Source organism: Falco cherrug, chromosome 2 (genome assembly GCF_023634085.1).
Source record: "Falco cherrug isolate bFalChe1 chromosome 2, bFalChe1.pri, whole genome shotgun sequence".
Lineage (NCBI taxonomy): Eukaryota > Metazoa > Chordata > Aves > Falconiformes > Falconidae > Falco > Falco cherrug.
Genome location: NC_073698.1, coordinates 71,647,527 through 71,935,884, shown reverse-complemented (window position 1 = coordinate 71,935,884; position 288,358 = coordinate 71,647,527). Strand labels below are relative to the sequence as shown.

Below are 288,358 nucleotides of genomic sequence, written 5' to 3'. Positions count from 1 at the left end.
TGTGTGTGAATGGCAACATAATTTCAAAGAAGAGAAAATTTTTGCATACAATATAGGTAAAACTTGAGCAGTCAAGAACTGACCTGCAACGTGGCAGTAATTTATATTCAGCAGGTCTTTAAGGTGATTCTACCAGAATCACCAGAATCTTGGTCCCTCTGTCAGACTATTTTTTTTCCTAACTTTTTTCCACACTAGCAGAATTTTTATACTTCCAAGCTCAGTGAGCCAAACTGTTTCAGGAACAACAGAGGCTCTTTCCTGGTTTTGTTCTAGTAACACATGATCTCTCTCTTGGGTGCTTGGATGGAAAAAATCAAAACTCATTGCATATAAATTCTTAGAAAAGCACTACCTTCAAATAATTTTTCATTGTTTTAATATTTAACTAATATAGAGAGATTTCTCTCAACAACATATGCTTTATCTGCTCATCAAAAATGTTATGCACACAGTACTGGAAAAGTCTTCTGACTTTTTTCCCTTCTGCTTTCCCATTCTGATCTAAAAACAAGCAGAAAACCTACAAGCTAGCTGCCATTTGTAAATATTTAATAAATACTGTAGAAGAAGGTTCCAAGAATAATTACTTCAGATTATATTTTTGCTACATCATAGATATCTTCATTGGTTGCAGCACTGAATGACAAACTATTATAAAAGCAAGCCTAAAGCATTGAATATTTATGATTGCATATGATTTGCATGAAGAACAAACACGTCTTACAAGCAATGCAAACAAACCTCTTAGCGAGACAAAATACACACAGAACAATCTGGGGATCAGCTAGCAGTGCAAATGGCTTTGGGTTACAGTTTTTCAGACTCTTCTCAAACTTTACACTAAAACTAATTATTGTTCTTGTAATGTCTTTCCAAATCATAAGTTTTTCAACTGATTTCAGCTGGGGTCAAGTCAGTATTAGAGCAAAATAGCAACAATTTTAAAAATGTGTCTGTCTTTTAAAATCTATCAGGATTGAAAATTTCAAACATAAAGTGCCTTTCACTCCAGAATCCTACTACATTCAGAAGTGCTGGGGCCCTTTTCTTCCCCTGGGACCCTACTGTGTTCATCCTGATGTCACCTTCAGTAGATAAATGCCATGGAATCCTTATGGAAAGTAATTTTCATAGATTCATGGACAAAACCAAAAAAAAGTGAGAAGACTTGAAGCCCCATTAAAGTCTCAAAGGTGAAGCGACCTAAGCCTTATTTGAATGGACCTCTGAGAAACCTGATCTAGTGAAAGATGCCCCTGCCCACAGCAGGGGGGTTAGACTAGATGCTCTTTGAAGCTGTCTTCCAACCCAAACCATTCTGTGATTCCATGAAAGAAAGAAACACTCCAGAAAGAAAATGATATCTTAGCCAACATGAAGAGCAATAGTCTGGGATTATAGTGGTATCAAGCATGTGACTAAAGATGAAAATTCAAAGCAAAGATTCTACAACAAATAAGCAGTTCAAAGGGAACTTTTCCAGTTTTTACTGTCTTCTGGTAATAAAACCATAATACCAACTCATCTGTATGTAGAAGTTACAACTGCAAATGTGAATCAATTTTATTTTCATGGAAAAGCTACAACTTGACTTCGTTTTGAGCCTACTGCAAACGACTGTCCTAAATCCTGGTACAGATATTCAGAGACCAGAGTATTTATCTTTTCAGTTGGTTAATCTTCCCACATCCCCCCTGCAAAAGCCATCAGACCCTGGAAGTGCCTTGCCACAAGCCTTATTTCTAACCTCTTCAGTTACTAGACAAAGAGAACAAGAAAGTGGGTTCCTGGTCTCCAACAGTGCAGAAAACTCAGACTTCTTTCCCATTAGTTGACTCCTGTTTTTAAGTTAATACCTGAAATGAAATATTTTGGATTTGACTAAAATGTTTTTTGTTCAACAGAACATAAAACTGAGGGTTTGTTTTAATAAAACAAAAATAATAGAATTGTATTACTCTGCAGCAATCTTTCCACTTTCCCCAATTAAACTGATTTGGAAGCTAAACTTAGACAATTATTCACATTCCCAAAGGTCAAAAGCAGCCTAGTTATCCATGTTTCTTAAAAAGCTGACAAACTAGCACTACTAATTAATCAGCACACAGTTCCCTTTAAAATGGGTGGACTTGTCATTAAGTCATTAAATTCCTTGGCTGCTCATAGCGATTAAAATCCACATTCCCAAAGCCTAGGAGGATATTGCCTGTGTACATCAAGGTGCTACTGCATGAATGACGAGCAATAAAAATAATTTATAGAAGTCTGAATTTAATTGATCATGCTGCCAGCTCCCCTTTCAAGTGATTGGAGGGACAAGTTAACAATTTAAATTAAAATCCCATGTATCCTTACAAGAACAACAGAAATTGATTGCAACATCTCTTGATTACAATCCTGGGAGGATTAGAAGCTCTTGAAGGTTCATCATTAAAGAATGGTACGTCTACACATTTGTCAATCTACCACAATATCAGAACTCTTACTAGGGCCTATGAATTATTTTTAAAAGGATCTCAGAAAGATAGTATTTTAATTAGAAAAAATATTTTAAAACAGGTTTAAATGTTAGTTTTTAAATTATTCCAAATCTAAAAAAAAAAAAACCACAACCAAAAAACAACACCAGTTTTTAACTAGGTAGTATCATAAGATACACTTTTATTTTCTTAACATAATTAAAGCCCATTTTTATTTTTTAATAACCTCAATTCTTCTCCCATTTTTGTGCCATTTTTTATTATTTTCTTTGTATGCCCCTGTTATGGCTGAACTAATCACGCTGTCCTATGTGGAGGACTGTGATACAAGTTAATGAATAAACACCTGCTGTGCAGAGCTTATTATTAGTAGCACTAGCTCACAGTAAGGGCACTTTGAGGGAGGAACAAGCCTTTATTTGCCTCTCCTTGCTGAAAGCCAGTAGCACCACACTGCAAGTCATTGTATTCAGGTGCAGGCAAGTTGATGGAGCAGGAGAGGCTGAAAGAACCCAACTTCCCTCCAACATTAATTTGTGTGCTCAAGTGTAGTTTGAGCATCTTTTTGATGATTATCGCTATATAAATATACTAATATTCTATGAGCATTTTGAGCACTTTTCATGGGAAGAAAGGGACAAGCATCCCTATAACGTTTTTAGTGCATCAGAAATAGGATCTCCCCACAGACATGCACAGGGCCCACAGGCCAAGCATCATACAGGATTTCACAAGCTTTTTGCTTGTGCAGTAAAGGGCATACTGCTGGGTCATGCCAGCTGCCCAGACAGTTTTCATCACAATATTCAATAACAAGCACGGCTCCAGACTTGAAGAGCAAAACTATCCCTCACTGACAGATTCCCTCTTTTCTACTAAAAGAGCAGGGATCTGCTACTTCAGACATAACGATGCCTTAAAAGTTGTGCGTTCATCTCTTGATCACTGTTTGGCTGCTACATTCTTGCATTTTTTCTCCTGCTACAGTGACAAAATCCAGGAGGATTCTGCTAAAAATCAGACAGGGTTTTTTGAACTTTGCAGTGTCCTAGGACCAATAAACCTTAAATGATAATACATGGAGAAATAAGCACGACTACACTGTAGCAAGTGTCCAGGTATATAAGTCTAACATATGCAGATAAAGGACAAACTCTATGAGGACTATAATGGAATAGAAACATGTAAGTAAAGATCAGGAAAGGTGAATGTGGAACTTAAGAAACCTAAAAAGAGGTAAGATACATCTCTCATACTACATTCCAGTATGGCAGACGCCTGTCAGAGGATCAAAAAAGCAGCCCTGACCAAACCAAAAAAATAAAGCAGTGGTATCCTGTTGCAATTGGTACATTCACTACTGACTTTCAGTGATAAAGCATCTAAAAGTATTGCTCTGGACCATAAGGGCACAGATACTGAATGTCTGTTTAATGGCCAAAGCTGCTGTAGTTCTGGAACATTGTCTTCTTGCAGACATCCATTTAGGGGAAGAGGAAAAATAAGTAAACAAACTAGTCTCTATCTAGAGCTCAAAACATTTCAAGTCAGCTTATTTCAAGAGCTTCAGCTACTGAACCTCCTAAAACCATATTTATTTCTTAAACCATTTCCCTTCAGTTTTAGCTATCATTGATGCTGCTGGATACATTGCTTACTAATACTAAAAGCAAATGTTTCAAAGCTACAATTACACCCAGCAAGAAGCTGAAGTTTGGAGGAAATCTTTATAACTAGCAAGTGTGAAAAGTCAGCATTGATCAAAATACAATTAATGTCTTATGCAGGAACATTTCCAAATTAAAGCAGGACTTTCTTAGTGTTATTGATAAAGAGGCTGAACAGTTTTCAAGGCTTCTGTAGCTTTTAATCCTAGATCTGCTTTTTGAACTTCAAACTCAACTCTATTTCAGATCCAATTCTTCTTGCTTATTGTAAGTTTGTCTAGCAATGCAATTGCTCTTGCTCCTGGCATTTGTCACAGATACTCAGTTTGGTCTCATGATGAACCAAACAGGACTTAAAACTACAGCAAAGAAGAATGGCAGTTTGCCAAAATTGCTGGAAAGTTGACCTCCATGAAACACATTTGACTGACACTAGTAGAACTTATACTGTGAGGGAGAAAGAAGCACTACTGCTCTCTACCCCATGTGAAACACATTGGGTTTTCTTATTTTTTGTGAACTGCTAGCAAGAAAAAGAAGTCCAAAGGATTCTTCTTTTAGATAGATGCATTGATCAGAAAAAAGATGAGGCACTGAAACTGAAATAATAGGACAAAACTGTTCCTAAGAGTATTACTTAAATACTGCGTCAGAAACAGGCTGTGGTAGGAGGGGTTGTGTTAGTTTTGTTTTGGTTTGCTTCACCAGATCAGTGGTCAACATTTTTTCTCATGGAAAAAAATAGGTCTTTTATCTCAGAGGTTAGCTAAACCATTTCTAGAGCTTAATGGATGTTTTTATAAATATTTTATAAACAACCATTTTAAATTCTTTCTTTAAGCTTCTTTTCAGCTATTTAGAATCTGAAGGTTAGAAAAATTGAAGCTTGTATCCCAAACACAGGAAGATTTCATTGCTACAAACACTAGCAACTGCCTTATTTTGTATTGCAGATCATTTTCAGTTGGAAAGCCAAAAGTAATTAATATCTCTAATATAATGGAAAAGCTTCTTAAACTGAAAGTGGTATTTCAGAAATTTGGATTAGTTTAGTTACTTTGTCCTACCATCCCAGTTTCTATTAAAAAAAAAAAAAAAAAAGCATGTGCTTTCACACAGGAAGAAACAGAGCCTAAGATTTAGACAGAGAAAAAAAAACTACAAAAATTTTCTCAACATATTTCTATTTCTTTAGAAATGTCACTAACATGGAAAAGTTGCACAAGTATTTAAATAAGTGCATGTCTTCAAACTCCAGAAGTTCAGGAGGTTGCCATCAGTGACACAGAGTAGTTGGTGGTATCACTGTGCAAGAAAAGCTGTTTAACTTAGTGCCACACAAAGTTAACTTGCCAGTCCCCTCAGACATGCCACTGAAAAAACCTGATACACTGCTTACATTTCCTACTATGAACACAAGATTGTATTGACAAATTGTTACAGCTCAGTTTCTCAAATTTTACTGCTCTGTTTGAATAATAGTCTGTTACATGCTATTTTCCACGCTCCTAAAGCACAGCAAATCTTACAATATACCCTAGGAGAAATGGAACAGAAAATACTAGTTAAGATTAAAAGTAGCACCTGCTTTACAAAATAAAATTTTGAGCTAATACACTTAGCCCATACACAATTTGCACTGAATATGGCAAATACCTAGCAACTAGCCTTAAAAAAAGCCCATTTACTGCAAAAAAACCTCTACCATATTTCATGTGGCAACTTGTGCTGACGAGCATACTGGGACACCACTGACATTTGAAGATGTGATTTTTTCAACAGAGCACTAGAGTGTTCTGTGACTGTCTTGCCAAGGTAGGCTTCCAAACCTGTCAAGATTGAAAAGGAGGGAGGAAGGGGAGAAAGTGACAGGCATTTTATTCTCCACATCAGCCAAACTGTCACCCGATTTCCTTTAACAGTGATGGTTACCATAGTAAAAACTCCCCAAAATGGGCTGTGCAACTTCTTCACTGCTCTATTCTTCTTTGTCTTGGTTCTTGGTAGAGGGAAACTATTGCTTGCTCAATAAAAAATAGAAGCAGAATGTAAATTTGGGAGCTTGGAAATGCTTCCAAGCTTCTGAGTCTAGGCGTATATCCTACCTGAACCCATAGCAGGACAGGACTCAGGCTTTAGCTTTTTGCCTAAATCCTGGTGTCTTTCAAAAGGAAACCCATCCACAGAGGATGAGTAGGAGTCATAACTTGCATTGACCAGGTCTTTACAGCACATAGTCACAGCTTGGCTTAAAAACTACTTCAGCTGAACAGATGGTGTCCCAGTTCAGACACCCTCATTGCCTTTGGAGAGCAAAGTCGTTAAGAATTAACTTCTCTGACAAGTTCTCCATCTTCTTTCCAACAGGGTAGCTAGTATGTGATGAGTTCTGTGTTGGCTGGTGGCTGAATAACAGAACATTAAAAAAATTTCAACAGCTTCACGTCCTTAACTGCACTGAATAAATTGAGCAGAACTCCCTCCCCCAAGTCATCACAGGGCTGGATGATCTCTTTTAACCAGGATTACCAGCTTCCACACAGAATATATGCTGTTAGCCAGCAAGTTTTCTTTTCCGAAGTCTGCACTCACATGTAGCTGTAAGCGATCAGAAATAGCTGCCAGACTATGAAAAAATGAGGATTAACCCTCTATAAAATATTATTTATAGCAGGCGAACCATTAACTATGGCTGAATTAGATTCTCTAGTGGTTTCTCTGTGAAACTCGGCGTTCAAAGATTCCTAAATTTCCGTGAATAAAGCTTCTTTTTTATTTTTTTATACAATAATTTTTTGTCCTCAGTTTCTCTTTTTCTCCTTTCATATTCATTGCTCTATTTTGACAGGATTATTTTGCCTGCTTACGAGGACTCAGCTGATCAGACAGATTTCTCTTGTTTCTTAGACTTCACTGGTGTGCATCATCACCCTCCTAGAAAGTCATGAGTCATGGATTGCTAGAAGCATTGTTTAAGACATGGAAGAAAATCCACTATATTACTCATTAAACAGAAATATAATAAATGTGGCCTATAAATCAAGCTAAATAGTTGGTCAGATTCTTGGCTGGGAATTGTTCTTACTTACTATTCCTCATTATTTAAACAGAATGTAAAAAAAATAGCTATGCTGAAATTTGTGGTTAAAGCAGGAACCTGTTCAGTAAACATCTAATACACAGTCACTGAGAGTTTGTATTTAAAGACTTAATCTGAAACTGCAATACTACTCTATCAAGTATGAAAACAAAGTTTCATTCAGTGAAGGCAACACTATAAAAAACCCAATGAAGTATGATCTTTTCCTCTCCTTAAAATGCTCAAACAATCTTTTCCACTGCCAGCTTTTTTTCTATCACCTTCATATCAGATTTTTTTTTCTATTCAGAAAAAAATAGTAAGAATATAGACAGTGCTTGATAAAATTGTAATTCTTCATGGGAACTGTCCCTAACAACATTGCCTCATCTAGCTATAGCCCTTTGGCTGAGATTTTAACAGATCTCAGACAGTTTAAGGTCTGAAATTGATCAATAAGCAGTATCTTTCATGCACCGGCAAGAAATATAACCCTACAGTAGTTTTACTTGTGTACACTATTATTCCTCATCCTTTCCCTCTTTTAGCAGTGAGTCAATATCTTCCCAGGGGCAATATTCCATCAGTAAATTGTTATTAAGCCCTGTGGAGCTAAAGTCAGAAAAGTGAGGACCTTCAGTCCTTCTGAACTTCAAAGAATATATGATCAGACTCCTGCTCTCACTGTCATACGCATCTTGTAGCCCAAGCGAGATTTGCACCCACCAAATGCAATGTAAAAGAACAATATCCAAAAGAAAAGTTGATATTCCTCTAGGAATTAAAAATAAGTATCAGTCCAATCTTAATCTAATAAATGGATTCCCAAGAAATGTTATGAGCTAAAGAAAAATAAAAGTGTCCGGGAAAACAATACTTTGAAAACAACTATGTATTATATTACACATTTACATTTCTGACATACTTCCATATTCTAAACAGTTTAATTTTGGAGGTGCAATCCTTTTCAATGTCTTGATTTCAAATTCAAACAAGAAAACAGTTTAAGTAGTATATCAACATTTAATTAAAATCTTCTGTGCTGTTTTTTAACAGGACAGAAGCCAGAGCTATTTGTCTCAGTCTTTTAAAGCACCATTGGCTTTAATCAATGAAATTTCAGACTTTTTGATGTCACAGCCATAAGCTGGATATTTCAGAGCAAACTATGGCTATTGGTGAGTTTTGCAGGTGAACACTTTGACCATTACATTCCAATAACTACCAGTACTCAACCCTCGAAATTAAATATGAGTAATTAATCTACTGGTAGACTACTAGCCTGTGCCATACACTTCCATTTTCATCATTTACATGCATTTACCTCTAACAGTAACAGGAAAGGAAAAACTTTTTTAAGGAAAAAAGGAACGCATCTTTCTCCAACCTTCTCAGGAATTGAATTTGTCAGAACCACTTTGACTTTCCTGGACACTGAGGATGCTTGCCAGCAATCCTACAAATAAAGTGAATAAATCCTGCAAATAGTTAACAGGTGTTATTATTCAGCATAAAGATCTTTCCAATATGAGATGTGTTAATCACTTTCCTACCATCAATTTCTCTAAGGTTTTGTGATTACCACAGGGGTCTTTTGGGAGAGGTAAATGCGATGATAAGTGATTCACAACTGGCTGCATGTACGGGCATTTTCCATACTTCATCATTTAACTCCAAATGAGTGCTTAATAAATGGAAATAAGCATGAGTGAATGCCTTATTAGTCTATGTCCTGCCTCCTAATGAGATGATTTCAAATTGAAGAAATTCAAACCAGAGAAAACAGAATGTGAGGATTAAAGATGAAAGACAAAAGTGAAAAACTGAGCTAACAAAACAAGAGTGAGGTAATCTAGTTTCACCCATGCAATCAATAGAAAAGTCTACAGGCTGTATTTTTGGACAGTCCTTTTTCACAGGTGGCATTTCAGCCAGAAAGTAGAGAAAGTACAGGGAGTCAAGGTATAAGTCCCCAGCTTTAACAAGATTTAGACTCTTTGAAAAGAAAAATAGGAAGCAATTTAGTAACAGTCAATGTCTCGCAAGCCTAGAAGTCTTGGTAATCAAGGAACATAAGAGAAAACCAGACTCTTGCTAACCTGGAAATTAACAGCTCAATCAAACTTAAACTGGATTTAACTAATATGCACTGTAATTGGTATTTCCCATTATAGTGCTTAAAAAGTGGCACGTGACACTGCCTTTACACACTATGTAAACAAGTGTGTTGTAGATATGCACACACCATTAAACACAGTCACATTTAAAGTACATTTGGGCTAGTGGCAAACAGCTTTCATTAAAGCCTAATTCTCTGTTAGAGATTTTTGACAGTGTGAAGATTTCTGGAAAAGCCACAAACAAGGCAGAATGAAGTATGATCCTGGATTATGTTCTCTTTACTCTTCATAAATTCTGTAGCAAAAGGTCTAGAAGTTGATGTTAATGTGTTGGTTTTTTTCTTTATGGTAGTAGTAAACCTTTTATCTCATATAGTAGCATCAAGGTAGAGTGACCTGGATAACCTAGTAGTCATGCAGAGGCACCTATCACCAGAGGAATGTTCCTGGCAAGCACAGAACAATACTACTCCTGAAAGAAACAGGTGTCCGAGTGTCTCCTTATATCCTCAGGACTGTAGCAGTAAGTCTCTGCAAGGCCCTCATTTGCCGAGATTTCCTCTCATCATTTTAATTCTCTGATGCTACAAGTTCCTAGAAAGGAAAAAATGGAGGAAGTGGAGGGAGTGTTTCTAGACTTATGGACAAAAGAATTACAACATTAGAGATGGTGAGCATTGTGGCAACGGATCTGTTCCCTCACTCAAACTTTGATCTACAATATTTTCCTGACAGGACCAAAAGACAGTAGCGCTTAAGAGTTTTTAGTCTGCTAAAACAGCTCTACATTTGTATCAAACTTCAACAGGACAAGTCTTCTCTGGCACGCTAATTTTCATGGCATTAAGAGCAATTAGCATCTGTTAACAGGCATTTTCCAGGCATATTATTGAGATTGCAATAAAAACATACATAAGCATTGCTAGAGTTGGAATTCTCTCTTCATGGTGATATCACATGCACAAGAGAGAAGGAGAAGCAGAAGGCTACCCCTGCCTTTTGGTAGCCTCCGATAACGATTGTCATAATAAGCAGAAATTAAAACTGAATAAGCCATGCCATTTGTATTCTTCAATTAAACTTCAGTCTCATCATAGCACTTGGGAGTGTTCTGTGTTTCTCATCTCACCATTGATTGTTAAGCCAACAAAAAAAAAAAAAAAAAAAACCACAAAAAAATCCCCCACCACAAACCCAAATCTATTTACTCTATTTAACCAAGCCCCCAGTGGTGAAAAAGTTACTTTATCTAAACATTTGACCTGCAAGACAGCAGTCATGGCATTACATCCTGAAGGCTGTCTTCACCAATCCATGTCTTTGATGGATAGCAGTACACTCACTATGTAAAAGGTTTGGTTGGATGCATCAAAAGTTACCAAGGTGAAAAAACACATGGCTGGAACACTCCGTGGCAGTAGCACTGAAAAAAGTAAGTATTTCTTTTGTAAAAGAAAAACATTACAGGTGCACAAATATCCTCATTACAGACAGCAATAGGAAAGAGTGTGGAAGCAGTGTATGTCACTTGAAGCTCAGGAGTTCAAAGTTATGTAGCAAAATGCTTCTGTAGCTGGCAGTACTGTAACAGAAACAGGGCTGTCAGCTGAACCTAATATCTTCAAAAGCCTTTTAGGAGAAGTCAGTGAAAAGGGAAAAAAGTTAAAAGCACAATTCTGTTCATGGAGGAAACAGTCTATCATTTGCACTGCAAAATTCTTAGGTAATCTTTTTAGAAAGACCCAGACACAGCTGTGTTTATGCTTTCAGATACATACTTATATTCATCTGAATATAACAGTAGTAGGTAATTTTACAAATTAATTAATGTGTTCTGTAGGAGTCTGCTGTCTCATGATACATTTTTATATCCTTGGTAGAAAGAAAACAATGCAGACATTAGTATAAAACCTTGTTTATTATTCATAATACTCTCTTCTATGGATTCCTAGGTAACGAGTGCAAAAATAAATCAGAAGCATCCTAGTGAAAAGAATTTCTAATGCATCCTGTTAAGTCTAAACATTACCATCATTTTGAGAGATATTTCCAAATGTCAGAGAGCAAATTACATTTGATGTCAAGCCAAAGCATATCAGTGTGGAAGCATCACTTTAGGCTTCTATTAATAGAACAATCTATTTTCAGAAAGAAACACTACTTGTATTTCACATGATCCCCCTTGAAGTTTCAGGAATTCAGCTTGAATTTCTCATCTTGTTTTCATTCTAGCTCTTTTAGATTTACAGTTTTCCAATGGCCTGTATGGCCATAGAACATGCTCTTAATCTCAGTTAGATAACTATTATATATTGATGTGCCCATTCATGGTCTCTTATAGTACTTCTAAACATTTAAGGTTAAGCAAATTCCAATCTGTTATCTTTTAATTAAACACTAATTCAAACATGAAGATACTATTGTTCATCTCAAACCTTAGCGTTGTTGCTGGTGGCTTACATGAACAAGTCTGCATGAGTCAAAATACTTACTAGCCAAGATTTAGACATGGCAACATATTTAAGTATTATGTTCATCTGAACTATCTTTTAACCTTGAAAAGCATCCAAAGCTTTTCATATTTTATGCCTTAAAACATTTAGGCCATCTTCTCAGAATGAAAGAAGGTCTTTTTGAAGAGATTACTGAGAATATTAAGTGATTGCTTGTAGCTTCAAGTTCTACTTACAAAAATAATCCTCCCTCACTTCCACAACATTCTGTAGCAACAGTAGTAGCCAAGGGTGAATTTCTTTCAGCTGACTGAGAATTTTAGCACCTACATACCTCTTAGTCAATGAAAGAAGAGAAAGGTTAGCTGTTCCTTGCAAATATTCAAAACAGGTTTTGATAATGGATACCTTGTGATGAATTAATCTTCTCTCTCAGTTGGCTCTACAAAGAATCTGGATTGTTAGCTTAGATCACATTTCTAGAGGGTTTAAAAAGGTCTTGGACCTGATGATAAAGCATGCCACCCAAGCAGCTTCCTCTTCTATGATAACAGCAAAAGCCACAGGTCTCCAAGGTACTGTGGAGAGACATTAAGGTGACACCACTAACAGTTATCCAGAGCCTCTCAAACAATGACAAAAGTTAAAATTAAAACGTTATGAAGAGTCTTAGAGTATAACAAGCAACATCTGTGACCCAGAGCATAATCACGGGCAGGTGACCAAGGTCCTTTGGATGTAAGACACAGTGCTCTCATGTGGACTATAAAGTTTGAATTTCTGATAACCAATTAACCAGGATTTGCTAACTTAGGTATTCACCTCAGATTTCAAGCGCCAGTATATCCGTTTTCCCATGGTGCCTTTTTACTATGGTGCTCTAGTTACTAGAGCGATGTCAGACTGTGTACTATCATTACGCCTCTGATTCTGGAGACATGGTGGCTATAAAACAGCACAGCCCTATGCTGGGCTCATTTTTCCTGGGTCCTTTGTGTCACAACAGTGCAGGCTGAGCTGTAGCTCCCATTTTAATCTTTACCTCACTTGCTTAAAGAAATTATTTAGGCAGCTTATTAACAGGCTTTTCAAAAAAAGTATTTAATAACCTGTTCTGGCTTTCTTGCATTAGGCACTTGTATCCATTCTGGGAACTCCTTGTTATTTATTTGAGCCATTTTTCATTTAAATATTTATGCACACACCTGCACTGAAAGCTACTCAATTCTGCATTGATCAATTTATTCTTCCAGGAGTCTCAACTTAAGGAGGACACTCAAGCATTTAATTTAAAGGAGCTTAATGTCAATGGTCTTTCTAATTTCCCTGAACTCAAACTCTTACATGACCTTTGGAAATCCCTCCTTGTTGGATTTATTTTGAGCATCACCTCAAATGATCAACTGCAAGTATTGTGATTAACGCATGCAGATTAACTTGTTCCAAAGAATTTTATTCCAAAAATCTAGAATTAAATACATATACCTACTTTTCCTAGCTTCTTTGTCTCCAACACAGAAGTTCCGTTTCTTTGGCAGAATTAGCGCAACCAGCAATTTCCCCAGTGGCAAAGGGGGCAGGGGTATGAAAGAATTCTCCCCACAAATCTCAGCTTCATTAGTTTGAAAAGTAACTTGCAATCTATAAGAACATTAAGCTATTAGACAGAAATAAAGTTCTTTGTTCATCTGTAGTTCAGACCTTGAAGTATTAAACACAGCAGTGTAAAGAGTGTCTTTTTCTATTACTGAATAAAATTACCATGTCTTCTCCCGTCTCCTGTGACACAATAAGAATTAGCTAACTATAGTACACGTGCAGTGAATGTTTAATGCTCTGCTACTCCTCCCCTCCCCTCTGGAAATTAGCTGACCATATATGTGTTATGAACTTTATGAGGTTTCTCTGCTAGACCAAGTAGAATGCATCACATTCTCTGTAGGCCTGGTCATTTGTCATCCAGACCTCACACCTTACTGTTTCTCCATTATGATCTTTCCAATGAAATGAAAGAGAAGGGAAGGGTGGCTTGTGGGAGCACCACGCATTGGGGCATTACCTCAATCACTACAGTATTGAGATATTGCTAGGGCTGTACTCAGACTTGGCAATCTCACAAGCATTTCTATGTCTGCTAGTTTGACAGTCATCATTGTCACCTCATAAAGTCTCGGGCCTAATGACTCAAGCAGTGACAGTTCACTATGAGTGAAATGCCCAGTAAAAGAGCCAGCAGAAGGAGCAGTGCCTTCCACACAGGAATTCTTTAAATTCCTGTAACCATGTATAATGGGTCTAGTCATGGTTTTAAGGTTTATCGGTATTTTATTTGGTCTATTATGCATTCTACTTCAAAACAGTCTTCCTACTATGTGAAGAATATCCAGAGCCGTTGGTACATGGATGGTCTTCTACAGGTGACAGCATCCAGCACAGTGTAAGGTTTTCTGACTGTTTCTGATTGCCTGTATAATAAAACTTTGCCTCTAGACAAAAATTATTATGAAGTTCCCAACCAGGAGAAGAATCCCACCAGTACCCATAAGGGGATTCTGCCAACAGTAAGAGTGACAGATCTATAGGTTGAGGTCTAGCATGATCTACAGATCCTCTGCCTACCCACTACACGCAGCCAGGTAAGCACCACTTCAGGAACCTCCACAGAAAATACACCAACATTAACTGCAGTGCTGGAGTGATGTCAGCCTGCAAGTTTAGGGACTCGCAAGGTGGGCTTCCTATTACTCAAGAGGTGACAAGAACAGGCTGAAAGGTAAATTTAGCAGAGTCAAGAGAGAAAGGCAGTAGGTGGAAGAAAATGGAGAAAAAATACTAAGATTATTGTGTCTGGGGGGAAGGATGAGGAGTTGAAGTTTTTGGAGGAAGGATACTATTCTGTCTTTACACTGCTTGTTTTTACCAGAGAAAGAGTTGCAACGCATCATCTCTATTTAAAACATATGCAGTTATCATGAATCCAGAAGCAATTACTGCTGACTTGGAACTAGTTCAGACTTCACACCCTTCCTCTGCCATCTCAGGCTGCTGTTTGTGGGTTGTTGACTGCAGCTGCGACATTACTGGATTTTACTGCTTGCTGACCACTAATTACTATGAAGAACCCAAGAGGTCAATAAATTGTCAGAGCTTGCACTCTTCAAAATGTTCTCTGTTCTCTGTGAGAACCTCAATCCTAAAAAGTGTTCTGCAAAGAAAAAGCACTCCTGCTACTACTTAATTGACATGAAACAAACTGTTTGAACAGGAATTTAAAAAAGATAAGCCAAATATGCTATCCTCACTGGGCAACATTACCTTCTGACCTCAATGATATTCACAAGCTGATCAGCTTTGAAAGTTTAAAAAATAAAAGATACTTTGAATATCTTCATCCTTTGAAAAATACAGCTGCCCTGGATACTTTTATTTGTATGCTACTTAAACAGCACAAAATCTCTTTCATTTACTTATAAAAGCTTATTAAAGCTAATTTTGAGCCTCTGGTGCATTCACATAGTCTGCTTATGACCTGGCAACACCTGCAGAGCAGTCATATAATGATAAGCGTTTAAATTAAAAAAATCTAAGGCTGTTTCTCTTCAACATCTCTTTGTTGCATTTATGTACCTGTCTTCAGCTAAAGACTAAGACCTTTTCCTATTCAGCCAGATCCTGAGTCATCAATTCAGTTTTCACTTTGATGAGACTCATCTTGCTTAGCCGAACTTACTAAATAATGCCCCTGACCTCAATGCAGTCTCTATGGAATATCAAGCTTGCTTCTGCAGGGTGAAGAACCTACTGTAATCGCTTTGGGAAATCATTTATACCACACTGTTTTGGCAAAGCCTGCAGTGTTTCAAAGGGATAGTACAAGGCTGAGAATTGTAAGAAGAAAAAAACTTTTGAATCAACATCATCTTATCCAACTTAAGTTACAGTAAGCATATAGTTTTGCTAAAATCTTACCATGGATTCAATATTTGGGCCTGAGAAATGAAAACAGTAAAGAACATCTAGACTTTATCTTAACCTCTATTAAGCCGTATATGAGTGTTTCATGGCTCTTATGGTGTTCCTGACCCATCCAGTTAACCATTTAAGTAGCTGTGACTAACTAGACACCAGTAGGCCAAGCACTGCTGAACTCCTACATCTAGGTGCATGTACAGGTCCTTTTCTTCTGACTCCATATTGAGGCAGGACTCAAGTGCAAACCAATTCTCAGCTCCTTGTTCTCGGCTTCTGCTGGAAGGTGCCAAAGTAAGAACTGGAAAAGATGTACAAAATTGTCTGTAGAAACCCTTGATTTGGACAGTCAGGGTATTTTTGCTATTCCTTCTAGGTACAGCCAATATTCACCTGTGGAGGGCACTAGGTCTTCAGAAGAGAGGTATAAAATAATCTGTTCTAAACAGCCATATGCGTAGCAGACTTCTCTTTTAGAGACACATGCATTCACATACACACACAAGCAGCCTTCAAATGGGAATGCATATAGTCTTACCTTTCCTTTGGCTAGGCCCAGCTAAATTGAAGCACACTCTCTTTGATAGGCTTCTCTGACATATTTTCAGGGTACAAATGCCTTCTGCTGTCCCTTGATGGAAATGAGCTTGTGCAACCATGAGGTCTTTAGGCCACCAGGACAACAGCGAGTTCCCCACCTTCTTGAGTACTCTTTTTCCTTCCATACTGGTTGGTAGTTTAATTATAGTTTTCCCCCTCCACCCTCACTCTAGGTTTACAATTCACTCTTCTGGGATGTAAAATTGCTAAAAGGAGATAAACTCACAGAACTAAAAGACTGTCTCCCTTGAAAACTAGCAGAGAAAAGTAAGTGTATGGTACAACTGGTTTTATCCTAAATTAGATGTCTATGTTTGATCAAATGATGCCTAATCCCAGAAAACCTTATTTTTCTACCATTCAGTACTGCTACTAATTCAGAGGCAGCTGTCAGAGGTTAAATATGACAAAGTCATTTTCCATACAAATTGCTCCCCAGTTTTATAGCCACAGCTAAAAAGGGAACTCTAGGCAAAGTGAAAACACCACAAGTAATATCCCAAATAATCCCTGAGTCTTCAGAGGTCCTCCAAGATGTCTGTTGTTCATATCCTTTTTCTCTCCAGAGAGGCATCTAGCTGTTATTTCCATAAATTAAGCCATTTCTTGTTCAGTTTCCTTTCTTCTTACCTAGTCAGCCCAATGTTGGATTTTCCTTTTCTATGGCATGCTTCTCTCTCCTGTCCTAATCCCACGATCAGCAGTTCCTTCATCATTTCATGACTTTTGCATCTAGAACACTGTCTTCTCTCTTTTCTGGGAAATTCCATTATTCTCAGCTTCAGCCTTATGCAGAGAAGAAAAACTCCAGTACTACTCCTCTCTTCTCCCTTCCTATGTCTCTACTCTGTTCTCATGTGAACAGGAGCTCCCTTTGTAAAAAGACTTCCATTAGGAGCAGAGTTTCAATTTAAAACAAGTGGTGAGTATGCCTCTATCTTCAGTGGTTCAATAATGTGAACGGTTGAGTCCTGACTGATGCTATTAAATATGTCACCCTGATTAACTCCCAGGTAATCCACGGACTGCTGTGGAACATATTGTACAGTTTTTCTCCCTGGGTGTTAACAGATGGTTTACATGAAGATTGCCATCAAAGGATTCAAGTCTACAAGCACCCATCTGAACCCCTTAAGGTTCAGAATTATAGTCAAATATGATCATGACAGTAAAAGAAAGCAATTTTCAGACATACATATTCCTGCAGGCTGAATATTTGGAGTGAAAGAGCTGAAGTTGGTTTCTTCCCTGGAAAGGGATAATTTGATCAATACAATTTCAGAAGCACAGACAGCAGCTTGTGATCAATTGCATGTATCTTTACATGACCTGAAGAAGATTTCTAAACAAAGGAACCAATTTCCTGACTACATTTCTACCTGCAGAGCAACGTGTTCTGCACAGAATCAAAGCAAGAGCTGAAACAATAGAACACCCTCTCCACACATCTGTCTCACTCTCCCTGACTCAGAAGAGTCCCAGGAAAAATGAATGTGGGGCAAACTACTAGTCCAATTTTGATTACAAGTTTTAGTCAACACTGGATGCTACAGCAAAGATGTTCCCAGAGCTGAAACATTAAGTTAAATGTGATTCTGACAAATGTTTGACAGTGCATATCAACTTTTTCTAACATTAGATTCTCCAACCTGTTATATTTCCTCAGGTCTGGTTTCTTGGAAGCAAAATGTGTGTGGGAATACAAGCTTCTTTTCATATAATCCTGAAACAACATGGTATATATCTGCTATTAAAAAAAAAAATCCACACAAAAAAACCCTACCACCTGAACACTGGGGATTTCTGCAGCTGAACACCTACTGCAAAAACAGAAATAAATGCTAGCTCTAGGTTAGCTTCACTGTTGGAGGTAAACCCTAACACCATGATGATTCTCTAAATAGTTATACTCCTTCAAATTTCACGTCCGTGTTCAAGCATAGTAATAAGGAAATGCATCTGTTTACTACCTCTTTTGATCCACACCAATGGCGTGCTCAGGATGAAGGCCTGATATCCTGCTACTCAGTATGCAGGTCCTCCCATGTCATACTAACACAAACATTAAATGGTTCAGCCTTCATACAAGCAATATAGATTACTGTACCAGAACAAACGATATAGATTTTTGAAGTAAAATCCGTCACAAAGAAAAGGATATACTGAAAAATTAACCCAAACCAAAGCAAGCTCTAATGAATACATCCAGTCAACAAACATGAGTGTTACCAGACCAGTCCTTCAGCTAAATACTCAGTCTTTGTGCACTGTTGTACTATAGACATTGATCAATGAATGATGGCTAAATGCTAGTTTTTAAATTTAATTTGATTCTCTTTATCACTGTTGAGCTAGTGGGTGGAGAGGGGGGAAAAGAAAAGGAAGAAAGAAGCATTAGGCTAGCACTAGAGCACCTATGGATATAGAACTCTCAAACAGTTCTTCCATGAAAACATATATACTTCATTATCTACACACACCATTGCTCTTGTTCCTCCACTGTTGATAGGTTATGATGATCTCCATCATAATCTGACTTGGTCTGAATAGCCTCACCATAACTGTACCCAGCCTACACCCACTGTGTCAAACACCTTCTTACTTACTAGATAACACAGGGTACCTACTAGACAACAACATAAGGAAATAAAACAGCTGTCCTATCCAAAATATATAATGTACAAGATGTTGTAAAGTACTTCATGATTAAAATCTTGGTGCAGGCAGGCAAAACAGCATAAAAACTCTTCCAGATTATAACAGGTCATAATTCATAAGAACAATAAATAGATATTACAGAAAAACACTGATGGCAGGCTCAAAATTCTTTCCAGGATAGTGTATTATGTTTTATGGAATGAGAGTAAAGAAAGATTTGAGAAGATAGCAAAGCATCCTGCTAGGCTGACTAGAGACTTCTATTCTACCATATCCCAGTCTACTGCTTTCCAAGGCAGTGTGGCAAAGTAGCAAGACAGACTTGTGACTCAGGTCCAACAACAAGATCAATCAAGCACTGTTTAGAAAGAATCTAGGAGTACAACCCTAGCACAAACACTAGAATTGTTTAAAATATGTTTTCCTCAGGTTTGGGAAAGGCAACGAGGAAAGGAAATCTATTCTTATCTCAAACGTAATTTTTCTGATTTATTAGCTGGATATCATTTTCAACAGCCAGAATAAATTTTATATTAGCATTTGGTTTAGGTTGTCAATTCAGGAAGACATTTTAAAAGAAGTATTAACTGTTCAGGCTATTTCTATTTATAAGTGAAAGAATGCTTTCAAATAGCTTTTGTCATGAAGAAAAAACTGAAGTGGTATTTTCTAAGCCCACAAGCTGTAGGCAGTTAGCTCTTAATATATGCTGTTCCTCTGGGAATTCAGGGGCTGGGGAGGAAAGGCAGAGAATCTGAAACAGTTTAGGCCTTTTGCCTGAAGAGAGCTGCTAAGCAGGGAGGTCACTAACTACTTTCCACTGAATGTTTAAGACGACACATTAGTATTCTATTCTCTTGGTGGTATTATTATACACGATGGGATTTCCCGTCTCAGCACACAGTATTATTACTATTTATATGGTCATACTGTAACACTTAACTGAATAATACATATTCATATTCTGACAGAATATGCCTGGAATTACAACAGTTTATGCGTAGCCTGCAATTTCTGGCAATACAGAGAAGAACACATTCTGGCAAGAGAGTGCTCTCTTCCAGTTTCATTTTTATTAGCAAAGATCATAAAACATCCTGCTCATTAAAATCTGAATAACTTCCACTGGGAGTGCACTTTTCTGAAAGTGTTTTCCTACAGCTGGTGGCAAGATAGATCTGCTGGCTAACCAGAGCTCTAATAGGGCATTATGAAATCCACAATGCAGCATGAAGACAGTTGCATAATCAGAGCAATGATTAGCAACTCTGCTAAAAAATTGTGAGGGCTGAAGCACAACTGAGTAGCATGTAATAAACAAAAGAATTAAATTTTTATACATTATATTAATGCTTTTGTTGCAAGGAGACTAAGAATAGATCCATGACAAAGGCAGCACCATATAAAATGAGTCCATAAAACACAGGTACTAGAAACACCATCATTAACTGCAGCACAAGACTCTGGTGTGGATTACCATGCCTTAGTTTTCAGTGTTGCTCCAGTGCTTCTCAAGCCCTGGCAGCCTAGAGTCTACGGGATCTACAGTACCTCTATGACAGGGCCATGAGTGCAGTGATAGACCTTACTTGCCCTGATCAGATTCACCCAGGACCCCCCACCTACAACCTCTGCCCAGGGGCCCAATTTCAGCCCATGCCAGGGCCATCAGTCCCTGCCTCAGCAACTCTGTAGGAGTGCCAGTCTCCAGCTGTATTGCAGTGATGCTTCTTCCTGGCCACAGATATTGATCCTGACCTGCAGGCCAACATCCCAATGAGTGCAGCCTGTCACCACTGAAGTTTCAGGCAATCACCTAGTTTCAATTTGTGTGTTACCTTAGTCCAGTCCAGCCACCTCAGTCACACAGATGACCCAGGGATTTAATGGCTGATGTTTGCAGGGATGATTTGAGAGATTGTTACAGGACCTCTCTGGGTGGGACCTTGCTTTCTGGATGGGACCTTTGTACAGTTCTGAAGATCTCCCTTGGGCAGTTCCTGCTGTGACTAATCTGAGCAACTGTGATACTTAAATTATGTTGATTAACATCCTAGGTGGAGAACTGACCTTTTCCTCCAAAGACTCCTCTAAGTACTTCCTGCCGCCGCCAGGTAGATTACATTGTACATAGGTAAGGCATTTGCAAAAAGTCATTAACAAGTGTGTTTTGTATGCAGTTAAGATAATTAATAGCAATGAATTATGCATGTACTGGGTGGTCACCGAGGGCCGAAGCCAGAGCTGAGCAGAGCAGTGGCTTCAGGAGTCTCATGAGATCCAGAGGAAGGTGCTGCTGCAAAGACCTGCAATGGAGCCTCCCATCACCATCAAGACAGTGACTAACTGCCCTGTTCAATAGGTTTGACTCCCCATGAGAGCATGATTCTATATTAAGATTCAAATACATTAGCTTGTCTTTCTGAAAAACACTGTCCATGACTTTTTGCAACAACTGCATGAAGAACCAGGTAAATATTTCTATCTACTGGAGCAACATTGATTTGTATAGATGTAACAGCACATCCTTACGTTCACTAGTTTGCTATACTGGTCTCTCCAGTACGTTGGCTACTTCAGTTAGTTCAGACAAAGTGTGAAAGTAGATATAAATTAAAATTTCTATCCTATTACCAAGGTATAGGACACAAGAAACATGCAGTGCGACACCCCTACCTCTGTTTGCACCAAAATGTCAGATACCAATGAGACAGAGCTGCCGAGGTCCACACAGTTAAAAATAAAAAATTAATCCAAAAACTTTTTAAGATGTTACCTTTAGGTGTAAGCTCCACAATTTCAACCTAAAACAGGAATGGAAAATTCAAAGTTCTGCTTATACAAAATCTGTCCATTAAACCCCATTGCTCACACTTAGCGGTAAGATGCAGTCCACATTTTTAAGTCTTTTTTTTGTGTGTCAAAGGACCGCTGCTGGCTTCAGATGTGGAAGAAACAAACTGGCATTTTTATACTACATTGAAATTTTTTACATTAAAAATCCATAAAAATCAGCATTCAATTGAAAACTCCATTCATTACCTATTGTGATTTAGATATATCTATATTGCAAAATCCCAAAAGTAGTACTGAAGAAAACCACATTATCCAAAACCTTACTGAAGGCGTATGAACATTCTTAAACTGTCAAGTCTCTAATAAAATGTAGGTTTTGCTGGAAGCAGATTAAAAATTCTGTTTAAAGTACTTCTACGAGCAGGTGATTGTAGACCTACTTTAATACACTAGGTAGGCTAAGGGATTAAAAATGAATGCCACATTTTTCAACTGGAAGCAACCTGAAGGTAAAAGACCTTTTTTTACATTATACTGAACATTATCACATTGTAAACGTTGAAATAAATAATGGAGCTGTACAAGCAAGCACTGGGGAACAGAAAATTGATTGAATGCATTATTATAAGTAAATTGGTGATACTGTGATTGGTTTTGTCACCTGGAATGATGGAATTGGGTAATCAAATTTGTCTTATGTTGTGGCTTGTGACAACAAGATATAATCCGTCTTGAAACCCACTTACCTCTCCCTAGAGAAGACCACTTTGGTTTCACTATTCTGACAGTTACAAATATTATTTTCAGCTCACAACAAATCACTGCATAGCTATAAACTGCATGTTTGTATTAACATTGCCCTTTGAAATTCTTCAACTCTGGTATTTAGCCTCATAAGAGTATACATAACCAGCAGTCAAACACTGTTTTACTAAACAAGTCAAACTTGTTTACATTGTTCAGCTGTACTGGTCTGGTGGACTTGCACAAGGTTAAACCTTTAGAATATAAATCTCCAGATCATCTTCCCTTCTTCTTCAACCAAAGCGGCATAACCATATATCAGGTCATTTCCTCTCCCAGTTTAGTCACTATATTAAAGTATTCTTCTGCCAGAGGGTTTTTGACAGAAATGGCTTAGATAGCACATAAGCATCATACATACAGATCTGAACCCAGCTCAACCGCAGCCAAAATGGCTTGCCTAACAACAGCTTCTGTGGGGTTTTTTTCCCCTAGGAAGTAAAATCTCCACCCTCCTTATGATTTGAGTCTCTGCATCTTTTCCATCTTCAAGTCATCTTTCTTAAAGAGTTTTGGCTGAAGTCTCATTCCCTCATTTACAATATCATCAGCTCTACCTTCTGATAGGAAATTTGCAATTTTATGCACCAAAGAGAGTAGCTAGTCCCTTGACCCGACTGCATGTTTGTACTTCAGTTATTTTTATTCCTTCATTCCCCTCAGCTATGCTGCCTTTGCACAACCCCCTTATTTAATTTAGAAGGTATTCATTTAGTATTGGGAACGTTCCACATTGCCAGTGAACAAACAGCCCCAGTTGTCCACATTCTGTTTATATTTGGCAGCTAAAGTACTACAAGTTTTAATGTTCTTTTGAAAGTGTTTTACCTTTTGAATTACTTTATGTTCAGACTCTTTTGATAAATGGGCTAACTTTTCAGTGATTAATCCAATTCTGTTCTTAACAAGCTCTGCCCTGACTTAATTCCATTTTACCTAGTTCTGTGGCCCTCTCCTTCATTATACTTTTTACCTCCATCCTACTCCTCCTTTTGCTTGGGATGAAAATCAATTATAGAACTTTGAAGAAAGTACAAGCCTCTTTAACATTAAATTTCTTGAACTGTGCAATCAACCTGACTTCATTAAATAATTCCCTTAAATTTCTCAAAGTTTGATTTTCCTTCCAGTTGATTTATTTTAAAAATCAAAACCGGTCTGAAGTGAAAGTTAAGTTGAACTGATGTGCAACCCCTTAATCTACCACAGGTTTGATTGTTTTTAATAATTTTTTTCTGTACTTAAAACCCCAAACATTACAGGGTTTTTTGCTCAGTAATTATTTAGTAGACAAGTCAGACTGCTATCACATCTAGGAATAACTGAACTTTATTCTGACCCTCACATATTAGCTGAGAAAATTACAAGCCCAAAAGTGACCAGACTTTTTTCAGTAAAAAAGACAAATTCTTTTAAGTTAACAACTTAATTATGCAGTACAAACAGCAAGGGTAAAGAGCCATACCAGATATGATGTGCTACACTGATAAAAAGGTGGTGTAAAAGATGGTTAACTGAAGACAGAAGGAAAATAAGAGTCTAAAACAGAAAGCAAACCTTTAAAACCTAAAGCAATTATTATTTCAAAGACCATTCATAGTAAGCTAACATACAGGCAGAAATCTTACCTAATTTATCTAAATCAGGAAGTGAGTTTCAAGAAAGCAATCATATATGATTATACCATCTTGTCTTTACATAAAGTAAAAATAATATTGAACAATAATTTGGCACTCAAGTTGTTTCTTCAACCAATTACCTCTATTATTTTATATCAAATACTATATTTAAACTTACTGAAAAGTTCATAGTGAGTATTCCATTACAGTTAAGGGTAACCTTAACTTCACACATTGACAACATTCCTAGAAAAATTTCTTACAGCATTATTCTGAAAATCTCTATTCATAATAAAACTCAGTCCTAGGAATATATAGGATAGCCTATATATCCTATATAGAGAGTTCCTTTAACAACAACCAAAATTGAAAAATCAAAACCTCAAAAAACCAAGTCTATACAGAAATAAAAGGGAATTCAAACCAAGTTTATTCCATCCCTAACACACATTCATTATAGAGCTACCCAACTGCCAACCAACAAAGCTAGTACTATGTGATCATCCCTTAATAGAACATAACAACAAGCACCTTTGCTTTAGACAATTATTATCTCTCACTTCTGTAAAACATCTGTTTTCACAAGCTCTGGAGTTGTTGCATGCTGTTCTGAAGAGACTGGTGCCAGTCAGCATACCTCCCACTGAAAGGTGATGAGATTTTGTCACAAAAGTCCTGGAATAAATAGTAGAACAAACATCTTTGAATCATGCAGCCCATTGACAGCTTTAGGACTGGAAGGTTCCACATATCACTCAAGTCTTCATTTTACCAAATAGTTTTCTCAGTAAATTGTCCTAGGTCTATGACAGTTCTATCTGTTGTTGCAGAAGGAAAATTCCCCCATGTATTCTCTTTTCTCTTTATTGCTTGCCTCAGTTTCTGTTTTGACAGCCTCTCTTCCTGTTCCAATATATCCTCTCTTCCTTCATTCTCAGTTTCTCGTTCAACTTGGCCATCATGGTCATGTATTTACACACATCACTATCCCAGTCCAAAACCATCTCTATGTTCTCTTCTTTTGTAGACAGCTGCAAAAACTTGAGAGGCACCCAAATCTTTCACTCCATTTTCATCCTACTCTATAAACTGCAGTAATGTGTCAGTTTCATTTTAGGTCTTCAGACTCTCCTTGGGCCTGGGTCAGGGGGGAGCAGGGAAGCTTATGGAAAACAGAAAGCTTCATCAGGTAAAAGTACATGTCCCACAGTTTCAGCATCCAAAAATTTCAGATGACCTTCTTCAACCAAAGCATCCAAAATAAATTCCTTCATCTGCTGACTCCTCTCATTTTGGCTTCTCAGTTTAAGCCATTTTTTTTCCAACTAAAAAAAGTAAATTAGCACTATAAAATTCCAGGGAATCTTATACAGATCCCTGCTAGCATGCTGAGGACCAAAATGCCCTATTTATTTCAGACTAGGTTATACAGGATCCCATTAGAACCCTATTTATTATTGAAAATATTGAAAACTCATACTACTAACCGGGTCAGTCCAGGAAGAATAAAGGTTTGGCAGCCAATAGATCGATCTGTTTGACTGCCAAAGTACACAATATCCTAATTTATTGGCATACAGTGTATTAAAATACCCATAAATATTCTACTTTTCTACAGAAAAGCATTTCTGCAACACATTCTCTAGACTTTCCAGACAGCAATATGGGAAAAAGTAATTAGCATGTAGACTATAAAGCCCTTGGGGCAGCCCTGTTGCCTGCACAGTACTGGGCACTAGTGCTTTAGGATGTCATGACTTTTTAAGGATGTGCTAAATCGAATATTTGGGTAAATATACAGGAAACAAGTTTTTCACAACTGCACTGTTTTCTTTACTCACCTATAAGGAAAGGTAAGAAAAATAAAGTAGAGAGAAGAGCAATGAATTGATCAAAATTGTGTAATGAGCCTGAAATACAATCAAATTTCTCCAGATCCCTTCCTGATGCTCTCTTCCCAACTCCACATCACAATTTGGTCTGATAAATTTCAAACCAAACCAAACATTCTCCCACTTCTGCACTCAGGTCAAGATTATAGTGAAAAACCTCCAGAAATGAATACTTGGGTTTGCAAATCATCAAAGTAAAAATACTATAGCTTCAGCAAATTTATGCTAGTTATTTCATGACAGTTTCATGTTTTATAAAGTACCTTTCATTTTTTGAAACAGATAAACATAAGCTAACATTACTATATTAAAGGATGCCCTATCAAGTTGCTAAAACATTACAGCTATACTGGCATGCTAACCAGCAAACTTTAGAATCCATTTAGATGAAAGCGTCAGAAAGCCATTAAAAAGTATTTCAGCTTTTAGTATCCTGTATCCTGTTATCCACCCAACTTGTTTCTATCCTGATAATTTAATGAAATTGCTCTTATATAGTTCACAGCAATATTTATTAGACTCGCAGATTTTTCCAAAACCACATAAAAAGCAATACCAATTTGTCCACGTAACAGTGGATAAGGCAAGTGTAAAATAAGTTGCTTTAAGAAAAAAAATATTAAGCAAGAACAGACTCAAGCAATGGAAACTGCAAACAAAATACAGCTGAAAAAAATATGCATGAGTTAAACATACTTTTAAAATAATACCAGTAGATATCCAGCAAGTTTTAAAAGTCTGTCAGCTGCTTTCAAGAATTTTAGATACAGTTCAGAAGGCTTGGTCAGCCTTTCATACTACTCTTGTACAGTCAAACACCGTGGTTTTATGTCCTACCCTTAAATTAATCTACTGTCTTTTTAAAAAGTCCTTCCACCATTGCATGGTAATGAGAATCACATGTCCATGAACTATCAAGGGTTACTTAGGATAGTCATATGAAGGACAAGGAAATAAAAATGGTTAAATTTGGCAAACTGTCTTCTATTTGAATAATACTTTATTCAACATTATTATTAAAAACTTGTATTCTGGTATGGCATTGGCTTGACTGTCACAGCTGATGTTAAAAAAATACATTAGTTTTCCTAGCCTGATCCTAAGATCTTCAGAAAGCTTATATTTGTCACTTAAACCCCAAGGACTTTTTCATTTGGGTCCTTCTTGCCATGACCTTTCTGAGAATGAGGTACCATTGAAAAAAATAGCTATGTTCAGCTGAAAACTCAGCTTATAGAGGAGCAGAAAGAGCAAGGATCATGAACAGCTTCTAAAAAGTAACATGCAGTTTTGAGCTTATGTTGGGTTATTATTTCCGATTACTTTTTGCAAAATTATGACCCTCACAGTTTAACAGAATGCAGTAGTAAACTCCAGACAGAAGCCAACTGACTTTGGCAAATGCATACAGATAAATAAAAATGCTAGGAGATGGTAGGAAAGACTGTAAGACATCAATTTATTAAACATTATTTTCATTATTTATTTAGAGGACTAAACCAATAGTACTTGCAGACAAACTGCTCCAAGAAACTTGAGGAAGTATAAGAACACTAATATCACACACTGCTGGTTTTCTCATTATTTCAACACAAGAGAAATGCAATTGAAGGAACTTATTTCCTACTTTCTTGACTATACCAATGTTAATGGTGAAAAAAGTAAATGCTACATGGATGCAAGAGTCATTTCCAAATCTGAATGCTTTCTTTTTGCACAAGTGCAAATAAAATATTATCCAAAAGAGAAAGTCAAGTAAGAATCAACTCTAATAAATTGCTAGGTGAATAAGAAGAATTCAGAACAGGTTGAGTAATCATCTCTCTTGCCTTTCTACTTCCTTTAATTGTTTACTGAATTAATTTCCCAGTCATTCCACTAAGACAACTCAGTTTCCTCCAAAGAGTTCTCAAACATTTCCAGAATTGGTTTGACTCAATAGAATTAAGTAGACCTCCATCACCTCATCAAAAGGCTGCTATCAATGTTTGAAAAGCAGTTTGGCAAGGCAAAAAGGAAACAGAGGGTTTGTTTATTTTTTATTAGTGTTCTGTTGAATTAAAGAGAAAAATCACATTGTGATTTCTGGAAAGAAATCTTTCATGAGGTCTCTCATCATCTCTCTGATATATATTACTTACAACATATAGTCATAGCTTCAATGTAAAGCAAGCCTTTACAAACAAGAACATTTGCAATGATGAGCAATGAGTTGTTTGCTATAGGTTAAGTACAGTTTGATGATTACTTTTTTTAGCTCCTTAGCACAATATAAGCATATTGCCGAGTTGAAGCCCCCTTGATCTGGAAACACCCTTCCATCCCTAATGCAGCGAAACTGCAGTCTTCCTCAGAACCCTTCCTGTCCATGCACCTCACCTTCTACCCTTGAAGACCAAAGCACACCTGAGGATGATGCAGGCTGGGGTCTCCTCCCAGCCTGAAGTCACAACATGATCAAGGTGTGCAACTGGGATGGGAAAGCACCTGGGGATTTAGTTTAGAAATATCTTAATACACTTAGCCATTTCTGAGAAGCTGGTAACACAAAAAAGATGAGAAATGGGAGACTGTCACATACATCCTACCATCTACTACCTGCAAGGTACATATTGATAAGTGACAAAGAACACTGGAGTCTTTTCCCTTGATCTCCCCAGTATGGTTTGAGAAGGATCTTGAGGCAGCCTGCTGTCATGAAACTTTTTCTGAGCCCTAGCTAGATGTCTCTAAAACATGAGGAATAAGGTTATAGTTTCATGGAGGATTGCTGTGAAACTTAACTAACATATGTACATAGCTGCACTTTCTTTTCTTTTATGAAAAGTGGGGGAAAAATTGAGAAGTACACAGCACACACTGTCTTCCCTGTGAATGACTTCTAGGCTGCCAAAGCAGGTAGTTCACAATGCTTTTAATGACTCTGCCAAAGAGTTTGCGGACTGTATCTTGCCCTTGTTTGCTGGTATCAAACATAACTCTAGGACTCTTCGCTGACACTCTTTTGATGGTCACAAAGCCATGGTTAACATCAGGAATAAAGCACTGAATTGCCCAATTAGACCAAATATATTCATTTACATTTGCACTTTGCTCAACTATAATAATGGTTTGTGAAAGCTGGAGTAACTCTGTGGTTAATACGGCCAATCTATTATTAAAAGATAAACCCCAAGAAATAAAAAACAACCTATTTTTTAAGGGAGTGAAAAATGATTGCAAAAGAGAAGAGCAGCTCTCTATGTTTAAACATCAGTAGTGTTATTAAACCTCCAACAGCTGTTGCCAGCTTTAATCCCATGGAGACAAACTGATGGTATCTGCATTGCTATATGTTTCTGGTGATAAATAAGCAGACCCTGAGAGATAGCCTGCTGCAGCTGGATTCATACATACGTGGAATAAGTTCTGCAGATATTAGGATTTCCTTGGCTTCAAACGGTTGCCTTGGACACAAAGAGACACAGAATTAAAAATAGAGCAGTCTCTACATGTGGATTAGATAGTCATCTTTCTTTCAGCCAGCCAAATGAAGATAAATCAAAGCTCAGAAAGGCTGGGAAGAAGCTTCCTTGCTGTTTTGTCTGGCTAAATTAAATCAATCGGGGTTGAAAGAATATTATAATTATGGGCAGCTACACCAGTATTTCCCCAATGGGAAAGTATTCTTTCACCTACAGATTAGTTCAACCAATAAAGGTATTGCACACTTAACATTTCATTTTTGCTACAGTCAACTTATCAAGCAAGATCAGTTACAGCATTAGGAAGCCATTGAAAAGAAAATTCTAAATAATCTCCAGTGAGAAGAGATTTTGACATCTTATTGTGCAACCCTTCCCAATCCTCCTCTTAAACCTCAAAACAACTTTTAAAGGATATCAGTTAAAACATGTACCCTACCATGACAGCAATCAGCCACTATCACATATATCAAGAAAGGAAGTAGTACCCATTCATTTTTCGTCCCTGTATATATAGTCAAAGAAAAAGACAAAACAGACATTGAGCCTCATGTCTGTTCTTCATGTCTTGGTCAGTCTTATCCTGTAATAACTAACCACACATTGCTAGGTTAAAACTGTGCCACAGGATTTGTTACATATTTGTCTGATCCAAGAATAGTCAATTTTCATATTAAGAAGATCTACTATGCATTTCCTAAAGAATATCAGTCTTGCTTGGATTAAAGAAACAGCTAAACCCCGATTAACAGCCATGTGAATAACCTAAAAGAGAAAAACAGAATTCTAAGAGGTACCATGAGATACAAATGCTGTGTCAATGGATTTCACCAGTTGTACCAAGTTCAACTGGCAGCCAATTACTCGTGTCATCCCTCAGGGATTAATAACTCAATCTAATATTTTTTCCCATCTTAATTAATGACTTCAGTGATGGGACATGGAATTCTCAGAAAGTATGCATCATACTGAGGGGGGTGATCAACATGCTGAAGGGCTGGGTTGCTATTCAGAAATACCTTGACAAGCTGGAGGAGTGAACTGGCAGAAAACTCATGAAACTCAACGTAGACAAATGTAAAACTCTGCATTTGGGATTAAATAACGCTATGCAACAGGACAAACTAGGAGCTGATGGGCTAGAAAACAGCTTTGCAGGAAAGGACTCGAGTACTCTGGTGGACAAGTTGACCATGAATCACCAGTATGCTGCTGTGCAGACAAGGGCCAACCACACGCTGAGCTGCATGAACAAAAGCACAGCCAGTGGAGTGAGGGACACTGTTGTTTCCCTGTTTCACACTTGAGAGACTGCATCTGAAGTATTGTGCCCTTTAGGGTCTCCTCAGTACCAGACATTGACATACTGGAGCAAGTACCACAGGGGACCAGCATCAGGAGAACGTAAAACATGACATATGAAGATTAAAAGAACTGAACTTCCTAAAGCAGAGGCTAGGAGCTCCTCAGCTACCTTAATAGAAAGGTATACAAAGAAAGCAGAACCATACTCTTCTCAGAGGCACACAGAGACAAGGCAAGAGGCAATGGACACAAGACAGAACGCTGGAATTTCCAGTTAGATACATTACATTTTCTTAAACCGTGGCAGTAGTGAAATGCATTGGAACAAGCTGCCCAGAGAAGCTCTGGAATCTGTTCTTGAAGATGCTCAAAACTGCACTGATTAAGGCCCTGAGCAACCTGCTCTAACAAAACTTGCTTTGAGTGGAGGGTTTGGCTGGAGGACTGGATTTCCAGATGATCAGATGACTAGATTTCCGGATTACTAGATAGTCCCTTCCAACATAAAGTATTCCATGATTCTAAGCATGAATGCAAAATTATTTTTTCCTACTTTTTACTATCAGTAGTTACATAATCATATCCTTCTGCTGCTTAATTAAAAAGCAAAAAAGCCACCAACAATTTATTTAATAATGAGTATTTGAACTTAATTACCACTTTTTCTCATCCACGGTAAGCCTATGTTAGTGGACTCCCACATTCCTACTCAATTTAAGATCGAAAGCACAAATTGTGTTCATGCTGAGGACATGCATAAAAATGCAACAAAATGGATAAAGTGGTAAACGATAACAAACAAGATAGTGATTCTGATCCTGCAACTAAAGCAACCTTTATGCTAGACAGGAATACCACCCAGGTGTCCACTTCTACTTAGACTTCTGACTACAGAGAAACTGACTGTCAAAATCCTCGCTGCTCAAATCTAAAGGAATCATTAGATACTCACTCTGCTTTAAACATGATTTTTTTAATGTTTCCTATATTTGGTCTATCACTTGAAAAGCCCAGGATTAAAAATTGAATAACATTGCCTGTGGAAACATGGCCTACTCTTGCAATCACGATTTAAAGATTTCTACGTAAAAAGAAAGAAATTGAGCAGATAAATATGGGAAACCTGAATTTCATCACAGTCTTTTTCAGCTAGCTCACTGATTAGTCAAAATCATCTCTCCTTGATCCTTTCACATGCCATTTTTGTAATTGCATGTATAATGAATGAGAGGCCTCTGCTGTTAATATTTTTTCCATGACCACATAGGGATGTCTAAACTGATGAGAATCTTCAATCATACATGTTAAGCAATGCTTTACCACCCACATTCCTTAGAGTTTGATTTTTAATTTTGACTGCTTCAGCATTTTCTTAGTTAATCCTTATTCACCTTGATTTCCACTCCATTTGCACATTGAAAAAATTCAGTAGTTTGTAAAAGCATCTGAACTTTGGATTGATTAACTTCTGTTAACTTTGGAAAATTTTAAGATTCATCCATCAGTGATTATAATGTACTTCACACACAGGCAAACACCGTTTCATAGCATACATTGACATTTGCAATCTTAAAACGTGACAACTGTAAGAGCTGACATTTATACAAGTATCCCTCAAATTTTTAATTTCAGTACAGACTGTATATTAGGCTAATAGCAGGCCTTTAATATTAATCATATGTATTTGAGAGCAATTACACAAAGGGTAAAATCCACTACAGTTCTGCTGTACATACTGTTATAAATGTCCCATGTCCTAAAGCATTGCTAGGCATGACAGAACAAGGGCAGAAAGGCACAAAATCTGGCACGGAACGAGTTATGGAAGAGCAGCCAGCTGTGCAACAGTTCTGCTGGAAGGGAGAAATCAATGTTACGAAGATGTGGAGTGGCGTAAGTTAGAACAGGATAAGCTACAGCAAAAGGACAGGCATAAAGAGGACTTTTCAAGGGAAATTAGAGTAAGAGATTAAGAACTGGAGTAGAGGTGAATTACAGTGATGGGGAAAGAAACCAGAGGAACACAGAGCAGAACCCTTCCTTTGTAATATGCCATCAGTAATGGACTTTAGTAGCTCTTTCATTCACTGTTTCCACATGGTATTCTGTTTATATGCTTACCTGATGTTAAATACAACCGTATTTATGTTTAGCCATGTAATACCAGCAGCTTGCAGCAGTAAACCTTAAGAGGGTTAGCCAGATAGCCAGAGCATCTGGGCTTTATTTCCCACCTTTACAAGTGACAGATTGTATGAATTAGAACTCAGAAAGTGACTAATTCTCCCTTCATCTCCCCCCCACCTTTTTTCGTGTGTACAGATCATCTCTTCCTCTGTTCATTTACTGTATCCAGCACACTGCATCTGGAAGCCTAGATTTCACACACACCTGTAATACAAGAAATCTGAAGAAAAGCTGTTCTACATTCTACACCATGTATGATGTGCTTCTTCACTAGCCCACTAAAAGGACATGCTAAACTCTTGCACTCGTCTGAATGATATAAACTGAAAAATCTGGTCAGCCAATCCACAGAAGTAGAAAATAATCATTTAGTTGTATGAAGACTAAAGAAGGATACATGAAAAGGACTAGTTTACATGGCTTCCTAGAGCACCACGGAATCAGTTTAGTGGCATAGGCCATAACTTCAGCTTTCATCACCCTGCATAAAGAAATAGTGTCTTCAAGCATGGCTTTAAGGTTTTATGCTTATGCAAACCTGTCTATTTCTCTGGTCGACAGTCCAGCTCTCTCACAAAACTTTTACAGCTAATAATTATTCAGAGACTTCTTTTGTCCTTTAACCAATTGAGCTTTGGTTGCTGCTGTGACATACTTAATGCTCCCTCTCAGGCATTAAGTTGTTCTTAGCCTATAACAGCATTGCCTTATTCTCTTCAGACAAAGAAATCTCAGGCAGGGATTGTATTCCCAGCGTAGCAGGCACTGCAAAAAGCACAGGCATTTTCAGCTCAGTGTTCACTAACAACAAAGCCCTAGCCAATCAATATACAGCTGTTACAAAGAAATGTGGGATTCTGTGGTCTGTAAAGCAAGTGTCAGGACAGCTACTGTGAATTATAAATTAAAGTAACTGCAACTTCATAATCTTTACAAAAGCATGATATAGAAAGGTCCTTCTGGTCACAAAGCCAACAGAGTATCAGAGTATTTAATGTGCACAAGTATTGTTTAGCTTAAAGACACATCTAGCAACCCCACAATAACAGCTACGCACTTTTCTTTACAGCACATCTTTTATTCCCTCCATCGTGAAGCATCACCTCTGTTACATCTAGGACAACAACCAATACTTTTCCCATTCATGACTCCTCTCACTCAGCAGTGATACCTCCCTACCTAAATAATTTCAAAAGATTATACTGTGTCTTGCGTACCTGACATAAGAAAAGCCTCAATGTTCCCACTAGTTTTTCCTTGCTGAAGAAAAGGTCTGACAAAATTTTATGGCCACAGACTACAGAGAGAATAATTGGCAGCACTAAATTACTTATTACAACACAAGAGATGGAAGACTGCAGGTTCAAAGTGATTCTGTCACTTCCTTCCAACACCCAAACGCAAATCAACAAATCCTCTCAGCAGGGCTCTTGCAGTCTGTTATCTTAACAGAGTTATAGCATAATAGGGGTAGAAAGGACCACATTGCCATGCAGCTGATCCATTAAAAATTGGAATTCAGCCACTGGCCTGTAGAGTTGAATCACATCAGAAAGAGTCAAACACATCCAAGATTCAAAACCACGCGAAAACTCCAGAAAACATTCGAACTTTCTATATTAAAAGCCAAAGTGGGGGTATTCATGAGCAATCTAGTCCCTCTTCCTGCTTATAGCAGTTAATGTGTTTGGCAAGCTCAGCATCACATGCAAAGTTATGGGAATCTGGTGGAATGCTATAGTTTCCCTGGAAATTCATTCTCTTTTCCCTTCACAGAGGAGGAAATACACAATTGTTTACATTTAACAGCTTGACATATAATGACTAACACCAGCCATGGAGAAACTAGCCATGAAGAAAACAGAAAAGAAAGAATATTAAGAGAGAAGCAAGGACAGCAGAGATGAGACAAGTCAAGGGAACGACAAGCCAAGGAGACAGAAACTTTACCACAAACAAAAAAATACCCAAAACAACATCAACATACTTACTTCAGAGTCTATCTAAAAATATGTACCATTTTTGAGAGGAAAAAATGGATTGAGGAGAATTCAGATGAGGAGAAAAATAACAATGATCTGTTGAGAATGTGTTGAGAAATGAGAAGAAAAGAAGGAGCATTTCATACTGTATTTCAGTTTCTGCCTTTAAGGTATGGAATGGATAATTGTCAGTTTCTGAGAGAAAACACAGACCAAATCAATCCTATAGGAAGGTTTGTTTGCTACAATCAAGCTTTTGTTTATACACGAGCAAGCATTATTGGCAAGTGTTATAATCAATAATACATTGATTAAAATAAATTTCTGCAAGATGCTTACTATAGAAAATAGAAGACTGCATCTGTAGACTGACAGATTTTGACCATTCACAGGAATTACATTAAAAATTACAGGCTGATTTCATAATAAGCTAGTTAAAATCAACAAGTGAGCAGGGACTTAATTTACTTGCCCAAAAGCTGTAAAGCTTTATTTCCAAAAACTGCATTCTTCTAACATTATGTAGAATTTATCATGTCATATGCCTCCATGCACTTTACGTTCAACGTCCACCTAAGCCTTTATCTTCTTTATTCAAGGAGTGCTCCTGGATTAACTACATCAGAATATTTAGTGGGAAATAAAGATTTCTGTTAACCTTTGCCTCCCCCCAGTAACAACATTTCATAAATAATATGGAAACAGGTTAAGGGGTATTATTTGGAGAGTATCAGAATGTCTCCCTTCAATTTATGAGCTGGTTTACTTTCCTCATCCAGTCTTTTGAACACTGTGAATTACTCACACTATGTCGTTTTAGGAGATAGAGGTTATGTTCCTTTGTCTCTCAGTATCTTCAATAATCAGTTAAGAGGCGCTCAAAGTATTCATGCAAATGACTACAGAATAGGAACAAAATCCCAAACCCAACCTAATTACCAACCACTAAGTACCCAGCTTTGTTAGCATTCAGCAGTAAACTCCTGAGTTCAAGTCCCATCTCTTTTCCAGGCAGGACAAAAAAACTGATCTGCATTCCTCTACATGCCAGCTGAAAGGCCTCAAATTATCTCCTTGTTCACTGTATTTCTACTTCCAGTTCAAGAAATCCTCCTAACTCCTGAGTAGAAAACTGCTCTTTTAAAGGCTATCAGAAACTCACAAATTTTAAATGAGAAAAGCCATTTTACACTTTATTTAAAAAACAACAAAAGCAATCTGCCCTTCTGCTCAAGAGCAGGCTACCATGCTTCTTGCAGACTCACCTCCTGTCAATCATAGTGATGTCTGGGTGAGTTTCAGGTAACTTTGTTTTGTCCAGTTTGTTTGTTATAAACTAGTCCTGAAACATGTAGTCAATCAAGATGCAGGCAATCCATCCTTCAAAGCCTTTTTGTCAGGTAAGCGTGTGTAGATTCTAAGTAAGAAACCCTGAATTTCCACCAGAAAGTGAGATCCCTAGCCACTTCCAACACATCCTCTGCACAGATACAAAAAAAAAAAAAAAAAAAAAAAAGTAGTATGTGGTAAAACTAAGATTAATTCGAGCATTTCACCAAAGATGGAACTATACCTGCACCTGATACAGTGTCGCAGCACTCTCCAAACCATGAAGCTGCAACAATGTCTTTTACCATCACATACCATCATACTCTTCCTGCCAGTCCCTCTGCTGCCTTCTCCCGATCCCTCCTCACCCAGAGTGTGCGCTCTTTCTTCTCTCTGCTTCTTTCTCTTCCTCAGCTGCCCAACCACTTAGCAGGAACCAGCCACAGCTGCACCTTATCTACATCAGCCAACCCACCGCCCCTGAAGCCAGCCCACAGCTGTATATTATCAATGCTAATTAACCCAGCTTCATTCCTCTACAATACAGTACCGGTGAAGGATGCCTTTTAAGCCTCAAAGCACTTTCACTAGCCATCCCAGAAACCCAGGACTGAGCCATTAAAGAAATCAAAACACGTTCTTTAAACAGCAAATTGATTTTAAGCCTTACCTACATGCTGCCTCATTGCAGAACTTACACCTCTCCGCTGCAGACAGAAAAAGATGGCAAAATGAGGACAAGACAGAGGTAGTATTCAGCTGTGTATAGAAGCAATACCAACTGATATAGTGAAAAACCTAGAACTCTGCTGCAGACAGAAACTACATAGATAACAGAAACATTAACACCCGAGAAAGAGCGAAAGGCAGGAGCTTAGCACTTCGAGAATGGACAATTAGTACCGAAGTAGATGAGCTCAACAGGAATGTAAATAAGCAGCCTTCTGACGAGGACGTGCTACCTGCTAAAAGAAAATAAACCAAGGTAAAATAATTGTGGTCAGCGACCTCCTACTCAAACGGCCCCCACCCCAAAGGAGGTGGATCCCCCGCCCGAGGATCATGCCGATATAGATTAAAACCAGCCCAGTGGGCATGTATTAGCTTGATTGTTTAGAGTGGACAATAAGGAAGGACTAATCCTTAGCTAGCAGGTGTTTTAGATAACAGAAACTAAATAACAAAGACTGCTAATGTGTGCAAAGATAAACAAGAACTTCAGGTAACTGCCCAGGGAGATGAAAAATACATCTTGAAGAGGCACCAGAGAGAGGAGATGCTGAATGTTCGGAAACCTTATGTATATGCATGACTTTGTATAATAAATATCGGACTACTAGTTGAAACGGTGTGCAAGTTAGGAGGAGCGATCCCCCTTTGCACCCGGTGCCGTAATAAACATACCTGTTTTATAAGTCTCCTCGAGTTGTAGAGTTTGATTCCGCACGTCACAACTGGAAGCCCCATTTTTCTAGTTCTCCTAGGACAACCCACGAAGTTTGTAACCGATGCAAATTTACAGTAAAAACACTTAAGGGTATGATAAAGAGAGAAATATAAGGAAAGTCCAGAATGTCATGAAGGTCCTTTCCATCCACCTAGTTTTAGTATGTGCCAAGAAATACATGTTAAGTGTTCTAACGCACAGTCAGCCTCCTAGATGTTTGCTCTGAAAAGGAGTTTCAGAAAAGTCTCATCATAATCTCTGCCTCTGAGACTGAGAATCATAAGATCACAGAATGTTTTGGTGCTCAAAACAAGGTTTTCTGGGTTTTTTTCAGAGTATTTTCTATTGGATAATATGTAATGCCATAGGATTTACATTCAAAACTCTTCAGCTCAGTATTGTGCTGCTGCATATCAGGCCACAGAGTGTCAAATTAGGTTACTAAAGTAAGCAACATAAAACTTACAGGAACAACAGCCATTTTGAAAAGTTTGCTACAAACATGTTGTCCCACAGCCTAACGAATTTTCTTTGGCAGAAGCAGGATCCAGTTCTACTGGAACAGCATTCTGCTGCTTCAGCCTCAAGACTCTTCTGTTGTCTCCCTAAAATCACCTCCTGGTCATGCAATAGCAATAAAGAGAAATCTCCTCTAACAAAGTGTCTCAGACCAGAGAACTTTTATGTATGCTGAAGGAGGAAGTATTTTTGCAGAAATACGGTAGATTATCAAGAAATGTAGGACTGTATTATGATCCTTGAGTGCAAGTGAGCAAAAAAATCAATCATAACTTTGACTTTTCAACCCCCAAAGTCCTTAAATAAAATTTTTGTGAATACTTTGCTAGCTTTTTACATAAAAAATAACCTATTACATGCCATCACATTGTCATTTCTGTAGGTAAATAAACAGAATTCAAAATATTAGCTCCATCACAGTGAGCTCTGTTTGAGCTAAAAGGCCATCTTAGTTCCCAATAACTAAAAACCATTGCTTGCCATCCACTTAAAGGACCAGGAGAGTTTGCCACTGCGTTCACAAAGATTTAATGTTAAGAATGGCAAGGAATTTGGGGCTACACTGGTATAGTTCTTTCAGATTAAGCATATCCAGGCCTAAACCTAGATCATGAGGTTATTTTTCCAGCTATACACTGGCCCTATCTGCACGCTCAATCCACCTTCAGAGGGACTCAGTCGGCTACCCAGATAAGGCAAAATAGGTGAACACTAGTTCATAGCTGATAGCCATCCCTACAGGCAGTATGAATATAAGAACCAAGACACTTATATACAAACTTGCACACAGCTATGAAAAGCAATATGAGCATGGTGGCTGAACTCCCTCTTAGATTTTAGAGGAGCATGAGGGCTCTACTAATAGATTTCCTATCCAATCTCCCTGCCATGTTCCTTCTCTTTTCACCCTGCTCTTTCTTTTTACCTCCAATCCTGATTTGTTCATACCAAATCTTCAGTACACTGCTATTCATTAAACCCTGCCAGTCCTCACTCTTTTATGCTTTTCAACACACCCATGTCTCGGTAAGTTATTTTCACATTTATTTCATGGATTCCACCACCTGACACTACCCCTAGCTCCTTGTCCATTGCAATTGGGTACCTCCCTCTTCTATGGTGCTGCATCGCAGCATGATCACTAGGAGCACAGAATACTGCTCTTTCACATCAGCCTGCAATAGCTCAAATGTAAGCTCTCCAGGACATCTGGTCCATACTCACACTGAAACATAAGCAACACAGGTGGAATCAGAGATTTAATCTGCTAAAACTTTTTATCTCTGCAGAGCATCTGCAAACAGACTTGTAGGCAGATTTTCACAGTAACAAAAGAAGGCATCTCCAACACACAGAAAATGCACCATTCTCTCTCCCTCCTCTCCAAAACCTTACTATTTAATGTCCTTTCTAACTACCATGAGGGAGTAAAGTTGGGGAGAGGCAGAGGGTCACTCACTTTTGAATGAGAAAAATGTGTTTATTCCTAGTTTTGTTCCAGAAATAGCCAAACCACTGTCTGAACCGCTTTTGGCAAATAGAATTTTTTTTTATGGTTATCTGCTGTTGAAAGGATTTCCCTAAATCTTTACAATACTTAGCTGAAAACCAATATTTATAAAGAAAAACAGTACACAGATGTTCAATTAGATTATAACATCAACCCCAAGTACTTACACCCTTAGTTAACAATGTTTATTGTAATTTTATAATCCAGAGTAATTCCACAGAAATAAATTACCAGGTAAGGCTAAAATTATCTAGTTTTCTAAGCAAAACTTACTTTGTCCTACATCTTAGCCTGGAAAACACTCAGTTAAAACAACTGGAGATATAGCCCACGAAAGGGCTTCAGATACCAAATGAAAATGGAAGCTGTGCCTTGTAAAGTTCAATTTGACACAAAAATAATGAAAGAGCACTTTTAAATCCAGTTCCTGACTTTGGCTTCCATATGATACCCAGCACAAATCTGGTCATTTATTTAGAAGGTAACAGATTTTTGGCATGTCCCTCATTTTTATTTAATTAAGGTTTTGACTGCTGGTTTGTTTGTCATTTTATTCAAGGAGTTTTACAAAGACCCTTGTAACTTTAGGCCTATGGAGGGTTTAAAGTTTGAGAGATGCTAACCTGTTACCACAGCCTATATATATGTACAGGCTAAGATATATTAGCAACAGGAAAAAAAAAAATCCAACAAAAAAGCATTTCCAGGTGCTTGAGACAGGAAAGTATGGAGTTTTTTCTGTGACAAGCAAATTGATGTTTATATTATCCTCCTAAATAAGCTTACCCTCTCAATCTGTTCATACAGTTTTGCTTGGACAATGACAGCAAATGTAACTGCCATCACACGTATTTCTACACCCAACAGCTGTACCCAGCTGCTGATTCTCCAAGCACAGTGGGCTTTTTGAGCAAAATGCTTTTACTCTATACTCTAGCCAATGGATTTCAGGCGAGGTATTTTCAAAGAAGTCACAGTCCTAAACACTGCTATGTCAGCAAAAGCTTCATGCATAAATCTGGGCTAAAGCCTACCGTTAAATGGAGCAGCTATCATTGTTCCCATTAGCTAGACTATTCACACAATACCAGTTTAGCCAGTTTTTAGAAATCCAAAAGAAAAAAGAATTCTTCTAACCCATCTCTTTGCTGTTGACTAATCTAGCTGTGCCACAATCTGTCAAAAGCTTTGTGTGCTGGTCCAGTTAATCAGCTCCCAAAATATAGGCCTAATTTTACCTTTTTAAGGAATTCTCCTAGTCTTCCTATATTTGTTTTCACTTTTCTTTATACCATTCTTACAGCACCATCCAGATGGCAAAGAAATGTTCAGCTGTATTTACATAAATACAGTTTCAGACACCAGAGTTAGGGAAAACAAGATCAACTTAGCAGCTTTCAGGTGAGTGCAGTCAGACAATCTTGCAGTCTTTTTTTTTCTTTTTTTTTTTTAATACACTCTGCAAAAAGATGATAGAATAGATTATAATATTATGCAAAGAAAACTAATAATCAACCTTTTAATCTGGAAAAAATGAAAAAAAATACTTGGGGGGAAAAAAGAAATATGAAAGCGGCAGCCTACGGACTAGCACAGATTGACACAAGTTTTATTTATACTGATGCAGTCAGCCATTTATGTCAGGTGAGAACCTGAGCCCCTGTGGAATTCAGACAACAACATTAGGCAGCAGGCAGATCCTTCACTGCTGCACACATCACCTGTTCATTTGGCCCCATCCAGCACAGAGGAAATTCCACAATTCACTGGTGTTTCACTTTTCACTCTCCACAATAGTGCAAATTAAAGGAAAAGACAGAAGGCAATGAGAATCCAATATGTTTTACTACCAAAATGAATTTATGTTACTTTGGATCTTATTATTAGCCTCTCAGAGTGAATATTTTAGGAGATTGTGGCTCAAATTTATGCATGGCATAGTTCCATTCATTTCCTGAGAAATTAATTTAGCTCTTTTATTGTTTATGCTGTTGCACACATTGCACATAGGTATCCATGTAAGTCAGGAACAGAGAAAAAAATCATTGACTGCATTTACCTAGATCCCTATGTATGCCCTAATTGAATCACAAGCAAAAATGATTGCATGAACTGAATTTATCCGAAATTGTTAGTCTGATTTCAAACCAGCATCAAGAGGCAAGCCTACATTATTCTGACCAAACAATATAGCTTGATAGCTCATCTCAGTGTCTAATGAAATAATGTCTGCATAATGCATGAAGTCCAATTTAGGAAAATTTAAACTGCTTTGCCTTAAAGATGGCCAGATGTTTAGTGAGCATGTCATCAAGTGACAATTTCACCCAGAGAAATGAAGACCAAGACTGAGGCAGGTAAGTAATACAAGAGGATAACTTTTCATTTCCATTTGCAGTGGGAAAGACCAGCAAACAGCTTGGTGATCTCAATTCTTCAATTACTAAAAGTGGTAAAATTAAGTAACTGACATGATTAAACAAAAGGTGTTTTACTGCGATATAACAGTCTCTATAAATGGAAAAATTAAGGTCATACCTCTCTACAGTTCACAATTTTGATTGCCTTGTATTTCAACCTCAATCTACAGGCCTTCTAAGTAATGAAACAAACATACTGTGCACGCTACAATAAATATACCTTGGGGAAATATCCACCTGAAAAGCCATTCAAAAGCACAGAACTATCAGAGTCAAATATATGGAGTGCGTGTAACCAAATGGCAGTTATTTCTTTGTCTCAGTTAGGCAATGCAGTTTACGAAACATGAACTATCAGCCAAAGCTCACTATCCCTTGAGTCCACTAGCTACTGTTTCTAAGAATGATTTTGAGAGGCAAGATCTGAAAACAGAGGTAATTTATTCTTACTAAGTAAATAATACAGATGGGGAAAAAAAAAAAAAAAATCACAAAAGCTTGGGCACACATGCCCCTTTTGAGATCCGAGAAAGACACTGCAATCTTCAAGCTTGTCGAGATGACTATGTTCTGGGTAAAAATAAGTTACATTAATCAATGGACAATCAAGATAAAGGTTAGTATGTACAGTTGAATCAGAAGAGGGTGCAACAGACAGGAAAGGTGACAAGTAGATACCACTTGCAGAGGTTACCAGGAGCACAGGTTGTACAAGACATAAAACCAATGTTACCATTGAGCTTGTACTTTTCTATATTCAACACAATTATGAATTTTAGTTTCCAGGCTTCTTCTTTTGAAGGTTGTAGTAATTTCTCTCAAGGACAAAGACCAGAAGGTCTGAAATAGCATGGCTATCTTATGAAATATTCTCAAAATAGCAGCCAACCATTTTTGTCTCTCCTCCTCTGTTACACTTCACTGTGACATGTCATATTTGTTCTGTTTCTCCCATACAGTCTTCACAGCAACTTTTGGCTTCATAGAAGAATATTAATACAGAAGTAGATTACATGACAGTATAATCATCACTGTGTGTGTCAAACATGATGAAGTGTCTGCATGACCAAGGGTTTCTCCATTTTTCCAAATATACCTTCTTTATAACAGCTAGCCTAATTTCGTTCCTTCAAACTTTGTTTTTTTAAATCTCAAATCACAACAGGTACAACCACCCTGTTATTACAACTTTCTTTTTTTTTTTTTAAACAGAATTCCTATGGAAAAATGTTTGCAGAAATGGCCAAGAATTATACAGATTTCTTCCAAATTTCTAATTCCATGTAAATCAAGCATTCACTATCTTTGCAAGGAAAACAGCAGTGGAGCTCAGACTGATATAAGTATTTAACAACCATAGACATTTATGGTAAACTAGGCACTATCTGAAAGAGCTTGACACCTTCATACCTTTGTGAACATGGCCCTAAATTCGTTAAGTCGTATGTACAAGTATTACCACATCTTACTATAGCTAGGTATTTAATACCTCCCATGACTAAGTTCCTTAAGCACTTTTGAAAATTCTGCTGTCCTTGCAAAATATGCCAAAGCAAGTCAAAGAAAGCAAGTATCAGTTATTTCTGCTCCCAAGTCTCCCAAGGAATGTAGTTTCCTAGATAAGCTCCCAGCACACACAGCTCACCTTGGGGTAAGCACAGAAAGCAGTCAGACAGGAATGTAGAAGTTTCTTTGGTTTAAGAATCTCACAAAAGCCTTGAGAATTTAACCTTCTAGACCTCTGAACAGTTTCCTTTACTATTTAAAACTTCAAAAATCACTTAATAAAATTATTTTATTAACATTTAAATGTTTGTTGCTATTTTTAATGGAGTCACTCTACTTCACCATAGTACCTAAGATGTTTAACTAAAACTCTATGGTCAAAATTGTCTGCTTCCGTGTAATATTCAAAAAGCTAATAATAGTTGCAAAAACACCTTCCTTTCACCAAATTTTTCAGCATTCAAGGGTCACAAATGTAATTTGTTGAAGCAGGAAAAGAGACACAGTTTCTGGAGGAGATACCAGTTTTAAGGGTAGAAAACAGCTTGTCCAACACAGTATGTAGGAGAACTTTTATCTTAAAAGTCTAATGAAAATCAGATGCAGAAGACAACAGAGGTGGAGAAAGCTTCAAGGAAGAAACCTACGAAAACATATAAAGAATGTAGAATATTGCTATTTTGACCACATAAAAGTCCCCTTTCCAGATCAAGAAAGTAATAAATGAAGACTATTGTGATTTAAAAGGAGAAAAGTGTGTGATATTAACAAAAGCATGGAGGTGTGGGCATTCAACCCTGCAGTCTGTAGGCTGCAGAAACAAAGCATTTGTTTTGTTCTTCTGTTCTGTGTAGTCACTCAGCAGAAATACCTTGTCTGTACCAGAAAAAGCATGTCTAAGAGTACTTAAGAGTCACAGGACACCATATTCACTAAAAAAACTTGAAGGGAAATGAAATACAATTCTTTAAACCTTATTTTTCAGCCATGAGACAATAAAGGAAATTATGTCCAATTAGACTGATGACAAGCTCTCATGTGAAAAAAAAAAAAAAAAAATGGGCTACGTGGGTTCTTCTGGGTTTTATTCATTGTAAGAATGGTGTGAAAAATGAAGGGCATTGTTCTGATATTTAAATGACACTGATGAATAGTATTCGTTCTTTACCAGCCAAAAAAACTTACAGAAACATGAAGACTCTTCTGTCTTTGGGATTATATGAGGTTACATTGTATTCAGATGTTCCTTCCTAATTACAAGCACATTTATAATGCCACTGGAATGACTCTATGGATGCTGTGATGCCTGGGTCTGCACTCCCAAAACTTTATACCATGACATTTTACAACAAATTGTCATTAGGACTGCTCTATTATTTAGAGAACCAATCAGCAACATCCATTTGCTTCTTGGGTAAATCCATCACTGGAAGAACTAAGGAAGATCAAACTCTCAAAATCATGGTTTGAATTATGTCAATATCATGCAGGAATCCAATAAACAGGTTGACACAGAAGTAATTACTCTTTCATAGAGTAATCATGGAAAGCTCAGGTTCTAAAACAAAGTTGATAAATGCTTGACTGCACAAAAACTAATCTGATATAGGCAGAGAGACCCTCTATTTACCCTAAAGTAATTCAATATCCTTTGCAGCAATTCAGCCGTAGCTTTACTAAATTAACTTTCCCAAATGTCGGCAATAAAGAAAGTAAAGCTATGTAGCACTGGGCAGACAAGGAAGGCAACTGTTACTTTCTGTAGGAACTGTAACAGTGCCTAAGTTTACTCTGAAGCCTAGGATGCGCAGGCCCAAGAAACAGGTTCTTGAAGTGGGAAAAATCAAGCCTAAGACCTGGCATCAGGCTGGAAAGTAGTTTCTTCCTATACTTTGTACAAAGGCAAATTAATTTGCTCAAAGTTAAGGTACCTGTTAGATTCTCTAGCACTATTCAGCTATGGAAAAATCTTTCAGTCCAGCTGTTCTTCAGATCTTTTTTCAATCCCTGTTACTGGGCAGATGAGACATTTAATTTTCCTGGATTAGTGACAGTAAAGTGTTTATTTGTTATACGCCTTTTCAGAAAACACTAAGGCATCCATATATGACAATGTCCTTGAACTCTGATAAAACAGGCCAGCAGACAGAAGATCAGTCCATTACTGAAGACTTGTGACAGAAACGATCATTTCTCCAAGAAGCACACTGGATTTCCTGCCAGTGCAGTAAATTATAGCAATAAGTATTTTAATGCTACTCATCACAGTACACAAGTTTCATTACAGAAAAATGAACATTATGCTAGTCCATTCAATTGCACCTCAAACAAGGGCCGCCTAAGACCTTTATCTAAGTGTCAGTCAGCTAGGTCCTATTTTAGTTATGTGAAATGGAGCTCTAGAGGAGACCAAAAGTAGAAGCTGCTAGGTGATACACGAAAAAACCAAACCAAGCTCATTTTTTTCCCCTCCAGCTTTCTCCTTTCCACTCCATTTCACTTTTGAGATTATTTAGCTTCCCACAAGCTCAATGGTGGAACAGAAGTCATAAATAGACTCAAGTTTCAGCTTATTACTGCTACCTTCCAGAAACATTTTCATAGTAAGGCACTGACTGCCAGAGCTTGAAGCAAGTCTGTATGTGAGGTGATTTTGATTTATCAGCACAAATCCATGCAGCTTAAAATTTTCCAATAATTCATACCTTTTTTATCATGAGTGATCTTAACTTAATGACAGTATATAAATATGATCTAGAAGCAAGAACAGTAACTTGATCATACTCTAGCAAAAATTTTAAGTGTATGATTAGTATCAATCCTCATAAATGAAAAGACCCACTCCAACTGAAATTTAGTGCAGGACTTGAGTGTTATCTTAGGTCACAGAGCAAAAAAGAAATCTTGTAAAATTTGCGGGGAATACATCCCGAGGCATGCCATTATTGTAAAGATGATCTGAACTCACCAACCTGAAAACTCACCCCTCAAAAATAACAAACCACCTTCCTACACAATTGATTTATAAATAGATTAGGTAGGACAGTGAGATACAGTTAGGAAAAAACACTCCAAGTTAACAATGAACAGCAGGATATCAGGCTTGTGGCTCAAATAGTGTGTTGCATTGTCTTTGAGAAGAAGCCTGCAAAGGAAACACTCAGGGCTACACAGTGAGTTGAAAACCAGACAAAATCTGAATTTAAATTATCTTTGCCCTGTTATGGAAAGATTCACCACGTTATGTTTCTACAATTGCAAATGCTTTAATAATAGCTTTAACTATTAAATAAATAGACATAAAGACTAAAAATATTCAAAAAATTGAGACCTAATTATAAGCTCTGAATAATACCTTAGACAAGTCTCCACATGAAGACTATTCTTTTGAATACCTACCAAGTCTAGTGGAGAAGCAAAATGAGCGTGTGGGGACTTTGAAACTGAAGCTCAAAGTAGTTTATCAATACATTAAGGGGGGAAAAAAGGAGCAAAGATTGCTTTTATTCTACAACACTTAACAAAAGGAAATACAGCATCCATACAGATATATGACATAGCCTAGAAAGTGGACACAAAAGAATGAAGTGATGAAACACACAAAAGAAACACTCTATGAATTACCTTTTCAGATTACCTGAGAATAAAAAGATGAGCATATATCCAGCAGACAATCAATTAGTACTTTTATGAACAGGTAAGTACAGTTTATAAACTTGTTTCTCACTGTCTCTTCAACATACTTTCTGTACAGCTTCGTTAAAATGAGATTCCAGTTGCTAAAACCACATAGATGTCAAATACTTCCTTCACCAGCCCCTTGTGTTGCAGTCTCATATTCCTGTAGCTACTCAGTTAAGACTATATGTGTGTGCAAATACACAAACTTTGATGCTATTGAGATTTAATAGTCTATATAATCTCAGTGTATTTATATTCCTGACTCACAAAACTACTTCTAGGGGATTTTTTTCCCCCATCAGTTACATTTGATTCCTACTTTGCATATTGACATGGTCTGTCTCCTTTTCCTGTTCTTTTATACAACAAGCCAGTACTGCTTGTCTGTAGAAAAAGAGGTTACAGTAAGCCACGTTAAGATCTAAGTTTTATAAAGCAACTTACAAACCTTTGTTGTTGTTAACAAGAACTGTGTTGTTGACAAAAATCAGAGCATGGATTTTAATGCAAAAGCATATGCTTCCTGGACACCATTTTGAATGGGAAGTGTTTAAAAAAGACACTAAGATATGAAAACAGAGTAATGTGGAATTTTTAGACCTGTTTCACAATATAAAGTGTGTGTGTGTGTGAAATTAAAACAAGACTGCAGATGAATTTTCAAATTTAAAAAACTCAGAAGATCCCTAACAGCAGTGGATGTTCATTATGATTACAGATATAACACATTTTTTAAATAGAAAAAAATTTGAAATAAAATCCTCTGATAGATATGAATATTGCATCCTACAAGTCAGGGTCTCTAATGACATTGTAACATGAAATGGCAAGTTGCAGATTTCTGTAACTTACTTTATGAAGAGATGAAAACCAAGACAAAGAGATAAGAATATGCACACTGGAAGATTTGATTTGGCTTACAACATCCATGTGTCATTTACCCTTAAATCAACCAGTTTATGTTTCTTTTAAATAAATCCAAGCTCATATGCTGTTATTTTTTTATTAAAGGACAGATACCAAGATATTTATACTAGATGGCTTTTATCTGTTAAAAAGCCACCCTAAAATTTTTGAATGGTCATTCAAACATCTCAGAGTTTTAATTTCAAAATACTCTTGTCTAGTATCAATCATTTCTGTCATTTCATATCATCATGCCATAGCTCAAAACACTGAAATTGCTTTCTTCTTCAAAGCCCCTGCCACTTTAGACTACCTCCTAGTATCACTCAGTTCGTTATTCAGCCAGGTTTTACTTCTTTATTCTTACACAATTCCTATTTCTTGCTACTTAACATTAGCTTTTTTTAGACCATGGCCCAAAGAAATCTTCCATGTCAGAGACAAAGGAAGAGTCACCACTATCTATCCAGAAGTCATCATAAATGATGACAATGTTAAAATGATGAGTCTCTAACTGAAGAGCAACTACGTTACCTTCTCACAATCACTCCTGTTTTTTCTGGAAATCTTGAGGTTCTAAATAGATATTTTTGAAAGCAACTAGGAAATGAATCACTGGCAAGGCCTTTAGGGGAAGTGGGATAAACCCTCTGCAAACAGTCTGGAATGCAGGGTCAGCCACATATTCCTGTGGATTATGCTGTCTCTGTCACAGAGAACACTACGTTTCCCTTAACTCCAAGCCCTTTTGAAAGGGTCCCTAACATTTCCTCTCCTTGTGGCACTTTCAGCCTCAGTCTAAGACAAATTCTTTTTCCGCAGGGCCACAAGCATTCACATACAATTAATCTGAGGTTGTCTTTGCTGTAGGTAGGTGTCTGGTAACAACTATCTTTTTCCTGACTGTTAAAGAAAAGAAACGGGGAGATGTTAATATCCATATTCAAGTCTAATCATAAATACCACAAAGTTATTGACATCTGAAAAGCTTTGTTCTACAAAATTGGCTTGAACATTCAACTGAACACCCATTGAACAGATATTTTAAAGAAAATTATTTTACTTTCTAGGTTTCACCCACAGGATGAAAGTGCTGATGAAAACCGATAAGAAAATATACCTGCAGAGTTTGATCTCTAGAGAAGCTCCACACAATTTTCCCTCAGAAGGGCTGCAGATTAAGAAAAAAGAGATAGTGCTAAGGGCTAAGTTTGGAAGTACACAGCAGGGAAGTCCTCCTGGTACGTGTTGATGATCTCGCTCAAAATACAAGAGATGGAAATCAATGTAATCACCTTTCTTTTCACTCAATCAACTGCCATCTTGCAGAGCTGTCCTGACAGAATAGCTCAACTTTTAATTATAATTTAAGGAGAAAAGCTAAAAGTTCCTGTCCTGCTGAGAAATACAGCATATGTAGATTCTTGCAAGAATACTCCTTTTTTCTCCCAGAATACTATTCTAAATTCTGTACAGGATTTTTGCACACATTCCTCTCCCTTCGAGAGTTCAGTTGTATGACAGGAATCAGACTGAAGACAGTCCCTTCCTTCCTCTTCCACTGCCACAGGTAATTTCCAGCTACTGTTTCTGTTCAGCTGCTTGTGTACCCATGCTCCAGCAGTTCATAGGCTACATGAAAAACTGCTTACTTAAAAAATATATAAATTACTTTATACCTATTTTTAATTCCAAAAACTGTTTAATTTTTTCCCCAGTAGAGTATCACAGAGCTACTGCATACTATATCCAAACATCTGAAATATCACAGATTGGGGGGAAAGTAGCTCCTCAATCACTTCTGGCACTGGAGAGACAAGTTATCACACAGCACCATAGCTTATAGGTTTGTGAGGAGGGCTTTCCATTCTCACTGTAAATGTGAGACTGCAAGCTCATTTCTGCTCTCTCATGCAAGTTTGAACAAACTGTAAAGTAACAAAGCAAAAATGGAGCTTTTGGACAAAAGTTTGCTACATTTGAGTCCATAATGTTAATCTCCTATATTGATAATTAGGTTTGAGAACAGAAGTCAAATTCAAAAGTGTTCAGATTAAGTTTCAGTGGAATATACTGTCCACAAGCATATTTGAAACAAGGTCTGGTTTTATTCAAAATTGTAAATATACCTTTAACCAGACTTGAGTTCTTACAACTTCAGGTACCTACATTTTATGTAGTTACGGTGTTAGATATGATTCTGCCCTTAGAGATTATACATAGGGGGTTTTTTTAGCTGTAACCAAGAAATACCTCTATGCCATACAATCTTGAGCTATCCTAATAAGACTGTCTACTATCAAAAAGATACAGCATGCATTTTTTAAATTGATATCTTGGTGCATCTTTCCACCTTGGTGCCATAAGTTATCCTGAACTCAAAGTTAAGCCATAAGTAAATCAGTCATGTTTTGACTGTGCCATAATAATCTTCCAAGAACCACTGGCTCCTTCTATTATTATTTTTTCCTTCCTGTTATATGAAGCAGTTCTGATAAAATGTTTTCTAATTATTATTCCACATACCTTTCCATCACCTCAAAATGCTATTTACAAGCTAATTCAGAGGGGCAAAGAGCAAAAAGACTTTGAAAAGCAAGCATCCTTACCATTGTCCCCATTGCTTTTGAACAGAGTACCCATTCCTAGAGTGTATATAAATGCAAGCCAGAGGACTAAGTAGAACAGATCCTCCAATAAATCATTCCCTGGACAAGTCATTTTGGTACGCAGTCAGGGAAGGGCAAGACAATTAACTATTTACTAGTTCAAGAATGGAGCAGGTACCCTCATTGCTTGACATTTCAGTGCTTCACACAACATATGACCAATACATTTCACACTCTGAATGTGCGGACAAGTTGTTCCCAGCACATAGTTTGTTCTATCTTTATTTGTCAGATTTCCCGTTGCCAGGGGGCATAGGAGTCTCTGACCACCCAGTATTTGACACGTTGCAATAATTCACATTCTCCCATGTACATAGGCAAAACCAATCAGGCTGAATGACCACCTTTCAAATTCAGGAGCTTTTGTTCCCCAAATACTAAACATACATGCAGTGTATTTATTAGATACTTGCATAATCATTGTACACAGCAGCCTTGGAATATCACTGTGAACAAGAGAAAGTTATTGCTTTGAAGAGGTTCGTATAAGAGCTTTAAGTAAATGAAGATATTACTAGGTCCTCCTTTTCCAAGTTGTATTAAAAAGAAATTCAGCCTAGTCTACAAAGAGGAATACCATGCTGAATTCAAATGTGAAGTTGCACAAGCAGCCACCCATACCTCCATAGCTGCATAAACACTCAGCTTGCTTTCTAATCTGAATGTGTTGCTGCAGAACTGAGAAATGTCCTGAAGATCACAACAACTGACCAACTGTTACGTTATGCTAGGTTCACTATTTTCACACTACCACCCAGACATTTAGTTTCTCCTGCCTTTGCACATGCAATACACTTCTGTGTAACTTCTTCAAAATTATACTTTAAGGCTAAAGATTGTTAATAACTCAGTGAAAGAAAAGTAACCACTGAAGAGATGATGAATTTCATATAAATACACTAATAGTATGGGATGAATCTCTGTATAAGATGAAGCTACATATATTCGACTCTCAAAACATTAATTCACAAATTTTCTTCACAATAGCTTTGCTTCATACTTATTTTTTCCCTGCGATGTCTATTTACCATTCAAGATCTACCAGCATTTTGTGGTAGACAACACAGAGCATAATATTGCTCATAGGTTTGTTCTTCTCTGAAAGAGACACAAAAGAGTCATATGAAAAACAGATCTATACCTGAAAGCAGAACCAAATTAGCAATCAAAGCAACTTATCCCAGTGGCATTTTTGCCTTTTTCTAAAGCCAGTACTGATGCCAAGACCAGCAGTCCAGATAAAAATCTTTGTTACAAGTCACTTACCATATTTATTGATGATACAGGACCAATGCTGTTGACATAAATGTCAACATCAATAACTGTTGGTTTTACTGTGGAGGAAAAAAAAATATGTTTAATATTATTTTGCAGAAACGATGAGTACTCACTTTAAATATTTTCTTCCCCAGTAACTGTAAGGTCTATTCTTCAGGTAGAACTACCAGGAACTATGAATTACATATTTTTCAGGAGGGCAAGGTTTTTTTCCTCCTACCCAAGAAAAATTGCTGTAAATTACAGCCTATACCACTTTATCATCATGATCGCCATTTATCTCAGTATTAAGAACAGTGGCTTACAGTCAAAACCTAAGATGACTGACAAGAAACTACAAATAATGCAGCATATCACTTTTTCCCATTGCCTCAACATGTAAGTCCTTCAGCATGTTTGTTTCACATCAAAAAATCTTTCCAGATTTTCTCATCTCATCATTCCTGAAACCATCCTAGCTCTGAGTAAAATCCCTATGAAATCCATTTAGTTAAACCTAAGCAACTCTTCTCCTTTCAGTTTAGACTCATTCTGTTCAGCCCATGTTGCCTTTGCACTGATTCATCCAAAGGTTTTTGAATTTGATTTGGTTTAGTCAATGCAACAATGCAAGTTTCTCATAAGATCTTCCATATTTTCAGACTTCCAGGACTGAATAGGCTGAATAGGCCAGGACAAGCTCTTACTAGTTTCTTTAGCTGAGGCCACTAGGATTTATCTTTCTTTTAGCGTCTTTGGTGTCAGTGTACTTGGTGAACATTATTCAGATAGCTCTTACTGGTGACGTAGCTTAGCTCTAAAATAATGCCACTCTTCCACTGAAAGGCATGTTGGTTACTTCACTTATACTGCCCTCCTTTCAAACCCATAGCATATACATAAACCTCTAAACTGAGATCTAAACTGGTGTTTTACTTTCTCCGGTGTTAGCTGACCCAAAACTAGGTAAGTATAAATCCTGTTCTATCCTGCAGTCAAAATTGATGCAAATTTGGCCCTAGTAAGCCAACAGCTTCTGTTAAATATCTCCCTTTCTCATAGAGGCACCTTCCCCTCTCCACAATCTTCAAAGCAATTCCAGATCACTGAAGTCTGGGAACTATGCTGAACTTCGGATTATTTTTTTTTTCACTAGTCCCCGAGTCCGCTAGAACAAATGGTAATAGGTATATCATCCACTCAAAACTCTGAGAGCTTTTTTCGGGGAAGCTACTGAGCAGAGAAGCGATGAACAGTTAAATTCCATGGTTCTGTGGGAAGCTTATCTCAAGTGGATAACAGTTAATTTGTCTAAAGCTTAAGAAGCCATCCAGCACAAAGCTGTAGACAGAAATCTTCACATGTAAAGATGAATAATTTTTGCCCACATCCCCAAAATTTCAGACTAACAATGAGATGCCATTGAGTTTTAAAGTACCTGTAAATTTAGATGGTTCTGAAAAAAAAGGCAGGCTGCCTTGTCATGTAAGACTTTGGTATGCCATATCATTAGGAAGACTAGATCTAGTGTTGCAAAAGCAGACATTAAATTGGACACAAATAGTTGTTGAACATGAGAACCATTGTCTCTAATTCATTAAGTACCATACACTTCTTTGACTGCATATGATCAGAACATCCAGGATTATTTAAGGTCATGGTTTCAAATTGTCTGAAGTACTGGCTTATAAACTCAGATCTTCCCTTCAGCTAAAGAAAATCTGAACTCAGCTGAACAAGCACAACTGATGAATGCAACCCTAATTGTACCCAGCTAATAACTAAATAGGAGTCTAGCAGCTTCTGGTAATGAGACTTGCCTCAAAATGCAGTAATAAATGTCATTACATAGGAATTGGTAATAGCGGAGAACTACAGCTAGCTCTTTTACCGAGACAGTATACATGGAATAAAGGGCTCTGATCTTTTTAGGGCTAATGCACATATCTAGTTGGAGGTTCAACACTAAGGAGTTCTGGCGAACATTAATGGGACTAGAGTTAGTGATGCACATTGGCATACAATTGAATCTTGGTGGGATCAGGGACAAAGTTCAGGACCTGAACACAGTGCTTGGAATCCATTTTTGTTCAAACATTGCAGCTAAGTATATAAATAGATTATGAGATGATAATTTCTCCTTAATGTTCTGGGCCAAATTCTCTTCTGGTGCAAAAAAAATGAAGCATTTCTTGTTAATGCTAAAGAGAATTTGGTCTTACAATAAAGGTCTAATCTTGAAACAGAAGGAAACTTAGCAGCAGCCACTTCTTAAGTCAAATTAAATCAGAATCTAGCCTCAGATATTCCCAGTGAAATTAAAATTAAGAATAAATCAAGTAAAAAAATACAGGTAAACTATTATAGCACTGCAACAACAACAAAGACTTAAAGTTCCTTTGAAAGATATTTTATTTTCCTAGGCAGAAAATACAATTGTAATATGATTGTATGGCAAACGTGTTCAGGTTTTGAAAGAAAAGACAGAAGAATACAGTTCTTTTTACATGCGGATTCTCATGGATATAAACAGATACAAACTGGGAGAACCATCAGATATAAATTTTAAATTTTTCATCACAGAATTTTAATTCAAAATAAAATGAGGCAAAGATTTTAAGATTACTTCATGCAGAATGCATTATGAAAGAGAAAATAACTGAGTCTTAAAGTTATTATGCCTTACTAGAAAAAACTCACCCTCTACCAGTCTTCAAAATAAACTGATTTTCATGGAAAGACATAAATTGTTACACCACCAATTCTTTCAAAGCCTGCTCAGTTTTTCTGTGTACTACATGCATTTGTGAGCACTCAGTTCATGGACTGATTTAAGCCATGCATGGAGTTGCTGGGCTGCGGATGGAGTCTTTTTTTCTTGCACTAAGTAAAAGCTCACAGTCTTGCGGATTGAACAACAAACGTGTTAATGCCTCACTAAAAGATGCCAATAAGATTACAAATAGATGCTAAGTTCCAGTAGCTTTATTTATTTTGAATTTTAATTTCACTGGGAATGTCTGAGGCTAGATTCTGCTTTGACTTAAGAAGTGGCTATTTCTTCTGTTTCAAGATTTGACCTCTACTGTAAAACCAAATTCTCTTTAGTACCAGTATCGGCATCAGCCCAAAATCATTCCTAAAGAGCTGTCAGAAACTTAGAAAAATTACTGGCAGAACCATGCATATGGCACATGCACAAGAGCAACTAAAGGTTGTCAATAAATATATCAACCTTCTCAAAGTTATTTGAAATATGATTTATTACACGATAGTTAACTTTGCCTAAAAGACAATGTAAGCACATCCAAGTAACTGCGTGTTATGCTGCTACACAGTACTATCTAAGGTTAGCCAACTGCTTATCACAATCACTTCATTTTCAAACTTATTGGTTCTAATTGAGGCAGGGATTTATAAAGCCAATCAAAATATCTGCAAATAAAACTAAGGTCGCACCAATGTCTAGCTAATAGTTCCCATCTGATCCAAACTCCATGGCTTTTGAGACCGAGTGTTTATATTCCAGTCAGCCTTGTGACCATCAGATTGCAAAGACACATCCAAGTAAAATTTGTCTACAAACTTTAGACAATCCAAAAGATGCCTAGTCATCGGAGTCATGAGTTTAACGCTGCCTGCAGAGCTCACTTAAGAAGTCAGATGAACACTTAAGACATTGTAAAGTTAGGTCAGGTATGTCTGGACAGAAACAAAAGACAGAAACAGCTAGAATAATGTCCTGATTACAAATATCCATGCAGGCCAACTATAGGATTTGTGTAGTCCTGCTTTATAGATTTTCACTGTGGAAATAAATAGTACCTGAGCTTGAACGACTTTAAAATCTGTGAAGACTCTACTCTGGGACATATGCAAACTGATCACGTGTATAAACAACTCAACACATAAATCAGGAGAATTTTAAAAGACTTCTTTGGAAATGAACAAAGGCATTGTTATACAATTTCACAAGTCATGTAGGGAAAAAAATCTGCAATAAGTTCCTGACATTCTATTATGTTTCTTTACTATTTTAAATTATCCTGTCCTTTTAAAATGTCTCTTAATTTTTTATAGAACCCCACTATTCAGAATTGATGCCTATTTCATGAATGAAACTACTTTGTTTGCTTCCTACAGAAAGCTTCCTCCACATCTGAAGTCTGTCCAAATCACATTTATGTTCTTGCACAAATAATAAATATTTAGAATTATTTTTTAAAGCTTAATATTTAGAAATATTTTTATTGGAAGCTCATTTAAACTCATGAGTAGAACTAGCTGCTGAGCTCTCAGAAATTTTAAAATAGAAATAAAATTATTTTTTGTTGACAGTTAGCCTTTCTTACATTTTTCAAGCACAACTCCCAGGTCTAAATTATTCTGGTTTTACTCGAAACTGAGGTGGTAAAAATGTTATGGATCAATATACACGTTTATATAAGCAAAGCGATTAGCACTAGATTTTTAGAAGGCACGCAACCACATAACAAACACAATATGAAATCTGTTCCAGAAATACACAGTCACTTCCAACCCTGCCTAAGTTTCCACAAGACTTCCGAATGCAAAAGACTAACAAGATTGGTTCTACAGTAATGAGATATTTTTTGAAATTACTCTATAATGATATTTTACATTATCTCATTAGCACATAAATTGCTATTTTTAAATTGGGATAAATCTGTAATAAATCATTACACAGTTATCCGTAACCATAGTATTAGTGATCATACTGTTAATGTTTACTTTGTGTTAGTGATGATGAATATTAATATTTTCCTACATGACCCTATAGGCAACATCTAATTACTTGTTTGTTCCTGTAAAATAAACTGCTATGCTAACGATTCACTTCTCAGACATCATAGTGGTCAGCTAAAACTTTTAAATTTTACAACAAATTGGCACGTTTGAAGAAAGATATAGTAACAGGAAGTGGCTGAGTCACCATCCCTGGAGGTATTTTAAAGATGTGTAGATGTGGCACTTAGGGACATGGTTTAGTGGTGGACTTAGCAGTGTTAGGTTTACAGTTGGACTCAATTTTAAGTCTTTTCCAACCTAAATGATTCTATGATTCTATTCTATGATTCTGTGAAGGTATCAGTGAGGAAAATACAAAAAGACTCATTTCTCCTGCATAGAAGAGAATGGGCTTGAACAACAGATAAAAGGGCAAAGACATCCACTTGCTACAGGCAAAAAAACCCTGACAGAACTGCCATGCATATGTTTTAGGATCAAACTAGCCAAACAGGAATGAAAATGAAAATCAAAAGTATAATCAAAAATTGGGCACAAAATTGAAAGAAAGTTTGGATGACTGTAAAACCAGGATGTGAACACGGTCTTCTGAACAGGGTGTTTTACTCACATGCTAGGTTTTGTTGCTATTCTGTCCAGGAGTGTGAATGATAAAGTGTGCATAAACAGACTTCCTCAATTAACTACAAATCACTGTTATTCTTCATATCCCGCCATCATCATCAATCAACTTTTAGCACTTTTATCTTTGATTTACCTTTCCCTAATGCACAAGCTGTAATCTTTCCAGTATTACATTGGTTTGGAATGAAAACTGTAGATCTTAATGGCTAGGCTGGTCTTACAATCAATCCCTAAAGTTTCCATTTTTGTTTTAGTCATTCATAGGAGGGGGGAGTTCCTATGTGATATCATAAGACCGAACAATAATAGAATTTGTTCCTGTGAAGTCTAGCAAGCTAGCAACTAAGGTCTGGATAAATAATAGCAGTCACAAGAAAACCACACAATTGCAAAAAAGAGCAATGGTATTTTAAAATAATATGTGCCGAAGGTTTTCCTTGTTTAAGATGACAAAGTAATTTACTAGTTTGTGCGACAACCTCAAAATGGCAACTGCAGCACTTTACAAACACTCCCTTCAGAACCCTCTTTAATTTAAAAAAAAGGCTTCTAAATATAATTTTATACTTGGAGGACCCAGCATAGTCTAGGTAATTGCAGAAGGAAGGATAGAGAAGAAAAGGATTTTCTTGTGTAATTAATACCTCAGACTTTTCCTGACTCTCACCTAACTTTCAGTCAGTGGCCTCCTGAAAGTCTGTATGCTGTACTCCCAGTCTCCTCTCAGCTTTCTTGGATGAAGTTACAGAAAAGAGAAAATAAGAACTAGCAGCTGCTACATATAGTTTTGGGTCTGACAGTTTAGATGAAGAGTTTGGCAAACATTTACTGTCAACCTAACTTTCCTACCTACAATGCCATTCAAGAAAAATACTCAGTCTGAGTTTGTATCAAGCCATTTCAGCAAGTAATCACTGTCAGGAAATAAAACTCTGAAAGAAGAGTTGTCTCTGTAAATGAATTATTTATATTGAGAAAGAGAAGGTTGTAATGTAAGGGGCCTTGCTGTTACACTCAAGTAAAATGCCTCTCCAACACAAAACCATTACATCTTTGTCAGCTCAACAGACAACGTGCAAGACATAAGTATTGCAAAGATACAAGCGGCTCATTACAAATGACACAAAAGAGCAGTTTCATCTGCAAAGAACTGTAATACTTGGGTTAAATTATGAGATTAGTTTCAGAAAAACAAAGTGTTTGAGTACTGGAATATCTCTATATATTAAGGTACTATAAGCTTCGAATTAAAGCATTGCTTTCCAGAATTTGATTTAAATTAGTTGTTCTAAGAAAATTGAAACAAAAAAGAAAAAAGAAACCTTTTAAATAATCGAAAAAAATGGAACCACATTCTTTTTTTTTTTTTTATACAGAAAATATAAATTTGAGGGCTTCAGTGTTACTGTATTGGAATATTTTTTCTACATATTCTTTTAGTATGACACATTAAGAGTTTTACCTGAGAGAAGGATGAATAAAACTTAGGAGTTTCCCCTGATAGTTCAGAATCTGTGAACCGAACCAGGTCAGAAACCAAAGTCAGATATTCTCTTTTACTCAGCTCCATGGTTAAGCAATTAGAAAAGCAGAACATAGGCATGAAAAAACTCACTGCCAATAGCCTATCCTAATGAGAAATGTTCCCACGCTCGATTTTGAAAGAGCTTATGTTTGATTCACTACACCAGCACCAGATAAGGATTAGGTGCAACCAATTTATTTATGTCATGTTCTAAATCTCAGACATGGATCGCAGTTTTCAAAATCTAAAATGGGGACTTTGGAGTGGTGATAGAGTAGTTTACTCCTCACTTATGAGCCTTGCTATTAACATTCTAGAAATGTTCATGGCAAAGTCTGCAGAAGAAAGCATTGATGACTGAAGGTGCTAGAGAATTAGAACTCCTGCAGACAATCAAGAAATCCCTTCTGCCCTCCCACCTAGAACACAGATTGTTCTTATTTGCATTGAATAGCAACCCTTTCCTCAGGAATATTCCCTCCTCGCATAGGTATGTTAATACATAATGCATGGGAGATGACTGGCACTAAATTAGTCTTCATCTTTACTGTCTTACTCATGGAAATAGAGAGTGAGTGGATTTCCAGTCTGCTGGCTGAATCAGAACAAAAGTTTTCTGAAATAAAGACAATCTACTTTCCCCCAAAAAAAGAGAAAGGCAAGTATCAGTAAGAAATTAAAACATTTCCAATTTTTTTTCTTGGGAGCTTTTTCAGCTCATGAACTCTCACCATATCCAGCCCTGTTTCCTAGCTGAGTCTCAGCCACAGCACTCCACATCCTCACCAATGGGTTACTGAAGTTTCTTCTTTCATATTATTACCCCTAAATTAGACTAATCTCCACAATCTTCTGCAGCACCCAATACTACAGAAGGTGGATCCAGAGCTATGGCTTTCCTCTCCTGAGTGCTGCCATAATACGAACAGAATTTACTCCCTCTCCCCTTCCCGTTGTGTACTAACTTTACACACTGGTTAGCTCACCAGGTACAACTGTCCCTAATCAACCCCTAAGTGACAACCGCCTCTCTCACTACTTCCTGTTTAAGGTGCCTGACCCTGTCTCTTGTAGGCTAGCACAAAGAAAAGGCTTACAGCAGTAAGTAGTAATTTGACCTTGCATGACAGTTTACATCTTTCTCTGCACTATGATCTGGGAAATATTTTGATCTGTGAAGCAATAAGTAAATCTCTGTCACATATATGGGGAAACCTTGCTGGAGTAATTTAAAGAGTATCAGGTGTGGCAATCAGCAGCTAGCAAAAACAACCTGATGGTCACAGTGGTGATAGCCTGTGGTGCGCTTCAGGGTTAGTTTCTGTGTGGTGTGCTAGGAGGGCAGGTCAGACAGAAGAAAGGTTGTGATATGGCTTCAGAACACAAGGGTTTCATTAGGATTGTGCTTGAAAATGCACATCTTTAAAAAGCAACTGAAGAAAAGTTGTGCCCACTCACCCAACAGACCTGCTCCTTGCATACACTGAGAAACCATGTAAATGAGTTACGGAGAGAACTTTAAGCTGCTTAAAAAGAGAAATGCTGTTAAACGCTACCAAGCCAGCACAGTAAAGCATGTCAGATAGAACTTAGTCTTCTGTTTGCCAGCAGAAACAAGCCCACTTATTTCTACCAGCTATGCTTGCACAAACCTACTCAAGGTACTGAGAGCTACACAGCTGTTAGTGAGACTGCTCTCATATTCAGACATTTAGGTAATGGTTATAAAGGTACTTGGGGAGCAAGGAAAACCAGCTTGACTCTTAAGACAGCTAGAACTGGTGGAGTCAGAAGATATACAGGCAGGCATCAAATGAGGGGGTGTATGTCTGTCTGTCTGTGCACATATATACACATATAAGCATATATACTTAAATATTTCAAAGAGAATTTATTTGGGCTTATAAAAACACAATAAATACAAGGGGCAACTAGAGACTGTAAGAATCAAATAAATTTAGAGGATCCAAGAGGAATCCAAGAGTTACTGCAGGATAATCAAACAAGGAGGGAAAAAGAAGGCATTAGTGGTAAAAGTGCAATTCAGAGCCTTCCTAATATAATGACACATTTGAGAAACAGAACATGCAAACTTGCAATACATATTATCTTACTACTCTTTTCTGTCCTTTCAGTGAATATCAGTAAAAACAGTATTATTCATGCTTGTTCAGTCTCTCCCATAATGCTCTTTCCTCAAGTCTGATTTGATGTCAGCTTGACTTTTTTTTAAATTAAGAATTAATTAATTAATTAAGATTTAATTAAGAAGGTAGGCAGCTTAGAAACTAGGTGCTAGAAAGTATAGGAAAAATAGATGACCACAATAAACTACCACATTAGTACAAAAATACTATTATATTAAATATGGAATTTGGCCTTTTCCGTTCTGGCTGACAACTACAAGAACTGTCAGCTAAAAAACTTGCTGTCAGCTAAGTAAGTCTGAGCACAGCAAGTTGTACCTTGTAACTTTCTATTCCTTGATTTGGGTTTTTATCTTATTTTAGCTTTATTTCTAATATTTATGATCATACTCCACATTCAATTTCCCTAGGTAGTTTGAGTACACTAGTGTAGTTCCTTCTAGTTGGCTTTTAGCTCCAGCCTCTGAAATAGAAATTAACTGAAAGTATTAAACTGTCTGACAGATTATAAATAACTGCAAAGATCATTGGTACAGTCTGAAATGCAAGGAAAAAACTTTGGGGTTTTTTTTCTATGATTTTTAAGGCATTTTTTAAAATTGCTAAAACAGAAATTGATCGCTTTCCTAGCACCACTTTTTCACATTGGGAACACAATGGGGAAAGGTAGTGGACAGCAGTTGCCTGTTTGTACCCAGTAAGTGTGTGTAACTCCTTGTTCTAATCCTGCTGTGTTCTGGGAAAAGTATTTTAGCTGGAGAAAAGAGCATGTACTCACAAGAAGACTGGACAGCACCTGGTCAGACTGCAGGATGTGTATTTCAGAATGTCCTTTACAGTGAAATTAGAATGTTGAGATAACGGACTGATTGTTAGAGATGCTCAAGGAAGAGTTTTGTCCTCTAAAAATTACTGGTGAAATAAAATGTTTTCTTTCTCATTAGCAGGTTGAGATAAAGAGGAAAGCTTGGAGTCCAGCTTAGCTCATGAACTAATCTTGACATTACTATTGCCTTGTTGGCACTGAAATTTTGGCCCACATTAGTTATTGGTTCTTAATGTACAAGAGGAAAAAAAGATCTTTCTTTTGAGGTAAGCAAACCAGCTACATACCGAAAGGCAGCTCTTAAGATTTACTGCTTTTCATGCTCCAAATGAGTACTGCAGCTAAGCCTGGTCTAGGATGAGATTTTTTCCCTCCCACTACTCATGGCACGTTTCAGAAACCTCTCACATACTGACCTTTTTGATGGGTAAGGTGACTTTTACAATGAAAGAAAAAAGATTGCTTATTATCTTCCACATGTAAAGCTCACTCAGGGAATGTGTTTGGCAAAACTTTCACTTTGAAAGAAGACACTTACAAACTTTCATTTAAGGCAACCTACATTCCATATGAAAATAAGCACAAAACAATGTGGGGTTATAAAGGTAGGATTTATTTTCCAGGACTTCATTGTGGACTAAGCTGTCCATCAAGGAAGGTGAGAGGGAGGGTTTCATCAAAGTAAACTGCCTTTGAAGGAAATATGTTTTGTCATGTGTTGTAGTGGTTTGCTTCATTAATTTTATAGGTTTTGTTTAAAATTGGAACTTAAATTTTAAATCAATTAATCAAAAGCAAAGCAATGGCAAAAAAATGGGTTATTAACATAACCTAAATAAGACTGAGATTTTTCTAGCTGTAATTATCATCATTCTACACTGTTGATTTACCTATTATTTCTGTTCGCATTTTATTAATAAAGAGGAAGTAAAATTTCAGGGCCAGAACTTAGTCTTATGAAACATCAGGACTGAAACCAGTGTGACACGGAGAGAAAAAAAAAAAAAAAAAAATCACTCTTGCAGGGTAGTAAATTTCACTGCACATAGAAAATGTTGCATATCCATTGAACAGGTCTTTGCTTCAAAGGACTTTGAAACAAACTCCTGAGTACCTGTCTATGGAAGAGATTTTAAGACCTTCATAGTTCAGAAGAGGTTTACTAGTTCTCTGGGACTAGTTATTTATACCATGCAAAAAACCTAATTCTCAGCCCTATTATTGTAGCTGGCAAAAAATAGTTGGAAAAGATGCTTTCTCTCTGTAAAACACTTATTTTTGATCTAAATCAGTATACCCATATAAGCTGTTCAGTGTGAGGTGCTTTCTGTTCTTTCTTTCTTTCCTTTTTTTTGTCTCCCCCCGCCCCTCCCAATTCCACAAAGCATGTATGTTCTGTGGTATAATGGAAAACTGCCAGATGCCACTGTTAAAATGAAACCCTCACAAGCTGTGATATTTATGGAGACAAGAACTCTGCCAACTGTGTGGCCACAGGGAATGCAGTCAGACATTCCCCTGCTGGTAGAACACTGCTTTCTTTCCAAAGACCAAAGGCCCCTTTTAGCTAGACAGGTCCTGTTAAGGTGTCACATTGCTGATAGCCTTCACAGAGTAACTATTTTGCCTAATACTTAGGTGGTTTGATCCACTCTTTGATAATCCTGGATTGGAACCTTGCAGGTGGTGCCTATACTGCTGAGTGTAGACTAAGCACGTGATTTAACAGACAGCCATTTACATGAAAGCCTAAGCAAAGTATAGGCCAGCATAAGGAAAAAAGAAAGGAAAGAGCAAATCCTGACCTTACATCTTAGCACTGACCTACATGCTTTTTGCAGTGGTTTAGGGTGAGATGGGCAGGGGAGGAGGGACTGTAGCTGAGTGTCTGTTCACAGGAGTTCATTCACTGATGGCTATACTTCTCACCCAGAGGCGATGTGATTACTGAAGAACTCAGTGCCCGTAGTATGGCAAGTGGACACTCAGAATATGCCTGTACAGTGCCAGGTAGTACCTGGACATACCCGAGCTAGGCAAAACGTCAACTGCCTGGGGAGGGATGAAAGACCACAGAAAAATCACAGCTGGAGCTAGCATGCACTTCCACACCTTCTATCTGCCACAGTCTTCTCCTCTACCCCATGGCCTCTGGCTTGCAAAAGTCTGTTCCCAAGTAATCTAAAAACTGCAATCCTAACCTTTGAGACTGCAAAGTAGTCAGTATTTTCCTAGGCTTTTCTGACTGCATGCAGAAAGACCATTTCTTCAGGAGCATTGCTTAAGTTATCCACTGTTAGAAATAGTGGCCTTGTAATAAAGCATTGGAAAACTGAGTGAAAAGTAATGTGGCATGAAACAGTGAGTATCCCCTGTCCTGTGGGACAGCCAATTTGCTTACAGGCAGCACTGCACAAATGTAAAGGACCTAATGAACATCTGACTGCATGTTAGTCCTGGATTAACCCTCATCGTCTTTTATTGGCTGCACTTCTGCTCGATTCTGAGAGTTACTTCTCTCTTCCTCCACTGGTTCATTCCATGCGTTCTGTAAATTCCAAAACGTGCATTCTTTCACTGTGTGCTCTATGTTACCTCATCCACTACTTTTTTCCCCTAGTCCTTTAACTGATATATATTACGCTTTAATTGATTTGTATTAATACTGAGACCTTCAGGGCAAAAACACAGTTCAGTTGCCAGGACAAGTCAGCCATCTAGTTTGGAGGATAACCTTCTCCCAGATGGAAAGGGAGATGTGCTTCTGTGCAACACAACAGCCAGCAGTTCAGAAAATTTAGATATAATGCCTGATTCTCTAACATTCCCTTCATGTTCTCCTTGACAAATGCAGCAGCTCCTCAGCTTCAAAAGGGCAATGTTATTTATCTGCATCAAAGGTAGGAGAGGAGGGAAGAGGGACCAGGGAAGGAAGCAGAGGTGAACTAACTTCTCTGGTGTCTGAACAACAATCAGCTCAAGTTCTGAAATAGCCAGATTCCTATCAAGGAGAAAAATGGCTTAGGACTGAGATGCTTGATAGAAATAGATAGACATAGTTGAGAACTGTAAAATCTCTGTTTGGTATGATATATGGAGGTGCTGTCTAATTTAACTCCTTTCTCTAAAACAGGATTTAGAAAAGTCTGTGGAGACACAAAAGGAATTATTTTGGTAACAATGATTTTCCACTGCTGTAATATATGTCTGACCTCTACTGAATTTATGGCAACTGACATGGGGGCTTTGAATGATTATTTTGCCCCTCATAGGCATAACATAATTTACTCTGCCTTAAGTCAGTGACCTGAGGACACAGTGTACAAAGTAAAATAAAAAATTTGTTTGAGAATGTTGATATGGGTGGAGAAGTGCTTTAATGCACTTCTCCACCAGATATTAAAGATCAGCTAAATATGATGTGACAAACTAAGAGACAGATAAATGTCACTCTGTGTTAAAAACAGACACATCTATCAAATACAATCTTTGTAAATACTATGGAAAATCAAAGTAATAGCTATGAAAAACACGAACATCCAAAACTTTCTTTCATACCACAGCATGGGTGCTGGGTTTTTTTCCTGGAACTGTTGTATTAATGTATAGCTGTGAGACACACTAATAATTGTAATGGTAAATGCATACAGATGGCTCTTACTTCCCTCTAAAATGACCCAAAGGGATCACGTAGGAAGTATATCAATACATGTGCCATCAGTAAACGCTAGTTTCACTTATAATCAGTAGTAGGAATTCTCCCTTTAATATCTGCAAAAATTTAGGAAAAGTAAATTATATTAGGTGGATGTTTTGAGCATTCCCCATTCCCAGTTCATTCTGAAGTATATGCAAGGTGCAGCAAATAAATGACAAATTGTGATTTCTGTCTTACAAAGGTGCTGTGAACAAACTGAACAGCTGTTGTGCTATAGCCACTCTGATCTAAGAATGCAAACAAGGTAAACAGGGCACAACCAGAGACAGTAAACACAACCTCATTACACAAATTCAAAAAAAAGAAAGGAAAATAGCTCAAAATGGTTATATGCAGGTATCTACTGGGTCTTACCTAAATGTCATACCTATATGTAGTAGTATTTCCCACAAGACACTTCCATTCTATCAGATTTCTTTTGGACATAAGATGTCTGCTGGTTTGGGGAAGAAAATCTCTTAGAGTTGCCCTATACACAGGCAAATCCTACACAAGCAAACCCTAGTGCCTTCTTCTCAGCACCAAGGAACATAACTTTTGTGATCATATTTTGAAGGGAGTAGATGCACATTCTTCTCTTGCTGTGTCCTACTTTTGTTTTTAGTACGTTGGGTTTTTTTAATCGCTTCTCATAGTATGAGTTTTTCATATGCGTGGATTGGATGACAAAAGAGGTAAGTATGTTACTAACTATACCAAAAGCCTGGTGAATACTTCAGAGCTAGTCCTGCCATATGTCTACACAAACTCTGTACAAGCTAACCAATGTTTAGCACCTTAAATTACCACCTCATCTCCCCATAAGAATTAGCATTTTGTAAATATTGACTTGGAAATGAACTTGAGCCAAAAAAACTTAAGCTCCACTTTCCCAGACATTTGTGCACACTAACCAAAATATAACATGATGTCTTTCCTACCCATAGATGTTTCTCCTCACTTGTGCAGAAAGGAGTACTTACTTCCAATATCTGGCCGAAGCTTTTTGTCATATTCTCTCAACAGCTTGTTTAGTATGAGAGTCACATCTGTGTCTTGTGTTCTTGGAGCTAAAACCCATTTTTGGTTAGCTGTTCCATCTTCATATTCATCCTCTTCAACCTTTCTAGAACTGCAATAACAAATCAAACAAATAGATGTTACATTACATAACTAAAATCTGAATTTACATTCAGGGTAAATCTCAACACTCATCTGAAGAAGTTTTAGATATCTTTCTTGGCTTTGCATCTACCTAGCCTTAGGCTGTTTTTGCAACAGGATGTTCCCATTAACAGTTTTTGAGTATCTGTGGATGGGTCATGATTCAGAATTGTTTAGAAATTGTCTTCTACCAGTCTCTCAAAAAATTACACTCTGAGAGTTAATACAACCATCAGAGTAGTATTTTATAGCCCATATTTTAACCAACCTATCCTGACTAGTTAGTTTACAATATAGTTTTACAAAGAACGAACATCTGCAGTATTAATACACCAGACAACTGATTCGTCTCTTGCACAAAGGCTAATAAGAGTATTAAAAATTCAGACCTTTTAATACTTCCTGATCATTTTATCCTATTAATAAATTATTATATTCTCAGTGCCTGAATTTCTGAGTTTAATGTATTACAAGGCTTAGAATTAAGAACTTGCTCCTTGAATTTAAGATGGATTATCACAAGCACACAAATACACTGCATAAATTAATCTGAATTTCCCTGCAGTTCTAATGGCGTTTTTGAAAAAAGCAGTACTACACCGAGTTGCAACTTCTTTCCTTCTTAGGTGGATTATTTTTATTTTTAAGAGCATGCTAATACAAATGTGGTGAAACTAAAGTTTGGCCAGAAATCACAGCTAGAGCTATTTTCACTCAAGCCTAATTTCATTTGTGCAGGTTTTTGTGCACAAACAGTAAAATGTTGATTTGAAGATATGTCTTTTGGTATCTTAGAAACCAAATCTGTTTGACGTCTCTCACTGGAGAAACTCTGACAGTTAAACTGAGATGAAGTTATCAGGAGAAAAGATAACCTCAGTGGTAGACCCTACAGCAGCAACCATGTGTTGCTTCGACCTGCAGTTGCCCTTCTGCTACGATATAATTTTGCAACCTTTTTACACAAATGGTCAAGGTGCAAAGCAATGGAGAATCAGAGGCATGAGCCTTGCTTATTCATGGGAGTGCTACACACATCAGAGCAACCTCCTTTCTCTCTCTCCCTCTCCTTGTCTCCGTAATGACACTAGTGTCTTTTAAAATGTCTCAGATGTCCAGAAGACTTGATAGACACTCTATAGTAACAGGGGAAAAAAAATGAATACAAGCATAAAAATTTAATCACAGAGCATCATCAACCCTCATCATTGTTTATAGACCACCATTCAAGCATTTAATGAAACTTTTAATTGAAACTGCTGTACAGCCAATATGCCCCTAAGGATTAGCCGTGTATCACTTGACGTGACCTCATAAACTGTGCATGTTCTAGGTACATTTTCTATATAAAAATTATTTTGAAACCTAGCCCATGAGGATTTTCTACAGAGAGAGCTCATATAACCAAGTTACAAATGTAGAGAAAACATCAGGGGAAATTTTGAATAGACGACTATTCCTTCTCTGATAGTGAGTTGTATTTTTTAAAAACTTGAGCGTTAAAAAAATCCTAAGAGAACTTGGCAGGGGGGTGCAGGGTGTGGGTGGGGTAGTGTTCTCCCTCAGATTCATGACAAGCCCTATGTTTCAATACAGCAATTACTAAACCATTCTCAAAGGAGGCACCCTCTCCAAACACACATGGTTGAGATTTCAGAGCTGAAATGCTGCAGCGGTGCCGAGCTGCCGACAGGAAAGGAGCACAAATCATACGTCTTTTTCTGCTGCACACACCATAACTTTACTGGAGGCATTTAGACTGCACGTGGAAATAAGAACTGCGTTCAGGTAGGATCATGATTCCCATTTCAGGGAGCTGCTTTTTTAAAACAGTCACTAACAAGACTCTAAGCACTGGCAGACCTTTTAAATCCCCTTACTCTAGCAGCTTGGTTCCTAGAAAGTACCTCCAAACCATGTAAATTCCTACCTCCCTTCCAGATCAAGGTTGGGGCTGGGAGAGGTTTCACAGTGGATCAGACTAATACCCTAGGCATTTTTCAAGGTGTTTTGTTTTCTTAAGGGTTTGTTATTTCATTTCCCTTGCTTGCCTCTGCACCATAAAACTCCTTGAAGGCACTTGAGGTTATGTTTTCACCTGTAGCCTTACTGGTGACTGCCAATGCCCAGCATATTCCTGCTATCCACAGAAACGTGCTCAGGGTGATGGCAGGCCGTTCTCAAACTGGGGAGGAAGAAAGGCTGCACACCTTCCCCAGATTCCTCAGGGGTCACTAGTTTTGATCCTGTGAGGCAGTGCACAAACTGCAAAGGAGGAAGGCTGGAAAACCCTGAGAGGATGTGGGGAAAGGGTTTATTTCATGCAACACGCGTCCGGGACTTGCCCTGAGGGCTGGCATGAAGCAGCCTCTAGTTCCCGCGGGGATCTGGGAAAGGGAGATGCCACTCGGGTGTGGGGCAGGCTGTCGAGAAGGAGAACATGGTCAATAAATTGGGAAGGGAAGGGCAGGGAAGGGAAGGGCCGGGCCTCTGAGCACTCCTGCACCCCAGTTTGTGGCAGATCCTACGGGGTGGGCTGAGGTGACCCCTTTGCCTGGGTTATGTATTGGGGGCCCTTCCTAGCACCCTGGACAAGGCGCGGAGCCGAAGGCGAGCCTAACACAAACGGTCACGGCTGCCGCTGCCCGCTGTCCCGCTCCGGCCCCTCACCGCCCGCCGTTGCCGGAGCCCCGCCGGGAGGACCCCTCCCGCCCCCGCGGCGGCGGCCAGCGGCCCACCGGCCCGGTCCGCCACACGCGGCCCTCCCGGCCCCCTCCGCGGTGCTTAACGTCTGCCGGGCCGAGGGCCAGGCGGTCAACGGTAGCCGCCACCGGCCCCCCGCCTCGGGCAGCGGGGCACCCCCGGCACCCCCCGGCGGTCCCGGCGGCTGCCCTCTCCCTACTTAGGCCGACCCCATCGGCGCAGCCCCCGGCGGTGGGGCGCGGAGGGAAGCCGGGGCTGCCGGCCGCTCCGCGCCACGTGTGAGGGGAGCCCGGGCAGCGCCAGCCGCCGTCCCGCCGGGTGCCGGGCTCTGGCGGCCGCGGAGCGGGAAAACTTTCTGCCAGGCCGGCTCGGGGCAGAGCCCTGGCGGGCCACCTCCGGCTTCACACGGGGCCGGCAGGGACAAGCAGCGGGGCCGCCGAGCCGGCAGCGGAGCTTCAGCTGTCCGAGGAGCCCGGCGGGTCCTGGCGACAGAGTCGGGGAAGCCGCGTTTGGGAATAAAGCCCCAGCACGGCGCAGGGGAGGCGGGGAAGAGCCCGCTGTTCTTCCCGGGCGCCGAGTGTCTCGCAAACTCCGGCGAGCGGGACTCCAGCCCGCAAGCCCCGGTGCGAGGAGAGGGGGTGGGGGGAGGCGAAGGGGTGCAGACTTACCAGGCGTGAAACACTGAGAGGAGGAAGAAAACCGGCAGGAGCTTAGCGGACATGATCTGGGCAGCGCTGGCCAGGTGAGAGGTGCGGCAGGATGAAGGAAATGTTGCAGGATGTTCACATGAAAGGGAGAATGAGGCAATGAGGTGAAGCTCTTAGCCTCTCTTCCTCTGTATTCTCAGCTTTATACCCTGAAGAAAATACCCCCTTTCACACCGCTCCAGGAAGGGAGGGGGCAGGAGAGAGGAGGGGAAAGAAAAAAAAAAAAAAAGAAGTGGGACGCGGGGGAAATCCCCAGCAGAGAGGCTGCCAGGGCCAGGTATCAATCAGGCTCCACGGGCTGACAGGTGTTCGGCGGGCACCGAGCTGCGGCGCTTCCCCTGCCTGGCAATCAGTCGCCGGGAGCAGCGGCGCGGCCTCTCCCGCTCCCCCGGCTGGCGCTGGCCGTGCCCCCCGGGCTGTGCACAGCGCGGCGGAGCCTGGGCCCCGCCGGGCCGCGGGAGCCGCGGGGCGGGGTGGGCCGGGCCGGGCGGAGGGCGGGCTGGGGCGGGGGAGAAGGGGCGCACCTCGCCCCCGCCCGCGGAGCGCCTGGCCGGCGGCCAGCCCCGCAGCGCGGCTCCGGAGCGCTGCCGGGGGCCGCCCCGCACCGGGGAGCGGCTCGTCCCCGCTGCCTGCCCAACAGGTACCCGCCCCGCCGGCACGGGGGGAGCCGGGAAGCGAACCCTCCCCCCGCCCCGGCGGCCGCACACACACACACACACGCACACGCACGCACACGGGAGAGGGGGAGCCGCAAACTCGCCAGCCGCAGCCAGCCGGCAGCGGGGATTTCTCCCCGCCATCACTAGCCCGATGCCCCCGAGGAGGCGGCTCCGAGGGGCCTGCGGCGCCTGGCGGCAGCATCCCCCCGCTGTTTTTGCGTGGCCCCCACCCCCGAACCCCACACTCACTTGCCGAGCGGGCCCCCCAGGGCGCCGGAGGTGCTCCCTTCAGGCGGAGGGAGAGGGGTCGGCGCTGCTTTTGGTCTCGGAGTGGCCGGAACCACGAGCATCCCGATGTACATATAGACGCAGATCCATGCAATCGGTGCGGCTACAGAGAGGGACCTACAGAACTGTCTTCCACAGACAGACAAACATACACAACGCAGCGTGTTTGTATATGCCTCTTTATCTAGCTGGATCTATGTAGAAGCTTGCATGCGCCGTGCGAGAGCATGGATACACATAGATATGCTTAAGATACGTCTGTAAAATGTATATACACCGAGAAGAGAGATGCGGTAGACCGATGTACACGGATTTATGTGTATATTGGAAATTTTACAATAAACGAGGAATTTATGCCGTGAGAACTCAGAAATGTGACAGCAGCCAAGTGTATTCAGGGCAAAAGTAGTCTGGGTTTCGGTATCATGTGTCTTGCTACTCCACTGAGAACAGCATAGGTGTGATATTTACCGACTTCAATTCTTTCCAGGTGTGTGGAGCTTTGCATCAGGGTAATAAGAACGTTCTTCTTTGCTTTCGGAATGGGAAATGACAGAATTTCACTTACATGATGGTAATCTGGAAACGAAAAGCTCTGCTCGAGGTGCAACGAGTGATCAGAAATCTCGGAAGCATAAATCTTTGCTTCCTCCTGCCTTACACATAATTTCCAAGTTCTGGGGGAGTTGTTTTTAATTATGAGATTACATTGAAAAAGAATAAAGAAAAAAATGCTGCTGGAAGATGCAATCTTGCTTTCAGAATAATTCCTACATGATGCCTAGAAGAGCTAGCTGAAGAGAGTTCTGTTACAGAAGTTATTTATTGAAGGAAGGAGACAGCTTAGGGAAAATCCGTCGTGAGCCAGGCAATTAATTCCCAGTCATGCACTTTAGAATTTTTCTTTTTTTCAACCTAAACGTCTCTACTAGCTTCAACAGCAGTTCTTTCGTGTTGACTTTGGCTAATTGCAGTTACTGTGAATTGCTAATAATCACTTGCTACAAGACCGGTGCGTCTTTCCGTCGCCAGCAGAGAAGGGCAGGTGGACCCCAGACCGACCGCTGCTGCCTTGAGAAAACGGCAAAGGCGACGGAAGGGACGGCAGGAGCTCGGGGGCTGCCCGGTTAGGCAGCACGCCGAGCCGCTGATAACTTTGCGGAAACACGGCGCTGCGGGGCGGGCTGGGGCGGCCGCCGCCCCGCAGCAACGGGGGTTGGGCTCCCGCCGGTGCCGGTGGGTCCCGGCGGCGCTGGGCTCGGCGCTGCCGCCGGCACCGCTGCACGGCAGCTCGCTGCGGCCACCAGCGCTGTCAGGCACCCGAAGGTGTTCTGAAGGCCGGTGCTTATGGAAACATCACCCAGGGCTCCGCGGTCGCGGTACCCACGCCTCGGCTGGCAGTGCCTGCGCGTTTGGAACAGAGGGGGTTTCGCCGTCGCCGGCCACCCCCGCGCTGGCCACATAGAGACAAATGCATGTGTTCACACACACTCCACTGGAATAAATAAAAGCCTAGCCCGGCAGAGCAAACCGTTGGGGAGTGCTGCGGCGGTGGCTGCCGCCCCGGCCGGCTCGGCTCGGCTCTGCCGGCAGCGGCTTGGGGCGGGGGGCGACCGGGGGACGGCAGAGGCTGCCTTCCCCTCTGCCACCGCCTGGGTACCGCGGCAGAGGTACCCGGAGGAGAGACGCACCAGCAGCGAGTTGCAAAGAGAGAGAGCGAGCCCGCGTCCTGCGCCGCCTGCCCGGCCGGGGAGCCGAGCTCTGGGCGACGCTGCGCCGCAGGGACCCCCAGCCCCCCCCTCTTGATCGGGGGCGGCTTCCCCGCAGGCGGCGGCTCCGCCTCTTTCCCCCGCCGCCGGCACCGCCTGCCGCGGCGGCGGGATCCTCTGGCGGCGGCTGCGGGAAGCGCGGCTGGCCGGGACCGGGACGGGGACCGGGCTGCCCCCCAGCCCGCCTGCAGCCGGCGGCAGCGCGCTGGGTTAACCCCTGTTCGGTGACCGTGTGCTGTTACCGGCGCTGTGTGTGGTCACCGAGCTGCCCAGCCCTCCGGGAGAGCCCTCGGTATGAGACTGGCTCCCCTCTTCCCTTTGGTGTGACAGCAAGCCCAAGGCTCGAGTGGAGTTTCATGGGTCAGTAATTACTGCCTCCTCCTCAAGCTGTAAGGAAAAAGAAAAGGTGATGTTTAAGACTTTCTGTTGTCCTCGGTGGGCTATATGTTAATGCCAAAGGAATACTTTAGCACCGCTCTTTATTACACCTCATCCCTCGGTCATTTCTCCATCCCTGCTTTCTTCATATACCTATATGCTTTTCTCTTTTAATCACACTTTCCGACTTTGCGGAGCCTTTTCAAATTGTGTATTCAGGTAAGGGTTGTGATATACGATATATATATATATGTATGATATATATCTTATATGTAATCTTTATCATACCCTGTATATATGATTTAATGACAGTAAAATGTTTATATTCTCTAGCACAATAAAATGGATCCATATTTTAACTTACTTCTCGCATTTTCGCGGAGGGTGACTATCTTTTCAACCTGAGGGATGCCGAAGTGAGACCTTTGTAGTATTTCTTGCACAAGGGGGGAAGTAAGAGCCTCCAAAAGCAGCTGTGCAGGGAGCTGGTTAGTCTAAGTAAGGGGGGAATACAGAAGGAGGGAATGGGGCTCACATATCAAGTGTCTCACTTGCTAGACCTGGGTGCCCCCTTTCTAGCACTGAACAGGTTCCTGAAATCAGGCACGTGAACTTTGCTGTGATTAAATGTTGAAGGAGAGCCCTCACTGGTGGCTTTCCTGGCATCCCAGTGGCTGAGGCTGCCACCTGCACCACGAGCAGCACAGGAGGGCACTGGGGCTGTTCTGAGACAAACAGGGAAGGGGCTGAAACCTGTCTCCTACAGCTCCTGGAGTCCTCCAGCTGGACGCTTGTTAGATATTTATCTGAGACTACAGACAGTTTATTCTGGCTGAAGGTCTCTGTCGCTGGAAGCATTTTGCTTTCTACAAATAATTAAATCTGCCTTTAGGTAGGAAGTTGAATTTCAGAGGTCCAGACACTTTCTGTGTGCCCTCAGCTCTGTCCTTCTGCACGGGGCTCACCACCCTCTTTGGCCCACGGGCAACATATGGAGAAGAGAATGCCTCCTGATATTGCTGTGCTGCAGCTCTTCAGAAGCTTTGCATGCACTGGCTGGCAGAAGCACGCCCATCAAGGGTGGGCAGGCCTGGACTCTGGGTCCAGATGACCCCTGAGGAGTTGTTTTGAGGATGTCAGTAACACCAGTCTGCAGTGAATGAAGAACTGAGCCCAGATCCACTGAGGCCAAGACTGCTGTGAGTGGCTGATTCCAGTGTTTTTTTATCATATATGTGACAAGTTATGTGGTATTTTTTTGTTCTATGTGTAGCAGATCAAATTTTCCCACCTACAAATGCAACCTACCATTGTCGGTCCAGTGCACTGCAATCTATTGATATTTCTCAAAAACTCTCCAAATTCATCTGACTGAAATGAGTTGGTATCTTCAATCAACATTTCTGATTTCCATTTCACTTTGGTTTTAGCCAGGGCCAATATAAAGAGCAATTTTAAGACATGATGACTGTGAGGAGTGATAATTGCTTTTGAGGATGGCAATGAAAGGCAAATAATGCAGTACAGAATGGGACACTTACACTTGGATCTATATTAGTGGTAAACTTAGGAAGATCCTTCAGAAGTCCTTTGGGCTTCATAAAATCTAACTTCCATTCTTTCTGCCTTTCTCAAAATTGAACAAATGCCCATAACAAAATAATGGAAGATGTAAAAACTGGTAAGGTGAAGATGTCATCTGAGATTGTTACCATGTGATAGCCATATTTAAATGTTTGTAGTGACATAAAAACATACAGAAAGCCAGAAAGAATTTGAGCAGTTTGATCAATCACTCCTTTAGAACACTTCAGGTTCCTCTGAACATTTCAGTGTCAATTCCAATCTGAGGAGCAAGGGTGTTGGGGAAAATACATCCTTATTACAAAGAACATTATCTCCAGACTTAAAAAAACATAGCCTTGCAAGTGCTACATTCATCTTATCTGCATAAACTGAATAGCAAAGCAGTTTAACTCAGTTCTCTTCAAAGTTTAATTTATACGTTGAGCAAGAATTTTTGAAAGACAAGATTATTTCATAAAATAATTTTTTCTCAGTTTTGTAGAAATATGTTTAGTTATTCCACAGAGGGCATATTCCATTTAGAAAAAAGCAGAACACAATTCAAGATAACAGAGGAGGGCTAAGTTTTAGAAAATACATTGTTGCCTAAATTCACCCTTGCAGTAAGCTGGCACAGCTCAAATATCAGAAATAAAAAACCTTTTCCATTGTATTTGACTTGTTCTTTCATTCTTAATGGGCGCAAGTGAGGAAATTTGGCAGTAGAACTGCAAACACTTACTCTCCGGTGCTGAATTGTAACTCACTTTTCAACCTTTTTTTGGTGAAAGCATACAGGAAAAACACAATGACAAGCAATTCCTATTTATTACTCTCTTTGGCCGTGACTAAGCTGTGAAGTAGATGAGTCCTGCAGGGTCCAAGCTCACCCACACTGGGGACAGTGACACAGTTCACCCCGCTCCTGAAGGCCCAAGCTTCTTCCAGGGCAGATCAGAGGAGGTTGATGTACATCCAGGTACAGCCCCAGCCTGCAGCAGGACAAGGCCAGGGTGTTTACTTTGAGCCAGAATCTGAGAAATACATCTCCCACAGTTCAGATGCCATCAGTAAGTAATGGTCTCCCCTCCAAAGAGTTATGCTGATGGCAGAGAGATTGAAATTGTTAGGTGTGGTGTAGTGCGAGGCAGTGGCATTTAAGTATTCCAGTCTGGAATCCATCAGTTTATTGAAGCATCTCCCAGATTATGAACCTACTGTTCAGGCAGGAGCACATGCTGCAAGGTGGCGGCTTCTCCTCTCATTTCCGTTCTCAGCAAGGATTAGGAATGCGTGGGATTCTCCAAGAAATGTAAGATAGATGGTTTCTTCAGGAAATTTCAATCTGGTTTAGCAAATCCACAGTAACAGAATGAGCTCTAATCATTGTTTTCTGCCTTTACCTTCAAACGCAGAAAGTGACAGTCAATATACCTTGAAGTGATTTATGTATAGAATGTCTGTGGTGCATATGCCTTTGGCAGGTAATTATCAGGTCCTCTACACGTCACATAAATTGTTTACCAAAATAAAGCAAAGAGCCTGATCCTGCGACCATGCAGCTCCGCTCTTTGCAGGTAGTTTGTATTCAGTGAAGACAAGGAAACTTTCCATGTAAGTAAAACAAGTCAGATTTAGAGGTCCTGGCACCGAGTCCTGCAGTGGTGACCAAAAAATGATGCTGAGCCATTCAGGGTGAGAGGCAAACTTGGGTGTAAGCAAATAATAAAAAGCACAGAGAACCCTTTGGGGCAGATAATGGCTCTGGAGAAGATGCTGTGAAGGTGGCTCCGAGTTTCCCATTCATGTAGCAAAAAAGCTCACCTTGGAGGCTTTTTGTGGGAGTCTGAGGAAAGTAAAAAGCAAATCCCTGTGATTCTGTTTTGGGGGATTCATGTGTATTCAGACATCTTTTTACAATGCTTGGTGTCTTCTGGAGGTTCACAGATAGTTCATAGGTTTTAACAGTGTAGTAGTAAATACAGCCTCCATATTACCCCAGAAGCACCCTGGTGCCACTTTCACAAATACTCTGTGGTCTGACTAGGCATTCCTGCGCTCCAGCCTTCTCTTGCAGAACATTTGCTGAGTAGCTGTATGGGGTCAGGACAAAGGTCTGGATAGTACAGTAACCTTCCTCTGAAAATGGACAGAAGCAGAGTTCTTTTGGGAAGAATGAGAGGAACAGTGCACATATATATGATATTCCTCCCAAGTACTCCTTCAGCTTCTAGCAATCAGCGCGTCTCAGGATCCTGATATAGTTTCAATCTATTTAGAGAACTGTGCAAAAGTCCCATGCTCCAGATTGAACCTGAACCCACAGAACCTGGTTTCGGTCAAGGACTGTCCAATTAGTTCCTTAATTTTTGGAACATCATTGTTCAATAACTGGTTTTAGTTTAAAACCCTACAACTACCTAAACTTCCTGTGGGGGGGAAAAAAACCCCAACAAACCAAACCCACCATGTTTTTCATGTACCTTGAATGTTTGATATCTGAGAGGAAGAAGTGTTAATAATACAACTTTATCATTTACGTTGTCATAAATAATAATGTGTGATAAAAAAGCCTGAGCCTATGCCACCTGTAGGCTGCAAGAATGGTTGGGAAGAGAATTGAGCTTACAGTTATGTATCAGTATACATACCTGCCAACCACATGACAGCATGTCTACATATGGCATTAAAAAAAGAGGGCAAATCAAGTGGACTGTTTTCTGGTGGGTCCTCACCAGCCCACCCATCATCCTCAGACACCTGTTTGAGTAAGATCAATTTGGTGCATTATGCTATGTCACTGATGTTGCTAGAGTTACGTCTCATCTGTTATTCTGGAGAGACTAGAAATAGCAAGCTGTTGGTAAACTGGTTTCTATCGAGCAAGACGCCTTGTCCAGATGTGTTACCTGGCACATACCAACCTGTGATGAATGTCAATGGCAGGCCCTATCATCAACCCCAGGAAAAGACTCGAGGGCAGTGAGCAAACACTCATCCATAGGGCTGCAGGCAGTCTTCGTCAGTGATTAACAAGACCCTACCATGCCACTCATTTCATGGTCACTTTGCCTTGCCACAGGAGGAATGCACACCCATATGAAACATTTAGAACAGTTCCCCTGGTGTGCACATCCTGACTAAGAGGAATTGTTGTTTGCTAGCCCTGACAGCACGTTGGGCTCATCTCTCCCTGACTGGATATTCAGCCTCCAGGAGCTGGCATTTATTGTACATCTCCATGGCCACAGGAAGAGGCAGAAGATGCTTCAGCTGAGAGGGTCTGTCTTGTACATGCAGAAATATCTGCTCCCCTCTGCCAGTCACCGGGTGGTTTTAGCTGTTTCAGAGGTGCTCAGTGAGTGAATCACTGGGGACACCCAGTACATTGTGTCTGCAGTTCCCTTCACTGCATCCCTGTCGGGCTTGGCAAAGCTATGTGCTCTTCACCGAGAAAACAGGAGGTCTCGTTGGCTCCAACCTTTTTGTGGAAATAACCTGCATACAAGAAAAGAAATAGCCATGGGACTTCATACAGTTTCGCCTCCCAATGGGCTTTGCAATTTTTCACTATTTTCAATCCCCAAAGGGCCAGATTTATTGCATTCAGATACCATTATCTCACTTTTAAAACAAAAAAAATGATGAACATAGAGGTGTGTGGCTGTTCAAAGCCATATGGGAAGCCTACATGAAAACAGCTCCAAATCCTCATCTTGGCTCAGGATAGCACCGTAACTAATAGATGGGTATGCCCCTCCCTTGCTCCTCTTTAACAGCTTCCAGTCACCCACTCAGTCCCGTGGCTTCTCCGTGGGCACTGAGAATTTGCAAATTTCTAATTCCTCAGCATCAAACAAAAACCTGCAAAAAGGAATAGGAGTGTGAGTTTTTTTCTTGGCAATGTTTAGGAGTGAAGGGGGATGAAGAGAACACACACAAGAAGTCCAGACAGCTCCCCAGTCCCGGACTAGACCCTCACCTTAAAGTGAAGCACGAGCTCTGCTCTCTGTACCAAAGAGCACATGGGGTTGATGCTTCATAGCAAGATAGCACCTAATTCTGAAACATCTCAATTCACTGTCTTCCCTCAGTATATACCTTTCTGGGCAACAGTGAGGATGTGTCATGCTCACACATGTGACCGAGTGCATGATGTGTGCTTTTCATTTACTCCTTCCGGCTCTTGTGGTGATTTTTTGGTCTCTCTAAAAGGATAACCAGTATAAGAATGACATTTTGCAATCAAATGTTGAATGCATTTTTTATTTAAACATTAAGATTAAATTACAAAAGCTTCTGGAACAAGGAAAAGATGCCAAGGAGGAAAGAGCTGAAAACTCAGATTGCATTTTCTCATTCATTGTGAAAGCAAAACACATTGGCAGCAGCAAGGCGTTTTATAGAAAAGTTTCAGATGGACAGTACAAAGACCTTTCTGTCAACATTGTCACTGAAACACCTTGCTGTCATGAAGCACATCTTTTTCTCTGATCACACTTCTTAGTGTCAGCTGATTGGTTTTCACTGTGGGAAACAAGCAATAATTATTGCAGAATTACTATAATTCTTTACTGTTAATCTCTGATAATATAACACAATCTTCTTCCTGGGAAAATGTCCAAACACCATTTACTTTACCCTAATAAAAATGTCTACTGCTGTTGTTAAAAGTTTTATTTGCACAGGTATGTTCCTAATCTATGTTAATTTCATGCAGTATATCTCTAATTTTTGGAATAAATACTGAGAATCATTCAAGAAAATTCCTTGGAATGCAAAATCCAAACAAACTTACTGTCTTTTAAGGGCAAGATTCCAGCACCTTTATTTACACAAGTAGCATCCTGCTCCCTATGTTACTTCACTGCACGCTAGAAGCTCAAGCAGTGAAAATTAACATAGCCCCATTAGGATTCAGTGCATTGTATTATTTTCCAATGAAAATTGGGCTGAGCAGTTTTACTGTGGAGTAATGCACTACCTATAACCAGTAAAGGTGCTCAAACATAGACCTATACTTAATAATTTGGCACATTTACAACTGGCGTTACTCAGTAACTTATCAGATGACAATAGTGGAGCTCTTCTGTAAAATATAGGTTAAGCCTATATTTGTATGACTGTACATCTGAAGTATAAAAACCACGATATGTAGTACACTTGAACAGTTAAAAAATATAACTTATTTCATTTGTAAACTACCAATGCAAGATACTCAGCAGCAAAGAAGCCATGTTCAATGCCTTCTGATCTTTTATAAAGATCTGTTGCTGTAAGTAATATAATTGTCTCCGAAACATCTGAGGTTACATGTAGAAACAATCAAGGCAATATTATTTGTACATATTATTAAACATGCAAAAAACTTCCTGAAGAATATTGCCCAAATGTAGAAAGTTGTCTGGATCTCAAATTTCCTTGGTAGCGCCTGCTTTGTAAGTATGGCTCATGTGGCTTTAGAGTCCTTCAGTTTATTTTGGAGAACTGGCACCTTTGATAACAGGCTCCCTATTCAAATATGTGGCCCAGTAAACTAAGTTAAAAGTTCCAAACAGCACTGGAAAAATTATCCGGGACATTTTGTCAATCTTACTGATGCTGTTGTAAGTCTTTTTGCTTTCAGCAGGCTTTTCTTCTGCAGGCTTCGCTGGAGCAGATGCAGTGTTTGAGATGACAGATGGGCCTGAGTCCTTTGGCATGTTTGGCGCGGGGGTCATCTTCCCAGTGCTGTAAGTATGAGTTGATTTATTTCCCAGCAATTGACGCTCTTTTTTCTGCAGTGTACAGAACAAAACATTAGACTGTGGGAACAGAAAGTGGAAACACATTCTCAAGACACTAACCCAAAAATCTAAGTACCATAATCAATCATGCCAACAGATGCCTGTTGCCTATGCGACTTTGACTACCAAACAGCTGTTCCTGTCTTGACTTTATATCCCTTACTCATGTTAAACTTTCCCCAATGCCAGAGAAAACTAAGTGACTGTCCTGACCTGGATCCTACCTGGTGTGTGCATTAGCAGCCTCTTTTGTCAAGGCGATGTGGTCCTGCACCTGCAGAGGTTGCTGCCCCACGGACAGCTGCCAAGATGTGAACCTCACTCTCCTGGCTGCAGCAACGAGTGTGGTTGGGCTCATTGCCCCTGCCAGCTTGCCCTCTCTGTATTGTTCCTTTGGGGTGCCTGCAGGTCTGAGCTCTCTCTAGGCCATCATTTGCTAAGAATCAGACTTATTCCAAAACTTTCATTTCAGCATGAAACTCAAAACTTCGTGTTTTCACAGAACCGCTCTTTTGTGTCTTTTTTTCTTGGGGATACTGTGATGGGACCCTGACTCATGGAGTTCAGTGTGAGCTTTGTCATTTATCTGAAAGAGTGCATAGGGAGTATTCTGCAGAGATATGTTTCATAGTTTATGTCTGCTGTTATCAGAAGTTTGGTCACTGAAATGCTGTGTGTACTCAATTCCCTCCATCCTTCTGGAAATAGCCCTCTTCATATAGATGGTGGAGACTGATACTCTATCTCTGTGAAGATAAGAAGGCATATCTCCTTGCAAATTTTCCTCTACAGGAAGGTGAAAGTATGTCATGAGGTAATTAAATACCTTTTCCCCAAAGAAGCTGAAAATTGTCCGTTCAGTTATTTGAACTATGTTGAGTCCCTGCTTTTTATGTGTTTAAAAAATGTGAGGTAAGCACCTTGATTTTAGCAGCTTCCAGGGCTTTTTTGCCATCCCATGCCCAACTCCTCTTGGTGAAATAGTTGACTGTTGCAAATTCAATCAATGCAGAAAATACAAAGGCATAGCAGACAGCTATAAACCAGTCCATGGCAGTAGCGTAGGCCACTTTTGGCAAAGAGTTACGGGCACTAATACTTAAGGTGGTCATGGTGAGGACTGTTGTCACTCCTATAAAGAAGGGGGGAAAAAGAGGAAGAGGTGAGTCTGGTAGCCCTTACAAGATCCCTAAGAAGCCATGAGCAGGCTGCAATTCAGCAGGATGCCTAAGGTGGCCACATGAAGTCAGTCTGTTTCCATATTACGGTCCAGGAGAGTAAGATACATTACTCTCCAAGAAAAAATGAAAGCCTCCACCCTCAGATGTTTAATTTTGTGGTGTTCTGGTTATGTTAAGTTATAGTGTATTTAAATAAGTGTTTTTAGGGTAACACAAACCCAGCTGTTACATAAACCAAGGCCTTACTGGCATTTTATCCCTGTATACTGATGCATAGTATGTATAGAGTGTCCCTTGTTAAATAGTACATTATAAAATCGGTGAGCAACCCATTTAGCAGTAACTGTCAGAATCAAGTGGGATTACTGGTTTTATTTTCTCACATGAAGATTGTATGTATGAAATTGTTGGCTGTTACTGACTGCCTTGCCTGTAGCTCCTCCTTTCCCATAGGCCAGTAAGTGACTGAGCTGCCACTACTTCCACCTGTGGAAGGATTCTTCCAATAGGACAAAACCCAACTCCCAGTTACAGCTTTGTAAACCTAGAATGGGTACCACCAATCAGCAAAGCGATGCTGGTACCTGTATTCTCCCCATACAGCTTGATGAACTGATTTTTGATCAAAGCTGCTGACTGACTTCAGAAGAATGACTCTTTTAACAACAGCTGAACAAAGTTTTACATAATAAACTGCTCCCACTCACCTCATTTTTCATCTACTGAAAATTCTGTATTTCATCAACCTTTACTTAAGGCTATGTTTATTTTCTGCAATCTTCTAGTGATAAATTGAGTAATTTAAGACACCCCAAAGGATTTTTCCATGACAACTTCTGTAGTAAATATGCTTTTTCTAAATGCAAAATCATATTGATTTGTTTGATGGTAATAGAGATAATTGTCACTAATTAACCTCTACATGGTTTTCCAAGATAAACATCTTAAAACAGAGATAAACAAAATGTCTCAAAGTGAAATCTGTTTCAAATGCTTAGCTTGAGTATACACTAAATACAATATTATGGATGTTTTCTTGTTGTAAGCCATCCAGTATTTCACCCAAGTGAAAAAAACCCAACCCAACCCAAACCACAAATCACACCAATCCAGTTCTTTTGTCTTCTGTCCTTAATATTAGTATAATTGATTCTTGACCAATTTCTATAATAACTACCAAAAAAGCCCAGACAGTGTCTTTAAATGAAGTTTGACTTTAAACTGGAAGAGAACAAGCGAACATCTAGAATACCTCAAGCAGAAAAAAGCATTAGTGCACTGTGGTTTTGTTACAGCAAATCACTTCCACAAGCCAGACCGATCCTTCCTGCATGCTGGGAGAAAGTGTGATACTCACCAAAGACAGTCCTAGCAGGGACAGATTCTCTGTTTAGCCAAAACGACACTTGCGATAAGATCACAGTCATAATGCAAGGAAGGTATGTCTGGATGACAAAATAACCAATTTTTCTTTTCAGATGAAAATGGGCTGTCATAATAGTATATTCACCTAGGAGGAGAAAAATGTGCATGTGGGTAAAATAAGGGAGGCTTACTGATTTAGGGACTTAAGCAGGCCAGCTCCACACACACAGAGACACACACACACCCCCCCCCCCCCCAATTTGAAGATATCATTCAGCCGTTCTTAATTTCATTCATTAAAAATGTCTGGATTTCTCCGTTGTGGAAAACCAGAGCTTGAGAGAGAGGTGCTGCTAGATCCTGTTAGACTTCACATTCATTCCCCAAAAGCAAAAGGCAATGCAATGACTGACTACTCCTACTGCACTGAAAAGCTTCACTCCTTTTATGCCACCTGGGTTGTCTTGACATTCACAGGCTTAAAAAACCTGGGTTGCCGTCACTGCCTCAGTCCTGCCCATTTTTTACTCAGTCCTACAAACAGTTAAGGCCACCTACTCTTAGAAACCTGATTTAGCAGCAGGACTTAACCTCATTAGGGCAACTGTTACTGTCAAGCCATCATTCTTCAACAATGAGAAGGGATCGAGACACTTCTGTACTGCACTTGAGGGACTGCCTGTCCCAGTGTCAGTGCTGCAAAACCTGCAACTTTGCACATGGATCCTGGGATGTCTTACTGATCTGAGCACCCAAACCCATCAGATTGCTCCTCCAGAAAAAAAAAAAAAAATAATCCCTCTAGTACATGCAGTTTACCTAGAATTTGGTACACTTTAATCTGTTTCTGGATAGACATTGTGCCATGCCTTGTTCACTTGAGCAATGAATATCTGAATATCATACTGCCTGCATGGAGAATTCACTGAAAGCTGCCACAGCAGTGCTAAATTTCATGTCTTTTTTATATGCCAAATTCACAGCATTGCCTTAATCTGTCTTTTGTCAGGTTCTCCGAATTTCAATAAAAGCCTAAAAAAATGCACTCCAAAATCGACAGACCAGCTGTCACGTTCCCTAATGTTTCATTAAAAAATCAGAACTTAACTGGTTCTCTCAGGCTGTTCCTGGAAAACCATATAGTTGTTACTGAAGACTATTCATTGATGGTAACTGCTCCTCAAAGCCAAAATCTTGCTAGCTAAAACCAGGCTACTATTTGCCTAGGAAAAATAAGAGTAAAAACAAAATGTAAGAATAAAAAAACCCCAAACCCTTCAAGCCCTAACAGATCTCCACTCACATTGATACCAAATTAATTTAAATGCATCATTCGGCTGGGTACTGATGAATCAGAGTAATGCCTGTTCTGAAATATATATCGTCCTCCAAGAACAAAACAAATATAGCTATAATCTCTGTTGCAAGACTTGACTGTTAGTTTCTATAGACCAGCGACAAAAGGAAAATATATCACAGGCTGGTTCTGCCTTGAGTGAGTAGCCCGCGTTGAGCTGTGGCCAGCATTGCTAAGCTGTTAGATCTGGCAGATTATTTCTAAGTGACAATATGGCTAATTAGCGGAGAACAGGTCTAGAGTGAAAGGGCTTTTGCAGGTACAGCTGCACTGATATGCTATGCTAAAGAAGCTCTGTTATTCTGAATTAAGTTTTGCAGAGCTCGTTGTGCTGAGGATTTTAGTCAGAGACTGGAACAGCACAGAAATACCTTACCTGACAGCCTGCCTCAATCTTTATGACTTTCTCCTGGAGTCTGATTTTCTGGTGAAACAGTCCCCTGAGGAGGGATGTGGAGATGGACAGGGAATGCTGTGAAACTGGGGACAAAATCCCTGTGAAGCAACATCTAATTCCTTTCCATTTAGTGTAACTTTGAAGCAGGGATACTGAACATGCTGTGGTCTTGGAAGGAACCCCACTTGCTCTTTATTCAGGAGCATTTAGTTTGTGGATTGCTCATCAAATATGCCAGGAGCAGCAGGGTCTATGTGCCTGTAATCTGTTTCTGAGTTGCTACTGCACCGGGATGTGTTTGAGTCACAGTTTCCCTGCTTGCTAAGGAGTGACGGTATGCATTATTGATTTTGACATATGCTGTTGGAGCTGGAATAAAAAAAAAGTAAACAGCTTCAGCAGAGCAACAGGACCCCCTTATTTCCTTTTTAAAATGCAGAAAATGAATGCCTACATTTTGATGGCTCTCCACAGCTGACTTTTGCCTTATGAATTTCTTTAACCTATCAAAGCTCTCATCTGCACTGAAATAATGATATCACCTTGATTTTGTACTTGCTCTTCTTCCAACTGATACCTTCTCTGATTTCCCATGCTGTCCCTTTCAAAAATGCCTACACTAGGAATGCTTCCTCCAGCAGACCTAGGGCTTATGAAACCCCCACAGCTTTTTTAATGACCTAGGAGCACTGCTTAAAGTAAAGCAAACATCTGCCTGAGTTGGCCTTTTGTTTATACAGGCTCTACTGCAGCGGCAAACCTCCCTTTTACTTCTGTAAGGCCACTGTTTACCCTTAGACCACAAGCTTTCTTGAACAAGAGAATTTTTATCATTGGTTTATGTAACAATTAAAAAAGAATCCTGTTCCTGATGGGGTCCACTCATCACTGCATGAAACAATTTTGATAACAAATTTAGCACTAATGAAAAGCCCCAGAGGAGGAATGGCTGCATTTCTTCATAGAGCTACGCTACCGTGCTGCTGCTGGTCTTAAGGTATTTTTATGCTTTAAAAGCTGCTACAGTATTTTTTTGGTATCTAGATGATGGAGTTCTGGAGATCATGCTTACAAATTTTCCAGGCTTTTACATGCATTCTTCCATTGCCATTATGCTGGGAGTCAATAGAGTATTTTAATGAGGCTGCACCAGTTCCCAAGCTTGTTTGTTTACTGGATATACCTGGACTCAGGTCTGTCAACCGCTGTTCTGGAGAGATCCTGACAGGTCTGTAATGCCACATCCCTGACCATGGCATCCAGAATATTTTGGCCCACAAGAAATGCCTGTATGAATTTTATAGTGATGCAGGGGAAAAATTAATCTCAAGGAAAAATCAGAATTATTTGGTGCAAAATGAAGGGTTGAATGCTTCTTTTATTATGTAGGCTTTGGATATTTCAAAGCTCAGGCTCCAGCTGGCAGAAAATAAAAGAGTGGGTTTTTGTTTGGTTTTGTGGCACTGTAGATCCTAAGTTAGCAGTGAGAGATTCTGGGTATGGGAAACAGAACTGGGCAATCATTTGCAGAAAGCAGCAAGATCCACTTGGACCCAAATCCCATATGTGATTGTTTTCACTTGCACCACCAGGGCATAACAGATGTTAGGCCTGTTGGAAGCAATGTGAGTAGTCAAACATCTTCTCTTTTGGGGGAGTGACATTAGGGGATGTTAGCACAAAAAAAACCACCAGCAAAACCCCAGGGGTCATATGTCAGAGCTATTTTATGTGGCATGGCTAAAATGTTCCCGATTTCAAGACTGGCTGGTGAATTGGGAGTGCCAGGATGGCTTTTTTCTGAGAAGACAGCCAATCTTAGTGACTTGCCTACAAAATCAGGAGAATCCCAAGGGATCCAGCAGGTCCAGCATTTCCATATTGAAAAAAAATGTCTGCTAGAAAGAAGAGCATAAATGTTGTATGGCAGATGCAAACATTTTGCCGATGCAGCTGCAAGGGCTGTGTAGTTTGACTTGTGTGTCAAAAAACCCACAAAAGATCCAAGCATTTGGATATGTGCAACAGCTATTTGGTTTTTCTTTTTCATGTTCAACAATTCAATAGGAGGAAGAAATGCCTTAGCCGTTCATGAGTAACCCTGATTACTGGCCTCCTACGAGCTTGATGAAGTCCAGAAAATCCATTGCTGACTGATGCTTTCCCTGTGCAAAATCGGATTTTTGTATTTTGCTAATCCCTGGTTACAATCTGTGTCCTGCTCTTTGTGATCCAGCCTGCAATCAGAATCCAGCCAGCCCAGATGTAACCCGGGACATTAATATAAAATCTTGACATTGGAAAACAAGCATTTATTAGCCTAAATCTTAAGATACAGGAGGGAGGAGGTTACTGGGCAGAAACTTTGGGATTTGTCTGAAGAGTCCCCTGTTTCCTTGGGCTGAGGAGCACAAGGAGCTTTCACAGGCAAAGCTGCAAACTGGAAGTGGCCTGGAGTGGACACGCTGGAGCACTCACTGCCTGGGCTGGATGGTTTTCATGCTCTAAGGAGCAGGACGAGCTTGTAGGAGATGCTCCAGTACATCCCCTGGATCTTTTTCTTGGCAACACTGAAGGCAAGAGGCGAGCTGCCGTTCATTGCAGAAAACAACGCCGCTATGATGGTAAACTGGTAAGGAAAAAAGCGCCTTTGCTCTTTAATAGGAGGAGATAGCATACTCGTCCTTTTTCTTTGCAGTGGTGGCTGCTCTGTCTATACATTTCTCTAGACTTTAGGTATCTTTGCTTTAGCAACAGCTTTGTGTCTCCTGAAATGGGCAAGGGAGGGGGTGAAGCTCTGTAGGATGGAGGTGGTGGTCATGTTTAGTGGCTCCCCTGTTCCGCTCGAGGCAAGGCTTCCCTCACTTTGTGTCCTGTTTGGAGAGTATGTGGCAAGCTCAGCTGCCCCCTCTTTATTTGCCATGTTTGGACAGTTTAAGCAGAAAGCTTTATGCGCCTTCATGTTTTGGTCCGGCTAACTTTGTGTGCAAGTGTACGTATACCTGTTTTCACATCTCCTACATTTCCCGCGGACAGTAACAGGTTCCCAACTCAATCTATACCTTGTCCTCTACAATCCTGCCTTCAGCTTGGAGCCCATCTTTTTTCACCAGGGACACAGCACATCACCAGAAGCCTCTGTCGTGCTTTGCCAGCAGGAATCGCTCCCAGTTGTGCTGCCGCTGGCTGCCCCCTTTCCCCACCCCAAGCCCTGTACAACCAGTGCGGTGGAAATCCCCCTTCCCTTCACAGCAGGCTGGATGCCACTAATGCTCCCCAGACAAGTGCATTGTGTAACCTGGTTAAGCCCCCATCCTGCTGAGCCCACGTGATCCCTGTCCCAGCCTCGACCCCCCCAGGAGTCCCCCCGCCAATGCACGCCCAGGGCTGCCCTTGCGTGGGAGCCTTAAGAAGCAGGACGGCATGGCTCACGTGGGTGCCTGGCCTGGGATTAAAGCTTCTTTGCCTCCCTAATGCTGCCACATCTGGCGCCTATGCTTGCAGCCCGGGAGGAAATGGGAATCCTCGGGGTTTGCACCTCCTCTCCAGCCACGTGGTCCCCTGGACACGCTGCAAAGCCATGCCACAACCCCCACTTGCCCTCTGCTCCCTCCCCCGCTGTGGTTTCATCAAGCAAATCACTTTAAAGCGATGATTGAAACGGATCAAATGTGTGGGTGGTGTTTGCCTCCCGGGATGGTTCCTCCCATAGGGAAATAAGCCAGCAACAGCTCTGGCAGCTTCAGCAAAGGTGGTCACCAAGAAGTTGTGTGCAGCTTCTCCAGTGCTCCCGTTAAATAGCAGGAGCTTGGATGCACCTTCACCCGTTGCAACGTGTGTAAGAACCAGCATATAAGCCTCTCAGTGTTTCAGCATGTCTGCTAAGTGGTCAGGAACCTGCACAGGATCTCTCAAGCACCCTGCATCCCACAGATGTTTCCCTAACCTCCTTACAAAATAACCGGAGCTTGTGGATCAACCCTCCTGCTCCAGCTATCGGCAACCACGGGATGGAAATATTATCCCTACCTGTACTGGTACTGATGTTTTCAGTTCCTACAGTTTGTCCCATCAGGTGGTACTGGTTAAGTCGTGAGCCATCTTCGGCCACCACCACAGAGGTTGTGGTGCTATTAGTCCACACATAGATGACTTCAGAATTAGGGTAAGCATCTGTCAACAAGGGGGGAAAAAAGACGGTGATGAGTAAAAAACACAGTGTAATATTTTAGTGGATCTTTAAATGATAAACAGTGGGGAGAGGGAAGAATGGAGGAGTGAGAGTGAATGGAGAAAAACAAATAAAGATGATATAATCATGTTCCCATATGCCCAGCTCAAAAAATATTAGGTTGAAGCTTTCTAATGTAACAGATGTGTGGGAAGGTTTGTCAAAGGCTGGAACAGTGGAGGTATAAATATAATCCATCACAACCACTCGATTTGAGAAAGAGCAGCTCAGACCTATATTCACCTTGCTGGCAGCTCCTAAACCCCAGCAAGCTGCAAAATGCGTTTTGCTGAAATCCCCCCTCAAAAGGACTTGGGCACCTTAAGTGCCCGGACAACGGAGACCCTCTATGTCTCATCCCATCTCCAGAATAAAATAGTAAGTGATGCCATGTGCAAGTGTGGGGTACGGTGCGCACGCGCTGACCTTGTGTTATGAACATGCGGATGAAGGGATAGGTCTTGCATGCGGGCGGTGGCTGTAGGTAAAGGAAGCTGGGATGTGTCTGCCTGTGCCTGTGATGCTGAGGAGCAGAGGCAGGATTCAGGGGTGAGTGAGACTGCATGCAGGAGAGCAGGAGGGCGGGGGGCTCTGCATAGCAGAGCAAATCAGTGGTGGTGCAGAAACACCTCCACACCTGGAAATGCAAATGTTTTAAGATTTCTCTACGTTCATTTGGAAGTCCTAGGAAATAAAGGTGGTGACAGTACTGCCAACTCATTCCTTCCTCTATAACATCGCTGTTATTTTTAATGCCCTAACACCTGGAGTAATTATGCTGTTATAAGGGAATCTTAGTTTTCTTTTACTGAGATAGTCAATGCTGGTTTTATTTTTTGAGCTTACTTCGCAGATAGTCTCAGAAAATCCAGGAGCTTACTATAAATTTAAATATATTTTATTTAACTTAAGTAGCTCTTATGCTTTTTAGAACACCTCGATCACTGAAAGCTTTCAGGTGACATTACTGCAGGCATCTTACAGTAGGCTGGGGTCCATTGGACTGAAATCTCGGGAAAGCAGGCAAGGCTTACTCTCCAAATAGGAGGTGAAAAGCAGGTGGAGTTGGAAGCAAGAAATATGTTATGGTGGTCCCTGGACCCATACAACTAGGAATGTCAAGCAGAAAATGGGAAGTGGTCCCAGTTCAGGTTAAGAGCATATGTGTGTAGCACAATGAGCTGCAGAACACTTGGATGCTGGAGCAGGTAGCAGGGAAGAAAGCAGCACCTTGTTTTCCTGTTATTAACCTTCCTGTGGCATCTATGGGAAGTGCTGACAGAGGCAGGACACTAGGCTAGATACACCTTTTGTCTGACCATTTATGGCTGTTTGTACATTGTTGTCCACACCTCAGAAAAGCTATAGAAATAATGAAGAGAGAGAGGGGAGAGGGTTCAAAAGAGGAGCACAAGTATCTCCAAGGACTGGAAATCAAGCCATGATTTGAAGCTTAAGGAGCTCACAGACAAGAAGCTGAGACATGACTCAAGTGCTGAGTACAGATACTTGCATACAGAAATTACAACCACGGTGAATTTCTTGTACTACTGACTAAAGTAAAAGCAAAATTCAGTGCCTGAAAGATGGTTTCAGGCAGATTCAGATAAAGAACAGGACACAATTTCCCAACTGGGGGGCAGTAATCAAACAGTGGATAACCTTCTGAGAAAAAAAATACGGACGACTATCACTAAAAAGATAATGATGGGAAGATATCTTTTTTGTCACATATCTGAGAGTTGCTGCTGTATTCAGGGCTGGAGTTGATCCAGGGTTTGGAAGTTGAGGATGTACAAATTCTCCATCCCTTGTTAACCATGCAGGACTGCCCACACGCCTTCCATGTGCTTATATTGGTAGCTATGCAGTAAAATTACTGTAATTACATCTCACGATCCACTTTGAAAGGCTAAGAAGGAATGTTTTCTGTATTTCAAAATATTTGCATAGCAAAAAAGTGAAAGATTTTCACCTTTCCTTTAGAGCTGAGGTACTTTCTCATCTCAGAGATGATTACAAGTTTACCAATAATTCCAAAGCCAGATCTGGAGAGGACAAGTAGGAGGAGATGGGTCCATTTAAAAAGGTGCTGCAGAAAGCCCTCCTTTTTAAATGCTTATCTGGTATATGTTGTTCATGTGTCAATACCCCCAGTGAATGTTGGATTTGTGTAGGCAGATTTGGGATTGTCAGAGAATCTGGGTTTTACCTATGTTACTTCCTACACCAGGGGGGGGAAGAAAAAGCTTTGGACTTCTTGTTAGGATGATCCAAATGTATCCGACCTCAGCAGTTCCCTGTTACTGCAAGGATCCCAGGCAATGGGATAATTGGGTTTGTCCTGTTTCCTGCCAATGACACAATAAGCCAACCCGACTAGACTCCTGGTGAGAGCACTGTAATCAAATTCCACTGAAATTGCAACCACATGGGAACATAGACCTGTAAGGCTTAACAAGTATTTAGATTATTTGGTTCTCTGCTCTGCCTAGCCTCTGGCAGAGGTTCTAAAATAAATCCGTGCCTCGGCTTTGGATTGCCGCCTTTACTGGGTACTTAAACACATGCACCAGTACAGGGTCGGAGGCTCCTACTCTGGAGATGCCCAGCCCCTGCCCCTGTGAAAAAAATATCTGTAATTCAGGCAGAGGCCAGAAGGTGCCAAAAATCCACCCAGATCTTACAAGTATGCCCAAGCAATACTTTCTGAGGATGCTTTCTTTTGAAACCATGGCAGGGAAGGTCCCCATCCCAGGTGAGAAGAGAGAGCCCTCAGGCAGGCAAGAGCAGAGCTTGAGGCCAGTCCCTGCCTGGAAGGAGGACTCCAGCCTGCAGGTCCTCTCTCACAGGAGAATGTCTGTTGCAAGGCTACAAGACAGAGAGGCATGCCACTGCTTGATCAGGAGCAGAGATTCTATAGGAGAAGGGAGAATAGCCTAGCTAGAAGAGGTTCTTGTGCAGGAGAAGGATGGTTTTAGCCAGGGCTTTAAGACACAGGAGGGTAAACAGATGTGTCCCTGCAGAGCCCAACTCTAACAGATGCAACCTGCAGTGATTTTTCCTCCCCTCAGAAGTCAGTCACATTAGGAATAGGATGAATTTACCCTGTTCTAGAGATATTCTATTGCGATAGATCATATATATGGTATGATCCTCACCTATCTTCCATGTAAATGTAAGAAAACATGGTCTGTGTTTTAAAAAGCTTTTTAAAACATTTTTGGCTTAGTGCCTCATTTCCTCACTCTAGGCCAGGCTCTGTGTGTCTAAGCCTCCTTGGGAGAAAGAGGAGAATGGAGAAAATGTCAAAACATGAATGCAAATGTAAAAAGATACAGCCACCCCCTCAGTCCATATGCACCCTTGAGAGAAACTTACAGCTCTGAGAGGAAGAAGCCACCTCATGCACCTTGGTGTGGCAGCTGAACCACTGGCCACCTCCTTTCTGGTCACCTAGATAAACCTCCAGGTAGATAAACCTGTGTATTTGCAGCAGGTCCTCCTGCTGCAAACTTTTTGCCACATCTTCCCAGGAGCCTCAAACTCCAGTTATCCCAAACTTGACTACCAAAAGCTCCAGCTCTGCTGCAGTATAATTAGGCACAGCCATACTGAAAGCTGAAAGTGTGAGAGTAGTCTAGAATAATGTCATTTTGCTATTGGGGTAGAGCAGGTGCTAATGAAGAGATGGTATTATGCACTGTCATACCAATTGTGTAAAAAACCCTCGTCCACATAAGCAAAGCTTCCAAGAGGTTGCCTACCAGCCGTGCTTGCTGAAGGACTGAGGAGCTTCAGCACCTGCTTTCTAAAGTTATGAGAAAGGTTTACTGCAGATAAGGGATGGTGGCCCTTATCTCCTCTACATGGCACACAGGGTGGGAACAAGGAGTCTCCCAAAGGGTGCCAGAAAATTGTAGTAGAGGGTTTGGGTTAGCAAGCTGGGAGAATGCCTCTGGTGCTGCTGTAAAAGCGAACTTGGATTCAAAGCCACTGAAAATCCAAGTGAGACTGCTTAGTGTTTATTCTACTTTAAGCAAGTGGGCTTATTCTGTTTTTATGGATACAAATAATTTCTTTATATTCATTTTGCTGGCTTGCCAAAGAAAGGGGAAAGCCTCTTTAAATTATTCTCTCTCTCCTAAGCTCATTCTTTCAAAAAGAAAAAAAAACAATCAACCAAAAAAACACGGTAGCAGTTGAGATGAGCACCTAAAATTACAGAGAGGTATAATGTTATTAAAAGTGAAAAAATGACAACAGACATTTATTTCCAGTGGATGTTTGATAAATGGCTGCAGGCTTATCACCTACCAGAAGGATGAAATAAGTAATTTCTTCTCATATCTGTTTATTGATGAGCAGATCCATTTTCCTACATTCTAATATTCAACACACACACACAATATAAAAATGGCAAAGATCTCCCCTGCTCTTCTCCCACACTCTTCCTGCATTTGTATGTCTGGCAAGGAAAGCACGACATGGTTTTTCTTACGCTGGTGAACAGAGAGCAGGGGACGACCACAGCCAAAGGAAGGGAATACGTTAAAACAAAGCCTGACAAAGCAGAGCAGCCAGTTAGTAAGACCTGGAGGATCTCTGCCATTTGCCTTGGCACTGAGGGGTGCCCTGTTTTTGTTTGCGAATGAAAAAGTGTGAGCAGTGCAGCATCCTCCCATACACTTGAAAAGCAGCCCACAAGCAGGGAGCCTTCTCCTGCCACTGCTCCCACCCACAGGGACCTGTGGCTACTGACAGACACTCTCCCTTCTCGGCTTTCTTTCGCCTCCATATTGGAATAAACTCTGGGGAAAAGAAAAAAGAAAAAAAAGGAGGAAAAAAGAAGTGTTTCTTGGCTCCTTAAGTAAAATAAACATAAATGTGGATGGCTCAGTCCCAATTTTGAGTCCACGGGACCCAGATGTATTTCTAGGACTGTTTTTTTGAAGCTACAACCCATGAAGAAAAATCACCACTGGTGCCAGTAAATTTTCATATTTGCATGACAGGGCATAAAACAATTTAGGAAAAAAATACTCCCTTTCCAAAACATGCCCCCAAACCCTTTGACAGACCTGACGGGAGGCCATAGAAGCCCGAGTAATCAGGTGAAGGGAACCGTGAAATAGGGGATCTGTGAGTATGGGTGCCCACCCTGCGTGCTTGAGTTGCATTCCACAATTAAACTGTTGATCCACAAACCATGGCTAGAACTTTTCTTTCAGCATGATGCCAGTCGGAGGCTGAATTGAAGAGATACTTTAGAAAGATGACTTTTGGCTTATTTTCTATTTTATTCATGATAATTGTGCAGCTACATTCTTGGCCTTTATCGTCATGATATTTAGTACACGCCACAGGATCATCAGACTGCCTAAGCTTGGGAGTATTGTTAATCCCCATCAAAGCCTGTTGATTGTGAAAGATGTACATAAACTGTCAGTTCTTTTAGAAGCTCTAATCACAATCTGAATACACATACAAATATCTTTCTATCTTATCTATTCATTAATGTATTTGACTCACTTAGAGGCTGTTAGACAACTCAATAGAGAACCCCATCTACAACCTCTCAAAGACTTCTGCAGACAGTAAAACAGTGCTGCTACTAAGCCATCATGTACCACCTTGAATTCTAAGAGTCACGTTGGGTGTCTTGTGATTTTTCTGTGAATACTTTTTAACCCATTACAAAGCATCCGTCAGTGGTTGTGCCTATGCAGCTGAGGGCAGATTTGAGCTCTGTAATTGGAATTTCCCATTAAATTGAGTTGGTAAGAATGAATCCATGTACAAATGAAATCAGTCTGTAGGAAGACCTAGTGGAAAAAAGATCTAGTAAAAATGTATTTTAATATATAAAAATAACAAGACATGGTACTAAATATGCATGGACTGGGTCTAGGGGGAAGTAGTTTTTTATAACAGTAAGTCATTAAAGTAAACCAGCAATTTAAATATTAAGAGAAATATATTCACATATTCAATGATTAAGAGCCTAAAATGAAGACTTTGTCATATTGTGAGGAATTCTGCTGGTTTTGGGAGAATTTGAGGATCATGGAAATTACTTTAGAGACCTGAAATCATCAGAATCAAGACTGATCATTTTAACTGGCATGAGCTTACAGCATATGGATAAACAGGATGCATGATTTTAAATACATGCCATAGACAAGAAGTGTAACGTGTATAACTATATGGTGTTATGAATTCACATCACACAGAACGGCTGGGGCTGGAGGGCACCTCTGGAGATCGTCCAGTCCCACCCCCTGCTCAGGCAGGGACACTGAAAGCAGGTTTTCCAGGATCGTGCCCAGCAGTTTTTGAATATTTCCACAGATGGAGACTTCACAGCCTCTCTAGCCAACCTGTTCAGTGCTTGGTCACCCTCACAGTAAAAACATGTTTTCTTGTGTTCAGATGAAATTTAATATTTGCTAACCTATGCCCACTGCCTCTTGTTCTGTCAGCGGGCACCACTGAGCAGAGCCTGGTTCACCCTTCTTCATTCCCTCCCATCAGTTATTTATACAGGTGGATTAGGTCTCTCTGAGCCTTCTCTTCTCCAGGCTGAACAGCCCCAGCTCTCCGTCTCTCCTCATAGCAGAGATGCTCCAGTCCTTAAATGATCTTTATGGCCCTGCAGTGGTCTTGCTCCACAAAATCCATGTATTTCTTGTACTGAGTTGCTCAGAATGGGCCACAGTGCTCCAGATGTGAGTAGAAAGGAAATGCTCAGAATGAAACTTTTTTGGAATGGCACAGTATCATCTAGATATGGCAATGGAGGACGTCCAGGGAGGGAATTATTCATGGACTTGGAACAATTCTTGTGTGAAAACCAATGACAAAATATAATAGGACACGACTGGCTGTGAAATGTGCAGTGGTAAGTTCAGTCTTACTGAAATGATTGTTTCTGTCCTTCCTCAATTTATAATGAAAATATAATTCAATAATGTAGACAGTATTTTATATGTTTTCCTGATACACAGTTTCATTCGATCTTATTGTCACATTCCACAGGGAATAGAATAGGATGTTCTGAAAATGTGCCAGAGAGGTCTCAAGTGACTTCATTACTAAGCAACACTAATATGCTATACTGATCATTACTAAAAAATATAAAGTCCTAAATTAGAACCAAATTACTCTGTTTCAGAATGTAATTTATGAGTCACCTCAGGAAAAGGTGGGAATAGAAATGTGATAGAAGTGTCTATGGCTTGGAAATGAAATGGAAGCACAGACTGTACCCACAAGGTGGTGAGACATAGAATTATAGAATCATTTAGGCTGGAAAGGACCTTTAAGATCATCAAGTCCAACCATAAACCTAGCACTGCTAAGGCCACCACTAAACCATGTCCCTAAGAGCCACATCTACACATCTTATAAATACCTCCAGAGATGGTGACTCAACCATCTCTCTGGGCAGCCTTTTCCAATGCTTGACAAGCCTTTTAGTGAAGAAATTTGTATTAATATCCAATTTAAACCTCCCCTGGTACAACTGGAGGCCGTTTCCTTCTGTCCTATTGCTTGTTTCCTAGAAGATGAGACTGACACCCACCTGCCTACAACCTCCTTTCAGGTAGTTGTGGAGTTTGACAAAGTCTCCTCTGAGCCTCCTTTTCTCCAGGCTAAACAACCCCAGTTCCCTCAGCTGCTCCTCATAAGATTTGTGCTCCAGACCCTTCACCAGCTTCATTGCCCTTCGTTGGACACGCTCCAGCCTGTAAAATTCATTTTGAGACACATAATCTTGTAAAAGCCATTTTCTTCAGCTTTCCAAAGCAAGAAACAGGTGGAAGGCCCTGCTTAATTTTAGAAGTTCCAATTCATAGGGGAAAACTCTAAACGTGACCCACCTTAGAGCTCAAAAATATAAAGCAAAGGGAAAAAAACCCCCACCCTTATGATTTTGCCTGAAAGCAACTTTGTGATTTTGGATGTGTGATTCATGATTAGCCTAGGCAAGGCTGCTGACTGCTTTAATACAATAAATTGACTATTTGCAAGCTGGTACACTAAATCACGGTCATATCAATGACGAATGTAACTTGAATACTAATGAACAGTTGTCCTGATAATTCAGTCACTCACAGGATGCTATTGCACCACTTATGAGCCCTGAGCTAGGAGCTGTGCAGAGTAATACAGAATGTCTCTCAAGGATGATTGTGGAGACAGCACAGCAATTTGAGCAATGACCCTTAAAGAGGTGTGCGTGTTTGCCACCATGTAAGCAGTACCACTGGTGACAGCATCAGCTCTTCCCTGCTCCATCCTGCTCGTCCATGTGGCCACAGGGGAGCAATCAGAGTAGCGCAGCTATTCCCTAAGCACTGGGGCTGCAACTAGGACTGAGTCCTTGCTATGAAATCTGACAATACAGGAGCCTAGATTAAAAACCAGGCATGGCACACCAAACTGAGCTGTGTGTTCTGGGGTGGCAGGTCCTCAGGCTCCACTCAGAAAAGGAGGAAAAAAAAACAGCAAAGAAAAAGTTTTCATTTTGGGGCAGCACCTCAAGTGGCAACAGACACACAGGTGTAGACAGCTAAACTGTGCCACCCGTCGTTGTGGGATGCCTGCCACGGGTTGACTGAAAGGGGTGACTAAACAGGGTCCTCTGCGGGTCTGTCACACATTCAGGTGCTCCAAGGTATGAGGGAGCACCAGGTCATCTTCCCAAAGTCCCTGCTTTCATCTGGGAGCTAACGTTAGGGAGCAGGTGATGCCTGCCTTCTTTTGCTTCTTCCCATTTCTTCCTCTTGTTGCAGTCAATATTTATAACACAACTTCTTGCTTTATTTTCAGATTTAGTGCTCACTGTCTTGATCTAGAACTAATCTGAAAATTGATATTACACCACATTTTAATGGTCGCTACACAATTGCTTTTCATATGGAACTGGTCAAAATCTGGTATTCCAGCCTCTGATGCTTTCTTTTTTCCTGTTACAGCCAATATAAATATCTGCTGCAAGAAGACTTAGAGCAACGGGGCAGTAGGATGTGCTGGGATGACATAAAAATTTGAAATATCGTGGGACCTTCCTGACCCTATGCTGGTCTTTGTAGGCCAGGTATATGGTAACTCCAAATCAGTGGACCAGTTTGAGCTATGTACTAGTATTTAATGAACTTTGAATTTGCAATCACAATATTAGGCAGCTATATTAACTGCTTCATTAGAAAAAACAGCATGGTCATGAGAAAGATGTTAGAGATTTAATTTACTTTTTGCAAGGCAAACAAAAGTATCCTCCAAAGTGTGACTGACACCATTACTCACTTTGCATAGTACCTTACTCTCTAAGCAATCTTGATTGCAGTGGTGCACTCATTTTGCAAGCTGCTGCATAATATCAGCAAAGCTAATGCGATCAGCTCTCCAGGAGTATCACTTTGAGGAGTTTCTTTTGAGAAATGCAGAGTGAATTTTAGAAAATACTCCATGTGATCTTGTTGTGGCGGATGCCTTCACAAATGTGGTATTTTTGGCCACATCTAACACCACAGAATGAAACCGTGACCTCCCGGTAATCAACAGATGTTCTTCCCACCAACTTGCGTGGCACCAGGAACCCACCCATCATAGTTAGCCTATCTGCTGAGCTTACCATTCAAAGCATCTTCACTGACCTGAAACCAGCCAAGAGTGATTGAGACTACTTGAAGAACTAAATACACACCTCTGTTTCTGAAACCAGTCCCTTAATGAAGACATTTACAAATTTCAGTAGTAATGCTGCATTAATAATACTGTGCGAACATGTAATCAATAGGTATGTAGAGACAGCAGGCTGAAATATTATTCCGACACTTTAATACTGCTCTGAGATTTCAATCACTAGAATTTATTCCCTACACCTGAGGTGCAGTCATCTAGAACTCAGAAGCTGAGTTATAAACTCCTACCGGGGAGTACAGCCTGGTGTTTAAGAACCTCCCGAGGCTGTCGGTTCAGCCTGCCCAGCCTCAGTGATGGGCACGAGGACCCTCTCTGAGGCGAGCAGCTGCTCACCAGGGCACTGCCATTTCGCCTCCTGTCTGCCACAGTATGTGGGCGTTTGTTCCCTCTTTGAGAACCGGCCCCTTCCAGTCACAGAGACCCAGGCCCAAAGGTGCTCACGGGACTTATTTTCCTTGTCCACCAGTAAAACATCTTATCTACAACCACCAGCTGACCTATTTTAGTCATCTGCTTTAGGAGGAGATTAACCTGAGTCTAAAAATATCTACTTTTCTCCCCTGACTATATAAGAGTGTGAGAGCGATCAGCTCAGCTGTATATATTTACTCTGCAGAAAGATAAATTTAGAAGGGAGGAATCCCAGCTTTGCTGACAGATTTATTGCTGGGATGCTTTCAGCGAAACAGCTAGCTGCTAGCACAGGCTGGCCATGAGGAGACTTTCAGTGGATATGATGGGGAATGGGGGAAAAAACAGAAGGCCTTCCAGGCTTTCCTTCTTCCCACTCCTCCTTCCCCCTCATTTCTTCATGGGGGACAACACGAAAAAAGTTTCCTTTGAAGAAGCTTGCTAAGCTGGGACTGCAGCAGCGCTAGATCACAGCCCGGGCTAACTTGGCTCTCTGTGTAGGGGAGGAGGCTGATGTGGGACCCAGCGGTGCTGGGGGAGGGCTCCCTGGCCCCACCACAGGCTGAGGTGTCATGAAGGAGCTGCCAGCCTGGAAACTGAAATCCAAATTGCAGCAGTGCCTTGCAGATTTGCCTCCCACCCAAATAAAAACCTGAGGCAAGTCGTTCTGTCATTAATGTACTGCAGCGGCAATGGGAGGCTCTAATTGAACCTGGAGACCCATAACGACAGAGGCAATAAAAGCAGGTAATGAACCGCTCTGTCTTTTCTCAGAAGAGACTTTAATTGCTCTTTGCCTCCTTTATCCCCACCTGCAACATGCTGGAGGAAGAGACCTACCAACCTCATATCAGCATCACGGGAATGATTTCAGAAACGTTTATGAAATGCTTACAAGCCATGAAAACAGCCACCTTAGGAAATAGCCATTAAAAACCTGGCTTGTAAAGCAGTGTAGCGGTATTTACCCCTTTGTCCCATTTACGAATAATATCCCATTTACCAGTGGCACAAACCCGTGATCCACGGCTGGCAACTGTAAACCCTCGCTGTGCCTTTTGGGGCATCACGGGCCCAGCAATGCCTTTTGCAGGTTTGCACCCAAGGGTCATTTGAAAGCTTAAGCACAGAGTCTCTGCATGTTGTCATCTACTGCTGACAACTCAAACTGAATCACTGTTTTCCTGCAGTCAGGCAGTTGCACAGCCTTTAAATTTAGGCTGAAATCTCCAGAGTGGGAAATGCATGCTGATGTTTGTACCATCAGCAAAGCACCTGGATCTCCACGCTGCTCCACCACAACTGTGCTTAGATCTCTTTCCGGTGAGAAAAAAACCACTTGCTGAGTATCTCCACACCAATTCCTTCCCCTGCTTGAACTTTTGGTTCCTTGAGCTTGAAAACACCACCGGTCGAGCTTTCCCCCCAACCCCAATGTACATGGGCCACCTCCCGACAAGGAGGCTGCCCCCCGGGCAGGCTGTACGCAACCTTCCAGCAGCGGCCACTCAAGGGGCTCTCTGCAGCACTTACGAAAGCTGCTACTGGTGGCCCTGGGAGGCGTCCCTTACCGGTACAAAAAAAGGGTTTCACTAAAGGTGATCCAGCCTGTGCAGTGGCTGCTCCAGGCTGGTAGGGAGCCAAGCCCTTGGCTGCTGCACGCCAGCAGAGTTTGCAGCCCTGGGTCAGCGCTGGTTGCGAGGCGGGTGGGAAAGACAACAGCTTTTTTGGATGACGTGTCAAATGCCCTGTGTGAGCTAGTGTTCTTTCTGATCTTCCTTTTTCACTCTGTTATGAACCTCAGGGGGAAAAACTCACTGGCTTCTGAACAGGGGGTGACCAGAAGTAGGCAATGACTGACTACAGGGATGGGCACTGTTTCACATGAAAGCAATCACACCCCCAGAGGGCTAGAAGGTAGCAAACACCGTGTTTTTAATGTATTTTAAAAATTACCTCTGTGCAACGAGTAACCATGTATATGTGACAAAGCCTTTGAAAAATTAATTAATGGCAGTGACTGCAAATGCTTGAAGAGGACACTATCAGTTTCTCCAGCCTTTTCTGGAAAGTTCTGAATGTGCATCATTGTAACGGGTGAAGAAAAAACTGACCAACCTGATAATTCTGGGGAGCTTTCAGAAAAGGACCCTTTTGCCTTTTGTCACACTAAAAGGTATCACTTCTATGAGAAACCTGCCAGACAAGTGAGAAGTTAGTCATATTAATTTGCAAGTTCTGATGCAGACTGGGGTCCCATAACAATAGCTGCTGCAGAAACCCACACCACACAGTCCAGGCCCAGAACCCTATGTTTTAATTTCTAAGTAGATTTGTGTTAAGAAAACTTCTTAGATCTCTGAAATAATTGAATATTACAGCATTTTCTTTTACACACCGTGCTTGCTGAATGTCCTGCCCTTTGGGAGCTCTAGGCTGCATTGCCCCACCCTGACTGTGGGACTCAATGCAAGGATGAAGCTGCCGGCATCACTGGCTGCCCAAAATGCTGGATTAAAGAGGTGTCTATATTGCTATACATGCATATCTGAAATGAGCACAGGCTATGTTGCACCACCTGTGAGAAGGCTTAAGCACCTATTGGTATAACCCACTCCACTCAATGCAGGAAGAACAGCACAGCTCATACAAGCTGCTTGCAGAAATGGTGGAGTTGTCTCTGTACTGAAGAGCCCTAATGACCATTTTACTAAAGATCGTTTGAAAAGGATCCTTTGGGGCCAGGCTCTTTTCAGTGGTGCCCAGCAACAGGACAAGGGCAATGGGCACAAACTGAAACATAAGAAGTTCCTGCTGAATATGAGCAAGAACTTCTTTACCTTGAGGGTGAGACAGCACTGGAACAGGCTGCCTGGAGAGTTCGTGGAGCCTCCTCTGGAGACATTCAAAATACGCCTGATGCGATTCTGTGCAACCTGCTCTAGGAGAACCCTGCTTTAGCAGGGGGTTGGATAAGATGTTTTCCAGAGGTCCCTTCCAACCCTGACCATTCTGTGATTATGTGTAAAACAGGACTTCTAGCAGGAACTGCTAAAATAGCACCTAGGAGAGATACAAAAGCTCACCACCACCATATGTAACACCTAACTAATCTACAGCAGTGACTGTTTCTCTTGATCAATGTACAACAGACTTTTTTATTCCTGAGCTAGTGATGTAGAGAACAAGAGAACAAGGGACTTCTAAGTTACTCTGACCAAGTTACAATACACTTATGTACATCTGACAAGTATTGCAGAAAAGTAGGAACATCTAAAATATGATTCACCTTGTCCTTAGGCAGGTATCAAAAATAGTTCAAATGTACCTTACTACAGAAGTACTTATTTCCTTTCAGTGGCCATAAAGAGAGTCTAGACAACTAACTGTGACATAGTTGTCTATCTAAAACTGTCGCAGATCCATCGTGTCCATTTTCCAAGGCTTTGCTGTCAGTGCAAGGCTTTTGATATGGGCCAAATCACCATGCTCATGCTGCAGCCGAGCATTTCCACGTCCCAGAACAGGCAAAAGCCCAGCAGATCTGGAGGAGTTTAGTGGAGCTTCGTGGCTCTAGTGAATCCCTATGATTTTGTGTTTCAGTCAGGAGTCTGTGTACTAGGGGCTTCTGAACTAAAAGATTCAATTTTTTAAACAATGAAGACCCATGAGTAGTCATGTGTCCACGATTTCTAGGAAGCTAGTGGCAAATACCAGCAATACCATTAGGTGGTCTCTACCTCCTCCACTTGGAGCGTTGGATGGAAAATTAGTTCAGGCTAGATGCCTATGCTTTACTAGCTAAACTTAATAAAATTACACCCCTGGTTCAAGCTAGTTGTCTAGACTGCCTGTCTGATGCTGCCACAGGCATCTTGCTCAGTGCGTCTGAGACCTGGCTTCCAAACAGCTGAAAATTAGGGGAGAAGAATTCCAACCAAAGTGGTGCGTTGATAACTGGTGATAACATGGGGCAGGAGGAGGGAGCAGAGAAATATATCAAATATTATATTAAATGCCTTAGCAATATTGAATTTTAGTATTCACCTAGCTTCATCTTATTTTAGTCATTCAATGTCCTTTGCGATGGAAGTGTCTAAGGAAGCGGTGATAAACCTTAGAAAAATGTATAAGGCGGCGTTACTTGAGGCAGCATGCCTCCCTTGACTTCAAGTAAAGCTTCTACATGCTGCATAAAGGCCAAACCTATCATTTCTGTATTAGCTGGCTTTTGCCTTAAATTGCAAAATCACAACTTAGTCTTGAACTCGGCCGCTCGGCATTTCACAGAGGACCTCCCTGGCCCCCTTCATGTGCCCTTCTGTAAAGAAGGCACTAACACGTCCTGGCAGAGTCAACAAGCTGTACTGCCTGTCTCAGCTCTCAGGAACCGACTCAGAAGCCCCTTATGGCCAGCTGTTAGGGAAGAGAAACAGAAAAGCTCTGCCTCTACACGGGGGACTACAGTTCCAGCTCTCCTTGGGAGCAACCCACGAAAACCTACCAAAGAACCATCTCCCTTTTCTGAAGTCTCCTAAAATTAACGTTTGTCTTTATTTATCATCCATTTAATTATATTCTTATACAAGGCTTCTACCCACAGGTTTTGGGAGGCTGAATACATTGTTTATCACCTTTTACTAAACCAGAATTAGAGTCTGTTTAGAACGACTCTGTTTTGAAATTCTTCCTGCACACCTGCAGTCCTTCTGCAGCTTCACAGGTGCTAATGAGGGGAAGCACAAAATCGAGAAACCTCCTGTAGGTGCCTTCACCTCAGTGCCTTCTCAGCATTACCAGGAAATACCACCCTTAGGGGAATTTTCTTAAAATACTTTTTTGGAGAAATTTCTCAGTGGCTGCAGGTCCAAAGATAGTTTGAAAACAGTGAGTGCCTTATTGTTAAGTGTTGCAATAATATCCTGGGATACTGGTGAAGTTACTGTCTCCTCATTACTCTGACCTTACCAGCCGCCTTGGAGGAAAAGAATTTGAGTGTGCCTCCTGCTACAGAAATAGCCTGTGCACTTTCCTGTATCAGAGACCACAGCAGACACCATGACTCAGTTTAAGCTGTTAAAAGGGAAGACGTACATACACTGTGTTAACTACTTTCTTTAGATGCTACAAATTGTACTGTTTTCTCACAGTCATCGAACTCCCTTTTTGACTGATGGGTTGATGCCTTTACCATCTTCATGACCAACTTAAATTCATCAGGAGTAAATACCAAGCCTGTTTTTCCTCTGCTTGTGAGCTAGGGGATCTCATTATTTTCAGAATATTCATTAGACTCTACTTACTCTAAAAATAGTACGGGGTTTTTTTTGCCAGCGAGTGACTAGTGGGCAGCAGCTTCATGCATTTATCCGTTCCACAATACAAGCTCTGATAACTATATGTACTCACACATTGTGCCTTCAAGAAACAGTTGCCATAAATAGATTCCATTTTACAGTATTTGACATTGTCAAAGCAGTGGTAAACATTCAGTAATAGCAATTAACTAATTCATCTTCAGGGAAACCCTGTGAGCTAGGTAACACTGATATAATTAATGCATGAGTAAAATGAGATTTAGGAGTTAAGTCAGTTGCCTGGGCAGAGGCCTTCATGGTCTAGTGGATTAGACATCTGTCTCTCCACCAAAGAAGTTGAGTCTAATCCTTTTTCTGACATTGATTTGCCATGTGACCTTATGGAAAGTCAATTAACTTCTCTGCCTCAGCCACCCTAGAGATAACGATGCTTACTTACCCGGTGACACATGGGTGTTTGGAAACTGTACTAAATGATACTTCTGATGTACTCTTAAGGCCTATCAGTGGAAGAGGTGAAACACTAAAGCTTCCTAGCTCTAATGTCCTTGCTACCTTACCTAATTCCTCCTCCTCATGCCAGAAATAGACTGGGGGTAAGGAGGAGTTTCTCAGACTATGATGCTGCTAGTGAAACTGCGGATGACATCAGGAAATTTCATCAGATCCTGTCTGACCAGCAAATTTATTTAGAGTGCAGGTCAGCGTTATAGTTGCAATGGAAAGTTTATTTTAAACTTGGCCATGGAAGAAGCCAGCATCCTTCCCATGCTGCCCTGAGCTAATGAACAGACTGCTCTGGCCATCCCCGCTGAGCACCCAGGCTTCAAAGGGAGCGGGGCCTCTTTGCAGGGACCCAAGAGCCTGTGCTTATGCACCATCCCCAGTTCTCTTGCACCTCTAATGAGATTTCTGCAGAATAATTTCTACAGGTGGCCTTATCACCAGCAGGGATGCAAGCCTGGAGGGAGAGTCCCCATGTATACACACCCCCTAGAGCAGACCCATCTTGCCCTCTCTGAGCACTGGGGACTTAAGAGGACTTACTTAAGAGGACAGCTAAAACCTGCTCTGTTCAGTTCATTAGAAGCCATCCTTGAACTTCTGTCCTCTCACCAGCACAGCTTTTCATGACGTGCCACAGAGCATTAAGAAATACTGCTTCTGTAGCTGGCGTTTGAACTGCCCAGCAAGTATTTAGGCTAGTGGTGTGCTCAGGTAACTTTATGTCTCTTTTCCCATATTCAACCTTGATTTTAATTATTTCTACAAAATATTTTGTTGCTACATATAATGCTGCCTAGGCCCACAAAATCTCCCACAATTCTAATATAGCAAGAAACCAGTCAAACGGGACATAAGAATTCAACATTTACCTTTATTTCTGTCAGCAAGATTAACATTCCTTCTTTAAAATTAAAGGAAATGTCAGGGCTTTTCCCCTTTTGCTTGCTGAATTGTAGCAAGTATGGTGAACGCTTATGCAGCCCGAAAAATAATAACCTACTTCTGCCTCTGATGTGGCACCAATTACTTCTTGGCATCTTTTCTGCTGCCGATCCACCCGTGCACTGGCTGCTTTGTTTCAGTGTCCTGATCTCTCCACCCTCTGAGCAGTTAGCATTCGTCTCTTCCACACCCTCCCAGCTCCATCAATAATGTCTTTAACACTTACTTTGATGCTATTCCTTGAGGTTTTTCAAAATCCATCTTGGAAAGAAGACCATTAAATAGAAACCCTTTGGGGAAAGACAGGGAGGAAAGCTAAAGCAGAGAGGGCATGTGTTTGTGTGTAATATACCCCTGTAGGCTTTCCTCCTCCAGGCTGCAAGCCTGGAGACGACTTAACGCAAACGCCTACTGCTGTAAATAGGGAACAAATATTGTATCCTCCTAAAATAGATCAGGTTAATTCAAACCCTGACTTATTGGCTGCTACTTGCGCAAACATCTGCATATTATATCCAAGTAAATTACTAATGGGCTGCCAGACCAGTAATACAGATATTCCCAAGGCTGAAAGACTGTCTATGGCTTGTCCCTATGCATTTACTTACTGCAGAGAGTACCGGTGTGGACTAGGAAAGGGCAAATGGCTCCGTGTCTACACACTGTGGAAGAACTTAAAGGTGACTTGCAGTAGATTACAAAAGACACTCTAGGATTGTATACTGAGCATGGCAAGGAGCATGAACTAAAACCATATTCAGCCCTCAGATGCCTAAAATATGACTTTTCAGTACTGTTTATTTCCCAGGTTAAAATTACCTGTGTGCTAATAGGTGATTAATATGTAACCCATTTGCCACAAGCAGAATATATAATTGCACTCAGACAGACTGTTGAGGTTTTTTTCAAATGCTTTTGTTCAAGATTGCACTCCTTCTAAGTGTTTGTAGCTTATCTAGTAATGTTATCTCCTGCACTTCCATATTTAGGTTTTTTTCCTTTTGTCTTACTATATGGAGAGTTAGAACTTGTACCTCACTGAACCTAATCTACTAATACATTGAAGCATTCATTTAACTTTAAGGTTGAACTTCAGATCCCTGCTGCATCAGATTCTTTGTTTAAATATGTACATTTTAGTTTTATATTGCATATTTTGCAAGATTTCATAAAACTGTCCAACATCCCAGTTCTATAGTCTGCACTAGAGACTAACAGGTGTGACTTCAGCTTTATCTATGAATACAGTAAAGACTATGTAACACCAGGAAGGACAATTTATTTTTCTTTTTAATCTTAATTCCTTCCAGTAACTTTTGTTTAACTCTATATACAAACAATGACAGTTTCCTGTGAAATGTTTTCCAATTTTTAAGTTTGGAATGAAATGGATAGTTTGCATATATTTTTTAAAGTTGAATGTATGGGTGTATGGACCTTCAGAATTATATCAGTTTTGCTGTAAATTAATGTGGCTAAAGTAAATGGACACACCTGAACCTGCAGTGACCTTGTAAAATACTGGTGGCTATTAGATGAAACTGGATCTATCTGGATTGGAAGAGGGAAGGGAAATCAGTTCATCTTAAGTTTGGTAGTTTGGTAATCACTACTGTAAACAGTGTTTTTACTTCTTAGTATGATCACCAGAAGACAATGCATAGCCAGTATTAAACCAGGGCAGATAACAGACGATAAAGGCAAAGCTTAATCTTGCTAGGATTAGTGACTCTAAATTGATATGACTGAAAAAACAGTGAAAAATGCTGAAGTTAACCGGCTTCAGGGACTAGCAAAATGCCTTGCCTGGTAATTTTCAAAAGTCTTTAGAGACACTGATTGCACCTGGAACCTCTGATTTGATTAACAAAATAAAAAATGTCTACTGTAGTAGCCTCATCTGTGCTTTAATTAAGAGCTTTGTATTTAAATAGAACCATCTGATGCCCTGAGGTTATTTTTAAAGTAAGCTTCTGGCAAGGCAGGAGTGTGGTGGATTACAGGCTTGGAACTGAGGAAAAAACATCGTTCAGCATACAGTTTAGAATAATGTGTGCATATATACAAATACATCTGTATACATGTAACAAGATACAGGACTGGATTTATTAAAGCCAAATGGAAAGATATTTCCTCTTTTAGTATTCTAGATCCCTTTTAATACATGCAATGTAGATATTGCACTGCTGTCTGATTTGTGTAAATACCACAATAGCACATCAATCTGACCTGTCCAATAAAAGCTCCATTTCTCTACAAATGTAAAACCAAGTTATCAACTTAGTTGTCTGCATCTACTACTCCATTTAACAGTGGCTGTTATGCTTGATGCGGATATATAAGACATATCACCTTATCAGCTCACCATTTATCATGGAGCACGCGTAAGCTGAAAAGCAGCAGTGCCAGATAAAGCACACTGATGGAAAACGAGCGGCAGGGTAGCAGCAGGGGTGGCAGACTGGGGGTGCTAATAAGCACTGTTAAAAGGGGATGGGGCAGGGGGGGCAGGGGAGAAGAGTGAACAATTTAGACAAGACATAGCTGAACTTGAAAAGCCAGATAACAATGGATTTTTCTAGTTCTTATTTCAGAAGGGAACTTACAGCTTCCAAATTTTAATGGGCAAGCATGTGCATCCATGGGGAAATCTTCAAGCTGCATGGGACATTCAGCAGAGATGGTCAATCTGTGGGAGAGTAAAAAGAAAACACATCACTTTTTTTCAGCGTTTTCCCTTTAGGGCTCTTACTGCGATCCAGGAGCGCTGGCACAAGCAAGCTTTCCTGAAGGCTCCTCACTCCTCCTGGAATCACAGCAACCCCCTGTTAAAATGAATGTGAGATAAACCAGGTGGGCCACTGTGCATGCATGATGTAAGCCTTATCTAGTAACTCTAGGACAAGTGAAATGATTTTATTTATGTAAGCTGTTCCAATAAGATCATTCTTTCTTATTACTGTGTGAAGGAACTCCTGTGCTGGAGCTTCTGCCATGCGCTTTATACTTATCTGCTCTCTGTAGATAGCTGCGACTGGACTAGGAATTTGGCTCCTGAGTGTAGCACTGTTATAGACATAAAGAAGCACTGACTTTATATATAGATGTAACTATTTAAATACATAAAGATAAATACTTGTGTTATATTAATACTTAAGTATATAATATATTGATAACTATATATAAAGTTACATATAAAGTCAATTACATATATATATGAATTTATGTAGCACTACAGTTAGCTTCTGTGGAAATCACATAGTATTGGGGCAGCCCATTTCATTTCAACATACTGTGAATTACCTGGGCACTTTGTCGGGAAAAAACAACAGGGTCATTTTCCCCAGCCTATTGCCTGGGGAAGCAATTCTATCCTGGACTGCCCTGCCACTATGTGGAAATTCAGGAGCTACAGTGAACGTAGGGGTTAGGGAAGGAAAAACACTTAGGAAAAAACAAACGTATCCCATGGATGTTCTGTATGATTGACAGATTAAGCTGAAGGCAAAGAAAAGTCCAAGGTAAATTTCTGAGCAGTGCAATATCAGTTATATTGATATAAAACACATCAAATGTATCAAAAGAGCCAAAGCTTACTTTTCTAGGTGCATGCAACACATAGCACAGTGGGAATCTGTTTTGATTATGCCATTTTGATATTTGCATAATACAGATGGTTTTCTCAGGACAGTGAGGTTGCAAATCTCATTTTATATTATGAATACCCTTATGGCTTTCTTGTTTTATGCTGCCGTTCTGCCTCAGAGGTAACAGACCAGAGACACCCAAAGCCTCACAGGCTTCCCGGTGCTGGGGTGATGCAGGGCTTTGCTGGAGGGCAGCCTGGTTCCTTACCAGACTGCTGCGTGGAGGGCAAAAATCTGCAGAGAAATCCACAACACCCTACTACCCGAATGCAGAAAGTACCCATTGCTATCACAACAGCTGCATGTATACATACTCCTCAGCTATATACACTCACTGCTTCACATTAGCACACCAAAGTGAGTATTCTTGCTACAAGAACTTCTATCCAAAGGGATCATAAAGGGTAACAATCTGTCCATGTACAGATGGCACAGCATTCAGTCAGTCCAATTCAATACAACACAATGATGCCTTGCCGGGGCACTCCAGCTACATGGACAATAAACTGGGGGAAAGAGCTCCGCTCTCTGCCAAGGCACAGAAACCTGGAGCTTTACCAATAGCTGGAAATGGCAAAATAAGCACAGAGAAATGCAATAGTATCTATCATTGGCTAGAGATTATATCATGACGATAAGCTGGGAAACAGGGAGGGAAAAAGGCAAACTGCAAACAGTAATGGAAAATGTAAAGATAATACACCATATAAAGCAAAAGGAAAAAAAACCAGTTCAGAACAGAGATAATGTATTGCTTGGTAAGAACAGACAGGAAGTCTACAACATAGAAAAGAAATTACCGAAGCCTGAGATACCTGCCCTTAGGCAAAACTGTTCTTGGACTTCATTTTTGTAAAAGAAATTTCAAAATCACTAAAATAGAGAGTTGTGTGCAGTGGAGACTGCCCTTGGGCAACAAAGCCAGCAAAGCCACAGTCACTGAGAGTGCTATGTGGATGCATTATGAACAAGCTGGTTCTAGTAGCATCATGCCCAGAATTATTGAATCATAGAATCATAGAATGGTTTGGGTTGAAAGGGACCTTAAAGATGACCTAGTTGAAGCCCCCCTGCCATGGGCAGGGACACCTTCCACCAGACCAGGTTGCCCAGAGCCCCATCCAGCCTGGCCTTGAACACTGCCAGGGATGGGGCATCTACAACTTCTCTGGGCAGCCTGTTCCAGTGCCTCAGCACCTTCATAGTGATGAATTTCTTCCTAATATCTAATCTCAATCTACCCTCTTTCAGTTTAAAGCCATTACCCCTTGTCCTATCACTGCATTCCTCCTTGTGCTATCACTACATGCCCTTGTAAAAAGTCACTCCTCAGAGCCTTTGCTTCTCCACGCTGAGCAACCCCAACTCTCTCAGCCTGTCTTCATAGTAGAGGTGCTCCAGGCCACTGACCATGTTTGTGGTCCTCCTCTGGACTCAGTCCAACAGGTCTATGTCCTTCTTGTGTTGGAGGCCCCAGAGCCAAATGCAATACTCCAGGTGGAGTCTCACAAAAGCAGAGTAGAGGGGGAGAATCACCTCCCTCTGTGTTGCTCACATTTCTTTTGATACAGCCAAGGATACGGTTGGCTTTCTGGGCTGCAAGCACACATTGCCAGGTCATCTTGAGCTTCTTGTTTACCAACATCCCTAACTCTTTCTCAGGGCTCTTCTCAATTCATTCTCTGCTCAGCCTGTGTTTGTGCTTGTGATTGCCCTGACCCACATGCAGGACCTTGCACTTGGCTTTGTTGAACTTCATGAGGCTCAGACAGGCCCACCTCTCAGCCTGTCAAGGTCCCTCTTGGATGGTGTCCCTTCCCTCCAGCGTGTTGACCACACCACACAGCTTGGTGTCATCATCAAACTTGCTGAGGGTGCACTCAACCCCTCTGTCCATGTCGCCAACAAAGATGTTAAACAGTGTTGGTCCCACTGCCAGCCCCTGAGGAATGCCAGTCATCACTGGTCTCTACCTGGGACATCAAGCCATTGACTGCAACAATTCGAGTGTGACTATCCAGCCAATTCCTTATTTACTGAGTGGTCCATCCATCAGATCCATGCCTCTTCGGTTTAGAGACAAGGATGTTGTGCAGGACAGTGTCTAATGCTTTGCAGAAGCATTTAGCACAAGCACAACTTGCATCCTTTTCATAAAAGTCACTCCAGTGGGTACTTGAAAGCAAGGCTACTATCCCTCCAATATATCATTATATTTTCTGTATCAAGTATTGCAAATTTAGTTTTTTTATACATTTGGAAACCTTGCTCCCAGTGCCATAAGAACGCTGGCATGCTTTACTGCAGTCCATCTCCTGTCTCTTTGTCTACCACCAGTTCAAGTATGTTGTTTCAAAGGCTGCAGCTTGACAACATTTTAATAGACACACTTGTCATCTGCAAACAGTGAAGGAGTGGTTCCCTATATTCATCTTACCCAGACAGCAGCTGTGGAATCAGGAAGTGAAGGAAAGTTCGATGCAGAATTATGAATAAGACCTTTTGTTTCATCTGATCGTCTTATGAATTGTATCCTGCTGCCTGCATCTCTGGAAATAATCTTTGTGTGTAATGAGGAAAACCTTAGACATTTCTCAACTGTAAGTGTGGAAGTGAAGATGAGGTGCATGAAGACTGTGGCCTAGTGGAATTTAATTAAGTCCCTCCAGAAATTACTTTTGCCTGTCTTAAATGAAAGGGTAACACGTAAGGCTGGAGGGCACCTGGCTGCCACTTTCTCTCTCAGAATCTGCAAAGACCCTGGTGGCGCCAGGGCCATTCCTGTACCCCCTCTGAATTCCTCATCCAGCAAAAGGTGGCGTAACCCTTCAAATGATGGTGCATGGTTCAGTCTTCTGGGTTTAGCTCACGGGTAGGGAGAACAGAGTCTGGCAGCTGCAAATATGCTTCAGTACAGCCCTTCCTTTCATTAACATGAATTCTTTGGATGAAGAAGTTCCTTTTGTTTGTTATCAGCAATATCTGCATGCTCCTTTCCTTTTTCCATGCTTCCATTCTAGGGCCACTCCTAGTCTGGCCATCTTAAACAAATGAACTAGCGATAGTTCTTCGTTACCAGTTATTCTTACAAGAGTATGGAGTTGAGCCTCCTAGGTAATTTTTAAAAGGCTCAGTGAACACTCCTAGCTACCTCTTAAAAAGTTTGCATTACTCAAGGTTTGTGAAGCATCTTGTAATAAGCAACACAATAGAAAACTGGACTGTAGGTTCCGACACACCACATAAACGTCACCACTTTGAACCTCTGCAGAGCACTCTGTGCTCAACAGGAGCTGTTCTTCATTACTGTGTGAGGACCTTAAAAACAATCACTGAACTGACTCCTGGTTCAAAGAGACTGGATGTTCTACTACAAATAGAAAAAATAAAGCAGCACAGCAGCCGTTTCTGACACTCTGGGGGCTGGAAGCATGGGTCACTGCATACAGATTTACTTCTAGGTGCAGGGTACAAACTCTATATTCAGATCATAGCTCCAGGAGTCACAAAGAAATTGGTACCTGGGCCTGCTCCTTCAAATACCACCTGTGGTGATATTTGCACACTTTGGCTTTTAACATTGTGTTAAAGCTTAGGTACCCTTTGCATATCCTAGTTTACACAGCTGATTATAACAAAATTACTCCCAGTTTGTATTTATTGAGAGAAGAGAAAGGAGGCCTTGGCATGCATACATGAAACAGCATTTGCTTAATTCTTTCAATATGGTCACTCCAGAACAATCTTGCTGTGCTCACTGCAGCACAGTTACCTAAGCTAGAGACAGTCTCCAAACCAGGACTTTTCTGTCACAGCACAAGCACTGCTCAAACTGCAGTTCTTCCCAACAGAAGCATTTAAAAGTTTCCCTCCTCCATCATCATTCTGTCTTAATAAAAGCCCCATGGGACTAGTTTCACTCAATCAGAGTTTTTGACAAGATTACAAGTGGCTGTTAAAGGTCATTTACAATGGGAGGATGAAACTTTGGTTTTATTGAAGTTAATGGTAAAATTCTCCCTGACTTCAGAGGGGCTGGTATTCACCCAAAATGTGTAACAAACTGTGGTTACAGCTGCTGATTTATTATTAACAACAAAACTTCACTTTCATAATGCTCCAAATACTTATACCACTATCCAAATATTAATCAACCAATAAAACACTACAGCATACCTTCACTATTTGAAAAAAAGTTAGGTCTACATATTATCTCATGTATCATCCACAGTTGCACATGAAAGATTCAAGAAACTTCATTACATATAGGCTTTAAGAACATAAAGTGATGTGATTACTTAAGTTCTATTTCAACAAAATATAGACCTGTAAGTGAATACCCATTGAAGAAAAGCATAACAATTCAAACAGCAAGATTTTTTGACTCATGAAAAGTCACCTTCAACCATTTCTACTGGAGAACTAAGCATGATGGCGCTTTCAAAATCCCATTGCTTTTTAATGAGAAGGCAGAGAAGGAGGTGTTAAAAGTCAAGAATGTGGCAAGGAAATAAATGCAGATGTTTGGGAGCCAGACATCCGCTGTGAGTGTGCTTCAAGGAGAGGTGGGAGTCCTTCGGCAGAAGTCCCGGAGGCACAAGGCACCCTGTCCCACAAAAGCCCATTTTAGGGTGCTTCAGGGGCCTCCCTGCTGTTCCTGTGATTTCCCCCAATGCAAGGAACATCTGCTCCTACTCATGGGAAAAGAGCTGAGAGACTGAGCAAAGCTGTCATCTCTCTGCTACCCTGGAAGTGCAGAAAACACTTTCTGGAGTATTATCTCCAGCTGCCAGGCAGGAGGTGAGGGCAGTCACCTGCCCGGGGAACCAACAGAGAGCGGCAGAAATTTGTTTTTTCTTATCAGTTACTAGCTTTAGTAGGCAAACAAATTAAAACATAGAGCTTTAGAAGGAGAGGGGAGCAGAAAGGCAGATGCACCCGGAGAAGTTCACTCAAGATACTTGTTGAATAACAACAGTAACTGGTGAAAGGGACACAAGGAAAGCTTTATTGGCTCTGAGGTATGGAGCTGGAGAGATACAAAGCTCTTCTGCCTGTTTGCCCTAATCCCCAAACCAGTTCCACCTTCTTAGTTGTTTATTTCTGTGTGCTGCCCTTGTCCCAGTGCTGGCAACCAGTTACCCACCGTGGGGCTCAGGCCAGAGTGGGAGCAAAAGAGCCAAAGTGCCCTTCCCAACACAAGCCCAGCCATCACCATTTTCCTTAAAAAAAAGACAAAACGTTTGCTTGAAACTCATCTTGAATCTATCTCAACATCTCCCCAACATGCCAAAAGACTGAGGTGGATCCAGCCTTACCCAAGCCATACGCTGCCCCAAGGGGCGGGCTGGCTCCCTGCAAAGGGAGACCTCAAGGTTGGGTCAGACCCTTCTCAGAAGCCAACTCCAGGAGAATCATCCCTGGGTACCTACTCCAACAGGTCATCAGTAGAACAATTTGAGCCTTTACGGCATCTCCACTATGCACTTTCACACCCTCACGTGGACAAGAGAATAATGGAGAGTTGCTGGTTTGGGTTATACTTTTTCAAACTGTGAACACATTGTTTTCAGTTAGCCTGGACTCAGGATGTAACTATTCACCCCTTCTCCCACTGTGATGTCTTGGGAAAACTTCTATAACCAAACCGTTACTCCTTTCAAAGTGTTTTAAAGCAAGACTTGTTTCAGGTCCCAGCACCGTACGTGTGTAAACCAGGGAACTGATGTCTCCCTGTGTACCTTAAGTGAATGTAACATGTTCTTATATGTTCTTATATGAGCGTGCGCATGCACACACACACACACACAGACACAGACCTTTCTTGGTTCTGACACACAGTCGTAATGAACCCTGCTGATGGTGGTGATAGTGAGCTACCTAGCATAGCACAGAAGTGTTAGGATGTGGATACACGTTCAGTCACGCTACTGACAGCTGTGAAAGTCACCCTGAAGCCTGCCCCTGCCTGAGTGACTGTCCGCAACCTGGCTCAGGGGGAGAGAAGTGATTATTCTCAATAAATCAAACACTGCCTTGCTCACAAATCTCCACCACTGTGTTAGATAAGAGGCTAAAATATGGACTCAGGGCCTTGTTCTGCACCTCTACGTGGAATGTGGAGCCAGTTCACCACTGCTTCTTATTTATAACACCGGCTGTACTCTCATTTCCTTGGAATCCACCATACCAAGTGAACACAGGACAGAAATTAACGCTAGGATCTGGAGTGAAGTGGTCTGCACAAATTTCTGTGTTAGCCCATTTTTCCTTCATAACCACTCTACCAAGAATACTACCCTTTCACAACTTTCCTATGATGCTAAGATGTGTTATATTTATGTGACACCAAAATGTGCTTTGAAAATGCCACAGTGAAGGGACTATAGAACACTAAGAGCTCCAGTTACTGATGTTTTTGTGAGCAAATTCAGAGGCATGGTGTACTGGACAGCAAAACTCTCATTTTAAGCAAACCAAATCCTTAGCATAGCTTATGCTGAAGTGAGAAAACACGACTTTAATTGCCTAGATTAACTGTGCTGAAGACTAGATTATCCTGAGATGATCTGTGGTGGGCAGGATTGATCTCAAAAGCTGTGCCACTGTAGGAATGACCTCCCTGCATGTGGAGTACCCTGGCATACCCAGAGCACACTCTTAGGTGGGGGCAGGGGGGATGTTCAGCCTCTAGGCACAGAAAGAATGGAGAAAGGCAATGAAATAACCAATAGGACATTTAAATTATCTGATCTTTGATAGGAATTTGGGGGCTTATAGAAAGAATCACATTTCCAGCTCCTGGTAAAAGCTTATAACTGATAATGCCTTTCATTCTACAGTATTTCTTTAATACGCATAAAACCAGTGGACGGAGCATTGAGCTTACGCTTATCTATCTAATGCAAGGTGTCTAATGAAGTCCATAAGCAAGGCAAAACTTGCTGGAAGAAGCTCTGTTTTTTATCAGACTAACTGGTGCAGTCAAAACCCCAACCATTTTGCCAGTCAACTCCTTTATATTCTCAGCTTACAGACCTTACTTTCCTAAAGAAACTTTCAACCAATATGGCTATGCAGCTACGAATGCTACAGCACAGTATCACACCCATCTACTTAACAGTTTCACTTAAAAACCTCACCGAGCTTTCTCTCCTTGCTGGTCCCTAATCCATGATGAACTCTCCTTGACACCCCATGAGGAAGGCCTTCAGATCTCTCCTCTGCAGTAGCTTCTATTTTTACTGAATTCTTGAATCAAACCCCCAAACTCTAACTAGTACTAACAACACTGAGAAGCTGATGCAGTGGTTGATGCAGGTAAAATGGGAAACACCTCATCCAGCCCACCCTTCACTATGCTACGCCACATATTTCCACAAGCCTGCACATGCTACACGTTTTGACTACGATCTCCTCAGCGTGACCCTTTTGGTGGCACGTTCAGCTATGTGCTGACTGCAGTAAATACATTTATTCTTGAGGTGCTATGTAAGACTGAACTGTGAACTCCTCTCTGGCTCTCAAAAGAGGCCAGTCCCAGATGCTGGCAGAACCAGCCAGCGATGGCAATGCCTGGTGCCACCCGACTCACAGGGGGTCACCCAACCCCTGCTTTCAGTGGGAGAAAACCCAAGTACATGAGGAAGAAGCTCTCGCAGGCACCCTAGGCAATGCAGGCTGAGGAGTGATGGACATGCCACAGTGCATCTGTCCTCCAAACACCACCTGTTAGACGACTTGGTAATTGGTGCAGGTTTTCTGACAGGTCAAAGGGGCTTTTGTTCCTCCATTTCTGCCTGTTAGCACAGCACACGCTCCCCCCTGGGTGAGGGTTACTTGGCTGCACAGCCATCCTATTCCTTCCTCCCAGTTCACACAACCTTTATATTTGTATGGATAGGCACAATCTGCATGTAGTATTTTCTACAGAGAAAAATAAGCTGGATTTAGGAAGTATTAAGGGGTGGGGGCACACACCAGATGGGCAGTACCAGTCCATTTGGGCTCTCTTACATCTAGACTGGGGTGCACAGACACAGGAGGATAGGTAGAAGGGATTACTACCTGGCGACCCTAAATACAGAGCTGAAATCTTTGGTTATTTTCCACAGTTCAGACAAACAAACTAGAGCTCCAAAACATCTCACCACAGTTTCCTTTCAGCCACTGACATTTAACCCCAGCCTCTTCTTATTCACCTCACATTTCTATGTCCACCTCTCAGGTCACCCCTCATCAAGATCTGCCCTTTGTGTAACTTCAATGCTTCTCCACACCTCTGTGTGAAAGGGCCATGCATCACGCAATTTGATATGTTCTTCTGCAGGGAAACATGTGCATATGGCATATGCCTATTCGTATGTAGCCCTGCCCGTACACAGAGGACATTGTTTAACCATCCAAGCAGGACACTATTAGCTGGATTTTTTTGCCTTACTGCTGAAATGCTACACACTCCTCATCAACACAGCCATGAAGTGTCAGGTAAAGGGGCAGGCTGTGGGTGCTCGCTGCTCCAGGGAAAGAGCCTTCTGACCCCTCTGCTGTTTCACACCTTAAATAGTCATTGAACAGGCCTCAGCTTACCATCTCTTTGCTATTTATACCACCACCAGCACCAGCATCTGCTACACTGTAAGCACCCGTTTGCTGCAGTGCCATCTGAGGGAAGGAAGGGCTGAATCTCCCAGCAACACTTGACTGTCCACATGCTAAACCATGTTCAACAATGTACTTGGCTCCTTCTTTCCATCCAGATTTCCCCAGGAAGAAGATGCGGTTATGCAGCTGGATGGGGGCTCCCTGTTTCTATCAAGATCAGTGGGGTACTATCTCCCTCAGGGCATGCACCCCTGTGCCTCTGCATGCAAACAGGGACCGTGGACAGGTCAGCTCGGTGACACCTTCAGAAGAGACAGAAAAGCAAAAGCATATAGCATGGGTGAGATACATATTCTACCACTGGACTGAGCAAACCTAGAGATAGTGGCTTGAGTGTAAATTACGTTGAAATCAATTTGTGTAACTGATGCTTTTAAGATGCACATTTAATGGCAAGAACATACTAGGTATTTCTTATTTTGACTAAGGAGGTTTTGCTAATTTTCCTTTTCTTTTAGCTCAATCTCCAAGTCAAAACAATATTTTATATACATGGACAGGACACATGCATGCATTAGCCACTGAAGAGATGACTGTGGAGCAATGAGACAACCTTATGAAGTCTGACCGAGCCATGAAAATAATTCAGGGTTGGTCATCCCTTCTGGTCCCGAAGTTTCCTGGCCCAAATTCCTGAGAGGAGTATGCAAAGGGAAGGCCAGCCTCTCTTGCAGAAATTCTTCCCAAGTTTTTATACTGGCTATAGTGCATATAACGGACACAACCTCAGGATTTTAGCTAAAGCCTGGTAAAAAAGACTTGCTTCATCATTTAGAGCAATCAAATAGAAAAAACAGTTTGGAATTTTTTGAGTGATATAACCATGACTGTAAGGTACAAGTTTATGTATGTGGTTTCAGGAAATTTTAATTTAACAGTAGAAAATGGAATAAGTCAGGCTGAACATCAATATAAGATAAGCTAACATAGTAAGATCTTTTAGAAAGTAACTGAGGTCTCCAAAGGCAATGTCTTAAGACTTTTACAGAACAGAGTAGACAGAAGACTAGAAACAGGCACTGCCAGTGGACTGCTCATTAAATGACAAGCCACGCGCATTTTTTCATCTGCGCCATCACACCAAGACACTTTCCTGCAGAAAGGTTGAAGAAGCTAATGGGACAATGAAGACTATTTCTACCCATGCCCATTGCACAACTTTACTCAGCTATATATATTGGTATTTTGATTTGATGAAGTCTTCCAAGAAGGTTAAATTACCAAGAATTTCCTACAGGGTAACTCTGGTGTAACATGATCCAGAATTAATTTCTCACTCCACCCTAATATGTTCATCTGATCAGATGTTTCTGAAGCATCTTAGAGCAAGCCCTTCCTGTCTTCTTTTCTGAAGTAGCTTGGAGCCATTCTCCAGCCTCCCTAAGCCCTTTATTCCTTACACATATGCTTTTACTTTCTGACTACTTCAGATATCTATAACCTAATCTGCACTACTTTCTCGTTATTCCTGAGTGACCATTATCAGTACCAAGTATCCTGCTCCCCCAAACCTTTCTACCCTAATTTCTTGCAACACCTTATCTCACCTAAGCCCTCAAATGCATCTTCCTGATCCTGCACTCTCAACCTAGCCACAGGTACCCAGCACCCACCAGCAGTTCACTGACCTCCGGCATCCCTCACCAGATACCTCTTTCTTCACCAGCATTCTATGGGTTCTTCCCTTCATCTAAACAAGCAAAGGCAGAATTGAAAGTTATTGGGGTTTCTTGAGCTTCTAGGTGCACTATATTCCCCCCCTACACCCACCTAGACAAAGGTGGAGGACTGAACCCAATTTGAGTGCGCTCATGTGTGCTATGCTTGCACAGCCTTGGGCTTTATGTTGCATGGAGAGGAAACTCTGCAGCTCCTCTACAACACAGCTACAGGACCAGCTGCTGACTAGAACATCCCATAGTTTTAGGTGGCTGGCACACCACCTGTCTCCAAACTACATGAGTATGGGGATGGGAAACACCAGTGGAAATAAGTAGGATGGGACTCATGTCACCAAACACAGACATGGATAGTAACAGCAGGTACTATGCTCATTTTTTCTGCCACTGTGAAAAAAACAGGAACCTTCCTAGTGGAGTGAGTGGAGAGAAATAAGCATCTTTCATACTAAAGCAGACATCTGAAATAATGCAGACACCTAACTCCTTAAGAAAGTCCCTCCCCTGCACTGGGAGCAATTCTGAGCCAAGAGGCTCAGCTGCAGCCGTCAACATTACATATAAGTAAAATAGCTGAGGTGAATCCCACCCATCCTGCCTGGTGCACTCCATCACAGCGTATTTTAGACTACTCACTGGCAGTCTGATGTTTCAGCACAAACATAAATGTACTTCAGGGAATGGTATTTCCGATTAGGCAGATGAAGATTCCAGTTTCAGTCTAAGTGAAACGACTAGGGAGTTCATTGTAATGTCATCCTCCCCTGGTAATAAAAAAAGATAGCATAGCTGTAACAATTCTTCAGCATCTACCAGGTACTTTCAAAGCCCCCAGCTGCAGAAGGTAGGACCTGTTTGCAGATTTGGGAAAAATCAAGTCACCGACGCAGCTGTGCTTTCCTGGGTGTGCCTGGGGGGTACTGTCAGGGCACTGCTTCCCTCCGGTTTCTGCTCAGTCACCCCATCCTCGCCATGCACAGGTCAGGTTGGCCCTCCTGGTTTGTCCTTATAAAGTGGGGGGAACACAAGGCAACCTGGCAGAAATTGTACCAGATAACCCCAAGGGAAAGTTGGGTCTGCCTCTGTGCTAAGCGCAGACCTGGAACTAAAGTTGGACCTTTTGTAACTCCTCAAAGTTCAGGCAAACATCCCTCATCCAAGGATGGGCTGGATCTGGTTTGGGTTTTGTCTTTTAATCAATTCTGCCCTTGCTGTGCAAGTTCCCATCTCTGTGATGGAGATCTCTGCAGGGCTCTGCCCACTTTTATTGCCAGCAGAATAGGCTTTTGTCACGCACTCTACATAGGGACTATATTTGGGCAGGTTGTAATTGCCCATTTTGAATGTATTATACCACAGTCTCCTCTGATGTTTTCCTCTCACTGGGTAAATCCAGCCCTGGATTTTTCAAAACAACAAATCTTCGTTCCTTGAAGGACAGCTTTTGAGAAATGGGGCAATGTGCAATCAAAGCGGAGAGATGGGAACCAACAGGCTTGGTGTTGAAACACGAATCCTGCTGCTGTCCTCAGGGAAGGGCCCTTCACTTCATATATGCCTATTTTCTCTTGCTCTGTCAAAATCTGAATTGATGAAAAGCAGCTGAAAGTCCTTGCCACTGCAGTGGTTTTTCAACACTTGCGAGATTCAGCCCAATGTGAAGAAATTATTTTTTTTTTCCAGCTTCAGGCAGTTTGAAGCTTGAATATGAAAGAAAAGGCAGCAAGTGTAACGCTGGGGGAGGAAATGCGTATTTATATGGCTTGATAGCTCCTAATTAGTTTTGTAATATTTATACAATGCCCAAAAGCATTGACAGATCCCTTTCTGTAAATATAAATGGATGCATAAATGAAATCTTCCCTTTGAAATAAGAACAACGTATTCAAATTGAACATAAATGTTCCCGTCCAGACGGCTGGCTGACTGAAAACCAAGGGTTCATTTTAAAGCACAGTTTTGCTGGTCACTCCTTGCTCAGGGCCATGCAAGTAGACCCGCATCTGGGAAGGGCTCCCTTCTGGCAAAGTCGGCGCTTGAGAACCTACACATTTTTCATAGAAAAAATTCCCCTTAAAAACCCCAAGCGAACAAAACCTGGCTTTCCTGGTGGGAGCTTGAAAGCAGCACCCTTATCTTCCAGCCAACTGGTTTTATAATCCACAGCTCTACGGCCTTGAGTGGTTAGCTTGCTAATCCAGTGCTTCATAGAAGAGCAGACATCGTGCTCACACGCATCCAGGACGTGCGTGCACTTGCACACACCGCTGTAACCCTCGGTGCTAATGTAAGGAACAGTTATTTTCAGCCCAGAGCAGCCCGTGTACCACCAAGCAGCGTGGTCGTGCTGCCATCAAGTGGGTGCATTCCTGAATTGTGACTATCTTCCAGGAGCGGTAAAAAGAACGATTTCAGGGCTGTACTAAAAATTTTCTAGTTTCTTAACACCGTACTGACAAATATCTGCAATCTCCAGCTGATAAATTACGCATATGCAGATTAATGGGACAGATGTAACTGTAACCACTCTCAGGATCTCTGGCAACCTTCAGTTGCCATAATAATATGGGGAAAATCTGTTTATACAGTATCTCTTCAGATAAGTGACCATGTCACATGTGAAGTCTCACATTCTATCAGGTGCCTGGCAGTCCTAGTGGCAGCAAAAGGGTTTTGGGGTTCTTTCAAAATTACAGCGAGAATGGGGGCTCTAAGGAGCCTACCCCTTGTGATGACACAGAAAGATTCTTCAATATCTACAAGCTAATAGAAAATCATTAAGAAAAAGCCTATGAGCTGCTGGTGAAAATTTAATTTATAGTCCAAAAACTTAGCTCGAGTGAGCATTTTCTGCTTCATACAACTTCTGGCTTCTTTGCAGCTTTTTTTCTAGCATCCTACAGCAAAGTTTATCAAAGCTTCTGTCTTTACTGCCAGTTCCCACTGAGTGAAAAAAAAATGCAGCTCACTGAGACATGTTGGTTCTCTTCTTAGCCTGAAAATGTTGCTTAAATTACTGTCCCCATTTTTCAGAATAGTTTCATGGAATAAATGAATTTTATGCTTTTTACAACACCTATTTCTCAGATATGATAAACTAAATATCTATTAAGTTTTTAAAGAGAAAGAATAAAATGTTTGCCTCCATTCACCAAGCTATTTTCTATACAGATTAGTGAAATATGAAGCATATTTGCTAGTGCTTTTTTACCACAGCGCTCTTACTAAAAAAGAAATATTTAAAAGCGGGGATATGGACAATACTCCCCTCTAGGGGCAGAAACAGAATTTGCAACATTCAGTTCAGCAGCATACCATTTGTAATCCACATTAGCAAAATAAAATAAATAGGGCCTACGAAATCAAAGACAACCAGAATTATTAAGTTATTCCCTGCAGAGAATACTTCTGCCTATGACATCTGTCCAAAGAGCACGTTGTGTTCCTATATCCATGCAGAAGGGTTTTAATACTGCATGTATATAGAAGCCCATTTATCAGATTTCCCTAGCAACATATACCCCATTAACTTCTGACCCAGACAACGTATCATCAAATGCAAAATGCAAAGAATACATTTTTCTTCATAAGTAAACACATGCATCATGAAAACATATATACTGACAAGTGCTAAAGCTGGAAGTTTGCTCAGCTGATCGTACTGGGTGTATTTAGAAGTCAAGGAAGACGGAAGGTCAGCATCAGCTCGGCTGCTTTCCTCCTCTTCATTCAGGCAGCCAGATGCAAGGTTGAAAAAGCAATTCAGGCATCTCAGTCAATGACAGAGGGTCCAATCCTCCCCGCACAAAGTACTCCTACGTACAGTCTGGGAAGTTCGCAATTCCTCCTTGGAAACGAGGGGAATGCAGAGCTAACAGAGGGTTGTCTCCACATCCCCAGATCCTGAGAACCAAGTAAGCCTGATGGGAGCCACAGGAGATGGGGCTCAAGCCCTGGCTAAGTCCCAGTACCTTCAACCAGCGCATCACAGCTGAGACAAGCAGCTCTCCCGTCAAAGAGCCCAATGCAGCCTACCTTCTTACAGAAAGCCATCCTAGGTAGCACTGCTGAGCTGTTATCTTCACTGGGACATGCAAAGGCAGCTGGAAGGGCTGGCTGCATGACATAGCCATGGGATGGGATCCTCAAGCCACCTCATGGCAGAGTATCACTCACACTGCTGAAACGCCCATCACAAGAAACTGCTATCCCTAAAGTAGCACAGCTCCATGCATGCTACAAAAGTGGTCTCCTGACTTGTGTTTAAACTGAATAGCATAGACAGTCTTTTATTTTTAAAGTTATTACTTGCAATAGTGGAAGGCAAGCTATTTAAAAAGCTTTGCACTCCATTTCTTATCACATACACCATGGTTAGTGGGAATTTATTTCCACATACATGCACACCCACACACAATACTCTACCAAAAAAAAAAAATTATGTTGCATGTTTTTTAGGTTACACAAGCATTCTGTGTCTTTCTGTAGCCTACAAAAAACATCAATCCCAAAAAGCTTTCCCCCTGTCAAAACCAGGGGAAAAGAGACTGAGTGGGATGATGAGGAAGTCTGTGTCAAACCCAAATTTTTCTTCAGCTGTATATGCTGAGCAGAGCACTGTCTTTTCCTCAACACACCTATAGCCTGTGGCACCTAATGAGACAATACTCTGCCATGGTCACAGGGTAGGCACCTCCACAGTGCAAACTCAGATTCAGCAGTGAGCTCACCTTGGTCTTGCTCACCCAGGTCTCACTCTGCTACCTCAGATGGCTCAGCTCATTGCCTCATGAGTCAGTCCTTCGCTGCATTTATTTAACACTGCAAAACCCAATGCCTGCACAGAAATAGCATGCCAGCTGCGAATCTACCACATAACATAATGTTTTGCTTCAGGCTGTGAGCCTGATCTGGACTTACACAAGTAATTTATACAGATAATCAAGAATCGCTCCTGCAGCAGTCTTTGGAGTGGTACTAGTGTAGTCCTAGCAGCAGTGAGACTGGTTTCGAGGCTGGCATTGCAAATATTTTTGTGAAAATAAGTTTCTTTGACAGTTATTCTGACTTCTATTCATTTAAGTATGTATGTGTAACCTCACATTGTTTCAGTTTATTACTGCAGCGATCACTAACTTGGGGCTAGTATGAACAGCAATACAAATAGTAGAAGAGAAAATGAAGGGGGACGGGGTGTCCGTCTTTTAAACATGTTTTCTATAGCATCTAAGACTTTTTAGCATCTAGTGCAGTTACAACTGTGATGGTCTAAAGCTGTAAGTCCTTACATAAGGATATCTTACTTCTCCTCAATCTTTTTCCCTTTCAGAAGAAGGGATTTAAGGCTAGGGCCAAAAGAAATAAATAAGCAAACGAACAAACAAACCAACCCAGGTCAAAACCACCTGAAATAAAATTTGAGAAGGTCCAGGTGCTTGTGTATAAGCCCCAACAAGTCTTGATGACTGGGCCTTCAGAAGTGAACTTGGGGTTCATCCTCCTCAACGCGCAGCTGCAGGTGGCGGTGGGCTCTGCCCCGCAGGGCCAGCCCTGCAGCAGGATAGGTGCTGGTGGGAGCGCAGCTCCCCCCTCCCTTAGTTGGGGGCTGCCTGCTGAAAACATGGGCAATCTCAGCTTCACCTGACTTCAGGCTCCCAAGCACTTTGCTGGGTCTTGGGCACCACTCTGGGCTCATACATGAAAAGCTCAGAATAATACTTTGTTGCTTGGTAGGTTTTTCCTTTCATGTCTTTTTCAAGTGTTGTCCATATGACTACACTTTTGGAGAAAATCCTGTTGCAGATAGATGACAGTCTCAATTACTACAGGCTAATTACCTTTCATGAGAAAATTGCCATAAACCAATGTGGGATTTGGCCTGAGAAGATTTTCAGACAATCTTCTAACATCACTGATATATCTTATAACTAAGTTATGCAATGATGAAGCTTGACAGTATCCTCTAATCAGATGAGAAGCATGACCCTGAAGATCTGAGACACCAATTTGCTTCTCTGCCAATATAATGTGCCAGCTTTGTTTTCAGAGAAGTACTTGCTAAGCAGCTTCACAGTGCTGCTAGATTATTTTACTTATCCCTATGATTTGCCTTTTAGCACTATTACTGAAATTGAAAAAAAAAAATAATAACAACAGCTCCAACGGTTCAAGATGTACTGCCCCAGAACAAGATCTCAGTTTCTGGTCTTGGAGACAGTTCTCCTGCAATCAGCACTGCAGCTGCAAATACAAACAGTAAGAGAGAACAGATCTTCATATAAAAAAGCTGGACTGAATCATCAAATCTGTTGAGAATATGCCTTCCATTTAATCAAAGGAAATATTTAAGCACTAGCAGTATTCAGAAGCTACAGATTAATTGGTACTTGTAGTCAGCGATTATGTTTTCCATTTTTCTTGATATTCAAATCAATATGTGTGAAAGATTGTTTGCCCAGCTCTACTAGGAGTGGGGGAAGTGATGCTCCCCACAAGTGTTTGCAGAGCTAGTTGGGAATCAGCATCAAAAGAAATCGATTCCAGTTATTACCTCATGGTGTACAGCAGAGTGCCATCGTCCTCCAGGCGCAGAAGTTTGTTTGGGGTTGTCATGTTGTGAGCGATAGACTTCTTGCCATTGTGGAAAAAAGTGTCCGGGGTCCAAATCTTGCTGGCGAGCAGGTTGTTAAGAGGGAGGCGTTGCATAGGTCCTTTGAAGCGCAGCCTTTCATCTTTCCAGCTTTGTCGGAAAAAAACATCAATGGTATATTCCTGGCACAAAGAAACAGTCAAGGTATTGTAGGATCTGAATAGAAGCAATGGTTCCAAATATGACTTTAGCAAAGTAAATACAATGGAGTTGAAAGCCACATGCTTGAACTTACCATTTCTGTGTCTGACACAGGACCAAAACTGGTAACATAGATGTCTGTTTTCACCTGAGTTATTCTCTCTGTAATAAACATAGGCTCTGCATTAGTAATTGCTTTAAGATGCAAATACATGCTTGTGATGCATTCCTTTATTAACAATATCTGAATCACTCAAAAATCTCCAAAAGCCTGAAATTGAGAAGATGTTTGAGGAGGAATTTCATCCCTTATCAAATGCAGTTGTTGACCTTTGGGAACCCAGGCTCTCTTCTCATAATCAGTGGGAAATTACAGGCCCTTCAAGGGTGCAAGTCCTCTGACCAACAGGTTTTGATCATAAATCACAGAATGGTTGGTGTTGGAAGAGACCTTGAAGATCTAGTTCAAGCCCCCCTGCCATGGGCAGGGACACCTTCCACTAGACCAGGTTGCTCAAAGCCCCATCCAGCCTGGCCTTGGACACCTCCAGGGATGGGGCATCCACAGCTTCTCCGGGAAACCTGTTCCAGTGCCTCACCACCCTCACAGTGAAGAATTTCTTCCTAATATCTCATCAAAATGTACCCCCTTTCAGTTTAAAACCATTACATCTTATCACTGCACTCCCTGATAAAGAGTCCCTCCCAATCTTTCCTTGTAGCCCCCCTTTGGGTACTGGAAGGCTGCTATAGGGTCTCCCCAGAGCCTTCTCTTCTCCAAGCTGAACAACCCCAACTCTGTCAGCCTGTCTTCATAGGAGAGGTGCTCCAGCCCGTTGATCACCCTCGTGGCCCTCCTCCGGACCCGCTCGAGCAGGTCCATGTCTTTCATATGCTGGGGGCCCCAGAGCTGAACACAGTACTAATAAAAGAAGAGTACAGGGGGAGAATCACCTCCCTCGACCTGCTGGCCACACTGCTTTTGATGCAGTCCAGGATACGGCTGGCTTTCTGGGCTGCGAGCACACACTGACAGCACGTATTCGATACCTACTACAGGATGAGATAAAGTGTATCTTGGAAGGACCTATTCTCCTCCGCTGACTTGGGTGACCTGCCTGATTTCAGACATCTATGTTATAGATTTCCAGAGTCAGGTGAAATTAATTCTACCCTCAAGACTCCAAGTCGTTCTGGCATCTTTTTAAATCCAGTACTAATTTAATTTAAGGGCAGAAATTTCAGAAGTTTGTTACATAAGATACAAGCATCGAGCCCTATTTTCAAGCATATCTGTGTAAAGTGAGAGGAGAAGGAGAGAAAGGGATGAAAGCAATGTGTTGGTCTCACAAGAGGAAAGGGTGGGGGTAGCCAGATTAAAAAAGGGCCAGAAAGAAACATAACAGATGGTTTACACATGGGTAGAAGATGAGAGAAATCTGGGGGATAGAGAGCTGAAGGAGGGCTCAACAAGGTTAGGATGGCAAGCAACTATTCACATGTTACAGTTTTAAAATAGCTGCTGTAGAGGTTATCAAAATGACATATCAATACAGATTTGCTGTAGCTGTCTAAAAATGGATGGTTTGGAGATCTGTATTTAACACAGTTTTTTGTCATCGGCGTAATTTTATACATGCTGACCAGTGAGGGAATCTTGCAGCAACCTGCTAGCACCCTGTCTCGCTCACCTTAGGGAGTACCAGAAAGAAAAGAAACCCAAACTGCATTCAATTACAGAAAAAATGCATCACATGTGCTCTCCTAACCCAACCTCAGAGGACCTCGATGACTGAAAGAAGACTTTCAGTGACTTTTGTATTGTGCTCCGTTTACCAGGAGACAAATCTACTTCCTGAGCTTCATTTAGCTAACGAAACGCAACTCTGTTTTCAAGGCCCATGCAAAGGGCAGGTACCCATTTGGGAGGGCATAGCAGAATGGCCACAGCAAATGCGTTATCCTACCTCCCAGTCCTGGGCGCAGTCTGTTGTCGTAGCCGTCCAGCAGACCATCCAAAATCCTGGTGAATATAGTGATGTTATCATTGGCATCCTCTTTTCCTGATGCTGTTGGCATTTGCGAGAAGCTATTTTATGTAAACGGAAAGAAACACGTCAAAATTCATACCAGCCTCAAGGGGCTTCATTCTCAAGGGAACTTGGTGACAGAGCCTCCAAGCCTCTGCCCTCTCCTGCTGCTCCAGCTGAATGGCATAAGGAGCTGTGTTGATTTATTACTGCTATAAGCCATCATAAGCAGCTCTCCCCGGAGGAGAAGGACCTATGCCATGGAGGTACAGCCCTGGGGGTGCTGGTTGGGGGACACCTGAGCCCACTGACCCTCCTACCATATTGCACAGGGAGATCCCAGTTCCCTGTGCTGCCCTGGCCTGCGTCAGCCCCACTGCTATCCAAAGCTGGCATGTCTCTGCACCCTGCAGGGAGCAAGGTCAGCTCACAGGGCCAACAAAAGCTGTCCCTGGTTTTTCCCCTGGTTAGCTCTCCGGCCTGTGCGAACTGCGTCAGCTGGCAGGGGAGCTGCACGAGCAGCATGGGTTTGCCTGGGGACACTCTTTCAAGTCTGCCTGAAGGTACTCTTTAATCCTTACACGCCAAACAGCTTCTAATTTCCACAGTTTATGTAATTTATTGCCAGAACAAAGGCTAAGCAAATTCCCGTTGCATTCAAAAATCCCACCCCAGATCACTGGGGTATCTGAAAAAACATACTGCAGGATAGAAAACACTGTTCTTCATTCCTCGTCTTTATTTTGCATAATTAGTCCTCCCTTGTAGTATGCAAATAACAGCAAGGTGTAGTGAGCCCAATTTTGTATGTTTTGGGCCAGATTTGTTTTTATACTCAACTCTTTTTTTATTTCACCATTTTATCTGTGGCTCAGACCTAAGAAGCTGCTCACAGCTCATAGCACAACTATAACTTGCATTTTTAAGTCCATTTGATTTTCATTTAAAGATGCTTAGGAGAATCCCCTGCCTGCTAATGCCTTTGCTTACCTAAAGAACAGGCACATAAGTTTATCCATAAGCATGCTTCACCTGCAGCAAGCAATGAGCATCTCTTAAGACAGCAAGTTTGCTCACACTCAGTGCTTATTCAAGTTTCAGTCTCTGCTAAAATCACCAACAAATGCTCCAGCTGTGACAGGGCACACCACCCCGCTGGGAGCTGTACCTTGCCTCATGCACCCTTGCCAGCAGTCTGGAATCACTTACAGTCCAACAACCTGAACTTGATGTGAGCCAGTCACCCAGAGATAAAAAAATAACACACACATACACCCATGTTTATTTACTACCAGTCCCCAGGGAAATAAATCAGTAAATAAATAGAGAAACTCAAAGCATCCCTCTGAACAGCTTGCCTTGCAGAATGCTTGTAACATTTGCATTAGGCTTACCTAATGGAACAGGATTTACACAAAGACAGGCAAGGCACCTCAACCTGGTTTCACCTGCACAAGGTTTACACTAACAGAACCTCACTGACACCTGTGTAATGGCTCTGGAAGTTGCAGTGACCTGGCGTAGGATGAGCTGCTGATGGCCCCATACCACCACCCAGACATGGGAACTCCCAGTCCCATGCCTGTTCCCTTTAGAGCTTGTGTGCTTTAGCTGGAAAAGGAAAGGACTGTAAAGCCTCTTAGGGAAGAGGAGCAAGGCTGGCAGTGGGAGCATGTGTCTGATTTCCAGAAACACCAAAGCACTCGCAAATGCCTGGCTAGGGGTGCTCCCTGGGGCCTGAGTGCCTCTGGCACTGCTGAGACCCCATGCTGGAAAGCCCAGGGCTGCCAAGGAGCTCCCCTTCACTGCAGGCAGAGGCATAGCCACAAATTTCACCCATTTTTCAGGCCATCCCATCTCTCTGTGGTCAAAAGACCAACTTAATTCCATTTTCTGTGCTGTAACCACAGCCTCTAGTGAGTAACTGAGGCAGACAACGTTGCAGGTTCTTTTGACTACAAGGAAAGACAGTTAATACAGCAGGTGCAAAATTATTACAGAAACACTAGACTTCCTTGCACCCTAGACCGCTCAAGACGAAAGACTGTACACTTTTTTGTCAGTTGTAATCAAAGGAATTCACCACATAAAGGTGAATATTTGCAAGCAGCAGCCTAACGAATACAAACAGGAGACAGAAGTTACAAGGGTTCTTCATATGCAGCAACCAAAACTAATACTTTGGTAAAACCCTAGAATACTATTTTAAACTTTTCTCATTTATTTTAGCTTCTTTTTTTTTATAAGGAAATGATACTTATCATGCTGTCTGCCTGCTTCACCGTATCAATGTAGGAACCTGTTTTCATTTTCCAATGCATCTGACAAAGAAGCAGAGAGATCAAACTTCATTTCATTCCTACAAGTTTCATGAGAAGCAGTGACTAGACAAGGGGAGAGTGCTCTAAATTAGTGCCTCATTAAGTAAAAATGTGAGGTCAGCAGTCATCTATTCCCTCTGGCTCACTGACTAGGCCAGTCAGCACACATGTAGCTCAGAAACAGCCTCAGCAAAACCAGCCCACCTCTTCTCTGCTAATTAAGAGATACGGAGGAGACTTGCAGGGTGATTAGAAAAGATCCTAGGAGAACAGGACTGCAGAGGTAAGATGTAGGTGTTGCAATCGGAGATGGGAGCAAGGGATGCCAAATGCAGAGCCAGGATTATTGCAAAGGTACTGTGCAAGGGGCACAGGATACAAAGCTTCACTAGTTTCTCTGCTCTTGAAAATGCTTGTTATTTTTAGTGCTTATGGCTGAATTCAAAGCCAACCGAGCTCAGAGGGAAGATTTCTATTGATCTGTTTTTGTGAGGATGGGACAAAATATCCTTAGCTCTCGTCACTGCTCCTCTGAATCTAACAAGTGTAATGAATGCCACTCCCTTCTATCTCAGCTATGTACACCTTTCACAAGAGTAGTACACACACCACAAATACTGAAATACTTTTATATCTCCACAAGAAAAGCTGATTAATAGATGAAAAAGATGTAGAAACAACTAGGATGAAGACTCCTAAAAAGTCTGCTCTTCATCTGCAAAATTGCGATCCAATTTAGATTTGGCAGACTGTTTCACCCGAAAAAGAAGGCATCTGATGCTGAATTTCGGCAAAATGTCAGTATTATGTAAAGTTGCATTTGTAGATGGATTACTGTTTGCCGTTAGTGCAAATGTTACTTTTGCTTTCACAGAAGAGCGAGTGTTTAATTTCTATTTTTGAGATTGCTGGTGACATTCGTGTTCTGGGGTAAGTGCTGAGTTTGTCTTTTATGACATAAGACCTTTAAACTATACTTGCAAAGTTAAGTGCATTAGATACTATAGCTCTATGAATATAGAGAAAACGGGTGATACCCTAAATTAATTACTTCCACACAGCTAAAGTTTTTTTGTTTTCTTTTATCAACATTTTAGTAGGTTAGCACATTATTGCCTACCTGCAACCAAAAATGTTTTTATAGCAAACCTTTTCAGTTATTGATAAAAATAAACCTAGAAAAGAACCTTAGGAAAATGCTAAGAAAATTCTATGATAATTACATTTAAAACTCAATACTGAACATAAACTAAACCAACCAGGAATACTTCTCATCATATTTATTTAATATTGCAATTCCAGGGTGACTGAAAAAATCAGAAGCCACAGAAGGGGCCCATCAGTGTAAAATGCAATAACTTTCTAAAGATGCTCAGCTACCTCTTCTGATGAGTTAATTATTTATCATTTTAAACGTCACGGTCTTTTTTTGCCATCTAGTCAAAATCATGACAGGTACTATTGTAGCTTAGTTGTAATGAGAGGAAAACATATGGTAGATATTTCATGATTTTCCCAAATCCTTAAAAAAAAAATTTAAAAAAAATGGTGAGAGAGACTGGAAAAATAACTGAGGAGTAATTATTTTGCTGTTGAAAGTTGTGGGGTTTTTTTCTTTCTCTCTCTCAAGAGTAGAGTTTCCAGTAACTTGCTATAGTAGGATTGGAATTATACCAGAACTTAAGACAAATCAACAGTTTGTGCAAAAGACAGTGGTGAATACACTTGCACACTTTTGGATACTGCCAGCTGGCCAGACGTCAAAGGAAATAGATTTACTTTTCTAAGTCAATTTCTTGCCATCCCTTTCTTAGAGAACCTTGAGATCTAAAAATGCTGGTATTTTGTGAATTTGTGCAATGAAGACGCAATTCTTTCACATCAGATTAGAATAGAGGAGAGAACTGACTAAAACAATGAAACTTTAATGGTCTTTCCAGATCCTTAAAGAATAATTTAATTCTTTTAGTTAGCAAAAGCAGTATTTTACTGCCTTCTGGGAATGAGTAATTTGTGAGCAGTGCATTAAGTCTTTTTTTCATAGGACATCTTACCATCCTCACCCCCTTGCACCTTAATGCCCCTTTCAGTATCCTGAATTTCTCCTACAGTCATTAAACACCTCCCAGTAATCTCGGCTCCCCAGGTCACCGGCCTGCAGCTTCATGAGGCAACGTATGCCAGGGCTGGTCCTGCACCAGGCACGTGCTGGATGGCCTGCAGGTCCATGCCTGCTATTTGGCCAGCTGGCAGGCCAAGCGAAACAGAATTGCTGAAGCTGCAGCTTTCCGGTCAGCAGAGGGATTAACTGACGTCTGTCTGCCTCCTCCAAGCGGTCCTAGGTACCCACTTAGTTTTCCAATTATTAAAATCATCTAATGGCTTCAAAAAGCTATCTGGAGACATGGAGAAGGAAAGGAAAACAGGATAAAAAAATAAATAGACAAGCATGATTGCAGAAGAATATAGCAATTCTTACAAAATTAGAATAAAAAATATGAGGAAGAACTCCCTACCATTTACTTGGAAAGAGATAACCCAGCAAAACTAACTGCTTAGGGTTGCAGAGACTAGCTTGAAATAACAGCCTGAAGGAAAGGTATGTTTAGCCTAAATAGCAGGATTATGGTCTTAGTGATAAGGGCTGCGAGCTAGCGGAAAAGTATGTGAGACTACAGACATGCCACGGGCTGAATTCTTACAATGTACAGTCGGCCTGCGTTGGCTACATTTAATTGGGATCTTCTGTTTTCCGTGTTGCTACTATTACAAGTATTATTACCAGATGGCAGCTAAACTGTGGGTACACCAACAACACGCATCCCTGTTGGTTTTGGCTCTTGCATAGATTTCTGAAATCGCATGTTCAAAACACAAACGCACAGGGACTGTGTGTCACCAGTGTGTCCCCAGACACGTGCCTATGGACAGCCTGGGGCTTGCAAAGAGTCAGAATGCAGTAAGGCTGGCCACCATGGGGCCTACCACATGCTACCTCATCTCAAGGAGGTCTCAGTGCAGGCAGTCACCCACGGTGCCACCCTCGCAGGGCTGCCACTAAGCGGACTCCCTGAGAGGGCCCACAAGGAATCACTCTTGTCCGGTCTGAAAATACTCTTCACAGTTCTATTTGACTTTCTGAATTATTCTCTAGCTCTATTATTAATGTTTACTTTCAAGACAATTGTGAACTACCTTGAAACGTTTCAGTAAAATACCTTAACTTGTTAGAGCATTATACAACTCAAGGCTGATTTCAAGCAAGCTTGAAAAAGCCTTGACTTGTGCTGGACCGTTTCTGCAGAAGTAGACTCATAGAACTGTCACATCAACAATGGTAGGGGACTTCACACCCTCTTCTTGTTTCATCTGTATCTTTCAATTTAATTAAATGATTTTTCTTTAAATAACTTCTACCAACTATGCCCACAATCCCTCTCTACTGCCTGTTGATGTGCGTAACTCTTGATAGTCATTCCACATTTATGTTAAACATTAATCACAGACTTTTGCTGATATATCTGATGTATCCTAGGAGACTGAGATACATAATTCCTGTTTATTTTACCAGGCATTGTGCATCAAAATTCCCCAAGGTGGCTTTGGCTATGTCAGCAAAAACTGTATTTATGAATTAATATCAATATGGAATGACTATGGAGAATCATAGACAAATCTCTGCCTTCATCTGTAACGTCCTGCTGTATTTTGCTTTTGAATTTGAGCTCATTTGACCAATCACTTTTATATAGCACATCGCAAAACACACTGCAACGTAACGGTGCAGTCCAAACATGGATGAAGCTAATAAAGAAGAACCTGGTAGCAACAGCAAGTATTACCAGTACTAGATTCTTGCAGTTAACAAGCCAGCCTACATGTAAATTGTACCGTTCTGTCCTGAAGAGTCAGTCCCAAAGCACTTAGCAAATTACACTCTGAAACTGCTTCTGCCTCTGAAACAGAAGCAGTGGAGCATCCTCTGTCTTTTGAGCAGGGTCAAAATTCAGCCCTAAGGCAGTGTATGAATGGTGCAGCGAATTGGAGCTGCCTATCTCTGCAGGGCTGGACTAAAATTACTAAATCAGAAATGGGGGGTGGAGAGGTGTGTGTGTTATGTGATGATCTCATTTTAGTGCACAGAAGCTTTTTGAGTTACTCACAGAAAACAAGTGTCCTACTTTTCCTAAATGTCCTGTTCTGATTATCTGCTAGGTTACAGGTCACACTGATTCCTACCTGGGACTTAGATTCAGTATTTGCTTTGGCAGTGAAAGGGAGAGTTAAACCCTCTCTCTCTCTCTCTCTCTCTTTTTTTTTTTTTTAAACCTCATCTATCTATTCTTCTGTTAGAGGAGTAACACAACTAGAAGACCCCACACCAAACAGGTCATACTCAACTATTGCAATGTGTTGCCTTCTGCAGGAATGATGGACAATCAGGAAGGACTTAAGGTTATAGTCCTCAAGATTTGTTCAATGTGGTAATACTTCGTCAAATTACAACTATGTCAAGACAAGTTTAAAACCAGTCCCACACTATCTATGCCCTCTTTATTTCTGTCACAAAGAAGAGTTTTGCCTTAGACCACAGTGAAAGCAGGACCAAGATTTTCCAAGGTGAATAAATCAGTGCGCAGCTCTTTGCATCCTTTGTAGTGTGCAGTCCTACAACCGTTCATATAAGCCACTGTGGTCACAGCCTGCCTACACAGGACACATGCTGAGGATAAGGCTAAGTTTTGCTTACAGCATAGACAGTCATCACTCAAAAGTTTGGTCTTTTTCCTAGTTCTAATCTGGAAAAAATCACTCTTCTTGAAATCAGAAACTGATTTGCATCTCCATTTTGTATCTTATAGCAAGGAATTGATGGGTGTGCTTGTGAATCAGCACGTTGGGAGGATTCAATTTTTTCTGTTGAAATCATAAATAATTGTTCTCCTCCACAAAGAAGAAGCAACCTACGTTTCCTGAGCATTTGTGAAATGCTTTTTCTAGACTCCATTGCACAGCCCAATTTTGGAAAGTTCTTAAGATATCTGGGTTTAGGAAAAAACATATAAACAGAGGTTTTCTGATTGTTTTTCTTCTTCCTAAGAGCTATACTAGGAGTATTTTTCTGATACAGTTTTCAGAATATCACTGTCAGGAAAGCATCCAAAACAAAAATATGGAGACAGCATTCCTTGGTGTATGCTTCAGGGAAACACAATTTCTAATTATTCTAGCAAGTTTCAAACTCAGCCATCCTTCTGAGCAGTTATGATCTTAGCTTACTTGCTAGGAAAACCTGTACCAGCTAGCAGCATGCAGCGAGTCCTGCAGTTGCAGCCTTGCACTACTGCCTATAGCCTGCACCTGCCAGGCAAGAGGGAAGGTGCGAGCCCCCCCCCCCCCCCCCCCCCCCGTCGCAGACATGGAGGCAGGGAGCACTGCAGCCCCCCGCTTTGCTACGCCCAGGCAGAGCACTCAGCAGCTGTAGGGCCTGGTCTGAGCCCCCCATGCCCTGCAAGCCTTCCCGCCACAGTGTTGCGGGCATAAAGAACCAATAGGAGACAGTAAATTGGAGCAGGAAAGCAAATCGCTCCCTTCTCCCTGACACCAGCACATTAAGACAGAATGCAAAGCCCACTGTTTTGTCAGGCTGCTCCGCACCGCACGGAGCCAAGGTTTTTCATTTCCTTAAAAAATACCCAGCAAAAATTCAAACACAATTGGCAACTCACCCAAAGTGGCTGGCTAAACTCATGGAAACACAGAAGAGGAAGAAGTTTTTGATCATGATAAAGTCAGAGACCATCCCATTGTCCATTCCAGATGAGAGGAGGAACGCAGGTGGTTGCTTTGGTAAAGGTGCAGCTGCTCACTTTGTTCTTACGCTGCAACAATACAAAAAAAAGATAAATTATTACACAGATAAACAGCAGGACAGCCGAGTTCAGCTAACACCGCATCTTCTGCTATCTGTGTTTTTCACAAACTTATCTAGGCTTATGTAAACATCAGCTGTTTATGTAAAATTGTATATCTTCAAAGCCACGTTTTACCTTCTGCTGACAGCAGACTGCAAAATGGGAAAAATTCTTAGTGGCCCATTTTCCCCTTATATTCGTCCCCGATGTAAGTAACTAAAGAAATAGTCACCATTTTCCAAATGCCAGTTTCGACCCTTTACCTATTTCAACAACTTCCACCCGCCTGCAAACCCTGGGCTGTGTGCAGCCTCCGCATCCTTTCCTTCCATCGCAATTTTTTCCCATTAAATACCCAACTTCCTTTTCCAAAATCCCAGCTGAAATGCCAAGAAACACCTACTGCTTCTTGGAATTCACGCTGCTGCTGCACGGCTCAGCAAAAAGGGGGTGGGATGGGGTGGGGGGGTAAAAAGTGACCTTCCTCGCAAAGGCACATAAACCTCACGCTAGCACGAAGAATGACTGTAACACAGCTGCTCCAGCGACTGCCGCTTTTTGGATACCTGCCTCAGCGACCAGATCACCAATCTCAGCATCGTGCACTAACGTTTTCCTCTGCACCCTATTAAAAAAAAAACAAACAACAAAAAAAACCCCAAAAAACACAGAAGCACACCCCCCCCCGAAATCAAACGCAACAACAACAAAACAAAGCACCCCAAAACAAGCCCCAGAGATACGCCCAGCGGGGAGCTGCCTGGGCTCTCCGCCCGCACCCCGCGCTGCACCGCTCGGAGCCAGCCGCCGCCGCAGGGCGAACGGCCCGAACCGAACGCCGCCTCCCGGGCTCCCCCCGCCCGGCCCGCACCGCCCCGCGCCGGGTCCCGCTCCGCGCCGGGCACTGCGGGGCCGCCGCTGCCCTCCGCCCGCGCGCAGCCCCGGCCCGCCCGCACCCGCCCGCTCCGCTCCGCTCCGCCGCCCGCGCGCCGCGCTCCGGGCCGCGGGGGGGGTGGGGGGGTGGGGGGGCACCTGCCCGCCTGCGCCCGCTCCGCCGCCCCTTCCCTTCTCCCCTCGCGTCCCCGCGGCGCCCTCGGGCTCGCCCCCGCCCCGCCCGGCCGCCAAAGTTTCCCTCGGCCATGTGCGCGGCGCCGGGCGCAGCGGCGGCCGCTTCGGGGGGCTGCGGCCGGGGCTCCCCGCCGCCCCCCGCCGGCCCGGCCTGGCGCGGGAGCCCGGCGCTTACCAGCCGCCGGCGGGGGGACGAAGGCGAGGGGGCGGCGTTTGCCCGAAAGTTGCGGAGCGGCAGCGGGAGCGGAGCGGGAGCGGCGGCGCTGCCTCCCCGCCGCTGGCAGGCGCGGCCCCGCCGCAGCGCCGCCCCCGCTCGGAGCCCGCGGCCGGGAGCGCGGGGCGCGCCCGCTCCTCGGGGACCCCGGCGGGCACCCCCGGGGAGGGGCCGCGGCTCCGGGGCTCCCCGCACCAGCCTCCCGGGAGCAGCCCACCGTCCCCCCCGGGGCAGGGTCCCAGGCTCGGCCGTCCGGCACCGACCGTCCGCGGGGAGAGCCCCCGCCGCAGCCCGGCCGTGCAGGTGCCGTGTGACCGCGGGGCAGGGCCGTCCCCAGCGGCGGGAGAGGCTGGCCGGTGTGTGGGCTGCTTGCACGGGCTCACGTATGCAGGCGTGCCCACACCCGCACTGCCACACATCCCTACATCCATACATCCGTACATCCGTACATCTGGGTCTGCGTTCCTTCTGTGTAGCCGAGGGATCCGACCTGAACCACTGTAACTCCTCAGGGCTGAAGCAGGGGTTTGTACCCTCCGCGTTAACCCTCTTCGTGCATCCTCACTATTAAACACCCACGGTTTCTAGCGGTACTCAACATTTCAGGAGACCTGCAAGAGCTTGGAGGTTTTCTGGTGACTGTATGTAGTGGTATTCCAGAAAAATGGATGCACTGCTTCACAGCCTCAGTATCAGGAGCGTTACACTTGCTGTGTGTCCCAGTTGCACCTACTACATGCTGCTTGCGGGTCAGGAAGGATCGGTGCATTTTGACCTATCCAAAAGGTGACATGAGTGCTGCACAGTTCCAGTTCCCGGGGGCTCCTTGAGGTGCACGCAGGGTTTTGTAGCATGTGCATATCGCGTGTGATAAATACAATTTCAATATATACTGCTCCGACCGTCCTTCGAAATAATACTCCAAACTCGGTTATTAAATTATCAGATCTAACGAGGCAATGCCCGTCTTTCAGGCAACATTATGGATCAATGAAGCATTTGTTTTTTTCTATATCCATAGAAAAGCTCTATGAAATTAATCTCCCCACCGAAATCACTATCGGTTCTGTGGCCCGTTGCCACAGAGGGTGCTGCCGCGTGTGCCCCGGTCACGGTCTGCACGGTTTGAATTTTAAACCGGGTCCTTATGAGTGCAAACTTCCATATGGTTTTTTTTGCTATATGCGTTTTTTCAGCAAGGATTTATGATCTCAAACGCGGAGCCGATGTCATACATTGCTCCTCATCGCTCCTGAGTGACTTCGATGGGGACGGAGCCGCGTGTGGACGCCGCTGTGGGAGCGGCCCTGCTGGCGCCCCGGAGCAGCGGAGCATGGAGCGCGGAGCGCCGGCAGCTCCGCACCGCGGCTGCCTCGCCTGGGAGTGTTTAAATCGGGGTTTTTACCAGTGGCTTTGGTTCCCGGCATGAACTATTCATACCTCCGTGCAGGTGACGGTGTAAAATACGTGATCCTTACATTCTTTTACCCATGCGAGCGGCGGGGGCGCCGGCCCGGCGCTGCGGTGCGCGGTGCGCGGTCCGTGCGGCTGCTGGCCCCGGTGGCCGCTCCGGGCCCGCGAAGGGACAGGGCAGGAAAACGGAAAAGAAAAGCTTAAAGCACAGGAGCGGCCCAAGGGGGAGCGCCGCGCTCAGCCCAACTGGCGGTGCCCGGGCCGGACGAAAGGCCGCGGTCGCCCTGGAAGCCGCGGCCCTGCGCCCCCGCCGCGCTGCCCCCCGCGCTCCTGTCACCCGGGTGGGCGACCTCGCCGGGGGGGCCGCATCGTGTGGTCGCCGCCGCCAGGGGGCAGCGCAGCTCCACGCAAGGCCGGCGGCGGGCGGCGGGCGGCGCGGGCAGGGCGCCCCGGAGCGGGCGGTGGCGCCCGCGGGCCGCGGCAGGCCCCGGGCCGGGGTGTGGGCCGGCGGGCTGTGGGGGACCGGGCAGGGCCCCGGGGGGAGCAGCGTGTACCGAAGGGGGCGCCCGGTGGGGCGGCGGGGGAGCCACCGCGTGCCGTGCGGCGCCTTCGGTGCGAGGAGGCCGAGGCGGGTGCTGGCAGCGCCCCTCGGGCGCGGCCAGTCGCTCCCCGCAGCAGCGCCGGGGCCGGTGCGCAGCCCGGCCGGTGAGCGGCAGCGGGTGCCGCCGAACCGGCGCAGTCTGCCGGCTGGGCACAGCTCATGGCACAGCGCGTGTGGAACACGCTGTTTGTAATGCAAAGGTATTGAGTCCCGGGCAAAGGTGCGCTCCCGAGAGCTGTCAGGCATTAGCTGGGTAGCATTCGGGGCCGGATCCCTGCAGGACGCAGCCTTGACCCGTGGGAGCGGAGTTACTACAAGCCACAGGGAAATCTTTGCTGTGGAGGCGGCAGCGTGGCGGTGTCCTCCGCTGTGCGTTTCCTCGGGCGCTGCCTTGCTCTGCGCGCTGACCCTGCCCGTGCGCCCGGCTGCCTCGCTCGGTCGGAAGGAGCCGGCCTACCCAGGGTCTGAGGCGGCCGCATTTTATTGCAATCAAGGAAGTATGTTGGTCGGTTGTTCTCTGTGCTGGTGTTTAGCAAAAGCCAACATAGCCGCTCCATACCGTGATTTCCTTTAATATTTGGGAGAAGCTTTGTGTGGTCCCTCTCTGACACCACTTCTCCCTGCTTCATTAAATACTGTTGCTTATTTGCAGAGATAAATTCAGTTAAGCCAGATCATCCTCTACATGGGACTGAAACAACAGGGCAGGCAAATCGGGCTGTGGTTTTTACCATGCACGCATGGGCACTTACACACTCAGCGCTCATTGGGAAACGCACACCAAGTCCTAACACCGTGACACTGGAAGATGGCCTGTTTCTACAGCAGCCAAAGGCCAGTCTGTCACTGATCAAGCCATTCCTTCTTCTGCCAGAAAAGCTACAGAAAGCTCATGAGGTTGGGTGAAGGTGTGACGTGCTGTGGATATTGACCCAAGCGGTAGGCTCTTCAGAGGCATTCTCTTCTGCCAAAACATTTAACTTCTGACTTCCAGGTGGAGAGGATTGCCTGTTTACTTGAAATCTCCTTTGGCCTCCTAGCTAAGACTCCACAAAAGGCAGAGCGTGGGATTTTGGTGATATAAATTCTTTTTCAACAGAGAGCAGCCTGAATTCATCAGTCACTGCAGGAATCCCTAATCGTCAGCTGACACCGACTCAGCCACTCTCAACACAGAGACTGGATCCGAACAAAGGGGGTAAAAGTCTCATTTCCACTCTCAGTATGTGTAGAGACCACAGTCAAGAGGCATCTACTCAGGCCTGGTGAGACACACGTGAAGTGCTGGGTCTGGCTCCAGGCTCCCCACTATGAGAGAGACATGAACACAGTGGAGAAAGTCCAGCAAAGGACTAAGAAGATTATTAAAGGATTGGAGAATCTCTCCTATGAGGAGAGGCTGAGAGATCTGGGACTGTTCAGCCTGGAGAAGAGAAGGCTTAGGACAAGGGACAGTGGGTGAAAATTGGAAAACATGACATTCCATCTGAACACAAGAAAACATGTTTTTACTTTGAGGGTGGTCAAACACAGGGAACAGGTTTCCCAGAGAGGCTTTGAAATCCCCGTCTGTGGAGATACTCAATATCTGAAAGGGAATGATCCTGGGAAACCCATTGCAGGTGACCCTGCTTGAGTGGGAAGTGGCTGATGTCCAGAGGTGCCCTGCAGCCTCAGCCATCCTGTAAGCCTGTAAGCTATGAAAACAGTGTCATCCTGTGAAACCCTCTGTTACTTTCCCCAAACTATTTCACAACTGTACCTGGTAGTGAAATGATACAACCAACCTTGCTGATGTGAGAGGTATTAGAATCCAATAGACTTTGAAGCATTCGGTGTATTTCTCAATGATAAGGAGGGATATTAAAAGCCTCTTTTTTCCCCCTCATGCATGCCCATTCTACAATGCCATGGACACCCATAAAACATGACCAGTGCCCTGCATTTCACTTATCTGGCAGGCCATGCTGCAGACAGAGCTGCACTTAGGAGCTGGTGTTTTGGGGGGTTGTTTTGCACACTCCAGTGACAAGAGAGAGCTACTTAATGAAGCTTTGTGAAAGGCAGCTGGGGGCAGAGTAACATTGGGAAGGATCGATCAGAGACAGAGTTGGTCCCTTTTTGTGTGACACATGAGACATCAGTGGTGCCTCTGGGAGAGAGAGGCAGGTGACCACTTGCTCTGCCCCAGCAGAATTCCAGCTGGCTGTGAAAATGTTTTTAGCAAGTGAAACTGAGGCTTCTGCATGCTGTTTGTTACGATTTCCAAATCTGCAGGTTCAAAGGTCCAAAAACTTCATCTGAAGTTAATCCTGAGCAGGTTGCTTTCTGCACACGTTCAGTTTAGAAACGAATGGAAGGCTGCATTTTCTGTTTGGCAGCTCATCCTATCTGTTATGGGCAACCTACATTTCAGTCCTATTCCACACATTAGACTAGCAGTTGAGTGAACATTGAGGGTATGCCTGAACACTACTGTCATGGATTTATAGCATGCCCTAAGCTTCAGTGTTTATTCATTCTAGGCACCTTACAGAGGTCCCTACTCTACAATGAGAGCCTTGGGTGCTGGCAGCCCTGTTTTCCCAAAGTGGCTGGCATGAAATTTAAATTATTTTGGACCTGTATTAGACACATTGCCCCATTAGACCAAAGTAATTCTATCTAGAGATACCTCTCCCACCCAAAGGAATGGAGAACATTTCTGACATTTTTCAAGCCATCGTAAATTTATAAATCCTTGGATTAGAGTATTAAAGCAAAGTTTGTCTGTTACGTATAACGACGTCCCTGTCTTTCTGCACCCACGTAAGGGGCTCCATCTTTTTTCCCTAAAGCCACATTGTCTGTCTCCTTACAATTCCCTTCTTTCCTATAGATCCTATCCTCCCTACAGGTTAACCCAGCTGGTCCAGATTTACACAGTTTAAATCCCACCTATGTGGCTGAGTGGAACTGTTGAAAGCCTAGCACTGGTTGGTGAGGAGCACAGGGCAGGGTCAGTGGTGAGGTTCAGGCCTGGCACTGTCCTTGCAGTGCCTTTGCAGGGAAATGTTACGCACAGTTGGGTTTTGACAGTTCACTCACATCTGTTCAGCTTTTCCTGTGACCTGGAAAAGAGAGAATTTCTTTTACAGCTGTGGATAGCAATGCGAAGTCAGAGCGTGGGGTCAAACCTGTTCACAGGTGTTTTTCCCAGGAAGAACTGAGGTTTTATTCACATCCTTGCCAGGTTCAGATGTGCAATCTCCCTGTTCCTGCAGAGTCTACCAAAGTCTCCCCTTGAGATACAAACCATGAAAGCTAAAGGGATTTACTATGTGTCCTGAACTGCTAGTTCAGGGTCTTAGATTCAGGAGGTGGAAGGAGCTACCTAGCAGCAGTCCCTCCTGCATCACACAGTCCACACATTTCCATAGCACTACAAACTGTGACTCTCTGGTTTGCTTTTCTCTTGCTTTGTGAGAATACAGGCTGGTTTTTCTGGGTATCGACAAACGCTACAACAGGTCACCTCCTCCGTGAGTGTTATATCACATAAACAAGTGCCTGCTGTTAATTCACCTTGAATCTGCCCCTGGTTTCTTCTCTTGTTGGCACGGTGTTCTTGGGAGAGATAAGGTTATGGACTAGTGAGATTGGCATTGTGGGCAGAAGGAGATTTGAAATAAAGGTGTCACCCCATCAAAGTTTATAACCTGAAGATCTCTTAGATTTAACATCCTGGGCAAAATTAACAAATTGATTTAACGTACCTATATGGACATAGCGGATACAGATGTGAAATTCACATTTTGCCCACATCTGAGCTGGACCAATTACAGGTTCGCTGCTTTGCAACCACAGACATTATGCTAATAGTATGGGAATGGCAGTGCAAAGAGAGGTATTTGAGGTTTTTCTTAGCAGGCCTAGTGAGAAGCAGATGTATTCAGAAGACAGTCAGTAAACAGAAGAACACTTTGTCTTCCCAGTCTGTGTGCTGACTCAGTGGTGGCAGTCATTGTGTCCTGACGTTCCCAGGTGATTGCCTGTGGATCTTCCAGTTCTCCAGAATTTAACTTAGAAACAGGAAAAATATATAAACTATACTTTTGCACAAAAAGAAATTATAATGGAAAATATGAATAAATGTTCTCTAAACATGTAAGATACTTGTAACTAATGTGTTCAAGTAGATGTCACTAAATACTGGTGATAGATGCTTACATTTTCTGTGTGAACTTAGGGTTTTTTTGCTGCATACACTTGAGCATCAACTCAGAAAATGTCTGAAATGGCATTTTATGATCCTATCTTATGAAATACCTTAATTTCTTCAAAATGGATGAATTTACTGGTTAGTATTTTAGCTAGCTAGAGTAGCAGTTATATCTTTATTTGAAAAATAATGGGTCATTTAGGTAGCATTCTATATGACCTTGAAGGACTTAGTCCTCCTGTTTAGTGATTCAGCTGCATCTTTTCTGTAAGTAGCTGTGACACTGCACAGTGCACTCCATGTGAGGACTGGGAACACCTTTTATGATACAGTTGAGCAAAAAACCAACTTACTCTGTATTCTGAAGCATCTAAGTAAGAAAACATTTTGTGGAGAAAAACCATAATGATCCAGTTTCATACATATGATTCATGAAGATTAATCAGGCTTAAACTAGAGCATATGAGTTCTGCATCAGTATTCAAGGGTTTATGCATATGCTACTGTACATGTAATTCCTTCATAACAGGAAGGAGAGAAAAACCTTGGAAGGAACAACATTGAACTAAGATGGAAGGATCAATGCTGATAAATTCTTTTTTAAGTATATATTCAAATGTTCATAATGTGTGGAAGGTGAGTGTACTCATGGACAATACAGGAATATAGTAACCTAATGTACTTAGTGATGCTAAGGACAGAGTATTTGAAGTATAGAAATCAGTTAAATACACAAAAGATGTACCAAAATCTATTTGGCAGTACATCTCTGAATTTTATTGTACATACATATGTATGTATCTCTCTCTCTCATATTTAGGTTATAAGCTATAAATCTTTATGGCTATTGATACATGTCTGTACATATCAAATCTACCTGTCAACTGGGTTTTGGCTGTATAATTGCTAAGATAAGATTGGATTAGCATGTTTTAAGCTGTTGTCATGAACTCTGGTCTTTTTTGGCTGCTATAGTTTCCGTATTTACTGCATTTCTCTGTGGTGTTTATGTGTGCACTGGGCATACTGACAGAACTCATTATTTCTGTTCCTGATCAACACAGGTAACTGTCAAAGATACCAACAGATACTAGCTTTCATTTTCATGGAATTCCATATAAATTTTGAAGTCACCCAGTAATGATTCATTATAATAATTAGCTGCTGCTACAAAAAAATACATTAATGCATACCATTTGGAAAGCTGTAGACACAACTTACATTTATTTTAGGATTCGCAATATACTGATTTTCAGGCTGAATTTATTGGCAAGGGTTAGGTGGGAATAAATGTTCTTGGTAGTTCCAAATCCCATTAAATGTGACTTCTGTTATATAGATTCAAGTACTATAATTAATAAAATTTCAAGAAAAGATTTTTTAAATTGTTTGATCTATAATTAACACTTACAGAAATTGGACAGGGCTATTAAAAAAAAAGAAAAAAAACATCTAAATGCCTTGTTTTGGAAAAGATATTGATGGAGATTTCACAATGATGTATATATAATACTATGGGATGCTAAATATTAACGATTGAAATATAGAAGTATATATATACCACACCAGTGCAGGTGATGCCAGTCCTACAGCTTTGTGTGAACTTTGTCAGTATCAGTGCAGTAGAATTCAGAAAGATAAAAATAATAACATATATTATGTATAACAGTCAACAAGCCAGATCTTCATGTAGTATAAATTGACTAAGTGAAGAGCAGTGGAACTACACACATACCTCAGCTGAGGTTATGCCTCCAGTGTGACCCAGTAATTATGGTTCAGTCAAGGAGTGTTTGAATCTGAAGAATGAGATTTAGCACAAATATTAAGTAGGGGCATTTTTTTTTCTTTTTGGTAAATAATCTATTAAATGAAAAATGCAGGCGGCTTGCTCACAAAACAACTGCAAAGTAGGCTAAAATGTGCCCATTTGTATTAGTCAATGGAAAAAAAGTAAAGTAAAAAAACAGAAATACTGAGCACCTTGGCTTCAATATTTCTAAAAAAGTCAATAGGATGGAAGAGGAGGATATCATTGCAGAAACAGTTAAGAACAGCTGTGAGGAATCATCATACAACCTGTGCTTTGGATATTCCCTTTGGCTGCGAGAAACGCAGATTAACTCTTTGCTATGGGCAGCCATTATCTTTTTGGAAACAGGGAATTTTATGGATTCTCTTTGTTCTCTCCTCATAAACTGTTCCATTTTTACAGAACTGAGTGTTCAGTAGGCCAGCTGTCAGTGGAGATGAATACCTGTGTGCCAGCCCTTGCCAAGGAAAGCTTTGCCTGGAGGGAAGGAAAGCACCCTACTTCCAAGCTGCATATTTAGGGTGTAGCAGATTCAAGTTCAGTCCCAGGTGCAGAGTGTTTTCCTTGACTACTTGTTCTGTAGTTTTTGAAGGAAGCAAATGAACTGGAGGGATAGCAAGGCACCCTCTTTCCAGGTCCCCAGGCTGCACACTTCCTGTGTCCTTCTTTAAAGCCCACAACTCCATTGGCTGCACATTTTGGAGAAACAGGAGTGCTTGCATAAATGAGCTAAGCTGGATTTATCACTACGCCTTTCACCTTCAGCAACTGAAAACCAGTGGATTAGTTTCAAATCTAGGGCTGTGTGCTTGAAGGGATCTGGATTGTGTACAAGAAACTTTACCTGCTTGTCTAAACACATCACTTGTGGATGCAGAGAGCGAATACCCATGTTAAATTTTAGCAGCCAAGGAGTGGGAACGGTCAATGAACATAGCATCTCAGGTGCACAGAAGAGGATCAAAAGAATAGCTTCAAAGAGAAAAAATGTGACTTAAATAAAATATGACTGCTGGAATGGTTGCAGTTTGATCTACTGGTGTTTTCCCAGCTTACTAAAAAGAACAAAACAAGAGCCATCAAATGTTAATCAGATGTTATTTGTGTGGAGAGCGCTGGGGCAGAATCCTGGGTATGCTCAAGACAGCAGGGGGGAATGGGTTTCAAGTGAATAATACAAAAAAAGAGAACTTAAGCATGTCAGTTAGTTTTCCACTCTAAATGTGTTCCATCATTAAGTGCTATTTCATTGAAATCAGATTTATAGTGCTTTTATCGCATCTTTTTGAGTTCCAGCATCTACACCACAGAAGAGTAAATTACCCGTCCTGGAACTACCAACACCCCAGTAGCTAAGGCTTTCACCCAGACAGGTGAACCAGGTTCAAGACCTTTCTGTAAACACTGGACTCAAGTATTAGTCTCTTAATGTAATGATAAACCCAATATTCTGGCAGCTGACTATTAACTGTGTGTCTTATTTTAGGGATGACCAACTTGGGGTGCCCAAGGCTTATAGAGCACTTGCAGTGGCAGACCAAGTCGGTGAGAGCTGTGGTTTCTCAGCAGCTCTGACTGCAAGGCAGTGCAGTCTCAAGTAATGTGCACAGGATTTCAAGCCATGAATTTTAATCCTTGCTCTGCCACTAATTCACTGTGTAGCTCTAGGCAAGTCCCTATCTCTTCAGCTGTAAAATGGGAATAATAATAATAATCGTTTCCTATCTTTCGGCAGCGATAAATTCATCTGTGTTCTTGAGGCATGCAAATACTACAGTGATGAGTGGCCCAGAAAATGCCATGAAAAATGAATAATTCCATATTTACTTCAGGCTTTGGGTGTGCAGTAAATAAGGCACTTCTAACTGGCTGGTGAAGGTTACTATTCTAAGTAGCTGCTTATTCAGTAGGTGCTGTGTAATCGGTACCTCCTTACCCAGTGTAATGAATGAAAAAGGGTTCTTGGGGAAAAAACAGGGAGGCAAAGACGTTTCTAGAAAAATCTTAATACCGGTTTACAGGAAAGCAGAGTTAGGATTTCATTGTCCATTTAGTTTCTAGCATTCTTCAACACTAAAGCACTTGATTTTGGCAGCTATCATAATGTCCTTCTAAGACAGTTGTCCTCTATGCAGGTTCATGATTAGGTCTGTAACCTGCACCCTTCCTGCCATAAGAGGTTTACTCAAAAACAGTATTTTGACTGTGTATGTGTATCCATTCTTCATGTGCAATTATTTCTGTCTGAAATCCAGGAAAACCAAATCTGTCCTCTTTTTATTATTTTTTTTTAAAGTCTGTTCTGATCACACTGTCACATTCCCATTCTCGTATTGCATTTTTCTGGGTTCTCAGATTAGTTGCGGGGCAGATGATCTGTTCCATTTGTTATAGACTCTCTGTTTACAAATAAAATTTCCCCAAAAGGCTCCTCTTCTAACAAATAAGACTTTTGCTATTGAAAATAGCAAGGAAAAACATGTACATAGTGGTATGCTAACACTTCAATTCAAACTTTATAAGAGTAGTAGGAGCATGTTTATCCTGCAATTTAACTGCTTATTAGACCATTGCTATCACATCTGTTAAAAGCATGTGCAATCCACAAAACAAGCTGCCAAATGTCCCTTTACAATTACATTGTTCAGAGATCTGTATTGTCATTCTCTATTTTGTATTTGTGTATACGATGTGTCAGTGCAGCAGTCCCCTGACAGGACTCATTTGAGTATAGTTGGAGTCATGTTTACTTTTCTGCACACAAGGAGATCTAAGCTCTGCTGAGACAGATTATGCACAGATTTGTTGATCTAATCTCCACCCCATTTGGTGATGCTAGTTTTAAAATTAGGACATATCAAATTAGAATCGTGATATTTGAAGTAGTCTTGACATAAAAGGGAATCATCCACTGCATAGTACTCACAGCCTTTCAATGTGTCTAATAAAGGAGCATGTTTTATTGTCATCTAACATGACACATTTCTAGACATTTACTTGATATTCTTATCTGTGCTGAGATCTGTTTGAGATAATAAGAATCTGTTGCATAAAACAAAGCACAGAATATTATAAAACTATAGCATTTTTTTGTGCTACTTACATTGAGAACCTTTATGAGCAAGTATTTTGGAGCAAATTATTTCCAGATATGTCTCTTTATAGGCCCTGACCTTATGAACTGCACACATGATTCATTCTGGGCATGTGAATTCGTTGCAACTGAACCCATATGCAAAGTTATCACAGTGATTAACTCAGTATAAAAATGTTTGCAACACTCTGTCTTTTAGGGTTTTACTTTTCACTTTACAAATGGTGCTACCAGCTATGAGCAGGATACAAACAATAGGCACAGAATTATTGTCAGGGATGGCTGTTACCTCTAGTCACTTATGAATTAAACATCTGCTGTCTCACACCAAAACCGTTATAAAAATAGTTTGCATATGAAAAGAATTACTGTAAAAGAGATTTCAGTGAAGAAATCTTCAGCTTGTTGTGAACACAGCAGCCTTGCTGCTCAGTAGAAGTTTGCCAGAAGTACATCACCCTTTGGATTGTTGTCTGACAGAATCTGATGGCCTAAATTTCATCTAGTATCTTTTGCTTAATGTTTCTCATTGGCTAGTTTTACATCCTCAGAGGCACCTAGATATTAGAAAACATAGGAAAGTAAGTAGAATGTGGATTATCCAAATGTGAGTTTTCATGTAGGCTGCCCCATAGAAGAGAAGCTGATCAAAAATGTCTGTCCCTTTTTCTTTAACCACTGATGAGGTCACTGGAAAAAAGTCTCCTACCATGATCTTCCACAAAAACCGTGGTCACTAAAATAACGCTGCTATTGAGAGGTAGGAGATTAACAGAATTGCAACAAGCAGAATTTCTGCAGGGACCACGCTAAGTATAAAGAATTCAGTGCTAGAATATATTGAAATGATTGTAACCTGGTTGTACTTGGAGTGAAATGTAAAACTCTCATCTTCCTGGAATAGCACCCTGATGCTTGTAATCAAAACCAATTTGAAACAGTGATGTCTGTTTCTTGGTGTCAGGGAAAGAGATTAAGGGGAAGGAGAGATCACTGTCATCTTTCATATCACAGAATGTACTTTGAAAAGCTCAAATGGAGGAAGAATGTACCATCTACCCCCACTCCAGGACCAGTTGTAATGTAGAGATGTGAGCCAGCACCACAAGCAAAGTTATAATAAGAATGATGCCTAAATTCAACAAAATCTGTGGCGGCAAGCAGCAACTATGCAATTGTGGCTTATGTAACCCAGCTCTGACTGCACGCAGGTTTACATTTTAAAGACAATAATTTGCTGTGGAAAGGAGCTGATGCTGTGAGTTTTGCTGTGGAAATGTTTTTGTTGAGATTCATGGAGAGAGCTGAGCATGTTTGGAAGGCCAGACTCAGGTGACAGCATGGAAACCTGAGCAATGCTCCATATAATATAAAACGTCTGAATCTTTCAGAAGATTTCCTATCTTTTATTAGAAAAAAAATAACAAAGCCTTCCCTGCCATTCTCTCTATTGTATGTAGGCACTCCATGATATTGGTAAATTTGCTAATGCGGGTAATTTCATTTCAGTCTTATTTTTAATTATTATTTTCATCCCAAACTTTCCTTGTGTCTATTTCCCCAGTGGCTAAAAGATTAATGATTAACCTTCCATTAGGGAGAAGCAGGAGGAACAGGAAGATGGCTTCAGCATTATTTATTTATTATTCTTTTTCTTAGCCGGAAATTGAATTATCTACTCCCCGTTAAAGACACTTCTAATGAAAATGTCAGTTACCATGAACTAACAGTTCTTTAATAGTAGCAGTACACAACAGCTGGCTAGTAGAGCAGAATAGGAGAGGTAAAAAAGAAAAGCCAGATGTAGAACTGTGCACATTCACACATGGAAATAGATAAGCACCTTACAAGAACACATGAAGTAATCCTCAGTGCACCCTGCAATGTAGTCAAATATTTCTCAGTGACATGCCTGAGGGACAGGACACCATCTGGAAGGACCTGGACAAACTTGAGAAGTAGGCTCATGTGAACCTCATGAGGCTTAACAAGGCCAAGTGCAAGGTCCTGCACATGGGTCAGGGCAGTCCCCAGTATCAGTACTGGCTGGGGGATTAAGGAATTGAGAGAAAAGGACTTGGGGTTACTGGTGGATGAAAAGCCGGGCATGAGCAGGCAATGTGTGCTCACAGCCCAGAAAGCCAACCGCATCCTGGGGTGGCCAGCAGGTCGAGGGAGGTGATTCTGCCCCTCTGCTCTGCTCTGGTGAGACCCCACCTGCAGTGCTGCATCCAGCTCTGCGGCCCCCAGCGCAGGAAAAACACGGACCTGTTGGAGCAGGACCAGAGAAGGGCCACAAAAGTGATCAGAGAGCTGGAAGACCTCTTCTGTGAGGAAAGGCTGAGAGAGTTGGGGCTGTTTAGCCTGGAGAAGAGAAGGCTCCAGGGTGACCTGATTGCGGCCTTTCAGTATTGAAAGGGGTCTTATAAGAAAGATGGGGACAAACTTCTTAGCAGCACCTGTTGTGATAGAACAAGCGGTAATGGTTTTACTAAATGAGGGTAGGTTCAGACTAGCTATAATGACGAGATTTTTTACAATGAGGGTAGTGAAACACTGGCACAGGTTGCCCAGGATGTGGCAGATGCTCCATGCCTGGAAGCATTCCAGGTCAGGTTGGATGGGGCTTTGAGCAACCTGGTCTAGTTGAAGATGCCCCTGCTCATCACAGGAGGGTTGGACTAGATGACCTTTAAAGGTCCCTTCCAATTCATTGTATGATTCTGTGATTCTATAGGAAGGAAATATTAACAAGGATAGCTGTGCCATTTGATAGGGCACAAAATTTAAATTGTCTGTCCTAGTAGTTAGATAAATGCTTTTCTTGGTAAAATCTTCTGAATATACTAGTGAATATATGACATAAAACCTCTAGAATATCCCATGTTGCTCATGTTATAAAGTTTTCCTATTACCTAATTTTAAGGAAAATTACCTAGATCCCATATCAGATGGTACATCAGAGTCTTCAAAGATCATTGGGGTTCTCCGCAGTTCGGGCTAACCAACTTATTATGGTAGTTGGTAGATGCTGCTATCCAGCACCACAGTATGGTGGGGTTCTTTCAAAAGGAGGAACAAAGTAAATTTGTCCATCCATTGAATTCATTAGCAAAATGGCTCTCGTACCCATGCTAAGCCATCATTCAGTCTCTTCTGTGTTGGCTTTCAAGAAGTCTGGACTTACGCAGATTTTTTTGGTCTCTCCTAACTCTCTAAGCTGCACAGATGAAATAGACTTGCACGCAATTCTCTTTCAGTTGGGATATCACCAGCTCCCTGTGCTCTCTTATCCCAGCTCCCTGCGCAGGAGCCACCGGAGTGCTCAAGCAGTTCCCTTTCTTCTCGCCTGAGTTTTCTGTATCTTCATACCTCAGCACCCTTCTAATCACTGAAGCTTTAGGCAGCAGCTCAGGTCTGAGTTACAGCTCAGAGGTGGGGTGCAGCAGAGGAGTTGTGCCCTGGCATTCAATACTTTTTAGAGAACGAGAAGAGAAGATTTAGGGCCCCCAGATTCAGCAATGCACCCCATAGCGTTACACAGGCTCACAGCTTTCTGGGCTTAGGGGACAGTATTAGGACACCTGTCAGTATGCTCCGGGGTATTCTTTGACTATCAACAGATGAAGTCACATCAAATTTAAAAATGGTGCCACCCTCATGTGGATAAAGTCCTAAATACTCTGGGTTTATCATAGTCGATATCACAGTTTATCACAGTTTTAGCACAGCTGATGGGAATCTCAAATGCTTTTATTCATCTGCAAGCATCCATAGGAGATACTTCCTAAGGGAAATTTTTTCCTAAAGCTAGCCAGCCCTTGGCATAAGAAGGATGACTACAACACGTGAGGGGTGTTTGTGTGTGTGGGGGCACACACATCCCTGTGTCATGCATTTTATTGCGGGCTGCGACTGCATTGCACTCCCATTCCTGGTCTATCAACCATCCTCCAAGGTGGGAAAATCAAAACTATTCATCTTCCACCCTGGCCAAACCCCCAGAAGAGGGCACGCTGTATGCCTGAGAAGGTGCAGCATCTGGCACGTCTGCTGTGCCTGATGGAGCTCCTGAGCTCCCAGCGGGCGGTGCAGCTTGCCATAACCTCCAGAGTAGGCATGTTTGTATGAGACACAATCTGGCTCATAGTTTCATATAATCCCCTTAATTTAGCAGAAAAATAAAGAGTAAGTTGTTTCTTAGAACAATGTTTTCTTTTCCTAATGATTATTGCTTTTTAATTATTGTTCTAAGTGAATTGTATGCATAAGTGTCAATGAAAACAGATTAGAAAGAAATATGACTAAAAAAATTGATTTATGTTACAAGAGCTAGATTAATCTTTCCAGGAGGGAAACTGGAAAAGGCACCAGATCATATCACACTGAAATGCAGAAGCTGTCAGCTCCATCAGTTCCTCTTTCAGTCTAACATCAATTATAGTGGACTTGTAGCAATTTCATTTAATACTGAAAGGATTCTGTTAAGGAGGGAATGAAGGTTGACAAAGTATGTGTTTTATTCAATTTGCTACCATTTTAAAGAATGAGGTTTTAAGCTTTCTGAAAGTTATTAGATTGTATGCATTGAATGAAAAGCAAGAAAATTTGTAAAGCATAACATGGCGTTGATTTCTAAAGCGAGAAGGAAATTCGGTCTAAAGTTCAGTGAACTACGGCTTATTTTCATTATAGACATCTACTGAGAGATTCTGTGAAGGTTTAAAACTGCTGGTAAACGTACAGACACCTAGTGAAAAGGCAGATCTGTACAGTTACAAGCGCAGGAACGGGAACACTTTATCAGCCCAAAACATACTATTCAGTGATTCCCCATCGAAATTTAGAGAAGGTGAGTAAGAACAGGGCAAGTACTTACAAGGCCACCACAAGTGAGGGCAGGTCCCTTGTGCCTAGCAGCAAGGAAGGTCTGGGAAGGCTGCAGGAGGGTCTGGCCTCACAGTCCCTCCCACTGTGGAACCAGTCCCTTCTGGGTCTCCATCACATTCCCACTCTGCCTGAGTCCACAGGCTGAAATTTTAAGGGGCTTGGAAGGGTGAAAGGAAAAAAAAAAATTGGCAGGTGGTTTGGGAGTACTGAGAAACTTTCTGGTGGTAGAGGAATTAGTGTCTCTTTTGCTCAAGGGCCAAAATTGCATTCCCTGGCACCCGGCACCTGGCTCTGTGGGAAGTTAACTCCTCCGTAACTCCCAGGTTCCAGGAATCTGCACTGTAGAGTTAAAAGTTAATCTATATTTAATCATACATACTAAATCTATAATCAAGAGTTATGCATTCCAAAATGAAGGATATTACTATGTCTGAAATACTGTAAATGGATGTCTAATTGACTTATTTTGTCTAAAGCACTGTTGAACGTGGAGATGCTTTCGATAGGGGAAAATACCACTTATGTTTCCTAGAAGTTAAAACAAATTACTGGGTGTTAGGAGACTAACATTCTTTTCCCTATCTGCCAGGGAAACTTTATAACAAGGATTCATATCACGACATTGATAAATGATTTAATTCCATAGAGTTTGCCCCATATTCCTCAAGTGGGATTTTTAAATGGAGATGATTAACCTCTCCTCTCTGAGGTTTCAGATGCCCAAATTTTACATTGTCTAATATATGTCTATGTCTAATATATGTCTAAAATATGTCTAATATATACACAACACTTCAGAACTTTGAAAGAAAAACAACAAATATAGCTAAAAATTATATTAGAGCTTTTTAGCCAGTTTGCATACATAGTACAACTTATAAAGATGATGATGAACAAAGCCAGGCAATTTGGAGGTTCTAGTGGATGAATACACACCGAATGAATATGAATAAATAAGGGGGCATGAATGGACATTTTCTGTTGTTGTTTACTGGTGATAGAAAAGAATTCCAGTCTTACCCAAATCTTTATAAAATTCTTGATAAGCTGAGGTGTTGAAACATGTGCTTTGGATTTCAGCAGTCTTTTTTTCAGTCTTAAGTATGTCACAATATTTTAAAATAAACATGGAGGGAATTTTGAAACATGCCACGAATAAAATACCTAAACCATTTCATTCTTAAAAAGTCAATGTTTTCTTTTTTAGCAAAGTCAAAAGGAGAGCTGAGAGTATTCCAGTGTCACTGGATGTTCATTTTGCATTTAAAAAAAATAATGTTTTAGGCACTAAAGTTCCACCCAGTCCTGTTAAAAGAACTGAATTAGAATAAAGCACAACTGCAACAGATGGCGGATGTTCCAGTATATTCAAGACAGTTTAAGTGTACATATTCACATCTCAAAAACCTGTAAAATAAAAATGGTGTTAGTTCTTCTGATTCATTTTTAAAGCAAAGAACATTTCCATGTTTTCCAATTCATAGCACACTTCCAATTTTTCATAGACTGCCATGACTATTTAACTACACTTTACAGTTCTCTCACACTCATGCTTGACGTGAAGTAAGGAAAATTCAGAGATGCATACACTCTGTTACCAGCTTGTTTCTCTTTTAAATCAAAACTTCTGATGTTTAAAGAAGAGCTGTGGATAAGAGAAAGTACATTTTGAGGCTATGATATAATGCACTTAAAGGTCCCAAAGGCAATATTCTTAACATCTACAACCAACTCTGAAATATAACCTAGGAATGTAAATGTTAGGGCTGGGCTCTTAAATTCAAGTTTCTTAATGCACTGTGGGCTGACAGCCTTTGAATTTATAAAGACTTCCTATCTAAACAACCAAAAGAGCTAAATATCACTTAGAATAATTATTTTGATCCGTACTTACAAAGCAGTAGCAACCTATGAGAAAGTATTACCATGCATGTATCCAGGTATCCAGGTGATTGTTTCCTCTGATCGTACATGCTTTCATCATCTTAAAACTGATCTTCCATGCACAAGCTGGAGACTAGTTTTGTGTGTACAAGTGTGTGTCAGGGGGATTCCTAACCCTATTTTGTACTTGCATATAACAATATACACACTCACGAGGCTTAGAATGGATCAAGAAATTGTTCTTCCTCATGATATTTTTTCAGATAACTGAAATACTTGTGTATTTCATGGAAAGACCTCCTCTCCATTTTTTTTAGAAAATTATATTTAAAACAAAATTAAATGAAGTATTTGTTTTCTGTGGATGCCTACAAAATCAGATAAATGATCCTTGGAAACCCTAACTCCTTTGAAGACCAAGGGCACCTTAAATTTTGGCAGTGAAAGTACCTGAGGAGTACCTAATGGGCCCTGTCAAATAGATGTGCTCATGGCATGGCTGTTCCACAGCAGCACCGAGCCCACCAGAGAGCATGTTCGCGACACCTACTGTCATTCAAAACTGTCATCATGTTGGGTCAGGGTGACCTCTGCATTTTGTAGTACAGGTCACTGAGCGACACACACAGTGCCCACCAGGATGCCAGGATGAAAACACAAGGCTCCCTTCTGCCTCCATGTAACTTTGCATGGAACACATAAATCCTTCTGTGGAGAGTTGGCCTCCTTAGTCATGAGCCTTTCAGAAGTGGCATCAACTACTCTTCATGATTTTTTTTTTCACCCAAACTATTAACTTTCATTTTGAAAATACTTAAAAGAATAAGAAGAAATTGAAGAGGCTGAGAGGGCAGGCTTCGTTTTAAGTCCTCATTTCTCCTTCCACTGAAGCTGAAATGCACTCCAGTATACATCGAAGCTGCACAATCCTTGTATTGAGAGCTAAATCTCATGTCTTTTATAATATGGATACACTTGTCGAACACATATTGTGGTCCATAAAAGTGTGAAGATGTAAAGAGGTTTATTTCTACAGGATTTTATGACCGCTAACCACACCTGAAATTTTTTCTTCCTGAAAAAAGGCACATATTTTACAACAGCCCTCTAATAGCTCAAGAGGGTTAGAAGGGACACTGGCAAACTTCGTATCACCCTGGTGTACATGCAAGTGCTTTAGGGGATCAAAGAACGGAAATTAAAAATATGCTACTGAATGAATTTCTGAAGGAAGAGAAGCAAAATCAGTGATTTATTTGTGGAGAGTGCAGTAATGAAAACCATAGGACAGTTTAAGATCTGAAAATTATTTCACTGCTGGGTCACAGTAGACCAGAAGCATGTATTTCTGATCACACTGAGCATATACATTCCCATACCGAATCAAGCCAAAGCGCATCTAGGTTGCCTTCCTGCCTCTGATGATGGGCAGTAGCACAACTTTGGGAGGAGCATATGAAACAGGACAGACAGAAAGCAATTCTTCCCCAGATATAACGTTTCTGTTTCAAGCAGTCTGAGGTTTATGGACTTCCTTAGCCAGAGGGTGCATTCACAACATTGATTTTAATAGCCATTGATAGAGCTCCTTTTCATGCATTTGTCTAATGGATTTTTGAGCCCATTTATAACTTTGACCTCCACAGCTTCCTCTGGCAATGAGCTTCACAATTTAATTATGCATTGTGTGAAAAAGGACTTCATATTGCTTGCTTTAAACCAACCACCTGATCATCTGAGTGCTCCTTTGTTTTTTATAGTGTGAGCGATAACAAATAATCAGTTAGCCAGTCTATGACTTCATACACATCTATCATCTCTCTCCTCCCTCAACTGCTTTGCAGACATAAGACTTTCAGCCTAAGTAGCTTTCTTCTTACCAATGCTATTTTGTACTTCTAATCATCCCTGTAGCTCTTTCCTATACCTTTATCTAGCTCTCAAGCTCTTTGAGATGGAAGACAACAGCACAAAATTTGCAGGATGTGGGTAGGCTGCAGATTTCTGCAATACTGTACTGATCCTGCTTTGTTCTGGGCACTTGCTTACCTTTGCGACATCTGCTGAGCATGGAGCTTGGACCTTCACTGAAATATCTGCAGTGACTCTGAGATCTTTACTCAAAGGATAATGACAAATTTATGCACTGCTGTTGTGTGTGTTTTGATAGCTTTCCCGATGTCTATTATTTTTTATATTTGGAAACCGAATGCATTAAAAAGAAAAAAAAAAGAAATTATGTGGACTGAAATAAATACAACCTACTGGATCTGAATAGAACGAGACACCTTGAAGAATATAAGTTATTTAAAATGTGAGTAAACAGGAGTCAACATCTTGACATATTCTCAATTCAACCTTCCTACCTCGCTTTTTTAATGCCAACAATCGGGTTTGTGGACTTGCTAATTCACTGGCATGTGTCTGAGCAATGCTAAACTTCCCAGATCTGGCTGATGTCAAAAGGAGTCAAGACTGGCTGGCTCTCATGGAATTGGAAACTACAAAAAAGTATTGTTCTGGTAACTGTTTATACTACGTGACATTGTCACTTCCATACTATTTGTGGAGCTTGATGCTGGGAAAAAAGGAATTTCTAGAGAGGTTATGAAAGATCAAGGATGCTATAATGTCATCAGAATTACATGTAACTTGGGCATCAGCATTACATAAAAGCATATTGAATGCTTACTTAACATAACATTTGAATAAATCATGTTTAAAATCATGTTCACTGAAACATTTATTTCAGCTAGAGCCAAATAGTTTAAGCTTCTCATACATAAACATTTTTGGCATTATTTATGAAAACTTGGATTGCATCCACTTAATTTATACTTTAAAAAATAAGAGATAGCTGTGTGAATCTTGTATTTATAGCAGAAACCTCCATCGTCTGCTGCTTACTGAGGTTTCAGCAGATCTACAATGGTAATTCAATAACCGTGTCTATAATATCCTGGGAGCTTTAAACACAGCTTCCCATTTTTGCATTTGGCATTTCAGTCTGTACTTTCTTACTTTTCTTGATAGGCTTCTAGGTACTAAAAATAATTCGCTAGTGCCTATCATGCTGTGTGACAATGATGCCCTTGAACACCTAACCTGGCTGGCATGGGCTGAACCTCCTAGGAAAAGGGAAAGGGAATTTTATTGACTCATTCGTGCGGGTTCCTCACTGCTTCTGAAGTTTCTGGAGGGAGGGCTTGCAAGATGGATTGAGCAATCTTGAGGTAAAAGCCCAGAAGCAGCTTCCAGGGAGGGAGACTTACACTGAGGTTTTGCATCTAGCTGTTAACTGCCAATAGTTATTGCACCTAAGCCATGGTGTATGGGCTTAATTTGGTCTCTATTGTGTATGCTGGGTCAACCAACAAAAGTATTTTCTTCACTTCAAAATGAAAAAGGCTCAGACATAATGAGGTGTGCATTCTCCAAGCCTGTGGAGAAAGAGTTTAGCATCATGTTTTTTTTTCCTTCTGTTTGCAAACGGTTTGTGTGAGGTGTAAGGAGTTTTTTCCAGAATGGAAAAAGAAAGTATTTTTTCTCAATAGTGTCATTCCATGTTCAGATGCTTTCAGAATCTGAAATATCTCACTTTCTTATTGTTAGCATTATCTTCCAAGCCATAAATATTAGCCTTTGTATCTATATTTTCATGCTGAATCATTTTTTAGATGCATAACATCGAGAGTACTTGTTAAACATTCTGTGATTCACTAGCATTGCTTTGTGTTCTGGCCTTAATCCAGAAACGGCAATTGCATTTCACTTTCCTTAAGACTATATTCAAATGAGTATGATATTTAACTTAATTTTTGCTTTTACATGATCTTGTAGGATTTAAAGGTGTGACAGAAAGTGATGATTGTTGCTTATAATTTAACATACATTTATTTAAAAGATTCCAGCAATTCCAGAAATATAGTATCAACCCAGCAGCTTTCCTGTTTCTTTGCTGTCCACTTACCATTAGCAGGGATATCCTTCATGGAGCTCCAACCTAAAGACGTATAGGACATCTTGGTCTGATAAGCTTTTGGAGGCAATATACTTAATGTACTGAAACAGATCTAGCCTTCCTTGCCATTAAAGCCCCATGGATGGGATTTATTTTATGCAATATTACATACCCAGAAGTTAGATGTCTAGCTAGATATAGGCTATGTTCATAGTTAGGTACTTCTAGAGGGTGATTCATCTGCGCTATTTTGCCTTTTTCAGCCTTTGGAGTTCCTTTCAGTCTTTGGACTTGGTTCCCCACCCCCCTCACTGATTACTAAAGTAGCCCATGATAACTGGGTCAGACATACACATTTAATCCTTGATGCTTGCATCAGCAAGGAGAAATCCCAACCTGAGACATTCTGAGCTGTGATATCATCCAGAAATTTGTGGGCTTTAAAAAAACTCACAAAGTTCTTATTTTGCAATTCGGGAAAGTCCTAACATTCTAATATGGGTTGTTCATGGTATGGTTTTCTGTATTATATTGAGTGAGACTTCAAGAAAGTTGGGGGGAAGAAAAGGGGAAAAGATGAGTTACTATTTTTGTTACTTTAATAAACCTAAATGCAAAACATTAGCTCTTTCTAGCAACAAAAACTCCACCAGCAGCAATACTGAAACCATATGCCCTCCATTTGATTTACCATCAACGACTGCCTGGCTGCACACAGAGCCTCTCTGCTTAATAGTGGCTCTAGGCAAGAGCATGTATAATATTCAAAGCAGTTTTGTTCTTTTATTAAAGTTGTGATAAGGATGCAAAGCATTTTAATGGGAATAATCAATTATATAATAGTATTCATATACAACAAAGTGCTTTTAATATAAGTACTTTTAATGTGGTGCTTTTGTGATGGGGGAATTACTTTTGTAATACTTTCAGAAGCGTGTCTTCTGTTGGTGCCAGGCAGACAGCAGCAGTAGGAGACTTCTGTAAGAGATGAACTCCATTTACTCCCCATTCAGAAGAAGGCATTTTTCAATGCAGAGACCAAAGGATTTTACCACTGTGCTGAATAAGAGAATTTCAACATCAAGATGTGTCTACATTTTTGTAAGAGAAGAAAAAAATGGAGTGCATTACCAGTCTGAATAAAAGCTCATTGTAGATACTTCAACATTTAAAAGATTAAGTTTGATTATTTCCTGTTACACTTGCCTAATTGTTTTCCTGATCTCCCCTTGCTGTTATCATCTCTTTTAAAAAAAAAAAAAAAAGCTAAGTTATTTCTATCCTACCATTGGCATTTTTGCTGATAGACGTCAAAAGTTATAAACACAACATGGCCATAAAAGATGTTTTTGCACTGTTTTGAAAATTGTTATAAAAATCTTAACAGAAACTGTTAGTAAGTGCAAGTTTCTTTTTATTTTATGGGTGTGGATATATTTAGGTAAGGGGATTGAAACCAGACACTTTTTCAATCTATATTGTACATGTTCATTTAGAAGTGGTGCCCTCTTCCACCCATAGCTAATTTGTTATCAATCCATGCCAGCTGTCATGGTTACAGGGTGAGCTGCATCTGTCTGTCAGGTGTCATTGGCTACCTTTGGCAGCACAGCCCTAAAGGGAGATGAAGGCTGAGGACGCTCCCTGACTCTCTATCCAGCCTCTGCAAACGTAGAGCGCTGGCTCCAGCACCTTGCAGCAAGTGGCCATGGACACTTCAGAAAAGAGCCCAGCCATCTTGTCATCTCAATATTGCCCACGTGACTCTACCCTTATGAGATATGTGACTATCATCAGAGGATATATTTGGGTCAGTGTTGAGGCTTCAGATGCCCCTTCTGTGCTCTTTCTCCTCTCCTCTTTCCCTTGCTGAGCTCAAGAAAGTATCCCAGGCCTACACTGAGTCACAGCGGGCCAGACAACTGAGAAGTGTGGACACTAGACAAAAATGTGCTTGAGAATGTTCAATCAAGCCACAAAATAGCATGCTCAGGTGTGGTTGAAGGCATGTAATGCTATCAGCTCTAGATCCAGAAAAATATGGCTTGTGAATCCTGATGCCTAGAACTATTGAAAGAACATAAGATATTGTGAAGTTTGGAGTAAGATTCATATGAAGATAGGATGTAGGTGTTTACATGAGAACTGGTTGCTCCCATTATGTCAACAGAGATCTAGTCAACTCGGTTAATGGAGCCTATGTATAGAAAGCTGGGGATCCTTCTCTTGGATGGAATCTGACCCAAGAGGCTCAGCCCAGTTCCCATATGCAAGCATCCCAAGCCACTGGGATGCTCCAAGGGATCCCCCTCAGACTCCAGTTACCCCTCCATTAGAGCGTGGGTATCACGTCGGTCCTGTGTTGTAACTGACAGCTCTGTGTAGTGTCTCAAGTAACTCAGGGCATCTTGAATGGACTAGATGGTGGCATCTAACTCAAGCCCTAACAGTTCTGTTTTAGGTGGCTGGCTATTTCAAGGGAATCTGAGACTTAAGAGGTCCCACATCTCCCTAGCCAGTGCACTGGGGACTCGGGCACTCACAACACTCAGTGGTTAACATCCTTTAGCCAGTGCATATTTAATGTACAACCACTCCAGGAACAGGGACCAAACCCAGGATCTACCTTTCCCGTGTAAGTGGAGCTTAATGCATTCAAACTCAGGATCATTTACCCCATGCTTTTAGTTGCTTCTCTTTAACTTCTCTAAGCAGACAGGTAAAGTAATGCACAGAGACATAAATCAGATTTTAGGATACAAATCAATACTTACTATGGAGTGTCCTTTACATTCATCACGCCTTCTCAGAAACAACTTCGCTAAAACTTGTATGTTATTGCTGATTACAACAAAGCCAACACATTTCAGACAACATCTCCTCTTGCTCTCCCTTGAATTAGTAGCACTATTTTAGAAGAGTCCTTTGTTCCCACATGTTCTGAAACAGTCCAAAAAAAATCCAGGAAAAAAATCTCTCTTTTTTCTAGTTAAAAATGCAAAAGGTATTGTGCAAATTCACGTGGATTTCAATTGAAAAAGCTCAAAAATATAGACTTAAGCTTCATTTTGATTTTCAAAATGTCTTTTTCATATGAACCTCAATGTTTAAACACAAATAAAAGTATTCAAAAATCCAGAGAGAAAGTATTTCATTTTACATTGAATACACTGCATTAGACATCAATGCATTGTTTTAGTTTGGATTATAAACAAATAATAAAATACCTGAATTGGATAATGTTCATCTGGATCAATTAGAAACCTTTTTTGAAAATTATTCACAAGCTTATCAAAATAATGTTGTTGCATTGTGTTTTTCACAAAAGGAGTGATTACTTTTTTCTTTTTTCATTTCTTGGCAACAGAGCCACGGATCTATAATTAAAAACCCACTTCGAAAATTTCCAAAAGACTATTACAATCTTGTCATATCAGGGGTTGAATAAATCAATTTATAGAATTTTTTTCCCCCATTCCTAGATTCTACAATGATGGCCTGAAAATCTCCAAGGTTGCAAACTATGGTTTATTTTGTCAATGGACACTGGGTGTGCAAATGATATTCTCTCTTTCTCTCTTTTTAGGAATGCAGTTGAAGAAAACAAAAAACTATATGCAATTTATGACACAAGGTGAGTAACAAAAAGTACTTAAAAAACATTATTATCTGTAAATGGAATGTTAACCCTTTACCATGTTAGAAATTATTATTAAGTTTTAATTGAAAATATTGATTTTCCTGAGCCACAAAGTAATCTTTAAACTAAGGCACAATGACAAGTATTTTAGATCATCATACACAAAATTCTGTAACTACCTAATAATGATTCCCCTTTATTTATAGTAATTTCCCTTCATATACAGTGCATGTGACAAAGAAATATAGTTACACGACCAGCTTAATTTACATGTTATTCCATAGATGCAGTATGACCCATGATCCTGATCCATATATTAGGAGCTTAAGCGTGGCTGCTTTGATGCCAGTGTTTGGGGAATGAGAGCAAAGGGTTAGCTGGCACAGCCTCGAGAAAAGAGTATGCATTTAAAAAGAGGCACTTCCACCAGCAGAGTGCCGTGTCTTGGCAGTGCAGGGCTGTGGATACAGCCTCTGTATAAACACACTTCCACATTATGAAGCCTTTCCTTTCCCCTCATCCTTTATGGACTGTTTCCTCTTAAGGGCACTCCTTAGCGTAAGTAAAAAACCCACTCAAAGGATAAGAGCAAGACATACATCAGACTTTCACTTTATTCTACCCATAGCTTTTTCTTTGTTACCCTGGACTATTACTTCCAGAATTCTTCCTAATCTTAGCAAATCAAGAGTGATGAGAAATCATTTCACTGCACTTTCTTTTCATTGCTTATCCTGTTTTATATGGGAGTGTTTGCATATATAAATGGCTTTCTTCCCTCCCAGTGTTTATCTTTCTACTTTTCCACTGATAAAATTCAAAGGGACATTCGGATGAAAATGTCAGGAACCAGCATCTCTCGGTGTTTTAGCTAGTCCTTATACAGATGCATCAGTTAGGATCCTGACTTAATCTTTCTTTAAATATATCTAATACTAAACATAAACAATTCAAACAACTCGTGCTTGTCTTCTTCACTCTGTATAATCTCCTGCACAATGAGGCTTGGGTCTTGATGTGGAATTCTGGCTGCTGTAGTGAAAAATTGCATAAACAATAATTATCACAAATGCGATTCATGACGTTGATAAATTCAAAACCACAAATAAATGGGCTATATCCTTCTATTTTCATCTAACCTTAAAAGAAAAAGGTAACTGCTGCATACTGGTTTGTAAGGAATAATGTGCTCCTGACAAAGGGATTTAGATTAAAACACTCAAGCAGAAACTCTCAGAAAAGAAGTCCTGTGCAAAATAGCTCTTCCTCAACTGCAGTTACAGTAAACAAAAAAAATAATCTTAACTGTTACTTGTCTTGTGGGTGTCAGAGTCTTCTCCCAAGTAACAAGTGATGGGACAAGAGGAAACAGCCTCAAGTTGCATCAGGGGAGGTTTAGATTGGATATTAGGAAAAATTTCTTCACCAAAAGGGCTGTCAAGCATTGGAACAGGCTGCCCAGGGAAGTGGCTGAGTCACCATCCCTGGAGGTATTTAAAAGACATGTAGATGTGGTGCTTAGGGACATGGTTTAGTGGTGGACTTGGTAGTGCTGGGTTAACAAATGGTTGTACTCAATGGTTTTAAAGGTCTTTTCCAACCTAAACGATTCTATGAATCATCAGGACAGAGACTTAAAAAATAGTACTTCTAAAGCACCACAGGCTTCTCTAATGTATTTGTGTTATTCCAGTGCATAATCATTAATTTTTATGATGAAAAAATGTGAGTTATAAAGAGCCTTGATTATTTCTTCCTCTGCCAAAGTGTCAATGGATTTTTATTTTGATGTGTCTGACTCATTGTGTGCATAATCCAGAGGTTTTGCTGCATGGGGAATGGAATATTGCAGGAATACTCTTTTAAATTCATTCAGATAATGCAAATTTTTGTTCTATTTTCTTGAATATTAAGAAAAATAACCAGATGAAAATCAAACAGCAGTTCAGAACAATTTGGGTCAGGCCTCTTATTAAAGGCAAATTTGTCCCCATTGCTGGTATTGATTAATACCTTATTCTCTGCGTGGCCTACTGAAACATTCAGATCTCCACATCAGAACTGTTGACATAACAACATTAATATTTCTGTATAATTAAATGAAAACCATAAAATTATGCAACCAGAGCAAACAGGTTCATGCAACACTGTTTGCAATCTGCCTGACAGAAATGGGGACAACGAGTACAAACTCATTGTCAGTTATAAGCTCAGCATAAACTGTTGAGTATTACTCAACATCAGCATATAGTACATGCACTTTCTGATAAATATACATAGTAGATAAATATAATATTTTTTTCCTCACATATGTCCAACAACCACTGCTCATTATCTAAACAGGCAAAACACAACGTATGAAACTGCCAACGTGCAGAGTATTCCCTAAGCCCCGATGCCACATATCTACTCCCCAGCATCCTCCTGTCACTCTAAAACTCTGCTTTAGCCGAGACACTGTAGGGCAGAAAGTAAGAAAATTGAGCCTTCTGAAGAAAACATTAATATTTCTGTTGAACGATATTTTGGCAAAAATGGTCCTGAACTCCGATTTCATATAGTAAAAAAGAAGTCAGGCTTGGGGGGAAAAAGGGAAAGAAAAAAAAAAAAGAGTTGAAAATTTCTTGTGGATTTTTTCCCAGCCAGTTTTATTAATTACACCTTCTCAGCAGGTTAAACCAGCAGGCTATTAAAATTGCTGGAAGGCAGAATAGGTAAGCAGCAGCATGGGTCTCAGCCTAGTAAGATTAATGCCCTGCGTTCCTCAGAAGACGCCACTTCAGCTGTAGCAGAAATTCTTCCCACTTTGTTTTAGTTTCTGTCTCTCTCTCTTTTCTATGTCTGAACCCCCTGTGATTGAGTTTGCTTCAGCATAAGACTGGTTCTTTGTCAAAATCAGTTAAATGACGGACAAGCCAGAGAGGAAAATGAAAAAGACAATGTTCTGATAAGTGATTCTGACCTCAGCATCTAAGTCGGGTTATGTTCATTTTGTCAGGTAAACCCTCAGTACCACTCCCCAGTGCAAGAGCTCAGTGATGTATTGCATGGTGTGATAAAATACTTCTTCCCTGATTCTCAAGCCAGTCTTTCTACTACAGTCTGGTGACTGATAGTGGCAGTACTGCAAACGCATCAGTTAGGAGCAGACCTCTCCTCTTCTCCTGTCACTGCCTCCTCTTCTATATCTCCATTAGCACTGACAATGATGAAGAAAACTGGATTTTGTTGCAAAATTTTGAGTGGCTCCTCATTTCACTCCCACTGTCTTCAACAACTTCTGTCCTTTAGCAAAGACTGAGTGTGCTTTGTTCCAGCTCCTTCTGAAAGGAGATGATGGGTGCATCTACATAGCATTTTAGCACAGATCGGGACTGTGAAGTGAATCATTTGAGCATTCCCACTGACTGTGCTTTGGTTCGCATCTCAGAGCAGTCTCAGAGTACGTGAACTCAATTCCTTCCACACAAAACTATGGTGGAAGATACACCCCAGTGGCATATGAATGTGGTCCAACCGCTAATGAGCATCTAGTCTCTATGGGACCAGATTAGAACATTTCCTAAGGGGGAAAAAAACACCAAAATGCATATGGAGTGGATATCAGGTCCTCAGCAACTGCAGTTTTGCTCTACAGACCAGCCTCAGTGCTTGCTAACTCAGACATAGCCAATGAACCCCCGCTCACTGCAAGGGCTTCTTTCATGTGTAGGCTTGGCAGGTGTATTCTTCCACATGTATTTTCATCGATCCAAGGGCAGTCCTTTTGCTTCTTCACACATAATGCTTGCCTTTGCAGTTCAGACTTTCCCATTTTTGAGGTGGCCTTTAAAATCATTTATTGGCAATGCTAAGGAAGAAAAGAATATCACTGTGCTTATATTATTGAACAAAATTTGATCAGCAGCATCCGTCTTAACTGTCCAGTGGCCCAGAAGCTAGAACATTCACCAAAGTAGTAGAAACAGTCATGAAATTTAGTCCCTGAACTAAAACATTCAAAGCCTCATCTTTTACAGGGATAATTTTACTGGGACAGAAAGACTGTTGGAAAAAGAGCAAGAGTGAGAATGAGCAATGACAAAGCCACCTAAAGAGAGCAGAGAATCGGATTCTGTCCCTTACACCATTGAACATTGATTTATTTTATCCAGTAATTAATTCATGAATTACTGGGTTATTTATGAAATAACAGTACTTCAAAGATAAAAGCCAAACACTAGGCCACAGAGTCATGTTAACTCTTTCCCTCTCTCCATGACTTAACTATTTGCTGAAAAATGGAACATTTCAAACAATAGAGAAGAAAACCTTACCCTGATGTCCTGTAGTCTGGGCTGATCTCCGGGGATACATCCCTGGGATTTTGCTGGATGGAGAATCTGCAGGTTCTGACTGGGTGCTTTGCTTTAGCGAAGTGCCCAGACTCCTTCCTGCCATTCCTTGAAATAATCTGTTTGCTTTTTGAATTGAATGTTTAGGAGCCTAATTTCAGGGTAAAAGTCATAGTGGCTAATTTTGGAGCAGAACAAGGAGTCTGTTTCTGTGCCCATTTTTTTTCCTATTGGCCACATTAAATGGCTCCCCAAAAGTCTTTGCTTCCATTATTTTCATAAGCACTCTTCACTGGGCAGGACTTTTCTGTGTCTTACCTCCAGACTGTTGTCACAACAGCTTTGTTCTGAGTCTTTCCTGTGGACAAAAACCGAAGTGCCATTTTCACTGTAAATGCCACATCACTGAGAAGTCAAGATATTTTTCTCTTTCATGAAATGCATTGATCATTTATAATTTTTAACATCTTTCAGTTGCTGCTAAGCCTAATTAAATCCAGAGTCCCAAGGAATAAATGCTCCATAACCCCCTAACTACTTTCTTGTCCCATCAGCTCCAACCTTGATTATCTTTAAACCATCCACAAATAAATGGAAATGATTGCTCTGAAAGATCAAGAAGACAAATACTTAAATGAAGTGATAAAATTTGACAGACTTTACAGCACTGTTGATTCATTCCTACCTCAGATGTGTTTCCAAAGTACCAGCATAGCGCATTAATCAGAAGTAGTGTTCTCTAAAATATTTTATTTCTGTTATAAAACCAACAAGCTATTTAAGAAAACTTATTAGTGCTTAAATGCACTTTTAAACCACGTTAAATTCTTCATAAGAAATATTATCTTCAGTGTTAATACTTTCTTTCAGCACTTAGGGGGAGAGAACTGAGTTGGTACCCTTCCCCAAGTTCACTTTCTCTGAAATCTTTGAAAGAAGTCTTCAATACTGCCATCCATAGCACTGAAAAAAATCAGGATCCAGACCCCTAAAATAACTTTTAAATATATCTATAGCTACATAGATGTATGTATTTATTTGACTTTTCATTTTTGAGCCCTTGAGTCACATATGCTTCATGTCACAATTCTCAAGCTTTCATCATAAGCCTTATTAGTTTTTAAAGGAAAGCTAAGATTTTCACTTACTTTATAATCATAGTAAATATGGCACTACTAAAAAATCCAAATATTGGAAGACTTGAAATTACAAGACTTGGCAACACTCAGTTTTTCTACATTTTTCCTCATTACTTACAGGGATTTACATTGGTTTTAAAACTGAGCCTGATCCTTATTTTATTTGAAGCTTCATTATTAACTGCAACAGCAACAAGGTCAGGACGTTTGCCAAGGATTGTGCTCGTCTTTCTTTTCAATACTTTGTTGAGGAGAGGTGAAAGGCCATCCGTGCTTTCTCACCTGTAAACCACACCACAGCATTCCCCAAGCATCCAACCTTTTGCCAGTAGTTTCTCTAAGGGAAGAGGATATATAGAAGGAGAAACAGGTGGTAAGACAACAAATGTGTAAAAAGACACTGCTTTTCTCCGTTGGCTGGTGAAACGTTGTGCTCTGTGACGGCACAGCGGCCAGTGATAGCAATGTAACCAGAACCAGGAGGTGGCTAAGGGTGTGTTGGGTAGAGCATGGTGAAGAGCTCTGGCACTGAGAGGGAGCTGGCTCTGGAACCAAAGGCAACATAGCCAAGCCAGCATGCTTGTTTCCATGCCAATTAGTCCTGCTGAAAGGACTAATTAACCTGGAAGGAGGTTAACAATAGTAACAACCGTGCTGTCTCTACCCCAGCCAATGTTTCACACTAAGTTAAGCGCACCCAGAAGCTCAGGGGCAACACAACAGAGAGCCGAGACCGCTCCCGGAGCAGGAGCACCCCTTGGGCACCAGTGCAGTGTCCCGTCCCCACCGGCCCAGGTAACACGCCTCGCTAGCCACGCTTCGAAGCCCGGGCAGGTTTCGCCTGGCACAACACGGCCACTAGGTCTGTGCTGATGGCGTCCCCACAGGCACGGCTGAAGGGAGCCGCGGGCACCTGCACACCCACCCCGCCGCACCGGCCCCCGGGCCCTGCGGGGGTCAGGGCGAGGCCCCGGCCCGGCTCCCGCACCCTGGGCACCGCTCCCGGGACGCCCAAGGGGCAGGCGGCCCCGCACGCCGCAGGCCGAGGGGCCGGGCAGGGCGTCCCGCACCGGGGCTGAGGCCAGGCCCGCGCCCCCTCACCCGGCCCGGCCCCGGGCAGGCCCCTCCCACCCGGCTCCAGGGGCGTCCCGGCGGCCGGCGCCGACCCCGCAGCCCCCGCGCCCACGCCGGGGATCCCTCGGTGCTCCCGAAGAAAAGGAGCCGGCTGCCAGGGGGCACCCCCGCCTCAGGGCGGATGCCGCGGGGCCGGTGCGGTGGCCGGCGGGGCGGGCGTGCCCCGAGGCGGTGCCCGGGGAGCCACCGCCCCCTGCCGCCGGCCCCGGCCAGCCCCGCTCCGCTCGGTGCCCCTCCTCGGGCTCTCCGCCGGAGGGACGGCGGCCCCCTCCATTCCCCTCCCCTCCCGCTCCCGGGAAGGCGGCAGGGCGTGCGGGGACGGCGGGCGCGGGGGAAGCCGGCGGCCGGGCTCCGGCGGAGGGCGGCTTCCTCCTGGGCTCGGCGGCGTCGGGCCGCGGGGTGGGCGCAGCGGGTGCGCGGACGGCTCCCGCGGGCCGGGCAGCGGTGTTTGGGATATTCTGGGGGGGGAGGGCGAGGGAGGGGGGGAGGACGGGGACTGCCGCCCCCGCCTCTTCAGCGGCAGCCGGGGCAGCCGGATCGCGGCGGCGGCGGCGGCTGCTGCTGCGCGGCGGGAGCGCGGAGCAGAGGGATGTGGGGCTTTGGGGGAGGCAGGATCTTCGGGATCTTCTCCGCTCCCGTCCTGGTGGCCGTGGTCTGCTGCGCCCAGAGGTAGGAGCCAGCGTGCCCCGGCGGCGGCGGCGCGGGATGCGTTTGGCCAGGGGAGCAAGCTGATGCGCTCCCCCCCGCCCCCCCGCTCCCGCCGTCGCCCCCGGCCCCCCGCACCCCGTCCTCTGCCTCCCCCGCCCGACACCCCCCGTCTCTCTCGCTCCCACAGTGTGAACGATCCCGGCAACATGTCCTTCGTGAAAGAAACTGTGGATAAATTGTTGAAGGGCTACGACATCCGCCTCCGGCCGGATTTCGGAGGTGAGTCGCCCTGCCCGGGCTCCCCCCCTGCTCTCCCCGGGGCTGCCGGCGTTCCCGCACGGCGCAGCCGGCTCCCGGCGCCCCCGCTGCCGCGGTCCCTCTCGCCGCCAGGTCTCGGAGCGGAGGCGGGTAACGGGTCTCGTCTGCCCGCAGGTCCGCCCGTCTGCGTGGGGATGAACATCGACATCGCCAGCATCGACATGGTTTCCGAAGTCAACATGGTGAGTAGCGGGGGGGCCCGGCCGGGGCTGGGGCTGCCGCCCGGCGGGTCACAGCCGCCCGTTCCCCGTCCCTCCCCTCGCATCAAGCCGCCGCTACCTCGGCGGGCGGCGGCCGAGCAACGCGGGGCGCCGAGCGCTGCCCTTTCCGCCTGAAAACTTTTATTTCCCCGGGGACGCGCTCCCCCCCGCCGCTTCCCCCTCTGGCTGCCGGCGGCCGCCTCCGCGGGTGTGCGCGGCCCGGCCGAGCCCGGGGGTGCCGGGCCGCCTGACTCCCCCGCCGCCCTCTCCTCCCGTTACCTCCCGGGCGCCGCCGGCCGGAGCTCGCTGGGGCTCGGCCGGGCCGCCGGCACCCGGCGCGGCCTCGCAGGCGGCGGGGCGCGGAGCGGAGCGGGCCGGCGGCGGCGGGGTTCCCGGGGCCGGCGGCGGGGCCGAAGGGCCGTGGCTGTCGGCATCTCCCCGCTTCGTGCGCCGTTCGGGGGGAAAAGCCCCGAACAAGCCAGCCCCGCTTGTCGGTGGATGAACTCTGAGATGTGCGAGTGTGTTCATTTCTGTGGAACACCCAGCGCGGGCGCGATTGTGTGTGGACTTGGGAGGAATTGTAATGTCGCTCGGCAGAGTGACACTGTTGGGGGCTGCCGGGCTCACGGAGGAGAGGGGACGTGTGCAGGGTGCTTCGGTGGTTTGGTCCCCTCGTCTGTGTAGTTTGGTGGTTTGGGGTTAGAAGCTGAAATTGCTGTTTCTTGCCCTGATCCTAAATGTGAGGTGGGTTTTTCATGTTCCTCAGCAAATTAGTCCTTCCCTCTGTATCGCAGATTTTTCCTTCTGCAAACCTGAGGTAAAAAGACCAGCCTACTCTGCAGTGCTGTAGTTACAATTATGGTGTTAAAAATAATAATCTGCACGTTTGGAAGCTGAGCTCTCTTTTAGTAGGTATGACATGACACCCTACTACCCTTCCTTCAATGCACTGCTGTGGTGTTACAAGCTGGCATAGCTTGCCCTTATAGATGATCTGTGTATTTTTATTAATCCTGCCCCTTCTTTCACCTGCTTGACACAGAATTCCGGAGACAGAAACTTTTGCCCTGCTTCCGATCTTTTGAAAAGGGGTTTTAACAGAGATACAATTACCTGGTTGCAGTTAAATGTGCCACCAACGTCTGCCTTGCTACTCATTCAGGATGGACAAATGAGAGAGTTTGTTCTTACAAGAGTTTATTTTAAGCTTCCTGCAACTTCAGGCAGCTGCAGAGACACCTCCTGTATTCCACATACCTTTCTGTACCTGTAGGATTGAGTCTCAAAAAAAATGGAAGCTGAGTCTTTGAAGAGTAATTGAAAAGTCTGACTTCACTATCCCCACCGCCACCTTCCCCACCTTTGGCTATGCTCCAGGCTTCAGGAAGCACTACATTGTGCATTGAATTAATATATGAAACTTTGTGTATGTGAAGTGCCACACAGGCAATAAATATCAGAGAAAGGTAGACTGAGACTGGAAAAAAAATGAGGGGATGTGTGCTGGGTTTTGCAAGCCATTGTGTCCTGTCCCCCCCTCCCCAGCTGTGGGAAAGCCTGTTAGGTTTAAATAACAACTTGCCCAACCCACTGGCAGGGGTATAAGGAAAAGAAAGTAATTACACTGTTCTTTATGCTGCTAGACTGAGTAATTAGATCTTGAATGGTACAGGAGCAACTGAAGAGGATGGGTGCCATCCCTGTCTTCTGGACAGTGAGCCGGCATACTAATGACTTAAGTTTCTAGTAGCCCCTGTTTGTTGCCAGAGCTGTAAAGAAGCTTTTTTCCCCATGCCCTCTCCTGGGGCAATGCAAAGTCTGAAAAATACCAATACAGATCTTGCAACAGAAACAAGTGTGTGTTTCTGAAGGGGGCTGGTGAAGTACTGTTGTTACAAAAGCTGTATTAATTTACTTCAGGAAAAATGAGCAGAAAGGGCTTCTGGTTGGTGAACAACTTACTACAACTGGAGTTTCATCTGTGCTGGTCTCTCCTCCCTCTGAAAAAAGTCATCTTTGACTAAGCACAGCTATATTCAAGAACTGCTTGAGTTGATTACGTCCACTTATTTTAGGTAACTTTGAACTTACCTGCAAAGATTCTTGAGTAAATATCAAGAAACGGTGAATAAGGATGAACAGAAGGCGCTTTTCAAGATTACTGAAGTATATACCTCCTAAGATAGTAATTTGGAGAGGAAAAAAAGGCACAGTTAGTTTGAAGACATGAGGCATTGCTGTTGAACCTCATGCTGGTTACCACCTAAACTTTTAATCTTTGACATATTCTTTCATTTAATCCCAAGCAGATATGAGCACTGACCTTTAGCCTCATCAACTATTGAAATGTCTTACGACAGTTTCTCTCTATGAACTGTGGTAGTATGGACATTAATTCCTTTGATTTAAATCTAGGCGTTAGTGTAACCTTTTATAAATTAGCTTGTTAAAATTCATCTCTATATTAAAAATAAAATAACCAGAGAATTAACATTCTTCAATTTTATGAATATAAATAAAAAGTTATTACAGCAAGTTTTATTATACTGCCTTCTAGGCAGCCTGTAATGTAGCTTTCAGTGATATGATGACAATTCTTTGTAACAAGAATTACAGCTTGTGTCATACTCTTTTCTATTCTTAATCAAACTGTAGGCTTATGTATAATATATTCCTGTATGAATCTTCAGTTACTAGTTAGTCATTTGGCTTTACAGAATTTTAAAAATTTATTTGTGTATTTTTAGTCTTTCTGTTGAAAATTAATAATAATCCTTTCCCTTCCATACATACAGGCTATTTTTTAGGATAGACTTATTGAATAGTAACATGCATATTTCTCAGATTACTTGGAACCATTAACATTTTTCTTTACTTTTGATGCTGAAATAGTAAGCTGGATCAGGAGGACTGATGCAAGTATCAGGACTGCACAGCATCAAATTGTTTTACTGAAGAGTTTTAAAAAAGCAGTTTCTATTTGATCTCATAACATCTTGCATATATTGAGTAGCATTATTGAAATTGTTACTGTGCTACACTATTTACATTATACTGAAAATACTGAACATTTATGAAGTAAAAAGAATATGCTTTGATATTTATGCTTTGAGTTAACATATTTGGTAGCAAGAACGAGTTAATGAAGTTGCATGTGAGAAGTGCATGGTTCAAGGAAGGGCTGCAGTCTGTTAATGACTTGCACACCCCCCCACACACATATATATATATATGCATATATATATATATATTTCCATAGTCCTTTACATCTCTGCTTTGCCTGTGCATGCTTTCCCATTATTATTTGCCTATTTCACAAATTATACCTGTAATTGGGTACTTAACCACCTACCTATTCTTGTGCATACCTCCAATAATTGCATTTTAAACTGCTGTAAATGCCTGTAAAATGTACAGTAATGTACGTTTCCAAACAAAGTACTAATCAATAATAACAGATGTAATACTGAGAAAATACTGTAAGTCATCTTACAAATAAAGAGTATCAAAGATTACTGTTGTCAGATTTCAATAATTTAGCTTTATAATTTATCGTTTTACATGATATGGGTTGATTGTGTTCTGTACTTTCTGTGTTTTAGAGGTATGTTTTGCTTAGATGATGTGAATTAACAAAGATACACTTCTCGTGCTTTTTACTAGTCTGTCAGCCTATTTCCAATCAGGCAGGATCCACATTTTGTGATTTTTTTTTTTTATAGTCTCATTCTTGTTCAGCATTTGGTCTGTGAATCAAATACGTTAGTTCCAGGCAGATAATTTTCAAGCACCCAAATACTCCCGTAGCTTTTTATCCTTAGGAAGTTAAATAATCAATACATTGAATCTCCCAAATAACCCCCTCTTTAAACCTATCATTATAGCTGAAAGACTGAGGTGCTGTGCATTCATTTTACCATCATTTTAGAATGTGTTTTATAGTTTATGGGAGGTAAAGCTATAAAGCAGATAGAGAAAACAAGTGGATCGGTGCAAAAATGAACCTTTCCTTAGAGATAATGTTTTGTAGAGAATAGTATGGTCTCCTGTAAGTAAGGAAACTTGCACTACTGCTCTCTGAAGTGCTCTCTGCGTTCTCTTTGTGTATGGAGGAGACTTCAGAGCTGTTCATCCAGGGCTTTTCAAAGGCTCTAATTTCAATAAAATTAAACCAGCAAAACCCAGGAGGCATCATTGTCTATATAGTCATCCTGCTGTTCTGAGAATACTGTACTCAGAAAATTAGTTTAACATAAAGTCAGGCCATAAAACTTACGAGTTGTTGTTTCTGAAAAAAGATGTAATCTGTTCTATGGTAACGCTGTAATTTTTTATTTTTACATATGTTCCATTATAAAAATGCAAGTATGCATATGGACTTCATTGGGTGCCTGCTGATTTTCAAAGCAGTTTTGACATCTTTCTGACAAACCGTGTTTTAGTTGCTGCGCTAAGGTCAACTAAAGTTCTTACTCACTGAGAGCAAGTATTGTTTACTTTCCTTACATAGTGATGCATAAATAATTATTTTTAGGTCAATTAATTCATACTTCACCTGAAGTACTGAAAGTGCAGAACCTTCATACTTCGGTTGATGAGATTTGTCACATCTCACTTTAGATGTCTAAAAAACAGAGGTGGGATTCAGTTTATGTAAATTGAGATGTATACAATTAGATGTCTAAATAAGAGCTGGATTTCTAAGTTCTACAACCACAGTTAACGGAGGTCTGAAACAGAATGTGGCTGCTTAGGCAAAGGCGTTTACTGTCATTTTGGTTTCATGGTATCATACTTGCTCTCTTATTTCCAGTCCAGATTGGTACAAATTGCAGCCATGTCTGTGTGCTCTGTGCACGTGTGTTAGACATAGCATCAGCTCCTGAAGTTTAAACAACTGGGTCTTATTGTCAATAGAGGTAATGGGAATACAGAGAGCTATTTATCTTAAAATAGAGAAGACACTTTAATAGTGCTTCTTAGGTATTTTGGGCACCTCAGGGTAGCCCTTTTGGACTCCAGCTGTCTCTCCAGAAGGGTAGGGGACTTCCATAGATCCTGTTACATGTTCCTGTAGACCCAGCCCTGTGCTGGGGTCCTGCATAATCCAGGGCATCCAAAATAGCACCAGACACCATTGCTTAGGGAAGTGAATTGTTCCCTAGGTGTCCAGCCAAAGCTCATCCTCCAGGCTGCCTCTGGAATCAGGAGGAGGAGACAGGCACTATTTTGTGAGGTGTACCTTAGATATCTGCGTGGGGTTTTTTTAAGATGGACGGATTTGGCTTTTGGGAGGTGTCCGTCTTTCCTGAATAGCTATGGAGAGAGCCAAGGCAACTTGGTTAGTCTTTGAGTAGCGACAGCGAGGTGCAATGAAATGTAACCTATGGTTCCCATCATAAATGTAGCTTATACTGCCTGCTGTAAACAGCTGCTTTCTAAACACTTTGCAAATAGAATCTCGAAGTTACCTCATGCAGGAAATCATAACTGAGTTGTGACATATTTTGCTTTGAAGATTCAGATGGAGGAATTAAATGAGTTGTACTAATAGAGTGATTACATAATCATTTTTATTGCAAACACAAGTTTTCTAGCTAGAAGAAGATTCATGTGTGCAGTGCTTATAACTTGATTGCAAATCACAAGAGTATAAAATAGAATATATAACTTTATATATTGATTTTTGCTTTTATGTATTTTACAATTTAATGTGCATGGGGAGACTAGTAGATCATACTAAATAGATATGGCAGATAGACCTTATACATAATTTTGTGTATGTGTGTGTATATATATATGTATGTATTTCATAGATAACATAAGGGAAGAAAAAGGAGGAAGAGGAAAGAAATACTGCCCAAGGAGGGAAGCATCTCCTGAGGCCAGCATAGCCCTGCAAACAGTGCTGTCACTGTGCCGGTGAGGAGCCAGCAGCCATCTACTAGGAGACAGCAGCAACGGGTGCTGCTCCTGGAGGACAGTCTATCTGAGCAGGTTACCTGTTCTCTAGTTGCCGGCTGGCAACAAGGGCAGCTTTACTTCTAATCCTCTGTCTTGGACCCATCCATTTTTCTTCCTCAGGACAGTACCCATGAGCTCCCCCAGCCTGCCTCACTCTCGCTCCACTCGGTCGTGTTTTGTAGTTCCCGTTGACAGAGAGAGAGGAGTGCTTGTAGCAGACAGCGTGACAGGAGAATGACTCCTCTTTGGTCAAGGGAATTGATGACAGGCTTCTGCTTATCTGCAGAGGAAAGTGGCTGCTGTGAAGGGGAAGAAATACCTGCTTATGCAGAGACAAGGAGATAGTTAATGTCGCTGGGAGGTGGCAGTAGGCTTTTTAAGAGCCAGCTCCAGCTGCCAGCATTGAATCATCCAGACCTGGATGATGAAATAGATACGATCTGTGATGACATCAAACTGGAGTAATTGCAAACATTTCAGGGGACAAAAAGGAAACTGGAAATGATGTTTACAGATTGGAGGAATGGCCCTAAATGAAGAAGGGGCAAGCACAAAGTGCTACATTTTGTAAGGAAGGAAGAATCCAGTATTTACAATGATGAAGAATTGGCTAAGCAGCAGTGCAGGAAAAAAGGATGTGGAAGTTTTGCTGGATCAGAGTCTAAAGCAAGTGAAAAAGGTAATCCAAGTCACAGCTGAAATACAATTGAAAAAGGACACTTACTCTCGAGTACGTAGATAGAAGTGTCATTCACAAGACACGGGTTTCTCTGTCCGCCATTAGTGAAGCCTGAGCAAGAACGCTGTGTCCAGTGTTTTTGCACTGGCTTTCAGGGAGATGGAAGCAAACAGGAGTAGTAGAGAAAGGAAACAAATGTTTCTAATTAAAATAATGACAAAACAGGGTGTATGCAGCAGTGTTCAAGTAAATGGGTTTGTTTGGCACTGAAAAATAGGATGGAGAGAGGACATAAATTTCACAGTATGTAGGAAGCTGATGGTGAGGGGATGATGATCAGCAGTTCTTCAGAAACATTTGAAGTAAGACCTGAAGAAATTAATTAATTGATTTCAGATCAGTTTTCAGCTAGCTACATGTGTTGTAGCATCTTGTTTGTTGCAGGTTTTCAAGAAGAGACCAAAAAAATACCTCTCCTGGTGGTGTTGCTCTTGCCTCTGGAGAGGCTGGGCTAACTGATGGTTTGAGATCTTTTCCAGCACTGTGTTTCTGTGAATCTGTGCTATGATTTGATTATTATTTCTGTCAGGGCTCCCCTGAGTTGTGCACGCAAGTGTGTCTTGGTGTGGTTTCAGATGCACCTGTTGGTCTCTGCAGAATCTCTGCAGGTCTCTGCAGCATCTCTGATGCTGCAGAAGATCAAGTTTCCCATAGGACATTTGTAGTATATGCCAGTGTCAGAAGGACATGCCATGCCATCTGACATCTGACATGTCATTAGTTACCAACATCATGTTCTTGGTATCTTTGCATTGATGGTAACAGCTGGTGCATGTATGTCCTTCCAAATATACTGGTCATAAAGAAAGAGTTATAAAGTACAAGGTCAGGAGTCTGTGCATATAATCATTAAGTAAATATTTACTTCTATGGACAGCATTTCATCATGCCTAAGTAATAGAAGTACACTAATTTAAGTGGTGTAGGAGTGGAAAATTCACAAAAACTTTATGGATTTATACCTACTCTGTGACTAGGAGTTTTTTCCATTCCTTTGAAGACAGAAGAAAGAGAGAAGGGGAAGAGTGATGTTTATATGAAGATTTCTGTTCATGCATTGGGTGCTTCTTCAGATAATTTAATGTCTGTAGTCATACAAAAAGCTTAGAAATTTGATAAAAGCACAGCAGACAATCTCATACTTGGCAGAATACAACATATAAATGTACAAGAACACCCATGACACATCTGACTAAAGGTTCACCCAGCCAAGTGTCCAGGCTCTGATACTGGTCAGTAGTGGATGCTTAGGGAAGAATAAAATAAGTTAATACTTGTTTAATGTACTCTTGCCACCTCCCATGATTTGTGACTTCAGACTTTCTGAGTCTCAGGACTCTCAGAGAGAGTACTTTTAGTTTAGGTGTCACCAGAGCATTGGGATCATTTAATAATGATACTCTTTTCCTCGCAATTTTTATTTTAATAAAGATTTGATTATATAAAGGACTTAAACTCAGGTAGTATCAAGTGCAATCCATCAATACTGAAGGATAATAAAAACTTTCAGAGGAAGAGGTTGAGTAATATTTAGCTACCATTAGGGGGGTTTTAGCTTATGCAGGACAAACTTTCTTTTTTCTCCCCTATGACACAAAGTCATAAAAAATAGCTGGAAGAAGAATCATTTCAAAAGGAGAGTTCATTTAATATTTGTAATTGAATTTCACAGTTCCTTATAACTACAGATATTGCAAGGAAAAAATCCCAAGTCTAGGCATGTCTAATTCATTATTCACTATTATGGATTTGAACCAATAATTTTGGCAAAATAATTTGTTCTCTCAGCAGTTAGAAACCAGTTACAGGTTGCTGTGATAATGTAACCTGCAATATGAATGTAATAATGCATACAGCAGAGAGGGAAGGTAAAACAGCTGTGCTGGGAGGTCTGCAGTTACACTGGATAATTGGCAGTTCAATAGCAGTTAATGACTTTTTTCTTTATACTAATATGAATGTTGAATTTTCATTAGTTCATGGGAATGTCTCCATGGCACAATACAGCACACTGCAGAGATGCCAGAGGTACCTCTGGTGCAGCTAGTACCGCTTCTGGAAGCTGTGAGGTTAGGTCAATACAGAGCTCTGTACAGGATGGTTGTGTCAGTGGAGGTTAGGTCCTTGAATATGGCTTTTTTGACAAGGTTTGAATAGGTTATCCAGTGTATGATCAGTGTCCAGCCAGAGCTCATCACCAGCCCTCCCTTTAACAGAGAGAAGTGCTTCCATAAGACATTATCTTTTGTTCTAAGACAGGCATTTAAGGCAGTAAGGATGCCTGGCTCTCTAGAAGTGCCTGCCTAGAAGTGCTAACAGGGTAATGAGGTGGAGAAGACAATGGGAAGAGCTGACTGTCCTAGGATAGATGCTAAGTGTTTAGTTAATGTTGGGGTGAATTCCACCGACTGTTGCCCCTTAACCTGCCTTTTCGAAGGTAAGTAGAAGACTGTGCTGAACTGGTACACAGTTGATCTTCAGCAGCACTAAGTAATACTACCCAGCAGGTTAATGCATGTAAAATTCTGTGTACAGTTTGAACTATGGACGGGTTTTCAAGTGGACTTTGTGTTGAGTCCTGAAGTGAAATACACGTAGGACCAAGAAGATAACCCTTAAAAGCAAGCTCAGATCCACGTGATTAAAAATCCTCATCCCTTGCTCTTTTGAGTTGTGAGATAGCCCCACTATCATACTCTGCTGGCCTGTTAACCCTAAAGTTACCTGAAAGGAAGAGCTTCATTCCCTTGAGTCACATATGGCTATTTCCTCATCACATGAGGGACATTTTAACATCTCCCATTCAGGTGGCTACTTAGCCATCATAAGCTTAGCACATGAGCTCATTGCTTAGTTACAGTATCAAATGTAGAGCTGTAATCCAACTCAGGGGCCACGTAAACTCAGCTGGGCAGGGCCCTCCACCCTTTGGCGCTGGGCTGGTACAGAATCAATGAGCCAACGGCTTCCCCTTCCAGGACCTGGGCTTGGCTATGCAGGGAACCTGAGCCCCTCTCACATTTTTCAGTGGGGATGCAAGTCTGAAAGAGCAAAAAATGGAATGCTAAAATATAAACTAGTGGAAATGGTTTTTCTACTTAATCAAACATTTTGTAAGCAGATAGCTATTTTTCTTGGTGCTTTCTGATGCCACTGTGCTTTTAAAATGTACTGAAATTTTGAAGTTAAAAATAATAGACAATACAAAAATGCATTTAAATTCTGAATTTTAAAGTACACGAACTCAAAGTGGGAGTACTGAGTAATGCAGTAAGTCTTGTTATTCATTAAAGATAAAAAAGATGAACTTAGGCCTTTTTTTGTAATATTACACAATGACATGCCTGCGTTTCTCTGCACCAGCAGTGTTTTTTCTTTAGCTTCTGACCTCCTGGGCTATTCAGATAACAATACTTGGCTTTCTAAGCATTTTCTAATCATGTAAAATAGGCTTTGTATTTGAAAAACAAAAACATCTCCACAGACAACAGGAACTTTTGATAAATGTCTGCAGGTCTTACAGAACAGATACAACTCTCAATTTTGTTTTTGAAAGGACCCCATAAGCTATGGATCTGCTAGATTTAAGAGTCGTGATGCTCCTGATAATCCGTAGACTGTCAAGATTTCTGTGCTTGAGCGCAGCCCCTGAGCTCAGGCATGCACCCATCATATCTTAATCATTAGCAGGGATTTAGCCCAGCATTTTCCCAGGTGATGCTTGGGTATTCCCTGGAGGTTAGCACATGCCAGGTCCATTCCCAGTAGGCAGCTTGGATGCAGCTGCTTTTGCTGTGAAATAAGTTAATCTAGATAGAACAAGCTGTGTCATGCCACGCTATGCCACACCGCTTGTCCTTCAGACCAGAAAATTCCCTGGCTCACTTTATTTGCTAGGCTGGATATATCCAAAAAGTGCAGTGCGTTTGCGTCCATGTGAAGTTGTGTAGTCACCCTTCCTGGTGGGAGAGCTGTGACTCTCCAGAGGGCCATACACCCTATCTGACTGGCAATACCTGTGTTAGAAGGTAAGTCATTGGGGAGAGCTGGTTACTTTCCCTTCTCTGCACAAGGAGCACGGCATGGGCCAAATGCCCATCTGTTACCCTTCTGGCAGGAGGTAAAGTGAATGCCACCTGCATGTCCTCTTGACTGCCCTGCTCACAGAGCTCTTGGTTTCTCTGTGGGAATGTGTTTTTTAGAGAACGTAGGTGGGCAGACGTTCTCTGCACGTTGGGAAACTGCTGTTGCAGACTTGGCTTTCAGAGATGAGTTCTGTCTTTTGGTCTTGCTTGGATTCATACCCATTGACAGTGACTTCCCACACAGTTTGAAAGCTGCACGTTGAGCTGCATCACAGAGCAGAAAGCTCTGGTAGGTGAGTGACAGCTACCTACAAAGAGAAGGAGCTTGAGGTGGCATCCAAGCCATCCAAGCCAGCTACACTGGGCAGTTGACATGCACTTTAATTCAGATGGACGATGCTGTTCACCTTGGTTTAGGTAGATAATGGTGTTTCAGTGGAGGATTTCCAGAGTACTTGCCTCTCTTCATGAAAACAAACTAAAGAAAGTACCAGCGTCCCTTCAGTAGCCTTTGTTAGGCACCTAGAATGTAGCTGGAAGTTAATTGGCTAGATGCGGTAGACTGTACTTCACCTTTACCTTGTGCAACAGAGAAAGCAGGTTGTCCTTGAGCAGTAACGGGTTATGGAATGTGGAGGGAAGTAGTTAGCGGTACCCATGTGTGTGTGATGAACGAGAGGTGATTAAGAGAAAGCAATTTTAAGGAGGAAATATTTCATTTCCTTTTAATCAAAAAACGGTGTCTCCTTTGGCATTTCTTCCATTTTTTTTTTTTTTTTTCTGAGAAAAGTAGTTGAGCTAGCTTGGGGATAAATTAGCTATTTTAAAAATGTTGATCATCTGTCTACAAGTCTTTTTATAAACCCTCACCCTTAAATGGACAGAAAAAAAGGCAGAAGAAAAAGATGGACAGTGAATTAGAAAATGCATTTAAGATAGTTGATCAGCTTATCTTTCCAGTAGATCCACTTTAGTTGCAAGCTCATATATTATTAACCTGACTGTAAAGTACTGCATCAATGTTGATACTGTATGTCTTTCCCGGCATACCCATTTATGTGGTGTTAGGTGCTGTTTGAATCGGATGCTGATGCTGTAATTTGGAAAGGGAAGCCAGAAGTTTGCATAAAGTAATCTTGTTATCCATTAGTGAAGTATTTCTTTGTCTTTACATTGAAAAAAAATATAATTTCAACCTCTGAAGAAGATCCCTTTTGCTTAGCCTTCCTAAAGAAATAATGTAACCCTTACACTCATGGTGTTATCCCTTTCCCTCATTAGTCACACCTAAAAGGATCTGATTTATAATCTTGCCTTATATTCCTCTAATTTACCCACAAACTCACATGTATAATGACATGTAGTAGCCTGATGGCACAAAGGTTTCTATATGTGCAAAGTGGTTTAACTGAAGAAACAAATTATTCCACTCAGGTAGAATTATTCCTATTAATTCACTGCTGGTGCTCACTGAACAGCTGTCGTTAAGACAGAAGTCGTAGTCATTTGTTACTACTTTTCCTTAAAAGTCCCTGAATGATTTTTTCTTTTAATAACTCCAGAAAGTGACCAAATCTCATGAGACTCCTGTATCAATCTTCTGCAGTTTTTCTTTCTCTTCCCTCCTGACTCAATTATTTTCATTTATTGTGTTCTAAAGCAAGAGGCTGCATTTTCCTTGTCATTATTTTTCTGGTCCTTTTCCTAAGGTGTGTAGTATAACAACAACAACAACAACAACAAAAAAATCTGTTGTGGGAAAACCAGATCCCTCCCTCTCCCTGAAAAGACTGCTGAATTAAGCTAAATACAAACATAGCTTGCTATTTTCTGGCACACAGTTGGCTCCTTCCGAGCTTCACTGTAGCTGATGCTTGCTGCTGCATGGCATGGTAATAAATGAGATCTAAAATTCTTTGCAACACTATATGCTCTTTGATTATAACACAGAGCAATATTGACTGTCATGTGCACCCTACTATGTGTGGCATTGTTGAAACCTGTGCCTCTTTATACATTGGTAACTTATTGTGGCCTTCTTTGTGATAATAAAACCAAAGCAAACCTGAAATAAGATGTTATGATGAATCTATACTTAATGGCAAATCGCTTGTGAGGAATTTGATTAAAACACAGCAATAATGCAGTAACAATGCTGAAGAATCAGAAGATGGATTTAGTTAATTGCTTCTAGAGGATACAAAATGAAATATGCCTTTCAAAGATGAGTGATAAATCTTCAGATATCTGGAAATAATGGGTGTGAAGAATTGACTATATGTAATGTTGATGAAGGCAATCAAAGGATGAAAGTGTCAGGGTTACTTTTCAATTTGTCATTGAATTGTGGTCATCTATCAATGCAACTAGATTTTGTCCTAGCCTCTACCAAGATAATAGTGTATTTCCATCTTTTTATCGCTGTTGTCCCTTGCTGAATCTTCATGTCTATTACTCTCAGGTCATCTTTTTGTCATAAGTTGGTATTTTTTCATCGGTTCTTGCAGCACAATCAACCCACTGCCAGTTAGGCTTTTTCATATTCTTCAAGAGACCCTTGCCTACAGCTGGCTGCCCTGCTGCATCACTCAACACTCAGCTTCAAATCCTTCTCTGGGTCTTCTTTTCTACTAGCCTGGCTGTCTGTGCAGGCATGTTAATTTCTTTGAAAGCAGAAACTGCTTATTTTTAATGACACTATTATGCAGTTTCTTATTCATTTATTTATTTTGGCTTGAATAGCAGACATTTGTGCCCTATGACTAAACGTAAGGAGGATTAAGTCTTCAAAAGACTTGAGGGACCAGACTTTTGCAAAAGAATCCTCCAGTTTACTCCTACCTGTGCTTCCGCTGTAGTGAGCCATGCTATAAACTGTGACTGTTCCTAATGTCATTAGAGAACACCAGGAAGGCAGGCTGGGTGGAAATTGTTCAAATTTTAGATTACTATAAGGTCGTAGAGGAAGTGAAAGTTTGATTTTATTTGGTTATCATTGCTCAGCAGGGGCAGGGTATGTTTATTGTTTTTCACAAAACCCATTGGTAAATAGACAGTTACTCAGAAGGAGCTGTGGTCTCCACGTGATCAAAAACACATATTCAATATTCCTCCAAGACACATTTTACTAATTGACTGAAAAAAACTCCAGAGGAGACTATCTTAGCATATTATGTCATATCAGACTTCTGAGGACCACATTCTCTTTCCTAGGGAAAATACAGTGTTAGATTTGGCTATTACATGCAGTGGTGCAGTTTCAGTGGCGTCAAAGGGAAGAGGTTTCAGCCCATTTTCTGTCGGCTGTCACACAGAGTGGCAGAGGCAAAGTAATCCAGCACTAATGCCGATATCCTGACCATCAGCTTGTCCTGTTGTGTCATCGTAGGATGGCACAAAAGCTACAAGCACGCAGATCTTCACACCAAGACTGGAATTTTTAAGCAATTAGGTATCATAGCCTTAATTTTTAGATACTCCGAAGGGGGAGAAGTGATCATGCCTTCCATCCTGTGTATATTCCCTGAAAAACTGGGACCACAGCATTGTATTGGAGAATGTGTTAAAAGCAGCAGCAGCATTGTTTGTAATTACAAGACTAAATTCCAAAAATACTTGTAATCTTCATTTCTTTGAAAAAAACTTTTCTCAGGCATTACCTCTGTTGATCGTCCCATGAACTGTACAAATTTTAGGTCTCATTCTGCCCTCTCCTTGTTTCTAAGAGCAGCAAAACACATAAAAGAACTGCGGCTGGTGTTCAGTTCAGCATCTTCGTACAGATGTGTACAGTATTACTCCTGAGCTTTGCAAGAATATTGGCTGGAGTTCTCAAATGCTGGTGTGTTTCTAAAACTTGTCCTTTTGCATTAATCGCTCTCTGGCTTACCTTTGTTGTTTATCAAGTGTTCTCTTTAGTGGCCACCAACTGTAGTGCCAGTCATGATTCCTGCTGTTACATTGTCTAGCGTTGTACTGTAAGCTTTATGCATGAAAAGGAGCTTTTTTGATCCAGAGATCTAGGAAATAGCCAGATCCTTTTCTGGCGTCTAGCTGTTGGTTATTGTCTCAGTGCAAGAGAGTAAATAAGAAGCTGAGGATTCCCTTTGGGCACCCTGTTGGAAATACCTCCCTGGAGATAATACCTCCTTTCCGTCTAGGTGAGATATGGAGAGAAGCTTGTTGGGGTGAACAGAGAACAGAATTTGTGTTCAGCAGGGTCTGTTTGATACTTGGATGATGTGGCAGTGCCGTATTTCTGTAGTCCTTGCTCTGCTGCAGTTCATGCTGGGAGCTGGCCCAGTCTGGCCAGTTTGGGATCAGTGGAATAAGAAGGTGATTTAAGACAACAACTTTTCCCATTTTTCCCTTCAGCTATTCTGACTGTAAGCTCTACCTGATGAAGATCCGATCCCTACATTTTCAAAACAATGTTTTCTTAATTCTTTTCAAGCAAAACTCCCAGTGAAAAATACGGAAACTGAATAAAAAGTTTTGTTTGACTGGGTGTCTATTATCTACCAGCAGGTCCAACACTATTGTTTTCTTATTTTCCCTTCATGGGAATAAACAAACTAGAGCATTAGATGTTGATAAAAGGGGAGAAAAAAAAATATTTTATTAATTATTCAATAATCTCCAGAGGCTCAGTGTCATTTGGAGTTAGTGTACATCCCAAAGAAATTATTAAAGACTTTCAAGTTCAACAGTTACTGTTGGACCACAAGGAAATATCCTCAGGAACAAAATTTTACATGACCTGCATTCATGTGCGTGTCTGTGTTTCTTCTACTGTCCCATCACGACTCTCAGTTCCTTCTCTCGACTTAGTTACATGAAAAAGGCAGGGGGAGACACAGATAGAGACACTGCTGCCAACAGGCTACTTCATGACAGTTTTGGAAAATGTTCCTGAGTACTGGAAGTCCAACCAAACCTACCAATAAACTCTTGTAGCTGTTTATGGGGTGGCTTTGGCCCCTGCCAGCTGGTGCTCCCTCAGAGGCTTCCTAGGCGCTGCTCAGAAGTCTGCACATGCCAGAGATGCTTCTGATACCCAGCTAGCACAGAACCTTCCCTTTTGGAAAGGTGAGAAAGTCCAACAGTAAGGATTCGAGTTGTTTTTGCCAGGTGGCCTCAGTGCCAGAGTATATGTTTAATATTCTTGTCATGTTTAATTCACTAGTAGAGACATAGCCATAAGAATCTATTTGAGAAATTTTGTAATACACTTTTTTATTTATATACTTTTATTTTTGTACCAGATGTACAGGCTGCACTGCACTGAGCTTTATTAAACATCCTCACCAAGCCATACCTGTTGAACTTTTAAACAAAGGTGAATTCTCAGTAGGAATTCAGAGCTGGTGAAAATTCCCCACAGTTTTCTGTGACAAAAGACTTCAGTGATGTTTGCAGTTCAGCTTTTCCCAAATAATTTTTTTCTGAAGGAAATGCATGGCTCCAAACTCAACATGCCCCAGACCTAAGCTGATGCTGCACTGGCAGGTTGTTGCTCTTGGGTGTGATGGCCAGCTGCCGGCACACCATCACCCTACGCTTTTTGTCCTTGGCACCATTAGAGCCTCTCTGTGATGCAAGCTTTCCTTCCACTTTCCCTTGTAGCACTCCAAAGAAATATTTGATGTTCAGTGTGCATGAGAGATGAGGGAAAAAATGTCAATGAAGTTCACACAGCTAAAAATTTGTTTGATGTATGCTGAACAAATCAGGTAATTTTTTTTTTAATGCTATGTAGATTTATGTTAACAAAAGTGGGAAACTGTTTATTTTGGAAACACGTCAGTGGAGAACGAAGCCCACTGACTTCTCCATTTATAGCAGCAATCTGGAAGATTTCTGTTAACAAATGCTTTCTCCATACTGAGCTGATCAGACCTACCTGGATTCTCTGCAGACTGACCTTGGAGCTGCTCATGGGGTCCAGAAGGTCTGGTCCTGCCCAAATGCATCTCTTCTCTAGTGAAGAGCCTGACAAGTGAGATGTGGGTGAGGGATAGATAGTTTACAAAACCAAAGTACAATACTCTGTGTCTGTAAGGGAACCGATTACCAAAATGTCATGTTAACCATGTATTTGAAATAACTTTGGAAATTGCTTTTCATTGATAGGTCTCAAAAGTTCCATCTAAAGGAGTTAAATAGTCTTATGGTGTGGGGCCACAGACAAGAGAGGAAGCATGTCCTACATCCTTCAGCAGACCAGTGACAGACCCTGCTTTCCTGAGATCTGGTCCAGTTTTTGGTGCAAACGCTGGTACCGTGCAACCCAGTAGGTGCAGATCTGCAGAATGCAGCTGAGTGGCCAATGTCCACATGAGTCAAAGGCTTCTGCTGGAGGTTTGCTTTGTAGAAGTAGTTCTGTTTTGGTTCAGTGGGCTGCATAACAATTGATAGTTGGAGCTCCGGGTGTGTTTATGGAGAGCACCTCTGGTTTGGGCCCATCCAAAAGGGGTAAAGTTGACATGGTCCCGAACAGCTTTGCAGTGTGAACCAAGGTACGGTAAGGGAGAGCAGTTGGCAGATTCACTTCAAAAGCTCATTCCCAATTTGGACTACAGTGCTAATATAGATAACTCAAAGCCATACTGACTCCCATTTTTAGAATGAATTGTCATTTCATTTTGGGCCACTGAAGCACATCTCCATCTGATGTGTTATTTATTCATCACTTAATTAGCAGCTAGTTGTGAAGTGATATCCTCATCTTTATTCTTCTTTCTGCTGTTTAAGAGCAGCAGTAGTAAATGTAAACAGGTGTAAGAATTGCTATATCAGCTCGTACGAAATGTCTCTTGGCCCGGTATCATATCTCTGACTGGGGCTAGTATCAGGTGTTTAATGAACAGCACAAAAAGTGATACTTCTTGGAAAAATCTCCCAGCCTCCATCATTTTCAGTTCAGGAATATCTGTGTTTGCAGTTTGTTTCTTAATGCTTAAGCTAAGGGATATTAAAATAAATTATTGTGCTTATTTAGCTAATGTGCATCTTGATAAAGGGTCTCTCTATATATGGGTTTTGGCCGCATTTTTCCTTGTAGATCATACTTTCTGCAGCATATTGTTATAACGCGCATCATCATCGTTGTTAGTTGCTCTCGTTAAATCTCCAAAGCTCTCCAGTGTCAATCACTGACATTGCAGTGAAATCTGCCTCCTTGCACTCATTCAGATTTCTGGAAGTTGCTTTCACCAACTGTTTTGTCTGAACACCAGGAATCTTCAAGGTAGAAAAGTATAAAGCAGTGTGTGTCTGTCTGTGCCTGTAAAGGGGAAAAAATGTCAACTGTCCACAAAATTTCTGGACTTTTCCAGTCCAGAAGTCTCAAAGCAGCAGCTTTTTTGCTTTTAATTGCACTAGTACTCAAAAATCTTTCTGAAGTAATGTTTGAATTATGCTATTGGGAATTCAAGAGGAGAAAATCCGAATGTCTTTGGGTGTTCAGTCATGGATTAATTTATGTCTGAGACTACTTTTCCTCAAGCTCCTTTTGCCTACAAAACTGAGTTCTGCAGTATAAGGTATAGGAGTGTGTAATCCCTGAGATGAGAGTTTCTGATGACTTCAATGAACTTTAAAAAAAGAAACTGTAATACATTTTGACAGCTGTTAAAATCTGTATTTTTTAATGCAGAATAGGAATTGAGAGCAGATGCAGTATTCTTCCAAGAACTCATGATTACTCCCTTTCTGAAAACATGAAGCTTCAGAAATAAGTAACTGTGAAATCTAGGGCAGAAAATTGAATAGAGATTAGGATTAAGTATTGTAGCTCTTGAAATGGACAATATAATATTTATTTGCATCATAAAAAGGTGGAAAACAGGATATTTTTTCCTGGGGGCAGGGCATGCTTGGGGTATGGCACCTGGAGACACACACCCTTATTCAGGAGCTGGTGATGAATTTGCATGTGTCTCAGATTAGACGTAATCTGTGGTTCCCACTGCGCACACCCAGACCTTTCACCGACACACAGTCTTAATTTCTCAGTAGGTACTTCCTCACATTCTTCACCTTAGCGTCTTCTTCACCGTTTTCTACTCCAGAACTGATACAGAGTTCTCCAGGTAAGGCAATCATTGCAGCCTCAGGTATGATGAAGAGCAAGAAGAGAATGGGGAATGGGCAGACAGAGGGAGAAGCTAATCCCCACAATAGTTTTCTCAGTCTGTTACGATGCTGCAGAGCACTCAGATTTTTCTCTAGTGGGTTATTTCCAGGACTTTCAAGAGTATTTTGGCAGAGTGACCTGATGGTGCAAGAGGATTCATGAGTGCCTGTAGGTTTTGCACCCCTCCTTAAGCACAGCCGTGAGTTGTCTGGCTCCAGCGTGGATTCCTGCTACAATCACATAGGCAGACAACAGGCTCAAGGTGCCTTTTGAGGAATCAGAGCTCTTGTTCTTGCAGGGTGTGAAGAACCTCTGTAGAAGCCGTCCAAAAGATGTCTGGAGTGTAGAGGAGGAGGACATCAAGTAGTAGACTTAGGGTGATATGAAGTCTTCTCTTGAGGCCATTTCCAGATGCAAACCATTAATTGAGCTGTGTGAGAACCAGACTGTCCACTTAATGGCAATTTTATTATTTACACATTTGTTTTGGCCTATAATCATAAAAATTTAATACTCAAGTGGAACATATTTAAAAAAATATTTCTTGGGAGCCATCACAATTTTTTTTATCATAACACTGATTTCTTTTTCAATGTAGTGCTAATTTAATGTGAAAGTGTACTGAAATATTTACTGAAATGTTGCAACAAAACATATATTTTCTTCAAACAGTTTTTTTTTCTAAATGATTTTGTCAAAATCAGTGTACTCTGGCAAACAAACTATAATTTTGATGCTGCATTACTTTTTAGAAAAGTGGAAACAACTATAGTGCTATTGGAATCTACACATTATGGTGCTAAGCGCTCCTAGCAAAGTAAAAGTGCCTGTGTAACAAAACTGGTGTCTGTATGCCTGCTGAATCTGTTTAGTACAAGCGGGAAAATAAAGACTTAAAATAGCCTTTATTTACTTACTACCATGTGGGAGCAATGGCAGAGTTAACTCTGGGAATACAGAAGTGTATTGAAGCCTGAGCTTTCAAGTTCTTGTTTTCACCATTATTTTAGACAGCGCAGGTAACACCAGTGTTTCAGCACAAGATGATCACATCTTTGCTTTGTAACTACATTCTGTGTCACACTCTAGCAAATCTCTGCTTGGAATCAATTTCTTACATAGATATGCTTGGTCATTTATTTATTTATTTGTTCATTTATTTATTTGTTAACGTTTTTTCCAAAGAGGCTTCCCTGAAACAGTTTAGACCTTCTCAGTGGGACCCCGTTGCATCAGATACTTTCAGAGGAATAAACATTACATACCTATTAACTATTTCTCTGAGGATTTATTGTTACAGTAAATTCTAACTGTCTAATCTCAAAAGATAGGGTATGAATATACCCTATCAGGCAGACCTTTATGATCCTCTGTAAAGTTATATGGACTCAGCAAAGGACCACTGATTTTAGAGTATTATTCGCTCTATTAAGTTAGCTGAATGAGTATATGAAGACTGCCTGGGTCAATATTGGGTCCTTCTTGCTCTGGGTAAGGGGCAGGTGCAAAGGGATGTTGGTATCTTTTGATTGTTGGTATCTGATGAAGTCTATGATGAGCGATGTAGCATTAGGATTGGTTATACTGGCTGGCGGAGTGTGTATAGCTATAACAGTGTGTCCTTAAACATGCATTAAGCTGGTTGAACTGAAACGAAGCCTCACTAAGTGTGTTTTTCTACACTGGGATTGTAAAAGTCATTAACTGATGCATGCTTAGATTGGGCTATTAATTCCCAGGTAAGACCACGGGTATCACAGAAATCACAGAAAGCCCCGGACTGTCAGGACAGACTTATTACTGGGGCCATACTGGGATAATTTCATACTCCTCAAGATCCTGCTGTCATGCTTACACTCCAAGCTCAGGAAAGTAGCTCCACGTGCACGCAGTGATGTGGCATTTGTAAAGACTGTGACATTGCGTTAGAGGGATTGCTACTGGAGCAGCAAGTCAGCTTTAGAAATTACTCTGACACAGAGACTTAATCTCCTGTTTGATGCGTAATTTGCCCATTTATTTTTGCGATGGATTTATTTAGTAGTTGTTGGGGTTTTTTTTTACACTTTAACCATCACCGAAAGTATATATTGCATATCCTCAGTAACATATGTAGCTACATACATTAGTGAACTGTAGTGAGGAGGAAAGTAAATACTCCAGTTGAAACTGAAAGCCTTTCTTGAAGTTGCAGCATTTTCAGTGCTGTTTTCAAGCGAGACATCTTGTAGCAAGCAATGAGCTGCCTTCTTGCCAGACCCTCTTGAACTGCTGCAGAAAGGTTTTTTTCCACTTTTTGGTGCCAACATACGACATGCGTTTCAGACGCTGGCCTGCTTCCTCTGTCATGCACCTGACACAGGTGAGAAACTCATTTCTTTGCTGACATCTTGCCATGACCCAACATGTGTGCCTCTTGTTTGCAACACCTCACTTCTGAGATCAGTGATACGGTGACATTTTGTATCAATTTGGAAGTAGGGTTTTAAGATGCTGTATATCATCTCCTGTATGAAAATAAGATGGTATTTACTATGCAACATCTCAACTAGTTCAGTTTAGATTCGATGCAGTAGAACAAAGTTGCGAATCTAATTAATTATCCCTCTGCAGAACACCCGAGTATTGTTCAGGTTATTTATTTTGGTACGTGTTGCATTTTCTTCCTTTGCATGTGAAATAATTTAGTGTCAGGGTGACATCTCTTAAGCTTTACTAGTTATATACACAGGGAAAATAATCTGTTTAAATTGGCTGGAATGACTACTGCAAAACACATCTTAGGATGAATATTTTAGAAGCATCTTAAGTTTGGAATCATTTCACAGAGGAATACAATAAAATAGGCAGACAAAAAAATCCCAACTTTAAAAATGTCCCTGTAGTGACTACTAAAAATACATTAACATGAAAAAAGATATTTCTTATAATTTTGACTGTATCTTAACTGATGCTTTAGACTTCCAGTACTGTGTGCATGTTAGGATAAAAATAAATGTAAAAATTATTCATGTAATAGTGCATAGACAAGCTTGTAATTATTAGCAAGTTGTTGATTGCTTAATAGAACATTAGTCATCTGAGTTTTCATTTTATTTTCCTTTATGTCATAATTTCAGAAATCAACAAAGGCAGACTGAAAATTTTGCATAAATATGTCCTGGCCTGTTGTCATTTGATTTTTCAAAATGACATTTTTCTTTTTGTACAGATTGTGTTTCTACTTGAACAGTTTATATGAATTTTGTAGTGTCTGAACTGCTTCTCCTTGCAAGGTAGGCATTTGCCTCCAAGGAACAGTCCTGAGTTGCAGTCCGTTTTCTGCAAATCCAGTTAACATCTTAGAAGAGTAAAATCATGGATAATTCTGTGTTCTGTGTTCTCAAAGAAGAGTAAGATAAGCCAACACTAAATGTTGTATTGTTTCACTCAACGCTTTTTTTGTTCTTGTGCCCTAAAAAATACTGTTCTAAAGAGTATTCCTCTTTCAGACCTGTGGTGCTAGTAAAACTGAGTCCTGTTTCCATTCCCACTGTGAGCATTTTTTTCCCCAAGTACTTACTTGGATAAGATTATGGGATTAAAAAAATATTTGAGATGTATTTCCTTTTACCAGAGTTTTTGAGTATTTTTAAATAATGAATTAGATGACTGCAAGCAAAATGTAGAGAAGTAGCAGTGAAAAAAATTGCTTCTGCTTTTCTTTCATGCATTTTCACTATTATATTTAGAGTTTTCAAAACCAGTTGTAGGCTTTTACTTATTAGTATGTTGCAGCTAAAACTCCAAGGTATACTTTTTAATTGGTTTTGCTGCAGAGTCTGGTAAAAGTAATAGCAATTCTAACCTTCTTCCTTCTGTCAGTTATTTTAAATGGGCTTTTATACTTGGAGAGCTCATCATAAATTTCTAATGCTAGTGTTAGTGAAGTTTGTTGCAAGTTCTTGTACTGCAGTGACACGTAGGGCGTATCATAACACAGCAGAGCGGCCACTGGGAGAAAAACTCTCTAAATAAGCTTTGAGTGACTTCCAGACTCCCAGAGCAACCCAGTGAGTCTCTGGTAGGTTTTCTGTCTGTTAATTGAAAATAATTTCTTTAATGTAGAGAACCTCCCTCAATTATATTAATAACTTCCTAGTCCTTTTGTTGTCATCTGTTAGAAGTGTGGATGATTTCTGACTGGAATTCTTCATTTTGGCTTACATGTTTTTATCAGGTTCTCAAGTAAAAGTGTGAGCAAAAGCAGCTTCACCTTTTGGGAATAGAAGCTATTTTAAAAGATAAAAGTTGTCTCGCTATCTTTGTTACTTTCTGTATCATGAAGAAGCAGAGAAATGAAGACTCAGGGAAAAAAAATATAATTATTCTTCCTTCAATCCTAAATCTACTGCTTGCACCAGAAATAAGATAGAGGTTGAAATTCTGTACCCTCTGAGACAATAGATTAAATCAAATTGAGGTTACTTAACTCTCCCAGTTCCCAGTTAATGCGTTTGAGAACTGGCAGAAGGAGCTGGAGCGGGGCGGCACAGGCAGGCGATGGAGGGCTGCTCCCTCCTGAGGGACCGGTACCGCTCACCACAGGCTGTGGGACATTGCAGCAGCTGTGGTCTTGAAACCCCTTTTCCCCCTTGCTGACAGCACTGGCCCCTGTACCTGCTTCAAAGAGGGATCACCAACTGCAAAAGGAAGGAAGAAATGAAAGGGACACGGTGTATGCTGTGGGTCAGTGTTGTCGGTGTTCTCTGCTCTGCCGGGACACACTTAGCCCTCTGAAGGAGTGCATCCCGAAGGCCGACAATTTGTAATCTGGCAGCAGGGGTTGCCTTTTGGTCCATCTGTTGAAGAGCATCTTGGAAACGGCAGCATCCTGGCTATTCCAGCCATGCTTTTGCAGGAGTCCCTTCTGCTTGGGTTGTAGCGGTGTCGTGGCAGAGCAACGCGGAACGGACGGGGAGCGAGGGGCGAGCCTCGCCAGGGTGGTTCGATCCGGCAGTGATGTTTTAAGGCCTAGGTTCAGCATCGCGGGGAGGCACGCTCTGGTCAGCAGAGTTAAAAGCACTCCTGATGTTAAACAATTTGCTAAATAAAAGCAGATAAACATGCTTTTCTGACTTGGTGTTGTAATTGGGGAGGAAATGCTTTTAAAAGGATTTACTTGTGGAACAGTTTATTAGATGCAGTTTCAAGATTCATGGTCCATTTAAAAACAATTTGATAAATGACCTTATACTTTAAGATATAAAGTAAAATATGAGTAAAGCCTTATTTTTCCCTTCACATTGTCCTCATACTTGGATAGTTCAAGCGCAACATAATTCTTATGTACAGTACTAACTGGCATTTTGTTTTATGCCACATAATCTTTTTTACATTTTAAATTTTAAAGCCAGAATGAACATTCTATAGGAAGATCAAGAAAGACAAAATAGTTGCTGATAATTTATTAGAAATTTTTTACTTATCAATGAAGGAATGGCAAATTGATGTAAGGTTTAGGTGACATCAGATCAGGCACAAGAATAGTTTCTCTGACCACCTGATACACTCTGAATTAATACCGTAATCCTGAGATAATCTCTGCTTGTAGTTTAGAGGTACTGGAAAGATAAGGAGCAATTCAGAGTCATTAGAGGGGACATAATAAACTGTATGGCGGTAGTTTGAGCAAATGTGAAGGAGAAGTGGTCAGTGGGGTATGTCAGGCTGTGGAGGAGATTTACAGTTAACTGGTGGAAATCTCCATTTGTAAACTGCATGCCAACAACTTTAGGAAGAAGCAATTTCAAATCATTGAGTGACAAGGTTGGTGGGATCAGTCAGTATCTTCTGCTATCTCCAAGATATGCATATAAACAACAAAATAATCTCCATTCAGCAGGATTTTTCATATTTATTTTTTTGCTCTTTCAGCCCCTATCAGATCCTCTTTTCCTGCACACTTCCATTTGGTTTTAACCAGTTTGTGTGTGTGGGTTGCAGGTGAAGCGGAGTGTGGCCTGCACTTCTGGATGGCTTTGGATTCAAGGTTGAGGCGTCATTAAATTTAATCCATTTATTAAAATTGGGAGTGAAATCAAATGAACAGCAGCAGACACCATAAAAAAGCAAAAAACAAACAAACAAAAAACCAAACAGAAAAACTTCAGGAGGGATCTGAAGCCTTAGGGTGTCAGTTCAGGTCTGTGTCTGAATGTCAAGACCGGAGACCCCAGGTGAGCAGAAGCTCTGAGAGAGATTATTTGCACAATGCTTTTATAGGTGCTTGTTGGTATCAATGTATGGGGAAACTGGGTAGCATTCAGATCTTTTAGTTTTCTAAACTCACCTTTAAAGTCTGAATAATGTAATTTTGGGTGTAAATACCTCATTTGAGTAAAAGGTACTTCTGTAACACCATTGTGATCCTTAGCACTGCCAAATGGCTGAGAATGAAGAAGTGTTAGACCTCTAATGTTTGCCTTTGAGGAACTGATCCAACACTTGCTGTCTTCAATAAATTTTTGAATCAGGGTCTAAATCATATTGGTGACATGATCGTAACCTCCAAGAATTAGTGTGGAACTGGGGCAATGAGAAATCTATATTCACTGCTAAGTGGGAGAGGCAGTGCTGGAATGGAGTGTTAAGCTGGGCAGGGATCATCTGGCAGAAGGCTCAGTGCTCTGTTTTATGGCCATATGCCAGATGCAAAGTCTAATGATGGCCATCGCATCTTGAAACTGATTACAAAGCTGAATTGTGTTAGTGTTTGTCAGATATAAACCCGATCTGTAAGGTGTTCCACTGTTTGTGGGTTTTGAGCAGTGAGAATTAACTTTTTAAAGTGTTTTGTTTTGGGTTTTTTTTTTTTCCTGCAACTGTAAGGGCTAGAAACTTCTAAAGAACCTGGAGTTCTTCTGTAATTTATGTGATTCCAATAGCATTGTTTGTTTCCTGCGCCTTTCTTTTTTATGCTGAGCTCCTGTATAACAGATACGTTCCACTGAACAGAACTTCTCTAGTCCAGAAGACTGTATGCCCATAAGCATATAGATGGGGTAAGAAATCGGAGGGAGGTGGTCAGGACTGTGAAGCAGAGTTGCAGGGATGAACTTGGAACAGTCCATCATACATAAAGAAAGAAAGGAAAAGAATGTGTTTTCTACAAATCACAGGAGTTTTGTAAGATTTATTTTTCCTTGAATTTTTAGTGAAGCAGATATCTTTTTTTATTCTTCTCTTACGAAGTTGGTCCTTTAAAAAGCATTTATGCAGGGCTCTACAAAGTCCTTATTGGCGTGAATTTGGAATAACGTTAAGTCATAAGTGACTGAAAGAAGCACGTTATACAGGCTCTGTAAAGTAAGCAGTAGCTAAGTTTCTTCAGTCTACCATCAGGCCTTTGTATATAATGCAAAGTTCATTTTTCACTTCTGGTAGGGGTTGGAAAGATTTGGTTATAGAAGTGGATAGTACTTAATATTGTAGCTCTTATACTTACCAGCTACGTGCCTGGAGCTCTCAGAGGTATTTCTAGTTGTATTTCTCCAATAAGCATATCTGAAAATGTTGGAGAAGGAAGGAGCCCAAATTATCTGAAAAATACCATGATTCATTATTGCTCCTCCTAGTGAGACCTCCCTGGCCAGACAGCTCTGAAGCTCAGCCATTTTATTTAAATTTTCAGACACTTCATAGAGAACGGCAACAAGAAGGTTGCATTGAAATCCCTTCACACATATATTATAGAGAAAACAAAATAAATAATTCTCCCGCTGTTCAGTATTTTTATAGACAGTTGTAATGTCTGCATGGTATTTTATCAATGGTATAGACAAGGTAGTTTAGTTTCATTACCTGAAACCTGGCTACAATGTGGCGTACTTTGGTTTGAAAACATCTTTTGTTATAATTGAGAGTTTTATTTGCATATGTGCAGTAGGCTTTACAGACAATGAAACCAGATTAAGAACTGATAAATGCCTGTGTCATGCGTATTTATCCTTCAGTAGGCTCTTCCGTGTTTGTCCTCTCAGTGAACTGCTAGTCCTTTAGCTAACTAAATGTGTATTCATTGAACAGATTTGAAACAATACAATAAACAACAAAACTGGGTTGGAAGCTGCAGTCCTACTATATTTGTTAATCACAAAAATTACTCATTTTAGGTTATTTGTATAACAGCTAAAACATGATTAAATTGAATCAAGGTTGCAAGACACGTTTAGGAAAAACTTTGCCGTATAGTGAAAAGTTTAAGGGAACGGAGAACAAATGTGACCTGGGTTGTCTGAGCTTTAGTATAATTTTACTAGGACTACTTCAAACCATTTATTTGATGTCCGTGCCCATTTCTTTGAAAAATAAGGGATGGAATGATAGCTGCTGGAAAGTTGGAAAAGATTGTGCTTGGTGTTTGCAGAGGTTTCAGTCTATGTGGAAAGCTGCTGCCAAACCACTTCACAGCCTGATGAATTCTAGTGTATTTAATTAAGGTAACTGATTGTATTTGGGACAAATTCTTTGATTTGGAGAATGTAGAAAAAATATTCTAAACCTTGTGAGGTTCTACATACTAAGCTGATCAAACTGCTGAAGTTTCTTTCAGCGATCAGAGTACAGGACTAAGGCTGCTTTTGCAGTTTAGAGAAGAGAACTTGAACATAGTTCTTAATTACTGATGCTCCAGTTTTAAAGTAAAATGAACCCTCTTTATTTTTCCTGATCCTATCAATCAGTGCTACTGTGTGCTTTCAAGGGATGAATCACAAATCCCTCTCCAGATTTTCACATGCCGAGGTGAACAAACCCACTTTAGCAAACACTGACCTGAATTACTCTTGCTCACAGCTATGAAACACTGATGTTCTGTAGCACCAATATCTTGAGGAGAAGCTCCTGGTAAACAAACACATGTAAGTCAATATTTGGCACAGAAATATAGGGGAAATGCAAAGTAAATTGTTTACTTTGGTGGTAGTGAATATTGAAGTTAAAGGAACAGAAAGATTATACTGCATACGAAGTTCAAGAACTGTTAATACTGATAAAAATACTATTTTTATTGTCCTGGTTTCCCTAATGGTAATACCTGTCACAAGTTATAATTTTACTAATTTTGTAGTTGGATTAAATGTGGCAAATTTTTCACCTGGGTCTTAAGTACAGGACTCATTCTTCTGCCCCGTGTTATTCTACTGAGATGTATAGTAGGCTTTTATTGAATGACTCTGGAAAGAATGATCTGAGTTACCCTGCTTAGGCCAGGCTGGAATTTTGATCAGTTCAGGTGAAAAAGTCTTCTTTGCCTACTTTGCTTTTGTAGAACAGTGTGTAAAATAATGATTGAGTGCTTTGAGATGTACAGATGATTCAATAATGTTTGTACTCCTTTTAGTAATGTTGGAATATGGTGCCATCATTTGTATCCTCATCAAATGTAATCAGGTAATTATGTTCAGCCTGAGATGCCTTTTTTCAAGAAGTCTGCCAATGGACCATGAAGTGGAACGTGCTCAGTTCTCCTGCTGCATCACATCCCACAATATTTTTGTTTATGTTTATTATCACTTGAAATGTTTAATAATATTTTAAAGTTTAGTTAACAGGTCTTTGCTGCATACAGCAGGTGAGAGGCATCAAACCACTTACCTATGTTCTTAAAAGTATATTTAAGTGCCTCACTATCTGGTTTAGGAAGATGTTGGCTGAAGTGCTATGCTTGCTGAAATGGAGTGAATGATGAAAAAATTGTGATAAAACTTTTAAGTTCTTGGCTGTCAATACTATCTGCAAGCCACTATCTTACAGGACTAGATATCTCAAAACCTTTTTTAAACTCTATATGATTATGAAAAGGTCCAGTAATTTCCTCCACAGCTGAGATATGGCTGCCCAGCTCCATAGGATACAGTTTCCTGTTTTGCACTTGTAATAGCTTTTGGCTTAGGGGACACTCCAAATGAATGGTGCAGTAGTAGTATAGATATGGAAGGTAAGTTTCAAGAGAAATTTCCTCTATTTCTGCTGCGATGAACATAAACTAGGTTAAAAAATGATCCTAGGGCCTCTTGCCCTTTTTCTTCATCTTGGTCTTCATCTTCTTTGCATCCGCCTTCTTGTATCATCCACTTCCGTTCAGCAGAATACTTCTCTGATATTTCTGAAGTGCAGGTTTTTCTAGTTTTTCTGCTTTTTTGTTTCTTCTGTTTCCTCTGTATTTGTGAATGCCAGAATGTTTTCCTACTAGAAGTTTTCTGACTTCACTGTTCTGAACAAGACAATGATGGGACAGTGTTAATGTCCCTTTCCTGCAAATACCCCACATTCAAAAACAAAACTGGGAGGCAAATAGCTTGTGCTCTGTTTGCAGCCATCTACTTCAATATGGTGAACTTCAAGTCATTCAGACCAAAACTGGTTAGAGCAGGCTGTATTACTGTGTGAAGTTTAATCTCAGTGGGCTGGTGCTTCCAAGGTCATATCAGAATATGCAATGGCTGAACTTGTTGAAGTGATGGTATCACTTTCCTGATAGAGCTGTTGTGTTTTGAGGACTCGGCTAGTACTGCTATGCCGTGATGCAGTCCTGCTGTGGGACCTTTTAATTCTCTGTTCTTATTTGTGTGGTGTATTTGCTGCATTTACTGAATCCTCCTGTCTGTCACCTACCATGCAGGAAAACCTGCCATGTCTAAACAACTTCTCCCTTGCAGTCCATCAGATTACTTTTTGAGGCAGACCTACTCCAACATCGCTGATAACTTCAATACACAGGAATGCAGCACTGTCTTACATATAGACACTAAAGTGACCTCATCTGGCAGGTCTTCTTGTGTCAGATTTTAGCTGTCAGCTGTCACTGACTGTCCACCTGGATGTTAAAGACATGCCCCTGGCACACAATCAGAGGATGAATCTGGGGTCATTTTAGTCCTGAAGCTGATCAGGAGGCACCTACCCAAAATATGTCAAACAGTTTGCATTGTATGGGAGATTCTGGAAATAATGGTGGGTTTTTGTCCATTGGCATTCCCATATCAGATGCATTTTAACTGGTATCTAAAATAACTCTCAAAGGCTGCTGATTCCACCCCATGGTAAAAAAAAAAAATAAATCTGAAGTGAGATTCCTTCTTTAAATTTTGGAGAAGGCACTCTTTACTGCACCTGAGCAGCCATTGCTTATATTTATACTACTGCTGAATGTGCCTTCTGCAAGCACTGAAGCAATTTAAGTTTTGCCGATAGAAATGCTCTGGGCATAAGAACATTAGGTTTGCAAACTGGAAGTGCTACCTTTTTCATGATGATTAGTATTACAGTAGGAAAGACAATGTCTCTACCAGTATTTGGCTGATGAACCTTAATTTAAGAGGCTACTTCTGCCTTTCTAATGCCACTGGTTAGTAAATTACTCTTACTTCTCATCGGGGATGGAATGGCGATTCCATCTAATCCTGCCATCGCAAAGGGTGACATTCAGTAATTTTAATGGTACTTTCCCATTCTCTGTTCCTACGCCCATAAAGCTGTAGTGGATTTATTTAAATGCAGCCAGTATTTCACCTGTTTACAGAGAAGAGGACTCCACCATGCCCTGTGTGAAACATGATTAAAATTAGGAGGATGTGGTCAGCAAGGAGTTAAAGAATAATGTTAACCATCAGGGCTAGGTTAGGCTGCACAGAATGGCGTTCAGGCTGAAATTATGACTATTTGCTAATCTTGCTTCGTTGCTGTGTCTTGTGGAAAGTGTTACCTTTCCCCATGAGACTCGGAACTTCAAAATGCTGAAAATACCTTCACAGCAAAATGTCAGCAGGTTAAATTAGCCTAGACAGAGAGTCTTATAACTGCAGCTATAGCCTTGAAGTAATCTTCAAATAACCAGGCTAGGCTTTCTTTAGAGATTGTTTGTTGTTTATCCTCACCCATTATATTGTGCCACAGAGGGAAACCCCAGGTTTTTTTCGAAGCATTCTTCTGATACAAGTCATCATTTTCCATTCCAGGAACAATTCTCCTAAGCTTGTTTGTCTTACCAGGCTAAGCTGTACAACTTGGGAAACAAATCTTTAGTAGCAAAAGCTTCCATTTGTTGTTCTCAGCCAATCTACAGATGGAAAAACACTGGGTGAACTGTAAGCCATTATGTTTGTTTAATGACTGCTTGCCGCCGTTGCAAGTGCCCATGTGGCAATAAATGAGTCAAACTGATGAGACGGACAGATACCTGTACAGGTTTGTGTGTAATAAACAGTTCTTGCAGAACATTTTGTGGCACGTGAGCCAATGTGTGCTCCTGCATCCTTCACCTTGCACACCGTTCTCGCTCAGGAGCATGCTTGTAGCTGGGGAACTTCTCTGGTAACTCAGCAAAGAGGTAAAGTCTGTAAGTCATACTCTTCTGCAGTTTAGGCATCCCATTCCAGCTGGAGTGGTGAGGTTAATGCTAGCTCAGCAGTTACACAAATGAAGACAGATTTTCAAATTAAAAACATCAGTTTAGACAAGGCTGCGTTCCTTTTGTGGGTGTTGGAATTTGTGTTGGGAATTTTGCTGACTAGCACTTGTGATGTTGATGGATCACTCTAACCCATCTTTTTGCTGTTTCCATTACCTTAGCGTTACCACTTTGTGATTTTGATATTTATGGTGGTTCAAGTTGTAGAGGACCTTCTAATGTATGCGTCACGTAACAAAACTGTTGTATCAGAGATTTTGCTTCTCTCAAACTTTGTTGTGCTGTGAAAATCCCAGTTCTTTGTGATACCCAGTGCATGTTTTAAGTAGTCAGGAGCATGATTAGACACATCCCTTGCCATCACCTTCTCTCTGTATTGACTGGAGTCTTTATTACAACTTTTTCGCCTTTCCTTATTTCGCTTTCCCTGACTTTGCTTACCATGGTTAAAATGGTCTTCTTTCTGTTCCGATATCAACAGCTACTGTTCTTTATTCACAGCTTAACACTCGACTTCTTAGGGATCCATAAATCAGGCCAGCAGTGAGTGAATTCTTGTACAGTACTTCTCTCTACGACCTCACTAGGACATTTCACAAACATTTACACAAAAATAATTTGCCCAAAAGAAAAAATTGAAGGGAATTGTTAGTTAACACATAAATAATTGCAAATAGCTTGGGGCTGTGGTTTAAAAGAAAATTTTTTTGGGGGGATTTTCTTAAATTATGTTTCAGTTTTTGTTCAAGTCAGATCTGTGCTTTAGTAAAGAACGCCATGAAATTTCACTTTGGAAAGAGAGAGAGTAGGATCATGTTCTGATATTTCTACCCTTACTGATCAGTCCTTTTACATTTGGGGTTTTAGTGGCTTGTGATAGGCTTACTGTAGAAGAATGAATATACTGAAATCTAGCTTTCCCTACAATTTTATTATGTAACTTTAGTCAGTTTGTGCAATATAAAATAATCCTTATGTGATACAATTTGCATTAAAAGATTCCCCCATCCATTCCCACTCCCACACATACGTTTGCATGCTTTCCTGTTCAGAATGTAAAGAGTGGCCTGGCTGTTGCTCTCTGTGAAGAGGTTTTCCAAATCCCATTAGGAAACTTGTGTTTTGTTTAAAAAAAAAAAAAAAAGTACTGAGATAATTTTTGCCCAGATAGTTTCATTCCTGCTGAAGAAGACTTCTTTGTGGTTTTGGATATTTGCTTAAAACCAGCGTTGGATAGTAAACACTGAAGTGCTGCTTTCTTTATATTCAGCATCTAATGATCCAGAAAGTATCAGTCACTCAGTTATTAAAATTCTTAGTATCTGTAATTTAAGAGACCCAGACTGTCCAGAGGGCAGTAGGCATAGATTGCTTTTAAAAATGCAAGACACATAAACTAATTTTTGCCAGCAGTTAATCGATAGCATAAAAATTAGAAAACTTCCGGCACAGTAATAAGTTTAATTATTGTTCTGTTCATTCTGGTGGATAAAAGTTCCTCTAAATCTGTGTTGAAAGCAACAGAGTTTCATATGTTGCTTATGGAATTTCCTGGGCCTGTCAGATCATGGGTGATCAGATTTTTCTTTTTTGGTTTCGGACTCTTCCCCCCCCCCCCCCCCTTTCAGACAACCTTTTGGTTGTTTAACATATAGCATAGTAAGTATTATACACTTTAAGAAGCATCTGGTGATATAATGGAATTTGTTGCTACTGCTTTTAACATTCATTGCTTATTTTGTTAATACAAGCATGTGTAATAATCCTTTTCATCTTTTTTAGTTTTAAAGGGTAGATTGGGATTGGCTACCTGTGTGGACAAGGGAATTAAGTGGATTGTAAGAATATCCTTTCAGCCTTGGCTATGCTACCTGCCTGTCTGGTTGTTGAATCGTAGGTTGCAGACGAAGCCAGTAGATTTCCAATGAAATTGTGCCAGAAAGCAGAATGCTGCTTACAAAGTGCTTGCACCTTTAAAAATGGGAGTCAAGGAGGCAACTTTGACCCTAGAAGATTGGTTGTGGGCAAAAATGGCTCCTGTCATGATTATAGGGGTGTGGGACTCTGTATGTGTGCTTTAACTTTGCTCAGTGTTCACCAGAAAGAAGAAGTAGTCCAGCTCAGTAGTTGCAGAGAGACTAATTTGCTCCAACACTGAAACTGGGAACTCAAAACAGCAGAATAGCAACAGGCAAGGTTTTCCCATCACAACAGAATGATAATGTCTTAGAACATAAGTCTTCAATACCAGGCTGGGAAACAAACACAAAACCCCACAGTGTGCCTTCATAGTTTACTAAGAACAAAATACCAGAAAATCCTGCATGATAATCTTGCTATGAAAGCTAAAGAAGATTGGCGCTTCAAGGAGAACCTCAGGTAATTGCAGTTTCTGCTGCATACAGATTCTTTGCTTATTTTGTGCTGCTTCAGCACTTTCTCAAAATAAAGTCATTGTCACTTAAGTGAACATATGTAGTACAACAGATTTTGTTGATGAATTGATCCAAAGTCTTCCTCGTGTATATTCACTGGAATTGCACCACAGGTGAAATTGGTGCTTCTTTTTTTTTTTTTTTCTTTTTCTTTGCTCTATCATTGAATTATATTCTGAGTTACTATTTTGCATCAAAAGGCAAATGCTAATAATAGCAATCAGCTTGCTTGGTCCAACATCGTAAGTGTCTTAGTGGCATAATGATTTCAGCTATTGTGCTTTATCAGCAATATACTTGGGGACTGTGCCAGCTGAAGAGTATATAGTATAAAGTAACACCACTGACATACTAACATTGAGAATTTTTAGTATTCCTAATATATACAATGTTTTAAAAACTATTAAATGTAAGATTGTTCTCATTCCGTCCCTGACTTAATTTATTAACACTAACTATAAGATTTGCTTGAAGAAATTGCCAGTAGAAAGATTTGCTTTCTCACTGCTGCATTAATCTAAGATTCTACACATGGCTTAAATTATACGTGATGAAAAAGAGAAAAGAGTAGAGAAATTTAATTAAATTAAATGACCAAGTTGTCTCAGTCCAAACACATTTGGTCAAAAACTGTGCCAACAATTGCTGTAGCAGTGTTCAGGCTGAGCCCAGCTGAAACACAGCTAAAATGTACTATTTGAATTTTAAAAAATAGAATTAAACCAAACAGAAACCCCTTAAGTAAAGACCTGCTGAATAATACTAGCAATCAAAAAAGAATTTACAGCTACCGACTGAAGTTTCGTTTGTGTATAGCATAAGGGGACACACTTCTTAATGGAGTGTCTTGCTATGAATTCTGCAAAAGACTTGCAGGGAAAGGTCCACAAAGATGCATCATATTTTTCTAGGTTCCCAGGCAGCCAGCACATTACTCATTTACTAGTTCCCCTACTACACATTCAGGGGTGTTAGAGCACCAAAAGGTTTTTCCTGAATGCCCTGTTACTCATAAAAACAGATTTCCCCATACACACAGAGTGGTTATTTGGAGTTTTCTGGCTCTTGCTGTCTCAGGTGACAGTCAAGCTATTCTGTATGCAGAGCTATGTATCCTTTGTCAAGCTCATCCTTCATCCCAGACTGATGCCTAAAAATAAGGCTCTGGAGGCAGTACTTTTTAGATGAGATAATGCACGTATTCTACATATTTCATCTATATCTTACATAGTCTTCTAAATACTGTTCTGTAAAATGAAAAAAAAAAAAAAAGAAACCTCAGCCCCCAAAGCCTTAGGCTTTACTCTTTTCTCCTCTACTTTTTCATTAATAGACTTGTATTTTTGTTCATTTTGATGTTTACTTTTTCTTCAAGGTTTATCTATCTTGGATGTTTTATTATGTTGCTATTACAAGTGTGGTGCCGTGGTAGGAATTTTTATTATGAAACACACATGAAACAACGTAAAGGATGATAAAAAAAATCTTCCATTGTGTGTTTGATATCAAAACCATTGAAAATAATAATTTATCTTAGTAATCCATTCAACTGAAGCCAAGGCCTGATTGCTTAACATATACTGACCTTCTGAATTTAGTGTTAGTGAAGCAACACTAAAATTCACAACAGATTAAAAATTAAGGACAATGCATTGACATCTTGTTTCAGGGAAAAGTGGACTTACTGCTGTGAGAACTGAGGATGCTGTATTGTCAGTATTTTCTCCACTTGCAAAGATGGCTTCACTGCTTTCTCCTTCTTGTGGCCTCAAGTACTTCTGTTGCCTTCGCCACAGCAGTGGAAGTCTGATGGTTGTGGCAGTGCAGTGCTTTGTCAATTATTTTTTCAACTAATGTGCTTCAGGAAGAAGCTCTGTATCCACTGCATTAGCACAACCCAGGGAGAGCATGCAGTGATAGAGAAATATAGGTACAGAAAATTGACACATGCTTTTATGGGTGTATTGGGAGTATGATTTCAATTTTTTTTTTTTTTTTTTTTTTTTGTGAGAGACTGAGAGAGCATGCGAGAAGAATCCACTGACTTTGCAAAAGCTTCTGAAAGTTTCCCAGAACTGGGATTCACCACCTTTAGGAGTTCTGTTTTCTGGCTTTCCCTTCTAGAAGTAGTCACTGTTTGGGTTTAAGTTTCCCCTCGGATTTCCCCTTAAAGGTATTTCCATTTTTAAATTACGGTGTTATGAGGGCAATAGATCTCAGTTCCTTGTTCATTACTGTGGTGGTGTCCTTGTTTGAGGGAGTTTTCCTGTGTCACATAAAGATGCTTTGGGAATATGTCAGCTGGCTAACCAGCATTATTTTTCAGTTTGGGCTGTAAACAAAGTGTTTACACTAAATAACTGTTCTTTTTCTCAAGAAAAAGAGTTGCTAGTGCTGAATTGAATTATTACCTTTGAATGTGTATAAACTAAGTCCATGATTTTCCTAACATACACATGCAGAACTGGTCAGAAAGGAAAACCATTAATCTGAACAATCACGGTGGCCATCACTAGGTCTTTTAAAGGCAAGACACAAGTGTACACAGACAAACCTGGGTGATTGTGCCCTCAGCTCAAATAACCAACTGCTCTTGCTGAGGACATAGAGCTGCTCTCAGTAAATGAGAAGCTGGATGGTAGCTCATCGTGAAGGGATTTTACTCACAATCCTGCATTCCTGTTTGTGAAGTAAACTTTATTAGTTATAGCCACTTGCCTGGTGTCCGAGGTGGTTTTACTTCACTGGTGGCTTGGGTTGAGGGTGATTGGTGTTGAGTTGCTGAGTTACAACTGGAATTGCAGGGCTTTAGTTCCTGTCATCATCTGTCCATCCACTAACTGTCTGCCTAAGCCAGGGGTCCTCAAACTACAGCCCGCGGCCGGATACGGCCCCCCAGGGTCCTTAGTCTGGCCCCCGGTATTTACAGACACCACCACCCCCCACACCCCCCCGCCGCCGGGGGTTGGGGGGAGAAACCAAGCAGCCACAGATGACTGCCTGCCACTGCATCCGCGTGCCAGCCCCCTGGTTAAAAAGTTTGAGGACCCCTGATCTAAGCCAATTGCTTTTAATATGTTATTCTTTTCTACCATCTTCTCTCCTGTTGTGCTCCCTCTCCCCTGCCATTTTTGCATTCCCACTTCTTTTGTCATCCTGCCTTATGTGTCTATATATAAAAAGCAAGGCACTCTCTCTCTGTGACAGCAATATGACTTCCGTCACTGTCGTGCTCTCCTCTCTGCTTGTTCATTTTGTTTAAGTTTTCTTGGTGTAGTAAGTACTTTTTGCTTAGGGACTATCTCAGAAACTTCTGGTGTGGCGTCCTGTTTTAAATTAATCCTGTAGTGCAGTCTTAATACAGAACAGTATCATAATTAATGGCGTCTTCTGAATTCTGTAGTTTTTGAGCTGTGTGTGTAAGTGCCATGCATTCAGCATAGCGAAAGAATTTTAAATGGGCAAAGAGAGGTTGTTAAAGGATAATCTGGGAAAAAACCCCAAGCTTTATTATGCTAGAGTACCATCGTGAGAAATTGGTTTACAAGGAAATTACACTGGTGTCTTAAAAAATTACAATTAGTATCACAAACATCACTGGCTTCTGTTCACAGCACACAACAATGCAGTTGTTTTCAAGGAAAACCTTGTGTTTATTCATTTTAATACATAGAACCTACTGGAATAAAATATCCTACTATCAAGGACAAATGATATGTATTTTAATAGATTTTAGCATTTAAGAAATGTATCAGGTAAAATATCTATGCGAAACATGTAAACAGATGAAACACATTATACTTTTGACTGATGAGAAGTAATTTTTGAGTATAGTGAAAGTGATGCTTTCATCTGAAGAAGTAATTTTGCATGAAAACTAAAAATAGCTTCTTATTCAGATAGATTATCTGGCTATGTTGCATGGAAACCATTTTTCTCTATTACTGTACTTATGTAACACTGGCTTCAGGCTGAAAAGCGCAATTATATTTTTGTTAAATTAACAATTTAATGTGAGCCTCTTTCTCCTTCTGCTGCTTTGTAGATACGTGTAAGTCTTATTTCACGTAACCGCTGTGCCTTTGTGTGACATACTGAACTTCTGTAACATAATGGAAGGGTTCACAGTAAAACATTATGGAACATGGACTTCCATCTTCTGCTCTTGTTCAAGCTGAGTTAAATTACAGCTTCTGTTGTGAGCTCTGTGTGGATCCCAGAGGATGATACTGGGCAACAAAGCTGGTGAAGGGTCTGGAGCACAAGTCTGATGAGGAGCAGCTGAGGGAACTGGGGGTGTTTAGCCTGGAGCAAAGGAGGCTCAGGGGGGACCTTACTGCTCCCTACAGCTGCCTGAGAGGAGGTTGTAGCAAGGTGGATGTCGGTCTCTTCTTCCAAGTAACAAGTGATAGGACAAGAAGAAATGGCCTCAAGTTGCACCAGGGGAAGTTTAGATTGGATGTTTGGAAAAATTCCTTCACTGAAAGAGTGGTCAAGCATTGGAACAGGCTGCCCAGGGAGGTGGTTGAGTCACCGTCCCTGGAGGTATTTAAAAGACATGTAGATGTGGTGCTTAGGGACATGGTTTAGTGGTGGACTTAGCAGTGCTAGGTTTATGGTTGGACTTGATGATCTTAAAGGTCCTTTCCAACCTAAATGATTCTATAATTCTATGATTAAACAAAGATTTAAAAGTGAATGTAAATAATTTCGTTTTGCTGTATCACTGATGAAAATGAACCCATTTTGTTCCGAGGAAAAGTGATATCTTTGAGTTACTGAACTCGGTTTTATTTTGGTGTTGGTTTTTGTGTTGTTCCACGTGAATAGCTTTTGGACAGACCCAGAGCTGTGTGGATAACAAGCTTTTCAGTGCTTTTGATTCTTTGAGTTTATAACATTAACATAAAATAAATAAGTATTTAACACTTAATTTCCTCCTTCTCTAATGATTATTTCACTGTGAGTGAAATACTTTTGTATTACCTTTAGTTATTGAAATAAGTTCTGAACTATGATTTTAGTTTAATAAAAACTTTCTCCTCTAGGAATTTCTTTTCTGTATATTTTCTCTGCAAGACAACAGGACAAAACTTTTGAAGAAGAGCTTTTATTGGTCTGTGGATTCTTTATACTTCTTCATGATTTTCCATTTCCCCTGCCTCTCCCCCAGCCTTTGGATTGCTGCGTATGTCCACCTTGGCAGTTACTCGGTGTTCCCACCGTCTGCATGTATTGATTTCTGCTTTCCCTCCTTGCAGCCCTTCAGAGATAGAAAGCTGTAACAAACAAGGCTGTGGTCCTCGGTGTTTATTAACTCAACATCCCTATTTGTAACTGCTGTGATACACCTTTATTATAGATGAAGAGATACTTCAGACTCAGGGTCTGACTGGGTAGGAGCGTCTGCTCTCTGAAGAAAAGAAAAATGAAATCTTTGTGATAGTGATTTGGAAGTGAACCGTTTGACTAAGATGGAGTGTCACAGGAAATGGTGCTTCTCTCCATGAAGCTCACCTTGGCTGGAATGTAAGAACAGGGTGGTTGTATAAAGAAAAGGCTGCACAGAGACTCTCAAAGAGAGCCTAGGTTTGTTCAGAGATTGTAAATGGGTTCTGCTGCTTTGTTTGAAGAGGGAACTCTAATGAGTGAACCTTGAGAGTATGTATTTGTGGTAGCTGTGGTTTGAAATCCTTTTTTACCCTCTTTTTAAATATCCAGTTCCAGCATCCCTATAGACACATTGGGAAGCCTTCTGCTACTGATCATAGTTTTCCAAATAGGAGAAATGTGCACAGGTGCTGCAAGTTCAGATCGATGTGCCTGTTATAAGCCATTTTTTCGCATGTACAACTGACCCTTATCACAGCCTGTGAGCAGAAGCACTGCAATACCTCATTCTCAGAGAAAAGACTCTGAGATGTGCCTTGAATGCTGGTCCCCAGTGTCCTGTTCAGAGGCCTGGATGGTAAACACTGATTATTTTCTGGCCTGGCCTTTGTAGTATCAAATGGAAGAGCTTTCGAGTCCTCTCTGCAGATGTAAGACACAAAGGGCCAGATGTGCTATACCCTGTACAGCAGAGGGCACAAGCCTTGACACGCTAGATCTCTTCCAGTTCAGTGGGGTTACATTTTTCCACTGCAAACCTGAAGGAAGCTTCTCTGATTCAGGCACTAGTGTCATCCTGACAGTGACATCTTACGACACTGCTGGCTGTAAAACCTCCTTGCCAGTTACCTTGAAAAATGTGTGTCTCTCAGTGGGGTGGAAGAGAGCTCAGTTTCACTATTTTAACAATCTTGTTACTCCCTTGTTTCCTCCAAAGGTGTATTTGCCTGTAGGTAAGCATAAGGATTAGAACTCCAAATCTTTAGCCATTTTGCATCCTTTAAAAATCTTACAAAGCTCGTAAGATTCTTCTTACTTTCCTAATTACCCACAAATAATATCCCAGGATACCTTCCTGCTTCTTCTAATGGTCCTTTTCAGCTACATCTCACTTCACGTGAGGTTTATTTGAAATTTCCAGAACAGACAATTTTTGGAGATGCAACATGGCAAAAAATGCTGAGAGACTCTTCAAAACATAATTAACACCTGTTTATCCTGAGTTTTGTATATTACAAGTGGCTTTACCAAGCACTCTCAGGTCTGGGCCAAAGAAAGGTCTGCTAATGAGAATGACTGCAATATCTGAAAAAAGAAATGAGCATTTTGTTGTATTAGGAATTTCTCTTGGTTTTGTATTTTGTTGTGGGGTTTTTGTGAGTATGTGCTTGGGGTTTTTGGTTTTTAGGGTTTTTTGAGGATCTAAAGACTAGAGGTGGAGTTGAAAGGAAAGCAAAGAGCCAAATGGTGAGTGATTACATCTTCCTCTCATTCCTCTCTTCTGTAGCAGAATATGCTCTAAGAAATTGAAAATCACTCTGTTTCTAATTCTTGGAAGGAATAAGGTGTAGGATCGGAGGAACATATCTCACTGAAATGTTTTCCCTTATTAGAAGAAAATCTCAAATGCATAGCTTTTTTCCCGTAAAAAAAAAGAGATTAAAAATACCAAATCAGAAAATCATATTAATTGTGCAATTTCCTTCAGCTACAGAGCTTTTAGTCCCCCAGCATTTTCCATTCACCTATAGAGAGGCAGCCTGACAGGACTGCTGTGCACAGCTATTAGGTTTAATTGCCGTGGCTTTACTTTGCTTTTCTTTAACCAGAACATGTTTGTGGCTAAAAATAGAGCTGTTCTTTTCTGATGTAGATATAACATCTCTAGGAGCTTAACAGGTTACATACTGTTTGCCAGCAGAATAGTGATTTATAAAATATTTCCAAGGGAGCAACTCTATTTGTAGGGAAGCTTAGAGTTCTCAGCTAGGAAATTGTTTTAGATGGTTCAAGCCATATTTGTGTGCTTTTTCTCTTTTTTTTTTTTTTTTTTTTTTACTGTGTAGTCCTTGTCTCTTCAGCCCTCATTTCCTGTTTCTTTTTTTTTCATTGAAGAATTTTTTTTTTTTTTTTTTTTTTTTTGGCAAATGATACATTTCAATGTACAGGAAGGAACAACGTGGACCTCATTAAACATAAATGCTCAGATAAAATTAGATTATTACTGTTTAGCGTTTGATATGCCCTGTGTCTAGAAGACAACCTGCAGAGTACAGGCAAAGACAAATATGAGCAGTGGTGCCCTGTCTCGTGCCCTCAAATGGAAGGCAGACAAGCCTTGCCGACTCACTGCTTTGAAAGTGAGTACTCTAGGCCAGCTGGCTATAGCCAGCTACATCTATTGCAGTTGACAGGCTGTTTCTCCACTGATTTTGGCAAAGTGAACTCAAGGTTACTATGCAGTGAACATGCTCTTACTGAAAGTAAACTAAAATTTGCTAGCAGCAACACTAAGTCCATCACCACCTGCCAAATGCTTTTTCTTTCTATTTGTTATGGTAAATTAATTATCATATCAAACATCTAGACTTCTTTTTTTTCCCTCTGGATTCTTGTTCACACAATGTGCTTGATCTCCTCTTGCAAGCTGGAGTATGCCAGAAAAAGAATGATTTTTGTTTTCTATTATAATATAAACCCAGTAATACAATGTGCAGAAAATAATGTGTAAAATTCCTCAGAGTAGCTCTGTACCCTGGTTCTCAAAGATAATAGAAATATTAATATTGTCATCTTAGATATCAAAGATGCGGGCTGACCTATGGACTCCTTATCAGTAGCATAAAAAGTCATCTTTTCTTTGGATATATGGATATGTATCTTCTATATAGTTTTAACATAAAATTTTCATTATTTATGAAGGGAGCAGAACCAGGCTGGTAGCCCTGAAGGTTGCAGTCTCCTGTTGATGCACAGAATGGGTACCAGCAGTCAGTCCTTTGCCAGGGCGGGAGGCAGCTGAAGGCATAGCAAGATCCTCCTCCTGGAAGCCAAGCCCACCATCCCTGCGGCAGGGGAAGGGTATGACCCGCTGGTGCCATCTCAGCCCCAGCAGCACGAGAGTGGTTCTGCCCCACACATCCACGGATGGACCATGCTCTCCTGGGAATCAGCAGCTTCTCAAGCTGGGAGCCAAACTGAAGCTAGTCATGTCTGAGGAAATGCTTTGGTTTATTCTTTTGCTGCTGCTAATGTGATAGAACACTGTTAGCTGAAAAGACCTTATGGCCAAAACCCATTTATTTGAAGAAGACCTCCATTAGTTTGTTGATCACTATATAATTTCAGTAAGTTTATCACAAGAAACAGCTGGACTGAGAAACAGTAGTGAGTGGCACTGCCATCTCAAGGTACAATTCAGTCATTTCTGCCTGAGAATTGCATCCTTAACTCAGATACTTAGCTGAATGGTACATACTTTCCAAAGATCTTGCTAGCAGAGGTTATCCTGCTCTTCAGAGAGAGTTTTTATCCTCCTACATTACTGCAATTCCAGCAAACAGCCCTTCAAATCCAGATTGAAATTCAAATTCAGCATTTTGTCTGTGGATTTTCAAGTTTTAATTTAATTTAAGACTGCGATGTTACCATCCTGAAAAGCAGCATAATTACACAGGAGGTGGAAGGCCAAGCTGAGATCTGCTCAGGTCATTTCAGAAGCCCAAGTCTCCTGGACTGCCAGCAGAGTTGTTGGAGGAGGTCGCTGTATTATCATTCTCCCTAGGTTGGATAGAAAATCACACCTGTCTTGTCACAAATGCAAAATTCATCCCAGTTCCTGCTGATAGAATTCTGTTTGTGTCTGAGGAAGGCATGTCTGAGGGTGAAAGGGTAATGTGTTCTCTGTGGCTTTGGCTTCCCCACTCAGCTCCCTCACAAGGGTGTAATTTAGGTCTTATGCAGCAGCTCACTTAGGTGTGTCTTCAACCAGGAGCATGTATGTCGTCCCCTTTGCTTCCGTGTGACCTCTGCCCAGGCATAAAGTTAGGAATGTACTGAAATGTACTGAAATATTGGACAGGGTGAATTCATTTAGCAAAGCTTTAAAAAAAAGTTCTTAATCATCTGTCAGCATTGTTGTCTTAACTATGTTTGTGATGTGCTCTATAAGCTTCATGAATGAGAATGAGATACTTCATATTAGCTGTGAATCACACTTCTGTGGGACTGACTGTCTAGGTCTTGTAACCTGCACTGGATTTAGACAAATGACTTGCAGTGCAAAGGATCTTAGCTGTCTGTGTTTTCATGCTCTTTCTGAAACTAAACACATTTAAAAGTCTCTAGAAGGGAGTTCTTCAGCCAGTTAGCACATTGTATCAATAAGAATGCTAATTGTTATTGGTTACTCCATGTTTTCTAGAGTGTTTCTACAGAATTTAATTTTGCAGCTATTGTAATTACACTAATTATACACATAAATACACACTGCACTTGTAGACAGATTTCTTTTTGTTTGAAGAATGTACATACTAATGGAATCTTTTCAGTACAAATTAAGCCAGCTTGAACTATTTAAGTTAATTTATATAATAGATCTTGCCTATGAAGCTTAGCATTTTGGTCTTGATTATAAACAAGGATATCTGGGAGTATAGTCATTAGTCCTGTGAGGCCTCCCTACTGTGAAGAGGGAGCAAAGTTTTGTTTAGGTTTTTTTGAAGTTTACAGTTACATTTAAGCCAATACGAAATATCTGTAGACATACTTGGGTAGAAATGCTATTCAGATCATCTTTTCCCCCCTCCCAGACATTAGTGCCAGTGAGCAGAAAACATTCCAAAAGTTTGTTGCACTGGTACCCATATCTACAAACAGGTAAGAAAAACAGGCACAAGATACCAGTCCAAGTTGTTCCCTCCCTCTCCTCTTGCTTCCAGAAACAGGGACACGTACTGCAAGTTGCAAACAGAGAAGTCCTGTTAGAAGCCTTAAAACTGTCTGCTGAGCTTATAATGGGGAGAAGGAGGGACTTGAAAATAGTTTCCTCTTGCTTCCTTTCATGCTTGGCCTTCAAAATGTCCACCTCTCTGCTGAGGAACGGCGGAGAGGAACAGCAAAAAGAGTGTGCAAAGATCACGGAGATGGAATAGATCAAGGCTGCAAAGAAGCTGTAATTCCAGTGGTTGATCATCTGAAACAGACTAGCATTTCTGTCCCACAGAGCCCTGCACTGAAGAAGAATTAATAATTATGTCAGACACAGCAGTTTAAAACCACAAACCACAAACAAACACACACCCCCCACCACCTTCTAATTGTGCTGAATGTGATTGGAAAGATTTCTTCAGCATTGGCTATTATTAAGAAAAGCTACCATGCTTGAATGTCTCTCTTTCCGTAATTATTACTAAAGAATTCCCTTTGTACGTATATGATGGTTAAACACTCTCATGCGTTCTCTAGCCTAGGTCTGAACCAGCACTAGCTATTGTCAGTGTATTTTTATTTGATCTTTGGTGTCATTTAGATCCAAAGGTTTTGGTTTCCTTGGTGAAGATTCAACAATACTTAGATAAATGCATAAAAGCCCCAAGCTTGCCTTTCCATTCATATTCCATGTTTGTTTAAGGTTACAACTAATTTTATTTCTTCTCTTTCTGCTTATAATTGCTAATGCATCTCTACAGTAAGTTTCTAAAACATGTCCTTGTGTGATCCAGGCTTACTTCAGTGCCCTTTAATGACATTTCCCTTCCTTTTCTGCTTTTCCTCACTTTTTTCCTCATCTTTCCTTCTTAAAGTACAGACATGTAAGCAATTTTTTTTGCTGGTAAGTTTGGATTCAGAGCTCTTGCACTGGGAATCCCTCCACTGCCCCATCTTCTTCCATTGCATTTGCTTTGCGCTTTTCATCTTCTGGAAACATCTGTACTTCTTGTGGCTGTTTTGTTTTTGTATTTTATCAGATTGCTCTCTGCCCCTCCACAAGGGGAGCTATCCTCAACTTCCTCACCCTTCTGCTACTCAAACACAAATGCCCACCCCATTTTTATGCATTTTGCCATCATTAGTAAGGTTTCAGGCTGCTCGTGGCCCATTTATGCTCAAATACCAGTGAAAGACCTCTTAAGTTTTAGTGCTTTTGAGTGCATTGAGGTAGTGATGGCATACGAACAATTGACTGTTATTTTAATAAGAGGTCAGTATATAAGTAGAATTGATTGATTGCATTTGTATTTCTTCCCAAACATCCTTTTACAACTCAGTATGTCTTTTAGAGCATAAACTGGTCAGAACGAAGAATTCATTCGTGCCTGTTCTGTACTGTAGCTACCAAATACAACCTAATCTAAGCCAGTACATTCAGGTGCTGCTTTAATGTTGCTACTTAATAACAAAACAAGACTTTCTGTAGCGCTAAATACTATTTAAATTCACCATTACTGCTTGCTGCTGTTTTGCCTCTCTGGCTTTTTTCCCCACCTATTGCCATTTAAAACCAGGAACACACTGACTGTGGGGATGGACCTTAACATCCAAATTCAAAGAGAAAGTCACTTGCTCTGTTTAACATTATGAACTGATGCTTTAAAAAATTATCTGCTTCAGTGCTAATTTTACCTTGTGATGCAAGTTAGGCTTTAAATATGTAAAACACAGCGAGAGGGCAACAGCCACTATCAATAGCCTGGAAAAGTTGTGGTGTTGGCCTCAGAATAATTGCATGATCTGCCTCTCAAAGCCAGGTGTGTTTAATTACCAAACTACCTAGAAACACAGGAGCATGCTGCAGAAACCAGCCAGTGGTTTAGCTGAGGAGGAGCTGCAGGAACTCCTGAAGCTTGGAGGGACCTGGAAGGAAAGGTAGTGTCCTTTTGGTTCACAAACTTTTTTACCTAGGAACCCAGAAACTATGGTTCTAAGATACTGCTGAAAGAAAACAACTGAGTCCAAAAGACTCAGAAGGCAAAATTGCTATCTTGTGAATAGTGTGTGGCATAATAGGGAACAGTCTGTGGAGGGCTTTACAAGGTATATGCTAACGGTGGTAACATCTTTCATGCCCTCCAACATGTATTAATCAATACTTGTTCTATATTGATTAATAAGAGAAAGGCAACTCCTAAATTCTGCAGAGGAAGGGCAGCTGAGTATTGAGGAGAACCAAACAGCTCCCTCCTTCTCCCCCTCCAGTAGTATTTATGCATAATGGATTTCTTTAAACAGTCTAAATTTCATGGTTCAGAGAATGAAGCCTCCATGGACTGTGCCACTACTACGAGGAAGAGACACTTCAGTATCTTTTCAGATACAGCTGTGGACTTTAGCAAAAAGGCCCTTATTTAAGTAAAAAATAGCAATTATAGCCCATGCTAATTACATTATGCACACTCCAACAACTGATAGCCATTGACCTGTATGGAACATTTCCATTTACAAAGTGATTAAAATGGCTTCAGGCAATCGTTCTGTTTTATGAGGAAGCGCTGATGCCTGCTGTAATGACCTCACCAATGCTAAGTGAATGCAAAGCCCTCTAAGCAGAGTGGTACAAATATAGACAGCCAAAAGGCCATGCACTGTATGCTTATCAGCTGTGCATGCTGAGAGCAGGTTTCACAGCCATGAATAATGCTCGACTGGCTAGTCATCCTCGGCACATTCCTGTGTAGCTGAATGTACAGCAGCTAATTTATTTCTGGCCTGAAATGGTTACATTTTAAAAAATATCTTAGTTCCCTGGGTAGTAGTGCAAGAAGTTACTTTTATGTCTTATTTGAATTAGGTAAGTGGGTGAAAAGCATCGGTGGAAAGACATTGCTCTGTTTATGGCAGCTAAAACGCTTCATCTCTTCCTCCAGCTCTTTGCTAGTCCTGGGTTAAAAAGAGCTGAAAGACTGGTGACCACACTTTCTGGTGTACGCTTACGTATACAAAAGGTGTATACACTTCCCTGCCAGTAGTCCTTAAGGAGTTTTATGTAAAATATAGTATTTACATAATTAGGATACACATTTAAGGGCCACTGAACACAAAAAATGTAACTATGTTTGACATACCGTAGAGCCCTGAAGGCTTTAGAAACTTAGATTTGCTGTATCTGAATAATGCAGTTGTCATAAGTTGATGTTACCCTTCCTACATCTACACTTGACAGCATAAACCAAAGATAGCCATATGCTGCATGCCACGCACCAAGACGTGAACATTTATCCATGTTGCTTTGGTTCTTTATAAGCCAGTCTTCTATACTACATCAAGGTGATGTGTGACTTTCCACGCACCACTGCTGCCATGAATGGGTGGAATGAATGCATTTCTAAGTTATCTTTTTAATTGTCTCTATTATTTTCAAGATGATGAAGCTATTAAAATGCAGATTTTTGATACTTCTTTCCCTGTGGTGCATTGCAAAATAACTTCCCCCCCCCCCCCCCCCCCCCAATTTTCTTACCAAATTAGAACAAAGTAGAACAAATTAGTAACAAACGTAGATGATTTAAATATTAAAAATAGGTCTATAATGAGGACTTACTGCTTGTCAGTGTTTTATATTATGTTAAAAAGAAAAACATTTGCTTGACATTTCCAAACACTTACTATTCTTCTTGGGAAACAGAAATTTGTTACTGATGGTCAGGTTTTGGTAAGTGTTTCAAAATCCAGCAAATCTAAGTCGGAGGGAGGCAGAGGAGCATAACAGTAAACAATGATGAAGAGTCTGACATTGTTTGCAGTTCAGTAGTTTCTATGCTTCCAAGCTCAGTATAAGTCAAATCAGCTCCCTTAGCTCACTAATCCTTTCACACCTCTTACATTATAGGTCACTGCTGTTGTTGGTCACAAAAGCAGTAAAGCAAGGTGAAGGCATGAATAGCAGGAAAGGAAAAGTTAAGGAATTTCAGACCTGTTGGGAAACAGTCAGGACAAAGTTACTATCCCTCTATGCTTTCTGTAATATCCTAATCTGTTTTGCTCTACTTGTCTGGACCAGCTAGGATTTTATTTAGGTTAAGGAGGATGTACACATTTGGTTGTGGAGTCTAATGGATGATAAAAGTCTCAAGCTAAACAAACAGAAATTCATGCCTGTACAGAGGTAGAGGTATTGGAATGGGGCAGCATCTGTTCAATCCAAACAGATGCACAGTGACCCACATGTCATGTAAATTCTGTTGGGGGGGGGGGGGGGTTTGTGTGGTTTTTTTTTTTTCTTTTCTCCCCAAGAGGGTTCTGGCCTGTTGCTATAACAATTCCCTAGCATTGTCAGAGTACCAAACACAAACAGCTAACCCAGACCATGGAGCTTCAGTTCACCCCTTTCACTGTGCCCTGTGCATCCTTTCAACAATAGTTTTACATAACGTGCACCAAATATTCATGCGGGCCTCCATGCAAATCACTTTCCACCGGACAGCACTCAGTGTAACTGTACATCTTTTACATCTTCCCTGTGCTGCTGGTTGATGGCTATGAGAGAGAAAAGGTTAGTGTTTGGCATATGATTTTAAACAAATGAAACAGCATACATCTGCACTGTGAAATTTAATTACATTATTGTGTAAATTGGATTATTTTTTCCTTCTGTATCTTAAGTTATCCTGGCAATAGCTTATCCAGCTATAATTAAATCTACAAACAAGGGAGAATGAGCTGCAGGATTATGCAAGACTCATGCTTGGGATTTACTATGACTGTGTCATTGGAAAACAACCAGTGAAGTAGCATTTTCATGGCTGGCATGAAATTGGTACATCTTTTTCCTTGGAGAATCTATTTCAGATTCCAGAAGTACTCTATTTTACTGCAACAGCTGGGAGATGGCAAGGACTTAGCTTTTCAGAATTACAGAAAATGATGTAACAGTCACTAAGTAAGACAGTTGGCCTGTTATTTTCCTTTCCACAAAGGGTCCCAGTTTGTCTGGGCAAAAATTGCCTTCCCTCCCCTGACACCAGGGATGAACAAGTACAGACCACAAATTAGTACTAGCTCACATGTGGAAATATATGGGTAAACTCACAGGACCTTCCTCTGAAGAAGGATGAGGAAGATGCCACAGTGAGCCTTTATCAGCCATTTCCCTTCTTCAGAGTCATTGTTTTCCCATAGATGTGGAACTTGCTCTTTATGGAATTTGAAACAAAGGCCATTGAAGATCATGGCCTTTCTCTTTGACTTGTAAATGAGTTGATGTCGCAGCACTCTCCAAACTGTCAAGCTGCAACAAGGTCTTTTACCACCACATACCAACACACTCTTCACACCAGTCCCTCTGGTGCCTTCTTGTCTCTTCTCACCCAGGGCATGCTCTCTCTCTTCTCTCTGCTTCTTCCTCTGCTCTCTCTTCATTAGCTGCCAACTGCACCTTGTCTACATCAGCCAACCTACCGCCCCTGAAGCCAGCCCACAGCTGTATATTATCAATGCTAATTAACCCAGCTTCATTCTTCTACAAGTTGGAGTAGTTTTCTTTCTAATTTTCTGTTTGGGACTTTGTGGGTTTCTTTTGGACTGATGATTTTTTCCTTCTCTATGTATATTGAAATTAGAGTCAGATTGATTCAGAAGGCACTCGTTAGTTTCCAAAGGAAAAAAAAAATAATACTAAGAATAATTAAATAGAAGAGGTTTCATTTTACTTTATAGGCCTTAAGTGGTACTCTTATGCATGGACATCTGAGGACCAATTCCTTTCTTCATTGAAGTCCAATTCCCTTTCTTCATTGAAGTGGGATTTGACTCATTTACCATTTGGATGACATAACCACGAGCATCACTCGCATGTGGGGTCCTGCAAGTCACTGCTATTTGACAGTGTTGTACTTGGTGTGTAAGACTTCAGTGTTCACTGGAGCAAGAGAAGAATCTCATTGTACAGTTCAATGTCCTAGCCATCTGGTGACAGATTTAACTTCATGTTCACTTCTTAATGGCTCCTTGAGTATTTTAAACCTAGTGGAAGAACAAGAAGCCTTAAAGATAGGAGTGGCTTAAAGGCATTTCAAAATGACCTACGGAATACCCCTGTCAGGGACACTTGTCTGAGTGTTCTGAATTCAGATCTCCACAACTAAAACCAGCTATCATCCCTGTTAGATGTCCTGGATAAAAAAAAGTAACAGCTCCCTTTTTGCTTTCCTTCTTTCTTGTACTGGGAATAGTTAAAAGTCTAGCTTTCTGCTTCTCTTACTTTGATTGTGTTTAAAGTATTTGAAATGGCTGGTTATATTAATTACTGTCTTAGCATCCTTTCTGATGGTTTATAGTTGATTTGCTTAATCCTGGTTTGAGATTCAAGAGATGTAACTTGTTGGCATAGATGGGCAGTCTCGCATATATTTTGGTACTGGAACAGAGGAAGAGACAGAGCAAGTGTGTGGCTCTCAGTTTCCCACCCAAGTTTTGGTGGGGAAGAGGATGTGGGTGGAAGTTCAGTTCCAGCCTCCCCAGGCATCTGGTTCACGGAGGACAGGAGGAGAAGCAAAAAGCAGATGTCTGCAGCAGAGCACTTGCTGCTGAGACTCACTGTTCTCCTCACTTGGAAGTGGTACATAGGGATGTTTTCAGAGGCATTTTCAGAGTGTTGGCATTTCTTGATTCTCTTGCTGAATTCTTAATAAAAATATTTAATTCTGTTGTCTTTTTTGCACAAGTAACCTATGTTTTCTCACATTTTTCTGAATTAAGAAGTACTGTGTTAAGTTCTGAGTTTTTAAGAAAGAGGAAGTAGGGAGGAAGGACAAAACTACTGCCCATTTAACATGGCTAATCTGAGTAGAAAAATGTTCGCTTAGAATTTTACATACAGTTTTCTGATCATGTCTATAAATCATGCCTGTGTAAAGAAATTTATGTTTTTATTTAAAAGCAGATTGTTTCTGATCGTATCCTGTGTACACATATCAAAATTGTTCTAAGACCTGCTTATCTGTATTAATTTTTCCTTATGTCCCTGCTGGGGTAGCTGACCACAAAGAAATTACAGCAATACACTTCACAGTTAGTGCCTAAAACATAGCAAGTTCTGCCTCCAGTTTTGTTTGCATCTGCTTATTTGGTTGGTTTGGTTTTCTCTGGTACTGTTTATGAGTGGGTGATGGACACTGCCATGTATTTGTCTCCAATTTGCCTGAATCCTTCAGTTTGATCTACAGATGCTTGAAAAAGCCCATCTGGCATCAGTACAACAAGCCTTCTGATGTTAACCTGTTTTCCCAGGGAGGCAAAATTGCGTCCTTGCTGTGAATGTCATCTACTGGTATTTAGGCTGGTTTTAGTTTTCCCTGTGTGTTTGAAAACAAAAGTAGAATTCAGAATCAGTCTTTCTGATTGATGTTCCAGTCCATAGGTGCTCTGATGCAACCCATGCACCTGCCTATTTTACAATAACGTTCCAGATTTGCAGTTGTCTGCCAGCCCACTCTGTGCACTGCTGCCAGCCTGGGAACCCTGTGCAGGGGGGACAGAAGGACAGGAGCAGTCAGGGTGATGTATGGCTTATCCCTGCGGGCTCTTCTAGGACCGCGCTGTACTCTGAAGTATAGATCCCATGCATAGTCATCCACAGTTTGTTTTCAGATGGAGCAACTTCCTTTAAACCCTTCTCTCCAGAGAACCAGTGAAAACTCCCCTTACCTGTGGCAAGATAGGTAGTGTTGTACAGCAGTGGGTAATACTGCAGCTGTAGTGTGAGACAGCACCAAACCAGGCAGCGTTATTTCATCTTGTCACCCAAACCAGTCAGCATCCACAGGAGCTGGATTACTTATGGTCTTCTAAGCTCTCCCGCTGTAATACTCTTTTATGTGGAGCTTCTGATTTCCTTGGCTACAATGGCCTGAATCTTACTGAAGTTCCTGCCTGCCTTCCCTCCCTCCCTCTCCCTCTCTCTCAGTCCCTTAGCAGTCACCAGCAGAAGTCAACTCAGTGCTGAACCTGTTGCAAGCCAGAATCTTTTGCAAGGTCTGTACTGCAGCTTTGCCTATTGAGAGCTGTTTTCGTGCTTGTCTTCAGTAACACAGAGATATCCTCCCAGCACATTTATCCTGAGCAAATCCCCCCAGCTAACATGCTCAGGAATGGCTGGAATGTCTTCTCAGTTTTTCAAGGTCGCTCCCATTGGATGGGCTTCTTTTTATTTCTTCTCACTATATTTCTTCATGAGGATGCACACAGCTGATACAGTATTGGTCACACTTTGCTGCAGAACTAAATCATATTGCCTTTGTTAAGTCCCAAAATTTCATTCAACAGCTCTTCAATAATTATTGTCAAAAATTAATAGTGTGTATAATAGCCTTAGTTGGACAACAATTTGCATAGAGTATGATTTAGCCCTTCTGTTTAAAAGCTTGTATCATGCAGCTCTTGTGATATCCATCCAATATTTCTTACATCAAGTTTTAATGACTCTGTAAAATGAGTGATGTCTGACAGATACATTTCTGCTATTGATTTGCTTAATTAATTCGATGTGGATTTAATGAGAATGACTGAATCTTTTCCTGCTGTTCTTCTTGGCTCTGCTTTGAGTTTTCAAAGATTACTTCTGTACACAAGAGATGGAATAGGATATAAACCCTCCTGTGTTTTCCAGATATACATATGCCTGAATACTTAAACATGTACCTTTTATATGTTTTAGGCCATAAAATAGGTAGCAACTGTAATATCAGTATAATTAAGTTATATTTAGATTCCCTTTTGAACTTGGAAAAAGCAGGAGTGCTTGAACCAGCCAACCACGGTTGCACAAACACAGATGCCAGGGATGTAATTCTAAAAGGTAAATTCTACACCAGCAAGATTAATTCTTCTTGAAGGTACTATTTCTAGCTGGTCATTTGCTGTACATACATAGACACTAGGAACTGATACGATTCAAGGTAGAATCCTGCCCTGCTTGAAGACTTTGGCAATGAGCCATTCAGGAGCGTGCGTGTTTACGATATCAGCGCACAGATTGTCATTGTTTATCTGGAGGTGTTTACAGCTTTGGGAGTTGAAATTCCCATTCTGGTAACTTATTCTGAGGGTGTCTGGGTGGAAAAGTTGGAAATGAACATCACAGATGTGGGCTGAAAAGAAGTGGAATCAGTTCTAAGTATTTTTGGTCATCTTTTATCTCATTTCTCTTTTGACTCATTTATAAAGCAAAAATGCAACCCTGATAGAGAAACAGCAGGGGCTTCTATGACTAAGTTAGAAAAATAGAACAGAAAGTGGGAGAAGTTATAGAGGAGGCATGAAATTTGACGTCAGAATTTGTGGCCTGTGCTTTTCCCTGCTACTTATGACTCGGTCAGCTATTTCAGTCTAATGTCTGCAACTTTTGCTCATTTTTTTTTTCCCTGTGTTAGGGGAAAAGAGTCCTTTGCTTGATTACAGGTATCTAGTGTCCTTTTGGGTGCAGTTATTCCATCTGGCCTCCAGTCCCAGGAAGGGAGCAGGTGGTCATCTGATGGTCATGTGTCCTATCTGCAGTCTTGTGCAGAAATCTTAAGATATCCAAGAGGAGCAGGTTTGTGTGTCTAGGTAACTGAACCCTGCCCACAACTACCAAAGGGACATATGAATCAGCTTCCAGGCCAGCCGAAGGCATTAATACGAGGTGTTGTGAACACAGGACTAGATAACATCAAGATCTGCCAGAGCCACCAGAGTGCAGAAATGCACTAGGCTCCAGAAGAATGAATTCTAGAGATCAATTTACCTCTACATATTTACACCTATTGTAACGAATTTCTTACCATGCAGGTTTTTCCCCCACATTTTGCTTCTAATATGGAAATACTTGCTTGACTTTATGACTAATAAATCCTCGAGACTGAGAGTTAATTTCTCCCTGGAAATAAAAAGAAACCTAGGTTGCGCTTAGGGTCTGATTGTGAGTGGAAATTTGTTTTGTAATGTAAATTATTTTATCATTGTTTGTTCACTTACCTTCTTTTTCCCTGCAGTAAATAAAAAAAGGGTGTCTAAAATATGAAATTACGGCTTTAGATAGTCTAACAAAATTAAGCTAATGATTTGTATTTATTTACCACCTTGGGATGAAAATGTAGAGTGTATTTCTAAGATGACAGCTACATACCAATGCTTGTCCAGTAGTCTCTAAGTCTGTCTGACAAGTGTAACTGCCAGAACCAATTCTAGCTGGAGTAGGTGTGTTATTTCTTGCTTTATTTCTACAAGCAAATGTGTCATGAATTTTTTATAGAAGCATATGGTGTACTAGAAGAGGTTAGTTATCTGTTTACTATCTTGAGTGGTAAGTAGACAGTCCTTCCTATTTACAGAACATTTGGAGGTAGCAGGAAAGTGAAATAGAAAGCTTATTCTAAACCTATTGTAAACAAATATCAGTTCTTCAGCTCTGGAAATATAATGGGGGGCTGAAATGGACAAGAGTTGCTTGCAATTATGTGATGAAAATTGGAATAGTAAGACGAAAACTGCATTTGCAATAGACATTTGATTCAGGTTCTGAGGTGTTTATTTTGGAGGTGCCTTTGTTTCAACCCTAATTAGTCCAGGTTTAATAACTATGAAAACTGAATTGGGGTTCATGTGAGGTACCTAAATTATGAGTGCATTTATCCTAGGTTGCATATCCAGTCAATGGAAGAAGTGCACCTCCAGAGGTTTCAGCTTGCCTAAGATCGAAAAGGCACTCTAGAGGAGCTTGTCTTTCTCCACTGGCCTGGGGCACTTACACATCTCACTCATGTAAGTGCTTAAAATTCCGTGGGATGAGCCTAGGCCTCAGGACTTATGCTCTCTGAAGAAGTAACAGATGTTTTGTTTTTCTTTTTCCTGTCATTTATGAAAAAGAAAATGTGGTCGTCATATAGCCTGTGTCTAGAATAACTGTCCATACAACAAAACAGGAGCCTGAAAGGTTGGCTTTGTTTCAGATGTTTATTATAGCGTGTAGTTTTTCTTTCCTTGGAAGCTTTTTTCTCTTTGATGTCCAGCAATATTTGGTATTGCTGGCTGTGAAGGAGTTTTTCTATGATCACAAGTGTTCAGAATATGGAAGCCGTAACAAATATGCAACTACATCTTTCTGCTGAGAAATGATTGCATGTCCGTGCTTGGGAAGGGTCCAGGGTTGTAGAATGAAGAATGTGATACGCTAGCGCTAAATTACAGCAGGAGTATCCTGGGTGAGCTTCTCATGGAGTACTATTTCTCTTGTCATCCAACATGCACTTGAGTTTCTTTTCATTGCCTTCACTGCATAATGACTCAAATGATGAACTTTGTTATTTTTGGTAAGAAAAGAAAAAAGAGGGAGTGGGAGAGGTGGAGTGAGGCAAGGGGGTATTGGGGAAGAAGAGGGGAGAGGAAAAATGCAAGTGTAAAGGAAGAAGAAGCTATGGTTTAGAGTGGGAAATTTGCATTATTAAGTAGCCAGCAAGCTACTAGAAGGTTCAGAAAATGGTGTTTTAATCTGGTTGCCTGAAGTTGCCAAGCATTCAGTTCATGAGTCATCTTGTGTCAAGTGTCCAGTAGAGTGAAAATGTTCATTTTCTTGAAAGATGTGAGATGGGTTGCTGTATTGCAAGTGCACAAGCTGGTGTTTGGGTGCCAGATTCTGAGAGCTCTGAAAAAACAAAACCTTGAGCACTAAATGAGCTATAAGTAACAAACTGAAAGACACTATACTGTGGTCTAGAATTATTTTGTAAAGAGACATTGAAAAAAAATCTTTAGAGATCCCTGTAAAATAAGTACTGTTTATTTTGTTAGTGCAAGAAAAACCCCCGAATTTATCCACTTTCTAAGTTAATCTCATAATCAATATTTACATTGCTAGATTTGAAGAGGCTTTCTCATATTTGTAATATTTGTATTTCAGAACAAATGTGCTTCCGTGACTATTTTATAGATTACAGAAAAAAACTATTTTGTTTTTATGTATATATTCTTTCAAGTGATGTGTATACACAAACATCAAAGCAACAATGCAAGGATTGTAGATCTAGCTGAACTTATGTTAATTTTTTACAGACTATAAGTAAACAGTGTCTTCTCAATAGAATAATCTTTTTATTTTCATTTGTGATTTGTTGTGCTGTCTCTTCATTAAGAGTCAAAAAGGAAATAAAATCTCCTACTAATCATTGCTACTGATTTTCCAACCTGTTTATACATATTGTAATTTGTTTTATGAAAGACAAAGGGAGAACTTGTACTGGCATCAGTAGTAAGTGATTTACATAATTAACTAGTAGTTTCACTATTCATATCTGTTGTCAGATCAGCTTTGTGTACTGGTGAAATGTATCCTGGTTTCACTATAGTGTTTACTGGTGACCCCAATTCGCCAAAAATTATTTGACATTTGGGTGTTCTTTTTATCCTTGTCCTCTTTTTGATGAGCTCTTGGGCTTTATGTACTGTCAGTGGGAGCAACATCAGCACACCAACTGCTGAGGACAGTGTGATTATTAAAATGTTTCCTAAGACAATAAAAATGTTCTGAAATAGGTTTTCTGCATCTAAAATAGTTTATTTTCTGCAAACTTTCTGAGTGTATTATAAGGCCCAGCACCACAGGCTATCAAAGATGGATGCAAATATGTGTGCGAGTACAGAGGGGAAAATATGAAGCATCTTTTTCATAGGGAGAACTATTTGGCAGGAACCACTCTTTGAATTAGTGCCAGCTAGATTGTATTGGTAGACAGAGATCACATAATAGTCCAAAGCTACCAAAAGAGGACAGATGCAAGAAAGAAATGTGTTTATCTTATGTTTATGGGGATGCAAATGATGTGCACTTTTTTACGTCACATATCCTCAGAAGCATGAGAGTGCCTGCCCATGGAGTGTTGGGTTGCTTCTAGCATCATGGAAATTTGGCAGACATTCTAGTGTGATTAATGTAATTATTTTTTTGATCTAAGTAGAGTTACTTTTTAATCAAGTTTGCTTTACTATTTTCATTGAGCTGATTTAATTTGTTCAATGAAATGTATCTGTGGACAAACAGATACTGGTTAACAAAATCATTACAACCTGTTGCATACCTTTATTCTGCAGCTGCTAATACTGCAAATTTATGTCAGTGACAAAGTAAAAGTGCTGATAGGAAGCTGAACACCAACAAATGCAAAAATACTGTATCTGTAGTGCACAACATAAACTGTGTTACTGTTTTGTTTTTTTCTTTTTACAAGAAATACAATAAAATCTGCATAGCAGGCTGACAGCTCTACTGCCCTCAGCTATCACATACATCTCCCTAGCTTTAGCCAAGTTGTGTCATTGCTTTTGTACAGATATTCATTGTGTCAGCTGACATTTTACTGCTTTCTATTTTTTTCCAGCCTGAAATGGCAGTCACTGATTCTGAAAGAAAGAGGTGTTTTCACCTGCTACCCCCAGCAAATGCATTAAGCTGAAGAGGCTTGCTATTTCTAAGCAGAAAATTCTGTTTTAAATTAATTTCTTTTCTAAAGATATTAATAATAAAATCCAGTATGAGCAAGAAATAAGCAAATCTTGGATTTTAACCACACACTCTAGTTAGTTACAGGCTTATGTTTTCCTTAACTGGAAACACTGAAAGGGTAGCACAGCTCTAGGAATGAGGTGGTTCAGCCCTTGAGTTCAGTACACAGGCAATTGAAAGCTCATTTGCTTACCCTTTTTTTTATAATGTAAGAATAAAGTAACACTGTCTTTCTTTGTTCTGTATCCACAGGATGTCAGTTACTTGTACTTCAACAGTGGCTTAAATCTCAAAAAATGAAGTGAAAAATTAAAGTTGTACTAAAAAATGTCAGGCATATTAAAATACATTAATATCTAAACAGCATTTGAACATGTTTGTTCTTCCATTCTTCTAGTGCTTCATAATATGTATTCCAGACAGAATCAATTTGGTAATTATGAAATAATAACATTGGTTTTATGAATACTAATTATTATTAATAATAATTAATCATTAAACCTGTAACAGCGTGTGCGGATATTATTGTGCTGAGATTTACACATGTTGATAACATACAGGTCTTGTTAGTTTTGGTGAGAAAGGGAAATGAATGAATTGGGTGTTTTTCAGTCCAGTCCTGCTGTTTATTTACAAAGGAAACACACAAAGGCAAAGATATATACAAATTCCTGTTTTGCTGGTCACACTGTGCATAAACAAGAGGAATCTCCCTTGTGTTCAGAAATAAGTTGGTCACTGCTGCAAGCACTCTACCCCAAATCCTGCCTGTGGGTCTTGGCTTTCTACCAGGGCTGCACACTCAGGGTTCTCTTTGATAGTGCAAGTGTTAGCGCAGACCTGGACTTGTGACTTTGATGGATGGACCACTTGTTGGATAAGGAATTGGCTGGATGGTCACACTCAAAGAGTTGTGGTCAACAGCTCGATGTCCCAAGTGGAGACCAGTGACAAGTGGCATTCCTCAGGGGTCAGCACTGGGACTGGCACTGTTTAACATCTTTGTCAGTGACACGAGCACTGGGATCGAGTGCACCCTCAGCAAGTTTTTCAGTGACACCAAGTAGTGTGGTGCGGTTGACATGCTGGAAGGAGGGGATGCCATCCAGAGGGACCTTGACAAGCTTGAGAGGTGGGCCTGTGCAAACCTCATGAAGTTCAACAAGGCCAAGTCCAAAGCCCTGTGCCCGGGTCAGAGCAATCCCAAACATGGATACAGCCTGGGTGACAAGTGGATTGAGAGCAGCCCTGAGGAGAAGGACTTCGGGGTACTGCTGGATGAGAAGCTCAAGATGACCCGGCAATGTGCGTGCACTCGCAGCCCAGAAAGCCAACCTCATCCTGGGCTGCATCCAAAAAAGCATGACCAGCACATTGATGGAGGTGATTCAGCTCTCCTCTGCTCTGGTGAGACCCCACCTGGAGTACCATGTTCAGCTCTGGGGCCCCCAACAGAAGAAGGACATGGACCTACTCAAAAGTGGGTCCAGAGGAGGGCCACAAAGATGGTCACGTGGCTGGAGCACCTCTCCCATGAAGACAGGTTGAGAGAGTTGTGATTGTTCAGCTTGGAGAAGAGAAGGCTCTGGGGAGACCTTATAGCAGCCTTCCAGTATCCACAGGGGGGCTACGAGGATAGACAGGGAGGGACTCTTTATCAGCAAGTGTAGTGCTGGGACAAGGGGGAATGGATTTAAACGGAAAGAGGGCAGATTTAGATATTAGGAAGAAATTTTTTACTGTGCGGGTGGTGAGGCACTGGAACAGGTTGCCCAGAGAAGCTGTGGATGCCCCATCTCTGCAAGTGTTCAAGGCCAGGCTGTACAGGGCTTTGAGCAACCTGGTCTAGTTGGAACTAGATGATCCTTAAGGTCCCATCCTACCCAAACCATTCTATGATTTTTACTCTGATTCTTTCTTCCTTTCACATACATCTTTGTAATGAAATTAAATCTCCAACATCTGCATTTTCAAGTTGTCCTCAGGCACTGGTATGATACGTACCTTTTCTTGCTGAGCTCAATCCTGTGTGAGGTGCTGTCCTCCTAGTGTTTCAGCTATTTCCATTCTTTCATTGGAAGTCAGGGTTCTCTGATAAAAGCATGCCTGCACAAATATTGTATCTCCCCACTTGACTGAAGTACTTGCCAGGCTTCTTAAGGAAAGAGCAGTAGGGTCTGTTTTTTTTTTTTTCCTCCGGCTTCAGTGAAGGCATATGACAGATAAATATTTTTAGTGTCAATCTGTATTGCATATGGATGTCATTCTCTGTTCCTTTTTAAAGTGGTTTAAAATGTATCAGCTAGTGACACTGTATCATGTGATGGTAACAGATAATCAAAATACTTACTTTGATTCCCGCCCCCCCCCCCCCAAACGAGGGACAGCACAACCCCTCAAGCCAGTCTGTCTGACTTCATTTAAACAGAGCATTTGTATTTCCAAATCTTTTCCATGTGTATTGCATGGATTATTTGCATGCTGTAACTAAACAGTACACATACAAAAGGGTAAAACTCAGTTGTGATGTTTTGTGCAAAACTGTTTCTTCTTGTGGAGTGATCGCTACACAAAATGAATGGGGTTTCATCCTTGTGGCTGGAGGCCCTAGTAACAACTGCACTGCATGTTTAAACAAACATTAGGGCGGAAGTTTTATGGTTTTGTGATTGTTCCAGTTCGCTTCTGAGACAGAAAACAGCAAAGAACTTTGGAAGTTACTGAGTAGTTTAAAAACCTACAGAATAAGGACAATATTGCTGGATTAAGATTGTTGAGGATTTTCTGATGAAAATTTTCTGGCAACAGCTTCACAGTTAAAGTGATCAGTGAAGGGAAAGTGTGTGCACTCCAGAATACTTTTTTAAGTATTGTGTTTAAAGAGTATGCTTTGAGTAAAGGGTATCAACTTTTTTTTTCTGCATACGAAGAGTAAAAAATAAAACGTTCAGTAAAGATTCAATATTCAAGAATAGAAATTTCTATAAATTATTTTTAGAAGGGAGTTTTTAAAATTGCTTGGAAATACTTGGCTAATCCATCTGAAGGAAGTTTGAGCATCCTGGGAAGGTTGTGTTATGTGTTGTTTATGAGGGAAACAAATGAGGAAATACAACTGCATCAGATTGGTTTAGTTGCAATCTACTGTGATTCACTCCTTGCTAATGAATATTTTAATTACTTTCAGCAGTCATCCCGAGTTCCTTTTGAGGAACTGATGTGAAATCTATATAATTCAAGGAAAAAATCTTGATAAGTAAGTGTCATTTCCTTAATGCTGTATTTATAACTGTCCAGGTAGACCCGAATGAACTGTCTCTGAACTGTCTCTTCTGTGAGTACCTTTCATTCTGTAATACAACATTAAAACACACAGCAATATCAACCTATGGAAGCTCCCAGGAAGAGAGGGATCAGTAACCAAGTAACCTTTTCTTTACCTGCATGTAAATCTGTGAATAAAATGCAGAATGCTTTTGGCTGAACTTCAGAAGTCTTTCAGCTTTCCTCTTCCATCTCTCTGTTGAGTTTATGGGCCTGGTAAAGTTGAGCCTGGGTGCTTCGATCATGTGTAAAAACCTAAGCATATTGATAAAACCGTTAGTTTTTAGGTGGCTTCTGTGATCTGTATTTTTTCCAAGGGAAGGAGTTATTTGCTGCCTGTGAGGTCTGTAGAGGTTTAGATTACTGAGGCTTAAACTGGTTGCATCTAACTGAATAAACACAGTTGATGCACAGAAGTATGGCAAGAGCCAACACACAACAACCAGCAAAGTTCCCAAGACCAGCCCTGCAGAATTGCATGACTACTTGCTATTCACAGCACTTTTATAAGGAAGAGAAATCCTTATTAAAACACGTTCACATAAATACAAGTGCTGGCTTGTGGGAAAAGATTGATTGCAACACCTTAAAATGTTCTATTTCAGTTTGTGCACTGTTACATCTGTGTGAATTCAGACTAAATCCACAGCAGAGAAATAAGGAGGGATCTATTGCTCTGCTCTGATAATAATGCAACAACAAGTGTAATCTAAAAAGCACATAGTGACAGAAACAAGTATGGGGGAATACATTTAGAGGAAGAAATATGATTTCCGTGGAAGGAGGAATGCATTTAAAAGCACAGACCGAATCAGATATACTCAGAAACAAAAATACAGCAAAGATAAAGCTGCAGTGGCATAGAGCATATAATGGATGACTGTAGGTGGAATACTAAAAAAAAAAATCAATAAATGAAGAATTCACCTGAGCACAAACGCAGTTTACAGAAGGAGAAAAACATCTAGCAGGCAGAAACCAACAGAAAAAGCCAGTGTTTGCCCTGAAAGCAGGGAAGCATACATGTTTAATTCTGGTTGTATTTAGTCTTGCATCATAGCATTCTACATGAATCATTATTTTATTGTTTACTGGGAGAAATGTACATCTCCTTTACAGGAGTACAGCCCCTTCAGAACCTGTAGAGTTTTAACGGCATCACAGGAGCTGAATCTGGCCCATTACTAGTAAACTGTCTGAGCTCAGTCCAGAATCTGAATCGCACAACAGTATTTTAAAATGTGTAGCCTTTCTGCTATAACTCTGTTCTTGAAAATGCTTATTCAGGCAAGGACATGCCATAGGTCTGGTGCAGTAAAGCTATGAATATGCTCTCATCCTGTCTAAATACAATAGTAACTGTAGCTACATGTAAACTACACACTGTCACTGTTGTTGCGGGTTTTCATCAATATCTTATCCTTTTAATGCTTACTTTCAGTAAAAATTGAACATAATCTTTGAATGCAAGAATAAGCATATTTAAAATAAAGTCATGGTAATGCTAACATGTTGTAGAAACTGTCTGAAAGCAGCAGCTGCTTATACCTGGGCTGTAACTTACGCCCTAGTTTTGCCAAGTGTCAGGGTGTCAAAGCAAAACTTTACCCCTGCTTTGTGTCCTCTCTCTTCATCAGCCTGTCTCATGAGCTCTTCCCTGTGCGTCAGTCACACTTGGGTCCTGACATTGGGGCATCAGACTGCCCCTGGGAAACTCCAAAGTCCAGATCACAAAAGCATAGAGGTTTCCCAACTCCTATTTACGATCCTGTCATGCCACTCAAACTACACCCTTGAAGTGGGCTCTTTTCTCACTTTCCCATACTTCTGGGCCTTTACACCACTTTTTGGTGGAACAGTCCATCAGCAGATGGCATCAGGCATCTCCACATGCCACAGAAGTGCAGTTTGTCACTGTCATTGCACCAGTATCAGCAGACCCCATGCACATGTTTTCACATGGTCTTGAGGTCCATGTTTCGGTTTCCAAACACACACTGATGTCTGTGTGCAGTGTGACGTGCACAACTGAATAGGATTGAGATATATAAATAGCTCTGTGGCTTTAGCCCTGAGCGTGCTTAGGCAAGTCCCACAGCTTCAGGTTTAGTTCAAATTTTCTGTTTTTAACACTATAAATCTTCTAAAATAAACACCTTGAATCTTTCATTAGTGACAATCAATGACAGCAACTAACAAATCAGATCAACATTAAGTAGGCAAATGATGCTTCTAAATATAATTAATACTTTTTTCTAATAAATTAGAAAAATTCTGATTAATCTATTCCGATTAATTCCCATTAAAATTTGAACAATTTATTTGATGAGAGCTTTGTTAAGGAGTTCAAGATCATAAGTAATTTAGGAGCCTACATCCTAACCACACCTAGGCACATTTGAAAAAAAAAAAAAAAAGACCTGATGACTATCTTTTTGAGTTGGAGTTTATTTTAGGACTTTCTATGAAATGTTAATGCTAAATGATGGAGAAATGTGGCTGTGGCTCAAGACAATCAGTTGCAAACTGTCTTAGATTGCATCTGAACATGGAGCGTTTCCTTCCCTAGGATCAAGGTAAACAATGTGGAAGCATCGTGATGGCATGTTCTGCTATGATGTAGGTGCACACATTCCTTCCATCTCCTGTTACTCAGTTTGAAAGATATCAGTGTATGTGGTGCAGGGAGAGAGTCATAATACACTCCATTTTTCATGTCACTGAGCTAAACAAGCCAGTGTTTTATTCAGAAGGTAGTCTCTTCCCTTAGACTTTCATTAGCCCTTCACAACATCTTTTCCAGTTTAAGTTTTTGAGGAAAGGTGCCCAGAACTTTACAGCATATTTTAGGTGAAATTTTAACTGATACCTTGTGCAGTGGCACTGCTACTTCCATCATCCGCTGCATGCTAGGATTACAATATCATCTTCCACATATGCATCTTACTGATAACTCGGTACAACTACCCAAAATACACAGCTTCATCTTCTGTGATTCCTAACAACTGACCAGCTAATTTTAACATTCTTAGTTCCTAGGCACGAGACTTTCCACTTCTATGTTCCCCAATTTTAAACCATATCATCCTCTTTGACTGAAAGGAGACCTGAACTAAGTAGGAGTAACTGGAGTATGTCCCAAACATATGATGGTTGAAGAAATTCCAGCCTTACAAAAGGCAGGGGCTAATTTCCTAGAATTTCAATATAATTTGCATTTGTCGTTGCTGGAAACACCCATATGACATTATGTTTTGTAGTCATTTGAAGACTATTCCCGCAAAGGAAGGTCAATCAAATTTGAAAACACAAATTATATGGAATAAATTCTTGTACTCCAAAAAAGGAATAGTAGCTACTGATATTCTTAAAATCAATTTTAATTAAATTAGCCTTCTAGACTTCATAGCCTCAGGTAAAGGTTTTGAAGCAATAGCTCCAAGCAGTGACTGTTTATATATTTCACATGGATTCTGTATGATCAGCATATTACTTTTTGAAATGGTAATGTTAACCATAAACCAGTAGCTTTTTAAAGCCCCAGTAGGGGGGCTGTGTTACTGAAAATACGAGTTAGTGTGATATGAAGACACTGGATGTTTCTGTCATGTACAGTAGCATGGAACCTGCATGCCTGTACATACAAATGCATGTATAATCTGTGTATCGGGTAGAAAAGACAAATCCTTTATATTTGTATTTAGTTACTATATTATCAGCAATCCATTTACGGACCCATTTGGAGTATTTCTACCATGTCATTTTATTGTAATAATAACACATACATCAATAATTCTAGCGAAGGCCTTTTCTAAGCATAAAATAAAACACTCCACTGGGGAAACAGAGTCTGAATTCCAAGAAGGGCAATGCTTTTATTAGTGTAAATGCGTTTGTTACAGTTCGTTGTAAAAGATAACCAATCAACCATGTTTTTCAAATGCATCCATTCCCCTCATTACGACCAGATTTCTAAGAGCTTTTCTCCCAGTTTAGCATCAGATGTTTTAATGTGCTCAGCATCCAGCAGCTTCTACTCTGAAGGCAAGCTGCTGGATTTGGGACCATGTAGAAAAGCTGACCGTATAGGAATGGATTCTTCGTGATATGAACCTGGATAAACGTGAAAGAGATAATGTAAAACCACATGAAGTACAAATTGCACATATGTTTAGTTTCTGAGTTTGAGACACCATTTGCTTTTTGTTGTTTTATATAATTAATGATTTAGTAATTCAGTTTCCACTAGTAGCTGGTAATAGTAATTCTAATTAGAAAAAGATACAAACTTTCCGTCATCATAAAAATAGAAAATCGTGTAGAAGAAGCACCTGTTTGCACAAATACGAACAGAATCAAAATTCACTATAGCACACTAAAATAGATGAATAATTATTTTTAGCTTGTCCACTGCTCTATGTTGGCATGCAATGTGGTTTTAGATACCTCTTTCTCATCTAGCAGAATTTGAACTATTTACGGGTTTTATACCATGCAGAAAATCTGATATTTGGTTATGAGCAGAGCCATTTTGTCTACATACTGTGAATAAAATCAGGTAATTCAATAGTAAACCAAACATGCTTAAAATTTAAACTGCTAAAAGAATTTATCTGGGGGTTGAATAGATATTTTAAAGTCAAGTATTTCCTCTTTACTGGTGATCATTGCTCTGTGTGTGAGGTGATAGCCTAACCAACTTTGCATTTGGTGTGAATAGTGCAACTTCTTGATTTGTTTGAGATTATGTTGCTTGTGCAACAATTATCAAGAGTTCAGCTTTTCCTGATCAAATCACCCTAGAAACCTATCACTCCCTCTTTCTGCAATGCATTTTGTAGCTCCAGAGAGTCCAGAGACTCTCCAGCATGCTGCCACGCAGAGCAGCAGCCTGAGCAGGGACAGGGCAGACAGAGGTCTGCCAGAAATACGGATGTAAAACTGGCAGCTACTCCCTTGCACAGCAGCAAGACCCTGCGTGTCAGGCAAATGGCGCTGCCTGCCTGCAGGCTTGCATTGTGGTAGCCAGCTGGGTGGCCGCAATTTGTCCCTGGGCACGGCAGCAAGTCCAAGAGGTGCCCTGTCAACAACTAATCCAAATTCCAGGGCTACATATGTAGGTGAGAGTGGTGGGGAGGCTGCATGAGGGTCTATGGGATTGGAGGTCCCATTGTGAGGAGACAGGCATAACTGAGCTGAGAAGATCATTCTGCAGGGGATTTATAGTTAAAGTTCTGTCTTCTAACGTAGACCAGAAATCTATGTAATCATTGTGTTGTGTTGTGTTAAAAACGGTAAATGCACTGCTTTAATTGGGGTTTTAACCAATTTAAAAATCTTTCAACATGTAAAAAACATTCAAATAAAATGTTGCAGTTGGAAAGTAAGGTCAACAATATTACCCTTATCAATCAACATAAATTAGAAAGAACACAGTTCTGACTTTGAGCTCCAAAGTAATTTAAATTTCACATAGGCTAAATATATCTATCATCTGCAACCAATATTTTCACTTGGAATAATCTATCACTTGTGTTTATTTGCTAACTTTACAACTACAAAATAGATATTTTAGCTATCTGATTCATTGCAGTGTCATTTGCTTCAAAGGCATTTTACCTCTATTTTACAAAAATCTAATTTTTTCATGTTCTTATTCATGCTATGCATATACAAGTATCGAAAGGTAATAATTAGATGCATCTGCTTACATTTGCCAGGAGCAGATGTTAGACAAATTAAAGTGAACATAACTATCACTCAACATCATTAAAGAAGTGACTCTATAATAATTTCTGAACTTTGACAGGCAGTTAAATATTCTACATTGGCATATTTGTGCTATTTGCAAAAATCTCATGTACAAAATCATCTTCACATGCAGTTGAATCAAAAATGATTTTGTAAGTGTTTCAGGTCACAACTTCAACTTCCTTTCCCCCTGGAACGATAAGTTGTCAGCCCCGACAGCAATGCTTATTAACACCACAGGACAACCACATCAGCTCGTGAACAGCACTGCAGATTCCTAAATGACTTAATAGCGAACTCCAAGAAGATAAGGACATGAGAATGGCATTATGAAGTTAGACCAGAAGTCTGTCTTTCTCAGTATCCAGTTTCCAGCTGTGGGCAATGGTGAAGGCTTAAGAAGACTATAAAAGTTGGATGAGACTGAATTGTGGTATTTCTTTGATATTCTCCCAGCATCAAACTATGAAACTGCTCAGGGGCTTCCCGGGACCTCTGTGTAATTTTTTGTGTCAAACAGTGGGTAAGAACTGCCCAGTTTAAACATGCACATCCATACATGTATGCATGAAAGTAGAGTATCCTTTAGTTTGTTTTGAGACCGACATCTGGTAGTTTCTTTTGCTGCTGTCTGTGTCTTATAAGTGAGAAGCTGTGAAGAGCTGTCGGCCTCCTCCACAACATCATTACAGATATCTGCAATATATCTGTTGCTTCTTTTCCCAGCAGAAAAGTGCTTGCATGTTTAGTCTGTCTTTATATGGGAGATGTGCTGTGCTTCCCATTCCCCTTGCTGCAGTTCCTGGTACCTTGTTATGCTCTTTCCTGTTAGGGACAGGGACGAGAACTGCTTGGCAGTATTTAATATGTAAGTAGGCTGAAATGATGCAGCGCAATGATTTTTCCTTTTTTTTCTATTTCTTTTCCACACAGTCTTAATGTGCTGTTTGCTTATTTTGACTTTACAGAATATTGAACCGATCTCTTCATAAAACTGCTGATTCTTCCTGAGTGGCCATGGTTAGCTCAGAACCTACCATTTAGTGCATAGTTGGGACTGGGTTTTCCCCATCTGCATTACTTCACATCAGTATTGAATTTTACTTATCACTCAGGCATTCAGAATGCTGCTGTCCTTCTGCACCTCCTCACACTCACAACTTTCATTTTTATTATTTGGAGAAATGTAGCAAATATAAACATCATAATGTGCATCCCCTGTCTATGGCATTTATAAGGAAGGAGGATGAGCAAAATGGAGTCCTGTACAGATCTCCATTCAGGTCTACAAGTGACCTCCCACTGTGGTGAAAACGGACTGCTAGGCTCTGTTGTTTGTTTCTTGTCTTTTACATGGTCATTAATCCATGGCAAGAACTGCTTTCTTGTTCTACAAGGCTTTCTTTAAGACCATTTGATGATTTATAAGAACTGTTTATGCCTTTAGCAGATTATTGCCTATGTGATTTTGCCTTGCTTTTCTATGTTTATCTTCTTACCTATTTTTTCTCCTTTGGCTGTGACTTCTTCATCTTTTTAGTTCTAATAACATTATTTACCTGAAATTTTAAACATTCTGGGTTTTGTTTGTTTATTATTCAACAGTTATTTTTGATACGCAGAAGTTCATATTACGATGACTATGAACAATATTTTCTCCAACTTGGAAATGAGCAGCCTCATTTTTATGCATTTTGCTTTTTGAAATTAAATACTATTTTTATGTCATTTTAGACTTTTCACATTTTTTAAAAGTGATTTCCAAATTCCATCGGGGTTATGGAGCAGCTGTTCTGTCACAGCATTTTGACCCGTGACTTGCACACTGCAAGAGTGTCTTGCCTTGTTTCAGCTTTCACTGAAAGCTCCTCCATGAATCAGTCATTTATGGTGTCATTTAATCTCTGCATCACACCCCAACCTGACATTTACCCAGTCTATGTGGGGGTGATTGAAGTTTCTGATTACTAATTTGTTTTTTTCTTTTTTCTATCTTTTAAATCTCTCTTGGCACCTCACTGACACCATTGTCATCCTGATTAGGCAGTGACAACTTATTTCTAATACTTATGTAGGCCGTGTGTCTTAATCCATAGAGATAATGTGTAACATTCAGAACAGTTAACTATCTGATGCAAAGCTTTCTTTAACATACACAAGATCTTTCTTTTGCTTGCCTGCGTAATTTGTTTTACATTACAGGTTTCCAATGACTGCTTTCCTTCCATCAATATTCTCACTTAAAACTGAGTATCCTAGTTTCTTCATCTTATTTTAAAAATTCTGGCATTTCAATAGTAGCATGTATGCATTTGATCTGGTTGCTTATTTTTCTGTGCTGTCTTTACTTGGGTTTTTTGGGTGCAGAATGAGCTTAACTTGTGTCCTAGATGGGTTTTACCAGCTTCTGTCTTATTTTTCCCCCAAGGATATAAAGCTTTTGTAATTTCACTCCTCTATAGTTCATCCCCCAAGCCAGATTTTCTTCTGCACCTGTTGGCTTTTCTGTAGTCTTCAATTCAATCTCCTTCTCTGGTGACCTTTCTGGGTTTTAGTTACAGCAGCTTCAACTGAATCATATTTTTGCTATACAGAATTTGTGAAAAGTTTGTCCGGTTCTTCATGAATCTCGACCCTTTGTTCCTACACTGTAGTCTGGAGGACTGATTCTCCAGCCAGCATGGAAAAGCACTGCTGGAGCAAGAGCAGAGGTAGATGATCAAGGGTTTAATTTTTGTATTTGAGGAGGCCATCTGATTATCATAACTGAGATGCTCTGCAGAATACTAATCTCTGGATGAAAGCCATGGTATCTAATGTGCCTTACTCACATTCCTTTACTGAGCCACGTTTTGTTCGCCCAAAGGTCTCATGGGGAAAGGTATTTCTTGCCTGTTAAATGCACTTTTCTGCTTCTGAGGTATTTGACAATAGTAGATCAATTAGGTAAATAATTGAGCAGTGGTTATAGGCTGTACCTGTGGTGGGGAAGACTCTGGTTCTTTAAATAACTGGTCTGCGTCTTTACTTTTGAATTTGAGGAGCGCCTTTGAAATCAGTGCATCCAGCTAGCACAGATTTATGTGAGTAATTTTGCTGCAGGAGAAGCATTACTTACAGCAGAGTAACTGTCTAGTGAGAGAAAACCACTTTCTGTAAGGGAGGTATAGAAACTGAGTTTTACATTCTTAATGTTTTCACCACTTTTCCAAGGAAATAAAAATATTTGCCTTCTGTTCTTCCAGTTGATACCACACTAGGAGGAATGTTGCAATACACAAGTAGCCCGTCCTACATTCAAATACTTGAAGTGAACACATGGCAGAATGTATTTGCAGTTTTTCATCTTTGCAGGTATCTTGTACTGCACATACGTGTTGAAGCTGAAAAATAGCCTTGAGGAAAGTATTGTCACTGTATGTAGATAATAGAATCATAGAATCACAAAATGGTTTGGGTTGGAAAGTATTTTAAAGATCATCTTTAAAAGTTTAATACAAGTTTTAAAGTTCCACCCCCCCTGTCATGGGCAGGGACATCTTCCACTAGACCAGGTTGCTCAAAGCCCTGTACAGCCTGGCCTTGAACACTTGCAGAGATGGGGCATCCACAGCTTCTCTGGGCAACCTGTTCCAGTGCCTCACCACCCGCACAGTAAAAAATTTCTTCCTAATATCTAAATCTGCCCTCTTTCCGTTTAAATCCATTCCCCCTTGTCCCAGCACTACACTTGCTGATAAAGAGTCCCTCCCTGTCTATCCTCGTAGCCCCCCTGTGGATACTGGAAGGCTGCTATAAGGTCTCCCCAGAGCCTTCTCTTCTCCAAGCTGAACAATCACAACTCTCTCAACCTGTCTTCATGGGAGAGGTGCTCCAGCCACGTGACCATCTTTGTGGCCCTCCTCTGGACCCACTTTTGAGTAGGTCCATGTCCTTCTTCTGTTGGGGGCCCCAGAGCTGAACATGGTACTCCAGGTGGGGTCTCACCAGAGCAGAGGAGAGCTGAATCACCTCCATCAATGTGCTGGTCATGCTTTTTTGGATGCAGCCCAGGATGAGGTTGGCTTTCTGGGCTGCGAGTGCACGCACATTGCCGGGTCATCTTGAGCTTCTCATCCAGCAGTACCCCGAAGTCCTTCTCCTCAGGGCTGCTCTCAATCCACTTGTCACCCAGGCTGTATCCATGTTTGGGATTGCTCTGACCCGGGCACAGGGCTTTGGACTTGGCCTTGTTGAACTTCATGAGGTTCACACCTCATGGTGTTCATGGAGGGAAAGCAACCAACACATTATCCACTAGAGCATCACTTTTTCTCTAAGTATCCTAAATAGATAAAAACCCTGCGGAGTGCCCACTGTCATCAGAGAACTCTGCTTTTAAAAATTCAGCTATTAAAACTGGAAGTTTAAGATTTGTGACTAAATATTGTTTCATGTTGGTGGTTTAGACTGTCGTCTTTGCAGCTTCAGGAGTTAGGCAGTGTTGCGGTTTGGAACTCTCCTAATTTTTCTTGATGCAGTGTCACATTTTGATTCCCTGATTCCAAAAGCTATTAGCAGATTTGTGCAGGGTGTTCAGATCATGTGCAGGACGGGAGATGCTCCCTCAGCAAGACATTTCCCTTTAAAATCGCTCACAACTTATTTTTTTCAAAGGTCACTGGCAGGGCACGTGCTCTTTCCCCCTTCTTTCACAAGTCTCTGTACAGAAAGAGGTTTGGGGAGCGGGGGGTTGCCTTTCATGTATGCTTGTAGTATTTCCTCTTGGATGCAGCGTTTGGCTTCTTTTACCCATTTATTTATTTTGCGCTTTATCAAGTTTTATGAACATAGCCATGTCACGAGATGGGTTTATCCTACCCGCAGTAATGAGTTTTTAGTAAATTCATTGTTTTCCTTTTGGCTTAGCTTGCATCCCAGTTTTGTTCCTGCAGGATGTAAAGTTGGATATAGCATTACTGATGGTGTGAAAGGGCAAACCAAGGGAAGCTAGCAGCGTAAGAAGTGTGTCTGGAGGGAGCAGGCTGTGCAGGGCAGTGCACTGGTCACCTTTCTGACCATTGGCCATTGTGGAGAAATCTCTTCTGGTTTATTTCCTTATTCAAAAATGAACACATAATATCTTGGTCCAAAATAACTTGATGTTTACATATGAAGAGCCACGGTTGCTGCGGACACAGTGGAGGCTCCCCATGGAGGGCAGCAGGGCAGGGCCTGGTGGGCAGGGCCTGTCCCACCCCCAGCCCAGGGCAGCTGGGGCACTGGGGCAGCCCCAGCCCCGGGCATCGGGCACCTTCCCCGGGGACAGGGATGGAATGGGACATGGGCCTGTGGGTGGGCTTGGCATGGTGGGGCCCACGACCAGGCAGGGCAGGGAGGTGGGGAGCTGGAGGCTGGCCCTGCTGTGGTGGTGCCAGGGCTGATGGCCCCGGGTGCTGGCATGGGGTGCCGGGCCTGGGCAGGGTGGGGGGGAGCCCTGGGGTCTGGCAGGGCCAGCAAGGTCTGGGGGTGCCCTCCAGGCCTGGCACACCTACATGGTGCGTGCTGTGATACTGAAAAATACACAGATCGTGTTTAAGGTTCTGCATTTTAAAAGCATTGGATGGCCAATGTGTTCTCACTCTCTTTCTCAAAGGGCGTTTTGTTCATGGTGTCTGCCTTGAATGGGATTTCCAGTAAGAATATCTGGTGGTTCAGGTAATCACAGACAGCGAGTAGAAATCTGGGTGTCAGCCTTGCTGCTCTAGTGCCAGCGACATTGGCTGGCTCCCAGAGTCAGCAAATTAATAGGTTTGGAGGTGAGAAAATTTTAAAAGTTCTCCCCACAGTGAAGTAAAAATTTCTTTTTCTAACCAAAAAGTGTAGATGTGAACAGATTTCTGTTTTCACCCAAGTGCATGTTTCCCTTAGTTCTCTCTTCCTAAATATAGCTTTATTTTATTTGTTGACTCTGGAGTTATTAAAAAAATATCATACAAGTTCTGGAGTGCCTTTAGGAAGGTCTTCTTACAATTCTATGATGACAAAAAGACTGCAGACTTTCCAGTCTGAAATAGAGGTTTGCCAAAAATTGTTTTGGATTGTTTTCATGTTCAGTCATAGTAAATAAGAGAGGGATGGACCTATATATTTATGGTCACAGTATTTAGAGCATATCTCTGTATGCTCAGCTATGGAGTCTCTGTCTCCGTAACTGCTGCCCTGGAACACCTTGCAGATACTAAAAGAATTATGTATGAGATAGTCTTAAGAAATAGGAAGACCTGAACAAACATGACAAATAATAACAACTTACAGGGATTTCTCTTAAGTTTTGTTTTTCCTTCCAGATATTTACTGATAACTCAACTAATGCCAAAGAGAGATACAAGTTGATACGTTTATGGAAAGATCAAAGTAGAAGTCTGAGAAGTCTTTCATTCTCTACAATGGGTACCTGGTAGATCCCAAATTTTTGGCCTCTGTTCATATCTCACCACTAAAAAAATCAACCCATAAAGTTTCTAGGACAGTAGACTGTTCCTCCAGCTCATTGGTGGTACATCCTGCTACTGTGTAGGAGGCACAATCCATTAGTTGTCAGTTCCCATCTCTCTAAGGTCCGCTGCCTAAACCGTGGGAACCAGCTGACAGCTGATAAAGGTCATTTTTTTTCTTCCCTGTAGGTTGCTATCAGGATTTCAATTAGTGCAATTAAATGTACCTGTTTTCTTGAGGTCCTGTCAGCTCTAAAATAAATAAATTTGTGCTTCATGAAGCAAGTTCAATGCCTCACTGAGCCTAGCATTATTTTTCTTTCTTATAAGTCTTTTTTTGTTTTTTTTTGTTTTTTTGGTTGTTTTTTTTAGGATATTTGGTGGTTTTTTTTCTGACTTTATCTCTTTTAGAGTTTCCAGGTATATAATCTAAACATTTGATATTTCTATTTCTATTCCTCTTTTTTAGGAGGGCTCCATCAACCACTGAATTTTGTGTTCTCTCTGTCCATCTTCAAGTGGATTTTGATTGCAATTTGCTGCAATCTTTGGACAGTTCTTCAGGGGTGTAGTGAAAGACTGTATTTCTTTTAGCTAGCTTTCTGCCACCTGATTAGAGAGTGTGATAACCCTCGATTTGTAAAGGTGTACATTAGTTTTTCTTTGATTAGTCTTTTGGGAATAGACACTCCTGATTACTGAGAAGCCTATGGTGTTGTAATACCTGTGATAGTCTGAATCCGAGAAGGAATTTTTAAGTATTCCCCCCCTACTCCCTTCTATCAGGGATTAAATGGCACAGACTGACTTCTTATTCTTCTGACTTATGTCCCTAACCTGAAATATTTGCAGGAGCTTTGTTCCTTCTTTCTCCGTGTTCATGAGACACCAAAGCTCAGCCCAAGCACTTGCTTCCTTGTCAGCTGGTGTCCTCTGATGTTCAGATGAGATAACACCCCAGGAGCAGGAAGGCATCCCTGTCAGTTTGTTGTGGGTGGAGGAACACAGAGAGAGAAAAGCCAATATTCAGCTTTTGAAGAGCAAGCTCCTGTGGCCATGGCAGGAAGGTGCCACGGGGCAGTGCCCACCAAGGGTGCCCAGCTGTTCCCTTCATTCCTGTTGAGAAGCTTCTCTTCTGTTGCAGTGACCACTGCCTGTCTCCGAAAAGCTGGGGAGAAGCTGCTTTGGCTGGTTGCTATGTCAACCATGCTCACTTTGCCTGCAGAAAACTGAACACTGGTTGGTATGGCAACCCTCCTCAGAGCACCCACAGATGCTCAGTGGGGGACAGGCTCTTTGGACAAGGCACTGTGGTTGCAGTGGAGATGGGGAAACTTGTGCCAAAGGGTATGAGAGGACAGGAAAGACCCATGCAATCATACATTTATTTGGAAAACTGTTTTGTAGCATCAAGTGGGTTCTTGGAGGCTGAATATTTCCTTAGAACTATTTATAACACCATCCTTGTGTGTTTCATGGAAGAGGAAAAAATCATGGTAATTTGGTACAAAGAATACTGAGACAACATGGATCTATGGAGGGTCACACTGAAACCAGTGTAATTGAGCTGCTTTAGCACTGCATTTTCTTAACAGAAGAATATTTTAGCCACATGCTTGGGAAAATATGTGCCATGTTCTCAAACTGTCACAGTTGTAGGGGTTTTGAATAGTGTCGGAGAGAAGCCTGAGTCAGGATCTTATAGGTGGGATGAATCTTTACTATAACATCAGGTAGATCAAGAAAGGTTAGAGAAAGGTGCTTTGGTGGAGTAGAGTGGATGTGTTGTGTCTGTGTGCATGTGCACGTCTCCTTCACTAAGGCTGCTCATGAACTGCATCTAACACCAGAGAGGTTTTGGTCAGGCCGTTTTCTTGTGAAAGACTTTGCAGGACAATAGGCTTTGGTGATTTTCTCCATTTGCTGACAATTAAATAAGTAATAGTATGGTTTAGACATTGGGCAAATCAAAAATTCAACAGGTAAAATATAATGTACATTTTTTCTTTCATATGAAAGTCACTGAAGTTTTTGAAAATTTTGAATAAAAAATGTTTAAGTGATCATCTTGCACAACTGAACAGTATTGCTAGTAAATTCTGTCTTCCTAAGGTGAGCCTTTCTGAATACATCTATTAAATTAGCTATGTGAATTAATGAGTGCATTAATCTGTTTCTCGGGTCTTTTCTGTGTATGGTAGGGGGACAAATTTACAGTTTTTCTGTCAAAGCATAGGATTCTTGAGTTTGGCCTTGCAACTCACTTTGGGCTTATTGGGAAGAATGTAACTCAATCATCATGCTTCAGAAATAGCCCCTTATACTATAGCCATATCTAATTTTTGAAATTGTGTGGAAGGTGAGGGAAAGGACCGTGAAGATATACAGACAAAGGCATGTATCTTCAGTACGTCTTTTTACCCACTGAATGAGTATTTACTTTATTAACTCATCAGAAATAAATAATCCAAAAGCTGGTGGTAATAATCACATTTGTCTGTTGGTTGAGAAAACAAGAATGTAAATTTACATCCAAATGCAAATCTAAAACAGAAGTCTGTGTTTCAAGTAGATGCAAGACTGTCTTCCCAAGCAGTGGAATAGTTCTTTTTGCATATTTTTTCCAATATTTCCAGCAATTTTCAATGTATTTATTTATTTGACTTTTTTTTTTTGCTTAACTGCCATATTAACAGTATTCCATCATAATTATTAATTGTCATGTTCTATCTAGCAGTCATTTTGAAGAATCAAAACATCTTTACAGATAATGGAAAACTTTAACATCCTTGATATATAACACAGTAAGACTGTAAACAATGATAGTTACTTTTACAGCATTATTGCTCCTGTAATATTGTTTATTTTGATAGTCAAACTGTATTTTTAAATTTTTCTTTCCCTTTTATTGAGTGCAGGAGAGAAAAGCTAAAGATAACATAAATAAAGCTATAGAAAACAAATTATTGTTTGCTTTTAGTATTACAGGATATTAATATTTATTGTTCATTAGTCCTATAGTCAGTGTATCAGGTACTGTACAGTAGCATACTATAGTACATTCTTCCTGTCCGGAGTGGATTTGTAGTTACATCATAGTTGTACTTCCTACATGGTATGTTCAGTCTGTGGAGAGACAAATATCTTAGCTTTAATTAGCTTAAAAATGTCATTGTTAGCATATACAGTATTTGTGAGTCTCTATAATTCTTGCTTAAGATGTTTTGAAATCACAGATAATACATAGGAAGAACACAGATGCACTATATTCTATTGAAGTTGTGGTGTGAGGCTCTTTACCACTGTATCTAAATTCCTTCCCAAGTATTATATATTATTTGAGGTTGGGTTTTGGGGGTTTCTCCCTCCTTCTCCCAGGGCAAACTATGTTGAAAAAGTACCAGCACACCTTTCTGTGTGCCTTTCCTATACATTAATGGCATTGTTCAGTGCTAGAAAGTCAAGGATGCTTGTCACCGTTCTTTATCCTTGTAAGATGTTCCATGGTCTTTGAATACACAAAAGAAAGCTTATGTTGCCTGCACAGCCCAGCTATTCCCATTTTGAGGACATTTCTCTTGTACTTCAGAAGCACCATGTTTGTCCTGTCGGGGCTTTGAGTGCTTTTTGTTACTGAGCTTGACCTGAAGTGTCTATTACTGTGAGGAACTGGGGAGGGAAAGGAGGACCTTCAATGTGGCATGGTATTGTAAAGGAATAAAAAAATGTGATTATGGAGGTCTTTGCTGCTGAGAAAATTGTCTGCTGCTCTGTGCAGTTGTTAGAATTTCTAAAAGCTGGCAGATCTGTGTCATCTTTGACACAGAATAGCACCCTAATACAGTAGTTGTAGTGGGATTAATTTCTTCTGGATTTAGACATATACCCTCTTAACCTCTATATCACAGCTAGTCATCATAAGCTCCCTTGGAGCAGGGTAGCCTTTAATAAACTTTGTCGACCGCTTACCTAGGGGTAAAAGTCCATTTTCTCATTTTACCTGACAAAAAATACCTAATACATTTTTTCCAGTCCACACTCAAACCATTTTTGCATTTTTCTCTGGAGTATAGAAAAAGGGAAAACTTCCTTTATGGGTACAAAGCCTAGCAAATTATGTAATCAAAGAGTGAGAGCTGACATCCTTATGGGTTTTAATAAGCTTAACTTCTTCTGGTGGTGACTCTGGTAGAGCCACTGTAAGGAGCTGGCCTTTCCTGCTCTTTTTATCACTCCTTGCACAACCAAGCAGTTTCAGTGTGGTTCTAATATGAGTTTGTTGCTGCTGGTTACTTTGAGGTGATTGGGAAAAAAGTGATGGCGAACAAGCGTGGTTTATATTAATTCTTTCTATCCCATCATCTTCAGTGCAGGTGAGACTGGCAAAGCACAAATGTACAGTGATCCTTCAGGGTGTGTGGTAGCACACACGCTTTCTTGGGCACTCCGTTTCTGCCCTTTCTGTTGTTCAAAGTGCAGAGTGGGGTTGGGCATACGTGTTAGTGCAGCTGGGTAGTATATTGCCATTGCAGATGCTGCTGCTTGTGCATTTTCCTTAGTAGATACCAAGCGAAGAACTGAGAATGAGCTGATGTTTTGCATAAAATAATGTACTTTTAAAAAAAAAACAACAACTTTTTGTGGTATCATTGGTTTCAATACATGCAAATATAGACATATACATTAGCAGACATATAGATGTGTGTGGGGGGGTATTTAAAGTTAAGAGGAAATAAGAAGGTTAATTGGGAAAGCACTAATGACATTGTACCTTAGAGGATGTATTTTTGAAGTTTATCTTTCAGTCAAGACACTGAAAGTTCTTGATAATTTGCTGGATGTTTCTGTGTGTAATTTGTAAACTTTTTTTCACTGTTGTTCCCTGCCATAGTAAATTTTATTATTTAAAAGTAAAATGACAATTACTGCTTGTATTGTTACATATGTTTTATTTAGCTAGTTAATTACTCCATTTATTAGCTGTTAACGTGTTTTATCTAAAACCAAAGGAAGAAGGAGGCTAGCCTAAAGCTCTCTTCTGTTCAAATATACTGCTTCTCTTATATTTTGGTGCTAGCTGGTTCACTTCTTTCAATGCTGTGCAGTGTCACCCCATTTCTTTATTTCTTTTTTTTTGGTTTTTTTTTTCATTTTTTTGTGTATATACTGCATATTTATACATAGTGAGCTTTTGGTTTACTGCTCTTGTGTCCACAGCTTTTATAATCCCTAGTTTCTTGACATGGGTCTGCAAACTATTATAGAAGCCAAGCACAAATTTTGAACATTAATAGAAACAAGCTTTGATTAAGATGAAACAGAGCCAGTAGAGGATATTTGTTCTAATGCATCAGTGTTAGAAAATTGCGGAGAACATGACAAGAGGTGTGGTCTTCCTGATGTGCTAATGGGAGTGAGGCAAGTGCAACCTGTGTAGTATGTACCTCGTTCACTGATGAGCAGGGACCGTTAGTCCCACCAAAGGAAGCCGCTGACAAAAAGGTCGGAGCACATTCTCCTGAGCAGTCATGTTGGATTTGAGTTTTGAGGACTGAGTTTCCTTCCAGGCAGTTCCACATGGGCTCCTTTTTCCTATCACTGGGACCTTTTGTTTTCAGAGGTCTCCTATTAGTTTCCTAAAATGAGAACAGCTTGTCCTTGATATCTCTAATAATTTATTTTTCTAAGCAATTAAACTTGATTTCTTAAAGCTATAGCAGCTTCCTCATTAAAGAGAATGAATCACTGCATAAAAAATGCAAAGGCCTTGAATGTGAAAGGTTTGCTCAAGTTTCATTTGATTTCAAGTAAAGGCTGTAGGGCTTGAGGAAAGCAGGGCAGGATCAGTGCCTGAAATTGCGTTGTCTCCACATGAAACCTATTACAAGAATAGACCATTCCCAACAGCCATACTTAGAGAGCCTGAGCATCCTTTTCCCAAACAAGCAGCCAGCCTGAGGGGTTTTGCATCACCAGCTTGTAGAACCAGATGCAAATGCAGGTATCCTGTGGCTTGTACACCTGCTGCTAAATATTTAAATGTGTATGGAGATCACATAAATTTCTTAGTGTTTTGTGAAGATTTTCATGAGAAGTTTTATCATTTAGAGCACTTCTGTAATTTGAAAATCAGAGTTTTCATGGCCTGTACTTACCGTCCCATTATTTTCATTGTTAAATACAGCAGTATTATCATACCAAAAAATAATGTTTTCCTTAATTGTAAATGTTCATTTCCATATATAAGAAAGTTTTATTTTCAGATGTTCACCTTTTTTATTTCATACATAAAAATAGGCTTTCTAAAAACAAAAATGTCCTTCCCAACCTTGAAAGTTATGAGGGAAAGAAAAGACAAAGGTTTTTCTTTTCTAACTGGAAATCTTGCATTTCATGTGTTGGGGTTTTTTTTGTTTGTTTGTTAAATTTTGCCGACATTTAACTTTAAAATGTTCCCAGACATTTTTTGTTTGTTTTTTAAAACATCATGAAGCTAAAGAATGAGGTCTATTGTGAAAGACTTTGAAAGTGTTTCAATATAGTGTTATTACAACATGATGAAGTCATGTTAGCAAATTCTGAGATTAAAGAATTTTAAAATGGATGTTTTAGGCTTCTGTATCTACTTTTAGGCTTTTATGTTAGTGATCACAGCTCATAGCAGTCATCATGAATCTTAATTGACAAAATCATGGAAACCAAACATTGACTTTAGTGGGACTTTACTACCGTTTACAGTTCTAAGTACCAATGTAGCCGGTTGGTGAGAAAACCTTTATGTCACTGAAAGATACAGTCTCACCCAAAGGCACATGTATAAACACTATCTTTGCAGCTTATTTTTGAGACAGAAATTTGCATACCGCTTCAAAATAGTTTTAATGTTTTTCCATTATCTATAATTTTTAAAAATAGGGAAGATGGCAGTATTTCCCTATTATCTCATTTATAATCCCACAAAAGTTATAATTTCAAGTAGTTTTCAGGGGAACTACATGAAAGAAAAGGAGGAGCAGGACAAAAGATACCAATACTAGCTGAATTTCTTAAGAATTTAGATGTTCCCTTACACTGGAGTGATATGTGAATTATTAAGTAAAAATGTCTAGGTGAACCTGCTTCTGCATGGGGTTGAACTAGATGGCTTCCAGAGGTCCCTCCCAACCCTGTCCATTCTGTGATTAGAATTATTTAATAGGTGATAGGAATATTTAATGTTTTTATTAAGCATTTATTTTCAGAAACATATATACAGTTAAATCAAACCAACAGCAAAATAAGCCAGGAACAGGGGAAAAAATATTGTTCTAGTTAAACCAAATATGATTGACTGTTGTGCTTCTCTTTCTTTCCTTGCCAGGATTACACTTTGACTATGTATTTTCAACAGTACTGGAGAGATAAGAGGCTGGCTTATGCTGGCATACCTCTCAACCTCACGCTTGACAACCGAGTGGCAGATCAACTCTGGGTGCCTGACACTTACTTCTTAAATGACAAGAAATCATTTGTGCATGGCGTTACCGTGAAGAATCGAATGATTCGCCTTCACCCGGATGGAACGGTGCTTTACGGCCTCAGGTCTGTACTGCCATGATGAAGATTTCATCACTGTTGTTATGTATTGTTGATATTAGCTTCCTGGTACAAGGTTATTACAAACATTGGGTAGCGTATTATGTAACCTTCCCTGTAACTCTGAAAGATGCCTGTAGAAAACAAATGACACACTGGATGTTTCTTAATTTTGCCAGAAGCGCCTTCAGTCAGGTTTTATCTGTTTCTGGAGAGTCACCATATCTGGAAAGCCCACTGGCTACAGGAAGCAGAAAGGCAGCATTAACTGTAAACCTGAAAATTTTGTCCAGAATACAGGCGGTAAGATTGAATGTGGATGCTTATGTTGTCTCTTGATGTGTCTGTAGTTAATAAAGGAAAAGCTGCAAGCAGCCCTGGTTGAATGGAGTCAGCCACAGTTAAGACCACGACTGTGGGTACCTTCAGTGATTTCTACAAGCATGAATCAGCACTGCAATGTGTTGTATTTCAAACCAGAGGTACAAAGTGATCTTACATTATCCTACTTTCTACCTATTTTAGGCTTGACCTGTGTTTTCTATGCTTTCTGTCATAGCTTTTATGGTTATGAATGCTGAAAAATCCTTCCCTTAAACTTAACTACACCAGCAAAACTCTTAATGGAAGACTGTAGTATCAAAAAGTTGCTTCCTTTGGACGGGTTACTCCATTTGCTCCAGTGGTTTAAACTGTACCAGTAAAACAAGTCTTTGTCAGTGGAAGCTCCATTTCAAAAAATACAACTTTCTTGTATTTTTAAGCATAGATGGTACTCAAAGCTGCTGCACGTAGGTGGTGCAGGGTAAAGAGTCCCCAGTATAAAAATGGATGAGATCTGAAAGGCGATGCAGGTGGATTATGTGTCTAGTATTATTATTTTACCTGCTCTTATTTTTTATCAACAGTTAACTTTTTGCTTGATTTGGGTCTTGTCCCCTCACCTCTTTAACTCCTATTACATATCATATATGGGCTATAATTGGATGAACCCTTCTAGACAAAATAAAAATAGACTCAGCCTAATATGAAACTTTACAGGAGTTTAGGGCGTTCAGGAAATACTGTCTCATAATTAACTGTTTTTAGCAAAAAGAGGCTTTCACCTCGCATGTTATTGACGGAGTATGGAACACTTCAGGTTTACCGTTCTTTCCACAATTACTTAAATTTCAAAATATGATGCATAATATTTTTGTTTCCTTTATCTCAAGAACCATCCCCACCACCAATGTAATAAAAAAAATGATGGAGGTTAGAACTCTTGTGATCGTAATAATGTATAAAAGTCTTTCTGTTACTCTCAAAACATTTTGAGTCATTCAGGTGAGGAATATCTGTCATAAAATAGTGTATCTGAGTAAGTTAGCTTCCTCTTCTGCAAAATGTAGATGTCCACAAGCAGATTACATTTCACTTGATAATATTTGCTTAGCAGTGGCTCATGTGTGCCATACTTCTTTCCATTCCCTTTCCTCTAAAAGTATGCAGTATCCAGGGTCATATATCCATGCCATGAAGCAGCTGAGTTACTTAATGAAAAATGACTGCCTGAAATTAAATCTTGGCGAGATATAGGACATTGTGATTGGAAGGAAGAAAATATCTGAGCCTTAGCCCCATTGATTTTAGACTTGCGCTTTTTGCAAAGCAGTTCCGCAAAAAATAAATAGCAAAAGTGATCCCGAGGCTGCACTGGCTCTATATTGTCTTCAGAACAATGTAGAATTTATCAGTTTTGAAAGACTTGACCTTCAGTTATCCAAGATTTCTCTCTACTTCAGAGAAAGCTGTTTGCTACTACAAGCAAAAATCTATGAGTTGGGGAATGGAACAGTAGCTTTTTGAAGTTCAACCCATTTCTGAGGAATTTTTTTCTTTGGGCACGACAGTGACTTTGTTCCACCTTGTTCAGAACAATATACGATACATATTATGATACATTTTTTTTTCTTAAAATACAAAAAAGGAAATAACGTCATTATAGACTGCAGATCAAAAATAGTCTTTCCAACTGCTTGTGTGTTTGCCATATATAGACCTCTTGTTCTCAGGCAGTACAATGCTAAATGTTATAAATAAATAGAGTGAAGGAATATATGTACTTCATGTGAAAGGAATCGTGTAGTTATCACCCATATATAAAACGTGATGGATGTTTGCAAGGTAAAAAGGTTAGTGTCTGCGATCATTCAGACAAGGCAACTGCACTTAATGGTGTTCTTTTCTTGTTGGATGTATTTTTGTATCAAGATGAAAAGAGGATCAGATTAGCCATCAGGACTGTGGTGTAGTCACATAAGAAGTATTTGTATTGCTTAGACTGATTTATATTGTAAACGTTATATCCTTTTGTTTGTGCAGCATCTTCCAGTGCATCACAGGTGGGGTTCTATATGATATAGCAATACAATCAAAGGCAGTCAGCCCAGTAATAAAGAAGCAGAGAAGGATAAGAGAATCTATAACCAGAGGAAAGATAACTGGAGTAGGGAATTTTAATCAATTAAAAATATTTCCTTTGTGTATTGCTTTCACCCAAAATGTATCCATATCTGTGTACTACTTTATCTGTGTCTGGCTCATAATTGTTTCTCTGTCACTGCTGTGATGATGAGTTCTTGAAACCTTGTTGTCCTGCTGTGCCAGCCAGCATCCCTTCCCATAAAAAATAAACCTGCTCTTCTTGGGAGTGTGCACAAGCCTGAGCAATGAACATTTGCTTTGGTGAGCATTTGTGCAAGTTAAATTTAATTGCTTGAACATTCATCCAGGAAGGACCCCTGAGCACTCAGCTTACTTCGGTTGAATGGGGTGAATATATTTCTATCTATAGCTATCTGTATCTTGTTTTCTAGTGGATAGTTATGAAATTAAAAACATACATTTTGCTGTAGTGTAAAAAGTTGCTTGAGCAAGAATGTGCAGTTTCTGGTACTGGAATTTGTGACAGAAGTGCTATGGTATATGAACAGGCCAAAATAAAAATACATTCCTTAAAAAGTTGTAAGGCAATTAATATGTTGAATGCAAGTTTGCCAGCTGCGTAATTTTTAATAATTCTGTCAAATTAATAATTTATAAGTGCATGTGTTCTCTATGGCTGGCATTTAAAGCTAGTTATACAACAGAATAGTTAAGATTCTGGTACCACACTCCCTCTTGTATCAGCTTAGCTCATGTGGATTCTGCTGCAGGATATTAAATGAGACCTGGATCAGTACAGAGGAATGTCCTAAAGCATGGGATAGAAACCTCACAGCAGCAATGCTGAAGTGTGCCTGCTTGTTTTACTTCGAGCACAGTTATCAGTTGATTCAGGAGCAAGATCATTTGATTGCACAATCAGTATGGCTTTGTAAAGCTGATCACTGCTAGGACCTTCATCAATGATCACAGATTTAAGACTGTGTTTTCCTGGAAGACCCTGTGCTAGTCCTAGTTTTATATACTTAGCTAGAGCTGCTAGTGGTTGTCATACTGAGGAAACGTTCATCTCCATAATTAATAGCCCTGTGTCTAGCAGCTTGCCTTGAGGGCCCAGAAGGGCATTTGTAAATGTTGATTGCAGAGATGTCCCCCTAAACTGCAGTGCAGCTGAGGAGTTGCTGTTTCTAAACTATCCCAGCCCACTGGGACATGTGTTAACAGAGGAACCAGACCATCTCCCAGCAGGTAGCTGGAGGAAAGTTGACCTAAGTATCCTCCTGTGTTATGATACTTGGTACCTGAAAGCCTGTGGACTAACATAAGGATATTCAGAGGACACTCAGAGTGAAGAGCAGTGGCTCTTCATGCCGTAGATAAGGCTGGGAAGGACAAAGATCAGCTGTGTGCCTTTCTCACTGGCTACTGGTAGGAACACAAGTGAGAAGATAATGCCAAGTAGCAGATCCTTGAGCTTTTTCCTCTCCTAGCTCACACATTGCCTTTGTGCTTATACAACCATCTCTCCCTGTGCAAAGAAATTATAATGTTTTCTTGCAAAAGCACCTTCTCAGTCAGAGAAGGATGACCTCTGAGATACTTGTAATACTCTTAATCCCTTCCTTTGGATATTAGGTGGTTATCCATCTGAAATAACCTGTATGGTAAGGATAAGCATTCTTTCTTTCCTTTTCTGGGAGATTGGATAGGGCATTCGTAATAACAGTATCGGCAGGGTGGGGGGGTGGGGGGGTGGGGTGTAGTGTGGAAGAGGTGAAAAATGCACCTAACTACTTTTCTCCTTTTGATATGTTGTCCCTGAATTTTAAAGTAGTTTAGCAGATGAGAAGACTGTAATTTCAGAAAGTTAAGGGATTAAGGAGGAAGCTTTAAAACAGAGGAAACACATAAACAAAACCCTAACACTGAGAGTTCCAGCTTTTAGAGGTACATTTAAGGCATTTCCCCTCTTGTATTGTTAGCATAAATTATCAGCAGAATGTTATTTGTTCAGGAAATAACTGTGTACAAGATCCATCTCATGTTCGTATCAGAAAAGGATCTGTAAGGAATGGACCTAGTCAGGCCCAGAAGATAATTTACATGTGAAATTTATATGAAGCCATTATAAAGAAAATGATGCATAATACTGTAGATACTCTTGATGAAGGCTGTGATTCAGCAAAATACTGGAATATACTGAAGTTTAATCATGAGCATATGGTTGTAGCTGTCTAAAAGTTACTACAAAAATATAAATCCATTAATTTAAAAATAAAGAGCCAATGCTCTGTGAAGCTGTTAATACAATTGTTTTGGTTGTGCATGTGTATTGTTGATGCTCCTGATATACAAGAGCTTGATGAAAAATGCAGATTCATCAATAGTGAAACGTTCTGCAAATTCATCCTTAGTGTGCTAAATTGTCTTCATTGGCAACAGGGAAGCAAAAATATATTGTTATTTGGGTAGAAAATTTAAAATTCAGTATGGCACTTCTTTGCAAAATCCTCTTTAAATTTGAAAACTAGAGAAGTATACTCAGCTTTGAAACAAAGGGTCTTGCTGGACTTGAAACAATTTTTCAACATTTCAGTTTTTTTCTGGAGCTGCCACAAAACCAAGGAATCAGTTATCCACACAGCTGTAGCCATTTTGACATTTGTAGCAGACTTTTTTGCTTCATATTTTCTGATATGAAGTCATATTTTTTAATCTCAGCAAATGTTTGTGTAATATTTGCATACGCAGATAGGTCCATTGAACCCCAAAGGGACTGGTTGCATAAGGGTAAGTCACAGTGAGTTGTTCCATTGCAGTCAGCGTAACTGCTGTTGTATTAAGCTGCTGCTCAATGTAAAACTATGGACCAGATTCTCAACTATTGGAAGCTATTCTGCAGAGAGTCCTCACTTTGAAAAATAAACAACAACAAAACCTGGATTATTGACTGTACAGTAATTCTATTTGATGTTTGTATTTCAGAATCACAACCACTGCAGCTTGTATGATGGACTTGAGAAGATATCCATTAGATGAACAAAACTGTACTCTGGAAATAGAAAGCTGTATGTACATAAGAAAATGCATGTAAAACCTAGTTCAGATGCGAGGCGGTTTTCTTTTTATAGAACTGTGTAATATTTACACTGGTGTGTATAAACACTATGTGAATCATGTAATTATTACCCTTTGGATTTTTTGTTTGTTTATTTGACTTTTTAAAAAAACATGAGAGGCCATCCATTTCTAGATGGATGGATACATCCTAGAAAAACAGGTTTAGGCAGAATGAAGTGATTTATTGCTCCAGCCTGACTTGGCAGAGGCAGTGACTGGATGCTTATCTGCAACACAAGAGAATGAATGCTCATATTTTAATCAGATTAATTTTCAAGAGAGCAAACAGTGTGATATCATTTTCTTTCAGTATGCTTTATTATGCATGGATGATCTTGCCGCAAGAATCCCCCTGGGCTTTCAGATTGGCCCCATTTATGATTTGCAATGTGTTCCAAACGGAACCAGATTCTCTCTTCCACCTAGTCATGTCCTAGGGTTGCCATATTCAGATACATGTTTGCGGTTCAAGAGTTCCTGCTCCATATCAGCTACTGGCTAGAGATTGTGGGCCATATACAGAAAATACTAGTATACCCGTGTAATATATACCCCTGTGTATATTTAACTGTAGTCTTCCACTGCAGAAGCTAGTGGAAATGGTACAACTCATGCTTTTTAGCTTGAGTGGAAAAGATCTGCCCTAATTATGCTTGTCTATATTAATTGAATAATCTACTTTCTTCTAGTGATTATCAGCATAAATATACACTTGGTTTCAGTGCTAAATGTGTATGATGTCTTAAATCATGCTAATCTGCAATTTTTCAGATTATTGGGTAACATTTTCTGTCCCATTGAGGTCATTAATTCCTATGATAGAAAAAAAAATCAAACAAAAAAGAAACAGTATTTTACCTCAAATTCCTAGGCAGACTGTAATGGCATAGCTCTTCAGGAGACCTTCCCACAGGCATACAGAACAAAATACCATACTCCACGCTAGCTGTTCTGATTCTTTTCATTGTTTCAAATGACAAACAGCAGGTACTGTGTTTGAAGCTACATTTGAGGCTGCTGTTATTTCTGACTTACCCTCCTGCAGATGGCTACACAACAGACGACATAGAGTTCTACTGGAGAGGTGGAGATAATGCAGTCACTGGTGTGGAGAGGATTGAGCTTCCTCAGTTCTCCATTGTGGAATACAGACTGGTGTCAAAGAATGTTGTCTTTGCCACAGGCAAGTATTTTCATTTGCCCATTTAGTCTTTGATTTCCTTATGTATGACAATTCTGTTTTATTAACCATAATTAGTCATTATTAATCATTATAATATATAGTCTGTGTTGTGTGTTTGGCTAAAGAAATTACTTACTTGATAAAGCCTGGAGGTAGGAGCTCATTAAATACCATTTCTTGTTTATTTTTCTTTTTCTTGTGTGTGTGTGTGTGTGAGAGAGATACTTCACTAGACACCTAAATATCTGTGATCTAAATAAATATGAAGTCATTCACCTCTGAATCATGAGTTTAAATGTAGCCTAAAGGGTTACTGATCATACATACGTGTGTTTTGGCATACTAGGTCAAAAAGTTTTATGAACACCTGCCTGCAACTTTGCAGTGTGTGTTTTGTTGTAGTATAGTGAATGTAATGTCTTTTGTATCTTGATTTACACTGACGGGTGTATAGTACTGTACACATAGCCAGTGCTTTTGTCATCATTGTTAAGATGGTAAAATTTAATCCCTGGGTTTCCTCCTCGTTTCCTTAAAGATGTAATAGAAGTTACTGGTAACTCACAGCGATGGATGTCTTCAGGTGATAAAGCACAATGTTGGTTTACACATTTAATGTCAGACACCAGCATAGGAAAACATTGTTACATGTGACAAGGCCAAAGCAACACAGAAGTCCATCAGTAACTGTGGGGCCACTATTTGGTACCTCCAGATTTTCAGTGCTCTTCAGACTGCAGGAGTGTGCTGTTCCATCTGTCCCAGCACACTAGAACAAACGAAGCACAGCTCTATTATGTTTGTAACCATCACTTCACCCACTCTTTGGACGCAGCATCTGTTTCAAAGTACACAGAAACACAAGTTGTATTTCAGAACAAAATGTAAATATTGCTGGGATTGAAATTAATATGAGGGGGTTTGCCAACTGCTGCTGTTCTTGTTTATCATTGTGAATGGAAGGTTTTTTTCTATAGAGAAACAGATACTCTAATCCTATATCCTTCCATTCTGCAGCTGGTGTCACCTTTGGCAGCCAGGGCTTACCTGCCCCTCCAGAGGACTGGATATGCTTTTGTAGGATGGCTCTTTTGGACGATGATGAGAATACAGAAAACTTATTTGGGAAACTTTCATGACGGTCCAAAGCTACCTTTTAGTTCAGTATGAAATATTTCAGTACAGACATGATTAAGTAATTTAGACATGACAGAGATTTATTAAATTCAGGAAAAAAAATAAATCCAGAGATCTGTGAGACAAATATGAGGGAGAATGAAAACTAGGAGTAGACATTTATGTGACTGACCAAATTTTCAGAATCATAACAGTTCTTTCCAAAATAACTTGTAGGAGTAAAAAAGTCTCATGCTTCAGGGTTTAAGACAGCTTGACATTAGCAAGTAGGATGACACAGTCACAGATTACTCCATATTTCTTGTACCAGTTTCTGAAGCAAATAATTTTTGTCACTGATGAAGTCACAATACTGAATTTACTATTATTTTAGTACAAGACATTTTGAAAATGCCTCATTAATTATGAAATTTTGTGACCCAAGTATTTCCATGCAGGCAAAACATCACATTTGTTTTTCTAAACCACACATCCTAAATCTGAAACATGCTAGTGGATCTGATGGATAAAGTCAGCACACTCTTTTCAGATTTCTTACGGTCCTAGTAATTAGGGCCAGTTTCTACATTTTTGTGGAAAATAAGTCAGGCATGGTTGTTTGGCTTTGAGGTTATTGAAGTCTTGAGGGGAGATATTAGTACTTTGAGCGCAGTATCTCAAAGAACATTTCAGAGATTTCAGCACTAGTGTGTTTTGGTTGTATAAGAATAAAAGAAGACTTCAGAGTCATGCCATAAACAGCTTTTGGAGTAGTTATTTCTCCTATCCTTCATGAGGAACAGTGCTGTATCATCTTGTGTAATTTATGCAAATGGAAAAATCTATTCCCATAGTTACTACTAAGAAGCAATGGTAAGCATGGGAAAAAACCCATAGATAATGACAGAAAGCTGTGTGGGGCTGCAAGAATACTGGAGGAACTGCATGAATGTTGAAGTATAGCACTGGAGTTCAAAAATTATCTTGCCAAATTAGAAAAAATTAGTCTGAAAAAAAGTTTAAAAGTGGACAAGTGCAAAATAAACATTTATACAACTAATTATTCCTATCCAAATTCAGGATAGGGAATACCAGGTTAGGTCTGGGTTCTGTGTGTAGAAATCTAGGGGTTGCTGTTGACCTCAAACTGAATATAAGCCAGTAACAACTTTTTTTGGAAAAAAAAAATCAAAACAGATCCTGTAAGGAGTCAGACTTGCATTGCAGAGTCCTAAGCTGAGTATTTGTGGCCATGAGTAGTGATTTTCGAGAGAGTTGTGGAACAAAAGAAGATGATCTAAGGAAGATTAGCATGTATTAGTGGAAGACTAGAAAATGGAATACCTGAAATTACTGGAGAAACAGGATGTGTAGTTTGAAAAAAGAGAACACTTGGGAATTAAGTCTTCTAGAAGGTATCTGCAAAGACATAAGCAGCAGCCTGTTCTCTTTATTAATGATGTAAATAAGAGAAAGTAAAATTTAAATTGCTATGAAGAAGAAAAATCTGGTTTGACTATCCATCTAACACCAACTGAAGACAATACAGGCTACCATAAGGCATCAAAATGGCCCTGGATGCCTATGTGTCGGTAACAGAATTAAGCCCATAGTGAAATGATATCAAATCAGTGCTGTCAATGGAGCCTAAATTCAGCTCTTAAACACCTCTATTCTGTCAAGTGAATAGCTGTTAGGACACTATTCGGTTGCTTAAATGTAAGTATCTGGTGCCTCTTGAGATGCTGTATAGCATCCTGCTTAGCAGTTAGGCTGCTGTTCCAGAGTCTTACAGTCTTGTGTCCTGTGTGACAACCTATTGCTTCAGTATTAATTACTTAACTAGTATTAAATTATACTCTTCAGTAGCCTAATGCATCTCAAATGGCATTAGGCAGCTCTGTATAGGCAGTTAAATCACACCCTTAGAATCAGCTGGATGTAAGTCTAGATCTCCGTGGTTTACTTTGAGAGCTTATGTGCCATCTGTGTGTAAATATCTGCATGGAAACAGCTGAAATTTAGTGCCTAGACCTGTGAGCTGAATCCACCTCCTAAATGTTTGTTATCCAGAAATGGTAAGAAACGGAAAAAGAATGGGCATATGCAAAACACCAGTAAAAATCTTCAAGATGCATAGCATTCAGAGCCAATTAGCAACCTGTTGGTAACAGAGGGGTAGTCTTAAAAGATTTGAAAATTAATTATTTGCTGTATTCTAAAAGATGAATCTGTAAAGTACATTTCTAATTAGCTGAAGAACCTTCCCAGAAGAACAGATTAAAATAAGAATTCTGTAACTGACCAACTCTGTTATCTTGGTTCATATTTGGATAAAACAGCAAGAGACTAATTTAGCCTTGGAGCTAGATATTTCAGCTTGCTAGATGTTAATGAAATTGAAACAGAAACAAGTAATTGCTTTTTACCAAGTGCCCAAATATATGAAAGAGAAGTATTTGAGGCTTAGTTATTGATTATTTTCATGCCTGCATTCTCAATACTGTTGTTATATTTAAATACTTCAGGCCAGATTCTGTTATTCCTGTACTATTTAAATTATCCCATAGACATCAACATGTTATATGAGATGGGAGGAAGGGTAAGAAATCTGGTCCCTGAACAGTAGCACTGTTCTTTAGGCAAAAAACAAATTTTGATGGAAAGTTAACAACTAGAAATTCCTGGTAATTAATCTCTAAATGTACTGAGACTTAATTGACAAATCATTATCCAAGCATAATCAGGCAAGTAACAATGTAATTGTTGAGCTCACCAAGAAATCCATTTTTATTAAATAAGTTACACAAGATGGTTCCTTCTTAGATAAATAAAGATCTGAGCTTACAGTCCTTGTTCCATGCAGGTTAGGACACACCCTTTTCACTAAGCTTTAGCCATCCAGACAAAGAGGGGGAAATAAGTAGGGGAAATAAGGAATAGTCCTTCTTTTAATTCTCCTTTTTTCCACAGATTCCTGTGATCTGTTTGCTGGAGGTGAGATATAGCAGGGTTGGCAGGCTGGAGACAGGGCCAATAGGCCATCTGTGAAGATGTAAAAGCAGTACAGGTGGAAGTACTACAAACTTTTGTAGTTTCAGGGAGAGCTACCACAGGAGAACTCTGGCTGCATAGTATGAAAAAACAAGGGTACCAGTTTGTGTTTCAGTTTCAACCTAAACTATACAAACACCAAATTATTCTGAAATTGCCTGAGATCCAGACCTCCCAATAAAGTTTGAGCTTGGAAAATCACTAAACAGGATGACATTTCATTTACCTCTATGAAACTGAGCAATGTGTCAACTCCGTTAAGCAGCTGTAATGCCAGCAAGCCTTTTGGTTATGTTGCCCAGGAGCTACAGACCCTCAAAACCTACCCTGCGACTTGCAGGGCTAGGATTCATCTTGATCTGATTTAAGGTGAATATAATTTCAGTGAACTAGGTGTCTTAGTTGACGGGAAATCTAGTCAATATAGTTGGAGTCTGGAGAAAAAGTCAGCCCACCCATACGAGTCTATTTTAGGAGGAAATGGATAATTCTTTAGGTTTCATTTACTAGATTGACTAGATGAACTGACTGTCCTGTAGATGTAATCAGAATTTAGACACCTAGCTCAAGTGTATGTAGTTTAAGTGAGTTGCTTAATCAGCTGTTATTTGAGATTAGCCTTCTTAGTCTTCAGCTGCTGGTCAAAAAGATGTAGGGGCTGTATCATGTCTATTAGTTGCATGCTGGTGTCTGAGATGTCATAGGGTATCTCAAAAGGAACAGTGCACCTTCAGATTCACAACTGAATCTCTCTTACAGTCAAGCTCCAACTCTAGAGCAAGAAGACAAACAGCACTGACAGCCCTGGCCCTAGATACGGTTCTTAGGGTTCTGTCTTCTAGCTTCAAGGCAAAAAAACTGGTGCTTGAAACAACTTTATGTTGAATATCTCTGGCCTTGCAACAACCTGTCTGGAGACTCCACCTTTAGGCCAGATCTCACTAGTTTCAGTAATTACCTTATCTCATTAGACAGAGATGGTGATGAGGTGATGAATGATTGTCACGGGTGAAGCATGCAAGATAAATGTCTGAATTTCACTCTGTTACATTGATTCTCAGTTCAGAATTTTACTACTGAACATTACTGACACACATGACACATTACTGATCTCCACTGCTGACACATGCCTCCTTCATCCACACCATTTTCCCTGCTTTATCGATAGCAAAGTGCTATCTTATCTTTCTCTAAGTTTCCCCAGTGCATCCAGGGTCCTTGGCACTGGAACAGCCCACGAACAGGCATTAATTCAGTGGTTCAGTTCCACTGAACCTTCTTGAATGAATCTTTTAGACCATTTATCAAAGAATCAGTATTTTATGGGAGATTTTCCAGTCATCACCTCTATCAATGATATTCCACAGACCCCAGACCTGGACAGCACTTTTGGAAAGGAAGAGATTTATAGAGAATCCTTTGTGTGGGTAGTGTGTTATATGAAATAATTTTCCTCAACAGAGCTGTATAAAGATTTCCGTCTATCTGATGCACTACTCTTAGCAGGTGATCAGTTCTGCTACATGTTTTATGTATTTCATGATGGCAGTGTATGCTTCTGTTTCATTTACATAGTCTGCAGACACACGGCCATGGAAACAGTTTCATAAGAAGCTCAATGAAAATGTTAAGCTTTCTTACCAAAAAAGCAGGCATGGTTTCAAAGAGAGAATTTGTCTTTTGAAAGGAAACGTTGTTCATTGGAAAATTAAGATGTTAAGCAAGCTAAAGTCTAAATGATTCTTTGCTGAAAATTATGTTGACTGCTTTAGATAGCAGAAAACCTGAATCTGATTTTCATGATGAAATAAATTCTTCTGACTCCATCAATATTCTTCTGTTGATAAAACTAGAAGGCATTTCATCCTGGAAAAAATTACAACTGATTGAAGTAATCACAGCAGCCAAATACATCTATCAGATATTTCTCTTTCCAGTGATACTTCTTCTGAGATTGTTTGATAAATCAGTTGAGGAAGTTGCATAAAGTTTGATACTGCCTGGATGCTTCTGCTGCCTGGAAATGGTGTAGCATTTTTTCTGTCATATGACTCAAAGTGTACCGAACTGTCAGGAATGTGATGAAGAGAAATAATAGTTTCTATTCGTTCTTTTGCTTTCTCTCTCAGGAAATCATCATTATTTTGTATATAGGCAAATGTAATTTCTTATGCTCATATGCAAACACATGAACATAATTTAAAGGGTACTTTGCAATTTCTAAATTTGTTTCTGGATGTAATCTTTCATATCTTGCACATATTTGCATTAGAATGGATGGGATGTGATCTCATATCTAGTTGGACCCTTGATATGTTCAGAAATTTTTTTAGTATGTTGACTATTACTAAAGCTTTTAGATGAGCTGTTAGAAGTATCACGTCTAAGACTAGTAATGCAAAGAAAATTGTGGAGCTAATGTGTGAATGACTACCTTTTTCTTGTACAGCTGTACTCAGTTTTAATCCTCTGTGTTTGGTGAAAGCAGTCACAATTTTTTAAACTATTTGAGATTTCTAAATATATAAAATATGTTCAGTAATATTAAAACCAATTTTGAAATACACCAGTTTGAAGTTAAGTAATAAAATATGTTGTTTGAAACATTGACATGAAGATTATTCACTTTTTTCATTATTTATTTGCTCCAATTTTGCCAGTTCATGAATCCTATATACACACTGTGTGTATATACACATATATATAAAATAATATTTTTTTTACCTTAAGATATTTTTGGGAAAAAATTCTGTCTGGCTGTAATTGATATTAGAGGATCTGACCTGAAGGCTTTTCCTCACTGGGATTCATTACAATTTATTTTTAACTCCACAAGTAGCATGTTTCTCATAGTTCAGTTGTAATTAAGAAGTGCCATCCCATGAACAACTCTTCCATGTAAATAAAACCTATGCACATTACTAATCCTTTCAATATAAATGCTATACATAAGACTGTGTATTTGGATAAGCATTTTACTGGGAGACCTAAGAATCTGTTTTTTTAGAATGAACCAGTGCTCACCCATTCATCTGTTCAATAACCTAGAATAACTTTATTTTCTTTCCAAATACAAATTGCTTGGATATATTCACTGCAAAGTTTCTTTTAATACCAACCAGTAATACAGTGAAGGTGTTTTCCCTACTGTTCTGCAGATGTCATACTACCACATAAAATGTGCATGCTTTAGTTTCTGTGCAAACTTAAGACTACTCTCTGCGAGTGTGTTTTCTTCCATATAAATAACTCTACTTTCCCCTGAATTTCCTCAGGTGCCTATCCAAGACTCTCACTGAGCTTCAGGTTGAAGAGAAATATTGGATACTTTATTCTTCAAACCTACATGCCCTCCATACTGATTACCATTTTATCATGGGTGTCATTCTGGATCAATTACGATGCATCAGCAGCAAGAGTTGCCCTTGGTAGGTGCTAAGAGTGAGTGAGACATTAAAATGTCAGACTGACTGTAGCCTTCAGAGGTTGTTAAAACTGCAACGTGATGTCAGTGTTTTGATATTCCAAAATAATTTACGTCAAAATCATGTCATCCAGTACTGCCCCAAGAGTGCTAAGTTCTCCCCTGCATGCAAGAATGTAGCTACCACTAAATCTCTGACGTGAGCTGCTCGTACAGGTCCCAGCCTTGTTCTGATCAAAGTTAATGTTGTTGTCAGTAGCGTCAGTGAGGAGACCAGCTCCAGAATTATGCTCCAAGGGCTGCAGCGTGGGTTTTTATTCCAGCTCCATGTGGCAAGACGAGTGTGGCTCCAAGCCTTCTCCTGAGGTCATGGGTGCTTTAACTGACAATGGCAGGAACAGACCTCAAGAACCATGTGCTAGTTCAGAGCGCAGGGGCACGTCAGCTATGGACCATGACATCCCACCTAACCCTCAGAATGCGTGGTATGCTAAGTGCATTTTTATGACAGATTAGAGTGCCATTAAGTACCTTATGGCAGAAAAACATGGATTTGGCACAGGCTGGTGATCCCTGTCCAAAACCTTTTCAGATCAAAGTATCCTTTAGATAAGGGAAGGCAGCTTCAAAGTATCTTACAGGAAGTATTTCATCTACTACAGAAGCATATTCAGGGATAGCTATAGACAAGGAAGAGTAAATGGATCCATAAATCCTTATGACTACTGCTACCTCTCATCTCATCCCAAATCCCAGCTTCAACCCTGTGCTTCTCAATAACACACATTCCCACCCAAAACATGACACTAAGCCTATGCTGTATAACTTCTTGTTATACTCTCTTTTCTTAAAACACGAACATATTCCCTAGTTCCATTATTTTTCTGATATGTACCACAGTAAACCAGGACTCCAACCCCTGTATATGTGATTCCCCATTTCTGTACCCTGTACCACCCAAGGTCCCACATGCCAAAGCAGGATGAGCAGCCACAGCTATACCTTTGTGCAATATCATATTATGTCCTAGCATCTGAACTTGGGCAACCAAATATATTGTAGATTAACTGCAGTTACTGTACAATAATTCTGCAGATACTGTGGATGAGCTGGTGCATATGGGCATGACAAAATCTGGCATTTCCACTCAGAGTTAGTGCATGTTCAGTAGGATGCAGATAAGTAGTAGCTTAATGGGAGGTAGGACATGGAGTCCAAACAGCTCTCATGCATTCATAAATGAACTACTGGATACCAAAGGTCCACCTTGGAGACACTATGACTGAGTGAGGGGAGCACTTCAAATATGTCAGTCAGTATCTAGGTTTTACAGACTGGCCAGGACTGCAGAGAACAGATGATTAGACAGAAGTTACCAAACCCAGTGCTACTCCACACCCTTCTATAATGGGTTCGCATTTTTTCCTTACTTAAGGAACAGGCCTGTCTCATGTGGCCTATTTCAGTGTAGCACAAGTTCATCAAGTACTGTACTGTAATAACACAAATATTAGAATAAAAGTCGGTGAGTACATTCAAGGCAAGCTCAGGAGCCTAGATGTTCTATTTCTGATTCATATAAAGTCCTTTTGAAAGGACAAAAATCTATCTAACAGGTTCTTCTGAGAAAACAATTAGTGCCTTCATGATTATGCCTGTGATGTTTGTATAAAAAAGTTCAGTACCATGGGCCTCATCCTATATTCCTTTGTATAGCCCCTCTTATGAGTCTGAAGCTGATATGAAATGTTATCAAAGTTTAAAGGCAATATAGCACCTTTGGACATATATAACTGGCTCTGGAAAGTGCAGTACAGAGTAGGGTAAGGCCTGCTGGACTAGGTATTTGTTAGAGGAAGGATTCCCACTGCGATTCTTAGGGACACGGAGGCAAGGTTTTACTCAACCCCTGCAGGAAGACTGTGTTCTCTGCAAGAACCTGATTCTAGTTCCTTCACTTTTGCGTATTGCTCCTGTCCCTGGTTCCTTGCTGCACATGCCGTCTGTGCTCCAGCCTGCTCTAGACCAAGTGGTTGCCTTAACAGAGAAACCCAGACATGGAGCAAAGGCCAGCTCACTCCAGAGACTATGTACTATGGAGACTGGTACAGGGCTGATCTCAAGAGAAATAGCCAAAACCATCAGTTCTGCTCAAAAATGAGTTTTTATTAGTTAGCCCTAGAGGTTCCTAAATTCAGTCCTTTCAACGAAGAGAAAAATAATCTCTAGAGTTCTCACTCTTGGTAAGGTCTGTAATCACAACATTATCCTATATATATATATATGTATATATATAAGTGAGTGTCAGCTGCTTCTCCTCCAGCTGTGTTTTAAAAGAATTTATTGATCTTCAGAGGGGCATTTGCCTGCAGGGTGTCAGGATCTCCCAGGGGATGTATTTCCTTGTGGTGAGTGATAGCCACCTTTCTATTCAATATGCTTAATCTTCTGGATCACCAAGAGAGCCACCAAACTCTCCCTCTGTGGTGTATAAGGACTTGTCTCAGGGATCTAAATACAGCCTTGGGAACAGGCACCAAAATGTGGCATCATATCCACCACTGGGCAGGCTTCTAAGTCCCTTATTGACCTAGGCCTTGGTAAACATCTGTGGGATGCTAGTGAGATGCCTAGGGAATGTGAAAATATATCTGTGGAATTTCTGTTACAAAAGTGAGTTTGATCTTAGGTAATTTTTGGAATCCCTTATGGGAAGCAGCAGCAGGTAATCCTACAAGGAGAGAAATTAACTCAGGCTAGAGAAATCCCTTGGGTGCAAATGTATGATAGTGTTTGCTGCAGTCCTCCAGCCTTCTCACCCTGGTTCCTTGTGCTGGTGTGGAGGTTTTCTAGAGACTTTGTCAAAAGTTTCTTTAGGTAAAAATAATGTGTCAGCTATACTCATTTTATTGCAGAGCTGCGTGAGTTATATGCAGTATAGTTTTCAAATAAGCTTGTGCTGAGTTTGTCTCCACTGTATTTCAAGCCATGAAACATCTGACATCAAAACACACTTGTTTCACAGTTTAGAGGAAAAGTACTGAAAAACGCATGATGCTGAACCTAGTAAATGCACAAAATATCTGTTACAGAACCTCATGAGCTACTGCTACAGTTCCTTGGGGGGACACTGTTTACACCAACAGCTTGATTTTGAGATCTATTGCCTTTATTTCTGTCTCTTCAGGTAAAAGGAGCTGTGCTTTATAATATGGCAGCAATTTTCTTTCATCCTTTATTTTTGTTCTGCCTTCATTTTAGTGACTACTTACAAACTGATTGTATAATTATGGAATCGGAGAAAATAGTGATGGAGGGGACCTATCAGAATGACTTGCCTCTTTTACCGATGTAGTCTTTTTATTTCACAAATCTGTGTTTTCAACCACCTGTGATTTGTGATTCCCATAAAATTGCCAGCAGAGGTACAGACCCTGCAGTTTATTGTGAATTCAAGCAGACTGACAGTAATTTTTCTTTTCTTACCAGCTTTTCAAAACGGTGGTCTGTAATATATTTTCAGGTGCTATGTCTGTCTATCCTTAGGTAAATAAATGAGGGTTTGACGTACCTTATAGTTTTTTCTAGGTACTTTACTAGAGTCCAGTCAATCACTGCAAAAATGCTGCTCTCCTTCCTTGGCTTTTCTATCCACAAAACCTGTCTGCCTCTCACTGCTCATCTCACTTCTACGTACAAACTAGACTACTGCTCTAAACTAGTTGTCTCAGATCCCTCTTCTATATTGTCTTTTATCGAAATAGGTGTCTAAAATGGATGGGATGAACCGCTCCAGAAAGGTGCCTGTCTCTCCATCTTCTACAGGGGAGCCCTACAGGGCTAACTTCAACCAACTGCTTAACTCTTAGAAATTTAAAACTGCATGGGAGAAATCTTTCACCATCTATACAAATACTCTACCTTAGTATGCGCACATGGTTTTATCTCTCTAGACCTCTGATTAGTTTTGTTACTTTTTAAAATCTTTTTGTTGTGTTGAGCAGCGCTGTGCTGGAAGAGCACACCTTTTAATGCTTGGCAGACTATTTGCCTTCCTGTTGCAGATCAGTTTGATCTTTCTGGAAGAGATCCTCAGTACAGCTACATCGGCTTCTGTCAAGCTACTTTAACTCACGGCAGTGATGCAAGGCCCCCTTGTTAGCTGTTCCTCCCTGATCATATGAAGGAAATATTGTAACAGAATAATAATGCATCAAGCTTAATTTTGCTTTCATTTGCAGGGATATCACCTGTGAGATATCTTTCACAAATTTTTAAGCTTCATCACACTGACAAGGCAAATCTGCCAAAAATGAAAATAAAATTGAAGCATGGTATGCTTGGAGTTGTAAGATATGTGCTGTATTTTTCTTTGTTTAGGAATTACAACTGTGCTGACTATGACAACAATCAACACTCATCTGCGAGAGACTTTGCCTAAAATTCCATATGTTAAAGCCATTGACATGTATCTCATGGGCTGCTTTGTATTTGTGTTCTTGGCCTTACTTGAATATGCCTTTGTCAACTACATTTTCTTTGGAAAAGGCCCTCAAAGGCAGAAGAAACTGGCAGAAAAAACAGCAAAGGCAAACAACGATCGCTCAAAGTTTGAAGCCAATCGGGTAGGATTCTTTAATCTATATATAGTGTCTCTTTTATTACAAAACCTAGCTTAATGAAATAAATAAATAAATAAATAGAAAGCTTTCATAAAAACATTACCAACCACATCTTATTTTTGTGGATATACTTTGGCATTTTTATATTCAAGAACCTACATAGAAGAATATATTTAGGCATACGGAAATTGGAGTATGATCTGTATGACAAGTAACTGTAAGAAGAAAACAAAGGGAGTGCAGCTAGCTTGAAAATAAAGGCTCAGATCTACAAAGGCATTTGCTTGTCTAAATCAAATATGATTTAACTGTGATTTTGTTTAAGCACCTATGGAAGGGAACCCAGGATCTAAGCATACTTATTCTCACTTCAGTTAAAGCAGACACATTTAGAATGGGAGAGAACAGATAAAGGCTTAGTTCTGCCATGCTAATTAATTGGCCAGCATAGCTGAATCACTATGTGCATCATTGTCATCTGCTGCTGTTTAGGACCAGGAGAAAATTGTGATTCCTACATAAACTTTCAGATGGATTTCTGAAGCACAGTACTGGCATGGTCTGTGCTGATTACGCTCCAGCCTATTTCCTTGCCTGCAGTAATACTTAACCTAATGAATACCTTTTTTTTTCCCCCTCTGGAATCAAAATTCAAGGTATTCAACACTATATGATGTTAGCAAGTCATGTCAGTTTGAATACAATATCTTTTTTGGCCAAGATGCTCCCAGTGAGGCTTTTTCATTCAGTTCTGTTGAGTAAGACTGTTTTTTCTGTCAGCTTTACATTAGAAGAGTTCACAGTGACAAAACTACTACCTGTGTATTAAATACTAGTATCATAAAAGTAATTTCAAGCTGTAATTTTTGATCCTAATGATTCTGTCTGCTATAGTAAATGTAATGCAGAACTACACCTAATTATCAACACTCATCTGTGAAATAATTTTTGAACCAATAAACTCATTTTTGTCCACTATAATATGAAACCAAATTATCATCACAGTTGGCAGCACTGCTTAGGACTAAGGTAACAGGAAGAATGAATTCCCTTTCCTGGAAAAATAAATAGTCATAATAATAAAAAAAGCAGATGGGATAAAAACAAGTATCAGAAATGTAAGCAGTGGAGAAGATTTTAGCTGCAAGCAGATAATGCAGATGTATGCACTAAGGTTCAGTTCTCCCAATGGAAACCATCTGGTGAATCTCATCCATTTAAATGATTTACATAATTAAGTACAAGTCTTGTTAATGGGCCCAGTAGCACCCCATGCCTGACTGTTCTTCTATCTTGAGATCAATACTGTCAAAAGAAGTGTAAGTACCTTAAGTAATGAAAATGAGGGGTTTTCGTACCCAGATCATGCCATTTTTATGTCCCAGATCTGATCATACAATATATCAAGCTTTTTATTATCACTTTTTACTTACAACCTCTTCTTTGGTTTCTGGGCCATCCTAAGCAAATATCATGGACTGGTCTGACTTTTCAGCTGATTTAATATCAACCATGCATGGAAGAAATTAGGATAGAAATTCAGCACACTAGAAATGAAAGAAAAGTGTGTTACTTTGTCCCTTGGAGTCCCAGCTGTGGAAGGGAACTCTGTATGCTTTGTGGAAATGTATATACTCTTACTGGCTCTGAATATTTGCTGTTCAAATGACATAGGATATATAATGAGGTATGGTCCCATTTTGTGTAGAAAACTTTTTGTCTCCAGGCTTCAACTGGTGAAGTCAACAGAGCTTCATTGCAGTTAGCGGGTTCTGTACCTTCAAAGAAGCAGTGCCAGCACACAACAAGCAAAGACAGAAACGTTAGGTAAAGCGGATCAGAAATCTTCCTTTGAAACAAAGCATAGACAGAAAATGCAGATTCAGTGGATGCAGGATGTCAAATCTGAATTTCTCGTTTGAGAAACACTGGCAAATGCAAAGCAGAAGGAATTAGAGCAGGTAAGATGTCCCATTGCTTTCAGGATGAGCAGCTCAGGGGAAGTACATGTAGCAGATCTACTTTAGACAAAGCTTACCAGGGCTCCCAGACACCACAGCCCTGAAGCTGGAAAATGGTTTCCATGGTTCTGGATCATGCCCACCGTATACCATGCTGTACAGACATCCATGGATATAGCTGGACAGGTGGTCATGTTAGAGTTTTCAACATACTTGCCATGAAAGACAGCACCTGAAAGCTTTGTAACCTTGGCTCAGACCTCTTCATGAGCAGTAAAGAGGCACTAACTACCGACCTCTCTTTTGGTGGCTCTTGAAGATCACTGAATCTGATGGAAATAGTGGCTGATTGGCAGTTGCTTTCCTCTTGCTTTATAGTTGAGACTCAGGGGATGGATGTCCTGGGAGAGGCTCACAAACTGGAGGGTATACTGCACAGTAAGCGAGGCTCAGAGCCATAGATGAAGACTACTTTCCAATGAGATTATTGTTTTTCTGATTTCCTTGAGGCTTCAGGCTTCTGTGGAGTGTATTTCCATTCAGAAAGGGAAGGTTTCTAATCCTGGGAAATATTTCAAATCTCATGTGGTTTGGGGCTAAGCAGCATATTTAAAGAAAGGGAGAGTGCCTAAAACCAGGCAGCCCCTTTTGCAGCTATCACTGTCAAAATGTATGCTGTGCTGGAAAGATTGAAAAGGGTTCAAATATAAATCCAGAAGGCGGCATAATTTTTAGTAAGACTACCATTTTGAGTTGATTTGTGTTGCTGATTGGTTTAGTAATTTAATTTGCTTGTATACGAACAATGTGCGTGAGCTCCCTGTCATTGATTTAGAGTGCTAGCTCAGACCACTAGAAAAAAAACCACACCAAACCAAAACCAAATAAATAAATAAACATTAATTAATTAATTGTCCACATCAGATGCTGTAACTTGTGGGTGTAGTGACAGAACAACTCTGTGCTATATCAGGTCCAGCTTGAGAAAGGAGGGGCTGCGACACTGTGGCAATCACTTGTTTGTGTTGAGAGGCAGCACAACATATTGCCTGGCGGTCAGGCCCTGAGTTTGAGTGTTAGTCTGAGGTAATGTCTCTCTCAGGCAAAGGGAACAAGAGAAGGTGAGAGAAAATGCCACATTATTTTCACTCAGGAGCACTTTAACCCATGGAAACCAGTAAAGCCAGCATGGACACTGGTATTGTAGTTCATTTTATATACATCAAAGGACTGAAGTCAGGATTACAAGCTTGCAGGCTTGGTTATAAACACTCCTCTTACAGTAGAAAAAGGGTATTTTATGCTTTCCTAGTCTTATTTGATTGTAGAGCAGGAGAGTTTTAATAAAAAATGTTCTAGGCCACAAAATCCACAGATGTATGTTTGTGTTTTATTTGATAATTACTTCGCAAGGCAGCCACTGTTCATGCCCAGTAACTCTGCTTCCTAATGCATGCATTTGCACTGCTCTGCATTGGAGGTGATGGGTCCAAAAGGCCCAAACTGGCACAGCCATCTCACGTTGATGCTACTGCTATAGTCATGTGTCTCCAGTGCCAAGCTTTTAGACACTGAGTTATTCCTGATATGCTGCCACTGAGGCTTGCTGTGTTGAGGAGGGCTTCACCAGCTGCTGCCGCTGAGCTGCCTGCTGGCTTCACTGCTCCCGTCATGGCTTTCTGTCTGGCTCTGCCCATTTGTTAAAGCCAACGAGCCCAATAGCTTCAGACCTAAGGGAAAGAAGAGCATGGAAATGGCATAGCCAGTATCCTCATGTTGCTGAGGTGACAAAGAAAAACAGTGGGGAGAGGAAAACTCTGCCCTGTATTCTTCCATGTAGCACTGCCAAAGGTGGCATGGTGACTGAGGTATGTCTGACTAAACTGAATCTCTGGCAATGGTTTCAGAAGATTCAGAACTGGTGATGAGATGAAACCTGAGCGAGCCTTTATGAATGACTCATTTGTGGATCAGCAGCTGACTACAAAGAAAAGTTCACGCTTAGCCATCTCTTCTTTTGACTGCTTTTGCATCACATTTTCAGATAATGCACTGTAAATAGTATTCCTCACTGAACTTTGCCAGCCTATCCCAGTAAACCATAGTTACTGGAGACAAACATAGGATACTCCTTTTTTGGTATCTAGTTTTCATACACGTGTCAGTTTTGGATTGAAAGCTCTCTTTTGAAAACCTTGATACACTGCTTCATATATGTGGACAAGCTCTAGGATAAAGGAAGAACTGAATCTTGATTTTTCATAAAGTATTTCTTCTGCCTATGGTATTGGTGCCTAAATTAGTCCTCTGTTTGTGGAAAAATGGTCAGAAAAGAATAGGTGGCCCATAAAAATGTTTTTCCTTGAAAATTGGTCACCATTGTTATGGATCAGTTCTGTTTCTCCTGTTTGCACTAGCAGATTCAGGCTTTGTTTGTATCTCTCTGTGCACTTTCAGTTTTGCTACATAGATTGTTTCTTTTAAATAAGGCTCAGATACAGCCTAATTTACAACTAAATCAGCATGAGAGTGCTCTAAGGCAATCCTGTTCTCACTTGTTGTTCACTCTTGTGATAGAGGCTACTGGCATAATCAGCTGGTGAGTGTGTGTTTTGGACATTGCTCCTTCTGGGCCAATCCACAGAGGTTATGATTTGTTGCAGTCCCTTGCTAAAAATATTGCTTCGTACTTCAAGCTGTGGCAATTTACGTTTCCAGTTTGGTGGGACCAAAAGTTTAGCCCCAGGGTATCAATCAGGAGGGTAACTATCACAAAAACTCATTCAAGCTTCAACCCCCTGTGGCTGTCAGACATGTGGGAAGAGCTTCCTTTGAACAAAAATAATGCATAACCCTTTATAAAAAGGCCCTTCTCATCAGGCAGTCCCTGCATGTTTTTTTATCTCTGAAGATTCCTGGCTCAAACCCCCACTGTCAGTCAAGACAGCAGCTTCCCACCAGGCATTGCTGAGAATAGGGGCTCAGGCCACTTACATCTACTTAGCGCTTTTAAAGAATTTTTATTTGTCGCAATCCTTCTCACAAGTGGGATTTTATTCTGAGAATGAATATCTTGGCTGCTGTGGCAGAATTATCACTCAGTTTAAATCGGGAAATACGAGAATAGCAAAGCCGGCAGTATTCTCCTGTGCATCTTCATCTTTCCTAGATACTTTTTTCAGTGCTGTTTTGAACAGTGGGATATTTCTGAAACATGAGTGTGATGAGTAGGTGCCAAGTTTTGAAAAATGTCTGTCAAGGGTGATGAGCACAGTTCTTGTGGGAAGAGCTCTTGCCCCATAGAGCTTATGATGGGGACATTCAGTGTGCACTGGGAGATGCATACATGTACTAGTTTTGTTCTGCAGCCGCTTTGCACTAGTGTGAATGGTGCAAATCCAGAGGCAGTAAGAAGGATTGTAAGTGCAATCCATAGTAGAGCCCAGAGATTGTAAGAATCCAGACAATGTGAAATACAGGGCAAGTGAGGACCATGCATTTATTTCCTTTTCTTCTTCTATTCAAATACATCAAGGTTAATTTTCAAACTCCATTCTTTTGGAAAGCAATATTAATATGAAAGTTCCTAATAATTTTTCTTCATACTTTCCTTGTTTTTCAAGACCTTTCCATCTTCCTAATTCTGCTGGTTACCCTGGGATCATCTACTAGCCTGATAAAATTATCTCTTTCATTTTTGTGTGCTTATTTATTAATATAAACATATTAAAATGGTAGTGAGAGAAGTATCAACATTTAGACTCAGGAAGAACACTCAACACTATCATTTATGTTGTGCTTGTAGTTTTAAATTATTTTTTAAATATCCAAGGCATAATGTGGTCAATAAATTTTGCTTTAAGCATGGAAAACACTTAGGGCCTAATCACTAACCATTCTACATGTTGGAAAGCCATTTATATCTAAGTAAAGAAAATGAAAAATGCTGCCAGGCAGTTTACCCCTTGCAAAACCATAGACTCTTGCATCTAGAGCAGATCAGGTGACAATCAGGTGGCTGGAGCCTGGATTACAATTTCAACCAAAAATAATTTTCATTTTATTATAATTTTAAAGTGAGATTTATTTTGTACTTGAATAGTAATTTTGATGTAAAATAATGCAAGACTAACTACAGACACAGCTTTTCATGCTGTTATTTAAGCCTGCTATTTGCATTTATATTGCTTCATATGATGGAAAGTGTTTACATGGTATTTAAAAATTTGGGATTGATGAACTACTAAACATACCTGTGGGGTTTGAGCAAAATGTTTCCTCTTTCTGTGTAGTAGAGTGAAAGACTTATGAGGAAAAAAAGATTTCATTGTAAAGTACTTCTTAAAATTTATGGAATATTAAACAAAGAACTAAATGAACCTAAAATAATTCAGACACTACCTAATAGTGAATCAAGACTTATGGTAGCTTCCTAACCCTAGTAAAAGTGTTTTAAAATTGACATTAAAGCTGAAGTTTTCCAAGAACCTTGACTGGAGAAAGGTAGTCAATAGCAGCTCTTGTCTTTCATTTCTTTAAAAACCTAATACGTAACATCTAAATGAGCCAGTTATCTTGGTTAGAATTAAAAAGGGGATTCAGGATTTCCCAGGTGTAAAAGGGCATTGAAGTTTCATACCTGCAACATACAATCCAAGTTGAGCCCATTGGTGATGTGGTGTTCCTCCAAGAGCAAGGACCAGAGGCTCTTTGTGAGCCTTATCTTAATTCTCCTCCCTCTGGCTTCAGTTAGGTAAGTTATGGTCATTTTTGTGTAATGACATTAGGCTACTTGAGTATTTGGATTTTTTATTTGTACTATAATACGTGCAGTTCAGAAATGGTGAACCTTCAAAAGTGAATCTGTTTTTCCATGTATAAAACATCTCAGCATGTCAAGCTCCTCAGCCTCCAAATGGGGTTATGTGAGATCCAATCACTTCACCTTGGTGCAGGAGCTGTAGTTTTTCAGAGGTGGGAGTAATGGCGTTTGATTAAAACCGATTCTGAAAGAGCATCGGTTTTGTATTGTAGGATCCATGATGATTCAGCAGGGAATTAAATAATGATTTGGTACTCAGCTGTTTCCATCTGTTTTGATGAGCTCACTGGGAAACACTCCATGGAAACAACCAGCCCTGGCTTGTGCTGGGGTGGAGGTGGGAGCATGGGAGCACGGGCAGTGGAGACCACAGCGGGGAAACAGGAATGAATGATTTCAGGTGGAGCCATGGTGGGCAGAAAGGATACCACAAGAAGCATGGAGGTGCAGGGCTGGCTGAGAAGGCAAGAAAGAGAAATATTTAGGTTAAAGAAGGATGGTAAGGGGTGAGGTGAAATTGGCTGAATCCACAATGTCATCTCTCTAGTTTATAACAAGGTTTGAGAGCAAAGCCTGGTGTTAACTTTTTGGGGAGGATTACCAGTGCAGAGACAGTGACATTTTTGAGTCAGGTAATAGAATTATATTCTAAGGGTCACAAGGAGTTAAACAAAATTTTTATTGAAGACATTGGCCTTGTTGGTCATGTGTAGCCATGACTGTGTGTAATCCATTCAGCTACTTAGAATCCTAATTTAGGTTGGAAAAAGCTTTTAAAATCATCAAGTCCAACTGTTAACCCAGGACTGTCAAGTCCATCACTAAATCATGTCCCTAAGCACCGCATCTACGTGTTTTTTAAATACCTCCAGGGATGGTGACTCAACCACCTTCCTGGGCAGCCTGTTCCAATGCTTGACCACCCTCTCAGTGGAGAAATTTTTCCTAATATCCGATCTAAGCCTCCCCTGGCGCAACTTGAAGCTGTTTCCTCTTGTCCTGTTACTAGTTACCTGGGAGATGAGACCCCACCTTGCTACAGCCTCCTCTCAGGCAGCTGTAGGGAGTGATAAGGTCCCCTCGAGCCTCCTTTTCTCCAGGCTAAACAACCCCAGTTCCCTCAGCTGCTCCTCATAAGCCTTTTGCTCCAGACCCTTCACCGGCTTCGTTGCCCTTCTCTGGACACGCTCCAGCACCTCCATGTCCCCCTTGCAGTGAGGGGCCCAACACTGAAACCAGTGTTTGAGACATGGCCTCACCAGTGCCCAGTACAGGGGGACGATCACTCCCCTAGTTCTGCTGGCCACACTATATTTCAGGTACAAGTCAGGATGCTATTGGCCGCCTTGGCCACCTGGGCACATGGCTGGCTCGTGTTCAGCCGGCTGTCAGCCAACGCCCCCAGGTCCTTTTCCAGCTTTCAATCCACTCTTTCCCAAGCCCATAGCATTGCATGGGGTTGTTGTGACCCAAGTGCAGGACCTCAAACTTCTCCTTGTTGAACTTCATACAATTAGCCTTGGCCATTCAGTCCAGCCTGTCCAGATTAGTTTTCTTAATCTATACTTGTAACTGGGATAACATTTTCCCTGGAGTCACCAAGCAACACTGATGTTCACTCATGGAGGATTTTGCTTTTACCTGTATATTCAGGCAAACATGAGTCAGCTTGCATAGGATACCCTGCCATTATTGGTTTGCTTCTTTATTCATTGAATGAGCTTGTGTACGTTTGTCAAAGTAATTTAAAACATTGCTTAAATCATTCAGAAGTCATGCTTTTGTGCAAATACTTTTTAACATGTTGCATGCATTAAATATTCATACTTCACAACGTCACCATAAGATTGTCACAAAGCATTAGCATATATTGCTTTAATGTCGTTGACAGTTTAGGTGGTTTATCCAAAACCTCTGAAGGATTCAACTAAATTTTCAGGAATAGATCTCAAGAGTATCTGTGGATCAGAAGCCTGATTTCAGTTTCTGCAGACCCCTTTTTCTCTCCATCTGCTCCTTCCTTGTATTTGATGTGCAAGTCTGTTGCTCTATTAAGAGATGCATTTCAAAAGTATGTTTCCAAATACGTTTCATTTGACATTTTGAGAAAATATATGCCATCATGCAACCTCATGGGACATAATGGTATCTTCCGACAAAGCTTTTACACAAATGTTGCAACTTTCTCGGCCACCTTTCTAGTTTGATTTATTGATGCAGTGACGAGCAGTGAAAAGTGGCAGCATCATTGGCAGGGCAGGTGTAGAAGCCACATTTGGGTGGCATGCAGTTTTGGCAGATATGGTGAAGGCGGCTATGCAGTATGATGAAATAAGTGGAATAAAATTTAATTCCTTGGGCAGGAGAAGCCTGAATACATAGACGTAACTTCCAGAATACAAGCCATCAGCTGACACCTCACTTCAGAAATCCAGGTTTGGTGTAGAAGGACAAAGTACCCCTGGATGGGTTGATGTCTGTATATATCTAGGTGACAAACAGAATCAGGAGAGATCAGGAAGCCCTGAGGGAAAGAGCAGCTGACATCTGTGGTGGTGGAAGGAAAGGGAGTAGAGACCTGCAAGGGGCAGGTAGTGATGTCAGGGTGGAGTCCAGCAAAATGGTCTCGGCTGGGGCATTTTTAGTAAGCTGAAGGACATTTCTCAAAGCTTGGGAAGAGATGGGGAAGGAGATGACATGTGGTGCTGTGGGGACCTGTATGAGAGATTTAGTTTTAAGCATCATAAGGAAAATGCAGTTTGTGGAGGTACTTCATACAATGCTGTTACAAATCCTGATAATAATTTGTACTTTGTGTGAAAAAAAAACCCAGAGAAAACTGAATCAGTTCTTTTCAGAGACCACCATAAGTAGTAAGATATCCATGGCTGTATTTTACAGCTGTGTGTATTCCCTGGTTACAGATACTGCTCAACAGCATGAATTTGTTTCTACAAACCTCAGGCTCGTACTTTTGTACCCCATGGGTTTCTGCCATGGTGAAAATAAATTCTTCTTAATCACCACTGAGGCTTCTCCACCCCATTATTTTGGTTCACATTGTTTATTTTTATTTATAGGTACTCATCAGCATAATGTGCTGTTGCCTACAACAGCAGGATTTGTTGGATACTGTAGGATATGTTTTTTCTACTTGCCTGTATGTCATTCATAGCATTTTATATTCTTTTTCCATTTCCAAGATGCTTGGCAAAGCATTAATGGTATACTATCATAATTGTTTTCACTGAGAAAAGATAAGCTATAGCATCAATAATTGATGAAAGAAATACCCATTTTACAAAATTTTAGCAAGATTGAACAGAGCTAACTCCATATAGACAGACACATAGCTATGTATACTTTTATCACACAAAGCTTGCAAAAGACATGGTGTCAGATGACTGTACACACTTCAAAAGGCCGTGGCAATAGTGTGTTTTCTCAGCCACTTTTAAACAGACGCTTCTAGAATGAGATGTTCAACTGCTGCACAGATAACACAGCTAGATCATGTGGCAGGTTAGAAAAATGTATTAATTACAGGATGAATTGTGGATGAATAAATTGTATACATAAACCTGGAGATTATCCTGATGCCATGATCCTCTGTCTCTTTCTGACATGGGGACCTGAGTTCACTTTGAACAGAATCACACATGCATTAACTGGCTGAAAATACGCAGCACAGAGCATTTATTTTACCTTCATCCATCGTTTTCCTTTCCCAAAAACTGGCAGGAAAGTTGGAGCTGATCCCTGCATCAGTTGTGTTCTCTGCCCATCCTCCAGCATGCAGGGCATGGGGCACAAGGGGATGCCACCATGAAAGCTACTAATTACTGACTAAGACAGCATAATTTGGGACTTCTCGTCAGTGCTGCTTATGGGAAGTGGAAGTTTTTCTGGATTGAAGAAGCCGTACAGAGCTCTGTGCTGCTCCTCCTCTATCTCTGCTAAAGGGGACTGGAGAATCTGGCCCAGAATTTGTTAAAGACTCTAAATGATCAGAACCTTCCTCTTAATTACTGCAAATTGCATTGCATTGCTCACGTGTACTCAGCACTGGGCTCACTACCTCTTGGATATGAGGGTAGAAGGGAGGAGTGCCACCTGTTTCCTCAGTTCATCAGCTTTCTTCCATGTCTAAGTTCATTGCTCTTTAAGATCACTTACCCAGGTGGAAAAGCCCCGCAGTTAAGCACTTCCATGATTGGAAAACTGTGGAAATTATTTTGGAAGGCAAAGTTTAAGAGAAAAGTTGTAAATAAGCTCTGTGATTGTAAAATGCAAGGAGTTCAGCAGCTCAGAACCATTCTTGTGATTTTAGCAAACTTCAAAGGCATGTTTGTGGGTTTTTTTTACCTGGTTTTAAATCCCAGATAAAAAAAAAATATAGTCCAGTTTAATTTATTTTCCAGCTGTAGCAGAGAGAGAATCCATCCCTTACCCTCACCCCATTGCCAGCAATGTGGAGATTTCACTGAACTACGCCATCCTTTAAAATGCGGTTGGTTTAGAGGGCGAGGGAAATGACTGGTTTTGCCAAATACATTTTTATACTGGATGTTGGTAGTATGATGATAACCCTGTTTGTAAAAGTATTTAAGTACTTGCCTTATTTTAAGCAGCTGAGTATTGCCATGTTTTTCTAAGATTATCACGTGCTTAAAATGAATACATGCTTTCTTAAAATATGTGTGGGTTTGGAGATTTAAATATGCCCACATTCTGCTGATAGATATTAAGCCTTCTGAAAATTTGTATTTCTATTTTTGTCCCCTAGGTGGACACCCATGGAAACATTCTGCTAACATCCCTTGAAATTCACAATGAGGTGGCAAGCAACGAGGTCACCACCAGCGTTACGGATGCCCGAAATTCAACGATATCCTTTGACAACTCAGGAATCCAGTACAGAAAGCAAAGCTCACATCGGGAAAGCCTTGGAAGGCGTTCATCAGAAAGAACAGGCTCCCACAGCAAGAGGGGCCATTTACGAAGAAGGTCTTCACAACTGAAAATAAAAATCCCTGATCTAACAGATGTGAATGCCATCGACAGATGGTCAAGAATGGTGTTTCCATTCACATTTTCTCTTTTCAACTTAATTTACTGGCTATACTATGTTAACTGAGTGACTGAACTTTTTTAAAGGACTTCAATTATAACAAGTGAAGTACTACTTGCCTGCAGTTTATATATATATTTATATATAAAAATATATATATATATGAACTTTTACTATGTAGACCATACTCATGTATGTGTGAATACATGTAGCAAATAATTGTATGTACTTAAAAGCACATACTGCAAAGCAAAAGTATATGTATGCACACACACATGTACACATTCATTCTGAGGTTACGGACACTTTAACATAGAATGCACTTCAGAAAAACTTTTTAAATTGAAAGGCAGGTGTCATCAAAACAACAAGCCTTGAGAAAGTAAGTGTTGTATATTATCACTACAAAACTTTGATTGTCATATACATTTTCGAAGAGCTGTAATCATGTATAAAGTCAGTATTTAGTAACATTCTTTGTAAACGCTGCCATACATACTAATAATAAAGCAGTAGAGTTACACTGGTAAGTTTGAAATAAGTCATTTATATTGCAGATCCATCAACTATGATTTCATCAAGCCAAATTTATTTTTCTTTGCTAAAATTTCTTGGGTTTATATATGTCATAATACATTTTTTCCCAGTACTCAAGAGGCATCATTTTTAATGATCCCTTGCTTTCTCTTCTGCAGTAAGCAAGCTGATCATGGGAGTGTTACTCTAGGTCTTTGGAGACATACATGTTCATAGTATTTCAAGGAAGCATTTTAAGTGTCCATCAACAGTGAAATGAATCTTTTGTAAGTACTGTAAATGTACAGCTCATTTTCCTTCCCTTGGACTGGTTCCAGCTGCCATGTCATTTTGAAAGAGAACAGCACATTTTTAGTGTAATTTAGCTGAGAATTCAACTACTGTCAATGTGTTCTACATCTGCTGTAGATTTAAAGATTGTTATTCCAGTGAAAGCATAGAAGATGTCTCAGGTTATTTGCTACTTGGACATGAAACCACCTAGCTGTAGCCTTTTTTAAACATGCATTCACATTATTTAACATTCTTATAACATTGTATGTTAATGTGAAATATATTTGCATAATATGCATATAAGTATATTTTCTCAATATTTTTCTTCCCTGTGCTTACTATTGTGACCGCATGCTATGTCATATTTTTGTTTCTGTGATGTTACAACTTTTTCCTCTCTAGAATTGAGCAACTAGAGCACTTCCAATACTTTGATTCTGTAATGGAGCATTTTCATATTTTATTTATATACTGAGAGTATATACATGTACACTTACCAAGCTAGTGTGCTGCTATCACAGATCACAAGAAATAGCATACAGTATGTTTTGTTTCAGCATTAACTATGTTCTAACATATCATTCATGCAAATGTAACCACTTTGGTTTTCATCCCAATTCATTCCCTTTACCGTGATTCCAACTTTTTTCAGTCTAGTAGATTGTAGTCATCAAGGTATGCCAATTTCAGCTCTGTAAACTTAGTTATTTATCAGAACCAAACCTTTCTAAAAAAAAGGAGATATATTTTTTGTAAACAGTGTTTCTATCATGTACATTCTCAAATAACAACAAATACAGTAGCATAAATAGATCTAAAAAAAATAAATATAATATTTGGGCTTAGTCCTGCCAGTTCTCTGCATGTAGAATTCCTCTGGGCCTCGGTGGGAGTTTTTGGCAGCTAGAGAGCTTTGTGTGCTAGTTAAAGATGTCTATGGGAGAAAAATGTGTGGATATGCATCTACCAAAAACAACAAAAAGGGGTGAAACTGAAAAGGCTGCCTTGGCTGTGTAATGACCCATGTTCTGACTAGTACTTGGTTTAACTGTGAGTAGAGCAATGATACTTGTGTTGCTGCCGTGTACAGTCTGTTACTGTTCCCACCCCTGACTATTTGCAGCTGAACTGTGAAATTTTGCTCTGGGCTGAAATTCAGCATAGATGAACCTGGGTTGCAAAGTCTGTGTTGCAATCCCACCCTCTGGGCTGCTACTTGAACAGGAATGGGCTCTGCAACCTGCAGTTGCCCTGCAGCATAGCTGCAATGCGATCTCCAGCTGGTAGCGTTCACCATAACCCTGGCTGCTGGCATGTGCAGGATCAGCACCGCAGTCCTGCTGCATCCTTGGCAGGGGTGCAAAGTGGCTGTAACTGCAGTTTTTTAGCACTGTATCTGCAGACAACTATACAGTATGAAGAGCCTCAAAGGAACCCGTATAGGTGGAGCAGAAAAAACTTGGTTTTTAGAAGCTCCTCAGTATTAGCTCTCATTGGTAAATTGCAATGTATTATGAGCTGTCTAGTATCTCTTCAAACTGTGAAGGGATTATAGAGCACATTGTCATCATTATAATCGAAGTAGTTAAACAATTAACACCCTCCCAAATTACGTATTTGGTAGAAATTTTGAAGAGCCCTCCCAAGCTTTTATCCTAATAACAGAATATAATTAAAACAAAAAAAAATATTCTGATTTTAATAAAACTTAAAAATGGGAGTCTTTGCTTTAGAAAAATTACCCTAATGAAATGATCTTCGAGCAAGTCTTTCAGTAACTGCCCTAAAGAACCACCCTGAAAAATGGGATTCAGGAAAAGAGTCATCCCATCCACATGATTTAATCACAGTTCTCTCTTCTCTTCAAGCCCCAGCTTCTAGAAATCATGTGGTCGGGCAGATATCTTCAAGAAGAAGAGGATAATTTTTAGTGGTGATAGAAATGTGTGCTCCCAATCCCATTGAAATTAATTCTTCTGTGGCTTTGGCCAGGATTTCCAAGCAAATGTATAATTACTGTCTGGCCAGAGCAAAGAAGCAGCGATCATTTTTAGACCCCTGCAATGGGCAAGAGAACTGAGTCTCTGAGGACTCCCCCTCTCTCACCCTTTGCACAACTGGAGGGCAGTGAGTTATTGCAGCCCCTTTCATGAAACTACTCCCCACCTGCAGAAAGTGGGCAGTTGCAAGTTTCAGCTTTTTCACAAGATTTCATATTCAGTGGTCTACTTGAGCTCCACAGGGCACAAACAGTTTGAACCTTGAACAGATCCAAGTCTTGGTTTGACTTGAAAAAAGCCAGGAAAATATCACTTAAGGTCAACACTTCATCTTTAACACACATTTTTGTGCCTTTTTTTGCCAATTCCCTTCTTCCAGTCCCAGCACCACTTCTTACACACACATACACACACAACCATGTGTTAAGAACAGTGTTTGCCTTGACCTCCCATTTTCTGGCTCTTGTCCCTGTGTGCTAGCTGCAGTATATGATTTTAACCATAGATGTCTTTAAGACTAAAAATGGTAATTTCAACTAAATTGTACCGATGTATTTCATAGCTAATTAACTCCTTTCTAACTCAACACTACTATAAATAACATTTACACATAATTTGTTTGTAAATGACATTAAAAAAAAGAAAACTGGAACTATCTTGTGTTACAACCCGAAGAGTCAATAAACAATAGAAATATTGTGGCGATTTAACTCTTTAAGTTGATTACATCCCATTGTAAAGATAAATGAAAACCCAGTCTTTTTTGCTTAAGGCACATCTATGTATTTTTGGTATTCTTCAGCAGTGAAAAAAAAAGAATAGAAAAATGGAATGATGAAGAGATGCTTTATGAAAATATTGATGAATGAATATTCATTTATTAAAAAGGATTTAAAGATTAATTGCTTGCTTTTTTTTTCTGGGGATGGAGGGAGTGTGATGACTCTGTGTTTGGTTAAATTTTAATGTTTAATTACATGTTACTTGTTAGTCTTAATTAATTTTTAAGAAGAAAACCCATGAAAGTGTTTTCTTATCAACACAGAAGTAGCAAAAGGGAGTCCTAATCATTAAGCTACTTTATTTCCTAGTGTTTAAGGGAGAGGGTAAAACTACATCCACTGACTATAGCAAGATTCTTAACGTCAAACCAACCTCTCTTCAAGCTGGGGCACTGTGGTTAAGAGCACAAAGTTTGTCCTCTGCTTTATATGAAAGCTCTGTCTGCCCAGGAGTCAAAAGAGCTTTTGATACCAAAACAGGACAGCGTGTCCTGTTTGCTTCATTAATCAAGTCATGAATATTTCAAAACCAAACCAAAAGATCTTTCTCCTGGTTATGTTAATTGTATCAGGAATCCTAATTGTGTTCATTACACTTTTTATTGCTAAATATTAGTAATTTATTTTAGAGGAGTCAGGATGTGGACAGATTCCAAGAGGGGTTTTTAAAGTCCTCTTGAGAGTAGTTCACCAACCCCTTCCCCCCAAACCAAAAAATACCTTGAAGATTTGGAAAGCAGACCATCCTTAAACCCAGTTGCTGTGCCCTGCATGGGAACAAGCTGCCACATGCTTGCTTAAATCTCATCATAGCTAATGATACAACTTTTAGGAGCAGATAAAATACTCGGCACCACAGATGTGATTGTAAGGCCTTTGAAGTCAACAGAAAGGCTCCCTCTGAGGTCAGCACATTTCTGCTCACTTTTAGCAATGCTTCCCAGATCATAAGTAACAGCTATTATCTCTATATTCCAGTTCAGCCTGGATGTACCAACCTTAGTTTTGTGATTGGGAATATCTTTTAAGAGATGTATTTATTTCTGTATTTTGGAGCTGATGTATGGATAAACGTTATCATTAATTACTTAAGTACTACTCACTATATTAAAGAAGTTCAGGTTCTAGTAGAAATGATTGTTTTCCCCAAATAAATAAATCTCCCCAAATTCCCCAAATATTAGTATCAAGACTATTTCCACAGATGTTGGTTTTATAAT

The 288,358-nt window shown here is 40.6% G+C and overlaps 3 protein-coding genes across 7 annotated transcripts; 1 reads left to right on the top strand and 2 right to left on the bottom strand.

The window, feature by feature from the left end:
• Positions 1–52,145: 52,145 nt before the first annotated feature.
• On the bottom strand, positions 52,146–71,111 carry LOC129735404 (gamma-aminobutyric acid receptor subunit gamma-3-like). The gene is made up of 4 exons (XM_055702741.1): positions 70,447–71,111; positions 66,895–67,043; positions 52,332–52,399; positions 52,146–52,163 (listed from the first exon to the last, which is right to left on the bottom strand). Exons 1-4 carry the CDS (start codon positions 70,497–70,499, stop codon positions 52,146–52,148), a joined length of 288 nt encoding a protein of 95 aa, XP_055558716.1. The 5' UTR covers positions 70,500–71,111.
• An 8,284-nt stretch (positions 71,112–79,395) lies between these two features.
• Positions 79,396–139,355, bottom strand: GABRA5 (gamma-aminobutyric acid type A receptor subunit alpha5). Of its 3 annotated transcripts, XM_055702730.1 has the most exons (12): positions 138,641–139,355; positions 137,968–138,022; positions 137,212–137,364; positions 129,099–129,220; positions 127,226–127,293; positions 126,892–127,112; positions 108,958–109,040; positions 89,261–89,404; positions 83,470–83,622; positions 81,852–82,063; positions 80,742–80,922; positions 79,396–79,672 (listed from the first exon to the last, which is right to left on the bottom strand). In XM_055702730.1, exons 3-12 carry the CDS (start codon positions 137,295–137,297, stop codon positions 79,596–79,598), a joined length of 1,347 nt encoding a protein of 448 aa, XP_055558705.1. In that variant the 5' UTR covers positions 137,298–137,364; positions 137,968–138,022; positions 138,641–139,355; the 3' UTR covers positions 79,396–79,595. The 3 variants fall into 3 exon arrangements, with proteins under 3 accessions (XP_055558705.1, XP_055558703.1, XP_055558702.1); XM_055702728.1 differs by having other exon boundaries at positions 79,396–80,922; positions 137,964–138,022; positions 138,641–139,353; XM_055702727.1 differs by having other exon boundaries at positions 79,396–80,922; positions 138,641–139,353.
• Positions 87,299–287,258, top strand: GABRB3 (gamma-aminobutyric acid type A receptor subunit beta3). 3 transcript variants are annotated; one of them, XM_055702724.1, is made up of 10 exons: positions 87,299–87,863; positions 164,123–164,170; positions 171,619–171,710; positions 171,864–171,931; positions 252,532–252,752; positions 258,159–258,241; positions 259,339–259,476; positions 266,922–267,074; positions 271,451–271,695; positions 283,262–287,258. In XM_055702724.1, the coding sequence occupies exons 1-10, from the start codon at positions 87,763–87,765 to the stop codon at positions 283,610–283,612; spliced, it is 1,500 nt and encodes a 499-aa protein (XP_055558699.1). In that variant the 5' UTR covers positions 87,299–87,762; the 3' UTR covers positions 283,613–287,258. The 3 variants fall into 3 exon arrangements, with proteins under 3 accessions (XP_055558699.1, XP_055558701.1, XP_055558700.1); XM_055702726.1 differs by lacking the exons at positions 87,299–87,863; positions 164,123–164,170 and adding an exon at positions 171,006–171,195; XM_055702725.1 differs by lacking the exons at positions 87,299–87,863; positions 164,123–164,170 and adding an exon at positions 171,273–171,452.
• The last annotated feature ends 1,100 nt before the right edge of the window (positions 287,259–288,358 follow it).

Bases quoted from the DNA above. Each gene is read 5' to 3' on its own strand.
- GABRB3 (XM_055702724.1), top strand. From the start codon at position 87,763: ATGCTCCAGTACATCCCCTGGATCTTTTTCTTGGCAACACTGAAGGCA. The intron at 252,753-258,158 runs GTCTGTACTGCC...TTTGTATTTCAG, and splicing joins ACGGTGCTTTACGGCCTCAG to AATCACAACCACTGCAGCTT. The intron at 267,075-271,450 runs GTAGGTGCTAAG...TTCTTTGTTTAG, and splicing joins AGCAGCAAGAGTTGCCCTTG to GAATTACAACTGTGCTGACT.
- LOC129735404 (XM_055702741.1), bottom strand. From the start codon at position 70,499: ATGTCCGCTAAGCTCCTGCCGGTTTTCTTCCTCCTCTCAGTGTTTCAC. The intron at 67,044-70,446 runs GTAAGTCTGCAC...TTGTTATTGCAG, and splicing joins CTCTCAGTGTTTCACGCCTG to TTCTAGAAAGGTTGAAGAGG. The intron at 52,400-66,894 runs GTAAGTACTCCT...TTTCCTCCACAG, and splicing joins GCTTCGGCCAGATATTGGAA to TAAAACCAACAGTTATTGAT.
- GABRA5 (XM_055702728.1), bottom strand. From the start codon at position 137,297: ATGGACAATGGGATGGTCTCTGACTTTATCATGATCAAAAACTTCTTC. The intron at 109,041-126,891 runs GTAATAACTGGA...ACTCTCCCACAG, and splicing joins ACTCTGCTGTACACCATGAG to ATTGACCATCTCTGCTGAAT. The intron at 89,405-108,957 runs GTAAGTTCCCTT...CCTTGTTGACAG, and splicing joins CCCATTAAAATTTGGAAGCT to ATGCTTACCCTAATTCTGAA.